A 288,358-nucleotide genomic window follows, 5' to 3' on the forward strand; every position below is an offset into this window, starting at 1 on the left:
GTGATTGTGTCACGTAGTAGTTGGCTATGTTTGATTCTGGTTGGTAGTGCTGACCAAGGGGAATGAAGAAGGCCTCTAAGGTGCCAAGGTTCTGCCATGGCACTCTCTAGCTTATAGTTTGAAAAGGAACTAGTCTCCGACACCCAATCTCGGACGTGTCTTGTTAAGCAAGCCAGGTTGTATCTCCTAATGTCTGGGAGGTTTAAGCCACCTGAATCTTTGGGAAGCTGTAATCTATTAAGTTTTATTCTTACTTTTTTGCCTGCCCATAAAAAGGATGAAAATGCTTTATTTAATTTGCTTACATCCTTGTGTTTGAAGAGTAGCGGGAGGACCTGCATTGGGTAAAGCAGTTTGCCAAAGCTTATCATTTTGAGCAATGCAGCTCTTCCCGCCAGTCCCAAAGGAATGTTGGCCCAACCTTCTAATTGAGTTGTCACCTTGCTAATTACTGGGGTTATATTATCTGAGTATAGTTGGAAGGGATTTTTATTTATTTTGAGGCCTAAGTACGTAATATAACTATGGGCTATCTGCACTCCCAATGTGCGCGCCTGGGCAGTATCTGCTTTGTGGGAAAGGAAGAGAAGCTCGCTCTTGTGAGCGTTGATCTTAAATCCTGATTCCCTACCCACTTTGTCTATTATATTTAGTACAGAAGAGACTTGCCGGTGGGGATCGTCTAAAAATATAAGTATGTCATCTGCAAATAGTGCAGAGGAGACTATTTGATTGCCTATTGCTATGCCCCTGATATTTTTGTCTAGTAGTCTAGCTAGTGGTTCTAAGGCAATGTTGAAGAGCAGCGGTGACAAAGGGCATCCCTGTCTTGTGCCTCGGCACAAGGGGAATGGTTTGGAAAGAAATCCCGGAGTGGCTATTCTGGCTCTTGGGCTTGTATAAAGGAGATGGTAGAATTTCATAAAAGAGTCACTGAAGCCCATTTTGACTAGGACTTGTTCAAGCCAGTTCCACTGTACAGCGTCAAAGGCCTTTTCAGCGTCTAACGTGAGTATGGCCGCATTTTTATTTGTGATAGGATACGCTTTGACGTGCTCTAGAACTGCCAAGAGGCGTCTGACATTTGTCACCGCTGCTCTTCCCCTCACAAACCCTACCTGGTTGGGATGAATTAGGGATGGAATTGCCTGCGATAGTCTATCCGCCATTAGTTTAGTAAGGATCTTCAGATCCTGGTTAATAAGCGAGATTGGGCGATAGGAGTCTGGCAAAAGAGGATCTTTACCTTTTTTCCTAATTAACTTGATGTATGCTTCGTTTGCAGAGTCGGGGAAATTTTTACCTGTTAGAATTTGATTGTAAATCTTAGCTAGCGTCGGGGCTATGTCTTGCTTAAGGAGTTTAAAGAACTCTGCTGTTAAACCGTCGGGTCCTGGAGCTTTGCCATTGTGAAGGCTTGTTATTGTTGCCCGCACTTTCTCTACTGTTACCGGGGCATTCAGAAGATCTGACTGTTCTTCTGTAAGTTTCGGGAGATTTATGGTGGAGAGAATGGAGGTTGTAGAGGTGGGGTCAGGTGTTAATGGATTTTTGTAAAATTCACTATAATAATCGGCAAATAGCTTGTTAATATCTTTGGGGTGATGTACAATCACTCCATTTTCATCTTTGAGTCTGTATATGCGTGAAGGGTTAAGATCCCCACCGGCAAGTCTCGCTAAAAGTCTACCCGATTTACTCCCATGTTTGTACATAAATAGATCCCTATATGATTTTGTATGTAATTCCCTCGTTTTTGCCCACATGTCTAAAGATTTTTTTGCTTCCAGCCAAGCCTTTCTATTTATGTCTGTGGGGAGCGAATTGTACAGTGTGTATGCTGTTCTAACCTTGTTCAGTGCCTGTTTATATTGTGCTTCACTCTTGCTTTTTTTTCCTTTAACATAGGATATTATTTTCCCCCTGAGGACCGCCTTTGCAGTTTCCCATAGCAATGTGGGATTAGACGCATGGACTCTATTATCGTAGGTGTACTCTCCCCACCAATTAGATAAAAGCTGGTGGAATCCTTCATCTCCATAGAGGAATTGTGGAAAGCGCCAGATAATGTCTGTGCCATGCGGTATTACTTCAGTTAGAGTTACAGACACAGGGGCATGATCCGAAATAACTAAATCGTGTATCTCAGCTTCCTGGAGTCTGGTAGTCATGGAAGCCGGGAGGAACAAATAGTCTATGCGTGATTGTGAGCGGTGGGCATGGGAATAAAAGGAGAATTCCCTGTCATAGGGGTGAAGGTAACGCCATGCATCGGTGAGGGATAGGGTCTCAATCATTTCTGATAAGGGAGTGCAAGTATGCGGAATCTGCAAAGGCCGTGCCCCATGTGTAGATCTGTCTTCAGCAGGTGATATGACATCATTCCAGTCACCGCCTACTATCATATTTTCTCCTGTCAGATTTGCAATTTTCCATTGTATTGTTTTAAGAAAAGAACGAGTTTCTGTGTTAGGACCATAGAGTCCTTTGACATTCCAGGATACTACCTTTATTGCCATGATGATTCAGATCGAGATGGGATATAAGGTATTCTCCTAAATACAGTCAACATAATGATAACCCTGTGAACAAGCGTCTGAACCCTGAGAGAGAGCAAAGAGAGACCCCAAGAACTATTCCCGCTTAAACTATAAAAACATATCCAAGTATAGAATAAATTAAAGCTTAAACATAAGCTTTGTGGAGAACATAAACAGCATCTGCCCCAAACATGTCTAGGGACATAATCACTGTCCTGGGAATAGGAACCTTCCCTCGGTGGTGACTTCACTTCTTCCCGGTAGGAAATTTTCTTCTCTCCCCCCTCCGTAGCTTCTTCTTTAGTTTATCTTGAGCAACAAAGAATCGCATTTTTAGGTATACCATGCTTAAGCAGTGAAGCGGACAAGCTATGTATATAAATGAAAATAAAAGTCCAGAGTAGTTCTGGGCAGCAGTTGGGCTTTAGCTTTGAGGTGGGTCGGTTGATCTTGATCCCGATATGCTGAAGTGTTTCTTCGCTTCCGAGGGCTCCTTGAAGAGAAGCACTTCATTGTCTTCTGTTGTCACGCGAAGAATGGCAGGGTACAGCAAGGCGAACCTGATGTTTCTATGATACAGCTCTGTGCATACCACGCTGAACAACTTACGTTTCTTCGTGACTTCGACTGAGTAGTCATTAAAGATTCTGACTTCCACATCTTGGAGCCGTAGCGGTTCTTTACGTGCCTTAAATGCATTAATGACTTTGAGCTTGTCGTTATAGTCCAGATATCTTGCCATTTACCAAACACACAGGAGATACTCACTTCCCAAACAGTTCTCTGCTGCTTATATAAAGCCTGCAGGCTGCTTGTAAGCCAATCAAGAAGTGCACATACACATGACACCTAGTCTGCAGTGATTAATTCAAACAGAAGCTGAGCTACTCAGCTAGTCATAGGAGAGGGTTTCAGTTGCATATAGACAATGGCTATATGGCCAGCAGGGGGCACCAGCGTGCAGGATATACCCTCTCATCTGCCCCCCTCCTAACTAAGCTGCATGGGAATCTACATTAAAATTTAAAAACAATAATGGTGCACAAGCCAGCCTGGGGCCCCAGGAACTCTCACTGCCCGGGGCCCCAGAACCAGCATGCAACACCATATGTGAGCGCAGCCAAGCCCTGGATCTGCCACACCCAGGAGCTTGTCCCCAACTGCTCTGAAACTTACCAAACACACAGGAGATACTCACTTCCCAAACAGTTCTCTGCTGCTTATATAAAGCCTGCAGGCTGCTTGTAAGCCAATCAAGAAGTGCACATACACATGACACCTAGTCTGCAGTGATTAATTCAAACAGAAGCTGAGCTACTCAGCTAGTCATAGGAGAGGGTTTCAGTTGCATATAGACCCCAGTTGCATATAGGCCCCAGGCTGGCTTGTGCACCATTATTGTTTTTAAATTTTAATGTAGATTCCCATGCAGCTTAGTTAGGAGGGGGGCAGATGAGAGGGTATATCCTGCACGCTGGTGCCCCCTGCTGGCCATATAGCCATTGTCTATATGCAACTGAAACCCTCTCCTATGACTAGCTGAGTAGCTCAGCTTCTGTTTGAATTAATCACTGCAGACTAGGTGTCATGTGTATGTGCACTTCTTGATTGGCTTACAAGCAGCCTGCAGGCTTTATATAAGCAGCAGAGAACTGTTTGGGAAGTGAGTATCTCCTGTGTGTTTGGTAAGTTTCAGAGCAGTTGGGGACAAGCTCCTGGGTGTGGCAGATCCAGGGCTTGGCTGCGCTCACATATGGTGTTGCATGCTGGTTCTGGGGCCCCGGGCAGTGAGAGTTCCTGGGGCCCCAGGCTGGCTTGTGCACCATTATTGTTTTTAAATTTTAATGTAGATTCCCATGCAGCTTAGTTAGGAGGGGGGCAGATGAGAGGGTATATCCTGCACGCTGGTGCCCCCTGCTGGCCATATAGCCATTGTCTATATGCAACTGAAACCCTCTCCTATGACTAGCTGAGTAGCTCAGCTTCTGTTTGAATTAATCACTGCAGACTAGGTGTCATGTGTATGTGCACTTCTTGATTGGCTTACAAGCAGCCTGCAGGCTTTATATAAGCAGCAGAGAACTGTTTGGGAAGTGAGTATCTCCTGTGTGTTTGGTAAGTTTCAGAGCAGTTGGGGACAAGCTCCTGGGTGTGGCAGATCCAGGGCTTGGCTGCGCTCACATATGGTGTTGCATGCTGGTTCTGGGGCCCCGGGCAGTGAGAGTTCCTGGGGCCCCAGGCTGGCTTGTGCACCATTATTGTTTTTAAATTTTAATGTAGATTCCCATGCAGCTTAGTTAGGAGGGGGGCAGATGAGAGGGTATATCCTGCACGCTGGTGCCCCCTGCTGGCCATATAGCCATTGTCTATATGCAACTGAAACCCTCTCCTATGACTAGCTGAGTAGCTCAGCTTCTGTTTGAATTAATCACTGCAGACTAGGTGTCATGTGTATGTGCACTTCTTGATTGGCTTACAAGCAGCCTGCAGGCTTTATATAAGCAGCAGAGAACTGTTTGGGAAGTGAGTATCTCCTGTGTGTTTGGTAAGTTTCAGAGCAGTTGGGGACAAGCTCCTGGGTGTGGCAGATCCAGGGCTTGGCTGCGCTCACATATGGTGTTGCATGCTGGTTCTGGGGCCCCGGGCAGTGAGAGTTCCTGGGGCCCCAGGCTGGCTTGTGCACCATTATTGTTTTTAAATTTTAATGTAGATTCCCATGCAGCTTAGTTAGGAGGGGGGCAGATGAGAGGGTATATCCTGCACGCTGGTGCCCCCTGCTGGCCATATAGCCATTGTCTATATGCAACTGAAACCCTCTCCTATGACTAGCTGAGTAGCTCAGCTTCTGTTTGAATTAATCACTGCAGACTAGGTGTCATGTGTATGTGCACTTCTTGATTGGCTTACAAGCAGCCTGCAGGCTTTATATAAGCAGCAGAGAACTGTTTGGGAAGTGAGTATCTCCTGTGTGTTTGGTAAGTTTCAGAGCAGTTGGGGACAAGCTCCTGGGTGTGGCAGATCCAGGGCTTGGCTGCGCTCACATATGGTGTTGCATGCTGGTTCTGGGGCCCCGGGCAGTGAGAGTTCCTGGGGCCCCAGGCTGGCTTGTGCACCATTATTGTTTTTAAATTTTAATGTAGATTCCCATGCAGCTTAGTTAGGAGGGGGGCAGATGAGAGGGTATATCCTGCACGCTGGTGCCCCCTGCTGGCCATATAGCCATTGTCTATATGCAACTGAAACCCTCTCCTATGACTAGCTGAGTAGCTCAGCTTCTGTTTGAATTAATCACTGCAGACTAGGTGTCATGTGTATGTGCACTTCTTGATTGGCTTACAAGCAGCCTGCAGGCTTTATATAAGCAGCAGAGAACTGTTTGGGAAGTGAGTATCTCCTGTGTGTTTGGTAAGTTTCAGAGCAGTTGGGGACAAGCTCCTGGGTGTGGCAGATCCAGGGCTTGGCTGCGCTCACATATGGTGTTGCATGCTGGTTCTGGGGCCCCGGGCAGTGAGAGTTCCTGGGGCCCCAGGCTGGCTTGTGCACCATTATTGTTTTTAAATTTTAATGTAGATTCCCATGCAGCTTAGTTAGGAGGGGGGCAGATGAGAGGGTATATCCTGCACGCTGGTGCCCCCTGCTGGCCATATAGCCATTGTCTATATGCAACTGAAACCCTCTCCTATGACTAGCTGAGTAGCTCAGCTTCTGTTTGAATTAATCACTGCAGACTAGGTGTCATGTGTATGTGCACTTCTTGATTGGCTTACAAGCAACCTGCAGGCTTTATATAAGCAGCAGAGAACTGTTTGGGAAGTGAGTATCTCCTGTGTGTTTGGTAAGTTTCAGAGCAGTTGGGGACAAGCTCCTGGGTGTGGCAGATCCAGGGCTTGGCTGCGCTCACATATGGTGTTGCATGCTGGTTCTGGGGCCCCGGGCAGTGAGAGTTCCTGGGGCCCCAGGCTGGCTTGTGCACCATTATTGTTTTTAAATTTTAACAGATATCTTGCCATAACAACCCTCGGTAAGGACGTGTTGGTTTTGGGTGGGCCTACCCTGTGCGCGCGTTCCACTCTAAACGGGCCCTGAAGGCCTAATAGGTCTGGGATGATGGACTCGCAGATCTCCTGCAAGTGCTCCGGCTTGTGCGATTCTGGAAGGCCCACCATCCGTAGGTTGTTACGCCGAGTGCGGTTCTCAATGTCATCTATTTTTTCCTTCAGTTCTTTGTTTTCCTGGAGGGCCGTGGCTAGTTTGTCACTATTTTGCTTGGTGTCCGTCTCGCAAACTTTAATACGTGCTTCTGTCTCGTCCAGGCGAGCAGCGTGCAATTGCAGCGTTTGTGTAATGGCGGATAGTGAGCTCGTGACTGCCGTTTCCACGATCCCTTTCAGGTCAGGCGCAATCTGCGTGGCTACTTCTTTGGCTATCTTGCGGTAGTCTGCCGTTGTTAGGTGTACCCGAGGCCTCTCTTCGTACTCGTCAGGATCAGTCTCCCAGCCTCTAGCTTCAGGATCTTGCTGCGAGGCCCTTGTCAGTCTTTTTTCTGGCGGCGCCATTTTGTTTTTAGGTCCTTCAGGACGGAGGCTTTTCCGCGCCGAGCCGGTAACGTATTTGTCCATTAAGTGCTGGTAATGCGTTCTGTGTGCTATGGGCCACCCTCCCGGATGACCGGTGGGTGTGTGATTGCGGTGGTTAGCCGCGGTTTAGGAGAAGCTGCACGGAGCTCTTCTACTTCTCAGCCTTCCATGCCGGCGCCGGAACCGGAAGTCCTTCGTGTCATATTAAGTGATCCCCTCCCTGTGTCACATTCAGCTGTGCCCCCCTTGTGTCACTTTGGGCCCTTTTCCACCTGCAGTCGCTAGCGTTCACGCTGAACGCTAGCGATTGCTGAATCGCAAAACCGGCGATTCCCCGACGTTCGCGGCCGCAATTTTGCTATGCTATGCACTGCATAGCAAAATCGTGGCAAATATCGCTCCGCCGCGCGTTCGCGTTCCCGTCAAAAGCGAATCGCGGTAGTGGAAATGACCTACCGCGATTCCTATGTTAAAAAGCAAACCGTAGCGATTGTAAAATCGCTAGCGGTTTGCGTTTTTGCGATTCAGCCAGCGCAAACGCGCTGGTGGAAAAGGGCCCTTTAGCACCCCTGTGCCCCTCCTCTAGTCCAATCTTTGCTGATATTTCCCACCTAACCGTTACCTATCCCTATTCTGATACTAACCCCTTCTCTACCGATGCCTAACAATAAACAGTAAATATTAATATTTTTGTCCTTTGGGACTCACAAATTTGCTTTAATACTTGAAAACAGGTGTGCTGGACACTGCATGTAGCTTCTGGTGACACTACCCTGGGGCAGCATTGTGTGTGGTGGACTTCTGCAGGGCAGCATTGTGTGTGGCGGACCTCTGCAGGGCAGCATTGTGTGTGGCGGACCTCTGCAGGGCAGAATTGTGTGTGGCAGAATTGTGTGTGGCAGCATTGTGTGTGGCAGACTTCTGCAGGGCAGAATTGTGTGTGGTAGACCTCTGCAGGGCAGAATTGTGTGTGGCAGACCTCTGCAGGGCAGAATTGTGTGTGGCAGACCTCTGCAGGGCAGAATTGTGTGTGGCAGACCTCTGCAAGGCAGAATTGTGTGTGGCAGACCTCTGCAGGGCAGAATTGTGTGTGGCAGACTTGTGTGTGGCAGAATTCTGCAGGGCAGAATTGTGTGTGGCAGACCTCTCCAGGGCAGAATTGTGTGTGGCAGACCTCTGCAGGGCAGAATTGTGTGTGGCAGACCTCTGCAGGGCAGTATTGTGTCTGGCAGACTTCTGCAGGGCAGCATTGTGTGTGGCGGACTTCTGCAGGGCAGCATTTTGTGTCAGTTCAGTAGGACTGTTTCACATGAGCTTTATGCAGTAATCACCTGCTTCAACTATGTTTCTCTCCTCCCGAAATTAACAAGAAGTTTCCTAAAAAGCCTGCCACTGACTCCGCCCCCTGACTCCACCCCTGTCCGTCCAAACCTTGGGGTGTCCAGATTTTTTGACCATTTTGTCCAGGAAAAATAAGAAATTGGGTTGGCAACCGTGGCAGTGGCACAGTAGGAATTAGCAAGTGGCCAAGGGCCAGCTGCAACTGACTGACAGGGCTGTATATGCAAGTGTCAGTGGAACACACACACAAAAAAAAAAAATAGATCACAAGAACAACATTATCTCTCAAAAGAGCTGTTGAGGGGTGCTTTTTAGCAATAAGTATCCGCAAAGAGCAAGCTAACAAGCCTAACAAGAACCTAACTAAGATTTCCCTATGTCTACAGCAGGTTCCTCTCCCTTCTCTAATTACTGCAGCCACACGAGTGAGGGAAATGGCGAACGCTGCCTGCCTAAGGGGGGGGGGGGGCTCCAGGAGGGAGTGTAGCCTGATTGGCTACCATGTGTCTGCTGACTGTGATGTAGAGGGTCAAAGTTAAACCTAATGATGTAGTATAGGGGGCGGGTCAAACTCGCATATGGTTCGTGGTTTACCGCGAACGCAAACCACCGAAGTTTATGCGAATTGCTTCGCGGCCGAACCATTCAGGCCATCTCTAATTGGCTAGGAATTAATTCATCTTCCTTGTCTAATGAATGCACAGAATGAATGCTGAGCAGGGAGTGACAGTTGGGATAACCTAACTAACTAAATCTAGCAGGAGAATTGGAATATACTATTGTAGAAAAATATAAACAATGTTAAATAACGTAGAGAGGCACATTCGCCATTTAACAGTCTCCTGGTGGCGGTCACCGCTGGGAGACTAACGACGGAGATGCACATGCCTCGGCGCGCACAATCTCCTGCAAAAGACACCCCCAGGACTGGACGCCGTTCAGCGTAAGGTGGTTCTGGGGCTGCCACCCACGCCAATTGGCATGGTGCGGTCGTTAAAAAGTTAACAATGGAATCTCGGTAGTTATTTTCCTCATACCGTGATTCGATTTTGCTCAAAGCGCGATCACATTCGGTTGCGATTTTAATACGATTTTGCAATGCAAGTGCATTGCGTATGCAAAATTGTGATTGCGCAAAAAAAAAAATTAGTGACAAAATGCAATTGCTTAGTTATTGTGATTGCTGGTGGAAAAGGGCCCTTTTCCACTGCACAGCTGAATCGCAAAATGCTAGCGATTTTTAAATCGCTAGCTTTGCTACTTAACATAGTAATCACGGTAGGTGTTCTCCACTACCATGATTCGATTTTGCCCAAAGCACGATCGCGTTCGGGAGCAATTTTTAAAGGGATTTTGTAATGCATGTGCATTGCATATGCAAAATCGCGATCACGTAAAACATTTAGTACCGAAATGCAATTGCTGGTATTTAGCGATTGCTAATGGAAAAGGGCCCTTTTTACCGCGCGTTTAGCAACCCTTTCAAGACTTTTCAAACTACTACTGTCTTGTGACTGCATTTTTTCTATTGACCTTTACTTGCACTCTGAAAACAAAAGTGTGAATTTAGGAAAAAACTGAAATTACCGACGTCGGTAATTTTTCAATAAAAATGTATTTACCACACAAATAATGCGAATGGAGGCCAGTAATGCAACTACTCCGTGCTCCGAGCCTGAGGGCCCGTTTCCACTATAGCGAATCCGCATGCGGGCACTGCACGCGGATTCGCATAGGTAATGTAAGTGGATGGGGCCGTTTCCACTTGTGCGGCTGCGGCAGCGTTTTTTGGTGCGGCAGAAATCTGCACGGCAGGGCCGTCAGATTTCGCCTGCAGAAGGAATGTGCGCGAATCGCCGCTAATGTAACTAATAGGGAAATCGCATGCGGGGTGACCATGCGTTTTTTGACGCAAAATCGCATGCGATTTCGCATAGGTATTAATGTTATTTCACTCAGGCAGTGACATGGTTAAAATCGCATACAGCCTTACCTATGCGGAATCGCATGCGAAATCGCGGCAAAAACGCATGCGGAATCGCACCCGCATGCGATTTTGTCCGCTGTGGAATGCAGGCGATTCCGCACCGCACTAGTGGAAACGAGCCCTGACAACAACGCACCCTTCATGTATACGAGGTGAGATTTCCTATGCTGGTTGTTGCAGCCACACGCTGCTCTCACAATTACCTTCGCAAGACAAGAGAATCAATTCAGCAGCTAGAACTCGGCCACGCCCCAACAACGAGAGCCAATCATGGCTCGGGGCTCAGCAGCCGTGCTGTGATTTACATATGAAAGCGCAGCAGCCAATGAGAACGTTCTCCCTTATTAGCATGCACCTTGGCTCATTAGCATGTGGGGCAGCAGCGGGCTGCGCGCGGCGCTGGGAGAGGATGGGAATGGCTGCGGTTACATTGTGTCCGTACTAGTAGTGTGATCCCAGCAGTAGGAGCAGGAGGAGGAGGGAGCCTTCCTCTTGTTTGTTTAGGGATCGGCTGTGAAAAAGGAGAGGGAAAGCAGCACATTGCATGGAGTGATCGCAGCACGCTCTGATAGCCCAGGATCGGCATTGTAACTCGGCGCTGCGGGAGAGGATGAGCTATCCCGGGTGGCTCGCTGTTCTGGCTGCCTCTCTCTTACTGCTGCTCTCTCCTTCTTCAGGTGGGCCCAGCGGGGCTTCCTCGCCTGCCCCCTGCCCGGTGCCATGTCGCTGTAATGCCGAGCGAGGGGTGGACTGCTCCGGGAAGGGACTTGTCGCCGTGCCGGAGGGACTCAGCGTCTTCACCAACATGCTGTAAGTGTAGCAGCTTCGCTAGAAGGTGACCAAGAGTCGGATCCTGCTATCCTCCTTTCCCAGAGCAGTGTGCGGGGATGCTGAAGTCCAGGGCATGCTTCTTCTCACTTTCTGTGGCATTGTCACTGCTCGTCACTACTGATTGTCCTCTAAGTCCACTTTTGTGTCTTTTGGGGTTAACTTTTTGATAGTAAAGGTCCATACCCACAATGTGAGTTTTCTGGCTACTTTTTTTTTATTTGTGATGTGTGACTTTCTTGTGGTTTCTAGATTTTGTGACCATGGGTACATTTTCACGATTGTGTTTGGTGATGTGCAGTGATATCGACTGTTGGGTTGAATCACTGAATGACCGATTGGTCAGCACTGTGCACTCCTGCACAAATTACTGCATCCTTTGTGACCATAGTTTGTTCCTGTGTTTCCAGATGATGGGATTGGGGAATGATCGATTTGCTGTAGATTCCCTGATCCATCTTTTGGTGGGTACTTGGCTTAAATCAAGTCCCCATATTTACTTTGTGGCTAATTTTGTTTTATTACTATTTTTTTTTCAATATGGAATCATGTTTGTGTTTATAAGTTGATGTGGTGTTTTGTTTTTTACTGTAAATACGCACATTTCTGTTTTGAAGTTAGGGAGACTAGTTGAGTGAATACTACAACTTTCCTGTAGATCTGCTGAGAGTGGAATCTGCAGCAGTAGAAATAGATCTTTGCATTGGGTATGCTTTTATATTGACCCCTGGTCTTGTTGTATGTGACCTCTCTCTGTATCATTGCTAAGTATTGTCTCCCTTATTGTACAGTGCTGTGTCATATGCAATGAAGCTAATAGTAACAAAGTTAACTCAGATTTGAGAAGCTAATGAAAAATTAACAGGCAGATCGATTAATAATTAATGTTCAGAATTGGATTAGCTCCATGCAAAAGTCTGTATTGATCTTTTAATTCCTGTAATTGAAGTTGGGCAGTTTAATTTCAGGTGACATCTGTTAGTGAGTGACCCTGCTGCTTTCTCTCACGTAATGACCATTGAGATACAAGACTGCCTTTAAGTTTTCTGCACTTTGGGCCCTTTTCAACTGCTAATTGCGATCCCGCAAGCAACAATTTCCACTTGCCGCTGTAGCAGGTGGGGATGGATCGGGACAAGAATTGCGCAAGTTAGGGATTGTGGTTCGGTGAGGAGATGATGCACACCAGTGGGAAACGAGAATTGCAGTTTACATGAGGGTTGATAGATATTGAATACTAAGAGCAGATTGTGTAGGTAAATCCTTGTACTACATGGAAGTGGTACAATTGGTCAGTGATTGCCCTGTCATAATTGAAAGTGTGTACCAGTCTTAAGTCTTTGAACTTTTTGGGGGCGAAAAGAATGGAGTACATCCTGTTGTGTGTCCTCCAAGTCGGCTAATTTAAGCTTGTTAAACACCTTTTAATTTTGATTGGCAAATCACTAATTTCGTCACCTCCATGTAGTAAGAGTATCAACAGATTTTGAATCCTATGAGCAGATTGTGTAGGTGAACTCTTACACTACATAGAGCAGGTTAGATTGGTCAATCATAATTGAAAGTGTGTACCATGTACATATGTTGTTTTCTTCACTCAGGTTTTTCAGGTGATCCTTGGTCTCTTAAAGCACACTTGGGCATACCTGTCAAAATTGGTGTAAGGAAAATTGGAACAAACCTTGTGCAGAAGTGGTGTAGTTGCTCACAGCAACCAATCAGTCCTTGACTTGGACAACTGATGCTGTTTTGTTTAAACTACTCCACTGTGCTGATGTGAAGAGTACAATCAACTATAGCTGCCCATTCATGCATCTGACATGACACTTCATATATGGGAACAAGGACCGTGTCTCTTAAAGGCAGGTATGGTAATCCAATTTATTGGTAAAGCTGGTTGCAAATAGATTAGTCACCCAAACTGATCATTTCTGGGCAGATTTACCTTTTGGGACCAGATGGTTCAAGCCCCTTAGGTACAAGAGCCATATTTTCTCTATTTGTGCACTGTGATTACGGTGATTGGCTTACAGTAATCACGGGGTCAGGAGTCAATGAACTTGTCTCTTGATCGGCGTATGGAGCACAGGTGTCACTAGGACAGCTGAGTAAGCAGGCTGCAGTGTTCTCCCCAGAATTTTTTTTCCAGTCGGGTGGCATGAAAAAGTAGTCGGGTGGGGTGATATGAGAAAATACAGGGCCAGTGCTTCTGTGCGCAACTCTGCTTAGAGCAGAGGAGGAGGTGAGCCGATGGCAGCCGGGTGCTCATCAAAACTAGCTGAATGGAGCACCCGGCTAAAAGAGCCTCAGGAGAATACTGGCGTGAGTGTGTGGAGGTAAATGGTTGAAATCTATGTCCTGGCAGAGACCAACAGCCACCAGCAGGATGTAGATTTGAACTATGTCAGTTTGGAACAAGTTAAGAAACTGTCCTGCTTTGTTTGTATCTCCTTCATATCTTGGTGTCCTTCACTCTGGAGTGGAAAAGGAGAGCATCTAATTTGGTTATGGGGAAAGTCCTTTTTTCCCTAGAACTGTCTTGGGATGTTTCCTCTCCCTCACCTTGCAGTTTGGTATTGAATGTGTACTTTTGCTTGGTCTAAGCATTCTTGTTTATGTTGAGCAGTTGGCTCATGCATGCTCATCTGAGTACCATCTGAAATGTATAGGTAGCTAAAGTATATCTTGGTAAGTTTAAAGGCATACCAAGATTACATTAAAAGGGAAGGACAGGTGTGAGCCAAACTGTCACCTGGGGCATGCAACTTGAGTCCTATGAAAGGGCTACTGAAAGAACAAAAGTCTCAAAGGCCAAATGTGGTACCCTGTTGACCTGGTAAACTTTGTGGACACCATCATTTGGAATTGTGGCCCTTTGGCAACAGTCATGTTCCTTGATCGATTTGGAAGACCACAACTGATATTATGATCAGCTTCAACTTCTGAAGTTATACTTTTTGTAAATGAGGAAAAGGGTAGGAACTCTAGGCATGTAGTAGGGACCTCATTAGTCTGCTCTGACCTAGGTTTGTGACTGACGTTAAACAGTTCCAGTTTAAACCATAAAAAATTGACCAAAGTTTTAACCCCCTCAGTTACTAAAGAGTCGACTGAAGAGGACTTTTATAGTTCTTGCTGTCCAAAATAATAAATACTGGTCATTTAAAACACCTCTTAACAACTTGAGGCATGTTTTAGCACTTAATTGGGTATAGAGTGGCTCTTTTCTTGGGTGTCGGCATCATGTATGATGAGTTTCTTACAAAGTGTTCTTGAATACACTCTAAAATACCCATGTAGTTGTGGCATGTCTAGATCATTTCTAAATTTGTCCTGCTTATGTGGCAGTCTGGGTCCTTCTGTAGACTTGTCTGTTTATTTTTAATATAAAGCAGACCAAAGTGTGGTGGCATGCTACATCAGGTCACAAGTCTGAGTGTCCCCTGGTCTCTCATGTTTTAGTTTTGTACTTTGTACTAAAATTGTGTCCTAGGTTTACTTGTTAAGTTCTTTCCCTGCTCAGTGTGCACAATGTGCAATAATGTTGAGCTTCTCACACTGATGTCTTTAAGAATGAGTTGTAAAAATGTCAAAATAGTATTATCGTACAGCCCAGTAAATGGTCTAGGTCATCCCTATACTTTTTTAAAACCATTAGTTATTTCTACCGTTACAAATAATGTGTGTGTGTGTATGTGTATGTATATGTGTATATGTGTATGTATGTATGTATGTATGTATATGTAATTTTTTTTTTTTTTTTGTATTTTAAAAATGTTCTTTCAATACAAATGTATTTGGTTATTTTATTTTCAGTCCACACTGCTTTTGTGTCCCTGAAAATGACTGACAAGTAGTCAACTACTAGACAACTATGTGCAGTTGTGCTCATAGGTTTTCATACGCTGACGGATTTGGTAAATCATGTACCATTCTTAAAGTGCGTCCCATGCTCTGCTTCCAGGTTAATGAGTGCACATTGTCTTCCAGTATTCTGTAGTAACATGCTGCATTTATCTTGTCATCACCCTGTCCAAATTCCCTGTACCACAGTTGTTTCCCCCCCCCCCCCCCCAAAAAAAAAAAACAGTGATCCACCTCCATGTTTCACAGTAGGGATGGTGTGTTTTTTCTTCATAAGCCTTGTTATCCCCCTCTCCAATCATGGCATCTATATACTTACTGAACAGGCCCTGATTGGCTGAAACTCCCAAAAGCTTTTGAGACTGACAGGAGAGGAGCACTATATAGATATTGGCGTCAGTTTTACTGTGGTTTGAAGGTACTTGGCGAATTGCCATTTTGAATGAAAATTGGTGCTGCAATAAGGATGCTCAATCGACGATTCAACCGATTTTTCTAGCCAAAATCTGTCAAGTGTATCAATCGAGCAAGCTGTAAACTCTCGGTCCGGTGTGTGGCTGTAATGGTGTGCAATATTGCAATGTCTGATGCACACCCGGCCGCTGTGCCCCCAAATGTAAATGGTTTCTAGCCCCCTTCCCGTGCTTGGGCATTGTATATCTTACCTGATCCAGCAGTGGTGACTCCAGGTTGCATCCGTTGTCTCCCCCAAGCGCCTCCATGTGGTGGTGCTTAGGAGAGACGGCAGTGGGGAGTTGGTGCAGTTGGAGCAAGTGAGATTACGGTATCTTTACTATTTGTATTTACAGACTCTGCACTCAGTATTGTGTAACATTATATTAAAACTCCTTGCAGCAGTCTGCTATTTTGCTCTTGGACAGGCAATACCAGTTTACTTTTTTTTGTCCAGTGTAAATCCTGTGCCTAATCCCCTTCCTTTTTTATTGTTGTGTTCTATTATGTTCAGTGGTAGCACTGTGAATGTACTGTCAGAACATATGAATTCACATTTGTGGTTTTTTTTTTTTTTTTTTTTTTTTTTATGCTTTATTGTTTTTGTTGTACTGTCTTCCTGTAAATGGACTTTCAGTCTTCCTTGTTGGGCAGGAAAGGACTTGACCTCCCCTGGAGATTGAGACATGACAAGCAGTCCTTTTTTTTTTTTTTTTTTTTTTTTTTTTACAAGACAATATTGTTGAAGTTCTTCTGTAATTACCCCTTCTGACCTCTTGCCTCCCACCCAGAGAATCACTGGACTCTGCTTGTGTGGACCAACTTTTTTTTTTTTTTTTTTTTTTCTGGAGTTGAATGCGTATACTTTGGAAACAATAAACCTACACATACATGGTATCTTTTTTTTTTTTTTTTTTTTTTTTTTTTTTTAGAGTGCAAATAAATGTGAAATCAGTCAGCAGAACCTGTTTGTAATAGAAAAGAGGTTAAAGGGACTCCGAGCAGTGCAGAAACTATGTAAAGATGCATATCATTTTAAAGCTCTCTTTCTCCTCTTTCCAATGATATATATATAAACCGCCGCCCTACGCCTTTTAGTTTTCGCTATTTTCGCGATTGAAATTGCAGCGGCCGCGATTTCAATCGCGAAAATAAAGAAAACTAAAAGGCGTAGAGCGACGATTTAGGTGTCGCCAGAAAGAGGAGAAAGAGAGCTTTAAAATGATATCCATCTTTCCATAGTTACTTATATTACACAGGACGACAATTTCCCCAGTGTCAGCAGCTCCATTCAGCAGAAAAGGTCGGCCTGTGTAATACAATGTAACTATGGAAAGATGGATATCATTTTAAAGCTCTCTTTCTCCTCTTTCTGGCGACACATAAATCGTTGCCCTACGCCTTTTAGTTTTCTTTATTTTCGCGATTGAAATTGCGGCCGCGGCAATTTTAATCGCGAAAATAGCGAAAACTAAAAGACGTAGGGTGACGGTTTATATATCATTGGAAAGAGGAGAAACAGAGCTTTAAAATGATATGCATCTTTCCATAGTTTCTGCACTGCTCGGAGTCCCTTTAAAACTAGGTTTAGTCTGTGTGACCCATATGTCACTTTTTTTTTTTTTTTTCTTAATTTCAGCACTCTTATATTGCCTTCTACTAGGCCGTCATTTAACTGGCTTGAGCCAGAAAGCATAGTCAGCAATGCAACCTGACTTTTTTTTTTTTTTTCTCTGCACTTAAGCAATTAGATAGGTAAGAACATGCTGATTGGATGTTGCAGAGTTGCAGCACACTGATGAGTGATTGCTAGGCGCACTGAGTGATTGCCCTGAAGTCTCTCCCTTCCCTGTCTGAGAAATGCTGTGTTGGTTACAGAAAATTAAAGGAGAGACATTACGATATAAAACATACTTTTTAAAAACGTGGTCATGTGACCTGTTGTAGCGAAGCTAAAGGAGGTAACAGCAGTGTGTGGTCGGAGGCTGCTGCGGTTTGGCACAGTAGCATGACTTGAAAAAGGGCAACAAAGATCTGATGCAGCTTGATCTCAGGATATCCGCTACAGAATAGAAGTTAAACTGGCCTCTGATCAGCTGTTTTATAAAATGGCTTGACATGAGCAAATATAGAGATAAAACCCAGCTCCGCCAGTGTCTGAGTGTCTTGGTACAAGCTGGTGTAGAGTTGGGAATTTGCACTTTAGTTGAACAAAGTTGTGGTCCATTTACTTCAGCTCTACAGTTTGAAAGGATTGACATCAAGCATTCCATATTCCACACAAACAGTCGAACAAGTGTCAGTTTGCTGCCAGTCAGTGCATTGGTGCAGGTGTTCAAAATGCGAACTAGTACTCTTGTGCTACTAAACTCTCTGTATGCCAATCCGAGAACTTTTCCCATGGCTACAGAGTATTACTCAGTTTTGGAGGTTTTTAGATGGCTGCAAATTGAAAGACTTGTCTGGTCTTAAAAATGTGAACACATGACCATGTCAGCTAATTTGAAGGAGGGAGAATTGAGTAGAAAGTGTAGGGCTGATACCACCTGTATTTCAACATCCTGTTTATAGAGTATGAAGGGGGAAGACACAGATTCATTTTTCTGGGAAGATTGCAACTTAAAGCACATAATGCCTATGGTGCAGAAAGTGGCTTGTGTCTGGGAGAGACTCCAGACTAGCCATTGGACATGGTGTTTCAAGTCTGCCTGATCAGCTGTTCCTTCTAGTGGATATACAGTTGGTTTGCTTCTCTCATATATTTATCATTGTGTTAGCTACCTCTTAAATAGACAGACCCAGGGACTTGTTTCTAGTATGTATGAAATCCTTTTTTGTTTTAAAGAAAACCTGTACTGAAAAGTTCCCCTGGGGGGTACTCACCTCAGTAGGGGGAAGCCTCTGGACCCCATCGACGCTTCCCCCATCCTCCTGTGTCCCACAGCGGTCTCGCTGCAGCCCCCAGAACGCACAGGTAACAAATCCGACAGCCTGTGCAATATTTACCTTTTTGGGCTCCAGCGGGGGCGCTGTTGCGGCTCTTCTGACGGAGATAGGCGAAAATGGCCAATCTCCGTCGAGTCCGCTCTACTGCGCAGGTGAGTTGCGCCTGCGCAGTAGAGCGGCTCGACGGAGATCTGCTATTTTCGCCTATCTCCGTGGGAAGAGCGGATACTGCACCTGCGCTGGAGCCAAAAGGTAAATATTTACATCACCGCTGCTCCGGGAGTATTTTCTCTGCCTCCGTGGGACCGAGGAGGACGGGGGAAGCCTCAATAGGATCTGGAGGCTTCCCCCCCCCCCCCCATGAGACGAGTAACACCCCCCCACTCCCCCCCCCCCACCCCCCAGGGGAGTTTTTTTTTTTTTTTTTCTTTTTTTCCATTACAGATTTTCTTTAAAACTTTTTGGGTCAGGGAAAGTGCTGAGGCATGCTGGAATATGTAGTTTCAAAACAGCTGGAGAGCCTCAAATAGTTTGCATTGCTAAGGGAACTTGTCAGCCTGACATGTCAGGTAATATAGTTGTAAGACATTTTCTTGAGGCACTTCTATCTTCTTTGTCAGCTTACTTCCTCTGCTTCTGTAAAGTTACACAAACACCCCACTACCGGACTGGTAAGAACCGGTAACTGGAGTCTAAAGCACTGTACAAATGTTACATTGTATTTTCCTTAGGGTCAACACACACCATACAATCTTGGTTGTTCAATCTTACCACTTTCATGTAGTATAAGAGCTTATCCAATCAATCTTTCAAGGTATTTTCAATCTGTTGGCCCTTATACTACATAGATTTGGTAAATCTGTACAACCAAGATTGTATGGTGTGTGTTGAGCTTTAGGCTTAGACGATTGTTAGGCTAGGTCCATTATGCTGCATTGGCAACACATGGTCAAAGTGGATATGATTAGATATGGTATGTATGATCTGCTATCTGTCCTTTACAGGTTTGGTGTCCATTGTAACAAAGTGCAATAGGGACCATTGCTATATGATGACATTGTTAGTTTTCCATGTAGAGTACAGGAAACGTTGTGCAAGACTTTGTACCACTACCACAGGAGACAACTGATGTGTTTGAAAAATGGACATGTCTGAACAGACCCTATAATTTGACATGTCCATTTATCTGTTTATCTCACCTGTGAAAAACTGTCAGATTTGGTGTCTTCTGTGAAACTAGCCTTAGTTATAGTCCCAAACGACTGTTTAGTAATGAGTGTTTTACAGAAATGCTACTCTGCTGCAGAGAGGGAAGGGAAGTAGATGAGCGAGTGGTGCAACTGGAGTGGAGCAGTAGCCAGCAGAAGCTAACTCCATGGACGGGAGCACCTGTACACTAGTGGGGAGACCTGTAGTATTATTGTTATTAATTATTGTATTTATAAAGCGCCAACATATTACTCAGCACTAGGCCATCTTAAGGAGGTGGATTTGAGGGCTTTCTTGAATGTGTTGGAGGAGCAAGTCTGATGCCTAAATCATTGCACAAACGTTAGATGAAACTCTGCTGATAACGACCGCCTCCGTTGATAATTGAGCTTGTATATAGCGGCCCCAGTGCACCCCGACCAGTGAGCAGCCTGGCAGATTGAGAGAACATTGTTCTCCCCACTCACCCTGCCCATTGTGTAACGCACCTTGCATGCTGCAATTCGTCACACCCCTCCCCCTTCACGCCACCCATAGTACAGTTACTCAATGTTTTGAAGATTTCCCCAAGCAGATCATTTTAAGGACAGAAGTGATCCTGCAGACCCAGGCTTTAATTTGGCATTGACCAATCGCTTACTAATGTTACCACCTCTATGTAGTATTGGAGCTTGGAACAGGAAAATATTGGCAGGCGCTCCTAATCAGACTGCAACTGAAATTAAACCAACAGACGTGTGCAGCGCCCCCTAGGGACTTAAATACACACCTTGAATACAAATCAGATGAAAACTATGCACTAATCCCTAATCTGAATAAATGGAATGCAAATTGATACACATAAATGCAGCTAGCCACAAGTAGACTTACATTTTTTGAGGATGGGTGCACGCATAGTAGAAACGTTAGCATTGCATAAAACGCTGTGTTTTATGCAATGTTAGTCAATGGGATGCAGAAAAAACCCAGAGACCTGCTTTTTATAGTGTTTCGGAAAGTCTGGTGTTGCATATTATGCAGAATCGCTGCCAAAACGCACATAATGAGTCAATGGAAACGCAATGGAATTTTTTTTTTTTTATATATAAAGATTTCTGAAGTATTTCCGCTTCCTGTTGTCTTCCTAGTGATTTGCATAAATGTAAATATAAAAACGCATATGCATTTTACATATGCGAACCTAAAACACATCTGTGTTAAAAAAAAAAAAAAAAAAAAAAAAAAAAAAAAAAAAAAAAGCAAACACGCACACATTAACGTAAAACATGGCATAAAACGCAGCCTTTCACGCTACGTCATATGTGAACCCAGCCTGAAATGGACCGCGAGGGCACATCAAGGTCGGGGAATCTGTTTTGAATGCAAGTTGTGTAATCTGCCCGCGTTTGGGCTCTGCACATCTATGCAGCTGGTCAACTCTGGTGCAGCCTGCATTTGGAAGCGCTGCTGTCTCCTCCTTTAGAATTGGAGCTTACCTACACAATCTGCTCATAGTATTTAATATCTGTTGACCCTCTTACTACATGGTGGTGATAAAATTGATCAGGGATTGGCCAATCATAATTTGTGTGTGTGCTAGGCTTAAAAGGGGTTCTCTGGTATGTAAAAAAAAAACAAAAAAAAAAAAAACTAAAACTGACACACGGGGCTTCTATCAGCACCCTGCAGCTGTAATGTCCCGCGTCGTCCTCCTCCGATGATCCGTTCCCCGCCGCTGGTAACCTGCTAATTATTCCAATAACTAGATGAATAGAACTACGACTGTGTGCGTGCTTGCTCCCGCGTCATCGGTAGCTTACTGCGCAGGCACAGAATGAAGTTTTCTTGTACTGCGCAGTAAGCTCCTGATGATGGGCGAGGCCTCGCTGCCGCACTTCTGTTCATCTAGTTAGACAATTACCAGGCGGGGAACCGGAGCATCGGAGGAGGGCGGTGCGTAACGTTACAGCTGCAGGGGGCCGAAAGAAGACCCAGGTAAGTGTCAGTTTTAGCTCCCCATTTTTTTTTAATTTATTTATTTTTTTTACATACCAAGAACCTTTTAAGTTTCAATGCAGGTTGGAATTGGTCCAATCAAATGCAGTCACTGACGCTATGAATTGGCCAAATACCAAAAACTGAAATATGAACATCTCATCGATCTTCTCTAATGCTAAACACTACAATATAGTAGTGCTAAAAAAAAAATGCTACACATTCCATTTTTAAATGACTAACTCAATTGTTTTTTGTTTGTTTTGTTTTTTTTTTCTTCTCTAAGGGCCCGTTTCCACTAGCGCGAATCTGCATGCAGACAACGCATGCGGATTCGCATAAGCAATACAAGTGGATGGGACTGTTTCCACTTGTCAGTTTTTCATTTGCGTTTTTCTGTGCAGGATTTTTCTGCACGGTAGACCCTGCAGAATTCGCCTGCGTGTGGAATCCAGGCGAATCGCAGGCAATGTATTAATAGGGAAATCGCATGCGTTTTTTGCATGCGTTTTCCTGCGATTTCGCGTGCGATTTCGCATTGAAAGTAATGTAAATTGACACAGGCAGTGACATGGTTAACATTGCATATACCCTGCCTATCCGAAATCGCGGCAAAAAACGCATGCGGAATCACATCCGCATGCGATTTTGTCAGCGGTGATATGCGGCAATTCCGCACCGCAATAGTGGAAACGGGTCCTAAAAGAATTGTTGTTTTCTTAACTCTGTAACCATTTACTTTGTAGTATTTTTAATCTGACAAGCAGGCGCACTCTTTGAGCTTGTGAGTTGCCCCTGGGGGGCACACACACTGCATGATAACTAGCATTGTAATACTTGTGAGTTACCATAGTTCTGCTTATTGCTATTGCACCTTCTTTTTTCTTTTTGTTTGTCCTAAGGCCTAACCAGAGGATTCAAATGTTGCGCCTAACCTGTTCTCTTAACTGCCGCTTCTTGCGGCCAGGGATGAAGGTTTATTGAGCTGGTGACTTTGCTTTGTTCTGAAATGAAAGCCCAATTTAAGGACAAAGTTACCGGTAGTTTTTGCTGTGTGGAAAGATGTTAAAGATCTTGGGAATTTTTATTTGATGTCTGTATTTTCATTCTGCTTGTGCCTAGGCAGAGCCTCGCGTGCGTTCCGCTTCTGTCCAGGCAGAGCCTCACGTGCGTTCCTCTTATGCCTAGGTAGAGCGTTGAGTGAGTGTGTTTCCCATAGGGGGAGTAAAATTCCATGAACTTTTTCTTTCTGTATCTGATAAAGATTTTGTTCTAAAGATAAAACAATAATGTAGTTTTGAAATGCTAGTTGGAGTATAGTTTGATTAATGATCCCACGTTCATTTCTTCCAATTGTTCTTTATAGAGTATCTGAACTTTATAGGCCAACTGCCTTGTCTAGTAGATAACAGTCATAAAATTGTAATTGGCTCGTAACTGTAAAATAGTGGAATCTTCCAGGCTCTGAAACTTCCTGTATGCTGACTCCTGCACAAGTTGAACTATACAGGTATGAAAGCCTGACCTTGGCTTTAGTGCAATAAGACTATATACTACCTCTTGGAAGCAGAGATGCTTATCTGCAAGATATGGCACGTTATGTACAGTATTGTATTTTTTTTTTCCCTGTGAGAATATTGCAGTTTTAACGCTCATAATTTTTTTTTTTTTTTCCCTGTATGCAGAGTGACCTTGGCTATAAATGAAATCCATATGATTTTTGTTCCATGCTCCAGATGCGATACAGGTCAACAATTAGCAACAATTTGGCAGAAGTGAGACTTTCTTTTATTTGGCCTTCTAGTACAAGCAGTCCTCTTAATTATCTTATGGTTTGCTCCCTTACCCCTTTATATCAAAGTATGGTTGGATCACTCGAAACATGTTTCACGTTTATTAAATGTTACCTAATTTTTTTTTTTATTTTTTTGTAATTTTAAACAAAGCCATGAATTCAGCAGTGAAGGTTTGCTGATTTTACCTCTACAACATATCACCTGAGAAAATAACTAAAGTTTGAACATAAGTTTTGCCTGGCCACATTGCGCTCTCAGGACTGTGAAGTCAGTACAAAAATCATTTGATTCTGACTCCTCAGTTTATGAAACATCCAACTCTGACTCCAGGTATTTAAAATGACTCTGATTCCTTAGTCTAATACTTACTAAGGCTGTGGATTTCGTACAAAAATGATCTGACACCTGACTGATCTGACTCAAAATTCCTCTGACCCCACAGCCCAGTGCGCTTTGCATGTACATGCATGTGGTGGCTGGATGGTGTAATGGTTAAGGGCTCTGCCTCTGACACAGGAGACCAGGGTTCGAACCTCAGCTCTGCCTGTTCAGTAAGCCAGCACCTATTCAGTAGGAGACCTTAGGCAAGTCTCCCTAACACTGCTACTGCCTATAGTGGCTGCAGCTCTGGCGCGCTAAGTCCGCCAGGAGAAAAGCGCAATATAAATGTTTTTTTTTGTCTTGTTCATCAACAAGACAAAAAAATGTTATATTGCGCTTTTCTCCTGGCGGGTTTTTTTTTTTGTTTTGTTTACAGATCAAGCAATATTGGTTGGCTGCCCACCTTTGAACAAGAGACCAATATGGTCTTGACAATGGGGTTCTTATTTGCATATTTAATATTTTAATGCTGCTTTTATCTAATTTTTGTTAATATTGTAAAAGGGTGGAATCCTCCTCTTGAAGCATTGTTGCAACCTACCTTGAAACTAAATAAGGACTGCAGGGTTATCAACATATTACATCCTAAATTGTAACTTCATCCTTGTTGTGGACAACAGTAGAATCCTCCTTGTGGACACCCATGTACAATGTTGTTACTTCAGTATACTTGAAAATGGCAGCTTTCACGTTATGTCATGGGGGCATTGTGCTTATATCCTAAAAGCCTGGGCTTCCTACTGTCACGCACCCTCTACTAGAGCTTCCACGTGACCCTGCTAGTGGGGCATATGCCTGTGATTGGGGTATTTGATGGTTATTGGAGCATCATGCCTCACATGTAATAAGCTTGAGCTGGAATGTAGGTGCGTGGAATGGACTACAGATATTTGAAGAACTGCATACAGGGAGTGCAGAATTATTAGGCAAGTTGGATTTTTGAGGAATAATTTTATTATTGAACAACCACCATGTTCTCAATAAACCCAAAAAACTCATTAATATCAAAGCTGAATATTTTTGAAAGTAGTTTTTTAGTTTGTTTTTAGTTTTAGCTATTTTAGGGGGATATCTGTGTGTGCAGGTGACTATTACTGTGCATAATTATTAGGCAACTTAACAAAAAACAAATATACACCCAGTTCAATTATTTATTTTTACCAGTGAAACCAATATAACATCTCAACATTCACAAATATACATTTCTGACATTCAAAAACAAATCAGTGACCAATATAGCCACCTTTCTTTGCAAGGACACTCAAAAGCCTGCCATCCATGGATTCTGTCAGTGTTTTGATCTGTTCACCATCAACATTGCGTGCAGCAGCAACCACAGCCTCCCAGACACTGTTCAGAGAGGTGTACTGGTTGCCCTCCTTGTAAATCTCACATTTTATGATGGACCACAGGTTCTCAATAGGGTTCAGATCAGGTGAACAAGGAGGCCATGTCATTAGTTTTTTTCTTCTTTTATACCCTTTCTTGCCAGCCACGCTGTGGCCTACTTAGACTCGTGTGATGGAGCATTGTCCTGCATAAAAATCATGTTTTTCTTGAAGGATGCAGACTTCTTCCTGTACCACTGCTTGAAGAAGGTGTCTTCCAGAAACTGGCAGTAGGACTGGGAGTTGAGCTTGACTCCATCCTCAACCCGAAAAGGCCCCACAAGCTCATCTTTGATAATACCAGCACAAACCAGTACTCCATCTCCACCTTGCTGGCGTCTGAGTCGGACTGGAGCTCTCTGCCCTTTACCAATCCAGCCACGGGCCCATCCATCTGGCCCATCAAGACTCACTCTCATTTCATCAGTCCATAAAACCTTAGAAAATCAGTCTTGAGATATTTCTTGGCCCAGTCTTGACGTTTCAGCTTGTGTGTCTTGTTCAGTGGTGGTCGTCTTTCAGCCTTTCTTACCTTGGCCATGTCTCTGAGTATTGCACACCTTGTGCTTTTGGACACTCCAGTGATGTTGCAGCTCTGAAATATGGCCAAACTGGTGGCAAGTGGCATCTTGGCAGCTGCACGCTTGACTTTTTGTCAGTTCATGGGCCGTTATTTTGCGCCTTGGTTTTTCCACACACTTCTTGCGACCCTGTTGACTATTTTGAATGAAACGCTTGATTGCTCGATGATCACACTTCAGAAGCTTAGCAATTTTAAGAGTGCTGCATCCCTCTGCAAGATATCTCACTATTTTTGACTTTTCTGAGCCTGTCAAGTCCTTCTTTTGACCCATTTTGCCAAAGGAAAGGACGTTGCCTAATAATTATGCACACCTGATATAGGGTGTTGATGTCATTAGACCACACCCCTTCTCATTTACAGAGATGCACATCACCTAATATGCTTAATTGGTAGTAGGCTTTCGAGCCTATACAGCTTGGAGTAAGACAACATGCATAAAGAGGATGATGTGGTCAAAATACTCATTTGCCTAATAATTCTGCACTCCCTGTATTGGAGCTCACTGTGTGAGGGAACTGGAAAATGCTGCTGTGGTTGTGCAAATGTTATATTAAAAGAACAAATTCTAATTCACTTACTTTTCAGCTGCCCCGTTGTTTGAAAACCTCACCTAGGTCATATTGAAATTTTTGCCAATAAATACCTTTTTAAAAAACTCCTTATTTTGATCACGTGTCTTCAGTCTCACCAAGTAAATCTCACTGACTAATGTAGGGGCACTTTGCTTGAAGTGTTGCTGCACCTAGATGTTTTGTTATTCTTTTGAGCGTTTTGCGTAAGTTCATGCATTTGTGCTCCGCTTTGTGTGGTCTTGGCTTGAGTATATGTACTGGTAGTTGTTATGCTGCCTTGTCTTTTCTGCGTACACCATGATCTGCGGCGGCAATGCTTACAGGCCGCAGGTTCATTTACTCAGCGCTTAGTGCACAAAGCAACTGGAGATTTTTGGCTTTTAGAAAAACGCTCTCCACAGCTACAAAGCCAGTGCATGGAGAATTAATGTAATTACCTCACTGTACTAATAAGTGCTATATATTTTGGCGAATGTACAGACGTGGTTGATCACTATTGTGCCAGAGGAATTTGGAAGTAAACAAGCAAGCAGCTACAAGTTTGGATCCTCAGCTTTGTGCATGTAATATCTGACAATCTAGATTTGTGTCAGTGTGTGCATTGCGAACAGCTTTGTTTTCTTAGGACGGTTTTCTTTCTTCTGATGGGCTGTGTGGTTTTATTCCTAATGTGGCTTCTCAAAGCTTACAAGTCATTTAGGATGGTCGGTCGATGTGTCTGTTTGTTTTTTGACAGAAAGCTTTTTCTTTTTTTTTTTTTTTTTTTTTCTTTTTCTTATTTTGGTGCTGTACATTACCACAATTTATATATGAAACAACTCGGATGCAGTTGAAGAGCAGACTTACAGCTTTAATTCAGTGGATTGAACAAAACAATTGCATAAAAATGTGAGGCAACTAAAGCATTTTTAACACAATCCCTTCATTTCAGGGGCTCAAAAGTAATTGGACAAATTAAATAACCGGAAATAAAATGTTCATTTGTAATACTTGGTTAAAAAAAACTTTTCTGGCAATGATGACCTGAAGTTTTGAACTCCATGAACATCACCAGATGCTGGGTTTCCTCCTCCTCAATGGTCTGCAAGGCCTTTACTGCGGCAGCTTTCAGTTGATGATTATAATCATCGAATCGGATGGTCGATCGCCTGACGTATGACTACCTTATATCTAGTTGTAGACTTGGGTCTTTAGACTTGTTTTAGTCTATCCAAACTTGTTGCTTCAGTTCTTGGGCAACAAAATGGTAGGAGCAATAACAGGAAAGCCTTACAACAAATACTATGTGGGGAACACTCTTGGCTTGCACTGGGTCTTTGTTTTGATTTTGCTCAGTGACACTATTTGCATGTAGTTTGTATGCGCTTCCCATGTTTGTGTCGGTTTCCTCTCATACCACAAAAACCTACTGAAAAGTTAATTTAGAAAAATACAGAAAAGTAAATTTCACAAAGCTTTATTCAGTGACCTGACTGCAGACTCTGTAAAGTGCAGCGGAAGAGGTCAGCGCTACATAAACACTGAATAAAAAAAATACATAAAAACCTTTACTGTGTTGTTCTTTGTCTCACTAGAGCTTAAAATGAATGTTTATAATCTATTCCCTTCTGGCTGTTGGCAAACTTCTATGACAGTAGAAGGGTCAGGAACAATATCTTCACCTTCACACAAAGGTGTAAGTTTTCAGTTTGCAGCAAATGAGGGATTGCTTGCATCATCTGAATTTCTAATAGGAAATCTAAACAATGGGGAACAAGCTGCCACCGGAGACATTTATGCAACCATCCAACATTGTGCCAGAGGCAAATTTGGCACTGGAGTGTTTCAGACCTCTCTGGCACAGATTGGATGCACTCCTCACACTGGTGACTGAACACTTAGCACAGATGCTTTGAAAACCAGTAAATGGGGAAAATCCCAGAGCTTCTCCTTCTGGGCTGTTCCAACCCTGTCAACTTTTTTTTTTTTTTTTTTTTTTTTTTTTTTTTCACTTTAACATCCACAAGTGGTGCCACTACTGTATGACCATTAACTTGGCTTTGTTCACATTTCCTGTGAAGGCAAAACAAAAAGCTGTGTTGCATTGGATTGACAAATTTTTATTACAGAATTCATGAGCTGGTCTGTTGAATCTAGAAGCCATGAAGACATTTTTAGGCGCCATTCATTAGAGAAATGCTCAAGTTGGACACTAAAGGCCCATATGCAATTCAGTTTTTTTTTCTCCTGAGTTTTCTCCTAAGAGATAATTTTCATAATCTCTTTAAAGTAACTTTTCAATCATTTTACCATTGAAAAAGTGCCAAAAAGTTGTAGAAAAAGTACTATCAAAAGTGTTCTGAGTATTTTATTGCCTTTTGTTGGTTTAAAAGTCATTTTATAGACTAATCTAAACATTTTTTTACCCAGAAAACTCAGGAGAAAAACCGAATTGCATTTGGGCCCATATGCAATTAACTTTTTCGCCTGAGTTTTCTCCTAAGAGATTTTCATCTTTTCTTTAAACTAACATTTTTTTTAGCATTTTACAATTGGAAAATTACCCATAAGTTGGTGAAAGTACAAGTGAAAATATGACCTAGGGGAACACTCAGGAGAAAATGGATTGCATATGGGCCCAGGGTGCCTATTTCTTTCTCTTTTTTTTTTTTTTTTTTTTTTTTTTTTTTTTTTCTCTTATGAGTTATCTCACAGATGTTTTCATGCCTTATCCATAAAACCATTTAAGCCCGCAGAATTAAAAAGTATTTTAATAAAGTGAACCCGAGCCGAAGTGCGGCTTCAAAAGCAGATATTTACTGTGCAGCTTCCTATTTATGCCTCTGGATCCTATTGAGGCTTCCCTCGCTTGTCTGAACCCCCCCCCCCCCCAAAGCAGAGCGCTGCTCCTCTCCATCTGGGCCGCGCAGTTACTGATCCTAAATCCTGACTTCGCATGTGCAGTAGCACAGAGCCCATGGCTCCTGCTTGTTGTGCATGCGTGGGCAGGCTCGGTTGGCTATTGCACAGCCATAATATAGTAGGAGGAGCGGCACGGCCCTGATGTGATTGGCGACCATGCATTGTCGCTAATCTAGCAGAGAGCCGCGCTCAGCAATGGGGGACAGCAGAAAAGCGATGGAAGCCTCAATAGGATCCTGAGGCTTTCCTCTCTTATGGTAAGTATCTGATTCTGTACCTGAGCTCTTGTCTCGGGTACACTTGAAACCTTAACTTTTTTTTTTTTTTTTCTTCCCAATTCTTAGTGACCCTTAAGCCAAAAACAAGAGTTTCTCACCTGGGGCTTCCAATAGCCCCCTGCAGCTGTCCAGTGTCCTCGCCGTGTCCCTCCGATCCTCCTGTCCCCGCCGGCAGCTACTTCCGGTTTCACCGTCAGGACCCGACAGGCTGGGAACGTAAGTGATTATTCGCGTTCCCAGCCACAATAGCTCCCTCTATGCTGCTATAGCAGCCCTCTATGCTGCTATAACAGCATAGAGGGAGCTATTGTGGCTGGGAACGTGAATAATCGCTCACGTTCCCAGCCTGTCGAGTCCTGGCAGCGAAAGCAGAAGTGGCTGCCGGCGGGGACAGGAGGATCGGAGGGACACGGCGAGGGCACCGGACAGCTGTAGGGGGCTATTGGAAGCCCCAGGTGAGTAAAACTCATTTTTTGTTTTTGGCTTAAGGGTCACTTTAAAGGGATACTGTAGGGGGTCGGGAGAAAATGAGTTGCAGTTACCCGGGGCTTCCAATGGTCCCCCGCAGACCTCCTGTGCCCGCGCAGCCACTTCCCAATGCTCCGGCCCCGCCTCTGGTTCACTTCTGGAATTTCAGACTTTAAACTCTGAAAACCACTGTGCCTGCATTTCCATGTCCTCGCTCCCGCTGATAGCACCAGTAGCGTACTGCGCAGGCCCAGTATGGTGTGTGCTCCTGGTGACATCAGTGGGAGCGAGGACCGGGCAACGCAGGCGCAGTTGTTTTTTAGACTTTAAAGTCTGAAATTCCAGAAGTGAATCGGAGGCGGGGCCGGAGCATCGGTGAGTGGCTGCATGGGCACAGGATGCCTGCAGGGGACCATTAGAAGCCCCGGGTAACTTCCACTCATTTTCCCCCAACCCCCCCTACAGTATCCCTTTAAGTTACTACAGCAGCAAACTGTCGCCCTAGGGATTAATTTATGATCCATTTTGGTAAAAACTGTTTTTTGTGTGTTTTGCGCACTTTTAGCCTTGCTAGTCCTTGTGCTGTTGAGCCCCAGTAGGTCACTCACAGCAGAGGGAATCAAAAGTTTTGGCAATCCTGTGCATTTGAAAAAGTATTCAAAATGCCTTGCAAATATTTGGTAAATGTAGAGATGTGCTTTTGGTTTATGATTCTTACGCAAAGGCAGCCAAGACGATCTGTGTGCATGGAACGCACAATTTATGAGTAATGACTTCTTTTCAGCGCATCCATTGGATGACGGCAGCAGTACACAAGAATTGATTTTCTTATATTTTTTTTTTTTTTCTCCCTTATTTAGAAGTGTGGTTATGATGAAGGTGATTAGAAGCCTTTTGAACTGTGCTAATATATTTTTGTCTTGTCTTTGGCGAGCAGTGCTGTCACATTAAATTGCCGCTTTAATCTATTTCAAACACCCTGGTAACAGGTGGGGATGAGTGGGAGATGAGGAAAGATCTGAGCACTTTGGTACATGGGCGTGAGGGCGAGTCCGTTGTTCCGCTCCATTTGGATTAAAGTGTTGTCACCGCGCTTTGTTGATGGTGATGTTGTGTTGATGCATATCTGTTAATAAAAATAAGTGATCCGGTTTTTCCATTCTCTGCTGTGATTCTGTGGGATATGTCTGTGGAGGTTCTCATTCATCCCGGCTGTTTTTGTAGTGTGATGATGATTCTTCACCAGTAATCGAAGTGCCTTCTTCAGTTTCCCTTGCTTTGGATGCATCTGTGATAGGCTTCAACCTTTCAAACTGCCGATGTTTACATTTTTAGTGTATCTAAAGTGCCCTTAAAATTGAGCCATGAGTAATATTTTTTTTTTTTTTTTTTTTTTTGTAATTTCCATGTGGTTTCCAGTATGTATCGTATAAGCTGTTTCTCTATGCATGCTAGGCTACGTGCATGCTGGAAATTACTGTTGCTGCCAGGGATGTGGTCTCCCTCAGGCCACACTTCGAGGCCCGCTGCTGTACAGCCACATCACTAGCTTACTGGCTAGCGATGGTTCTAAGTATGGAGGGATGACCCTGTGCACGACAGTCTGGCTTTCTGCAGGTGGGGTGAGTGGGGAGACAAAGAACTTTGTACTTGGGGGTCGCTAGATGTATTCTTCCTAACACTAGCTCCTGTGCACTGTTTTTTTTTTTTACATTTATTTATACTGGGTGCTATTAAAGGGGAACTGAACATATTTATTTCCTTTTAATCAATATCAGTTGCCTGGCAGCCCTGCTGGTCTATTTCTCTGCAGTAGTATCTGAATAACACCAGAAACAAGCATGCAGCTAGTCTTGTCAGATCTGACTTTAAAGTCTAAAACACCTGATTTGCTGCATGCTTGTTCAGGGGCTATGGCTAATAGTATTAGGATCAGCAGGGCTGCCAGGCAACTGGTATTGCTTAAAAGGAAATAAACATGGCAGCCTCCATATACCTCTCTCTTCAGTTCCCCTTTTAAATATCCTATCTATCGGCCCTGACACACCAGTGTTTTGCGGGTCGTTTAACCTTTCTGGCGATAACCCCGGGGTAAGCCGCGCAAGAGGTTTTCTCAGGCCCTGCTAGGCCGAGTTGCGTAATTTTTTTTTTTTTTTTTTTTTTTTGCTGAACGCAGCTAGCACACCGATCGCCACCGCCCTGCGCCGATTCGCCGCAGAGGCCCCCCCCCCCCTAGACGCCTGGCCTATCAGCGCCAGGCAGCGCTAAGGGGTGGATCGGGACTCCCTTAGACGTCACGACTTCGTCCCGCCCCATCGCCATGGCGACGGGGGAAGCCCTCCAGGAAATTCCGTTCTTTGAACGGGATTTCCTGATCGCCTAAGGCGATCGGAGGGGCTGGGGGGATGCCGCTGAGCAGCGGCTATCATGTAGCGGCCCTAGGCTCGCTACATGATTTAAAAAAAAAAAAAAAACAGCGCTGCCACCTGGCGGTTTTTAATAGACCGCCAGGAGGGTTAAGGTTTTTAAAAACTGATTTTCTTAAAACTTGACTTGAATTAAAATTGCTGCTATTTTGCCGCCATTGCATTTTTTTTTTTATTTTTTTTTTAAATCTTTCAATTTAAGTCAATGGAGGCGTTTTTAAAAATGAAAACAACCCACTGTGTCCAGGTCCTTTCTCGCGCATAAGCTTCTCCTTGGCCTAAAATGAAGGCTTGCGTGAGGAAGTTGCACTTAAAAGTAAAACAAAATAATTGTAGAATGAATAAAACTTCTTTGGATTGCTTTTGTGTTTTTATACTTGACCAGCATTCTTCCTTTTTAAAGCCCATTTATAATGTATAATAGTGCTTTGTTTGGTAAACGTCAGTGTCATTGTTGCAGTTGAATTCTCCTAATGTTCTATTTGTTAGAGATTTTTTTCCCATTACCATCTTGGTTACAAATGAATAGTTTGACCTAGTGCATCAGTAGTAGGCTTATGTGACTGTGCATTCAGTAGACAGCCTTTTAACAAAGCAAACATATTGGAGATTTCATTGCTGTGGTCTCTGCAGGGCGGGGGCTTGGAGAGTATGAAGAAATTGGTGACAAATGGTAACCTTAAACTAACCATACACTTATCAACCACCACACTGATCTCTCCGTGATCAACATTATGACTGATTTTGCGGGTCGTTCTAGGAAAAAATAGCCTATTCTACACATGGGATGCTGAATATGGCAGGGTGGGTATCATTTTTTTTTTTGCCCAATTAGACAATAGAATGTTGAATTGGGCATAATTATTATATAGTGTATGGGTTGCTTTAATTTTCCAGTTTGGGGGCGTACACTTCACATTAAAGTTGGCGACACAACATTCATTTTTATTTTTTTTTAGAATATCTGTTCAATTCAAGAATAGCAATCAATTTTTCTGACTGTAGCCGTTCAAAAATCTGATCAATGTACCACACACATGTTTAATGTTTCTCTTTCAATCATGAATAAAATGAAAGGCCTGGTGCACACCAGAGGAGTTTTTCTGAGCGTTTTGAGTTTTTAAATCTGCTGCTAATGTTATCCTATGTGTCTGTGCACACTGGAGCAATGATGGTTTGTAAAAAAAAAAAACATAGCATTACATTGGGAAGAGCTTTTAGAGGTTTCAAAAGCTCTTCCCAATGTAATGCTATGGGTTTTTTTTTTACAAAACCTCATTTCTCCAGTGTGCACAGACACATAGGATAACATTAGCAGCAGATTTAAAAACTCAAAACGCTCAGAAAAACTCCTCTGGTGTGCACCAGGCCAAAGATCAGAAAAAATTGATTGGAACTGTACATCAAGTAATTGACAATCCATCACACACCATACAATTCTTGATAAAGTTGGTCTGAAATGTCTAACCTGTCCAATCTCAAAATCAAAACCTGTAAATTCGGTCGGATTTATCGATCAAAATCAAAGAAAATCTCGATTTTTCTGGAAAACTGATCAAATTGGTGAAAAGTAGCTTTTCATTGTATGGTGTGTGTGTGTGGCCACCTTTTAGACTTGCATAAAAGATGTCAGTGCTTCATGATAAATCTTTTCCATCTGCCTTTAATTTACATTTCTGGCCCTTTTTTTCTGTAGCACTTTCTAGCGCCTTGACCTAGTCACATCATTTCTGAGATTACTGTAGAACGTTGCTGACACATCCAAGCCACACTGGGTGCAAGTTAATTATCTTTGCAGTGTATTTTTAGAATATGGGTGGATACATGTCTGAAGGAATCCTATGCAAATACATGAACATAATCCTATTTGCAGATAATTTCACTGATGAGAAGTGAACTGACTTTAAAGGCTCATACACACGCATGATCAAAGTCATCTGAGGTGGCAGAAAACGTCCGCCTCAGCCAATAGTCATGCGTGTGTACAGCAGCCACCAACTGCGGCTCTGCAAGCTATCCGCCCAGTGGATTAACTTGGCCAAGCACTGACCAACTTCATTGTGCATGCCGCTTGTCCACGTGACGTGTACGCGCCGCCCTATCGTACTTCCGGCCCCCCACATAGAAACTGGGTGCATTGTCAGATACACATCGGTCTTAGCGTCTGCCAGTGTTTGCCCAGCGATGTCGCCTGAGGGATGGGGTCCCGATACCCAACGGGTGACATCAGTCAGCAGTGTGTACAGGCCTAAAAGGACAACTGAAGTAAGAGGAATATGGAGGCTAGCATATTTGTCTTTTTTAAGCAATACCAGTTGCCAGGTAGTCTTGCTGATACTTTACCTCCAATACTTTTAGCCATAGACCATGAACAAGCATGCAGCAGATCAGGTGTTTCTGACATTGTCAAATCTGACAAGATTAGCTGCATGCTTGACTCAAACTATACTGCAGCCAAATAGATCAGCAGGGCTCTGTTCTTTTAAAGGTATTACTTAAAAAAATACCCCATTTCTATACTAAAGGTGTACCTGAAGTGACATTAAAAATAAACCCTAAAAATGGCTCCATGTTTGAGTGACCATATGTGCATAGTGTTATCCTTCTCTCTGGCTGTCCCAGCAGTCAGACAGGGCTCCTCCCAGATAAGGAACCATACTCCAACATCTCTGCGCAAACAGAAAAATCTTTGCATTCTTTAGCCTCACTAGTTCCTGCTCTCTTGCTACTATAGTATATTTCATTAATTTCACGTATACTTTGTCTAGATTCAAATATCTTGCTACAGAGGCACTCTAAGGCCTGGTGCACACCAAAAAACGCTAGCAGATCCGCAAAATGCTAACAGATTTTGAAACGCTTTTTCTTATTTTTCTGTAGCGTTTCAGCTAGCATTTTGTGGTTTTGTGAAGCGTTTTTGGTGTAGTAGATTTCATGTATTGTTACAGTAAAGCTGTTACTGAACAGCTACTGTAACAAAAAATGCCTGGCAAACCGCTCTGAAGTGCTGTTTTTCAGAGCGGTTTGCGTTTTTCCTATACTTAACATTGAGGCAAAAACGCATCCGCAATCCAAAATCTGCAGCAGCCCGGAAGTATGCGTTTCTGCAAAACGCCTCCCGCTCTGGTGTGCACCAGCCCATTGAAATACATTACTCTAGCGGATCCGCACCCGCAAGCGGATCGCAAACCGCAGCAGAACCGCTCTGGTGTGCACTAGGCCTAAATGGACATTGAAGAAGAAAAAAAGAAAAAATGCTATTGTTTACAAATGTTCCTGTTCAGTGACCAATGCAACAAAACTTCATGGAATTGTCCATGGAAACAAAATGTTTTTTCTTGTGAAAGCAGCGCGTTAATATTGTCTGTGACCTATTCTGCAGTCTGATCCTTACTTGTGTGAGAAACTCTGCATGTGAATTGGCTTCTCTCCCATATTTATCTTGCTAGGACCTTCTGGGATCTAGATGGCTGCGTGTTGACCGAGCGGTTAATATTTCACTCAGAACGGTGTAGGTCAGGTGTAGTTGAAGGCACACTCGGTTTAGCAGAATGCACGGCATGATACAGACAATTGTCTGCAGATGACAAGGAAAAGATTGTCGCGTCAGACTAACTGCTGGGGAGAATACCACATCCTGTGTGGAGATGCGGTTTGGCAGGATAAATGATGGTGTGGTCAGTGAAGGTCTCCTCTGCACATTATACAAATGGCTTGGGAGCCCCTCCCCACAGCATGGGGCCTAATTAACCAATTACCTCATGAGCTGCCCCATATACTATTGTATCTTCATCACCTAATGGCTGAAGAACTTGAGGGCAGAGTTTTGAGGGTGAAAAATTTAGAATTAAACGGCTAGATCACTTAAAATTGATATGGATTTTGGTAGATGCCATAGCTTTAAAAGAAATTTAAAGGGTTTTTAAAATTTGTATTTATGGTAATATGGTAATTTTTATTATACACATACAATTTGCATGCTGCTTTGAGCTGAGCCAATCCATGTCAGACGCAACGGCGTTCGACTGACAGGACTTGATTCCTCAGGCAACAACAGTTTGGTGCTGTGTTCTGTACAGATTTGTCACCAGCCTATAGGATAGCAACACGCTCGTTTGCTATGGAGGTCAGTGTGTGTGATAAGGTAGAAAGGGTAAGGAGAACAGTGGACCCAGCCTGTGCTCTGTATGTCCTGTGGATGCATTGGAGCCACAGTACAAGCTAGAACCTCCTCAGAGGCAGCTGGTCTAGAACCCTCTAGCATTTGTATGAGGCCTTAAAGAGACTCTGAAGCGAATAAAATTTGATATTTTTACCTTGTATTACGCTTCAGATGTCTCAGCAGAGGTAAACCCCCTCATCCCTGCCGCAAAACGAGGGCTTTAAACCCCACCCCAAAATTCCCGGGGGCAATCCGGGCAGAGCTTCCTGAAAGAGGCAGCTTTCTGCTGTAGCTCAGCCTCTACTGATGTAAATCGCAGCGGATCTCCTCCTCTCCGCGCCCCTCTCAGTCAACCTTCATAGGGAGAGGCGTAGATCCGCACGGCGATTGACGACATCAGGAGAGGCAGAGCTACAGCTCAAAGCTCTGCCTCAGGGCAGCACAATTTGCCCTGGGAGTCTAAACCCCTTGTTTTGCTGTGGGATGTGGAGTTTTACCTCTGCTGAGATTTCTGAAGCAAAATACAAGGTAAAATAGCAAATGTTGTTCGCTTCAGAGTCTCTAAGTGTACACTAGGTGAGGTAAAATAAGAAATAAGTTTCTTGCCTATAGAACAGGCCTCCCACATCATCCTGGCCACACCATTGTTGCACAGACCCTCGGAACATATCCAACAAGAGCTTAATGCATGGCTGTACTATGCTTGCACTAGTTTGGCCATGCTGAGCCACCAGTCTTACTCACCATCCCTACTGACCTGCTCTCTTAGCAGTCCTGCAATTGTTTTATTTGTTTAGCGCTGCTGAAATCTTCTCCTATGACATGATCTGACACCAGCTGCAGGATAGGTGCCCAATCTGATTATAATCTGCTGGATCCAGCAATGCTCATCTGAAATCTGTACCTAGTTTACAATCACATCTCCACTATGTGGCTTAGCAAGAGATTTCCTCATAGTAATTACCTTCCCTGCCCTTTGGCCTTTGTAACATCTTGTTTGGAGAAACTTTGTTGCTCAGTGAGCATTTCCAAACAAGGTAGCGCCTTAAGCTGTCTGGGGATGTGATTAATGCGTTTGACAAAGTAAGTTGGGCCTCACTGCTTCACATATACATTCAGAAATGGCTTGATGAGTCAGCCTCCTGTGCAGAGGGAAAGCTTCCCAGATCGATTTTTGTTTTCTTTTTTAGTAAAACATCTACCAGAAGTAAACTTTGGAGAACTATTGCACTTTGAGAAATTGGTTTCAAATAGGTTTTCATGTGTTTTCCTTGTAGTGCCTTTCTTAAAGCATGATCAATTGCTTTCAGCTTGCTAATTGCCTCTAAATCTGTCTTCCAATGATGTTAGTTATTTAACAGGCAACCAATTGTATCATGAATCCCCTCTTCCAGTTGTCTGTATCAGGGTTGTGGAGACAGTACAATCATCCAACTCCTCAGTTTATGAAACTTCCGACTCCAGGTACCTAAAATTGCACCAACTTCTCAACTCCACAGCCCTGGTTTGTATTTCTGACTCATTAATCTATCCGAAATTTTTTGTTGTTGCTGTACTTGTCAGGGCTGTGGAGTTGAGGAGTTAGAGCAGTTTTTGGGTCCCTGGAGTCTGTGGTTTCATAAACTGATTCTGAGTTGGAGTCAGATGATTATTGTACTCACTCCATAACCCTGCAGGGACTTTGAGTCATAGCAATTTTGGGTACCTGGAGCTATTCACAGTTGGTTTCATAAAAGGAGTCGTTGAATGATTCTTGTACCGACTCCACAGCCCTGGTACTCGTTAGAGATGGGAAGTTCGGATCTTTTCAATGATCCGGATGATTCGAATCGGATCATTGAAGAGATCCGGATCTTTGATCCGAATCTCGGATCATTTTACTACCGGAAGCATTCGGGGGGTGAAATGAACAGCAGGACAGGTCTGTGGACAGGAGAAGGGGAGGGGGTGAACACACAGAGAAGGGGAGAAGATGGACAGAGGGCAGGGAGTGGACAGAGAAGGGAGGAGGGAAGCAGAGAGCAGAAATGTTTGCACGTAATACCCACATGCTGAAGTCATAGCTTTACATATATTTCACCTATATGTTCATCTGTACACTTTGAAAGAAAAGGTCGCACAGTGAAAGAAAGCATTCCCAGAAGATAAGTGCAGCTGTTTAGTGCCGAGTGCAGGAGGATTATATTGCCTTTCAATCACACTGTCTGCAAAGTTACTGAGCTGTGCTGAGCCAAAAGCTTCCAACGTGATCACTGTGCAGCACTACGGAACAGCCAGCCTATAATGAGCAGCACGTTATAGCCAGTATGTGTGCTCTACACATATCTGGCAGTGGCACCCATGTCCCCTCTCTCTCATCTACCTGTCTCCCTGCAAGGCTGCCTCCCATCCAACAGAGCGATCCATCTCTGCTCTGCTTCCAGGACCCCGCTGCCCGCTGAGAGGGGGCGTGTCGCTCCTGGCCCCGCCCCTTTTGCGATCCGAATCACTCATTTTGATGATTCGGATTATCGACTCATAAAATAGATTCGGATCAAAGATCCGAATCGTTCATGATCCGGACAACACTAGTACTCGTAGTAGATCTCTCAGCAAAATGGATGACAACAGGAGCTACTTGCTGTAAAAGGATGCATTCTGTTAAGAAAACTACATCTTTATATCAGTCATCAGGAGTCAACACTGTTGTGTCCCCACCCACATTATTCACTTAACACTTCTGCTCAGCCATTTCTTGATTGCTGTCTGACTCTCTTCCTGAGAATAAAGTTTTAGCAACTACCAGTTACACTCAGATCTCATGGGAAGTGTAGTCCCATCTCCAACTGGCAGTTTCAGCAGGCAGGATCTGTGTTTCTCTGTAGTCTTTGTGCTAGGAGTGTGTGCCTAGTATTTTGAGACATTTTAAGGTATCCATGAAGTATTTTGTCACGGGCAGTTAGGCCTAGTGCACATCAAAAAATGCTAGCAGATCCGCAAAATGCTAGCAGATTTTGAAACGCTTTTTCTTCTTTTTCTGTAGTTTCAGCTAGCGTTTTGTGAAGCGTTTTTGGTGTAGTAGATTTCATGTACTGTTACAGTAAAGCTGTTACTGAACAGCTACTGTAACAAAAAACGCCTGGCAAACCGCTCTGAAGTGCCGTTTTTCAGAGCGGTTTGCATTTTTCCTATACTTAACATTGAGGCAGAAACGCATCCGCAATCCAAAATCTGCAGCAGCCCGGGAGTATGCGTTTCTGCAAAATGCCTCCCGCTCTGGTGTGCACCAGCCCATTGAAATACATTACCCTAGCGGATCCGCACCCGCAAGCGGATCGCAAACCGCAGCAGAACCGCTCTGGTGTGCACTAGGCCTAAGGGCTGGAACCCACATGAGCGGTTTTTTGAGCATTTTGGCAGCGCTGCGATACGCTAGCGTTTTGCCAAAACGCTCAGCTGATAATGGATGGGGCAACTTCCACAGGAGCGTTTGCGTTTCCCAGAAACGCAAACGCAGGACCTGCAGCATTTTGGGAGCGTTAGCGCTTCAATGTACAGTATTGAAACGCTAGCAGAAACGCTCAGCAAAACCTAAACTGAGCGGTTTTGCTAGCGTTTTGCGGTTCAGCACACTGTAACAAAATTAAAAATAATTCACAGGACCAATCAGGATAAAAACGCGAAACGCAAATCGCTACACAACCGCTGAGCAAAAAAATACACTGTTGCAAAACGCGACCGAAAACGTGCATGAATCCGCTTGCAAACCGCTCAGACAAAACGCTAGCGGTTGCGTTTTGCGTTTGCGGATTTCAGTGGGTTCCAGGCATGAATGTCACAGGCATTGGTTTGGCATTCATCCTTGCAAGTACATCTGATGCTAGGTACACATGTTACGTCTTTTCGTTCAATGGATGCGTTCGATTGATCATTTCTTTCACGTCCGATATTACTTTCAATTGTTTTACTGCTCGATTTCTCATAGAAGCGAATGGAAATGGATTTAAAAAAAAAAATTAAGAGAATCGAGCAGAAAAATAAATTGAAAATCAAATGGGAAATCAACCGAAAAAACACATCGGGTGTACCCAGCATGAGTGTGTGTCTGCTGCCCATGAGATGTTGCATAAAGTGGCTTTCTACTGTGCTGTAACCACACCATGTGCCAGCTGCTGATGTGTGGTTACACACGCAACTGTTTTGATTTCATTCCATAGGAAATGGATGGTGCATGTTCCGCTGCAGAATGGGTAGCCAAACTGTTTTGCGAATGCTCAGTTCAGCTATCGTGTGAATAAGCCCTTATATTTTTGTTTTTTATTCTGAGGAGAGTCTGGAGTATGTATGGGAAATTTCTTGCAGACTCCCGATTTTATGAAGGCACTTTAGCGTTTACAGTTAAAAACTGAATAAAATAGAAACCCTTTACTAACATGGTTTCAAGCTCCTATGTATTAAAATACGTGAGTTAATTTTTTATTTTTTATTTTTAATTTATTGATTTGCTCAGGGCTGTGGAGTCAGAGTTGGAGCAATTTAGGGTACATGGAGTTTGAGTCGGTGGTTTCATTAAACTGAGGAATCAGTCAGATGATTTTTGAACCAAATACATAGCCTGTGTAAAAATTAGACTAAGGAGTCGGAGCAATTTTGGGTACCTGGAGTCGGTGGTTTCTTAAAATGAGTTGGGTGATTTTTGTACCAACTCCACAGCCCTGGATTTGCTGCATGTTTAAGTGATCCTGCCACTTCATTCACAAAAATGAACACGTGAGCTTTCGTAAAATATATACAATTGGGGTAATGTCCTCTTTGAGAATGGTTTTTACCTTCTACTTGCCTGGCAGCTTAAAGTGTCTAAACTAAAATGTACTTAAAATAGCTGAAAATGAGATGCTGATAATGGTGTTGCTTCTGTTCAATAAAATTGTCCAGTACAGACCAAACACTGCACTGGTTCACACCGGCGACTGGTGGAACGGCTGGCGACAGATCATTTAGCCAATGATAAACTATTTTCTGCTACCGAGCAAAAAATTGTCCGGCATCTGTTCTCTGCGTTTCCTTGTTTGTTGTGTTGAGTCTCTAGGAGGCCACAGAACTGCGCATACCCAGCCAACACTGGGCGCTATTTGTCCCACCATGAGCTGTCTCCGTATTCCTTAGTACTGGTCCAAGCCCTATTCCATAAAGCTATATCAATTCATACCATGCACTGATGAGGACCAATAAGTCAGAAACGGGCTGTATGTATGTTCAATTGGTGCGGCTCTGTACAATGTATTGGCTATAGAATACTATACACCAGCACTTTTGCTGCCTTGCTTTCGAGGGCATAAATAATTGATTTGCATATTCAGGAATGATGCATTATGGGAAACTACAGTTGCTCACCTACAGCTGAATTATGGGAAATACCTTCTGTTTTTACGAAAGCAAAATTACATTTAGAATTTTTTTTTTTTTTTTTTTTTTTTTTAATTTATAAAGCTTTTTGGTCTCTTTAACTATACCACAGATGGTACACTATCGCAAATTTTTACTTACCTGTGGTTTCCTCCAGCCCCATAAGCACCATAGCTTTCCTCGCCGTCCTTCATCCCCTCCGTTCTGTCACTACGACTCCTGGTAATCTGTTCAGTCACTGCCAACTGATGCCTTCTGCGTGGCTGTGCATGCACCCCTGGAACATTCTCTGCCTGCGCGGGACTTCTGCGCAGGTGCAGAATGCTCCAGGGTACGGGAGCGCATCAATGGGTGCGTGCTCAGCCAAGCCGCGACTGCCCTGATTATCGGAAGTTACAGCGGCAGAACCGCGGAGCATGGCGTGTCCCCGTGCTCATGGGGCTGGAGGAAACCCCAGGTAAGTATAAATAAGGGCTAGGAAACCATCTCTGGTTTCTTTTAAGCCATTTATACCTTCCTGGTTGTTCTGGGTCACTATGAGCTGTCTGGGTATTCTTTAACATTTTTTTAATTCGGTGTAAATTTACTGGAATCGCTGTCAGAACACTCTAGATTGGCGCTAGGATTCGTTTTGTGGGAGCACTTTTGTAAAGCCTGCTGACCATTCTTCATTCTGTTTCTTTTGTGTTTATGGTTACAGTGTTGTATACTTTTTACATAGGTCTGCTGGCTAAAAGCTGCATGATTGGTCACACCCCCTTCTTAGTTTACAACTGACCCTGAGTGTGTGACTGACTGTTCTGAGCTCTGTGTATGTGCGCTGTGCACACATGTGTATTCAGGCACAAGTTCACAAGGTGTGTCTCATGTTAAGCATTTCTGGCATCTGTCCTGCTAGTTTATTGATGAAGCCTTCTGCTTATCTAGGGTAGATGTGTAATGTGAGACTTGCAAGAATGTGTGACTAGATGCTCTGGAAATCTTCCGGTCATACTGTTTCAGTGGCTGTGTTCTTGCAGCACTTCCAATTGTTTTTGGGCTTGATGGAGAAAAGCAGATCCGCCAATAACTAAATCCTTTTTAGGCCTCTTGCACACTGCAAGCGATTCAGATTCAGATTCCGCTTTTTAGTCGGTTTTTACATCCGATTCAGATTCTGATTTGCAGTTTGCTCCCTGCACACTGCAAATCTGAATCTGAATCGGATGTAAAAAACGACTAAAAAGCGGAATCTGAATCTGAATCGCTTGCAGTGTGCAAGAGGCCTTACACTGTACTGAGAAGTCTACATTTTGCTGAGAATCTAGTGCATACAGCGCTTACCAAGTTAACCCTCAATGCAACCCTCAATGCACTGGCAAACAATCTGGCGGCTTGTTTTGGCCAAAACCTAGTTCTCCTCACACTGCCTGCTGCATTGTGCGCTGTGCTGTTGGCCCTTTTTTCCCACTTCCATAACAAAAATACAGGCTTGCAATAATGCTGGCAATACACTGAGTTTTTTTTGGCAGATTTACTGTCTGATCGATCTTCCGATAATTTTTTCTGATCTATTTCCATTCAATTCTATGAGAGAATCTGAAAAATTATTGAAATCAGATCGGACCTGTTGGAAACTATCTATTGAGCCATCTATCTGCCAAAAAACTTCGCTACTTGGCTCTGAACAGTCACTCTAATGCTGGGAATACACGGTTTGTTTCTGCCGCTCGATTCTGCAGTCGATTCTCTTATCTTCCCCTTGTTTTTCTTATCTTTTTTCTATTCACTTCTATGAGAAATCAAGTGTGAAATAACGGGAGGGTTCCTGCCAGCCCTCCCCATTGTCTTTGATGTCTCCGGGGCCCCCTCTGTTTTGCCCGGGGCTTTTGAGTCCGTACAAAAATCATCCGACTCAGGCTTTGGCGTGGGTACAAAAAATCATCTGACTCCATCTCCTCCGTTTATGAAACCACTGACTGCGACTCCAGGTACCCAAAAAATCCTCCGTCTCCTTGGTTGTGCCACTGTCACCCCAATTAAAGTAAAGACACGGCGGTCTCTGCCACATGCCTCCTTGATTACGTTCCAGTATCTGGAATCGGTGAGCACATGTTCATATAGACTTGTAACTGTGCATGCGCAGAATGCTCCCAGCCGCACTTGCGTTGCTTTGCCGGCAGTGTTTCATGTTCCATTGCCTGAAACGGCCTTGCAACAAGTTGATTGAAGAGAGTACCACACCGTATCGCACCAGTGTTAAAAGACCCTGAGAATATCATGAAGAACTATCTTGGGTGACCTTTTAGCATCTGTATGTATCTGGGATCTCTTCAACTCGCATCAAAATCTGTAACCAGACTTTTTATCTAATGATGTGATCACTGTCTGGCCAGTGTGGGGCCATAGAGGGGCAGGACCATGACTGGACTCCTATATCAGGTCAGGCAGATTTCAGGGGTCACTGGGGTACAGGAAAGCCCTGTTATGCCTGGTACACTATGAGATTTTCTGGCAGATTTACAGTCAGGTCGATTTATTCCCAACATGTCCGTTCTGATTTCCGATCGTTTTCTGGCCATTTTTGTTAAATTGTATGGGAAATCAGAAAACGATTGGAAATTGATTGGAAATCAGATCAGACATTTTGGAAATCGATCTGATAGAAAATCTGCCAGAAAATCTGTGTGTACCAGGCATTAGCGCCACTTTTGAAGCACTGCTGATGTGATTAAAGTACCGTATATACTCGCAAGCAAGCCGATCCACCTACACATACTGGAAACTATCTACCTATACTGACCACTATACTAGCTATAATGGGGCACTATACTAGCTGTGCTGGGCACTATACTAGCTGTGCTGGGCACTATCTAGCTGTGCTGGGCACTATCTAGCTGTGCTGGGCACTATCTAGCTGTGCTGGGCACTATCTAGCTGTGCTGGGCACTATCTAGCTGTGCTGGGCACTATCTAGCTGTGCTGGGCACTATCTAGCTGTGCTGGGCACTATCTAGCTGTGCTGGGCACTATCTAGCTGTGCTGGGCACTATCTAGCTGTGCTGGGCACTATCTCGCTGTGCTGGGCACTATCTCGCTGTGCTGGGCACTATCTCGCTGTGCTGGGCACTATCTAGCTATACTGGGGCACTATCTAGCTATACTGGGGCACTATACTAGCTATACTGGGACACACTGGGGGGATCACGCGGCCAGCATTTCCTACCCCCAGCTTATGAGGGTCAATCATTTTTTCCATTTTTTTCGGGTAAAAGTTGGGGGGTCTGCTTATATGCGGGTCAGCTTGCTTGCGAGTATATACGGTACTCACGCTATACCTTTCACAAAGGTATAGTTCTTTAGATTGTAAACTCATAAGGGCAGGGCTCTCTCATGATTTTGTGGCTTGGAATTTGTTAAACATATATTTCATCATGTTACTTTTGTCATTGTAATTAACTATTCTGTACTTTTTGTACCAATTCTGTATTTGGTATATTGGCGTATACCATTTTCTGTACTATGCACCCCATTTTTTACTTTTTTTTTTTTTTCAGCACCACTGAATATGTTGGTGCGTCATAATTTATAACAAATACACAATCCAAAATTAACGTTCATTAAGACTGTCTGTTACAATGAGTTGCACCAGAGAAATAGGCTGCCGGAGAGATTTGCAAATGTTTTCTTTTTCCGACATGCATGGTCTTTCTTCTTTTTCTTGTTTTGAGCTTCATTTGGGTTTTTATTTAGTATTTATATAGCACCGACATCTTCTGTGCTGTACAGAGGGTATATTGTCTTGTCACTCAGAGGAGCTCACAATCTAATCCCTGCAATTTATCTTTGTTTTTGGGGTGCTTGGAGGAAACCCGAACAGACATGGGGAGATCACATATACTCTGTGCAGATAGTGTCCTGCCTTGGAACTAGAATCCAGAATTGCAAGACACGCATGCTATTCACTACACCACCAATGATGAGGTAGATGGATGAGGTAGAACTTATTGCAGAGTAACCAAGCAGCTCGGGGTGACCCAAACCACTAGGAAAATATAGGGAGGGGGGGGGGGGGCAAAAAGAAAGCAAAAATTATTAGCTTCCTTTTCCTTTTTTTTTTTTTTTTTTTATGTAAACCATTCTTGTCAAATCTTTCACAAGTGTTTATTTGTATTTTAGGCTGTGGTATTAAGAGCCCAGTGGTGCTTGCGTGCCTTCAAGCATGCTCTTCTGTTATATTGAAGTAAATGGGACAGGAGTCTGTAGAACAACCAGTATATAGAGACCCCTGGAAGCGGCCATATCATGTCTGTGTTAAAGCTCTGAGGTGTCTGTAGGTGGCTTGAGTTCATGTGTGATGCACTAGCTGCAAGCTACGATCTTTAGTTTAATCTTCTTCCCACAACATATGTCAAAATGTCAATCGTAAGATGCCAGCTTTGCAGTCACTGTAGTGTGAAAACGCGTCACAATGTGCTTTTTTTTATGTGTGTGTGGTGGAGACTTGGGCTGCCTCACCCTCATTGGTTAGGCTTCCTTCCCCTTGTTCATTAGCCCAGGAGAGGTGTTAATGATTTTATGTCCCAGCTGTATATACTTCAGAATCCCATGAAAGATGACATGTCCTCCAGTGATGGTCATGAGCTGTTTACCTCATGATTTATGTCTGGAAATTCTACCTTTTTTGTGTTCTTTGAATGAAGCAACCTAAACCCATTTGCTTCCAAGCAGTGTTGTAATTTGAAACTATGCTTTGGCTTCTTCCCATAGTTTTCTCTAAGTAGGTGTGGTGAACCTTTTTTTTTATCTGATGGTAAAGACTGCAACACAATGTCATAGCCTGCAGCACTGCTTACCTTAGTGGGATTCTGAATAGTGTGTATATCTGTAAAGTCAGAGAGTAACAAAAGGGCAAGAGTCGGGTTACCCAATGCTGTGGTGATGGTGACCGCAATATGGCCATTTCCCGGCAGATTCGGCAAACAGTCTTCACATACTTTTTGAATTCTGACAGGTATAGTTTGTCTTCATAAAACATAAGGTATTTGCGATAGTGGAGCTTTGAGTGAGCGCCTGTGGTCTCCCATGATGCATCACTACTGAATATGCAAATTTTCTCTTCATGCCCCTGAAGCCGCTTGTGTATACTGAGCCTATAGCTTATACAATTTGAAGAGCCACATTAACCCAATGTGCAGACAGCCTGTTTCAGACTGTTGGTCCTCCTCACCATTACAGGGATGGATATGGCTATGTGGGATTCTTCCAGGCTAAAATAACAATGCAGATAAGTTTGCAAGATAGGTGATTGTTTTTTCACACTTTTTTTTTTTTTTTTTTAAGATTTCCTTTTGATTTAATCAATTCAATTTCATTGATTAGCTGTGACAATCTCACTTAATCAATGTTTTTCTCAGGGATTTCCTCTGCAAAACCTTACAAATTATTGCTACTTGCCCACACTGGTATAAAAGTGGAGCTCGCACATCTTTTTGAAATAGGGACCGACAAGAGAAAAAGTAAATGCTGAATAGAGATCCTTTACTTCAGAAAGTCAATTACAAGCCCTTCTCACATTTCCTGGTTTTGAACATAACAAAGTCCTTACATAGTTCAGGTACAAAGGCCTAGCATTCCACAGGTTACATGAGGCATGCTTTGTGTAAGAGACCAAACCCTGTAAAAACTGAAATCAGCCAGGCATCCTGTGACTTTAGACTGCTCTTCAATGCTGTATCAAATGGTTGTATTATTTTCCTCATGAAGACCCTCAGTGTAATCAGTGGGGCAAGACAATCACTTCCTATCTGTAAATATAGAGGCAATTTACTACAAAAAAAACAGGAATTTCAGTTTTGATGATATACTGAGCTATCCACTTCCTTTAACTACTTAAAGTGAACCTCCGGACTAAAAATCTACTCAGCAGAACTGAAAAGGCTTGGTGTTTCTTTAAGTTTCACAGCATCGGAACTTTGTTTTTCTTACCAAAGCATCATTTTAGCTGCATTTTTAGCTAAGCTCCACCCATCAAAGAAAACTGCCCGGGCTTTTTTCCCCCTGATGCTGTGCAAAGCATGATGGGATTTCCTATGTTGTTGTTCATGTTGCCTAGCACCTGGGAGGGGTGATCAGGACACAGGACAGTTGGAACTGTGTCTCGTGTTCCCTGTCACCTCCTTTCAACCAAAAAGATGGCTGCCCTCATGAAAACAAACATTTGCCTGTTCTTTTAAAACAGAGTGGGTAGGAGATTATATTACCTATCTATTTTAATTAACATAACTAATGTAACTTAATGACAGTATGTTTGTTTAGGCTGAAGTTTCTCTTTAAGGACCACAGTGATTTAAATCTATGCCCTGTTTTGGTGGTCACCTGGCTGGCAGGGCTTAGATTTCAATCACCGCAGCAGCGCGCATCCGCCGTTTCCGTCGCTTCTCGACGCTGAAACCAGATGTCTCTCACCGCAACTCACTGGCTCTGCCTGTCTCTGAGGGCAGAGCCATGTGAACCGGTCAGGAGCCGATCTCTTTGGCTCCTGGCCGTGTCTATCAACGTAAGCCGCTCCCATAGGCTTACATTGATAGATACGGTCAGGAGCCAATAAAAGCGGCTACTGACCAGCTCACATGTCAGGAGAATCCCAACGTGCGGCGGCGATTCGTCGGGATTCTGTCGTTATTGTACCAGCGGTCTCTGGTCCTTAAGGGGGCAGAGACCGCTGGTACTTAAGTGGTTAAAGGACATCCGAGGTGAAAATAAACGGATGAGAAAAACAATTGTACTTCTCCTAAAATTATTTTATTTATTTTTTAACATCCCAGTTTTATTTTATATTTAAATCTAGTTTTTAAATGTTTGCCTCTGCTCAATGACACCTTAATTGAAGTATGCCAGAGCTCAAATCTATGAATTCTTGGCCCTTTTTTATTTCTTTCCTGCGCCATGGAAGCTATTTACTGATAGGAAAGTGTTTTATGGCTGTAATTGCTTATCAGTGAGGGTTATGCTATAGTCTGACCCAGTCCGACACGGTTAAAAACTGTCATTTGCATACCTAATTAACTTTTTCAGGCATAGAAAGGGAAAAAAAGGGAACACCGCATAGTTATTTGTATGCTTGGCACCGTACATACACGTCTATCTCCTCATGTCACAAATCACCTCAGTTGTCCTTTAAGTGAGTTCTATCTAGGTAAAATGTTTTGTTGGACTACAGATCTGCCTTATGCAGAAGGAGCATTTCATTATTGGTGCTCTCTACCTGATGCAGGTCACTGGGGTAAGTGGTTAGGAGAGCCATGTTAAGGTAGAGCTAGAGTCGCTTAGTATTAAAGTGAACCTGAGGTGAGGGATAAAAAGGCTGCCATATTTCCTGTTAAGCAATACCTGTTGCCTAGCTATCATGCTGTCTCTCTTCCTCTTTACATGTTCAGCCATAGACCCTGAACAAGCATGCAGCTGATCAGGTGTTTCTGACAAGATTGGCAGATCTGACCAGATTAGCTGCATGCCTGTTTCTGGTGTTATTCACACACTACAGCAGCCAAATAGATCAGCAGGGCTGCCAGGCAACTAGTATTGTTAAAAAGGAATTTAAAATGGCAGCGTCCCATATCACTGTCACCTCGGGTTCACTTTAAAGGACAACTGTAGTGAGAACATAGAGGCCGGTGCATATTGGTTTCCTTTTAATTAATACCAGTTGCCTTGCAGCACTGCTGATCTATTTGCCTGCAGCAGTGTCTGAATAACACCAGAAACAAGCATGCAGCTAATCTTGTTAGATCTGACCATGTCAGAAACACCTGATTTGCTGCATGCTTGTTTTAAGGTCTATGGCTAAAAGTAGCAGAGGCAGAGGATGATTAGGACAGCCAAGCAACTGATATTGCTTAAAAGGAAAAACATTTGTCAGCCTCCATATTATTTTTAATACAGTTGTCCTTTAAGGTTTGTACACACATCCCGCCCCCTATTGTCTCCCAAAAGGATCTGGACTTGATCCCTTGGGTGGCAGTTCAGGCCGGAGTTGTGTGCAGACACTTTGGTCTTCTATAGCAGAGTGACATGTCTGTTTCTATGGAGATTGAGGAGAGACGATTGGCGGGACCCGTTAGCGCAACTTAATAAACGCGCCCCACGTGGTTGATGGCTATACGTTGGTGCGTGTTTGACGAAACGCCTACGTTTGCCAGCAACCACGTTTGCAGCATGTATGAAGACTGAGCCATTGGCACACACGGACATGTAAAGTATACTTCATTTTCCTACCCGGGGGCACATGTGACGTGCCACTATGGGCGCGAACAGGAGGTTAAATGATCACGGCACTTGGGTTGAGGATCTTAAAGATCTGGTCCGCCATGACGATCACAATCGCCACACTTTGCAAATCCTCTTGCGGTTAATCGTGTTCACATATCCACGTTGCAAGGATTGCAAAAACTATGGCGTAAAAAGTCGTGTGGCGTTCTGCCATGAAATTATTGCAGCCTAGTACATCGCCCTCTCCAGATCATAGTAAAAAGCTTGTCAAAATACGTGCAAGTGAAGAGGTACGCTTTAAAGATGATTGTTAGAATGTCAATCATTGACTGCAGATTTCTGGTGATATTCCAGGATTTGTGTCTTCAAAGGGGTTCTGGGTTTGCTGATTTAAAACTGACAGTGGGTACGATTGCCAAATTCTTAAATACCAGGTCTCTGGGTTTATTGACAATAAGGGTAGTCAGTGTATTAATACCGTAATAAGTCAAAGGAATTTTTCAGAAAAAAATCTGTCTGCTTCTCGGTAGTGAAAACTGACCCTTTTTTTTTTTTTCTCTTGTACGTGATTTAATCGGCCTTTGGAAGCGTCTGATTGTCTGGCTGTTTCAAGAAAGCTGAGAGAAGCCCTTTAGATTTTGTAACAAATGGCACTTTAACGTGAATTGAAAGTTTGCACAAAAGCCTTCTCTGGTGTTTGATTTATAAAGTGTTGCCAAGAACAGTCGGTCCTTCTACCCAGAGCAGCCTTTCTAGAAAGCCTATTGTTTGTCCTTTTTTTTATTGTGCCCCTTGGAAAGTTTTTACCAAACAAACTAAATTGGTCATCTTGACGTGAGTACTCTAGAAAATGCTTTGATTTCCATGAGCCAGGTATGCAGGTTCATCTACACTTTGAAATGCAGGTCGTTGTGCATTATTTCAAATTGTATGTTGCCACCATGTTGCTGTCCAGTGCAGACGTAACCCCGTTCAATTTCTTTAACTAGGACAGTGCACAGAAATGGCTAAAAATGCGTGAAGTAATGCCGCTTCAGAAGCGGCGCACAATGTTTGCGGCAACCAGCACTGTGGAAGTCTATACATAAACCTTTCAACTCCAACTCCTCAATGTATTGTACTTAAGACTTCAACCCTTAAAGGATACCTGAGCCCAACGTTAAGTGATAAATGACGGTAGTGACAGATGTGGGCATGCTGGCATAGCTTTGCCACACTTTCTAATTAGTCCTGAGAGGCTAGTGGATGCGACTTTGTGTTGGCGACCCTTGAATACTTCAGCTTTCTGTGCATGCGCAGTAATTCATTTCAAGGCTCTGTAAGCGACCAGGGCATGTCCGCACTTCCATCGCATGGTCCGTTTTGAGTCTTGAAATGAATTACTGTACATGCGCAGGGTTAAGTCTTCCAGGGTCAAGCGTCCTTGATCACCGACTTTCATAAAGTTGTGGCAGCTAACGAAGTCTCTTTCAGGAGAATGGAGCCTATTTAGACTAATCAGAAAGTTTGGTAAGCCTATGCAAACAATGCCCTCTGTCACTAGCCCCACTTATCCCTTAAAGGGTACCCGAGGTGAGAGGGATGTGGAGGCTGCCATATTTATTCCCTTACCGTTGTTGCCTGGCTGTCCTCCTGATCCTGTGTCTATAATACTTTTAGCTATTGACCCTGAACAGGCATGCAGCCGATCAGGTACTCTGACTCAGGGTTTGCTGCATTAGCGATATACTTGTTGCAGGGTTTTGACTTGGTACTTCTGCCTGGCAACCGGCATTGTTTACAAGGACATAAATATGGCAGCCTCCATATCTCTCTACTCTCATATTTCCTTTAATGTTTGACTAGGGTATCATTTAAAACAGGGGTGTCAAACTCTATCACATAAGGGACCAAAATCAGATTTAATATTTATTGAACAGTCTCAAACTGGGAGGGTGTTGCTGGGGTATATAGGGGCTCACTCTTCTGCAGAGTAGTGCAGTGGAGCAGTTATTTAGTTGCTCCAGCTTTGCATCGAGTCAGTCACGTGCTCTATGCTTCATGCCTTTGGCTGCCAGTGCATGTCACGTGATTGAGAGCTGAGCGTGTGTAAGCATAAAGCGGCTGCTGTAGAACAGACGAGACCGCCATGCAGGTCCTGGAGCAGGTAAATGTTACTGTTGTGCTGCGCTACTCTGCAATGTGGGAGAGTGTGTTGGTTGAGGAAGGTTTGTGTGCGTTTTACCTGCCATGCTAGCAGTTTGAATCCACGGAGGGGGTCCCAGGCTGTTACTGTGCCTAGGCACAAACTGACAGTGTTCATCAAAAACACTGTCAGGGGTGTGCTTCTTTGGATGGGAAATCAGCGTGCTGTCTTTCTTTTACTGCAATGATGCCCATTTGAATCTCCTTGAAGGCCATATAAAATGGTAAGGAGGGCGAGATTCGACTTGTGGGACTTGAGTTTGACAGCTGTACTTTAAAGGATACCTGACCAGAGGCAAAGCTACCGAAGGTAAGCACAGAGTTGTGTTCATGTTGGATCCACATACCTCTGTGTTTTGTCCTTTACTGTCATTGTTCCTCCTGGTTCTGATTATCATTCCTTGAAAAAAGGGACTCTTGGATATAGTCAAATTGTCAGACAGGAAGTAGTGGCAGTTTTGTTGTGATCCCTCCTGTCAGCCTCTTTCCCTCCTCTTAAAGCGGATCCAAGATGAAAAACGAATTCTAACAAGTAAATTGTCTATATATCTTCTCTAAAGTTTATATAGTTTACACAGCAAATCTAGCTGCAATCAGCTTCAACAGTTTGATTATTTATTCCTGTGATACAATGAGGGCAGCCATGTTCTGTTTGTCACAATACACTGATAGCATCGCCATCTCTCAGCCTGTGACAAATTCACTCCCTTTCCCCCTCCCCTCTGCCTCTGAAATCTCTGGCTAGTAACCTCCTCCTCCCCCTGCCCAGACTGAGCTCCCATAAGCCCTTGCTACAGTGCCAAGGCTCTCTGTAAAAGCTGTGGGCGAAGGGTTGTTTAGTTTATAGCGAATTAGAGTATTAAAACAAAAAAAGATTTGGGTTGAGGAATGCCCCATAAACTATATGAAAGGAACACAATTATGCAATGAGTAAAAGTTTTTCTCTCGGATCCACTTTAAGAGGAGTAGGCAGGGAAAAGGAGGGAATTAAAGGGTGATAGGACCCAAATCCGGTCTCTCTTCCTGTCAAACGGCATGCTACAATGGAGATAAAAATGTAGATGGATGGACATAGCGGATTATAGATCAGATCCACTGTGAAATCCAACATGGTGTGGACTTCGCCTTACGGTTAACACACAACATTGTAGCAAAACATGTTTTCCCCACCGTGGCACTCCAAACAAGACAATGTGACGTTCCTTGTTAATGGATTAATGATCATTTGCAGTAAAAATTCATATTGTAATTATCTGGTATAACAATAATGTATGTATCTTTTTATGTATTTTTTAAAGACAGAATTAGGAAAGATGCGATGTTCTGAATATGCTATGTGCAGAATACCCAAAGCAGTTTTTTTTGTTTTTTATTTTCTTGACACTTTTTAGTTTAGCAGAACAGGCGTGAAATTTGTTATTGAGCTGAGCTGGTGGGGGTGCTTTGTGCAGGTCTTAATTAAGGACTTTGTGAGCTTCCACAAAAGGACCAAAAAAAAAAAAAAAAAAGTATGCTTCAGGCTTTATTGTTGGCCCAGCTTGCTGGCCATCTCTTGGCGATCTCTGTGTTTTCTGAACATAACTGACACTTTTGTTCGTGGTTAACAGAGGTGAAAGAAGCCAATTATTGCCAGTTTTTTTTTTCCTCCCTTGGTTTTTGTTTCGCTCTGTCAAGGGCAGCTGCAAAGTGATGGAAATAAGGGCAAATATGAAGCACACTTACACAAGGCTCTGACTTGCTGAAAGAGGAAAAGCCAACGACGTTACATTTTAAACATGCAGTCAGAGACATTTCCTCTAAATTCCCCCACCACCATCACACGTTGTTGTTGTTGTTGTTTTTAATATATGTGTAAATTGTGGAACTTTAGAGAAAATATTTTTAACTTTCAAACGTGGATATCTTTATTGATAAAGCACTAACCTAGTCCCTCATGTTATACAAAGTAAGAAACAAACACGAGGTACGTATTAATACAGACTGAGGTAACCAATATACAGAATTGGTAATTACAGTGACAAAAGTAACATGATGAATAAAACTTATAACAAAATCCAAAACACAAAAGGGTGTGGGAGGCCTGCCCTTGTGAGCTTACAATCTTTTAAAGGAATAGGTGGGAAAAAAGAGGTGGGGTAGTATACAATATTCATACCTAGAGGCAGTGTATTTTTAGGATATCTAGTAAGGAGTACAACTTTGCCAGAGGCCGAAGAGGAAAGGGTCTAAGTGCATATGCTTGTCAGAAAAAATGAGTTTTGAGGGAGCGTTTAAAGATTTCAAAGGTTGGAGAGTGGCGGATGTATTGTGGAAGGTGGTTCCAGAGCAGGGGTGAAGCACATGAGAATTTGTAGATGTGAATGTGCGGTGGTGATTCTAGAGTAGGACAAAAGGTTGTATCTACGGTAGATCTGATATTGGGGGTTGGTTTGAGATCTGGAAACCAGTGAGATGTACAGGAGAGAGAGAGAGATTGTGGAGTGCTTTGTAGGTAAAGGTGCGTACACGCACTACTAAATACGATGGGTCTGCTGGACCCTCCCGCTGGGCAGTCTTTAGCCGACAGTATGCACGTGTGTACGCGCTGTCGGCGAACTGATAAGGCTGTTTGTGCCTCATTAGTCCGCTGACCGCGTGTACACACGTGCATACTGTCAGCTAAAGACCGCGCAGCAGGAGGGTCCGGTGGACCCGTTGTATTTTGTAGTGCGTGTGTACACACCTTTAGGGTTAAGAGTTTGAAATAAATCCCCTCATTAATTTGCAGCCAATGAAGAGCTTGATAGAAAGTAGCAGCAGAGGAAGAGGGAGAAGAAAGCTGAATGACTGTCTTTAAATGGGAGGGGTAGAACAAAGCAAATGATTTAAATCGCAATGTTAATTGTAGCTATAGTGGTGCCCAGTGTATAATTTGGGCGCTGGACTTTGGCATTGTGATAGAGGAATAATAGTGGCGGGGTGGGTATTAGGAGTAGGTAGAGTATCGGTAAAAACTACTGATAGTTTACTATTGTTTTTAGCTAGTGTCCAATAGTAGAATTTCTGTGATTTTACCGATATTCTATCAGCGGTTTCACACTTCACATCAGAGTATAATCACTTTACAAACATTCCTGTGCACTTTCTTTTATTTATTCAGATATCCCCCCCAAGCTTGAAATGTACTATAATGAATGGATTACATTAAGGTCGGGTACCACTTAGCCAATTGTAAGTATCTCCTGTATGGCAAGTTGAGAATCTAGGCTTTAGTCTACATGCAGAAACCGGCAACTAGACCCAGAACTATATGTAATCGCCACACTGCATTTTTCATTGTTGCCTTGCTAGGAGGAAGATTAGGGCAGGTGAGCCGTAGGGCAAATCACCCACTTACACACTGATCCTTTGTGACTTATTCCAGTTAACATTGTTTGTTTTACACTTTGGCTAGAAGTCAGCTGTTCTCTCTTCTTTCTGTATACTATATATATGCCAATATTTATCTTTTCTGTGGTCTTTCTGCCATCTTGGATACTCGCTAAGCTCTAGATGAGTCAATAGGTAAAGCAAACTCTGGCACATGGAAGTGACAATAGTCTGTGTAGGGAAAATAAAAAAAACTTGGCAAGTGCTGCACACAGTGGCTTTTTTTTTTTTTATAGGTTTATACCTCCATGTACAAATATTTTTACTAATTTCTAAAGATTTCATTTCACTCTTCGGTGTTCCTTTAGAAACTTTTATCCAAGGGCTCCATTCACACTAGGGCGATTGGCGGGTGATTCCCACTAATTGCCGAAGCACTAGTGCAGTAGTAACCCTATGGCAGTGATCTCAGTGCCGTGATTAATGGCAATCACAAAACGTGTTACCTGCAGCATTTTCTCGCAATTGAGTGATTATGATGCAGTGCTTATAAAAGCGCTCATTGCGATTGCTCTGAATCGTGAGAGTGTACAATGATTTTACTGTACTAATCGCAGTAAAATCACCATTGCAAAACGGTAGCACTAAGCGCTACCGTTTTGCAACTGACTAGTGTGAATGGGCCATTAGTCAGTGGCTGGTTAAAGGCTCTGCTGTTACCGGTTCAGTAGGAGACTTTGGCTTCAATTCATCAAAGGGTGTTCGATAACAAAACCCCAGTCCTTAAAATACCGCATTCGGTATTTTACACTTCACTGTGCTAATTCATCAATATTTTCCCATGTGTGGTAGAGGTTCGTTAAGTTACCGAACTACTAGGCTTCAATTCATCAAAGGCTGTTCGATAACAGCAGAGTGGTGCAGAGCAGCTTGGAATGTCTCTGTGTTGTTACAAGCTGATAACAATAGAAGGCATCCAGACATCCCTTTAGATGTAAAGGTGTTATAGTTACTGTTATTTATACTGCCTCTGCTGCTCTGAATCTGTCGATCAGTCTTTCTTAACATTTTATTTATTTGCCACAACGTAGATGAACTTCCTGGAGACATTACAAATGCCATGCTTGGTGATTTCACCACCAGCATCTTTGCATTATCAAACAGGGCCTGAAAGGGTTACACCACCGAAGGGAATCTGGGGATATATTTTGACCCGTTCTCTCTGCTCACTGCTTGGGGGGTCTGAAAGCTTGTGTGGAGAAGCCTGTGTGACCTATCAGCGGCACTTGCAGGAGAACAGGGGCTGTTTCTATTGGCTGCCTGCTCCTGCTAATCATGAAAACATTCACACAGAAGGCTTTCCAAGCCTGTAACGACAGGGGAGAGCTTGAGATAAACACCGAATGTGTTAGCGAATGTGGGAACCTTGATGAATTAACATTTGTTGAGCACATGTCGGTAATTTATCTCATTGCTGTGTCATTTCAGCTTCTCATTCGGTAACAGCTTTGATGAATTAACATTTTCTAAAGTGCTTCGTTAAGTCAGCTGTTTTCAGCATTACCGAATGCGGTAATGCTTGATGAATTGAAGCCTTTGGACTAGACTCCCTAACACTGCTACTGCCTATAGAGCCGCCCCCTAGTGGCTGCAGCTCTTGCGCTTTAAGTCCGCCAGGAGAAAAGCACAGTATAAATGTTCTGTCTTGTCTTAGGCAATTGTCTTCAGCAATTCTCATCAGAGATGACCAATGAGATGCTTTAAATTCTGTCTTGCATGAAGCTTTAAAGGGAAGGTTCAGGGAGGGGGGGTAAAAAATAAAAATCAATTTCCACTTACCTGGGGCTTCCTCCAGCCCGTGGCAGGCAGGAGGTGCCCTCGCCGCCGCTCCGCAGGCTCCTGGTGGTCTCCGGTGGCCGACCCGACCTGGCCAGGCCGGCTGCCAGGTCGGGCTCTTCTGCGCTCCAAGGCCCGGAACTTCTGCGTCCCACGCCGGCGCGCTGACGTCATCGGACGTCCGCCGGGCTCTACTGCGCAGGCGCAGAACTACTGCGCCTGCGCAGTAGAGCCCGGAGGACGTCCGATGACGTCAGCGCGCCGGCGTGGGACGCAGAAGTTCCGGGCCTTGGAGCGCAGAAGAGCCCGATCTGGCAGCCGGCCTGGCCAGGTCGGGTCGGCCACCGGGAGCCTGTGGAGCGGCGGCGAGGGCACCTCCTGCCTGCCACGGGCTGGAGGAAGCCCCAGGTAAGTGGAAATTGATCTTTATTTTTTACCCACCCTCCCTGAACCTTCCCTTTAAAGTGGACCCAAATTAAAAATACAAGATTTCAGAAATAAAATCTATTTTCTAAATTATAATAATAAATGGCAGCCTTTTTTCAGCTGCATGATGACAAATATAAAATATTTTACATTTATTGTAGGTACCCCCCCCTCCCTTTCATATCCCGGGACAGAATCCGGCAAACTGGTGGAGTAGGAGGTGTCCGGCAAAGTAGGAATTGCTAATGGCTGCCACCTGTATAATAACACTAGTTATGAAAAGAGAAGGGTGAAAAGCATGCACTGAAATGCACATAGACTTGAAGGAGTGTTTATCGTTGTATGTGTCAGAGTGGTGCAACTAAATATTTTGAATTAAAAAAAGGTTTGGGTCCGCTTTAATGCATTAGTGTTGCAGCTTGGATTTGGGATAGTAGATGCATGTCCTGCTTATTTTGCCCAAGCAGCATTAGCATCTATGACAATCGCTCATCATTTACTTTGATTTGGTAGGAGAGGGTTGCAAACTTTGGTCACCTGAAGATCATATTTAAAGAGAGCCCGAGGTGGGCTTATATAATTAAAAAAAATAAAAAAAAAATTAGGCTACCTGATCTGTGGGGCTGGGGCACAATGTTGTCCTTTTGGATGGTGTGGTGAAGGGTCTATTTCTTTCCTGCCGCCATCTGAAAGACTTTACATCCCTTTGTTCTCCAAATATGACAAACTACTCCTTGAAGAGTAAAGATAGCCTTACGCTTGGCGATCTTACGGTCTACCTGGCCGTTTTTAAACAAATCTGCTAGAAATTGATGCCTGCCCAATCATATGGAAGATTTGGATTGGTGGCCGGTCAGGGGTGCCAGCAGGTCGGCGGTCCATAGCATTGCACTGCATCGAACAGTGCAATGCTGCAGTCATTCATGCTGAAATCTATTAATAATCTGTGCATTTTGGGAAGATTTAGTCAGATGGAATCCTCTCTGATCAGATTACTGTTTAAATGGAATCTGTTTTGGTTACGTTGACCAGTGTATAGCCAGCTTTAGAATCTTGCCAAGTTGATTAGTTTCTTGACCCCGAAACTAATTTTTTTTTCTTTTTTTCAACTTTGCCCCAAGGAGGTTCCAGGGACAGTTAGTAAACCTAAACCTCCAAGGACACTGCCAAAAAATAAAATTCTGGAAATGTTTCTTTTCATACTATTAAAAATTAAAATTAAAAACAAAAACATACTTTGCTATGTACTTGTTAAGATGTGTCCTCAGTGGCTTATGACAAGGTCAGACCTTCTTTTTGTTGTTGTTGCATACAGTTTAGTTAAGGGGGAAAAAAAATCCCTCTTTTACAAGTTTCCATCGACCAGGAAAAACAAGTTTGTAGGCGCTGATCATTAATCTTTGTCAGCCGACTGCCTGCTATTGATTGATAGTTCAGGGTTCTGATTAGCCCCTGCATGTTTGTTTCCTGGTCAATAGTCATTTTCCACGTAACTGTAATGTACAGAGTGCTCAGAGATTGTATGTATGTATGTATATAGGTTTTTTTTTTTGTGATGCAGGGTTTTTGCTTTGAAGTTTTGCTTTAAATAGTTTTTTTATTTTGTTTTTTTTCTTGAATACTCTTTGCTTTGAAAATCTTAAGACCCTACATCTCCAGGAGGAACATGTGAGGTAGAACGGCACGACAAAGTGCACTTTTCCTGGGGGAATTAGCAAAGAATCATTTGTAATAATAAGATTCTGATGCATTTTTTTTTTTCCCAGGGGGTGTTCAGTGTTTTTCTTTTCCCTCTCTTGTTAGTCTAGTAATGTGAGTGTTATCTTAAGTACATGACTCCTGAATTCATTATCTGGAAACCTTTTACTGCAGCTGAGTGTGGTGTGAAAGGAATACATTCTCAGTGAGGCTCACCAGGGTAATGGATCCTTGGCCAGTCTTTCCCTCCCTTATGAACTGATTTTTAACCCTTGGCGAGCCAGCTGACAGTACTTGAATGAAGCCTGTACAAGTTTCTGTTAAAGACTTGACTATGCTAGCCTTAAGGTGCGTACACACCTTTGATGTAGCCCGTTGGCCTTTGATGACATGCTTTGTTGCTATGGAGGCATGACTGAGCGGTGCATGCGTGACATCTTGCGGAGGAGCAGTAGCGACGTAGACAATGGGATTGGCCTTCAAGAGGGTGAGTTGATCCACCGGCGCGGAACGCTTGCAGGTTGAGGATCGCAAGCCACTGCACTCACACGCGATTATCACTTGAGGCTGTCTTTAGTCGAGCGTGTGTATGAAGCGTTTCACTTTGGGCTGAAGGCCGTTAATTCACGGCTTGTTAGCTGCTCTTGTGCACTAGCCAGGCTCTGGTGGTGGAGGGGCAACAACTGCAACAAAATCATGCTTGAGCTCAGATATGACAAGATGCAATTTTTTTTATTTTGCCGGGTAACTGCACCGCATGTCAAACACTGACCTGTAGGGTTACAAGCTCTGACATTTGGTGGCATTGCCGCCAAAAGATGTTGGTTGGGTGGTGGATGGGAGGCTGGACTTTCCGACTAGCACAATTTTTGGTAATCAAATCAACATTTATATACTTAAACAGTAGCACATACAGTATATACTGATAAAGAATAGATATTATGCTTGTTGCTTATCTGTATTTGTCATGGTCTCCAAGATGAATGTACGCTATTAAATTCCAGAGTAACTAAACAAACAGTTAAAATAAAAGGTTTAGTGTATGTATGCTGAGGGGTTCATCCCACACAAAGTGCTCAGATCCAATTCAAATTCGATTTAGACTACTGCTCTGCATTGTTTTTGAACAAGCAGTCAATTGCCAAAGCTTCCTGTCTGATCATATTTTCAATTGAAATTCTTGCTTGTTGCTAAAATCAATCATTGCAAATGAGCAGTGTGTAGCAGGCTGTACCCAGTCTGCTTTTTAAGTCTTCCAGTTGGAGGTGATGGCTTTCACTGTGGTTCAGTGGAGTATCAGACCTTTAGAACTGGCTTTGTCATCCTTTTCATACTATTCCATGGAAAATGGATTTTAGTTTGTCAGGTTTTTCTTGTCTGTCACCACATGGAGCTTTTCCCTCTATTCCTGCTGTTAATGGCAGTAGAAGTAGTTAAATAGAACCTGAGGTTGGTTTGAAGAATGTGATCTGCATACAGAGGCTGGATCTGCCTATACAGCCCAGCCTCTGTTGGTCTCCCAAACCCCCCTAAGGTCCCCCTGCACTCTGCAATCCCTCACAAATCACAGCCTCACTGTCGACACAGCGTGTCGCAGTGGGCTGTGGTTTCCCCGCCTGCCTCCCTTCCCTCCCCGCTGATTAGAGGGAAGGGAGGGGGGCAGGGACCGGAGCTCTGCAGGAGGTGGGGGAGCAGCCTAGACTGACACTACAGATGTAAACACAGATGTAAACACAGCCAGCACAGCATGGCTGTGATAATTGTCTGATTGCAGAGTGCAGGGGGACCTTAGGGGGGTTTGGGATAGCAAGAGGCTGGGCTGTATAGGTAGATCCCGCCTCAGTATGCAGATAACTTTCTTCAAACCCACCTTGGGTTCTCTTTAAAATAATCAACGGCTTCCATCCCTTCTAACCATGTCTCACAAATATATAAAACATTGCCTTCTGTGACCCTACTTTTTAGAGCTCTTTTCGACACTTGCATCCCAGACAGGGTCACTGAAAACAAGAGGTGTGCTGAAATGTATCCAGCAGTAACCCATATAGCAAATGAAACCTATTTTCAGTCCAACCACTTGGCACCGTTTGACAAGCCATGCACCACACATCATTGATGGCACAATCTTGTGCTTTTCTTGCCATATGTCGCATAAGGGCAAACCATTGAAAATACTTGAAACCGGTGTAAGGAAGCTTTTCTACTATATGAAAGTGTTAAGAGTGGATTAGGTAAGAGATTGTAAGAATGCATGTTGTTTTGGCCAGTGTAACTCTCAATGGACAACAGAAGTGAGAGGGAGCTGGAGGCTGCTTTCTTTATTTTAAATAATGTACATTGCCTGGCTGTGCTGCTGATCCCCTGCCTCTAGTTCTTCTAGAGACCATAGACCCTGAACAAGTAAGCAATCAGATGTTCCCAACAAATATCTGACTAGATTAGCTACATGCTTCTCGTGTGTGATTTGGACTCTACTGATGCGTGAAAAATCAGCAGGATGCCAGGCAACTGGTATTGCTTAAAGAGACTCCGTAACAAAAATTGCATCCTGTTTTTTATCATCCTACAAGTTCCAAAAGCTATTTTAATGTGTTCTGGCTTACTGCAGCACATTCTACTATCACCATCTCTGTAATAAATCAACGTATCTCTCTCTTGTCAGACTTGTCAGCCTGTGTCTGGAAGGCTGCCAAGTTCTTCAGTGTTGTGGTTCTGTGATGCATCTCCCCCCCTCCAGGCCCCTCTATGCACACTGCCTGTGTATTATTTAGAATAGGACAGCTTCTCTCTTATCTTTTACACCCTGGATAAATCGTCCTCTGAGCTGGCTGGGCTTTCACATACTGATGAATTACAGACAAGGGCAAAGCTGTTTGCAGGAAGAAACGAGCAGCCTGAAACTTCAGTGCATGAGAACTGCAGGGGGAAAGAAACACACAAATTATCTCTTGAGATTCAAAAGGAAGGCTGTATACAGCCTGCTTGTGTATGGATGTATTTTCTATGTGTGGACATACTGTACATCAACCTACTTCCTGTTTTGGTGGCCATTTTGTTTGTTTATAAACAAACTTTTTAAAACTGTTTTTAACCACTTTTAATGTGGCGAGGAGCGGCGAAATTGTGACAGAGGGTAATAGGAGATGTCCCCTAACGCACTGGTATGTTTACTTTTGTGCGATTTTTAACAATACAGATTCTCTTTAAGGCTGCTTACACACCAAGACGTTACAGGCGCACGTTAGTGCGCCTGTAACGCTCCCCCAACGCACAGCAATGTAACACAAGTGGGCTGTTCACACAGCCCACGTTGCGTTACATGTAACGCTGCACATTCTGCGCAAAGTGCAGCATGCTACGGTGTTGGAGCGGCTACAGCCGCGTTAGACTGTTTGCACATGCGCAGTGGGGGGCGGAGAGGAGGCGGGGAGAGCCAGCTACAGTAGCAGCGCACATGGCTACTTAATATTCACTGCACTGGCGGGCGCTGATTGGCCGGCGGGACCACGTGATGCGGAGTGTCTCGCTCCGCATCACGTGGTCCCGCCGGCCAATCAGCGCCACTCTGGGAGACATTATAGGAATCGAGCCGCCTAACGCGGCTCACTCTACCGTCGGCTCTTGCAGCACCATACATTGTGTTAGGTGCACGTTATGCGACCTTAACGTGCCACCTAATGCAACGTCTTGGTGTGCAAGAAGCCTAAAAGGAGATAAATATGGCTTGTACATAATAAAGGGTGTATGCTAAGTCATTATAGTAAACTTCAAAACTTCATATACACTTTAAATACAAATAGCGTACAGGAATGTAATGGGAATGTTTGAAAAGCGACCGCACAGTTTTGGATTACTAACAAATCTGAGTGTCAGAGTACTCTCTCTATCTATATATCTATCTCTCTATCCAGGAGGCGGAAGGTGGTGAATTCACCACTAGTCCGCTTCTCTCCGGCTGGGAGTTTCTAGCGCTCAACGTGAAGTCATGTGAGTACGGCTGCGCTCAGACCTGTCGCTACTTTCTGCCAGTGTGTGTGAGGTAACAAATGCTGCCACTCGCTTGTATATATTTGCAGCCGAAAGGCTAAACTGGCCAACAAGTGCGCCGTTCAGCTCACTGTGTCAGAGGCCTAAGCACATTTGGCTAATCACGCTACAGAAGAGAACATACAACACAAATCCCTTTTATTTAGAACTATAGAGTTCTGGTATGCTTAAAGAAGTGATTTAAAGAGACTCTGTAACAACAAAAACCTCCCCTGGGGGGTACTCACCTCGGGTGGGGGAAGCCTCCGGATCCTAATGAGGCTTCCCACGCCGTCCTCTGTCCCACGGGGGTCTCGCCGCAGCCCTCCGAACAGCCGGCGACAGAGCCGACTGTAGCTTTAATATTTACCTTTGCTGGCTCCAGCGGGGGCGCTGTGGCGGCTTTCGGCACGGAAATAGACGGAAATACCCGATCTCCGTCGGGTCCGCTCTACTGCGCAGGCGCCGGAAACTTGCGCCTGCGCAGTAGAGCAGACCCGACGGCGATCGGGTATTTCCGCCTGCTTCGGAGCCGACAGCCATCAGAGCGCCTGCGCAGGAGCCAGGAAGGTAAATATTACGTCACCGCTGCACGGAGGGCTGCAGCGAGACCCCTGACGGATGGAGGATGGCGTTGGAAGCCTCATTAGGATCCGGAGGCTTCCCCCACCGGAGGTGAGTACCCTGGAGGGGACGTTTTGTCGTTACAGTTCCTCTTTAAGAGATTTACATGCAGCAAGGAAAAATAACGACCAGTTGTCAACAAATAAAGTTTTCCTTGGCAACTTGTGTTTTTGAGCTATGGTCGCTTCAGGTTGTACCAATGTTAGTCTTGCAGTTTTTAACCCCTCAAGAATGGCATTTGACAGTGATTTTCTGCTACAGGCTATTCCTGGCCATTGGGTTTGAGCTGCCTTCCTGCAGAGAGCAGAAGCATGTATGGATTTGTAGAATATCTTGTAATGTAGCATTCCGTGTAAAGTGATACATGAATATAACCATGATTTATTGATGCTCCAAAATGCTTTCCCATTAAAATTGTGTTGTGGCTACTGAAGTAATTGCCAATTTTTTTTCTTTTTCTTTAGTAATCGGTTACAATTTTTGGATTCATTCAAAAATGATTCTTTCCGGATTTTAGGATCTAAAAGCGGTGCAATTTTTTGCAGGCTTTTAGACCCCTAAACCAGGAAAAAAAATTCAGAGAGATCTGCAGCAGCCCAGCACTTACTCGCCTCCCTGGGATCCAGGGCTGTGGAGTCGGAGCAATTTTGGGTACTCTGAGTCAGTGGTTTTATAAACTGAGGAGTCGAAGATTTTTGTACCGACTCCACAGCCCTGCTGGGATCTAGTACTGCAGTTCTCCCTCCGTCCTCCAGATGGCGCTGTAACTCTGTAGCTAGATTGCTGTCTGTGTCATGATAAACTGCGATCTCATCAGGGGGATGCAGACTCTGAGGGCAGGAAGGAGAATGGCTGCCGGCATCTGGATCCCCGGGTAGGTGAGTTAAAACGACCGCTGCATGCTATGCTCTGCACAGTCTTGCCAGTGTCTACCATTAGTCGCACTTGGGTTTCCTGCTCCTGGCTTGCTTTTTTTTTTTTTTTTTTTTAATCCCGATCCTTACTCATGATAACTGCCAAGGAGGTTAAAGCAGACCTGAACTCAGACCTTGCGCTCTATTCTAAAAGATAAGCTACAGCATAATAACCTTTAAAGAAAAAACTTTTGTTACAGCTGATATAAATCCTGTAATTCTGCAGTGTCTACTTCCTGCTTTCATGAAAGCAGACAGGGTTAACGCCCTGTGTTTACAAATTGGCTGCTCTGCTGAGGCAGCCAGCGGACACAGCTGAGAGATCAAGTTACAACTTGTGCTTAGTTTCTGATGAGGGGTATTTAGACAGGCTAAACTCTCTAAATAAAAGTGGGGTGCATTTCTCTATGCTTTCATTTTGTCCTGTGCAAGAGTTCAGGTCTACTTTAATGCAATCGCACCTGCTACAGTATGCCCTGCCCTTCTAGAGTTTATCCTCAGTCCCAGAAATAGGGCACTGTTATTTTTCACATGGCCAAGCTGAAATCCAGTAAAACTTATTAGAAATAGTATTTCATTGCTGCACACATTGCTGTATGAGCGTCTTCTTTTATTTCTGCTTGATTCATGTAATTCTTTAGACTACACATGCTACATATACACATTCACCTCCTTTGAGCGCTGTCCTTCAGACCACCTTGCAGTCCCACACTAAAGAAATCCCACAGCTACAACTGAGGAAAATGTCTTTCGCTATGGAGGATGGACAGTAGCATGGCAGGTTGAGTGGCTTCCAATGGGTCGAGTGAGGACTGGAACAGAACTATTGTTGGGGTAGGCTTTGCGCGCTGCGGCAAAAAAATGGGCGTGGCCGTGACAGTGGAGGCGGAGCTAACTAATGTAACTGTAGCTCTGAGGCAACGAGCCTTGTGGGCTAGAGTTACCAAAATGCCAACAATAACCTTAAAGTACCAAATACAATCACTATGACCATCAAATAATGTAGCAACCGTTTACTGTCACTACCTCCGACACTTGTAATGCAACCACCATTACCTCCGACATTTGAAATGCAGCAAACAAGAATGAAATAAACCATTACCTCACACATATTAAAATGCAGTAAACCTTACAACCCACACATTAAAATGCAGTAAACATTAAATGCAGCAAACTGTACCTCTGACACATGTGAAAAAAACATGTTACCCCACATATATTAAATGCAGCAGATGTTACCTCAGACATAAATGAATTAAATGTTCTCCCTCACTGGGTGCTGGTGGGGAAGGATGGAACTGCTTAGTGGAATGGGAGGGTGACACTGGGTGGGGAGGAGGGTAAACAGTGAGTAGGGGAAGGGTGACACTGGGTGGGGAAGCGGGTGACAGTGGGGAGGAGGAGGGTGTCAGTGATGGGTGACAGTGGGGTAGAGAGGAGGGTGACAGTGCGAAGGAGGAGGAAGATACAGGAAAGGGGGGAGAGGAGGGTGACAGTGCGGAGAAGGAGGGTGACAGGAAAGGGGGGGGGGGGGAGAGGAGGGTGATAGTGGGAAAATCGCAACAAAACAAGAACTTAGTGGTACATGATTGGCTCTTTGAAGTAAAACCCTCTGTCCCCCTTGTGTGCTTGTTCCCCCGTGTGTCACCTCTGTCTCTTTTGTGCTGCCTGTGTGCCCCTTTGTGTTACCTCTGTCCCCCCTGTGTGCCACCCTTTGTTCCCCAGTGTGTCACCTCTGCCCCCTCCCCCTCGTGTGCCACCTTTGGTCCCTCGGTCACCCTTGTACACTTGGTCCCCCTGTGTTTTCTTACCTCCTGTCCCTGGGGAGCAGCAGCACTTCACTCTTTTGCCCTCGCTGTCTCCTCCTAGTGCTGGGGTCTGCGTGACGCTATAAATAAAAGCCAGCAGTGGCACTGGGGGAATCTCGCGCTGCCTGGTCACCAGGGACACTGGATGCTAAGCTTCTCTTGCCGCGAGGAGAGCAGTGAGATCCGCTGCTGGGCTGCCGCATGACAGCAGAATGGAGGGGTGGGCAGGAGGCGGAGCAGCCATGTTGATGAATGGACTGCATGCCGGGGTCGGGCTGATGCGGTCGGTCCGATTGGAGGGAAGGATGCATGCTGGGGGTGGGATCGCGCGTGACTGTGGCCAGAGTCCTGCAGCTGGGACGTCCCGCAGCCAAAAGTGGGATGTTACCTGGGACGCAATGCAACCTGGGACAGGGGACCCCGAATGTGGGATGTCTGGTCACCGTATTTTAAGCAGTACCAGTAGCCTGGCAGCCCTGCTGATCTATTTGGCTGCAGTGGTGTCTGAATAACACCAGAAACAAGCATGCATCTAATCTTGTCAGATCTGACATAATGGCTATCATTCATGAACAGGCTGTCGGTAAACAGAATCAGTGCGGGAAAACATCGCTGGCGGATTTTTAGACTTCTGGGTGGGCATTCATGAAGATGTATCCATGTGCGGAAGCGGTGCGGAGATTCCCCGAACTAAGCAGGCGGTAGGCTTGCGGAGACACGGAAGCTGCCGAGTTGATACATTTCTCCGTGTTCCGCTCTGCTGCAGCTGCCTGGGAGGTCTGTGTGTTTCCATTCACTTACATTGGTATCGCCACATCAGAGTGAGCGGTACTTCCCGACCTCACACCGCTTGCGGTGATCTTAATGAATGCACATTTTGCTACATTTGTACCGATAATCACAGCACAAGGCGGTGATTTATCACTCTGCTCGGTAGTGTCATTTTTCCATGCGGAAAGAGGCTTTATGAATGCTGACTTTGCCGAGTGGTCGGTAAAGTCAGCTGTTTTAAGCATTTCCGCATGCGGAAATGCTTTATGAATGATAGCCTATGTCAGAAACACCTTATCTGCTGCATACTTGTTCAGGGTCTATATGCTAAAAGTATTAGAGGCAGAGGATCAGCAGGACAGCCAGGAAACTGGTATTGCTTGAAAGGAAGTAAATATGGCAGCTTCCATATACATCTCAATACAGTTGCCCTTTAAGCCTCCTGGTTACCGCTAGTGATTGTAGTAGAGGGTTGGAGTGACTCTTTGTCTCATCTGAAATGGTTTTTGGTTATGCAATATGTCAGGGCTTTGTAGTAGTAGGTATTGTTTTAGTGGCTTGCAGCATATAAGGAAAACATGTACAGTGTTCCTGCCGCAAGGACATGCAGTTAGCATTGTTCAAGGATGATCCGTTTTGAATTTAGGCCATTTGCCAAGATAAATAGTAACCCTGTGTGTTTATACTCCAGTGAGATGATTCTGTATTTTTCAGATTGTGTGCTGTATGGGCTGTTATTCCTGGCAGAACTCAGACATACATTTTCGTGGTAATTTTAGGTGGTGGCTATTCTTTTAAATAAGGAATAGGCTGCTTTCTAAATAAGACCTTGCTGAAGAGTTATTTTGGCTCGTCAGCCCAATTTAAACATAGTAGTTGGTACTTGAGGCACTTGTAGCTATATAATTGTATAGTAGCGCTAGAAAATCATAGGCTTTGTGCCTTAGACTATTCTTAAAGGATAAGTGCACTTACAACATAAATATGCCAAGTCAACTCCAATCTGCCTCCATCAACAATGCATACTTCATTGCTGATGACTGTGGACCATTATCGAGATAAAAATGTGAAATTTAAACACGTGAACATATACAAATAAGTACATTTCTTGCAGAGAAAGTGAGCCATAAATTAATTTTCTCCTATGTTGCTGTCACTTACAGTAAATTGTAGAAAATTGACAGAACCGACAGGTTTTGGGCTAGTCCATCTCTTCATGGGGGATTCTCAGCATGGCCTTTATTCTTTATAAAGACCCTCTCTGAGAAAGATTTATACAAAGATGCTGGCCAGCCTCCCTTCACACTTTTGTGGCAGTTGGACAGTTAGGGCCCATTCACACTTGCAAAACACTAGCGCTTTTGCTAGCGTTTTGCCCTGGTGGTTTTTGGCGATTAATGCGAAAAAAATCACCATTCACACTTGCGTTGTTTTTTTTTTGCGATTTAGCGTTTCTATAGCACTAAACTCAATCGCCTGAAAATGGTGCAGGATAATAGGATACAAATTTGCGTTTGGCAATTTATCGCCAGTGATGAACACAAATCGCCCAAGTGAGAACGGGCCCATAGTGTATTATGGCACTAGCACTTTAAAAAGCGCTGGCGCTTGTGTTTTGCCAAAATTGCCGGAAAAATGCTCAGATGTGAACTGCCATTTGCTAAATGCTTTTGAAAATAAAACCCTGAGAACCCCCAATGAGAAGATGGGCTAGTCTGAAATCTGTCGGTTCTTTCAGATTTCTACTACCTACTGTAAGTGACAACAACATAGGAGAAAAGTAATTTATGGCTCATTTTGCCCTGGAAGAAATGTACTTCTTATTTGAATGTGTGACCATGATAGTGGTCCCTTAAAGGACTTACGACCCCAAATCCATAAAAAAAGGTCTGTACCTGTATCACGTTTGAAGGCACGGAGGACGCCATCCGCGCCCTCCTTGCACCTCCGCCTCGTCCCCGCTGCTTGTCCTCCCCCCGGCCGGGCCCCGACCCACCCGCCTCCTCAAATATGGCCGCTGGAGGAGGCTGCGACTGCGCAGTCCGCACCGACGCGAGTGCGGCTGCGCAGCTCTAGGGCCTCCCTCCCTGATCCACGCTACTCGCGTCGGTGCGGACTGCGCAGCCGCGGCCTCCGGCTGCCATATTTGAGGAGGCAGGAGAGCCCGGGCTGGGGGGTCGGGGCCCGGCCGGGGGGAGGACAAGCAGCGGGGACCCGGCAGAGGTGCAAGGAGGGCGCGGATGGCGTCCTCCGTGCCTTCACACGTGATACAGACCTTTTTTTTATGGATTTGGGCTTGTAAGTCCTTTAAGGCAGGGGTTCTCAAACTGGGTGCCATGGCACCCTGGTGCGCCTCGGGTACCTTTTTCAGGGGTGCCTCGGCATGCATCCCAATCCTTTATGCAATACCATCAGGCAATGCAACCACACATTGATATACAATGTGGCTGCATTACCTGCTAATTAACCCTTAGTCCCCGCAACCATGGTTAAAGTTGAACATGAGTAATCACGGTGCCTAATAAGCATCACTAGCTACTTGGAGTGGGTCGTCGCCTGATAAGGGTCATAATGGCATTTCGTGAATTGTTTTTGCCGAGGGGTGCCTTGAAAAAAAAATCAAAGCCATCAAGGGGTGCCCTCACCCAAAAAAGTTAAGGGAACAAACATGGGACAGTAAAGCTAGCCGTATCGGCCATAGTTTGGGTAGTTAAAACTTTCTGATTTAAAGCATCTTCTCTCTCCCTCTCCCCCTCTCCCTCTCATATTGCTCCACTAAAGATCTTGAACATTGGCAGAGAAATTATGGAAACACTACCATTGTACCACTCCATGCAATGCAGCCCCAATTTAAAGGGACTAACCACAAGCTATTTGGAACCGTGGCAACTGTGCTGTGGAGTACACAATGGCCTTAAAGGGGCACTATGGCGAAATATTTTAACATTTAAAATATGTGCAAACATACAAATAAGTACTTTTTTACAGAGTAAAATGAGCCATAAATTACTTTTCTCCTATGCTGCTGTCACTTACAGTAGGTAGTAGAAATTTGACAGAAGTGACAAATTTTGGGCTAGTCCATCTCTCTATAGGGGATTCTCAAGGATTTATTTATTTTCAAAAGCACTTAGTGAATGGTAGTTGCTCTGTCCAACTGCCAAAAAACTGTGTAGCGAGCATGGAAGCTGGCCGGCATCATTGTTTAAATCCTTTTTAGGGAATATCTTTACACAGAATAAAAGCCTTGCTGAGAATCCCCTATGAAGAGATGGACTAGTCAAACACCTGTTGCTTCTGTCAGATGTCTACTACCTACTGTAAGTGACAGCAACATAAGAGAACAGTTATTTATGGCTCATTTTACTCTGAAAAAAACCTACTACTTCTTTGTCCATGTTTGCATATATTTTAAATTTTACAATTTTTCGCCATAGTGCCCCTTTAAAGAGAGTCTGAAGCGAGAATAAATCTCGCTTCAGACCTCATATATAGCAGGGGCACGTGTGCCCCTGCTAAACCGCCGCTATCCCGCGGCTTAACGGGGGTCCCTTGACCCCCAAATCCCCCTCCGTGCAGCGGGGGAGTGCTTCCTGGTTGGGGCAGGGCTAGCCGCCTCAGCCCTGCCCCACGCGTGTCTGTCAGCGCGTATCTCCGCCTCTCCCCCGCCCCTCTCAGTCTTCCTTCACTGAGAGGGACGGGGGAGAGGCGGCGATGCGCGGCTGATAGACGCGACTGGAGGCAGGGCTGCAGCCGTTAGCCCTGCCTCCAGGAGCGACCAAGCCTGCGACCAAGTGTCGCAGTGGGGGGTTTGGGGGTGAAGGGTCCCCCGTTTAGCGGCGCGTATGCGGCGGTTTAGCAGGTGCACACGTGCCCCTGCTAACTATGAGCTCTGAAGCGAGATTTATTCTCGCTTCAGAGTCTCTCTAAACTCCCAACTTGCTATAGTGCTAATTGAATATATAGAACAGGAGGCATTGTTTATCTGCACTAATTCCTTGCCTGTTAGTAAACTGACACTCCTGTCTGCCAGTTTTTGTTTATAACTGCAGAATGACTGGACCCCCTCCAGACCAAAACTCCTGGGAGCTTGGCCCTCCACATCCACAAAGTTGTAAAGCACAGACTTAATTATTTATATTCTCTTTGTACCATTGTCAACCTCGTTGGTCAACAGGATTTCATACAGCGGATTGCTGGAGAGAGAGACCAATGCTGTCATTGGTCTGTCTGTACTTGTGTTAGATTTTCACCCAAGATGGCTAGACACCATTCTTCTGGGCATCGTGAATCTGCTGTGTGTGCATACATAATACTTTGAGGAGGGAAAAACCCATTGGTTCTTGAGCACAGTCCTTTTACCTGGTGTAGGTTGAAACTGTATTTGTTTTATTAGAATAATGAGCTTGAATAATGTGGTTAGAAGTTTTTTGTTAATTAAAGCTTTTTTTTTTTGTTTTCTTTCACAGTGATATCAGCATGAATAACATCACAAGGTTACCAGAAGGAGCATTTAAAGGATTGCCCTACCTAGTAGAATTGTAAGTATGAATTATAATCTTCTGAAGGCTTTAGCTTTTCATGTTATTGACTAGAACAAATCTCCTCCCTTTACATTTTTGTCATTGGGTGGGCATCTTTTTCGCTTCTGTTCATGCTAAAACATGCTTATTAAAATGCCCCCCCCCCCCCCCCCCCCCTTATGGCAGTTGAACTGCTTTATTGGTCTTTGAGTGACTGTTGGATTCAGACCTACCTTTTTTACATAGACTTTTACAACCATTTTAAGACTTTAATTTGTTTTAGTGGTTGACATCATCAGCAATTGGTCCAGTTTCAATCTGTACGTACATTTGAACAAAATTTCCATTGAGTCAGGACATTTTCAATTTATTCGTTTCTGGTAGCTGGATAGTGTACTGATTAAAGGGAACCTAAACTGAGATGCATATGGATGTCCTTTTAAACAATACCAGTTGCCTGGCAGACCTGCTGAGCTCTTTGGATGTACAACGTGGAGGAGAGGAATCGCTGCAACCACCGACACACAACCCAAAGGAGCAGGGATCAAGGGTCTCAATTTTCAGGCAAAAGAAAAAAATCCCGCTGCACCGTGGGTGGGTAAAAAGTATTCTTCAATTTTATTAGCACATCAGTAGAAAAGGCTGACGCGTATCGGAGCTCAAGGCTCCTTAATCATAGCCAGATTGGCTATGATTAAGGAGCCTTGAGCTCCGATACGCGTCAGCCTTTTCTACTGATGTGCTAATAAAATTGAAGAATACTTTGGATGTAGCAGTGGCTGAATCACGCATCCGAAACAAGCATGCAGTTAATCCAGTCTGACTTCAGTCAGAGATTCTGATCTGCATGCTTGTTGAGGGGCTGTGGTTAAAAGTATTAGAGACACAGGATCAGCAGGGGAGTCAGGCAACTGAGAAGAATATGGATTTATACCTTTTAAAAAAATAGCAGTTTAGGCTCCCTTTAAGGGCTCTGCTCTGACACAGGAGACCAGGGCTCAAATCTCAGCTTTTCCTCTTCAGTAAGCCAGCACCTATTCAGTAGGAGACTTTGGGCTAGACTACCTAACACTGCTACTGTCTATAGAGCATATCCTAGTGGCTGCAGCTCTGGAGCTTTGAGTCCGCCAGGAGAAAAGTGTGATTTAAAGAGACACTGAAGTGAAAAAATATATGATCTAATGAATTGGTTGTGTAGTATGGATAATTACTAGAACATTAGTAACAAAGAAAATATTCTCATATTTTTTTCAGTTATATAGTTTTTTTAATATTGCATCATTCTCTAATATTTGCAGTTTACACACTACTCGGCATTCTAAATGATTTTACAGAGCAGGCTTGTGAACTTTTGAACTGTCTTCTGCAGTAAAAGTGAAGGTTAATGGCACTTGAGATAAGCTTCAGAAGACAGAGCTCTCTGCGACTTTGAAAGTCATGGCGCTCAATGGCTCTTTTGCCAACTGGAGTTTAACTCTTCCTGTACGAGAAACAATATTATAATTGTCTCTGCTCCTAATGTTTTATTTCTTAGCTGTACTACACATACAAATTATAATATCATAAAAATGTTTTCGCTTAAGTGTGTTTTTAAATGTTCTGTGTCTTGTCTATGTCTAGTTTTATACTGGCATTTCTCAAGTGCTTCTTAGGAGTAACGAGGCTTTATGGTGCCCATACACACATTGATGTTCCCATTTGATTCACTGCAGATTTCATCACTTTGATTGAATGAGATGGGAATCTGTTCCCTTAAATGTTCAAATCGATTGAAAGTAACGATCAAAAAGGACGGAAAATCTAGGTCGGCTGGGGACTGGGCATGAGTAGCGGACGATCAATAGGTTATAGCCTTGCTTTGAATGGAATAGTGCAATATTGCGGTTTGATTGATTTTTCAATAGATTCCCTGCTGGAATCTAATAAAAATCGAACTGTGTGTGGTAGGAATTGAATCATTCTGAATCTCTTTCTGGTACGAATCTATCTTTTTGGAACATTAGGTGGAAATCTATGTGCATGGCCAGCTTTAGGTCTTTTGGCCCTGCTTGAATACTTGAATTGCCCCCATCAAGCGGTCCATAAAAGCAGGTTGCCTCATCTACTTGGCCATCCTCAAATTAAATGCCACATAATTGCTCCTGTGTTAATGTTGGCATAAGCATAGATGTCATAGGAGCAGTTGTGGGGCATTTTATATTCTGAAAACGTGGTGTAATACGCAAGGTGTCAAGGACACCAGAACTGCATAGACTGCACCCTCAGCAAATTTAATTATGCACTATAACCAGCTTACAATGTGACACGAAACCGGGTCAAGGCAAAGTACATCCGCAAAGCAACTGACACGTACCGGGCTTAGTCTACCCTTAGTCATAGTTGTTTCCAATCATGTGTTGCTCTTTAGCACAGCAATGCAACACATGGTTGCATACAATTTTTTGCTCAAATGCAGTGTTATTCCATTACTAATGAACGGTATATGCACCAAAATTCGAGAATTTAGAAAGCAATGCAGTTACCAAGCATTGCTATGACAACCTGAGTTGCACACAAGTGGTGATGGGGCATTGCACCTGGCAATAAGTCTAAGCTAAAGATCAATAAAGAGTCACCTTTAGGAACAAAAGGATGACTGGGTTCTGCCTTGGACTCTTGGATTTAATTCAACAGGAGCTGTAAAACTGCCTTCTAGAACTTGTCTAATGTACGCAAACTTGGCCGAGACTGAAAAGTCATCTGTAGTGATTGTTCAAAGAGCATTTCAAGCGTGAAAACATGTTAAACTATAATAACTGATGTTATTTGGGAGACTTTATTTAATGCACAGACTATGTACAGTTTAGAACCCACAGTAATTGATATTTTGCTGGCTAGAGTCCATTTACAGTTGCTGTAGGTTACTGTATTGCCAGAGCTGTCTTATTGAACTAGCCTAACTGCTGGCTTCTAGATGCTGGCCACTGCTTATTTATGTCTCTGTATAGTCTTTATTCTTTCATGAGGAAATTGAAGGGTTGAGCCGTGTGTGTGGGCTGTGGTGTTTAGTGTGCATTATCCATATCCGGTTATTGGTTTATTGAACCATAAAATGTGCTGTGTAGGCTCAGCTATCACAGCATGCAGTTAGTTATTTGTGTATGTGGTGCTTGTGAAATAATGTAAATTTTAACTAATTTTTGTTTATAGTATCTTAGTGGGTGGGTTCCCTGTTCAGGGTATGTGTATGCAGCAGGATTTCTCGACTGGTTGTCCAACTGATTCCAATTAGGCTTGCCCTGTGATTTGTAAGGGGGGAGGGGGGGAGATGTAGCTGATTCTTCTAAGTCTATTCAGTTTGTGCAATGCATTTAGAAATTCTCTTGTACAGTCAGATAGGAAGATTTTTTCATATTCCTTGCATAACCGCAGTTAAAGTGGACCTGAACTCAGAACTTCCTCTCTGTTCTAAAAGATAAGCAACAGCAGAATAACCTTTAAAGAAAAAAATTGTTACAGCTGATACAAATCCTCCAATAAATCTGCAGTGTCTACTTCCTGCTTTCATGGAAGCAGACATAGGGTTAACCTCCTCTAATTCAAATTAGCTGCTCTTTTGAGTACTGCCGAGATTTCTGATCTGACACAGCTGAGGGATCAAATTACAGTTGTGATTAGTCACTGATGAGTGGGAATTCGATAGGCTAAACTCTCTAAATACAGTGGCTTGCAAAAGTATTCGGCCCCCTTGAAGTTTTCCACATTTGGTCATATTACTGCCACAAACATGTATCAATTTTATTGAAATTCCACGTGAAAGACCAATACAAAGTGGTGTACATGGGAGAATTGGAACGAAAATCATACACGATTATAAACATTTTTTACAAATAACTGCAAAGTGGGGTGTGCGTAATTATTCTGCTGGAAAGTAGATGTACAGAACACAATGGGTTAACACTTTTTATAGGCGCCGGAGACAACGGACTAAGCAACACCGGAGCTCCTTTGAACTTGCCGGTCTGGCTCACCTCCAACAATAACACTAAAAATTACACAATCCAATTTTGCTCATACTCACTGATCTTGAAATTCACTCAATTTATCTGCAAACCATTTAACATAGCCACAGTCTGGGCTAGGAGGATGATCATTTCTCTGCATTAATATGAGATTCTGACAACCACTTTGAGCGATAAGAGGCTGTTTCGGGCAGCATGGAGTTCCCGATAGTGACCATGTCCTCTTCTATGATATGGTGGAGAGGGGCGTTTCACCCTTTTTTTTTTTCCTGTCTACAGAGAGCAACTTCTTAATCCTGAGTGGGGACAGGTCTAATCTCCTCACCTGCATTTACAGTGGTTGCCTGAGGGATAACCCTGTCTTGTGAGTATAACCTTCATATACTTAAGGTGGCCATACACTTATAGATTTGCAGCAGATTCGACCATCAGATTTCTGTCAGATGCTTATCGGGTTGTATCTGACAGGAATGTATCTGATGTGTGCCCACACAGTAGGAATCAAATTTCAATAGATTTCAGAATGAAATCGATTGAAATTCAATCAAAATGCAGTGTTGTGCCATTCGATCCAATGCAACCCGATCGACCCAGATTTTCCATCTGGACCGATCGATCAAATCTATCAAAATCGGAAGGAAATCAATCGATCTGCCCATCGATCATGCTCTCTGCTGCATCGAATTCTAGCCGATTCCATCAAAACTGTCGAATCGGCCGTCGATCGATGGCTAAAATCGACCAGTGTATGGTCTGCTTTACTTAGTCATTTTCACATTGTCCAGTACATACTACACTATATTTGGCAATCGGTATCTCCTCTTCCTCCTTCATTTATAGGTGTACAGGTTGTCCTTTTCCAATATTCACTTTCTAGTATGGGCATTACTGTGCAGTGTTCTGTCCTTATGTAATTATTTTACAGACTGCACTAGGCTTTCCATTCTTTATTGTTCAAATACCAGTGGAGTTAATCATTAAGATTAAGCTAGCCTGGTCTCCAAGTTGACCCAGTTATGGCATTTGGAAATATTGCACACAGACTTGTGCGAAATCCTCTTTCATGCATAACAATGGGTGTGACAAAAGAGGAATTTTTAATTAACATCTATTAGCAGTACAAATCTCTTAGCACAGAGTATTTGGAGTAGAAAGCTTTATTACCATGTTTACTTTGCATGCTCACCTTGGGAGCAGGTTCTTGTGAAACGCATGAATAGTAAGTCAGCTGCCCAGCCTGCTGTGAAACGTGCTCTGAAACTGAGGGCTTGCCCTGTGTAATAGTCTAGGACAGTTCAGTTAAAATGTGTCCAGTGATTGCAATGTAAGCACGCCTCCTCAGAGGATGGGATACCAGTACAGACCTTAAAGGAGTCATCAGGCAAAGTAAGTGACAGGCCATTTACTTGCCTGGGGCTTCCTCTAGCCCCTTGCAGCTGAATGTCCCACCCTGACAGCTTCATTCGCTGCCAACGGCCCTTGGTCTCTGCACGGTGCAGAAGACTACCTCGAGATCGTCTTTACTGCGCCTGCGTGAAGCGCTGCTGTTTTAGCCATAGACCCAGAAAAAGCATTTGCAGATCAGGTGTTTCTGACATTGTTGTCAAATCTGACAAGATTAGCTGCATGCTTGTTTCAGGTGTGTGATGCAGACACTACTTGACCAATTTTGTCAAATACTGCTCTCTTCGGCGCTGAAGGGAGGCTTCAAAAGTCTTCAGAGGCCAGAGTCCTCCCGAAGACGGGCTACTCCATACTGCCTACTCACACGCTCCCTCTCTCGCCCACCCACGCCTGCACAGGATGGAGCAGCATGTCTTCGGGAGGACTCTGCTTCCGAAGTCTCCTGCGGCGGGAGATTCAAACAGAGGAGCTGCACCAAGGGGACCAGGAGAGGGAAGGCTCTATAGCCATCTCCTCCTCTATGTCCGCTAGGTTCCTGAAACTTAATCTAGACAAAACGGAATTTATGATCTTCCCACCCCAGCCATCCATGAATCTCTCAGATGTGCATGTCACTGTTAACCCCACTACCATTCACCCTACCTATCAAGCCCGTTGTCTGGGTGTCACCCTGGACTCCACACTCTCCTTTACTCCCCACATCCAAAACCCCACAAAGTCCTGCAACTTCCACCTTCGTAACATCTGTAAGATTTGCCCTTTCCTAATCTCTGTCACCACCAAACTCCTCATCCATGCCTTATAATTTCCCGCCTTGACTACTGCAATGCCCTGCTGTCTGGTCTCCCTATGACCCGAACAGCCCCACTGCAGTCCATCATGAATGCGGCAGCCAGAATTATCCACTGCCCCCATCGCTTCACCACGGCGGATCCCCTCCTTGAATCCCTCCGCTGGCTTCCTATCCAGTCCAGAATCAGATTCAAGATACTGTTTGACCTACAAATCTGTCCACAAAACCTGTCCAACCTACATTTCCGATCTTACTCAGAGGTACACACCTAGCCGCTCACTCCGCTCTTCCAATGAACTTTGCCTAACCTCTCTAACCTCTCCCCCCCCCCCCCCCCCACATCACCCAGTCCCATGCACGCCTCCAGGACTTCTCAAGAGCTGCTCCAACACTATGGAACTCCCTACCCCCACCCATTAGGGCAGCCCCCTCCTTCAACATCTTCAAGAAAGCCCTCAAAACTCACCTTTTCACTCTGGCCTACTACCCCTCACAAGTGCTCTAAACCCACAGCTGAACTCTGGTCCCCTACCTTTAGTGTCCTTACCTCTCCCTCTAGATTGTAAGCCTTTGGACAGGGTCCTCCTCCTTGTGTCCTACCTGATCATGCACCTCCATTACAGTGAACCCAATGCTATGCATCTGAGTGAACCTAACTTGCCTAATCTCCATGCTCCCCCCCCCCCCCCTCCAGTGACAGACTAAGCATTACCTTGTACTCATACTGTGCTGCATGATCTGGTCTTTCTTGTATTCATGTATTGTCATTTTGGTGTATGTCACCCCTATTGTCTGTAACCTAAAGTAGTCTCCAGCGCTGCATAATATGTTGGCGCTTTATAAATAATAGCAGGGGAAGGGGGGGTGTCCTAGTGGACAGTGTTGTGCGCAGCGGATTACGGGGCGGGGGGGGGGGAGCAGGGCTGGGCTTTGTGGCGGCATAGGGAGTTTAGTTGCCCCAGTATGGCTAGTATAGTGCCCCAGTATAGCTAGTATAGTGGCCAGTATAGCTAGTATAGTCCCAGTATGGGTATATAGTGCCCCAGTATGGGAAGGTAGTGCCCCAGCGCAACAGCGGGGCCCGGGAGAGGAGAGGGAATGCTCTGGGACCCAGAGCATCCCTCTCCTTAGGTGAGTGTATTTTTTTTTTTTTTTTTGTGTGTGTTCCAATTCACTTTAAGTGTTAAGACGTGGGTAGGGGGCATTAGTGCAAGGTGTAGGAAGGGGAGAAGTTGTTAGTGATGACTGAAGCTGATAGATTATTGGTAGAATATTGGTTACAATACAGTAACATCGTCATCACCAGGCACCCAAATCATCAGATGTGTGGAATATACCTTCCCCCAGAAAACTACTGGTGGTGTAAGAGAGAATACAAAATGTTTTTTTGCAAGACTGGAAATACACTATTTTCTGCTATGCTGATTCTATGAAGTGTTGTTAATATGCCTGTGCTATGGCGTTAAATCCAATATTTAATGTTCAACCATAATGATGTTAAACCTACCTGTTAAGTGATTAATCAGTGTTAATTGCTCTGGGTAAGGTGTGTCTTGTGAAATGTGGCTGAACACTACAAGTTGCTTTTTGTTGATTCCGTTCGGCCTCTTCCCTGAGCTTTGTGTATTGAGAGCAAAATCTGTGCCTTCTGCGCTGCAGCACGGAGCCCTTGGTGGTCCGAGTGTCTGTTCTGGCTGATGCAGCCCAACAGACATCCGTAAATTGCTTCCAGATGACTGTCTCTTGGGCAGAGAAAAGAGAAATGTTAAAAGCCTTTTAGCCTGAACCACTTGAATCATTTGTCATACTCTGGCAGGTTATTGTCTTGCTATAAGTTCACCTTTACAGACTTAAAGCGTAACTCCAAAAGGCAATGTTTGTACTTGTGATGGTGACAGTACTACAGAACAGCGGTTTAAAACACTTATCCCTTATAAAGAGCTATGCAAAACAAAAGTACAGCAAAAGCCCAATATAGTGTAGGAAGACTTGACATCAGATTATAGGTGTGAGAAAACGCGGAAAATCCGCCACGTGTGCTGAAAGCAAGGCGGCTGATTCCGCGTCCAACGCGGCGGTTTGCACGCGTCTGGTAGTGAGGCAGAACGCGGAAAAGCCGCTGCATGTTCTAACAGCAAAGCGGCTGTTTCCGCGTCCAAGGTGGCGGTTTGTACGCAGCAGCATGCCTTTGGATTGGCTGGGTCTGTTAGTCCACATAGATGGATGAAGAGCTACGCTCGCGCGGGCCAGAAGTCAGGACCTTTATACCAGCAGGGGAAGTGTCAGCTGATCAGGACGATCAGCTGATTCCTGCTGGACTCATGATTGGCTGAGTGGCTCGGGCGGGGCAGCAGAGTTCAGCTACTATATATTCTGCTTGCTTGTCAGTTGCTGGTTGTCTGCCATTGCAAACACTTTGTGGAAGCATTCAGACCATAGTCAGATCCTTACAGTGTGTTTGAACCAGGTGGCCCTGGGAATTCACACTGAGCCAGATTTCCTTGTACTGTTATTATTTGTTAGACCAGTTCCAGGGTGTTGAGATCAAGGCCCGCACACCCCAGACTAGGAATACTGTGTATATTCTGTGTATTCTCTAGCATAGTTCCAGGGTGTTGAGATCAAGGCCCTCACACCCAAGACTAGAACTGTATTGCTTTTGTGTTATATTCCAGATTAGTTCCAGGGTGTTGATGATCACGGACCTCACACCCAAGACTAGGGAATTGTATAGTCATTTATGTTATGCTCCAGACTAGTTCCAGGGTGTTGTGACTACGGACCTCACACCTCAGACTAGGATTGTGCTATTACTGTATTACGTTGGCCCAGTTCAGGGCAAAACCTGTCATATTAGCAGCAGGGCTTCCTGCAACCCAGCCTCGGTCCCTCGCCCAGGGGTCCACAGGCTACAGGAATATCACCCACAGTCAGGGGTGAATTCCTCAGGAGTCTTAGGCCTCCAGCTCCTCTGGTGTAACAGTAACAACATGAGTGGAGACCACCAAACACTCACACGCTTCAGGTGTCCAGAGGTTAGCAATATATCTGTATTATCGGTGATTCTGCAGATCACCAATAATCAGATTCTCTCTGCGTGCTGACACCAATCGTTACAATAGGTAATCACGAAGAAGTAATATTCACAAACCAGGGTTATCACAAGGAGGCACGTAGTTCTTCTACTGACCCTATATACTATTACTCCGTTATTGCCTGATGAAGCGGGATTAAACCTGCGAAACGCGTTGCACTTTTGGAGTATTGTGAATAAATTGTTTACTCTAAACCAACCATTTTTGGTGCCTACTTGTAGAAGGTAAGTCCACCACTACCTCCTTTTCAAACTGTTTTTAAATGTTTTTTACTACGTTGACTCCTGTTATACATCCTAGTATTTGCAAAATAAAAAAGTTTGACTTTTTAAAACAGAAGGTATTTGCGATTATTCAAGTGGGAGTGGGCATATGACGTCTCCCATGATGCATCGTTGCTGAATATGCAAATCATCCTTTGTTGTTCCTGGAAGCTAATCACACCTCCAGAACCGCTGGAATGCAATGAAGTGAAAACCTTCTGAAAAGTCAGTTGTCTTATACGCCGGGTGTCATTGATGCTGGGTTATACACGATGTGTGTATGCAACATGCTGATGTTTAATTACTGAGTGCTGGAGATTCGGCGGTCACCGCATATGCTGGGGGGAGCTCACCACTCACGATGTAAAGTCTGGGATGCCCAGGGTATGGAAGAAAGCGATCACGCTGTGCCTATAAAACATGCCTCTTCCACCCATCTGGCCCGCCATATCCTGTTACTTCCTCTCAGATCTCGCTGCTGAGGACTGTAGTAAAGCGGCGCAGGCGCACATGTGCGAGATCTGAGAGGCAGAGAAGGAGGTAAATAGGGTACAAGGGCGGACCAGACAGGTGAAAGAGGTGTGTTTTATGGGCATAGGGCGATGTATTCTTCCATACCGCTCTGATACAAAGGGAGAGCTGACCAATCCAACCAGTCAATCGCCTATATACTGGGGTACAGCACCAGTATCTGTTCATACATAGCCCCAGTATATGAAGTCTTTATTTGGTGTGCGTTGGAAGAGGGGTAGTCTTTTACAGCAAATACAGTATATCCCAAACTCTATATTTTAACTTGAAAAGTTGGTGGGTCGTCTTATACGCCGGAAAATACGGTAGGCTTTGTAGTCTCTTTCAGCCCCTTCCTGACTCCTAGGGGTTCTTCTTCACCATGAGCTTGCTGGGCAATCTGTCATGCATATAAAGGGGATTTTTCCCTGGGGTCTGTGCCTTGGTAAATTATCCATCCAGGTTTCAAAGTCATTTTGATTTAGTAGAATTTTCAGTATTCTGGTTATAGTAGTAAAAATGTTTCTGTACCGTGTTAGCCAAATAAATTATGTAGGTGGAAAAAACAAAGGTATTACATTTTTTTTTTTTTTTTTTTTTTTTTTTTTTTTTTTTTTTTTACAAAACTGTTTTTTTTTTCTACCTACAGTATTCTGGTTGGAACTTATCCAGACACATGGGCATTTTTGTTTTTCGTGCTTAAAGATTTAAATATACCATCTGACAGCTTAGTAAGCCCTGGTGTTACCGTTTGTGCCTTTCAGATGAGTGGATTTTGCAAAATCTTTTTAAAAATGTTGCCATGTCACTTACCGTGGCCCAACTGAATAAGTTAGAAGTGGGCTTTGTAAGCAGTGTTGCCATTTACCTCTGACTCTGCTTGCTCTGAATCTCCATGCTCTTCAGAATGCATAGATGAGAGAGTTGACTTTATTGAGAAGAGAACAGCTAGCAGCTCTGGAAGTTTGTGATGAGGAAGATGGGTGCTCCGGGCCAAAAAAGGGGATGGAATGTGCCCCAAGTTAAGGAATAGTAGACTAAAATAGTTCGGTTGAAAAAGACATTCATCTATCAAGTTTAACCAGAAACCAAAAATATGAACTGTCCTGCACCTGCACATATTCCAGTTGATCCAGAAGAAGGTAAAAACCCTTACAAAACTTGGGATCAGTGGCCTTTAAAAGGGAAAACATTCCAAATAGCATTTATATAAAATCCCTAGATCAACACTGATAGAAATTGCCTCGTAATATAGTCGTGGATGTCCTTCAATGCAAGGAAGACTTCCTTGCCCTCCTCAGTGTAGATATTGAATTTGCCCCAACTACTTCCTGTGGAAGAAAATTCCAGAAGACTCCCTTGAACCATATATGCACCAAGTTTAGTATCCCCCCCTTGATTTTTGCCTTCTAAACTTATAGTCCGAAAAATGCAGTATTTAGAAAGGGGCTCTAACTTACAAGCTCAAAACGCTAGCAATTAGCGTTAGCATTTTGCTATGGTGCTTTTTACACGATGATCACATTTTTCACTGTACATTTTCTCGTTTTTTTGAGCGATCGCAATTGAAATACATTGCGATCGCTCAAATGGGAAAAAATGCTGCGTTCAGCGCTAATTGCAAATCGGCGGCGATCACGGCAGTGAGATCACTGCCATATAGTTAACAAAGTGCTAGCGATCGGCAATTAGCGGTAAACACCCACTAATCGCCAAAGTGTGAATGGGCCCTGACAGTCAACAACTGTAACTGAAGCAGTGAACAGACCGGTTATAAGATTTGTTATGGTGCCTGCACTATTTGCCTTTTGTTTCGTAATGAGCAGAGTTATTTCAGCCCAACATAAGTACAAGTGTGTACTTATTACATGCTGCTGCGCTTTACACCTTGAACTTATGTATTCTTTGAACACTAAACTGATATTTACTCCACGCTTGCCAGGTGCCTGTCGTGACCTTATAGAACTTTCTATCTCCCCGCACAAAACAAGGTGAGGTTTCTTCATAGAAGGAACCCCATGGAGAACTGGTTCAGCAATACAGGTGCAATCCTATTCCCATGCAATAAATGTGAAACCTCCCATTTCAAACTGAAACTATTTAAAGGGCCAGTGAATAGAACATAAAAATTGCTTAAAGGGAAGGTTTAGGCACAGGCATAAAAAAACAAAAATCCAAATCCACTTACCTGGGGCTTCCTCCAGCCCGTGGCAGGCAGGAGGTGCTCTCGGCGCCGCTCCGCAGGCTCCCGGTGCCCGACGGTCGGACCTCTTCAGGGCTCCATTGTGCGTTCCACGCTGGCGTCATCGGACGTCCTCCGGGCTGGACTGCGCAGGCTCAGAACTACTGAGCCTGCGCAGTACAGCCCGGAGGACGTCCGATGACGTCAGCGCGCCGCCGTGGGATGCACAATGGAGCGCAGAAGAGGCCTGACCTGGCCGACAGCCTGGCCAAGTCGGGTCAGCCACCGGAGACCACCGGGAGCCTGCGAGCAGCACCGAGGGCACCTCCTGCCTGCCACGGGCTGGAGGAAGCCCCAGGTAAGTGGATTTGGATTTTTATTTTTTTATGCCTGTGCCTGAACCTTCCCTTTAAAGGACACATCCAAGGGGAAAAAATTAAACTTACCTCCAGCCCCTGGCAGCTATGTCCCGGGGTCCTCTGTTGCAGGTGCCAATCTCAGCAAACATAGGGTTAACATCCTGTTAACAAATTTGCTGCTCTGCCAAGTTTCCTGAGCTGACACAGCTGAGAGATCAAATTACACTTGTGATCAGTCACAGATGAGGGGGGGGGGGGGATGACAGGCTAAACTCTCAATTCATACAGGGTGCATTTCTGTTTTCCTTCTGTCCTATGCAGGAGTTCAGGTCCACTTTAAGTGTTTTGTTTTTTTTTATTTAAGCTGAGCTGTGCTTTTCACAGGGAGTACTCTATAAACGGTGGAACAGTCCACCAAATCTTCAAGGCTATTTAATTCTTTAGATTTATACAGAGCCATGCTTGTCTGTGCCCTTTACTGGTTGCCTGAAAAGGCTTCTGAAAAAAAGTACATTTTAATAACTATCTGATATGTGACTAAACTGTGTTTAGAAGCAATATGGTGGACAGACTCCTTTTTGCTTCATGGGTGAAGTACACTTGCTAAACTCTACTGCTGCTCTGTCTCTTACTTCCTGAATGCAGACAGTGAGTGTGACCATGTGACAGCCGAAGTAGGCTGATGAATAGATGCCAGACTGGAGATGGTTATTACTTTTTCCAGCTTGCAAAATGTACATAGCTTGGAATTGGGCACTTCAGATGCACTTCTTGACTGCTAGATTGTGAGCCCCTCTGATAGTTAGTGACAAGACAATATATACTCTCTACAGTGTTGCACATTATGTCGGCGCTATATAAATAAGTTAATAATATGAATAAAATATCTTGATAGTTCCCTTTCATGTGCAGATGCTAAAAAGGGGTGTGGTGGGATTTTTTTTTTTTTTTGGGTGGGTGTGTGTGTGTGTGTGTGGGGGGGGGGGGGGGTTGTTCGTTTTTTTTTTTCCCCCTCCATATTTTTTTTTTTTTTTTTTTTTTTTTTCCTTACGATGGGAAAGCAATGTCAAAAACAGTGGTTACTGAATCAAGTACTGTGTGATAGACCATAAGTAGTACACAGCCATATAGTAAGGCTTTAGGAGTGTAACCTGTAACTAAAATGTGCAATATTAAAATATGCAGTTAAAGGCATGGCTTCAGTGCTGCTGTATGATTCTATCCACTCAACATATAGTTCAATCATAAAAGTAAATCACTGCCATAAAGCAGATGGCCTATAAAGTCTTTATCTGTCAGAGTATCCAGAGTCCAGTCCAGATGATATTGTTTAGCACACCTTGCTTCATGCACATTTCATGACTCAGGGCTGCTTCATCAAAGGCTAGGAAGTATACATAATAAAGAAAATACATGCAACAAATTTCATGCAATGGTCAAGTTCATGTCTAGGTGAGGCTATTCATGCGGGGCTGGAGAGGGGGGTACTTGATAAACAGAGGATTACGCGGGCAGGCTGTTTAATCCAGACCACAATATAGGTATATCAAAGGTATGGGACCCTCATGCGTGCTGCATGCTCTTGGCTGAACTGGTACTATAAAACTTTATTACAGATCACACACGGGTTACAAAAAGCTCATACATATAAAGTTGTTCTGTACAAAATATTCAGTACATTTTTATTAGATGTTTGTTACATGCTACAGTGTAGTATATACTGTTGTAAGTATTTTTATTTTTTTTTATTTACAGAACAGTAAAACACTTCGAAAATAACCAAAAACCATGGTTTATAATGTATCCAACAGGGTTGTGGAGTCGGTCCAAAAATCATCCGACTCTGACTCAGTTTATGAAACCACCGACTCCCAAGTACCCAAAATTGTTCCGCCTCCTTGACTCCAACTCCTTAGCCTAATTTTTACAAAGGCTATGGATTTGGTTAAAAAATACTCCGACTCCTCGGTTCATTGAAACCACCGACTCCAGGTACCCAAAATTGCTTTGACTCCACAGCCCTGGTATCCAAATCAAGAGGTAAAACTTTTTTTATCCGCACATACACAGTATGTACAAAACGTGCTGAAGTTACAAACTGCCTCTGGGAACAGAACCTGTTTGTCAGTACAGAACCAACAGTGTATGGGATACTAAAACTACGTACACCTGCTGGATAAGACTTGCCCGAGGCAGCCATAGAGGATTGCCTCAAGCGAGAATCTATTGTGTACAGGAGCCAAGCCAGTTCTTTAGCAAGGTCGGACCGACCCCTGAGTGCATTGTTCCCCTCCTCATTCCACCAGCCGTAAACCTCTGTCATGCATCCATAGCAACAGATGCATCAACAGCCTCTAAACTAGTGAAGCATCAGTACAGCACTCGACGACATTTTGTCACCCAAAGGGTCAAGCCCAGATCCCTGTGGGCGACAATATTCATACATATTTATAAGTCTGAATGGTCTCTGATTTTGGACATTTCAGATTTTTATTACATTCTGTGTCCTTGAAAACATTCCTCGTTTCTTGAGAAACTGGGTAATCTCCGGAATAGCTGAAGAGACTGCAACAAATGTATTACTGTGCTTATTCTCATGAGCGACTGCCAGTGTTCCTGTTCACAGGACCTTCATACCTTTTATAGGAAGTGAGAGAAAAATTACCTTGTTTGGGGTTATAACACAGGGTTAAAGTGTTATAACCATTTCCTACTTAATGACAACAATTTGAGCACTGCTGATCGCAGGCTGGGGGCAGGATGATGTCAACTCACCCTTGATGCCACCTCTGTGCGCTGCCCTCCACAATGCATTCCAGCTCTGTCCTTCTTCCTTCACAGACAAAAGGAGGAAGTAGCTGGGAGCTAGAATGCATCATGGAGAGCAGCGCATTGGAGGCAGGGTCAAGGGTGAGTTAAACCGTTTCTGACCACGATCCCCAGTGCTCAAATTCTTGTTCTGTTCCGGATCATCTGGAACAGAGCAATCCAAATTTCCAATACAGAGCAATCATCCCCAGTTATAAGAGGGTACAGTATAACCCACTTAGTTCAAAACATTTTTTGTTTTTAAAGGGTTGGGCTTTAAGGATAACACCATTTTAGGGCAAATATTTTCAAGCTTTGGCGGTAATATAATCAGATTTGTAAATACTGTAGTTTTTCCTTATTTTGATCCGTTAAGCTCGTAAAGAGTTTTGAAATCTTCAGAGACCAAACAAAAAGGTTTTGTTCCTGTGTGGAAACTGCGGATACAATGTAATGCTTTGTGCATAAAAACGTCACCACTCAAGGCTGGCACAGATTTTATGCAGGCCATAAACTGCAAGATTTTTTTAAATGGTCAAATGTTCAATTCAACAAACCATTACAACAAAAAGTTGCTGTGCGCTCTTGCAGGTGCAAAAGATGACGACCTGGCGAGGTCGGCACCGGAGTAGATCCCGGGACACCAGAGATGCGGCGAGGGACAAATGCTCCCAGGGGCTGGAGGAAGCCCCGGGTAAGTTGAACTTTTTTTTTTTTTTTTTCCTGGACCGTCCCTTTTTAACCACCTAAGCTCCCAGTCGTTTTCACTTTATGCATCCGAGCAATGTTCACCTCCCATTCATTCGCCTATAACTTTATCACTACTTATCACAATGAACTGATCTATGTTTTTTCCGCCACCAATTAGGCTTTCTTTGGGGGGTACATTTTGCTAAGAGCTACCTTACTGTAAATGCATTTTGACAGTAAGAATAAGAAAAAAACGGAAACACTTTATTTCTCCGTTTTTGGCCATTATAGTTTTAAAATAATACATGCCTCCATAATTAAAACCCACGTAATGTAATTGCCCATTTCACGGTGTCACGGTTATGTCACCATTTAAATTATGTCCCTATCACAATGTATGGCGACAATATTTTAATTGGAAATAAAAGAGCATTTTTCCCGTTTTGCATTATCACTATTTACAAGCTTATAAAAAAAAAAATATATAGAAATATTTCATCTTTAAATAGATATTTAAATAGTTTAGACCCTTAGGTAAATATGTGTTTTGTTTTGTTTTTTATTGTAAGGTTTTTTTTTTTTTTTTTTTTTTTTATTAAACATTTTATGCGGGTATTTTTGGGAGGGTGGGAAGTAAATAGTGTTTTATTTAGGGAAAAATTTGTGTAGTGTAATTTTGTTTTTACTTTTAGGTGTAGTTTTACTCTTTGGCAACAAGATGGCAAGTTGACAAGATGAGTTTGTTTACATGACGTCACTCTAAGCGTACAATGTACGCTTAGAGGGACATAGACTCAGAAAAAGCGAAGCTTCCGAGAGAAGCTGTCGCTTTTTCTGCGGGGGAGAGGAATCAGTGATCGGGCACCATAGCCCGATTCATTGATTCCTGGGCTACCGAATCCGCGGCCGGGAGTGCGTGTGCACGCGCGCAATCGGCCGCGGGAGCACGCATGTCGTCCTTGTCGTTTTTATACATCAGGGAGGACAAAGTGGTTAAAGTAGGACTGAAGCGAGGACAAATAGAAAGGGCAGATACCGTACATACAGGGTGGGTCATTTATATGGATACACCTTAATAAAATGGGAATGGTTGGTGATATTAACTTCCTGTTTGTGGCACATTAATATGTGAGGGGGGAAAACTTTTAAAGATGGGTGGTGACCATTTTGAAGTCGGCCATTTTGAATCCAACTTTTTTTTTCACCCTCTTCCTATTGAAAAAAACAAAAGTTGGATTCAAAATGGCCACCATGGTCACCACCCATCTTGAAAAGTTCTCCCTCTCCCATATACTAATGTGCCATAAACAGGAAGTTAATATCACCAACCATTCCTATTTTATTAAGGTGTAGCCATATAAATGGCCTACCCTGTACTTTGGAGAGGGAAGTCTGTGGATCCTATTGATCCTTCCCTGTCTCCGCGTTAAAGCGCTGTCACCCCCATTCCATGTATACAAGCATCTGGCTGAATATGTCTTCGGGGTCTTTCAGAAACCTTCAGGAGCACTTGAGTCCCTGAGTGCTACCGAAGACAGGCGGCTCCATGCAGCACAGATGTGCATGCAATGCAGACATGCACTGTTTTTCTAAACCATTTCCAATACAGTCAAGTTAATTGAATCTGCCAGTTATCTGTTGCTCCAGCATATCCAATCAATCTGCATTTTGTACAGTTTATCGATTGACCATCTGATTGAGAATGTTGGGAGTCTCCATGTGATGGCAGTGGGTAGCAAAGGTGGAGTTGATTGCACATAGCGATGCACTGCATTGGGCAGATTAAGTCTTGCACTTTTACCTATGCTTAGGAGATTTCTGCTGATAACTGTTGAGCTAAAGAGGAACTTTAGCAAAAAGGGTAAAATAATACATCAATAAAATGCAAAGTGGGAAGTTAAAAAAATAGAACAGAGCTCAAGACCTGATATTCGCCATGCAGTTTGATCCTCATTCAGCCTGCACGTAATCATCTATACTGCCATCACACATGAAAAAAAAAACCTGACAGCACCAACTGCCATTATCTATAACCACAGACACCCACTAACACTGTTATCGCCTTTAAGGAGTTTTTTTTTAATAGATATACATATGCACCAAGGGATATACTGGTTGCTTGGCAGTTGGGAATAGCAGTTATTTACCATAATGCTACTAGGCTCACAGACAGACTGTCAGGACCTAGATCCTGACATCACCGTATCAGCCACACAGACCTCCCTGATGATCTATGTGAGAAAAGGTAAACATTTCTCATCGGAAAGGGGGTATTATTGGCTACTGATTGGGATGAAGTTCAATCCTTGGTTACAGGTCATCTTTAAATTTGCTCTGGAAAGCAGGAATTCATTGCAATATAATCAAATTCTGATTGGCAAGGGATTTCTACATTTTGGAACATCTGGTGATAATCTTCCAGTGTATGACTAGCTTTTGGGATTGGGCTGGCTTTAGGTGGATGTGGGTTGTGTAAGGCCTGATTAGACTTCTGTGTAGTATTGCAGAAACCAGCAATACCCATTCAGTGTGTTTGGTGTACTTGCTTGCTATTTTGGCATGGAAGCAGGAAACGTGTAGAAAATTCACTAACTATAGACTGGTAGGAAAACAGGGCATCTGTATGCGACAACAAAGGCTGGGCTGTGCATTGGTCATCAAATCCCTGTGATTTTGTTTTTAAAATTACAAGATACAATTTACAAAGCGATTTTAAAAAAAATAAATGTAGGAACAATATACTGCTTTTAAAGTTAGTTTCCATTAAACAGACCTGGAAACAAAGTTTACTCGATTTGCTAATGGGCCAAAGTTTTCTCCTCATGCTTCGAGTGAGTGCTTCCAGGTAATGCCTTGATGTGAAGGTCTCGTATGTCTCAGTTAAAAGAATACTAATATCTGCAGGCAATGAAAACGGCTCATCTTCCGCTTTCTCAGCCCCACAGGCATTATTTATATCATCCGAAGAGTTTGTGTCTAGTGCTAATAGCGCACATCCCCTCCCCGCCCCTAATTATGAGGTTCTTGACCCTTCTAAGCAGTAAGTCCGTCAACGGCCCACGAATATTTGGCAGGCGTGTTAAGAAAACCTTTGGCATACTCGGCCAGTTGTATCCTGTTTCCTGGAAGATTGCCAGAGTGAGGAAAAACGGATGCTGGGTGATTTGCTTTTCTCTGTTAGTTGGTTTAGCAGGATGAATAAACAGGAGTTGCCTTGAGGTAGGCAGTTCTTCTCCACTTAAGTCACGCAATGGCTCTTGGTTTCAGCATGTTTCCCCCCTCACAATAAGCCAGTGACAGTTGTGCTATGTGAGGAATGTGTGTGTTTTTCCTATTTTTTTTTTTACACTCCTGAGAGAAAAAAAAAAAAGCTATATTTACTTGTATCACTGCATCTGTGCTGTTATGTCTAGCCAATGTGTAGTTTGATCTCACTGATAAAGGCTCAATGGAATTCAACTGTACTTAAAAGTGTAGTGCAGTTTAAGATTAGCACCCCCCATAAAAAAAAAATGATATATATACCTAAATTAATGTTCAGCGCTGTGTAATATGTTGGCACTTTATAAATATTATATTCCCTCAAGACATTGTGGTCTTTGGCATGCTTACACCTTTCACTAGGATTAAGCTTTAAACATAAGACGTCAGACTGGCTACTGAGCGATTTTGCAATGTGCAAACACTGACTAACTCATAAAATGTGGTTAAAAAAACCAAAAAACTTTATTATACACTGAACAGGGAAGAGTTGCAGAGTAGACCTGAGTGAGAACAGTGTGGCAAACCAGCGAGATCGTCCTGCAGTATTCGGGAGGTGAGAGCTGTGTATGTGGGGGTTACCTCGCAGAAGCCACTGCCTCCCTTCCAATTCATTCTATGCTGCAGTGCATTCCATCATCTTGTACTTACGCCCGTTTAAGCAGGGCTGTGGAGTCGGTCCAAAAATCCACCGACTCCTCAGTTTAGGATTCCACCGACTCCGACTCCTCGACTCCGACTCCTCTAATTTGCATATTACAATTTTGTTGATTAAAAGTATGTAACATGAAATTCGTCTTTTAATTGCCAACGCTTAGGAATTTTACAAGACAACTGAAGTGATAAGGATATGTAGACTACTATATTTATTCCCTTTAGACTAAAACTAGTCCTTGGCAAGAGTACTTGTAAAAGGTACAAACCGGAGCAAAGAACATCTATCAGGCCCTAGGCAATGTAAGTGTGGGTACATGTAAGAATGATGTGCAGGTGCTCTGCAGGGGAATGAGGAGATTCTTCCTCTATTACACATTCTTCATGCACAATCTGAACCAGGTTTATGGGTGATAGACAGCACCTCTGTGTTCAATGTGCACAGCATTCTCAGTGGATTCCCTGCAGCTCTGTGGGGAGTGCATATGTAGAGTATAGTACTACTGTGTAACAAAGTTAACCTGAGACAGATGAAATTAAAGTTTTTTTTTTATACAGACCTGGGGCTTCCTCCAGCCGCCTTCAGTATAATCAGTCCCTCGTTGTCCTCCTCCACCACCTGGATCTTCTGCTATGAGTCCAGGTACTTGAGCCGCCAGGAGCATACTACACCTGTGCAGCACTATTGCGCAGGTGCAGAATGTTCCTGGCTGTGGGAGCGGCATACGGCCGGACAGCGCTGACTGGCTGAATTACCAGGACTCATAGCAGAAGATCCGGGTGGTGGAGGACAGCGAGGGACTGATTAGCCTGAAGGGGGCTGGAGGAAGCCCCAGGTATGTATAAAACTTTACTATTCATCCGTCTCAGGTACCCTTTAATTTGTAGTCACCAAACCAAATTTTAACAACATATCAAATTATTTGATTTCATCAGCAAAGGGAGTGCATACATTTGCATAAATCAGCATCAATGCAGAATTATTTCCATCTCATTGACCATCTCTATTAGTGACACAGCTACACATCAGGCTTTATTCTTACAGCATAGATGTTATTTAGTATATATGTTACGGCCAGAACCCGAAGTGTGGCCACTTCTAGTTCTGGCCGGCCACTTCGGGTTCTGGCCGGCCAATATGCGAAGTGGCCGCAGCGCTGCGGCCAATGTGAGAAATGTTTTGTTGACGCCGTTTCGCCGCGGCCAAATTGATGACAAACTTGCTTAATTTTAATGAAATGTAGCCGGCGGCAATGTCATAGAATAGATGAAGCCGCCGGCTTTCGCGCACTGCCTCTCCCCGTTCCCCCCTCCCTCCTCTCCCCGCCTCCCATACAATACGTAGCAGCCGGCGGGGACATGCAGCCGGAGAGTCGTTCGTCGCGGCAGGGGAATCCTGCCGTTCCTGCAGAGCGGGTGCTGGCAGAAGCGATGTCTGCAGCCTCCCCCGCTCTGTTGCCCCTGCTGCGACGAACGACTCTCCGGCTGCATGTCCCCGCCGGCTGCTACGTATTGTATGGGAGGCGGGGAGAGGCAGTGCACGAAAGCCGGCGGCTTCATCTATTCTGACATTGCCGCCGGCTACATTTAATTAAAATTAAGCAAGTTTGTCATCAATTTGGCCGCGGCGAGACGGCCGTAAACATTCCATTTCTCACATTGGCCGCTGCGCTGCGGCCACTTCGCATATTGGCCGGCCAGAACCCGAAGTGGCCGGCCAGAACTAGAAGTGGCCACACTTCGGGTTCTGGCCGTAACATATATAAGAGATTCCTGTGTACACATCATATATACAGTCACAATCAGATATGTATATCTGACCTTAAAAATACGGGGACTGCTTTATTGAAGCAGCACAAGTAACTAATTTTGATTGGTTTATTTCATTTTTGTGGACTAAGCACAGCTATTACTGTATATATACTGTATATATACATTATTTTTAATGACTATTATCTGAGAAATAGAACATTTTATCATATTTTCTATTTTAATTACAGTTACAAATTCATTAGGAGTCGGAGTCGGTGCATTTTTTCCCGACTCCGACTCCAGGCACCCAAAATTGCCCGACTCCGACTCCACAACTCCGACTCCGACTCCACAGCCCTGCTTTTAAGCCAGAACTTCAGCTCTTAGGGTAGAAGAGTAGAAGATGGAAAGCAGCATAGAACACATTGGAAGGGAGGTGGTGACTTAGGAGCGTTGACCCGTGCCTGCATCGCCCTAGCCTCTCGCTCACTGCAAGACCATCTCTCTTTACGCGTCAACGTTCACTCTCCTCCCTATTGCAGAGATGCATTGGCAATGCTGGTTTCAAACCATTAAGGTACCTCTACATCCAGCGATGTGGGTTTTTTTGTGTGTGTGTGTGTGTGGGTGGGGGGGGGGGGGGTCAATCAACCAATGGAGGGATCTCTCTAATGTCTAATCAAATCTATTAAAGTGCCCATAGATCAGGCTATGTAGAATTGACCAGCTAGAACTATCAACCTAAAAATAGTTGGTCGATCGGTGATGAGTCGGATGGTAGGCCATACATTACATGCGACATACTCTAGAAAATCGACTATTTGTCGCCCACCATGGTCGATTGGCTTACTAGTACAGTACACGGGTGCACGGCGATTGGCTGATTGTGCCCATACATCACTCGATTTATTCTCGTTCAACCGATATCTTGCAGCATGCATGATTAATGAAACTGCGCAATTCTCCCAATTGTTGGTTGAGTTCTCTTTCTGTGCTCGATATTGACTCCATTCTCTCCTGATTCGATTATCGGTTGGTCGATTGCGGCTTCAAATCTCCTAATGTATGGGCACCTTTACTGTGATCTGCTCTGTGCTGGGTGGGGTCAGGTGAAACTCTGAGACTAGGAAAGCAGCTCCCACTCTCTTAGCAGCTGCCAGTTGTTATGAAGATCTCTGGGTCACATTGCAGACTTTTCCCGAGGGAATTCTGGGGAATGATTGCGCAGACTATGAAAATTGTGTGACAAATGTCGTAGTCCCTTAGGCTCCGTTCCCACTACACTTCCACATCACGTGTTGCCAGCTGGAGTGGACAGTGTAGTGCCAACTGTGATGGTCCGGCTGGAGCTCGGGTCACATGCGCTCACCCATAGGCTGTATGGTGAATGCATCCGCCTGCCGGGATTATCACCGACTGAACAGAAGTGTGGTCCGCTTACTGCATCAGATCCCATGCGGATCTGATGCAGCGTGACAAGTGTGAATGGCTCCTATTCATAAAATTAATAATCGATAAGTAGAGAGCAGGCAGGGAGCAGAGCCTTACCCACCTTTTATTATCTATCGATAATCAGGGAGGCTTTATTGGGTCTTCAAAATAAAATGAAATAAGATTGACTACAAAACAATGAAGTTTGCCTTTTTGGGTGCAGTGTTTTCTCAAACATCAGTGCTTACCTAAAATGAGTAATAAGTGTACAGGAGGGAAACTAACAAATAGAAGATAAGGATTCTGAAAAGCGTACTCTTGTCTCAGAGCAATTATCTGCTTTTTGGCTTTATCGGCTGTGTGATTAGGAGAAAGGCAAACAATTTGCACCGCTAGGCAAGAATGTCACCCTACACATTCCCATGTACTTAACGATAAATGAAGTGGAGAAAAACAAGATTATGTAGAACTCTTGTTGGCATACAGCTTCCTTCCTTTGTCGCTATCTGCATGGCTGCTGAATGGCCAGGATGACGAAACAAGTGACTGTGTTTACCCTGTTGTGCAAACCGCACCATGTCTGCCCAGTTATGTGGACTGAAGTCTCTTTGGCTAGGTCACCAGGACCTTTCAAGCATAACTGTAGTTATACAGGCAACATTGTAATCACATTATCAATCAGTTCCTAATTGGATTCATCCCCATACCCTCCCGTGTCACAATTGACTCTGCTTAGCCACGCCCCTCCCAGAAGGTGGCAAACCTTCACTAGACCAGTGGCAGTCACATAACTGATAACATAATGTGTATGTGGACTAGTTTTTATCCACATCTTTTTGAATGACCAGTGAAAGGGGGATTGAAGGCTTTTGTCATAGAGAAAAAAAAATATCTTGGACTTTGTTTTTTTTTTTTCCTTCTTTTCTTTTTAATGTATGTACTTCGGGTGAAATTCAACAAGTTTTAAACCTTAAATTGTAATGTACGGTCAGATAAGATTTTTCCAAAGCTAACTGAAGCTAAAATTGTACTACTTTCCAACCCTGGAACCTGTACTCTTTGCAGAGAACAGACTGCCTACAAACTTCCCATCTTGCTTCATGAGTACCGGTAATTAAGTGCACAGTTGCAGCTTATGTCTTTTATACACCTGGATAGCCAGCGACTAGCAGTAAACCTGCACACTCCCATGTCACAGCATTGGTTTCATTGGACAGTTTAGCTGACATTTTCCTGTAGTACACTAGAAAAGGAATGTGAAAATGTACTGCTACGTATAACACACAAGAAATGCATTGCAGTGCACTGAAAAAGCTTGTGAAAATGTTTACGTAATCCTGTGCATTTTGGAGAGTTAACTCGGCCTATAGCCCTCTGTCACACTATACACCTTTTAATGCATTTATGTAAATGTATGTTTTTACAGCTGCATATATGAGCAATTTGCTTAAAGCGGTAAATGCTGCTTTTTACAAAAATGATTTTCTTTATTTTTGTGTAGGTTTCTATGAGTTTTCATGTAAATCCATGCAGTTAGTCAAATGATTCACTGAAAAGAAAATGCAAACATCCATACAGTTGAGTTTTTGAAAAATGTACCATGTGCACATGCATCATTGGTAATGCTAAAATGTGCTCCCTATGGGAAAATGCACTCTTGTGGCCTGCAAAATGAATGCTTTTGTTGAAATGCGTGCACGTACAACCAGTGTTAAGTCCTTTTAAATAGAACCTGTAAGGGGGAACAAACGTTAGTTATCCAGAGGCCTTCCACTACTTGGGTAAGTATCTTTATTTATTTTTTTTCACAGGTTTGTTTTAAAGTGTGCCAGAGACCTCAGATATTTCCAACCCCATAACTTCCAACCCCATAAGCAGGTATGCGTCCCTCACCGTCCTCCTGAGTGCCTCCGGTAAGCATCAATGAACTCCGGTATTGGGCTCAGTGTCGCCGGAAGCGCAAAAGACCCCGGCTGATGTCACTGATTCAGATTGGGCCCAACTGAGCTGAATAACGGTAGCTGATCATGGCTTAACGGAGGCACGCGGGAGGACGGTGAGGGGTGCATCCGTGCTTATGTTGCTGGAGGAAGCCCCGGGTAAGGAAAAATCTTTAATATCGGTCATCTCTTGGTTACTTTAAGGCAGGTTTTTACTAATGCAAGCATTCTTTTCCAGTGGTCCAGGTTTTTTATGTATTTCAGATCCCTTTCAACTACCCTGAATAAGAAACCCAAAAATTGCAGTCTGAAAACTGGATCGCTCTTGCCATGTAAAACAGGCCCTTATGTACCTTGCACAGTATTGAAGGGCTTCTTCATTTGGAGCAGTGGTTCCAGATCAGATCATGTTTTCCAGACAATTCGCACCTTCTTTTTTAATATGTTGTCCAGGGCAAGCGCAATGTTAATCAACTGGCAAACGCATGGGTTGTGGGGAACATTTACTTTGTCGGGTTTTTTTTATTTTATTTCTAAAGTGCATGAAAAAATGAATTGGGTGGAAACGGCCCAATGATTTTCAATGGCCTGTCAGTTCTAATGCGTTGTTCCTGTCCATATACTGTTCAGAAACCACACACAGTGGAAACAGGACATGGGTGTTTTTTATGTTTCGTTTTTAAGCACACCATTCTGCATTTCTGGTCACCTGCACGTGCTTCCTCATTCAGTGTAATGGAACGAGTTTGAAAACGCGTTCAAATATGCATATAAATGCTTTGCGTCTATCTGTGCATTCTGCTTTACAGTCTGAAAGAGCCCTTAAAGGACAAGTGAAATGAAAAGGATATGGAGGCTGCCATATTTTTTTTCTTTTTAAACAATACCAGTTGCCTGGCAGCCCTGCTAGTCTATTTGGCTGCAGTAGAGTCTGAATCACGCCAGATACAAGCATGTAGCTAATCTTGTCAGATATGACAGTAATAACAAACCTCTGATCTGCTGCATGCTTGTTCAGGGTCTATGGCTGAAAGTATTAGAGGCAGAGGATCAGCTGGGCTGCCAGGCAACTGGTATTGCTTAAAGGGGTTATTTCGCGAAAAAAGTAGGCAGTTAAAAAATGTGACAGATGACAGGTTTTGGGCCAGTCCATCTTTTTAAGGGGGATTCTCAGGGCTTTCTTTGTTTTCAACAGCATTTCCTGAACAACAGTTTAACTCCCAAAATAGCAACATACCAGCCGGCCTCCCCAATCACTTGCACACTATTATGTCAGTTAGATTTTGCAACTGTTGTTCAGGAAATGCTGTTGGAAAGCCCTGAGAATTCCCCTTAAAAAGATGGACTGGCCCAAATCCTGTCATCTGTCACATTTTTTTAACTGCCTACTTTTTTCGCGAAAACTCCTTTAAAAAAAAAAAAAAGGCAGCCTCCATGGCCCTCTCACTTCACTTGTCCTTTAATAAAGGCAAAGCCATAAAATGCATACAAGCGAAAATGAATTACAGCCCACCAAAATACACATCTCGGGACGTTGAAACTTAAAGCTTGTACATCTCAGAATGTGCTACACCATCCTGTGCGGTTTTGCATTTTCTAGTGTGAAGCCGGATTTATTCTGATGCACGTTTCTTGTCACTCTCTTGCATTACATCTATGCCTCTCATGGATTTTATATTTATTTTCACTTGGATACAGGGAACGTTCTAGTGTCCACCAGATGTAGAACCAATTAGCCAGCAATTATCAGTACATCCCCCTCACTAATCACCATGTAAAATGTGAAGAGCTGGCTTGTGGAGTTCTCTGAGACAAACCCCGGAGAGACATTACTGCAGCACCCCCCCCTCCTCACCCGTTCCATCCACATGGAAGAAACCATTCAGCTTGTGCTCGGCTTACCGTGTAAACTGAGCTGGTGTTGGCAGCCTGGTGCCTGGGATTACTAGGTGTGCCACATTTTAACACTTGTCTAATTCTGCATTCAGGAAGGGGCTTGTGATATTTAAGCCTTGGTGCAGCAAAGGTTGGACCACACAGAAAATGTTTATCAGGAAGTAGGACGAGCAGAACTAAACAAGCAGAAAGGAAAAACTGGCCGTGGAATGCACGACTAGAACACTGTTGGGCTTTTCAGTGTCAATCATCTTCATTGCTAGGATGTGTTTACTTGTGTGGCTGGATCCCCCATTCCTTTAGAATGTATTTATCTGCTTGTTCTCAAGGAGGGTTATAAAACCAACTAATTAGACTAATCCTGTGAATACACGATAAGTTTCTTTCAGCAGATTATAAGGCTAGGTCCACACTAGACACAGTTGCAGGACGGACCCTGCAGTCCGGATCAGGGGAAGTACCCACCGTACTGCAAACTGATGAAAGTGCATCAGTTTCCGTTCAGGTTTTTCCCTGACAGAAAACATCTCCATCATTAGGAAGGAGTGGGAGGATTTTTTTGGGCCAATCATAAAGCTCAGGCTATCCGTTTTAACATCCGTTTTTTGCCTGTGGAGCTGAAGATGCGTTTTCTCATTACTTTCACTACCCCTGCGTGTATCCGTGGTCCTGATCCGTTGCGTGAAAATGCAGCAGATCCGGACCTTCCGTTCAGGATTTGAAAACGGATCCCCGCAAACGCAGACGGATCCGTTTTTTACTTGGGTGAGGCTGGCTGCTATTTTCAACATTAGTATCCGGGACTTCGTTTTTCATCAGGTTTGAAAAACGCAGCCACGGATACGTTTCCGGACCTAGTGTGGACCAGCTCTTACCGTCCGATTGATTTTTTTTTTTTTTTTTTTTTTTTCTTTTGATCGTTTTTCTGATCAATTTCTATTTCCTTCTATGAGAAAAACAATCAGAGAAACGATCGACATCAGATCGGACCTGTCGGAAATTATCTATCGAGCCATCATGGTGTATTCCCAGCATAACAGCTAAATGCACAGATAAAAGAGAGTATATGTAAAATGTCTTAGTTGCCAAGATACCACAATATGTTTTATCCTCTTGAACCAGCACTGTGGTTTAGATGGCCAACCACCACAGTACAACTCGTTTGATAACTACTCTGCTGCTGAACACTGCTCCTTACTGACCTTCTGATAGGACAGGGCAGCCAGATCAGCAGATAACTGCGGGGTTGGCAGCAGAATATTACATAGTGCCTGCTTCCTGTGGCAGTACAGGTCCCTCTTCAGGCTGCATTTCCACTTGTGCGGTGGGAATCGTCGCGGGAAAAATTTGCATGCGAATTTTTATGCGAATTTACATGGATGACTATGTATGCGAATACAATGTATTGAATAGGAAATTCGCATGCGGTTTGGGTATGTGAATTTTCCTGCTAATTCGCATGCGAATTCGCATAGAAATAATAGAAAATCACACCAGCACTGCCATGGTTAACCATTAGCAGGAAAATTCGCATACCCAAACCGCATGCGAATTTCCTATTCAATACATTGTATGCGATTCGCATAGTGGTATGCGGTATGCGAATTCTGATGGCTCTGCCATGCGAATTTTTTCTGCACAGAAAAATGCAAAGGAATCCTGACAAGTGGAAACAGTCCCATTCACTTGTATTGCTATGCGAATTTGCATGCGAAACACGCATGCAAATTCGCGATAGGGGAAATGGGCCCTCACTTCCTGTTCAGTTTGCAAGTGCTGTGCAGCCAGCCAGTCACTGTGCGGCTTCCGTCCAATGTCATTGGAGCGAAGCCGCATGGTGATTGGCTGGTTGCACGGCACTTGCAAACTGAACAGGAACTGAAGATGACCTGTGATACCGGTTGCAGGTTATGTATAATGTACCTTAACTGGGTACAGGACAGCCCCTTCACCCTCTCTCCCTCCCAACCCCGCGCCCAATGGTAACAGATGCAGGGGCTACTGTTACTCCCGTGATCCAATTTCTGGTGATGCAGGCACTGTTGTGGTGGTACTACCTTGATTTATATGAAGAAAGGAGCAATGGCGCACAACAAAGTGGTTTCTGGGCTGGCGGGTGGGATAAAGAGAAATATTGCACTTGTCCCTGTCATGAAGTATCTACAAAGGGCAATGACAACTGTACACGCTAGTCTTCGCCGAGACAGCCCTGAAAGGCTGCCTCAGCAGGGTTCCTTCTAGCATATGTACAAGGCTTGTCTAATTGTAAACTTTTCTTTACTTTTAGGTTTGCTGTTTGTATAAATTAAAAATACTATTTCTGTTGAATGCCAAATCTAATTTTCCCTAAGGGCTTGTGGACACAGGCAGATCACCCTATGGTTGTGTTGAGTTATGTATGTGCATGTTCAAGCTTTGATTTTTTTTGGGGGGGGGGGCATTACAAATACAGCATGCTCAGGTCTCCTGTTTTTTTTTTTTTTTTTTTTTTTCATACCATGGCTCTAATGCTGGGAATACACTTAATTTTTTTCGGCAGATTTACTGCCTGATCAATTTTCTGATTGAGTGCCATTCACTTCTATGAGAAAATCAATCAGAAAAACGATCGGACCTTTTGGAAATTATATATTGAGCCATCTATCTGCCAAAAAACTCACTGTGTATTCTCATCATAAAGCTGTAATAGGCGATTTTCTCCACTTACAGAAATAAGACGATCTCTTCAATAGCGCTGGGTGGAAATTGAGTCCAGTGCAACTTCAGAGTTTTCGCTCAAGACTTCCTCCAATGCTTTGAATAAGTAGCCAGCTTCAAAATACACATTAAAATAGGTCAGAGCGTTCAGAGTTATAATTTATGACATTTCTCTGTGTCAGATTTTTAGAAAACTGCCTTTTGCTTGGGGAATGGTAATGAATACAGTATTTTTTTTTCTCCCTGTATTAATGAGACGTTCTCCGTTCATTGACTAAACTGGGTCACTACGTCTCGTAAAGACTCAGCATTGGCGCAAGTACAAGAGAAGACTGATGGATCGTCTGAGTCATTGTCTGATTCTCAGAACTGTCCTTATTATGGCTTTCCCAACGCTAATTACTACAGGACGTCTTTTATAGCAGTTTACTGTTGTGGCCTAACAAGCTGGTTATGTTCACATTCGTTGGGACTGGAGATTTCTTGTGTGTGTGTGATTCTTATTCTCTGTGATGATGAGCTCATTATTTTAGTGTGTTTTTTTTTTTTTTTTTTTTTTTGTAAATTCTCACTTTATCTCTTTTTTTTTTTTTTCTTTCTTTTTTTTTTTTACTTTTTTACTTCTGGAGTCTCAATTATTATTACAATTTTTCTTCCAGGCGACTGGCTGGTAATGACCTCTCTTTCATCCATCCCATGGCCTTGTCTGGCCTGCGAGAACTCAAAGTTCTGTAAGTAATTGTTCAGTTTTGTTAGTAATTACATGCTTGCCCTACTCTGTCAGCACAGCAAGTCTTTCCCTTTAACCCTTCTGGGTCTGGAGAGGAAGCCAAGGTCCCTGTATGGCTCTGACAGGACCTCATGTGTTTGGGTTTGTGCTGAAGACCTGTGTTGTAAGGTGTGACTTGCAACAACCAATCCGGTATCAGCTTAAAAGTACCCCTGAACTGGTTTGTGATTGACATACTTTTATTTCTGTTTTAATTGTGGGCAGCATCCTCCCCCTCCAGTGCCCAGTGTTCCCCACTCTGCTGAGTCATAATCTTCGACTGAGCAGGATATTGAATATGGGCGGAAAGGTAGTCAGGGGAGGAAGTGGCTGCAACACATATCGGGAACTATAAGCAGTGAGTGGAGGAGGTGGTCCTATGAAAGGGGAAGGAGAGGAGGAGGAACTGCCACTTCCTCTCCGCCCATAATCCACCTTCTGCTTAGTCGAAGATTACGGCTGAGCAGAGCGGGGGGCACAGGAACCGCTGGAGGGGAAGGATGACAAAACAATTAAAACAGAATTAAAAGTATGTCAATCACAAATCAGTTCAGGGTGCATGCAGTCTTTCAAATAATTGATGTGAATGTTCGATCAACAAGATAAAAAATTTAAGGGGCAACCATCGCAGAAAGATTGTAAAATTTAAAATGCATACATATACAATGTAAGTTTCTCCCACAAAATTACTTTCCTATGTAGTTGTGACTTACAACCGCTAATGAAAATCGGAGAGATCTGTCCGTTTTGGACAAGTCCGTATTCTTTATAGGGAATTCTCAGGCATTTTTTTATTTACAATATTACTTACTGAACAGCAGTTGCTACAAGTGCCCAAATAGTGTGTAAAAGAGTAAGGAAGATGGCTGACATTGTCTAGCTTCTTTCCAGGAAATGCTTTTGTAAAGAATACTAATAATTTCCTATGAGGAGATGGACTAGTCCAAAATCTGTCAGATTTGTTAACTTTTTACTGCCTACTGGAAGTGACGACAACATAGGGGAAAAAGATAGTGCCTTTTACTCTGGGAGCAATGTACATTTTATATGTATGTATTTAAAATGGTATAATTTTTCGTGATGGTGGTCCTTTAATCATGATCAATTGCATGCATGTGCACAAATGAAAGAGAATTTAAATTCTAGGAATTTTATGGTTTTTCTAATCAATTCACCAAAGGAAAAAAATGTATCCAATGTATTTTTGCAATTAATGTTATGATCAAATCGGATTGTATTATGTATGACTGCCTGAAAGCCGTTGGGATGTCAGAAAATTCATTGTAGCTTTCAGAAAATATGTCAAACTCCGAACATCCTCTACCAGTTTCATCTTTTGATCCGCTGAATCTGAAACCTTGGGATTTTAAAATTGTCTTCTGTATCCATCCTCACTTACTCTGCCATGACATTTTCCACATTTTAATAGCCTGTGATTTGGCTACCTGTTTACTAGTCCTTAGGGGCAAGCTCTTCTTCAAATTGTGGGTGGATGCATTTGGTGACCCAGAGTACAGGTAGTCCCTGTTTAACGAGCGAGATCGGGACTATAGGTTTGCTCTTTACCTGAATCCGTTCTTAAAGAGGAACTCCAGTGAAAATAATGTAGTAAAAACGTGCTTCATTTTTACAATAATTATGTATAAATGATTTAGTCAGTGTTTGCTCATTGTAAAATCTTTCCTCTCCCCGATTTACATTCTGACATTTATTACATGGTGACATTTTTACTGTGGGCAGGTTATGTAGCTGCTCCTAGCTGGTTTGGCTGTTAGAGACAGCTGTAAACAGCTAATTCCTGTCTGTGAACATTGTTACATTGTGACAGTTTGCCCAGAGTACCGCGGTACTCAGAGCTTCTTGTGGGAGGGGTTTCAGCACACAATCAGTCATACAGCGCCTCCTGATGGTCTGTTTGTGAAAAGCATCATATTTCTCATGTAAAAGAGGGTATCAGCTACTGATTGGGATAAAGTTCAATTCTAGGTTGGAGTTTCTCTTTAAGTTGGAAGACTGATCCATATCTGCCCCCTTTACCTCCTCTGTGCCCATCTGTGCCTTTGTCACCCTCTGTGCCACCTATGCCCTCCACTGACACCTCTGTCCCCGTTCCTCTGCGTCTGTGTCACCTCTCCTTGTGCCTCCACTGTGTCCCTCTGTACCACCTCTGATGCCTGTCCCCCTTTGTGTCTAATTCTTTGTCCCTTTATCCATGGCTAGAGCTAAGGTTTATAATAACTACAATAAAATAAGTATTCCACCACAACGTAGTGGAAAGTTCCACCCCACAACGTAGCAACAAGCAAAATCCATTGGAAAAAACACAGGGTTTTCAATGAACAATTTTACCTTTATTCCTCAATCACAATAGTGTGGACACAATTTCAGGATTCCAAATCACAAAAGATACTGCCTGAAACGTTCGTCATGGCCAAAAGCCACCCCCTCAAAGGCACACAGCATACAAACACATCAACTGTAGACCATTGGAAGTGTATCACCACAATCTGTACTGAAGAGAAAGAGCGTAACTTCCTTCCCAGACAGAATTTGATGAAATATTTACAAAAGTAACACATGGCAATAAATCATTTTTTTGCAAAATGAAGTTACGCTTTGTGCGCACGCTAGATGGTTTTTGGCCAAAACAGCAGCACATGCAGAGACTTTTGTTCCTCTCCTTAATCCTGCCACTTTGTTGCACGCCAACTCTCCGCACCGCTATATCAACAGAACGCATTGCTATCCTGTAGGCTAGCGTAGTGCCTTTACAGCTCTGTTGCCACTTGAGGGATTGACTCCCGAATCTTGCGGCCAACAATCGTCAGACATGTGTGTGAGGCTTAAGAATCCATGGCTGATTTTCTGTTGCCAGGACTACCAGCTTTCATATTAAAGCCTCAAAGCTCCATAGAGGACCAGCGGCAGAAGGGAGAGAGAATCTGTATAATGGTAACACATCAATTAAACCCCTTCCACGTTATTGAAAACATAAATGAGATGGGCACATCTTCAATAGAACTGCTAGTCAAAATCTACAGAAAGTGCTTTTCATTTTTTAACATCCTGTTTTTTAACTTTTTTTTTTTTTTACTTTTTGTGTGTGTGTTCATAGGACTCTTCAAAATAACCAGCTGAAAACTGTTCCTAGTGAGGCTTTGAAGGTTCTGGGCTCCTTACAATCTCTGTAAGTTGAATTATTTTATTTGTTGCAATTGAAATATACATAACCGTATTATTTATTTTTTAAATGTATCTTGTTCTCTTTGTATATAATTTGTTTTTTTCTTTTCCGCCGTTTCCCTTCCTAACTTTCTTACACCTTCCTGTCTCTTGCACGTTCCTCCTCCCTGACTCTCTTGCATGTCTTTACACCCCATCACTTTTCCCTCCTCCCTTTCTCTCTTGCATGACCCTCCCCCCAACGGCCCCTCCCCCCCTTGCACGTTCCTCGCTTTGGTCTCTGCTGGGAATACACCATACAATTTTTTTTATGCCAAGCCCAATCTACACGATACGATTCTTTGTACGATTCGATTACGATTCTATTTCTTCGATTTAAATCCGACGTGTCCGATCGGAATTCGATTCAATTCGGTTTGCCATTGCAAAACAATGGCGAATTGAATTGAATCCCGTTTGGACATGCCGGATTTAATCGGATCGTAAATAGAATCGTACTAAGAATCGTATCGTGTAGATGGGGCTTTAAGCCTCATCTACACGGATAGATGAGGCTCCGATCCAGCGGCTCGATTAGCCGCCGGATCGCCTCTTCCGCGTCCCCGCCTCGTCGCTTATCTTCCGCTCGATTCCCTGCCATTGTCCCCTCGCGGGGAGCGAGCAGGGAATCGGCGGTGGGGAGATCTGTCCTGTCGGATCTTATCAATCGAGCCGCATCAGCGGCTCGATTTATAAGGAACATCGCCGCCGCATCTACGCGTGTAGATGCGGCTTTTAGGTTTTCTGTTAGATTTTAGGTTTTCTGTTAGATTTACCTGCCAGATAGATAATTTCCAGCATGTTGGAAATTATCTATCTAACCACCTATCTGCTTAGCAATTAGGCATTGTTCTATTCAGCAGGAGATAACCAGAAGACAATGCATCAGAGATAATGACCAGTCTCTACAGAAAATAATCTAATTACAGTAAAGCTGGCCATACACTGGCCCGATTTCCCGCCGATCGACAGCAGATTCGATCACTGGGATCGAATCTGCTGTCAAATAATTAGCGCTAAACGCACCTGACCGATTGATTTTCCTCCTGATATCAATCGGTCCGTCGATCGCGCCGTACGGGAAATTACCGTCGATCGCCCGCGGGTAGGGAACGCGTAGCTTGCAGCGTACGATTCGGGGCCTTTCGACGCAGGTATACATTACCTGAGGTTGGCTCCCGGGCATCCCGTCCGTCACTGCTCCCGTCATGGCACCTCCGGCATCCCCGTATAACTTCCGCTGTCACTGCAGAGGGCGCTGTATTTGAACTTCCGCTGTCACTGGTGTGATAGCGTAAGTTATACGCGGATGCCAGAGCCGGAGGTGCCACATGACACGGACATCACGCCCGGGAGCCAGCCTCAGGTAATGTATGCGGGGGGGGGGGGGGGGACAGGCGGCAGCTCAGCAGATTGTGAATCGGTTTCAGGCTGAAATCGATTCACAATCTGTTTGCAGTATAGGCAGCCATACAATCCTTATCTGATCAGATTCGATCGGAGAGGGATCTGTCTGTTGGTCGATCTGATGGCAAATCGACCAGTGTATGGCTACCTTAAATCTAAATCTAACAGAAAATTGTAAAGTGGCCCATACACCTAACGATTTTCCCACCGATATACAGCCGTTTCGATCACAGTGATCAAAACGGCTGTGAAATCGCCACACACACCGCTGACAGAACGATCGATTGATTTCCGTCCGAAATCTATCATTCCCGTCGACCCATACGCGCAGAAGATTTTTCTCGGTCGCCGGCGGGTCGGGAGTGCGGCGTTAGCGGCGTTCGAATACCCGGCAACCGACGCAATGTAGCAGGTATACATTACCTGCTCCGGCCGGCGCGAATCCCCGCTCACTGCTGTCCGGTCTGGTCTGGTCTTCGGCATGCTTCACTTCTTTCTGCCCGGCAGGAAGTTTAAACAGTAGAGGGCGCTCTACTGTTTAAACTTCCTGCCGGGCAGGAAGAAGTGAAGCATGCCGAAGACCAGACCAGAGTGGAGAAGACAGCAGTGACAGCGGGGATTCGCGCCGGCGGAGCAGGTAATGTATGCGGTGGCAGGGGGGGGGGGGGGGGAGAGCGGCAGCACCGCCACAGATTGTGAACGGTTTCAGGCTGAAATCGGTTCACAATCTGTTTGCAGTAAAGGTAGCCATACGATCACTCTCTGATCAGATTTGATCAGAGAGGGATCTATCTGTTGGTCGAATCTGATGGCAAATCGACCGATGTATGGCCACCTTAAGGTGTATTCCCAGCATTACCCTCATATTTTTTTCTGCTCCATGTCTCTCTTCCCCCTCCCCCTCTCCATTAGCTTTTATTTTTTTCTGTCTCAGCAATACACAGAATGCTACATATAGTGCAGACTAATGCAGCTTTAAGTTGCTAGGCATGAAAGAGTGTTATGACTGCAGTAGCCATCTGCCCTTTTCCATTTTAGAATGTACATTTGAAGCACAGAAGATGCTTGTGAGGTTTCCAAACTATCTGAACACTATAATTTAATCTATGTAATGTTCTATTTTAGAATCCTAAAAGCGTTCGCAGCACCGAGTCTCAAACTCTCTGCAGTATGTGTTTTAAACACTTTAAATTTAACCTCACCCTTCAGCATGATTCATTAAATTGCATTTAGAAGGTGCTAAAGGCTCTGATTGGGACATCAGTATGTATGTACTAAAAATAATGTAATCTGAAATCGCTGTTTTTTTAAACTGGTCTGTAAAGAATGCCAGCGATTATAGTATTATGTTTTTACTTTTCCTTAAAGTGAATAATCTTATTGGTGGTATAGGCCAGCACAGCACTGAGTTGTACAGCACAGTAAAAGTAGATCACTGATGGAATTTTTTGTAGGGTCGTCTACAGAGATGATCTGTAGACTTAACTAATAGTCACATTTGGATTCAACGGGAACCATAATTTGGGGCAGGTGGCTGCACCAGTTAAATTAGGATTTGTGACATTTTGCTTATGCTATTTCTCTTTATTGTATTTGGTTGTTTTGTTGGAGTTCATCTTTGTATGTGCACTGATGTGAATGCAACATGTAATTATAGCTTTTATGGATCTTCAGGTTCTGCCATGTTCTGCAAGGTTGGCAGGCTGCCTGTGGCTCTCCAGCTGTTGTGAAAATTCTAGCATGGCTTGTCCCATCAGCTAAAGGTCCTGCTGGGACTTAGTTACACAACAGCTGGATTGACTTAAGAAGTATGTCTTAATAAATGCATTGTAAAAATATAATGTGCTATGCCAATGGGAGCTGAAGCTGTCAGCGGGGGGATTTGACACCTTCATGTGGCATATGGTATAAGGCCTAATGCTGCAGAAACTGAGTTCACTATGCTTATTGAGACCTAAGTATTTTCTGAAACTGCTGCTTTTTGTATCTTGCACACACATTCATTTTGTCTTAGTCTGTATTTTTGAATACAAAGACTATCTTTCTCTTGAGTGCTTTTTCTCCCAAGCATGCTTTGTTTCGCTGGCAAGCTCCCTTGCATGCACGCTTTCTCTTGCGCACTGTCATGGCCTTTTGCACTCCTGCTCTCTCGTACACATTCTATTCCCCCCCCCCCCCTTTCTCTCTCTCTCTCTCTCTCTCTCTCTTTCTTTCTCTCTCTCTCTCTTCTCTCTCTCTCTCTCTCTCTCTCTCTCTCTCTCTCTCTCTCTCTCTCTCTCTCTCTCTCTCTCTCTCTCTCTCTGTGTGTGTGTGGGATAGAGACTGAGGTTTTAGAGAACATTGTAGGCTGTAGCTCGTCTGCTGCAAAAAGTGGCTGTTAAAGGGGCCAAAGCAGGTAAAAATGGTGGCGGAGGCGCCCTGTTATAATTGACACCGCCATAGGTGGCAATAGCAGTTATAAATGGTAATTTGGGTGCCCAGAGGCTCCAAAGGTTTATAGTCATTATTTACAAATTATTGCTCTTTTTTGCTATTTAGTGGTTTTTAGCTGCTTAACCGTGTATAACCGTTATTCGTGGCTTTTAACAATGCTGCCCACGACGGCAAAATTATTGGTGGTCAGGGTTAAGAGATGGGGGTCTTTAGTGGTGTGTGTGTGTGTGTTCGATGTTCTAGTAGCGGCCATCCTGGTGCCCTTTTTTACCGGTCACCTTTTTTTTTTCTCCCCATGAACACGGTAGGAACTGCTGATCAGGCATTTAGAGCCTCAGAGGTTTGCATATGCAGACTTTTCTACTGAACTGCATTTGAAGTTAGTACTTTTACTGCTTTAGACCCACAGCATATGGCTGCTGGAGGCCAAACGCATTGCAAGTGTTGTGATCGTACTGTATTAGAGTAAGCACTAATGTACACAAGTGAATTTTTTATTCTGGGCTAGAGAAATCCTATGCAGTTAAAAAATACAGCTGATATCTGACTTTTGAATTTTGTTGTTAAAGCCCTATTTCAGGATTGTATTTTTATGCATAATGTGTAATATATCATGATACATATAGCTGTGTGTTCGCTGGGAGAGGTATCGGGCACCAGTAAGCATACAGCTGACCCTAAATACATCCTTCCTGGGCACAGATCTTTAGGTCATGTGACTGACTTTTCCAGAGTGATTTTTTTTTTCTGGAACAGCTGTATCAAATATGAAAAATTATTTTTGTGTAATCCCCTATTCATCTTTACTAATCATGAAAACTACTGGAGGGTGTACAGGAGCTTTAATGTAAATCGCTCCTAGGATTTGGGCTGGCTGGCTGATTGATTTTCATAGTTTTTTTTTTTCTACTCTCATTAATTAATTTGACAATGTCTAAGGAACTACAGATAAAATGCTTTGCCACTTGGTGCCTTCACAGAACTAGAAGAATGTTGTACTTCAGCTTTACATAAAATTGTGGAATGTCCCATTCTGCAACAGCCCGCACCCATTTATTTTAGCCCCACCCACTTTTTGATGTCTGGTCAGTCAAGATTGCAGATAAACACCCAGGTATGTTTATCCTCTTGTGTCTGTCCACAGACATCATCCATTGTAGCATGTCTGTCATGTTCCATCAGGCCTGGAACCCACTGAAAACCGCAAACGCAAAACGCAACAGCTAGCGTTTTGTCTGAGCGGTTTTCAAGCGGATTCATGCGCGTTTTGGGTTGTGTTTTGCAACATTGTATTTTTTTCCCCAGCGGGTGCCTAGCGTTTTGCGTTTTTATCCTGATTGGTCCTGTGAATTATTTTTCATTTTGTTACAGTGTGCTGAACCGCAAAACGCTAGCAAAACCGCTCAGTTTAGGTTTTGCTAAGCGTTTCCGCTAGCGGTTCAATACTTTACATTGAAGCGTTAACGCTCCCAAAATGCTGCACGTCCTGCGTTTGCGTTTCTGAGAAACGCAAACGCTCCTGTGGAAGTTGCCCCATCCATTAACATTAGCCCAGCGTTTTGGCAAACTGCTAGCGTATCGCAGTGCTGCCAAAACGCTGCCAAAAGCGCTCCTGTGGGTTCCAGCCCATAAAGTGTCTTTCAGGCTGCCTCTACATGCAGCAATCCTTAAAGTAGAACTGTCAGTCATCATATCTCAGGGGAGAAAATGTTATATATATATATATATATATATATATATATATATATATATATATATATATATATATTTCTATAGTAAAAAAAAAGAAAATCCTTCTTACGATTTTCCATTTTTACTGTCTATCTTGAAGCAAATCCTGACATAATTTCTTCCTTTAATCCGTCTATCGTTGCCCGCCCTCCTCCCAGTCTTCAGACACTCCCACCCAGCTCTGCAGTAGAAAGTGCATTGTCTCAACATGAGAAATATTGTCCATTCAGAGAGGAACAGAGGTGTGTGAGGGAAAAACCGGAGGGAAAGAGGCTTCAGCCAATCAGAATGCATTATTTTTGTCTGAGGGGAAAGTAAAGAAGAAGACAACCCAGCATGCCCTGCAACTTCCTTTGTGCAGCAGATGTACCAAATAAGAGCCAGGGAAACTGGGGAATGTTTTATGGAGAAGAAAAGTAAGAGTGATTTTTAACTTTTGGATTGCCTGGTTAACATCCCTATTACTTGTTAACCAGATAAAAAGTAAATAATTGATTTTTGATTTTATGCCTACCAGTTACACTTTAAACATTGTCAGTCTGAGTTTAGGACTGTATATGACTGCACCAGTCTATGGTAGTTACAAATGCATTTATATTCCCAGGAACGTTTCAGTGACTCCTAGTATATTTAAATTTGGATGAGAATCCTATACATATACTTCTCCCGTTCCTCTATCCACACCTTGACATCCCTGGTATCCTATGAGGACTTGTCTAGATGAAAGGTGCTTTTGTCTGAGATGAGAGCACTTTTTATGCTAACAGGAAAAATGTTGAGGCAAATGTTTTTAAGTTGGTAGGTTTGGCACGTTGGGTTGTGTTCCGTGAGACCTACCAGGTTGTTTGAACTAAACCAAATTTTCTTCACGTTCTCACTGTTTGCACAGCATCAGACTATCGCGCCAAGTAACAACATGAATACACAATGGAAATGATTGAATTTTCAGTGCTTAACTCGTTTCCGTGTGTTTTCACATTTGACAAACAAAATTCAGGAAAAAGGCTAATTGTAGTGTGTCAGACTGTGTGCAATGTAATGAGGACGAAAACAACATTTTCTCACTTATAAACATACTCAAGCGCCATATGCCCTCATTTCTTCCCAAAATGCTCTGCTTTAAAAGGAGAACCGTACAATAGAAACCTTTTTAAGATTTAAAAAATATAGCCGCATATAAAAGTGGATCTGAACTCTTGCACAGGACAGAAGGAACACCTAGAGAAATGCACCTTGTGTGTATTTAGAGAGTTTAGCCTGTCTAAGTCCCCTTCATATAGGACTAATCCCCACCGTAATTTGATCTCGCTGCTGTTTCAGCTCAGGAATCTCCTCTGCCACGGCAGAGCAGCTAATTTGTAAACAAAGGATGTTAACAATATGTCTGCTTCATTGAAAGCAGGAAGTAGACACAATGCATATTTATTGCAGGATTTGTATCAACTGTAACAAAGAACTGTTTTTTTTCTTTAAAGGTTATGCTGTTGCATATATTTTAGAGCACAGAGGAAGTTCGGAGTTCAGGTCCACTTTAAAAAGCGCTCTAAAATTTATAAAAGGTTGTGCTTTGTGCAGCAGTGCTGTATTAAGGGTGTGTTCACAGCATGCTTGTTGTCTTGCTCTGCCATATGTGGACTCATTAGCTGTCCAGTTGTATGGGCATGTTCTCATCTCTGCATTGTAACAGATACCATTATCTTGACTCCCTATCTGTTGTGCGTTTGTGTGCGACAACAGGCACATCACATAGCAATTGTTCTTACTATGAAATTAACGTTCTGCAATGCACATGTTGTGAACTTGGCCTAAACCTCATACACACTAGATGGCCTTCAGTAGAGATGGTGGTTTGGTGCAGTCTCAGCTGAGTAATGTGTTTACGGCTGTTCCCGACATTATTGATTTGGCTCTCGGCATTACTAAATTACACAGCCAAAATAGTGCATTGTATTTTTACCTAACCTGCACCAATAACCCTCCTTTCTTTATTGAACGGTACACACTTCTCAACTACACCAAGAGGTGTGTCTGTACAGCACTCGTACACTGCAGTGTCAACCTAACGATATGCAGCTTGAAGATGGACTAATCAAGTCCCACCCTTGTTTAAACTGATTGGTCCGCTTTTTAAGCTGCATATATTTGCATAGGAATTTACTTAAATCTGCATGAACTCTGAAATATTTGCATCTCATGGATCACTATTGGTTAGTTAGAAAGTCCTCAGAAGAGAGGAAGGTTAGGGTTCGGCATCAAGAAAAGGGATGTCCATTTGAAGCTGTTGATTAGGGTAAAGTGAACAATTTGGGTAATAAATGCCAAAACTGCTGCCAAAAATCACATCCCACTTGAGAACCTGAACTGCATAACTGGCACCAGTGCTCAAACCACAATCCATGAAGACAAATGTATACCAGTGGAGTGGAGGTGCTAGAGCGGGGAAAAAATAAAATAAAATCTGTCAGTCAACACCTTTTATGGTACCCCTCTGAGTTGCAAGGTTGACGCTCTTTCACGTCAAGATGGGCTCTTCTTTGCCTATGCCTCATCTTATTAACATGAAGACAATACTCTGCACGTACCTTGTTGTTCTGGGTATAAAGAAGGCATTTTTCTCACTGCTAGATGAGTTTATTCCAGCGGAAATTCTTCCCCTTTGATCTTCAGGGGAGGTTTACGAATCTGGAATAAGTCGATAGAAAAGGGACAGGTATGTTCTCGTTCCTATTTTGATGGAGCCTCAGGGCTTTTGTATCCTGACATATGTAATGCTCCTCTGTTTAAACAGTCCTTTCTCTACACAGGCAAAAATGATTCATCAATAGTGGATTATTTATTTGAATTGGGTAAGAGGCATGCAGGTGGCATTACGTAAGCGAGGGGAGTCCTCTTTCAGGTCATTGCCTTTGCATCAACATTGTACACCGAGAAGATCTCTCTTACCTTGTAAAAATGATTCTGACATGTTCATAAGCCCCTAAGCAACTTGTCAAAGTGACAGGAGGATTGATGTGGAAAGGAATTACCATTTCTCTATGGTCTACACTTTTTGTCTTTTTTTTTTTTTTGTAGGCAAAGAATTCTTTGTCCTTTTTTACTTCTCACATTCTTCTTGATAAAGTTTCTCTGGTCTGACATGAGACTCTACAGCTCTCAATGTATTGGAAAGTGATTGACACCAAAATGAGGGTTTTATTCTACATCTGTGGCATGAGTGACCATAGGGGTAGTGGATTGTCACATTTTTAGCTAGATTTGTCTTTTAAGCTCAGTGTTTCAAAATTGAATTTTCCTCCACTATGTCAGTTAAGAAACCATTTTCTTTGTCTTCCACGTGTTAATAAGGTACTGTGAAATGTGTCAGTTTTTGTGAAATGATCATTACTAGTTGATGCTGACATATCCAAAGTATGGCCCGGAGGCCAAATGTGGCCAATTGAGCCAGCCCCCGAAGCTCTCCACAGTTAATTCATGTGGCCTGCAGGCCATAGCTGTGGTGCTGCATACAGGGGCCAGCAGCATTAACAAGAACTGATTAGCTGCTGCCACTGTGCCTACAACAGTTACAGCTACTGAGTAGCAGCTGCCACTGTGCCAGTAGCAGCCTCTAATCAGCAGCTGCCACCGTGCCAGTAACAGCCACTGATTAGCAGCTTCCACTCTTAAAGCGGACCCAAACCAAACATTTTTTTAATTCAATATATTTAGTTGCACCACTCTCACACATACAAAGATAAACACTCCTTCAATCCTATGAGCATTTAAGTGCATGCTTTTCACCCTTCTCTTTTCATAACTAGGGTTATACAGGTGGCAGCCATTAGCAATTCCTCCTTTGCCGGACACCACCTACTCCACCAGTTTGCCGGATTCTGTCCTGCAATATGAAAGGGAGGGGTTCCTCCCATAAATGTAAAATATTTTAATTTGTTATCATGCAGCTGAAAAAAGGCTGCTATTTATTAATATAGTTTAGAAAATAGATTTTATTTCTGAAATCTTGAATTTTTAATTTGGGTCCACTTTACCTGCACATGGTATATGGGTTATTCCCCTTGGAAATGTTTTTGGCAAAATATCACAGGTATACTGTACCTAATGGCAATCGGCAACTACAGCTTCTTGTGGCCGGAATCTGGGTGGCTGAACTGCCCAACAACAGTTCAGCCTCACGTGTGAAAGGGGCCCTAATGCTGTAATCTTTTTTTACCAAAAAGCACGCCGGCAGAAGTGTTCTCCAACATTGCCTCCTCCGCTGCTCTTGATTTTCTCCTTTTCTCAGATTAATCAAATACTTTGGGTTTATTCACTGTGAACAGGTGATTCTAATCAGGAAGGCAGACAAGTCCAGCACACTGTGTTTTGTACCTTATGGCTCTAGTTCTCAGCATGTGGTATTTATATCCCGAGGTATATTACTGGCATATTCAACGGGTACTCATGCTTGGCTTGTCAAAATAAGCTTAGTAGTCACCTGACATATTTTTCACAAAACTATGCATACATTGTCTGCAGCTGTATAAGGAATTGCTAGAAAAATCAGATCCAGAAATTGACAATTAATGTGTACTTTGTAGGAGGGGTATAAGCAAGTTCAGCACAGTAGCTGTGGGCTTCGCACCTTGTTGCTGACCACAGACAGTAAGGGTGCACTCACTTTGCCCCTTTTTTTGAGTGCAAGCGATTTTGAAAATCGTCCCCAAAACGCTTGTGAAATCTCTGAGAAGGTTCATATCTGCGCAGTTTGTGCTCTGTGCATTGAGCAAAGTGGTGCCTGGACCATTTTTGGGGTGATTTTGCTATAATGGAAGGTATAGGAAGAGCGCTAAAATCTCACAATCGATTTGTGGGGCGATTGTGTTCGCATTTTAAAGAATAAATACAGTGTATTCTTTTCCGAGTCAAAGAGTTCACTTCCTGACTTGCGTCAGGGAGTGAATTAAAAAAAACATAGGGAAAAGTGCTTTTCACAAAAACGGCACCCAAGTGCCAGGAATCGAAAAAAGTGAGCGGAATGCAATGTGAACGAGCCCTAAATGCTTATATAGAATCTGTTTTGGAGTTATCCAGATCTGGTAGCTTCATCTGAGCTCAGTCAGGGTTTTTCATGTTTTTGCTGTGCGAGAGTGATTGGAATGCCCGGTGACCACCTCAGATGCGTCTAGTACTAGCTTGTTTGAGTGAACCAACGTTTTCCTCTCTTTTACTGGTGTGTGCCAAGACGTGAGGAGAGCTTTACCCTAGATGCATCCGCTGATCGGCATTCAGAAAGGGGTTAGGATCCTATATCAAATGGGCATCTTCATGTAGGTTTACTCATTGTTTGCGTAGGATGCATTAGGATTCCCTGCCAGCATAGGGACAGCAGAAGGAGACTGACCTTGTCGTAGCTCTGGTCCTGCCCTCATCTCTATAGATATATGGAAGCAGCAGTCTCCTCTTCTGGCTTAATGTAAGCAGGTAAGTAATGCTGACACTAACCCCCTCCCTCCATGGCACACTCTATTATGAACTTCCATTATGGAGAGGTTGATTTTTTAGATTTAGGTAGAAGGTGTGCTGAGTTGCATTCTTTAACTCTTTATGGCCAGCACTGGATCTACAGCCATGGTTGTGAGTCGAGGAGTCGGCACAATTTTTGGCTACCTGGAGTGGGAAGTTTCATAAACTGAGGAGTCTGAGTTGGGGGTCAGATGATTTTTGCACCGACTCCACAGCCCTGAATACAGCTTCCTTCACCCTCCCATAAATGCCACATGTATCTCCCATCATATTCTCTGCCTGAGATAAGACACAACTCTTCACTGGGCTTTTATTTAACCGTTTCATAAACACACTAGAAAGGCTGTGGGAATGGTAAATCTTTTATTCTCAAACAGGGAGCCAAGAATCTGAGTTACAGTGTTCCCTACAAAGAGTTACTCTCTCTACAACGGAGGTAGGAAGTGGACAGGGAAAGCTCTGTGCTCACATGGAAAGTTTAACTGATGCCTCCATTCTCAGTTGCTTTTTGACTACCTTACATAGGTGATGAAATGTGGGTGTAATCTGAGCAAAACGGCATCACTCATTGGCTTATGAAGACGGTTTAGCAAACCCAGCCAACCAGGTAGAAAAAAATGCAAAATTGATATGCAGTTTTGGAACGTATCAAATGCATGAGCAGAAATAAAAGTAACGAGGGGGGGGCGGCAACAAAAATAAACATTGTGCAGCTGCTCAGATTTCAGATATCCCCAGTGAAGGAATGAATAGGATCCCCAGTCATCAGCAGAGAGGCAACGAAATTGCAACTGTTGCTCATTTTTTGTTCATTTCTCAACTGACAGTAACTTTAAAAGGTGAAAGATTGGAGAGACCTGTAAGTGATCTCGCTTGTCTTCTTGCTTTGTTTTGAGAAGCTTAATGCATCAGCAGCTTGGCTATTCATCACCATCTTGACAGGGGAGTGCAGGTGTTTTTTGTTTAACTAGGAGGGAGCCTGTCCATTTGCCTCTACCCTGTATTATGCCATGGGGACATCCCGTCCAAAGTTTCACCCTTAACCCTTCCCGCACTGGAGCAGCTCGCGGTGTACTTTGTTGTTGCGCACCGCTTCCCTTGTACAATTGCTAGCGTGCATCGTTTATCAGTTCAAAGAATTCTTTGAACGGGGATTAATTAAGCATCCCCTGAAACATGATAGACTAGGTGGGGTACTGGTTTAAGCTTTGTTCTTTGTTGTTACTGTAGCTATGATGTGAACAGGAACCACAATGAAAACTGAAGCCTGTGTATTTTTTTTTATCTTTTTCATCTTTTAAACTCTACAAAATGGTTTGGTTTCTGAAAAACTTAAATTACTTTTTGAATTGTTACGTGACTTTAAAGTGGTGTGAAGATAAGTAGTAATTGTCATTCAGTCCACCTGTGAATTCTTGTGCCAGCCCACTCAGCTGCACTAGGTATCAACCAGGGTTATTTTTTTCTGCCTACCATAAAGTCTGCTTATTCCCGCTAGATGTGTGTTTTGGAAATATTTGCCCTAAGGCTGGTAGCACACTTTCATGCGACGTGTTTTTTTTTTTTTTTTTTTTTTTTTTTCTGTGTTTTTTTCTGTATGTTTGCAGTTAGGGAGTTGTATTTGCGTTTGCATTTTTCATGCATATTTTTTTTTTTTTTAATCTGCTGTTTCAGCAAGGAAAAGTGTCGGATCGGTACTTATCCGCTAGCCGGGCGCATCCGGCAGGTGGCGCTAATTACTATTCCCCCTCCAGGCCGACATGGATAGTAGGGAAAGATGTAACTTTGGTGGAGTTTTGTCGCCACCTAGAGGATGCGCCCGGCTAACGGATAAGTACCGTCGGATCAAAAACTTTTGTGGCTCTACAGGAAAGCATTTTATGTGATTCGCATACAGTATGCAGGAAGAAACATGCAGTGTGATTTTAAAACTTGCATTGAAAATTGCAGAAATGTGGGATTTACTATGCTGCCCATGGACTTTCATTGAATGTGATTTTGTTTGAGTTTTATGCTGTGCGGCAAAATGGCCGCCATTCAATCAAGTGTGCTCCCAGCCTACGCCATCTGAATGCACATCCAGTTTCATAAAGAAATCTCCATCTGATGTTCCTGATAACGCAAAACATAATGCATCCTGTTGACGTCTTTAAAGAGACACTGAAGCGAAAAAAAATGATATATTGAATTGGTTGTGTACTATGAATAATTACTAGAAGATTAGCAGCAAAGAAAATATTCTCATACTTTTATTTTCAGGTATATAGTGTTTTTTCTAACATTGCATCATTCTATAATATGTGCAGATTACACAACACTCAGCATTCAAAATGAGTCTTTCAGAGCAGTCTGAAGTAATGACCTCTCCTTTAGCAGAGGAAAAGTAAATAGTCCAGGAACAGTTGAGATAATAAAAGTCAGATAACAGCCCTCTCCACGACTAACTTAGGCCACATACAGACATCAGACCATAGTCTTTGGAAAATGAAAGATCACAGACCAATCTTACCACCCTTCCTGTAGTATAAGAGCCATACTCTACACAGTCTTTTCTATGGAGCTGAACTCCCCATCAGATAGAAATCTTTGCAAGATGCTGCACACACAGATGCTGTACAGACACAAAAGATCAGTATCTGCAAAAGATCTGTTCCTGCCAAAAATCCATTCCTGCAAATTGCAATGATAGTCTATGAGATCTGCAGATCATCATACACACATGATTTAACTGACATTCATCTGCAGATCAGATCCACCAGGATGGATTTTCAGATCTGCAGATCTGCAGATGAATGTCAGTTAAATCATGTGTGTATGATGATCTGCAGATCTCATAGACTATCATTGCAATTTGCAGGAATGGATTTTTGGCAGGAACAGATCTTTTGCAGATACTGATCTTTTGTGTCTGTACAGCATCTGTGTGTGCAGCATCTTGCAATGATTTTTTTCTGATGTGGAGTTCAGCTCCATAGAAAAGACTGTGTAGAGTATGGCTCTCATACTACATGAAGGGTGGTAAGATTGGTCTGTGATTTTTTCATTTTCCAAAGACTATGGTCTGTCTGTATGTGGCCTTAGTCGAAGAGCTTAATGGCTTGTTTGCATAGAGATAACTGGAGTTTCTCAACTCTTCCTGTACTGGAAACAATTACACTGATGTATCTGATCTTAATGTTTTATTTCTTAAGCAGGCCATACACTGGCTCGATTCCCGGCCGTTTCGACAGCAGATTCGATCCTGGGATCGAATCTGCTGCCAATCGTTCGCGGTAAACGCAGCCGCCGATCCGATTTCCTCCCGAAATCGGATCGGTCCGTCGATCGCGCCGTGCGGGAAATTACCCTCGATCGCCCGCGGGTAAAGTGCGCGTCGCTAGCGGCGGCCGATCCGATCAAGTATACATTACCTGAGGCTGGCTCCCGGGCGTCTTCTCCACGCTGCACGGCTCTGTTCCGGCTCCATCCATCCCGGCGCTTCCTGTGTCACTGCAGTGACCAGGAAGTTCAAATAGAGGGCGCTCTATTTGAATTTCCTGGTCACGGAGTAACACAGGAAGCGCCGTAATGGAGCCGGAACAGAGCCGTGCAATGCGGAGAAGATGCCCGGGAGCCAGCATCAGGTAATGTATACGGGGGGGGGACAGGCGGCAGGAGCAGTTCAGCAGATGGTGAATCGGTTTCAGGCTGAAATCGATTCACAATCTGTTTGCAGTAAAGGCAGCCATACGATCCCTCTCTGATCAGATTCGATCAGATAGGGATCTGTCAGCTGGTCGATCTAATGGCACATCGACCAGTGTATGGCCACCTTTAGCTGTGCTACACATACAAATCATAGTATCATCTTTTTTTTTTTTCGCTTCAGTGTCTCTTTAAGGAACCCAAAAATGTTGACACATTTTACCAATAATAGCTATTCTACTCTTAAACATTTGGGATTTCCCCCAAAAAAACACAATGCAACACACTGAAAGAAAAATTATTAGTATAAAATGCATTGGCCTAAATTCACTAAGCTCATGCTGGAGATAAGGCAAGAGAAAACTTACCTCCACACAGTGAGGGAGTTATCTTATCTCTTCATTCCTTAAGTTACCTGATCTGTAGTTATTTTCACATGCAGTTAGGCCTAGTGCACACCGGAGCGTTTCCGCTGCGGTTTGCGATCTGCTTGCGGGTGTGGATCTGCTAGGGTAATGCATTTCAATGGGCTGGTGCACACCAGAGCGGGAGGCGTTTTGCAGAAACGCATACTCCCGGGCTGCTGCAGATTTTGGATTGCGGATGCGTTTCTGCCTCAATGTTAAGTATAGGAAAACCGCAAACCGCTCTGAAAAACGGCACTTCAGAGCGGTTTGCCGGCGTTTTTTGTTACAGTAGCTGTTCAGTAACAGCTTTACTGTAACAATACATGAAATCTACTACACCAAAACCACTACACAAAACCGCAAAACGCTAGCTGAAACGCTGCAGAAAAATAAGAAAAAGTGTTTCAAAATCTGCTAGCATTTTGCAGATCTGCTAGAGGTTTTTGGTGTGCACTAGGCCTTAATGAACAGCCTGTCTTTAACTTCTGGAGTTATTTTAACCTCCTGAGCGGTCTGGACGAGCTCAGCTCGTCCATCACCGCCGGAGGCTGCCGCTCAGGCCCTGCTGGGCCGATTTTTATCAAATAAAGTGCAGCACACGCAGCCGGCACTTTGCCAGCCGCGTGTGCTGCCTGATCGCCGCCGCTCTGCGGCGATTCGCCGCGAGCAGCGGCGAAAGAGGGCCCCCCTAGCCGCCTGAGCCCTGCGCAGCCGGAACAAAAAGTTCCGGCCAGCGCTAAGGGCTGGATCGGAGGCGGCTGACGTCAGGACGTCGGCTGACGTCGATGACGTCACTCCGCTCGTCGCTATGGCGACGATATAAGCAAAACAAGGAAGGCCGCTCATTGCGGCCTTCCTTGTTTATTCTGGGCGCCGGAGGCGATCGGAAGATCGCCTCCGGAGCGCCCTCTAGTGGGCTTTCATGCAGCCAACTTTCAGTTGGCTGCATGAAATAGTTTTTTTTTTTATTTAAAAAAAACCCTCCCGCAGCCACCCTGGCGATTTAATCAGAACGCCAGGGTGGTTAAGGATTGAAGAGTTAACTGAAAGACCTAAGCGTTAACTTTAGGTTTGCCCGAGGTAAAATGTTTCCTGAATACTACATGCCTTATCACCATGGTAACAACTCTAGAAACGTTATTAAAGACAGGAGATAAACTTAGTGAATTGAGGCCAAAATTGTGTTTTTCTTTGTTTTGATACCACCACAGGAGGGAAATCAGAAATCAGGCAGCATGTTTGCACTTTGGTGAAAATTGGATCACACTAGTAGGATAAAAAAAAACGCATTTCATATCTTATGCATGTGGAATGGCCACTTGTACACTTGAACTTCCTGCCTGCTCCATAAAACTAAATCATCCATTCATGCAGAACAGGTTCAAGTAAAAGATTTCTAGTAATTTTATTGGTCATATCCTGGTACCAGAACAGAGCTGCATGTACGCACTACACATGTGCAAAACCAGATCTGGGGTTTGAAGGAGTCATAAGTATTCTAAAACGTTGCTTTTTGTGATGATTAAAATATATTTACAAACCATGTACAATATAATCCATAGATGTCTACTGTTAACATGAAAAGTGGATGTGCTAATTTAACTTTTTTCCCCCTTGTTCATCAAGGGTTTCTTTGTCTCTAGATTATGTTCTACAAGATGATAGTGATTAGATGGTTAAAGGGGAACTGAAGTGAGAGTGATATGGTGGCTGCCATATTTATCTCCTTTTAAACAGTTACCCGGCTGTCCTGCTGATCTATTTGGCTGCAGTAGTGTATGAATCGCACCAACAAGCATGCAGCTAATCTTGTCGGATCTGAGAAACACCTGATCTGCTGCATGCTTGTTCAGGGTCTATGGCTAAAAGTATTAGAGGCAGAAGATCAGCAGGCTATCCAGGCAACAGGTATTGCTTAAAAGTAAATAAATAGGGCAGCCTCCACATCTCTCTCACTTCAGTTGTCCTTTAAGGGCTCTGCCTCTGTGAGACTAGGGCTCGAATAGCGGTGCAGTAGGAGGACTTAGCCAAGACTCCCTAACACTGCTACTGCCTACAGAGCGCATACAAGTGGCAACAGCTTTGGCTATTATATATAACTTTTATATTATAACTAGGGATGTTCAATGATATGCAAATATTTCTGAGTTTATGCAAATATATGCAGCTTTAAAATGGACCAGTCAAGTCCCACCCAGATTTAAATTAATTGGTCCATTTTCAAGCTGCATAGATTTGCATAAAGATTTGCATACATTTTCATAAACTTGTAAATCTTTTGTATAGCATTGGTCACCCCTAATTTATAACCTATTCAGAGGCATGAAGTATTGATGAGGATGTGCCAAGCAGTCCACTGTGGGTAATTAAAGGAGGAAGGCATCATACAGCCAATATGGTAGCACGGAGTATCTTATGCTGCATACACACTGGCGACTATGGTCGTTTGAAACAGCTAATTAACTATCGTTCCGCCGACAATCGGGGAAAAAACTTTACCCAACGATCATTAATTCGAACGACGACAGAACATCGGGAAGATGGAAATATCCAACCTGACGGATCGTATCTACCGACAATCGTTACAAAACTATAGTGTGTACAGACATCGGCCGAGAACGATCGTTACAAGGGCCAATGCACCTGCGTTGAATTCTGCCCAGCATCCGTACTTCCTTTGTAGCGCGGCCGTAAAGATTGTTACGTTGCTTATTTCAATTAAACTTTGTTTTCAAGTTAACAATCGTATGTTTGTATCTATTGTAACTCCATGTTGGTGGTTTTTTGTTTTATTTTATATAAATATGTACGCAACATTTCCTTCTGATCGTTCTTTTCTGCGAGAACGATCGTTAAAATGTGTATGATGATCGTTGCATTCCTATCGTTGCCGTATCGTTCGTCTTTCAATTATTGTTCCTAGCGAACGATCGTTATCGCAAGTGTGTACGTAGCTTCAGTATGGACTTGCCAATTAGGTGAAAGTCATATTGTGGAAAGGGGAGAGTACAGGAATACAGCCAATGTAGTGTTGTGAAGTACTGGGGGTTGTACAATGGGGCAGGGGTCATTTCAAACTTTCAGATAGAAATAATGTTCTGAGGGGAATGACCTCATACAGCCAATGAGCCAGCGTAGAGTCATTGGGCCAAATTTATCAAGAGTGTCTAAGACAAAATATTAGTAGGTTTTTAGAAATCTGTACAGAACTGTCTCAGGCATCTTAAGAAATCATTAGATGTGCAGATTCCTTCTAAAACTGTTGTATAATAGGAGGAGCTAGGAAGGTCTCTCAGACAGTGCAGTGTGTGAGGGGAATTGCTGTTGCTGAGGTAACCAACACACCTGCCGTATTGATAGCAGCAGGCTCTGAGGAGGAATTCAGCAGGTAAGAGGGGCACATCACAAATCATGTCTAGCCTGCACTCTGCAATCATGTCTAACCTGCAATTCTACAGCTGTAGAACTGCTATCAAGCACTTCTTAATCTGCGCCAGTTTAGGGATGGATTTGCACTTCTCTTAACTGTAGTGCAGCTCTAGAAATCCATGCTAAACTGCCACTATTACTAGGATTTAAGAAGGTTCTTATTATCATGCAGAACTGTTCTCCCTGCTGGTTAGAACAGATTAAGAAAAAACTGTCGGTAATGCGTTGATAAATCTCCCCCATTGAGCATTGGAGTATAATCACATGATGGTGTGTGTCAATCGCATAAGTGCCACTAACCTTCAGGAGAAGCATCAAACAGCAAAGAGAGGTGTGGACCAATGGGGTATGGGCCAAGCAGTCAATGCTACTGATATTCAGGATGGGAAGGGCTTCCTATGCAAGCGCATGTGCTAGGTGTAAAGCTGCAAGTTATTCAGCTTTACACTTTTTTTTTCGTTCTTTTTCCTGCATACTATAATTATAAGTGAGCTTTCATGCAAATTCATGAACTACATGACAGATGCTGGAAAATAGTGGTGTTTAAATATACATTTAAAATAAACGCTGACAGAAGTGATGCTAAAAATTTCATTTTTCTAAACCGCCTGACAGGTAAACTTTTTCAGAAGGGTCGCACATATTTTTCCACCGTTCCCTCATCATAACCTCTGCCAGGTTCACTGTTATTCTTGTCAGACTTTCTTCACTCAAAGTATTTTATCTCTTCCCATTTAGTAAACTTGCTCCTGGTCATGACACACAACTATTCTGATAAATCGTTTTCTTTCCCTCCTCTCTTCCAGGCGACTAGACGCGAACCATATAGTCACTGTGCCAGACGACAGCTTTGAGGGCCTTTCTCAGCTTCGACATCTCTGGCTGGATGACAACAGCCTGACAGAGGTCCCGATGCGTCCCCTCGGTAACCTCCCATCCCTGCAGGCCTTAACGCTGGCTCTGAACAAAATCACTCACATACCGGATTATGCCTTCTCCAATCTGTCAAGCCTTGTTGTTTTGTAAGTATTTCCTGGTCAATGTTTCAGGGAGATGAAAAATGAAATCTACAAGAGCAGATGTTTCTTTTGCAAATAGACTAGCTTTAAAGCAAACATGAAGTGAAAATAAAGTGAGATAAACCATTGCATTCACAATCCTAATCATGAATAGGTATTTCCTGGAATCCTACAGTTTTTGTTTTGTATTTAAAGTGGGAAAAGTTACATACTTATCCCATTATAGAGTAGCAGTCAAAGATTGCACAAGATGCGTCCTGTTTAAGATGGCATTGCCCGACTACGCAAATTGTGTGCCTCCTATTTTTAGCAGCAATTCATCGCCTGCCATTATAGTAGGCACACTTTTAACCTTCTTGGTGGTTACCTCTAGTGGTGCTCAGAGTAAAAAAAAAAAAAAAAAAAAAAATTAGCTGGGAGTGGTAATCCCGGGGAGGTGAGTCTGTGCAGGGGCTGCTGCAAATCTCTCAGCAGTATGTCTTTTTTTCTTGCTTTTAGGATCTAAAAGCACATGAAAAAATTGTACTCATTTAAACAGGATGCGGGGTTAAGGTTTAGCACGGGAAGTTGGAGTATTAAGGTTTGGAGGGGGGGCTGTTGAGGTTAGGTGTAGGGTCTAAGATTAGATGCACAACGTAGAGAGGGTTTTTGGATTAGCCGTCCACTGTGGGGGTTAAAGGATACCAGAGCTGAAAAGATGTTAAAAAACTGGGGGGGGGGGGGGGCAGGCATGTACGGTGAGCTGTCCTGATGCCCACTACTTCCCCCATTCGCCTCCTTTGCCTGCTAAATGTCCTCCGGCAACCTCTACTGGGTCACCGGAGTCGGGCATCCGTGTGCAGGTGCTGGCCCGGCTGCGTGTTTCCTATGGGGAATGGGGGTGGTTAAGGTGAGGCAACACCATGGGAGGGTTGTGTGTGACAGTAGGGAGAAGTTAGGTCATAGTAAATTACCAATATTTTACTCTAGGATGAAGTAGTAGAATATCAGTAAATTTTCTGATATTCTACTACAGTTATTCCTGCACCCTTCTAAACTGGTGTCTTCATCAAATGTAAGCTATTAGTGAAAAGTTTCTGGATAGTCCAGATGCTTCCCAGATCCCCTACAGCCTACCATTCCAGCACAGAGTTCCTCAACAATATGTGACAAAAGCTTGTTTAATAGGTATTTTGCGCTCACTTCCACTAGCGCATCTGGAGTGGTGCACGGTGGGTAATCCTATGGGATTACTCACACTGCGGCGATTGTGTCACGTTTGCGAATTCCGACAATTGCAAACTCTCTGCATGTAGCATCCTTCTGGCAATTGGGTCGTGACTATCATTCCCTGGAATATAAATTGCAATCCCTGGAAAAACAGAACACAACAATGCAAGAGTTGCAATTGCTAGGCGCTTGTGATCACGATTGTGGGTTCAGAGTGTGAACGGGGCCTGGGGTTCGTTGCCAATGCTTTTCTGCATGCATGTAGAAAAGCATTTGCCTTCTTTCGGTGGCGGTTTTCTTCCCCGCAGGGGGACACAGAAGCTTGCTGGTAAACGCTAAGCACTGTGCAGACAACGAAAATGGGATCAAAGTGTTTCATTTGCACAAACTAAGGTAAGCGGGTAAATGATCATACCGTCGACTGTCAGTTCATCTGAATGGACAGCGCTGAACGACAAGCTTCACGGCCGGCATGTACTGCCGCAGAACAGGCTGTGTGAACCAGCAGGTAGATTTTAAGCTTTGAATACAAAATAAGACTATTTGATGCTTGGAAAGCCCTAGTTAGTCAATTGTATCTATAGTTCAATTCCTGTTTTTCACTTCATTGTAAAGCAAAGCTGCCTCAATCCGAATCCACCAGTTTGCCTTTAACAAACTAAATTCTTGTTGGTCGCTTTGATTTCTGTTTGTTATCCTTGGCTCCAGGCGGTGATTGTTGTACAAGTCTGCTAATGTAATGGTGTGGGTTTGCAACCCACAAATTGTTTGCTTGTTTTGTTAACCAGACCTTTCTCTTTACTAATTTTATTTTAATTTTTTTGATACTTTTAGGCATCTCCACAACAATAAAATCAAAAGTCTAAGCCGGCACTGCTTTGATGGACTGGATAGCCTGGAAGCACTGTAAGTACTGTCTGTTGCATAACTTGACTCACCAGTATTTATCCATCGGCTTACTCCTTAGCAAGGATCAAAGAGCTGATAGCGTGACACAAGCGTGCCTGCGTATTGTGTCAAGACCAGTACTTCCTTTCATTATAGGTCTCTTGCTGGAGGGGCTTAGACTGTGTGGATGGGCTTAATCAACAAAGCATTTAATTGCTATAATGGAAATAGATACAGGATGTGGGCATAGTTGCATGTAAAGGCACTTTATAGTCAAACATGGTAAAAGCTACAATGCTTACTTCTCTATTTTTTTTTTTTTTTAAAGCTTTTTATCAATTACAGTTTGCCTTGTCTCTAACGCATTGGATTCAGACCTTTACTGGAAAATGACAGCACTGTAAAGGAAGACTGAACTGTGCTAAAGCATTTCTAATTAATCATGTCCAAATAATTCTTACATGTAGAGACAGTGGCATAACAATAGGGGATGCAGAGGTCGCAACCACACCAGGGCCCCTGGACCAGAGGAGCCCAGTAGGGGCCCTTCTTCAACCACTTTGTTAGCTCTTTATTGGTGCTAAGCTGGTAGTGTTCACCTCAATATGTGCTTTAATTAGTTTACAACCATTACTAGACTGTTCCCCTCCCCAGCCTACATCTCTCTGCAGCTGTCCTTTGCAGGTTTGGTGATCCATATCAAATGTATAGAGTGCTTGAGGGAGCCCAATGTAAATCTTGCACTGGGGCCCAGAGCTCCTAAGCCAGGCTACTGTGTAGAGACACACAAACTTTGTAGCTGTGACATGTGGATCAGTTCATGACATATTTGCTTTAATGTAGTCTTGGATGTCCTTCTGAGGCTGGACTGCCGGTTGCCCTTTTGATCACCCAAGGTGCTCATTTTGGGAGAGTTTTTGTGGGCAAGTGGATATTTTTTTCCGTCAGCGTTAGCATCCCCACCAATTCAAACACACAGGCTCGAAGTGCTGGTTCATTTCAGCCAAGTTCAGGCCAAGCTCAGTATTGTGATCCTTAAAACCCTTGTTCGGTAGATTTGCAGAACTAGTAAACATTGGTGAACCTTGATTGGCAGGACGTGGATGATCTTTGTGGACACCTAAACCAGCATTTCAGGGAATTTACTGGTAGCTTTCAGTTACAAGCCAGCAGCAGTGTCAGCCTTATCTGCAGGCTACACAGATAAACACAATTGTGCAATACCTGTTCCTGAAATCAAAGGTTGTCTCCAGATTAACTGGATTAAAGATATTAATCTACAGCCAGAGGTTCCCTTTCATATAAACTGTCAGAACACTTAGTACTACCTGAGATTTGGTTTGCTAAAATATGGTGGAAGTAAAATGAATTGGACACTAAAGCTTTGGTGCTGACCAGTGAAGCCATCTGTGACATGAACCACCCAATAGGGAACTCCTGGTATTTGGGTGGCATACGGCCAAAAACAACCCTGTTACATTCATGTTATAATGTTACATTAGCATTTGACCATGGAAATTCGGAACATTCTAACATGCAGTTTTTACTCAAGGTTACTCCAGGTTTGTATCTTCCCACTGAACTGCCCTCAGCCAATTAGGTGAGGAGCAGGAATGTGGGAGGGATGATAAGCTTCCTTCTCGTCTGCGATGTACCAAATAGAGCCAGTCTGACTGAGATAAGATTTATTAAAGCAGAAACATTTCTGATTATATTGGAATACTTGCAATGCAGGGTTAGATTGCAGGCTGCATAAGAAACACAGATCAGTGGGTAAATGGAATTTGATTTTGTGGTGGACAATCCCATTTTAAAGCAACCAAGCCAGTTGGCTGCTTCACCTACAAATGTGAGATTGACGTTCGTTGAGGTTAGACTGAGGTGCAAGAGCAGTGCCTAGAACTCTTAAGTAAATGCCTGCACTCTTTAAAAATGTGTTTGCAAAACAAAGTTTTTGCATAAACTCTTTATTTTTATCTTTAAATGCCTTGATTATGTATGAGCCAATATGGAGTCCTTGTTGTGGCGTCTACCTTGTAACACCTCAATCTGATACAGCTCAGTATTGAAGTCAAGCTGAAACACATTTGTTCCTCTTGACTTGCTAAGCATAAGTGTATCTAGCTACACTTCCTTCCTCGCATCCTGTATAGTTCCCGTTGCTGTTATCCATTCACACGAATGGAGCCTTTTATTGTAGCCAACCAGGGAAATAAAAAGAAAAATACTGAATATGATGTAGTACAAAAAAGCCTTTGTTTTCAAGCTGTGACAGCATAGCGATATAGCTCCTAATTCAGCACCAGCAGACATCAGACAAAGGAAGGCGCGTATGAAAGAAATCATTAAGAGTGCCTAAATTCTGAAACCAAACAGGTTCTTGTGATAGGATCAGTAAACACTTAGCGGTGGAGCCAGTTACCTCTACAGATTGCAGATTACGTCTCGGAAATGGCGCCTCTACTCCTATTTAGTATCTTTTACAGCTGACACTATTTAGTTTGAAACGTGCCAGTGTACAAAAAGGTGGAGTGAAATAAACATGGATAAAGCCTCCTGTCCAGATAAAACTATTAAGCCCATAACCTCCCTTTCCACCAGTAGCATACGATGAATGTCTTTAAAATGATTAGGACTACCTTCACTTTTGTTAGGCAATGTAACCACCCAAATCATGCCCCCCCCCCAACAAAACTTTGGGGCCCGCAATGTTCACACCCTTTCCCTTGCCTACCCCTGGACATCGTAATCTTTACACCCATAGCCTGTGCTGCCAGAAAAACACCTGAGATGGAGACTAGACCCTTTTATCGGAGGGAGTGAAGTAGTAGTTTGGGCCCACTCAGAGCTCTGGGCTCCCCTGCCTTCCTAGGAGCAGCTCCCTTGTAGTTACACCTTTGTAACCACCTCTGCTAATTATTGGAAGCAAATGATGGCTTGGCACTTTTTCATACCAAGTCTCACCGCTCAACTCATGTTCTCACTTCTTCAATTGATCCTTATGGGATGGTGCTTGGGTGGTAACTTGGCTTGTTCTCTCCTGTATTTTGATTGGGAGGGATGTCAAGTGGCACTTTACCCTCACATCTCCCCTCAGCTTGGATAGGATCGAACTACAAGACACAGTACCCACTACATGATTTCTATGACTATTGCTGGTTTTTGAACGATGAACGATCATTTCCGCTAACTCTCGCTGTGGGTACAGGTGCTCGATTTTGAGGATGATGTTTGGCAATGCGCAGCGATAACTACCATTACTCTGGATCTTTAAAGAGAATCTGTACTCTAAAATTCTTACAATAAAAAGCATGCAATTCTATTCATTATGTTCTCCTGGGCCCCTCTGTGCTGTTTCTGCCACTCCCTGCTGCAGTCCTGGCTTGTAATTGCCAGTTTTAGGCAGTGTTTACGAACAAAAGACATGGCTGCTAACAGCATGTGATAGGCTGAGAGTAGCTCAGTGTGTGAGCATACAGAGCTTTGTGGGGGCCTGGAGAGGGTGTGTATAGCTTCTATCCTATCACAAGCAAAGCAGCACATTCCAGCCTGAGTGCCTGAGCCCAACAGCCGACAGAAGATAAGATTATATAACAGAGATAACACAGCCACAGTGCAACTAGGAAAGGCTGCAGTAGGCCAGAGCACATTATAACAGGTATAGGGACTTAACCACTTTCCGCCCGCGTCACGCGGCGGGAGCCCCAGGACTGCCTTTACGCCAATCGGCGTTAGTCCTGGGGCTGGGATTTGCAGGAGATCGCGCGCATCTCCTGCTTGAGGGGCGGAGCTCCGTCCCGACTTCAGTCTCCGAGCAGCTATTGCCGCTCGGGAGACTGTTAGGCGGCGTGATCGCCGTCTATTTACTCTGTGCAGCGCTGCGATCAGCAGCAGCGCTGCACTGGGGACAGCCGTGTGACACGGCTGTCCCCCTGGGGGACAAGAGAGCGATCGGCTCTCATAGGCAGAAGCCTATGACAGCCGATCACCGTAATTGGCCGGCTGTGGGGTGGGAGGGAGGAAGGGAAGGGGTTTAAAGCAACAGTTTTTAAAAAAAAAAAAAGCGGCAACACAAATATTGATTAAAAAAAATAAACATGGGGGGAGCGATCAGACTCCACCAACAGAGAGCTCTGTTGGTGGGGAGAAAAGGGGGGGGGGGGGGAATCACTTGTGTGCTGTGTTGTGCGACCCTGCAGCTTGGCCTTAAAGCTGCAGTGGCCAATTTCACTAACAATGGCCTGGTCACTAGGGGGGTTTAGCCCTGCAGTCCTCAAGAGGTTAAAGGATAGAAGAAATAAAGCTGAACATTTTGTTACAGTCTCTTTAAGATGCTTACGACTCCGCAAAATACCGCTTGACTTCCTGTTCGCGCCCGTCATGTGCCGTTGTGTGTATCAGCCCTCAGGAAGGGGGATGTCGCTGGGAGCCATCTTCCTGCGTCACTTCTGTGTCATGAGCAAAACTTGAAAAAATGGAAGGTCCGCACCAGTCCAGGGTTCCAAGCTTTATTAGGACATATCCATTAAAAGAAGCAGGGGTACAAGCATCAGTTAGTACCCCTGCTTCTTTTAATGGATATGTCCTAATAAAGCTTGGAACCCTGGACTGGTGCGGACCTTCCGTATTTTTTGTATTTCTGTGGGCCTGCTGACTCAGACGTGTACAGTCTGAGGGTCCTGTGGGTGGTAGCGGTGTTCACACACTCTATTACACATAATATAAACTGTCGGGGGAAGAAGACTGCAGAACACTCAGCCATTATAGACCTGCTGTGTTCCTAGAGGTTCTGCTGTCATTGGAAGTCGCCTTCAAGGCCAGTCCTTGGTGACTGCATAACTTTAATCTGTTCTCTCTGACATATATTTATTTTTATTGTTAGACTTTTGCAACATACAGTAAATTCTCCCTGTGTTTTCAGTTGCTTTTTTGTGAGCAGGAATGTTAAAGTGACTAGCCCGACCTGGGCTGACCTCTGTCCATTGTTTGGTTTTTATCAGATATAAACGGCACACTGAAGGAAGTAATTAAAGATGGAAAGACAAATACTGTGTTGTAACTGGGGGATAAAGAATACCGCTGATTTTATTTACACGCCAACTGTTCCACTTTGTTTTGTAAGAATATGTTTAACCATAATGTGGCTTTTGTTTCTGTAGTAAAAGTCAGACTTGCGTTTCCAGCCCAAAGCACTTTGTCCCTAGTTATCCCTGTGTGTAAGGATGTATTTTACTGTCAAGAGGCGCCATAGTGACAAATTTTATGGGCTGAATATGTTTAGGACTATAACACAGAGTTGACAGGTAGCGGAGATTGTTAGCCTTGACAAATAGGTGAAAATCTATAACATGCCAAGGCCTTCTTGAATTTTTTTCTTCCTCAACACAGACAGCATTGTTTGAGACCTGTGAATGGTCCTTTATCATAGCTTTGCTGTATCTCTGCAGCACACCATATCCTGGTTGAATTGAATTTGAGCAGTCAATTTTAAGCCTTATACACTCAGTAGACTAGACTAATCTCCCCAAACGGCCACCTCTGCCTAGACTCTAGTGTGAGTACAGCTGTCCCAATGTATCTTTTAAATATTTAACACGCTAGATTCTTACCCATTGATAAATGAGGGTATTTTTCCTACCAACCAGAATCTACTACTTCATGCACCATATTGTTGTACCTCCTCTACCATCCCCATAGCAGCATAAGCAGCACACTTTTCTCTGGTATACCAGGGTGATAAGTCTGTATAGCATTCTTTCCCTGCAGTACTGCTTGCAGGATCAAGCTCAGTTCTGATAAGCGACAGTGTGCTTGCATACATCTTTACCCATTTGACGGCTTGGATGCTGCTGCATGTTTCTGCTAAGAGCATAAATGTCTGTGTAGCTGCAAATTCCTGTCAAGGAGTTAGTAGTAGCTAATACACACTTTTTAAAAATTATTTATTAGAAATCTTCCCTTCTCCCTACTCTCCATTATTTAAAGTGGACCTGAACTCTTGCACAGGACAGAAGGAAAACCGAGAAATGCACCCTGTATGTATTTAGAGAGTTTAGCCCAGGCATGGGCAAACTTGGCCCTCCAGCTGTTAAGGAACTACAAGTCCCACAGTGCATTGCAGGAGTCTTACAGCCACAGTCATGACTCATAAAGGCAAATGCATTGTGGGACTTGTAGTTCCTTAACAGCTGGAGGGCCAAGTTTGCCCATGCCTGGTTTAGCCTGTCTAATTCCCCCTTGTTTGTGTATAATCACAAGTTGTAATTTGATCTCTCCCCTCTCACCTGACTGCCTAGGCAGATGAGCTCATTTGAAAGCACAGGGTGTAAAATGTGTCTGATTCCATGAAAGCAGGAAGTAGAAACTGCAGATTTAGTGCAGGATTTGGATCAGCTGTAACAAATAAATAAAAAAAATTTGTAAAATGTTATTATGTTATTGTGTATCTCTTAGAGCAGAGAGGAAGTTGTGCGTTCTGGTCTGCTTTAAGTAACGCAACCGTTAAAAACCAGTGCCAAAGTCCTTCATTATCTTAAATCATCTTTATTTATTATTTGGAGGTGATGGGCTGAAAAGTAAGCATTCAACATTTTATATTTTGCAGGGACCTTAATTACAACAACCTCATGGAGTTTCCAGATGTAATCAAATCCCTGGGCAACTTGAAGGAGCTGTAAGGTTTTTTTTTTTTTTTCTTTTTTCATGGTTTTAAATATACATGGTTAACTGTAAGAGTTCATGTTCATACATAATCATATGCACTTAATATAACTGTTTTAAATTGTGCATACATGTTGTATGTTTGTGTGGTGTGGTGTTTCTTTTTTGCCCCAGTCCATAAGTTATTTGCTTCTCTGCACCCAGTTTCTCCTCACTTCACCCACCTAGTTAGTTTGAAACAAAACTTCCCCATAGAGCAGGGGAGTCAAATTTTAATATAAAGTGGGCCAAAATTGTACACTGGGACCTATTCGCGGGCCAACCTCAATTTCTAGTGGCCATCTCCCTCCCTTATAAAGTTTCCAAGTGTCTAATGACCCCCCTCCAATCCCTATACAGGTCCTTGGTGTCTAGAGGCCCCCACCCTACCCTATACAATTCCCTATAGTGCTTTCCACCTACCTTCCCCATACGGCTTCCCTGGTGTTCTAAGGCTTCACCTCCAATATAGCTTCCCTGGTGGACTAGAGTGGGCCAAACACAATGCAAAGTGGGGAAACTACTTGAGGGCCAAAATAATGGCTCTAAGGGCCGGATTTAGCCCGCAGGCCGGAGTTTGACATGTATGCCATAGAGATGCAGCCTAGCGTGTCTGTGCATCATTTAGAAAACAGGCGTGGTTTCTACACAGGCAATCCCTTTCCTTCCTGCATACCCATGTGACTGAAGAGGGAGTGCTTCACATTGTGAGTGACCGGTCAGCTGAAGGTCTCTGCATTATACAGACCATTTTAAAATCATGCAGACAAAACTGTCAAAATAGGGCTTGTAAATTTAATTTACCCTTTCGTGCTTTATTCATATTTTTTTTATTGCGTTTTAGTGGTTTCCACAGCAATTCTATATCCAGCATCCCTGATGGAGCTTTTGAAAACAATCCGCTGCTGAAAAGCATGTAAGTTACTATTACATCCTTGAGTGGGCATAACTAAATATCACAGCTAATTAACGCACACCGTCGTAGACCAAATAGCAGTTTTCTCAAGGCCACATCTCCTTATCAGGATCTAAGATGGGTCTCTGTGGTCTGAATTACAAGAAGCCAAGGATTAGTTGAAATGTAAATATGAAAATATCAGTTAACTATAGCTCAATGCACTTTAACACTGGCATTGCAGTAAAGTTGAGGTAAACAATTTTACTGTAAGAGGCCACTAAGTCTATGGAGACTTTAATATTTAAAGCAGACCCAAACCAAACATTTTTTTTAATTCAAAATATTTAGTTGCACCACTCTGACACATACAAAGATAAACACTCCTTCAAGCCTATGAGAATTTCAATGCATGCTTTTCAGCCTTCTCTTTTCACAACTAGGGTTATAAAGGTGGCAGCCATTCGCAATTCCTCCTTTGCCGGACACCACCTACTACACCAGTTTGCCGGATTTTGTCCCGGTAATTTGAAAGGAAGGGAGGAGTTCCTCCAGTAAATGTAAAATATTTTATATTTGTCATCATGCAGCTGAAAAAAGGCTGCTAATTATCATTATAATTTAGAAAATAGATTTTATTTCTGAAATCTTGTATTTTTAATTTGGGTCCACTTTAACATGACACGGTGCGACAGAGGTAGTCAAATACCACAAAGTCATCAGTGCATTACCACATGATCAGTGCCCACCGCACAGATTATGCAGTAATGCAAGTCTATGGTGACAAAGTAAACGGAGCATGTTGTGACGCGGCACGAATGTGTGGAGTGACAGGAATCTCGGTGACTGACTTCCTGCCCACCAGAGAGTGTGTCACTGAATGAGGGCGGGCCTATGCATATGAACCTGTCGCCGCATTCTGCCGCAGAGTCATTTAAAATACAGCTTCGTGCTGTGATCCCATGGCAGGCTGCCAAACCATTCTATAGGAAATCCTACCCACTGTATAAGAACATACAATCAAGTGTTTTGTTTTTGGGCTTTAAAACTCTTCCATTTTTTTTATAACCGCATTTTATGTACAATTGCGCTCATAATACATTTTATTTAAAACTACAATTTGCCAATTAAGTGCCAAGTTTCACGTCATTAAGGGGGGGTGGGTCTATCTGAGATCCCAGCAGTCACCCACTAGGAGTGGCTTTGGTTGGGATCCCTGTTTGCCCTGCCCACTTAAAGCACATCTGAACTGAGGGATATGGAGGCTGACATATTAATTTCCTTTTAAACAATGCAGATTGCCTAGCTGTCCTGCTGATCCTGTGTCTCTAATGCTTTTAGCCATAGACCCTGAACAAGCATGCTGATCAGGTGCTCTGACTGAAGTCTGACTGAATTGGCCACATGCTTGTTTCAGGTGGGTGAGTCGCACACTACAACAGCCAAAGAGATTAGCAGGACTGCCAGTCAACTGGTATTGTTTAGGAGGACATAAATATGGCAGCCTCCATATCCCTGTCAGTTCAGGTGTCCTTTAAAGAAGTGCATCTTGTCATCCACGTGGGTTGAGACTCTGTAGCATGTCTAGCAGTTAAGTGGCTGCCAATGGATCTGCTACAAATTGATTTGTATTTTTCTTCCTCAATATTGGCCACATGTTTCCTCAGTACAATTGTGAATGCATATTTGCATTAACCACTTAAGGACTAGCCCATTTTTCTGTGATCTGTGCTGCGTGGGCTCTTCAGCCCCCAGCACAGATCAGGTGGCAGGCAGGGCGATCAGGCTCCCCCCCCCTTTTTTCCCAATAGGAGGATGTCCTGTTGGGGGGGGGGGGGGGGGGGGGTTTGATCGCCGCCGCTATGTTGTGCCTAGCGGGGGGGGCACCTCAAAGCCCCCCTCCGCAGCGCTATTCCCCCCTCCCTCTCCTTCCCTCCCTCCCCTCCTCACTATAGGCAGTACAGGACAGCGATCCATCCTTTACCGCCTCAGATAGGCTTCAGCCTATCAGATGGCGGCGATCCCCGGCCAATTAGAGGCCAGGGATCGCCAATCTCCTTTACGGCGCTGCTGTGACAGCAGCGCCGTACGCTGTAAACACTGGAGATTTCTTCCTTGCGTGTTTACATTTAGCCTGCGAGCCACGATCGGAGGCTCGCAGGCTGTTCACGGAGCCCCCCGCCGTGAACTGACAGGGAACGGCCGCTCGTTTCATTGCCATAGAAACACAAGTGCGACCAGTTGCCGCCTATCGGCGTTGGCTGGTCGTTAAGTGGGTAATTGCAGAACTGTGAAACAGTTTGAAAAATGATCGAAACTGTGACGGTAATTCATCAGCAAAGGATGAATTACCGGTTAGGGCCCATTCACACTAGAAGAAGCGCTTTTCTGAGTGTTTTGCGATTGATTAGCGGTTTTTAAAATTGTTCCCATTTACTTTCGATTGCGACCTCGCAGCGATTTTTCCACTATTTTTTCCGCGATTTTAATGACAGTGATGGGAATGATTTTTAAAAAGGCTAATCATTCACAAAACGCTCAAAAGCGCTTCTAGTGTGATTGGGCCATAACTTCTGACCATCAATCAATAATTGGCCTCCACCAGTCTGCATAACAACCCTAACTGTGAAAGGGTTTTGATTACAGATTTTGCTAGCCCATTATTGCAGTGTATTGAGTCTACATGTGGTCCATTTAATTTAGTATTTGTGACTTGTCCTTGCTAAAACAGCTCTAGGCATCTCCTGCTGAAAAGGTCATCTAACAGTTTGTTTTGTTTTATTCTGCCAGACAATTGTACGATAATCCTCTGTCTTTCGTCGGGAATTCAGCTTTTCAAAACTTATCAGACCTCCGCTTCTTGTAAGTACTTGTCTAGCCTTTAGTAGGAGGTGTGAAGTGAGCTACTTGACACAGCCGCAATGGTTCTCTTTCTATAATTATACTGCTTAACTGTATTGTGCCCTGCTGACCTTAACAAATGTTAAAAGCTGAACTCTATGCAGGTAGTTGAAGGCACTGATTAAATATATTAAGCATATATGAAGCATATACTGTAGGTATATATGGGATCTGCCAACAGGATCTATAATTCAGTCCCATCAGTCCTGTGTTTTAGATAGCCTGGACATGCAGTGTGGGAAAGTCCTTGATATGATTTGCTTTAAAGAAATACTCTTTGATGTCCCATTAGGTTCAGCATCTAGAAGGAATATGTGTCATGTATAGCTTTTTGTAAAATGCATGTCCTTCAAAAGTTAGCAGCTATGACAGTTTTTACACACTTTTCTCAAGTCAACTTGTTCCACTCATTTGAATGTAACCTTTTGCTTTATTAGCTGCTTTTTCTACAATCCTTCAGGGCAAAGGTGAGACGCCGCTCCTCCCAAGAACAGGAACAGACAGCACTTCCCCCTATAAAAAAGTCATATGGTTAGTCCACCCTCAGTGCTGTTTGTTCCTGCGTCCAGGCAGGTCTGCATCTCCCCTTTGGGTGAAGCCTGTGTGCTGGGTTGCAGGTGGATCCTTCTGGGTGGCTGAGACTGCGGTACTGAGGCAGTCTGGCCGTGCACCCCAGGCTGGATCTTTACTGGGGTTTGAATACCTTTCTCTCCTGCTGCCAGGGAGAGCAAGCGTGGAAGGTGTGGGTTTCCCCTTGGCAGGCTTGCGGCGGAGGAGTGGGACGGAGGTAGGCCGGCAGCCATGTGGAGTGCATTGCGGCCATTAGGATGCTTGGCCGCGTTGGATGCGTAATTTCCGGCAGGTATGCCGAATGTAGCAATTTGTAGATGCTGGCTCATTACTTCTTCTGAACTTCTGGTCTGCCCCTCATCCAATGGCGGCAGGCCGGATATGTTTTAAAGGGGAGGCTGCGCGGGCCTGTTAGCGCTGTTGCTCAGAGGGGAGAGAGGGCTCTAGATCCTATAGAGCCTTCCCTGTCTTCTCTTGCTCCCATCGTTCCAGCGCGGTCACCCCCATTGTGTACTCAACCAATTGGTCGAATATACATTTATGAGCCCTCGGGAGGCTTTGGAAGTGCTTCTGAAGACTGGCGCAAAGGGTGCACACTTTTCCTCACACATGCGCTGTATGAACCTTCCCGTCTTTGAAAGCACTTGGGGACATGAGGCCTCAGGCGGCAAATTCATTTTGGGTGACAGCGCTGCAACGAAGGGTACAAGAGAGGAGGGGGAAGGCTCTATAGGATCTGGACCCTTCCCTGTTCATAGGTTAGTATCTAACTTTTTTTGGCTGTATGCTCACTAGTGTTATACAGCTGGAGGTGTATAATACCTTGTGAAATTTTGTTATACGTATTTGCAATTACGTGAAAAACAAACATTTTAACGACACACATATAAATGTAACTTTCTCTCAAAGTAAAATGCACTTTACTTCAGTCTACAAACAAGTAGGGAATCTGGCTGGCACCTTTGTATAGATACTTTCCCCCTCCCCGCTCTTATGTGCGGCCTTAGTGTGGTTTCATTGTCCCAATGGAAGTTTTCTGTCTTTTTTTTAGTTCCTTTAGCTTCATGTTTGACCCCTTGTGTGTGTGTGTGTGTGGGTTTTTTTTTTTGTTTTGTTTTTTTTTTGGGGGGGGGGGGGGGTTTGCACTGCATTTTCAGTGGCAAGAGTGCACTGTGCAAACTTTAACTTAAAGGGGACACTAGAGAGTAAAACTCATCTCTTGACCATAATGATGGTCCTTCGAGGTTCTCGGTGATCAGATCTTGCTTAAAGTGTACTTTAAGTATTGCAAAATGTTTGGGCAAAGCATCATTTTAGATTACTGCAAACATTTTTTTTTTATAAGGCCTGAAAAAAGGCTCTCAAGGGCGTATATTTTTTTTTCTTGTCCACAAAGGAGAAGCACTTCTATGATCTTACTTCTCACCTGCTAAAATACTTTTTATTTTTTATTTTATTTTAATTCTTCCAGTGTAATCTAATGGTGATTTTATTCATTAGGGTTATTCGAGGAGCTTCTGATATCCAGTGGTTCCCAAACTTGACAGGGACAGTAAATCTGGAAAGCTTGTAAGTATTGCTCACTACCAGGATTTACTACTAGTTGATATTTCACCTCCCTTTTTTTAAGTGTTCTAAGATGCTGTATAGGATTGCTACATAACTATTTTTTTTAATATTTTTTTTATATGGGGGGGGGGGGGGGGTTACCTTTTCGCCCTAGCCACCAATCTATATGCAGGCTTCCATCTTGTCTAGTGTTGCAGAACAAAGGAGCCATACCTTACTCAGCAGTAATAATATATTGGAAGTTCCTTTTGATAAACATTGACCTGAATAAAAATCTGAATAAAATTCTAAACGGTCACCCAAAAAATGTAGGAAAGCTCATTTCGGGCAACAGTGATGCAAGGTCTGTTTATTGCCTAATTGGAAACCTAGCCTGTCATGGACAAGGCTTGAGGGTCCTTTCTACGAATGACTCCCATAGAGATCCCACTAACTGCATGATGAGTGGACAGGCTGAACTACAAATGGCAGGCATAATAAACCTTTGTTACTCTTCCTGGTTACAGTCCTGCTCTCCCTCACAGACTTGTCAGATCTGTGGTTTTAGAACACTGAATCCGGCAGTGATTGATGTTTGCAGAGACACAGCCTTGTCAATAACCCGAGGCAGCTAATAGCAAAGAAACCATCATAGCCTAAAGTGTGTATAAATGTAATCTTGTGTCTGAAATTAGCACGTACATTATAGTATGATAGTTCTACCGCTCTTACGGTGTTTGAAAACAACAAGGTAAAAGACTGGAATTCCCTTTTATGCTTGACTATCTTTGAAGTGTTCATTCCAGCACTTTGATAACTTTCTTTTCTAGCTTCGAGAATAGCCTTGTCGCGTGCATGAATAATTATGCAAAAGCCTTTATGTATTGCTCAATTGCCATTCCTTGTATAGATAACTCACAGTGAGATCAGAGTCGGTGGGGTTGAACAAAAGATGGCAATTGCCATAAATGGGAGCTTGTCAGTACTTTCAGAATCATCTTTGATGTGTAAACATTTTTTTTTTTTTAAATGTTTGACATTGTAACCTATAGATGCAGATCACATTTCACTGTACATATTTTGTGTTTTACAGGACGTTAACAGGCACGAAGATCAGAAGCATTCCACTGAACCTATGCCAGGAGCAGAAGATGCTCCGATCTCTGTAAGTTCATCCAGTTTTATTTGCTTATACCTGCCCTGTTGCTTTAGCCTAGTATGAAGCAGATTCTTGGCTGATGCTTTACGAAGCATTGATACAAAATAAGGCTATCAAAGTGGATGCCCAAGATGAGGGTCTTCATATCACAGCACAACTATAAAAAGTCCAATTGTTGTGGAAATCCTAAGGCTAGGTTCACAGTGGTCAGTTGCATAACACACGCTCTAGGAGTGTGAATTGTAATGGACACTACACTTTAAAGCAGTAGGATCAGCCATACTATGCCAGGGAAAAAAACACACATATAAGTAGATAAATACTTGATCTACTTACATAACACATGTATTGTACTGTCCACGTTTTGATTTCAGTGAATGTTATATAGTAAATTACGAGAATTCTGTTCCTGGTGGGGGCCATGTCTTTTGCCCACAGTTAAGGCTAACTCGTGATGTCATTTCTGCCCTTTACTTTTTTTCTTGTCTCCTCCAATCGTTGAGTCGCCTCAGCCTTGCTTGTAAACACAAGTGAGCAGGGCATCAGGTTTCAGATAAGCAGCTGGCAGGGAAATGAAGGGAAGAGGAGGAATACATTATAGATAAAAAGAACCCCCAGCATGCAATTCTTTGGCACGACTACTAAAGGGCCAGTGCTCCTTAAAGAGAATCTGTATTGTTAAAATCGCACAAAAGTAAACATACCAGTGCAATAGGGGACATCTCCTATTACCCTCTGTCACAATTTCGCTGCTCCTCGCCTCATTAAAAGTGGTTAAAAACAGTTTTAAAAAGTTTGTTTATAAACAAACAAAATGGCCACCAAAACAGGAAGTAGGTTTTTGTACAGTATGTCCACACATAGAAAATACATTCATACACAAGCAGGCTGTATACATCCTTCCTTTTGTATCTCAAGAGATCATTATACACAGGCAGTGTGCATAGAGGGGCCAGGAGGGGGAGATGCATCACAGAACCACAACACTGAAGAACTTGGCAGCCTTCCAGACACAGGCTGACAAGTCTGACAAGAGAGAGATAAGTTGATTTATTACAGAGATGGTGATAGTAGAACGTGCTGCAGTAAGCCAGAACACATTAGAATAGCTTTTGGAACTTGTAGGATGATAAAAAACAGGATGTAATTTTTGTTACGGAGTCTCTTTAAGTATGTGATAACTCCAAATCATAACAGCAGAAAAAGCTTTGAAAGTTTTTTTTGAATGCAGGATTAGCATCTTTCTCACTTAATACACCCCAACCAGTTGCTGTTGAAATTTGATTTTTATGGTGACGATACCGCTTTAATACAAAGCCTGCATGCAGTGAGTTAGAATAATGTGATCTGTTACAGCGTAGTACTGTGAACAGGACCATAGAATTGTATGGGTAGAAAGTTGACATGCAGAATTATTCTGCAATGCAACTGAGCACTGTGCCTCTAACCTTTCTGTAGTTTTACTACATACATGGAAAATGGTGACTGGCATGAAGCCTTTTGGAACTCAATCTAGCTTTTTAAAAACGCTTGTGCTTTGAAAAGCGCTTGGCTAATTTATTTCTATGGGATGGTGCACACCAAAGCGATTTGTTTTTTCTCCAAACACAAACTCGGGGGGGCTGCAGCATTGCTGATTTCTGGGGCGATTCAGCCTCAATGTTAAGGATAGGAAAGTGGAAAATCGCTTTGAAAAGCGCTAGATCAGAGCGATTTTCCAAGCGTTTTTATTACAGAAGCTTGTTCAGTTACAGCTGTACTGTAATAAAAAAAAATGCTACACCAAGAAGCTCCAAATGCTCTGTTAGCGCTTTTTGGTGTGCACTGGGCCTTAGACTGAGTGCCTCACAGCTGCATTGTGGGAAGGGAGACAGCTAATTTTCATGCTGTCTGTGATTTGGGTGCCACCATAGGCCATAATGCAAATTACAGCTATAGCAACGCTCAGTGACTAGTTTGGGCGTCGGCAATAGACATAGCTCAAATTAGCAAAAAGATGAGGTAATTCGGCCGCCAGCAATAGCAATAACGTACTGAACTGCAGCTTTTTGTCACAGTGGCTTAACAGAATGCAGGTGTGGAGAACTTCCTGTGATGATCAGCCTAGGCTAAACTGAAGACCAGGGACTTCCTGTCCAGTAACTTTTTTTTCCCTTATGCTGCAAAGGCAAATCTTTCAGTATTGCTTTAAAAAGCGATTGTGGGTTTCCATGAATTAAACTAAAATCTGTAATAATGTTAGGCCAATGTTATTATTTGTTTATTTACAAAGTATGTTTTGTGTTGCTTTTAAAATGTATAACTATTTAAAGCTTTGAATTGCAAGTACAGTAACCATAAAATAGTTGGTGCAATTGTTGTACTCTGTAGAGCATGTTGAGTTGAGGTTTATAAGATATTTCTGTATTAATGCCTGGAGCAACCTTGTACTGCAGAGGAAATCAGCCGACAAACTGGTTTGCTTTGTGTCGGTGTGTGCAATCCCTGCAGTTATCAGTTTGAAGTGCTAGATAATGTGACCTTAGAATTAGCACCTGCTTTCCATTGATATAGAAATCTAGTTTTGTTGTTGCTTCGATGTCTGTAAATTCTAAATCGAATGCATTTATCTGTTTTACAATTGTATATCCAACATGATGTGCTTGTGCCGTAGTAGAAGTAAATAAAATATTAGACATAAATATAGATAACTCCCTAGGGGGCTGCAGATGTTCTGGGTTCAGTTTATACTCAAGGAGTTGTGCTTATGTAGTGTTATCTGCTTGGTTTGCAGTGGTTTCCTCCTGCATATTAAAATTCCTGATAGGCTAATTGGCTTTTGAAGAAAAAAAAATAATGTAGCCGTAGTGTATAATGACATTACTGTGGCCAAATGGGTATTTTGTAAAACACTATTCATGTTGTGTGTTGTGTATAAATATCAGGGTTTTCAGTTTGTTTGCTCTGTGTTTACATGTGGTTTCATCCAGAAAATCCAGTTTCCTCCCAATTCCCAACCTTACACAGATATATAAAATTGTCCTTCCTGCCACAAAATTGGCCTTAAGGCTCATACACATGTACAACTATTCCGCCCAACTATCGTCCAAACTTGGTCTGTTGGTTGATAGTTGAGTGTGTGTATGCATGACAAACCACTAGCTGAGTGACGGTTTGGCCGATCCAACTCACACAACTGTTGGGCATATATCATGCACTTGGCCGTGTGTGTGTGTGTGTGTACAAGTCGTTTTAACGACTTGTACTGGTTTTTTATTTGGCCTAATTGTGCAGTCCATCGTTCCGTTTGTGTGCATAGTATGTAAATGAGTTGTTTAGTTGGTTTGACCTGTGTGGACAGGTCGTATCAATGGGTTGTTGTGCGATTGGTCATGTCATTGGGTTGGTCTTGCACTTTGTTGGACGTGTGCATGAGCCTTTAGACTATGGAAGGAACATTAGACTAGGTTTGTTAGACAGAGACGCTTCTCTCAGACTCTGACAACTAATGCTGTATGCTCCTCCTCTCACTGCCTGATGAAGCGGGGTCACGCCCATGAAACGCGTTGCAAACCTTTGCGGAGTGTATAAATACATTTTTGTGTTAGAACGTAACACTTTCCTGTTGTTTTGTTCTTTGGAGTGGGTAAGGGTCCACCCCCGCTACTTCCATTTTTTTTTTAAATGTAATTTTATTTTATCCTGTTGGCACCTCTGTTCATCTTGATAGGTTTATTAGAAGTTAGATTATGAGCTTGTGTGTAGGACAGTTGGCGAAATGACTATAGACTTTAGAGCACTGAAAAAGATGTGAGCGCTATCAGTACATAAAAATATTGTAAACACAAGGTTGGTTACAGTCAAATATACTTCTTTGGTACTCTTTATACAGCATACCTAGTCTCGAACTTTTTTGTCTCAAAGGGACCTTTCCTATAATGAAATAACGGAACTGAATGGACTGAAAGGATGCAGCTCGCTGGAAGAAGTGTAAGCAATTTTTATTTCCTGTGCAATATAGATGTTGCCATACAATTTAATTAGCTGTTCAGACATATTATTTTTCCCGTATGACAAAGAATCCTGTCTGCCTGATCTATCATTTGATCTTTGGCTACGATTCAAATTTTAAGCCGCACATACTTTTCTTGAGTGTGCTAGTTTGCTTAGTGTACAATGCATATTGTGGGCTATTTTACCAGTTTACACCGTGCTCTGGAAGTAGAAGCTTGTGCATGTGCAGGCACTGCTCTGCCATCCCCTCAAGTGCATGGCTTGCCCAAGGGAAGAATCAACAAGTTTCTTATGGGAAAATATGGGATAATTTTGAGTTAATGGGCTTTAAAGTGATTCTAAGGGCTTATTTTCATATTTGTACCTTACTGCTGTGTTTATGCCAATTTGTCTTGTCTTCCAAGCACAATCCGTAGGTGCCCCCATTCTCGATCTAGCGGTAAATGCGGCTTAACAGCAGCAAAACAGGAAGGGGAGGCATCCACTGCAATGGGGACTGCTAGAGCAATGCCCATTACAGCCTAAGCTACAACCTCTCATGTCTCCATGACGCAAAAAAAAACCCATACGGTAGTTCTAGAATCCTGATGTCTTTGGGACTCTCTATCCATTTTTGCCACTCCTACCTGCTTTTTTTTTTTTTTCAGATCTAAAAATCAGTTTAAATGTGTTTGTTTTTTTTATTTTTTCTTGTTGTTTTTTTTTTTTCCTGGAAAAATGGCCATGACCACGGAACTACTTCCAAGGTCGGCCATATTGCCAGTTAGAAATATTTAAAAAAAAGCAGCAGGGAGTGGCAAAAACGGGACAGAGTTTCCAAAGACATTAGGATTCTGGTAGTATGTTTTTGTGTTAGGTTTTGAAAACTCACATGTTTAGGGGGCCTCACAAAGTTGGCGGTGAAGCAGGCTTAAGGAGTATAGTTCTGGAGCTGAGTATAACAATCACATTTTTATTTTCTATATTTTCGTACCATTAAATTTGAGACTATTCCTGGTTCAGGAAATAGTAAATATAGCGGACCTGAACCCAGAACTTCCCCTCTGCTCTAAAAGATACGCAATAGCATAATCTTTTTTTAAAAAAATTGTCACAGCTGATACAAATCCTGCAATAAATCTGCAGTGTGTCTACTTCCTGCCTTCATGGAAGCAGATGTATTGTTAACATCCAGTGTTGACAAATTAGCTGCTTTGTGGTGGCAACAGGAGATTCCTCAGCTGACACAGCAGTTTAATTTTCCATCATCTGTGACTAATCACAGGTGTAATGTGATCACATTACAGTTGTGATTGGACACAGAAGAGGGGAAATAAGACGGGCTAAACTCTCTAAAATACATACAGGGTGCATTTCTCTGTGTTTCCTTCTGTCCTGTGCAAGAGTGCAGGTCCACTTTAAAAACCGATCCCGCCTCACCTTGAAGACCGTTGAAAACCGTGTGAAGTCTTTCTCGCAGTATATCTTTACACATTTCAATAAAGTCATCTTTCCTGTATACATATAGTGCTTCTGTAAATGTTGGTGTGGCCTTACGATGGCTTTTATAAGCTATCATGGCAACAAGCGAGCTTCCGTATGGCTGCTTTTATAAAGCGTTGTTAGTTGTTTGAACTGTAATTATCTTTGATGCTTTTAATAGTTAGTTTGCATTTGTAGTTTAACTTGTTTCCATCATTTTTTTTTATAGTTACTTGCAACATAATCAAATTAAAGAGGTTCAAAACGAGTCTTTACAAGGCCTGACATCTTTACGCATGTTGTAAGTATAGAGTGTCATTTTATAGTGTTGTGTTTTATTCCCATCCACTCCTCCACAAATGAGCAGGGCTGTGGAGTAGGTACAAAAATCTTCCAACTCCTCAGTTTCTGAAACCACGACTCCAACTCCGACTCCGGGTGCCCAAAATTGCCCCGACTCCTCGACTCCGACTCCACAGCCCTGCAAATGAGCCTGGGGAAATGACTAGTGTCCTCATTTCCCACCTTTCTTGCAGAAAGTGACTTTCTGAAGGACATTGTGGGACAGCCACATTATCTAGAGGAAGTGAGAGAATAGACCACTGTCTGTAACCATAGGTCTTTGATCACCGTAGTAAATGTGAAGACCTCAGAAGCGAAGCAGGTCATTTTGGCGCTCAGTGCTGAAGCGGGGCGCCATCATGGCACCAGTGCAAAGCTGCGCGCACTGCGCAAGAGTAGTTCGGTGATCCGGTGATTGCCAGATCCCTCAGAGTTGCTACAACTTGGAGGAGGAATAGTATTTAACGTCGCCATGGATTTGAGCGGCAGCCAGGTGAACAGTCATTCGGCTCACCCTGCGCCCGGCTCACCGGCGGCCCAACCACACATACCCCTCAAAAACCCCTAAAATACCTGTCGCAACATTGTTTTACAAAAATAAAATACAAACTACTAACTTAATCCCTTTTGGGGCCAGACAGCTTTGGCCCCTTATGCTGGATACACATAGTGCGTTCCCGCACTCGATGCGCCCCTCGATTCCCAGTTCGATTATTTCCAAGCACATTTCGATGATTGTTAGGTCGATTTGGCATACTTTACATGAGAATCGACCTAACGATCCATCGAAATGCGAATCGGGCATGTCGGAAATAATCGAGTGGCTGCGAATCGACGGGAATCGAGCGGCGCATCGAGTGCGGGAACGCACCGTGTGTATCCAGCATTAAAGGGAACCTTAACTGAGAGGGATTCCTTTTGAACAATAGTAGTTGCTTGGCACTCCTGATGATCTCTTTTGCTGCAGTAGTGGCTGAATTGCACACCTGAAAGAAACATGCAGCTAATCCAGTCTGATTTCAGTCAGAGCACCTGATCTGCATGCCTGTTCAGGGGCTGTGGCTAAAAGTATTAGAGACACAGGATCAGCAGGGGAGTCAGGCAACTGTTACTATTTTTAAAGGAAAAATCCATATACTGCTCAGTTTAGGACAACAAGCAAGAGGGCTATGGAGGCTGACATATATATATTTTTTTTCCTTTTAAACAATACTAGATGCCTGGCAGTCCACCTGATCTATGTGGCTGCAGTAGTGTGAAAAACACCAGAAACAAGCATGCAGCTAATCTTGTTAGATCTGAAAACACCTGATATGATGCATGCTTGTTCAGGGTCTATGGCTAAAAGTATTAGACAGAAGGATCAGCAGGATAACCAGGCAACTGGTATTGCTTAAAAGGAAATAAATATGGCAGCCTCCATATCACTCTTGTTACAGTTGTCCTTTTAAGGACTAGAGCTGTGTCTTCCCTGTTGTGCCCTGTGATTATTATGATCGGCTCACAGTAGTCACGAGGTCAAGAGCCAATGAAATTGGCTCCTGACCGACATGAGGAAGCTCTGCTGTCATTGAACTAATTTATTCCTAGAAGGCTTCATATCCCTAAAGCTGGCCATAAACTAGGCCGATTCCCCACCAATCGACAGCAGATTCGATCACTGGGATAGAATCTGCTGTCAAATCGTTAACGCTAAATTTCAATCTATTTCGTCCCGAAATAGATCGATCCCGTCGATCGCTCCGTGCAGGAAATTACCGTCGATCGCCCGCGGGTAGGGAGCGCGTCGCTAGCGGCGTTTGAGTGCCCGACCGACGCAATACAGCTGCAATACATTACCTGCTCCACCGGCGCAACTCCCCAGGTCTCAGCTGTCTTCTTCTCCGCGCTGGTCTCCGGGTTCGGCAGGCTTCACTTCGTCCTGTCCCGGCAGGAAGTTTAAACAGTAGAGGGTTCACTACTGTTTAAACTTCCCCCAGACAGGAAGAAGTGAAGCCTGCCGGAGACCAGAGCGGAGAAGAAGACAGCAGAGACCTGGGGTAGCAGGTAATGTATCCGGGGGGGGGGGGGGGGGGAGGGGGAGAGCGGCGGCAGCACCACCACCACAGACTGAACGGTTTCAGGCTGAAATCTATTCACAATCTGTTTGCAGTAAAGGCAGCCATACGATCCTTCTCTGATCAGATTCAATCAGAGAGTTAGGATATCTGTTGGTCGAATCTGATGGCAAATCGACCAGTGTATGGCTACCTTAAGGCCTCCTAACTCTCTCACCTTTGTAACCTGAGAAATATTTACTTATCGACCTCAGTACTGCCAATAACTGCAACTGTCCTTGCTTTTACCATACCTACAGTGCTTGAAGCAACTGTCTAAACCCATAGCAGTGGCTAGGAGATGGGAAGAAACTGGGCAGTTGCAGTAGGTCCTGGTCCAGGTTCTGTATCCTTTCCCCAGGACAGCTGTCTGTCATCTGACACAAGTTTGGCCTAAAATTGCTCAGCAAAAGTGTTGTGTGTAGCCAGCAGAAGTAATTGGTCTCTAAGTTAAAATAAGATCTTTTTCTTCCCAGATTAATAGCATATGTATGTTTTGTTCTTATCGCAGGGATCTGAGCAGAAATTCCATCCGCAGTATTCACAACGATGCTTTCACCACCTTGACTTCCATCTCCAAACTGTAAGTCCATCTCTGCCTTCCGTCAGGAACGCTGTGTTTATTTTTTCCTCCTGTTTTATAATTACCATGCTTGCCTTTCATTGTGTGCTAAGAGGATTTACCTTCTAAAAGTATTTAATAAGATCATAGACCCCCGGGGTAATCGCCAGAAATCAACGTAATTTAACATTAAAACAACAAGCGTCCTTTGAAAGCGCATTTTAGTTGGCTTAAGATTTTTGTGGAGATATAAGAAATGTCAGAAGTACTGACAGAAGTAAATGCAGTAATCTGATGTTATAAACCGTGGTTACGGGATAAGGAAACAGACCTCGGGTGCCCGGAAAGAAATATGTTGCTCGCATGTTAAGTTTTCCAATTTATGACCCAACTCAAGGCACAAAATGTAATAGAGTTCCCTACTTCTCATGTATACCACAGACCTTACTTAACCACTTGAGGACCACAGTGGTAAACCCCCCTAAAGACCAGGCTGTTTTTTTTTCACAATTTGCCACTGCAGCTTTAAGACCAACTGCAGAGCCGCACAACACAGCACACGAGTGATTTCCCACCCCCCTTTTCTCCCCACCAACAGAGCTCTCTGTTGGTGGGGTCTGATCGCCCCCCTTGTGTTTATTTATTTATTTTTTTAATAAATATTTGTTCTTATTTTTTGAATACTTTTTTTTACTATTTCCTTTATTTTTTTTCCCAATCCCCTCCCTCCTCCCAGCCGGCCAATCACGGCGATCGGCTGTCATAGGCTTCTGCTTATGTGAGCCGATCGCTCTCTTGTAGCCGTGTCACACGGCTGTCCCCAGTACAGCGCTGCTGCTGTTCGCAGCGCTGTACTACATGTTAAGATGTTTCGCCGTCTAACATTCTCCCGAGCAGCAAACTCCACTCAGACTGAAGGCTGGGCGGAGCTCCGCCCCCGAGCAGCAGATGCGCGCAATGTCCTGCAAACTGCAGCCCCAGGTCTTGACGCCAATTGGGGTTAGGCAGTCCTGGCGCTGCCGCCGCTCCACGCCCATTGGCGTGGAGCAGTCTTAGAGTAGTTAAAGGGAACCCGAGGTGGGGCTGTAAATTAAAAAAAAACAAAAAAACAATGCTACCTGATCCAGTGGGCTGAGCAGATCAAATAGCCAACACACACAAGCAATAGAACACAGCAGTACATGCATCCAGCTACATTTGAAATTGGTCAGCAGGTGCTCGTCAGCCAATCAGGATGCACTGTCATACACCCTTTACCTGCCATACCACATCTAGCAGCCATTAGCATTCAGGTGGGAGGCTTCAGTTGGACGCCATCGCAAGATTGCGTCGCTAGCAGGACCGCCGCGTGCAGGCATCCCTCCCACAGGGGTCCCTCCCTAACCGCTCACCTGTCCGCCATGTCCTAGAGCTGAAAGAAAACGTTTAAAAACACACGATTGGTTCACACGATGGCCAGGGGCCCCGGACCAGATCAAATAGCCGCCACTCCGTTGGCCTGCAGTCTTCTGGTTTGTGTGACCCCTGGGGTCATGACGCTGGAAGAGCCTGCTCTCAGAGCAGCTGCAGGAGGCGCGGCCGGGGAGAGCTGCCCAATGTCAGCTTTGGAAGGCCTGCATCAACACCCCTAGTGTGCGTTTAAGCAGGGAATACCTCTCTCCTCCCTTACACTCTGGAACAGCAACTATCATTGTCGCTAATTTGGGGGGGGGGGGGGGGGTGATGTGGGAGTGGCACAGAGGCATGTCCTGCAGCAGGGCACATGCCTTTATGTCCCATGTGACGACACCTCTCCCCCCCCCCCCCCCCCCCCCCCCCTCCCCCAAATCCTACACCGCCTCGGGTACTCTTTAAGCTGCAAACACACATTATACAGTCATTGGTGCTTTGATGCCTGACTCAGCTGTTTGTGATTGCATCATCAGAACTTTTGTGTCCATGTCAGTGTTTGGAATGGCCTGAGATGTGTTCTACTTGGTGAGCCACACCTTTCCTGAGTCAGTCCAATCAATTAATTTATATAATAATAAATCGGAATTCTTTGGAGCTCTGGTCTCATTTCTCCTTTGCTTTTTTACATCTGGTATCTCTGCAAGTACTGAGAATTGCTAAATGTTCACTGTAGGTAATATCTTTAAAGGTGGCCACTAACAATACAATTTCCTGAACAATCCTTTACATACGATTCTTCATTCAAACAATGGGAAATGATCCTTTGTGACCACTAATGGGAAAAACAATCTCCTAACCAATCCGATCAGATTCATGAAAATGATTCGATTTTCAGATTGATCCCGTCAATCTGATTAGATTTGTTAGGAGATTTTTGTCCATTAGTGGTTCCAAACTATCAATGCCAATCGTCCATACGAAGAATCGTTCGGAGATGGTTCTTTCAAAAAGTTGTATCATTAGTGGCGACCTTAATGCAATTTGCTATTCCATTAAGCACTGCACTTGACATATATTCATAAGTTCAGGGTTATCGTGCACGTCTTATAAAAAAAAATAGCAATCAATAAATCCAAATAGATGGTGCTTCACAGCGTGTGCTTCTATGGGAGAGCAAAATGCGGAAGTTCACTCTACCACTCAAAGTCCTTATTAGTGTACTTCAGTTGTGCCCATTAGGTAGATCACGAAGGACTTCATAGTAGATCCCCACCCCACTACGGTTTCCATTCTGTATATATAAATGTGCTCCTAAAATTGTACAAGGGTTGATCATTTGAACAATTTTTTTTTAAAGTAGTTTATAAGACGAAAAAGTGTGGGTACCTCTGGTGTAATTCAAAGCACCACAGTGTCCAAACAGTATACCAGACAGCGGATTCCCTTGACTTCCAGTGACCACCTCCACCACACCCTGTAATCGGCAATTTACCGATAGATGTTGACCCTGAAATTATAGGGGTCTACTGCACTTCAGGGCAATCAAATAGGCCTCCCCTCTACCTTTATACGTATCCCTGGTCACCTTCTCAGTCTGTCTTGTTTTTCACTGACCAATCACATTAGATAGAAACCATACCGCTTTCCATAGAGTAAAACAACAAACTTTATTTAGGTGTACACTCCCGATTTTAAAGAGGAACTCCAGTGAAAATAATGTAATAAAAAGTGCTTCATCTTTACAATAATGTATAAATGATTCAGTCAGTGTTTGCCAATTGTAAAATATTTCCTCTCTCTGATATACATTCTCAGATTTACCACATGGTGACCTTTTTACTGCTGACAGGTGATGCCAGTGGAAGGAGATGCTGCTTGCTTTTTTGGCAGTTGGAAACGGCTGTAAACAGCAATGCAACAAGGCTCCCCCACATGTCAGAACCATGGTCCTGACATCACACTGTGGGAGGGATTTCACCACAATATCCACCATACAGAGCCCCCCGATGTTTGTGAAAAGGAATAGATTTCTCATGGGAAAGGGGGTATCAGCTACTGATTGGGATGACGTTAATTTCTTGGTTACAGTTTCTATTTAAATCTTGTAAAACCAGCATAAGTTTTATTGTGCTCTCCTCAGCTCATGGGCCTCTGGACAGGCTCTCATTATACGCTGCTATTTAGAACACCTGAACCAAGCCACTCCATACTCTTTGCCTCATTTCCTTGTTTAAGCTCCTCCCTTGTTGAAGCTTAACACTGAACTGAGGGAGAGACAGCGTGGTGCAGCTTGGTTCAGGTGTTCTATACAGCAACATGTAATGAGGGCCAGTCCAGTGGCCCAAGAGTGGGGAAGAGCCTGAAACAACTCCTGCTGGTTTTACAAGATTTGAAAGTGAGTTTACACCTATATTTTTAAATAGTTTGTTATGGTTTTACACTATGGAGAGCAGGTTTTACACTATGGAGAGCAGTATGCTTTCTATTTGAGGTCATTGGTGCATGAAAAGCAAGAACGTGACTTAGGTGACTAGAGATACGTATACAGGTAGAGGGGAGGCCTTTTGATTGCCCCTAAATGGCTGCAGACCCCTATAATTTCAGGGTCAACGTCTAACGTTCCCTGTCAAAGGGGTGTGGTGGAGGTGATCACTGGAAGTCAACGAAATCTACTGTCTGGAATATTGTACGGACACTGTGGTGCTTTGAAGTACACTAATATGGACTTTGAGTGCTAGAGGTGGAAGAGTGAACTTTATTTTGCTCTCTAATAGAAGCACAAGCTGTGTAGCGCTATCTGTTTGGATTTATTATTCTTTTATACACTTTATCTGGATTTGCTTTAAGGCTCGTACACACGCTGTACTAAAGGGAACTATGGGTCCATCAGACCTTCCCGCTGGGTGGGCGTTCCAGCGACAGTACAGCATGTGTACAGTCTGTCTGCAGACTGATAAGGCTGTTTCTGAACGATCCGCCCAGCGGATCGTTCAGAAACAGCCTTATCAGTCCGCCGACATACTGTACACACGCTGTACTGTCTGCTGAAAACCCGCCCAGCGGGAGGTGACGACGGATCCATCGTTGCCTTTAGTACGACGTGTGTACGAGCCTTTAGGGCTGGTTTCCACTGAGCTGGCCTGCTGCTTGTGGGATGCACACCAGCACTTGCAGAGATGCGAATGCACATCCAAATTACTGTAGCCATGCCACACACTGCTATAGGGATTCGGATTCGTGAAACTATAAACTGCTGCATGCCATCCAGAATCACACCAGCATGCGATTCAGACAGAATGCTATTGCTGGAATAGGCAGCATTTCCTTGTGCGACTCAAAATGCGAGTAAACTCTGTGTATTCCCCTCAAGTGGAAACGGGCCCTGAAAGGTTGGTTGTGCCTTGTTTTGCTTTTACCAGTTGCTGCTCTGCTTCTCATCTGCTGACTTTGCTTTGATTTCCAGGGACCTGAGTTTTAATGAACTGTCCACATTTCCAGCTGGAGGTTTGCATGGGCTGGTCCAACTGAAGCTCACGGGCAATCCCACCTTTAGAGAATCGCTGTTAGCGAAGGACTTTCTTAAACTCCAGTAAGTGATTACTATTAATTAGTTGTAGTTCTTTGCAGGAAACCACGCTGAGAACTTCGTAAGTTGAATTGTATGATCAGTTCTATGCAATTTGGCTAGGTTCACAGTGGTCAGTTGCATAACACCTGTATTATAACGAATGTGAACTGCAATGGAGACTAAACATAGACAAATCTAAAGCCTGCATGCTAGATAGAATAATGCAATCTGTTACAAAGCAGTATACTGTGAATAGGCCCAAAGAATTGTACTAGCAGGAAGTCGCCATGCAGAATTTTTCTTCAACGCAATTCAGCATTGTGAACGAGGCCTTTCTGTCTCAGATCAAAACTTTCCCAGACAAAATATTTCGAGCAGCAAATAGCTGTGTTGTTAGAACATATAGACCATGTTTTCTTCTAATGCTGAGTGGGGTCCTGGGGTCAGTGAATGTAATTGAGTAGCAGAAAAGGATCAGACAATTTCACAGCAGTGACATTGAGGGTTGGAGCTAAGATTTGCTGTTGGTAAATATGCACTTTATCAGTTAAAGCTACATAGGCACTTTAACGTGTCACCCAAAACCATCTTTACAGATTATTTTGGGCAGCAGTTTTGGGAAGATCTCTGAACAAAAATGCTGGCCAGAAACAGAGTAGATGAGCCAGTGGCACCAAACTCTGGGAATTTTACTTAAAACATGCAGTGAACCGTAAACATCTGGGGACCAAGCAATTTGTTTCATTGAAGGCCAAAAACATTGGGGGACACCTGTACCCTAGTTCAGATTTTCATATAAGCAGAATCTAAAGTGTGTGTACACAGCTTTTAGCATTCCCCTGTTGTAGAACTGACCATGCACTGTAATTAGTTTTTATTTTGTTTTTTCAAGGGAACACAAGGTGAGACTGATATGGAGGCTGCCATGTAGTTTTCCTTTTAACCTGTACCAGTTGCCTGGCAGTCTTGTTGCTCATTCTGACATCAGTAGTGTTTGAATCACACACCTAAAACAAGCATGTGGCAAGTCTAGTCAGTTGAGTGTATCTGATCTGCATGCTTGTTCACGGTTTTTGGCTAAAAGTGTTAAAGGCCCAGGATCAAGAGGACAGCCAAGCAACTTAAATTCTTTTTAAAGGAAGTCAATAGGGCAGAATCCATATCACCCAGATTCCCTTTAACCACTTCAGCCTTCAGTCGTTTTCACTTTACGCATCCGAGCAATTTTTACCTCCCATTCATTAGCCTATAACTTTATCACTACTTATCACAATGAACTGATCTATATCTTGTTTTTTCCGCCACCAATTAGGCTTTCTTTGGGTGGTACATTTTGCTAAGAGCCACTTTACTGTAAATGCATTTTAACAGGAAGAATAAGAAAAAAACAGAAAAAAATCATTATTTCTCAGTTTTCAGCCATTCTAGTTTTAAAATAATACATGCCTCCATAATTAAAACTCATGTGTTGTATTTGCCCATATGTCCCGGTTATTACACCGTTAAAATTATGTCCCTATCGCAATGTATGGCGACAATATTTTATTTGGAAATAAAGGTGCATTTTTTCCATTTTGCATCTATTACGATTTACAAGTTTAAAATAAAAAAAAATAGAAATATTTCATCTTTACATTGATATTTAAAAAGTTTAGACCCTTAGGTAAATAGTTACGTGTTTTTTTTTTTTTTTTTTTATTGTAATGTTATTTTTGTTTTTATAATAAGCATTTTATTTGGGTAGTTTTGGGAAGGTGGGATGTAAACAGCAGTTTTATATTGTAAATGTGAGTTTGTTTTCATGACGTCACTCTAAGCGTAACATACGCTTAGAGGGACGCAACAGCCAGAAAAAGCGAAGCTTCTGAGAGAAGCTGTCGCTTTTTCTGCGGGGGAGAGGAATCAGTGATCGGGCACCGTAGCCAGATTCACTGATTGCCTAGCTAACGAACCGCGGGCCGGGAGCGCGCGTGTACGCGCGCGATCGGCCGCGCACATGGCCTCCTGGGCGTAGCTAGTACGTCCAGGAGGCCAAAGTAGTTAACTAACCATTCCAGGTCAGGTTTGATAGAGAGATTCTTACAAAATCAACCCCATACATTTGTTGTTTTTAAAAGTACTTTGGAATTGTGGTGCTGGTCTAGATGTAAATTCTCCTTTAAATATTTTTTCTCCCTGGCTGAAGACATGGATGAGTGTTTTTTTTTTTTTTTCCATTGAAGGCTGTAATCCATGAATGCGTGACCATGATGGTTTTTTTGTCCTTGGTGTCAGTGTTCTGTTGTCAGCTGTGGCATGTTGGCCTTGTAGTTCATATCTGCAGAATGTGTCTGTAACAGCTCGATATTTTATGATGATCTCCTTCTTGACTACAAATTCCTGTCTGTTTTTCAGGTCAGTGTCTGTCCCGTACGCTTACCAGTGCTGTGCTTTTTCTGCATGCGACTCTTATGCAAGCTCAGCGACTGAAGATGATGGGTCCAAGTATCAGAAATTATTGTTGGAACATGAGAAAGGTATGCTGTTCACAGGGAAAAGGACTGGATAAGGCAAAAAGGAGGTTAAGTGAAAGAGCAGATGGGCATATATGGCAACAAAGTAAGGCAATTATTTGATATAGCCTTGCAAATAGAGCTAATGTTCAGTTATCCATACAAAGCAATGTGATTTCATCTTACAAATATACACTGTAGACAAACAAAATAGATCAGTTAATTATAAACTTATATAATCTTAAAGCAAAGCACACGCACACGTATACGCACACGTACACACACACGTCATGCTGTTATTTTTAACTTTTACAAAACTGTTTACACATGCTTTTTTTACCAGCATTCCACGGGAATTTGAATATGTTTTCTTGTTGTACAGGAGCCATAGAAGATTATATGATCACTGAAGATGATAAAGATCATGTGCAGACTGTGGTCCACTGCAATCCATCCACAGGTAATTGTTAGACTTTTTAATCTCTGTTTAAAGGATACTTCAAAATGCCCATACACTGGTCGATTTCAGCCATTGATCGATTCTATGGAATCAATCGATTGGAGATCAGATCGATGGCCCATAGAGCTGCATTGGATCTAATGGTCCAATAATGCATTTAGATAGATTTCCAATAGATTTCATTCTGAAATCTATTGGAAATCTGTTCCTAGTGAATTAAATCTATTGGAAATCTGTTCCTAGTGTGTGGCACACATTCAGATAGATTCGACTTGACAGGCATCTGACAGAACCCTGACAGGAATCTATCTGATGGTCGAATCTGCTGCAAGTCTATAAGTGTATGGCCTATAAAATCGAAAAATGCTGCCCTGTGTGTGTGGAGGAGGTGCGCATAGGCTTACCGCACCTCCCGTGGCCCGGCCTCTGCCTCAATTTGCCCACTTTCCTCCAGTTCTTATGGTGCTGGTCGAAGCGGTCAACGCCCTTTGACCTGGACATGCGCAGAATATCCTCTTGTGTGACCTGGGTACATCGAGCAGATGTGCAGCACAGTATGTCCAGCTCAAATGGTGCCGACAGCTCCGACCAAGGCAATGAGAACCGGAGGAATAAAGCCCCTCCCCACACACGCACACATAGAGCATCACTTTTAGATTTTAGTTAGGACTAAGGTATCCTTTAAGGTGGTGTATGATTTGTACTGGTTTTCATATACTGTAGATAAGTAACAGGGGTGCTGCTAAGCAGTACTTAATTTGTGCCCCCCCCTCCTCATCTGAGGCCACTTCTCCCATTATAATAGGTAGCCAAAGGTTCCCCCACCCCCCAGTATAGGTAGCCATCCCCAGTATAGGTAGCCCAGGTGACCCCACAGTATAGATAGCCACCCGCAGTATAGGTAACTAAAGGTGCACCCTCCCCCATATAGGCCATTGGTGTTGGTGAGGGTATGTAGCGTCCTTCTGGCTCCCCATCCCCAACACACCTGCAGATCGGCAGTGACCGAAAATAGGAGAGCAGTGCACAGTAGGCATGCAGGAAATGAGCACTGACCTCCCTTCCGCATGACTATGTATGGGCAGATCGACCAAGAGACTGATCTCTCTCCAATCAGATTTGATCAGAGAGACATCTGTTGCCTGCCCGTTAGTGATGGGTCGTTCGCGAACGAGCCGGCTCTAAGAGCCGGCTCTTTGCTGCGAACGACAAGAGCCGGTTCTCGGTTTTGAAAGAGCCGATGCCTCAGCCGCCCCACACAGCTCTGATTTGCTGTTAATAAAGGGCGCTGAGGCATGCTGGGAGATGTAGTCCTCCTCTTGCAGCTTGTAGGAGTGTATGGGGCGGAGCAGAGCAGTAGCAGGAGGGATTGCCCCAGTGACAGTCTGGAGTTGCCATGGAGACGGGGCGGGGCTTTTACTCCGATTCTGAGTGATGTCTAGTGATATTTCATGAAGAGCCGATTCAGAGCCGTAAGAGCCGGCTCTTTAATGGGAGCCGATTCAGAAGAGCCGATTCTCAGAGAAGAGCCGGGATTCCTATCACCACTGCCTGTACACTGCAGGCTGTTTCCTGAACGATTTTATGGTGAAATCTATCTAGAATAGGCCCACTGCTGTCCCCCTCCCCCCCCCCCCCACCCCCCAGTGCCCAGTCCACTGTACTTTACCTGATTGCATCTGCCGCAATCTGCATACATGGTTCCCTGTGTATAGACGGGCATGTGTGCGGCTGTGCCAGTATGCTTCCGGTGACATGGCCACGTCCGTGGGTGCATGCACAGAAGGTGCCGATCCATCAGGGGGCGGCGATCCTTTGAGGCTGTCAGCGGGACCCCTGGAGAAGACCGGAACTGCAGCGAGGGACACAAATGACTTCTGGGGGCTGGAAGAAGCCCTGGGTAAGTAGAAATACATGTCATTGCTTACCTCGGAAGTCCTTTAACTTAAGTTAATAAAGAATGCCACTTATAATATGATGCATTGTATTATAAAAAATATACTCTGTTCTTTATTTTGTTCACAGATAATGCAATTATACTTTTTTTTTTTCCCCAGGTGCTTTTAAACCCTGTGAGTACTTGCTTGGCAGCTGGATGATTCGGCTCACTGTGTGGTTCATATTCCTCTTAGCATTGATTTTCAACATCGTTGTCATCTTGACCATGTTTGCTTCCTGCTCTCCGCTGACCTCCTCAAAGCTCTTCATTGGTCTCATTTCTATTTCCAATCTCTTCATGGGCATTTACACTGGCATTCTGACAGTCCTGGACACTGTCTCCTGGGGACAGTTTGCGGAGTTTGGCATCTGGTGGGAAACTGGCAGTGGATGCAAAGTGGCTGGGTTCCTAGCAATTTTCTCTTCAGAAAGTGCCATTTTTTTCTTGACCTTGGCAGCCGTCGAGCGAAGCTTGTCTGCAAGGGATATCATTAAGAAGGAAAAGAGCCAGCATTTAAGGAAATTTCAGATTGCATCAATTCTTGCTTTGTTCCTTGCCATAGCAGCTGGATGCTTGCCATTATTTCATGTTGGAGAGTTTTCTTCCTCTCCTCTCTGTCTGCCTTTCCCAACAGGAGAAACGCCATCCTTGGGCTTTACAGTTACCCTTGTCCTCCTCAACTCGCTGGCATTTTTGGTCATGGTTATAACCTACACAAAGCTGTACTGCACAATGGACAAGGAAGACCTCTCAGAAAATGCAGAGTCCAGCATGATTAAACATGTTGCTTGGCTGATCTTCACCAACTGCATCTTCTTTTGTCCTGTTGCCTTCTTCTCTTTTGCTCCTCTTATCACAGCAATTTCAATTACTCCGGAAATCATGAAATCTGTGACTTTGATATTTTTTCCATTGCCAGCATGTCTCAACCCAGTGCTGTATGTATTTTTCAATCCAAAGTTCAAGGAAGACTGGAAGCTCTTGAGGTGGCACTTGACCAAGAGAAGCGGTTCTGTTGCAGTTGCAACCAATGCCCAGAGGGGCTGTGTGACGCAAGATTTTTATTATGACTTTGGAATGTATTCACACCTACAAGGTAACTTTGCAGTGTGTGATTACTGTGAGACTGTACTTTTAAAGAATCCTTTACCTTGTAAACACTTAATAAAGTCGCACAGCTGCCCTACATTAGCAGTTGTGCCCTGCCATCGGTCTGAAAACTATTGGTCAGACTTTGGAACTCAGTCTGCCCACTCAGATTGTGCAGACGAAGAGGATTCCTTTGTGTCGGACAGTTCTGACCAGGTACAAGCCTGTGGCCGGGCTTGCTTTTATCAGAGCCGTGGCTTTCCTCTGGTTCGTTATGCATATAATATACCAAGGATGAAAGACTGAGACACTTGTTGAACTTGAATCTGAAGGACTGTAGTGGTGACGATGGAGCACAATTCATTAAAAGGCCCAACAGCAAAGGGAGCACTTTTGCAAACTTGTCACTAAGAAGGGAAGTGGACAATGGACTTCAGGACTCAGACAAAACCCTTTGTTGTCTATGGGGCAATGTGCTGAGTTGGGGAAACTCTGAACAGTTATGCCTCTGAGAAAGACAAAAGGCTTAAGACTGTCTTGATGAAAAATAACTTGTAAACCAAAATTGTAACTGAAAATGTTTTTGTTCTAATCTATGAAATTATATGTATGTTTTTTGTGTTTTCTTTGTTATACCATCTCTAAATGTTGCCTATGCCTCACATACGCAAATGTAGGTATTTGAGAGAATGTCTTTTGATGAAGGTCTTGTATACCCAGCTATTTCTTGCTTTCCCACTCTCAGCTGTGTGCTCTGTTTTTATGGTTTTCTGAAGCCAACATGTAACCGTAGTATAGAGAGTTATGCTAAAGCGTAAACAGTTGTCCACTTCTGTTGGTTGTTGGATGCACCTTGGTTGGTTGTAGTAGGTTAGGAGTATCGAGAGCTTGCCAGACTTTTGATGAGCTGTGGCATCTGTTTTCATTATAGAGTTCTCTATGATGGAATTTTTAACCAAACTGGCCAGCAGTCCTGAGACGAGCATAGGCACGCAACTGGAGAACTGTCATGGGTACTAGCTTTGGTAACACAATAATTTTTGCACATCAAGGTATCTTATACACATTGATATTTGGAACAACTTGCTATAGAGTCTTAAAGGGATATTTTTCCCATCTCATATACTATAAACCGAAGAAAGGTAAATATGTTTTATCTGTTGAAGAATTCAGAAGTGACAGACCCATTTTGTTCCAAACTCTGTGCTGTGACTTAGTTGGTATAGTTGTGCAGGTCATGTCTCCTTTGCCTAGTTTTGTCTTTTCACGAGAGATCCCAAGCATATTAGGATTGCATAGTGTAACAGTCACAGTCTAGCAATGCCAAACCAGAAACCAACAAAGGCAAGTAGGATCAGACCAGCATTGACCCGGCAAAGGCTGCATTAAGTGACAATGCAAACCTAGCACCAGCAGTCAGTACCAGTCCAGTAAAGCCAACCATCAATGCCTTGCCAGTATAGTGTTCCTGTTGAAGACCAGACCACTTTCTAGACAGGTGGACCGTTCTGTATAAGCTAAATACCCTTGCTGCTTAGTACTGCACTAATATGGTTTCCTCTTGTATGCTATAAGGTTTTTGGTCACAAATATTTTTGAAGTTTTATTGTAATGTCACGACTAAGGCCAGGAGTTGCTACACACACACGTGTGAGTCACATTTAAAGCCCAACAGCCGGCAATGTGTTTTTATTTTAACAGTTTTGGATAGAGTGGAGATGGGGGGAAGCATCTCTGCTAGTTTGTCTCTGCTATTCTGTTAAGAGGTGTTCCCCCTCACTTTCTTTTCTGTGATACCATGGTCTTGGATTTTGACCCTTGTTACAAGGTGGAGAGGTGGATGACAGAAGTAAAAACATTGTACAGTGTTTATTTCCACCCCACTGTTTAAAAAAAAAAAAAATCTTTACTGTGAATTCCTTTGCTACTAGAAAATTTCATACTTCGTTTCTGGACATGAAGTAAGGAAAATTCTAGCCAATAAGGATGACCGCAATAAAGCCCCCCAACCAAGTAAAAAATAATGTAACTTTTTTTGTTCTGTTTTGTCCAAACCTAAAATGAAAACTTTAGCTAGAGTTGGGCTTAAATGTTTGCATGGTGTGACTGATGCTTCGGCTGTACTTCAGCGAATAGTCAAGTCCACATTATTGTTTTTGTTGAGACTATTCAAAGTCAAATTTATACCACATCTTTGGTCATTAAGAAGATTTAAACATTTTAAAAAAATTCAATTATTGGTAGCAAATCAAAAATAAGCATTTCTAAGAAGTGTGTGTAGCATCTAAGAATTCTATCCGCATATGGGAGATTTATGGTCAGATATGTCAGAGCTTATAAGAATAGGCTGTGGAAAGAACAAAATTACTGGGTGAAATTTGACAATCATTTTGAGGACAATAAATTACTGGAACTTTGTGTGCTCTACAAACTAAACTGGACACCTTTTAAAGAGAATCAGTGAGTTTTTACAATAAAAAAAAGTCTCCCCAAATTTCTCGTGGGAAAGGGGGTATCAGCCTCCGATTGGAGTGAAATTTAATCTAAGGTTAAAGTACCTTTTTAATAGACTGTATTTCACCAATGGAGATGTCTGGAGTTGCATTTAGTAAATCTGCCCTCCTACTGATGGCTTTTCTTATATGGGATGGAATTTAACTGAAATATTCTAGTATATTTTACAACTATTATCTGGTTGTTTTAAGATGCAGCGCACTTGTGTTGTGTATTTTATTACCTGCACTGTGCACAGTGTTTTTATACATATGTCTTGAGTAGAGATGGCCCAGCCTTGGAGAACTCATGGAGAAGCACATGATCAGTTAGAAAATCAGAGGCTTACAAATCTATCAGCTGATCAAACTGATCATGTGCTTCTCCATGAGTTCTCTAAGGGCTCTTTCACATCAGAGCTTGCGTTGAAGAACGCTCAAAGCATACGTTTTGTTGTATGCGTTTTAATGCGTTTTGATATGCGTTGCACTGCAGTGAGTGTGCGTTTTTAATCCGTTTTCAATCCGTTACAGCACATAGAAAAACGCAGGTAATTTTTTTTTCTTTTAGTTTTCAACTTTCTACATTGTTCCTCTGTTGCATTCTGGGACTGATTGCCTGCGTTAACGGATTGAAAACGCGCATAGTGTGAGTTTTACATTGACTAACATTGTAACGCATAAAGCTAGCGTTGGCTGAAAAACTGCGCCTGGGTGCAGTGTAACGCAACACACAAAAAGGCTGCGTTATATGTGAAAGCTAAAATGAAAGTCTATGGACTTTCATTTCACCTTGGGTAACGCAAACTTTACCCTTTGCGTTGAAACGCAGAAAATCTGCCCTAATGTGAAAGAGCCCTAAGGCTGGGCCATCCCTAGTTCTTGAGTTGGTTGGGAATATGCTAATAAATAAAGTTTTTTTTCTTTAACTTAATATTTTACCTAAGATACCTTTTTAACTGGCATGCTTAGTCAGTATTTAGAGCAGCAAGCACATCTTGCTTGTTACATTCTAACAACCAGCCTTAGGACTGAGCCACACTGCAGATCGCTTTCGATCAGTTTTTCTTTTTAAAAACACACTCCCAGTGACTTGCATTAAAATCGGCGCAATTACGATTTTTGGGGGAAATTTGGGCAAGTAATGCAAGTCAATGGGAGCATGTTTTAAAACAAAAACTGATCCGAAAGCGTTCTGCAGAGTGGCTAAGCCCTAAGGCAGTCTGTCAACTTGATTGTCACCATTCACCAGTTTTTCCAGTGTTAATTGTTCACTAGTTTTAAAAGGATACCGGAGGTGGGGGAGGAAAGTGGAATTTTACTTAACTGGGGTTTCTTCCAACGTCCCCAGTCTGTCAGGTCCCTCAGTTTCCTCCTGGTCCCCTCTCTTGTGCTGCTGCACCCTTTGAGAGATTGCCAACTAGAATAGTTACAGGGTACTGCACATGAGTGCCTCCTCAATCCTGCTCATGCAAAGTTTGTAAGGTTTAAACTGCACATGCTCAGAATGCTACTAGAGCACAATCAAGGAGGTGCATGACAGGGTCATGCATGCACAGTTGGCAAGCTTTCGGAGGGGGCAGTGGCGCAACAGGGTGCACTGTGAGGACTCAGAGGGGCCTGATAGACTGCAGGGGGGCTGGAAAAAAAGTCCCAGGTAAGTAAAACTCCACTTTTTCCCCTTGCCTTGGGTTTTCTTTAAATGTATGGTTTTAAATCTGAATTGCCACCTTTTTGGCCTGTCCATAGTATTTCGGGTATTATTCCAGGTTCTCTTTAGCAATTTTTTTTTTTAAGCTTATAATATAGCAACAAAAAATTCAACATTACCTTTTAAATGGTTTTCAAACATCTTGAGCACAAAGGTTTCTGCTCACAATGATATTCCAGTATGTAATACTATGAACAAATAAATATAACCAGGTCTAGAGCTTGTATGTGGTCAATATTAACCACTTGTTGTTCGCTACGACCTAACAACCTGTTGCGAAAATTGTCCTGGAAAGCTTTCTCTTTTTTATCATCAGTGTTGAAAATATGACTATGGCTTTTTTTTGTTTTGTTTTATAAGCTTTGTGCCATCTACCAACTTTTATCACACAACTGTACTTTTTAAATCCATAGATTGCAGACATTTTACTAAATCCTTAAGATTAATTTGTGCTTTAAATATGAAAAATAGAAAAAAAAAACGAAATCAGTACCATATTTTTATAACAAAAATATTTTTCAGCAAAATAAAATTTGATATGTCCAATCTGGAATTACTGATAAAGAGCACTTGATTTTAGGATTATATATTTTTTTCTTTTTTTAAACCTTAAAAAAATGAGATGTGTAACTCACAAATGCATAATTCATTAAACAATAGTCTTTCTTTTTACTGTGTACCTTCTGAATAATGGGTAGTAAGTAGTATTGTGTTGTCAGCTGTCTTTAGTATTGTTAAATGTTAATTGTTGTACTCACAAAAGCACAATTTGTCATTTCTGATTCCTTGCCACCATTATTTTTTTTTAATGTTTCTTCTCTAGAGACATTCCCGGTCTTGACAGTGAAGCTAGATTGAAGTTTTACAAATTAAGCTGTATATAGTGAGCATATTTTTGTATCTTTGTATTATAAATTATTTGATAGAGCGCAAGGATGGGATGTATAGCTTCAGTTTATTTTGTCAAATAAAGCTACCTCCTAAACTATATTGGCTGCCAGTAGCAGAATAAATTGGTTTATATACTTCTCTTGCATTGTACATATGCTCTTTTGTACATAGATGCTGTAATAAAACATTAAATTGTATATTAATCAAGGCAGGGGTTTATTTTCTGTACGTTGTAATTTTTTTTTATATGCAAAGCTTTTAATAAGTAAAGAATTTTTTTTCTGTTGTATAGCTTTTTTTTTTTCCTTTTTGTGATAATTGGGTGAGTCATTCAGTGTAGCTTGAATTTATCGGAATATCTTCTTGCTCCTGAAAAATCGCATTGGTTTATGTAAATGTCACAGAAATTCATAGCTAGTGTTTCAATGTTAACTTATTGTTTGACTGCTACTTTTCTGTGATGCCGCAACCGTAATTTTAAATAAAATGAAATAGTTCTTCCACTGTCTCTTGTTCTGCATAGCAAGACAATGGATTTTACTATTTATAGTACAGATATTCCTCGTGTTATGAACCCCCGTCGTACCAACAAACCACCATAGCCAGCGTGATGACATTTCCATGCCAATGTGGTAGGGGATGAAGTGGCAAGAGCTTCACAGGGTGGTGTGGGGCACTGTCGGAGGTGAGAAAGGTAGCACAGATAAATCAATGGGAGAAGATGCTGCAGGGAGGGAGCAGAGGAGGTACAGTGAGCACAGGGAGAGACCAGGCACAAAGGGTACAGGATACTTCCAGAGGGGGCAGAGGAGGTACACGGGCACAAGGTGACCCGGGGGGCAAGCGAAGAGTGGACACGGAGGCCAGAGGGTACAAATGGGCATAGGTGGAGGCTCAAAAAGCGCACAGGGTGTGAGAAGGGGGCACAAGGAGACCAGGGGGAGAGGAGGAGGCAAAAACTGTGACTGTGCTCTGGTTACAGGGACTTCATCAAAGCAGTTGGTACAGGGAGACCAGAGGAAGTACAGGGAGAGAGAATGGGGGCACAAAGTGACATGAAACTAAGGGGGCGCAGGGGGAGAGAAGGCACAAAAGGTGGGTAGTAGAGGCACAGTGGGGGACACTGGTGCGTCACTAGTTACAGAAAGGGACACTGGAGGCAGGGGAGGCACAGCATTCTGGCTTACAAACAAATTCAGCTTAAGAACAACCTAGAATGTTTGCTACACACCTATTCTTATTGCACTGCATATAAAACCCTGAACCATTGTTTTGTGTTGTCAGACAATATACTGTAATCACATAGCAAACATGATATTATATTGTAATGGATGTTCACATTGGTTAGCAGTGCATTGTGGTGGAATCCATTGGAATAAAAAAGTAATGTGCGCATTTACAATTGCAGTGAAGCACACTTTTGATGCACAGTAAGGTATGCATTGCACATGTAAGGCATGATGTGACTTTTCCCCTCCCTTGCAATCCTGTTTTTACATTTTTGTAACACAACTCTTAAGATCTCGTTCAGAGTATAAGCACTGCCGTGCGCATTTTGGCAGCATGTATAGTGTGCGACACGCAAGAACTGTACATGGGCATAGACAGCCCTTCTACTGTTCCCATCATATGCACTGCGCAGCAGTGCGATGCGCTATTGCACTGCTGCATGCATTTTTGGGGAATCTCAGCACAAATCCCATTCACTGCGGTGAAAGGGATCTACAGCGCACATGACGGGTGATCGTACACGTTGCATTATGATTGCACAGCCATCTGCGCTAAATGATCTGAATGAGGCCTTAGTGTGAAACTAGCCTAGTGTTTTGTGATTTTAAAAGCTCTTGCTAATGTTATCCTATGTGTGTGATCCCACTTGAGCGATGTGATTTTGTAAAAATCCCCCATAGCATTGCATTCGCAAGAGCTTTTTAAAATCACTAGTGCTTAAAAAGCTCTTGTAGTGAGAAAAGGCTGCTATAGGGTTTGAGCCCATTCTTTTTCAAAGCACTAGTGATTTTAAAAGCTCTTGCTAATGCAATGCTATGGGGGATTTTTTATAACACAACGCTCAAGTGGGATCACACTCATAGCATTATATTAGCAAGAGCTTTTCAAATTATAAGCCCTTAGGCCTCAAACCCACTGAAATCGGCAAACGCGAAACGCAACCGCTAGCGTTTTGTCTGAGCGGTTTGCAAGCGGATTCATGCGCGTTTTCGGTCGCGTTTTGCAACATTGTATTTTTTTGCTCAGCGGTTGCGTAGCATTTTGCGTTTTTATCCTGATTGGTCCTGTGAATTATTTTTCATTTTGTTAGTGTGCTGAACCGCAAAACGCTAGCAAAACCGCTCAGTTTAGGTTTTGCTGAGCGTTTCCGCTAGCGTTTAAATACCTTACATTGAAGCGCTAACGCTTCCAAAATGCTGCACGTCCTGCGTTTGCGTTTCTGGGAAATGCAAACGGAGCATTTGCGTTTCCCAGAAACGCAAACGCAGGACGTGCAGTTGTGGAAGTTGCCCCATCCATTAACATTAGCCCAGCGTTTTGGCAAAGTGCTAGCGTATCGCAGCGCTGCCAAAAGCGCTCCTGTGGGTTCCAGCCCTTAGAAATGGCAAATTAATGTACTGCTAGTGGCCTTACACTTACAAAACTTACAAAAAAAACAAAACTTTAAAGTATTTTAATAAATCTAATACATACCCACACACAAAAAATCTCTATACATTCCTTTTATTGGCACAATTATTATTATTATTATTTATTTATTTATATAGTACCAACATCTTCCGTAGTGCTGTACATTGTACAAACAAATAATGGGGAACAAATATACATAAGAAATACAAGACACTGTACAGTCGGTACATGTGCATAATTATTTTATTCAATGTCATAACTACACATCAACTAGGTTTGTATGTTTAAATTACAGCAGTATGAAAAACACTAGGAGGAGGTCCCTGCCCTTGTGAGCTTACAATCTAGAGGGTAGTGGGAAGGAAACACAGGGGTTAGTGAGTGAGCCAGTGTGCCTTCAGTGCTGCCTATAGCAAATGATAGGCTTGTCTGAACAGGTGTGTTTTCAGAGTACATTTAAAGGTTTCCAGACTTGTGGCATGACGAACCGGCTGAGAGAGAGAGTTCCAAAGGAAAGGGATAGCCCGTGAGAAGTCTTGGATGCGAGAGTGAGAGGAGGTGACTAGGCTGGAGGACAAAGGGGTCTCCTGTGAGGAACGGAGGTTCCGGGCGGGGAGGTATCTGGAGATTAAAGAGTAAATGTATGGAGGCGATAGCTTGTGTAGAGCTTTGTATGCAAGCGTGAAGTTTAAACTGGATCCTTTGGGCAACTGGTAACCAATGGAGGGATTGGCAGAGAGGGGCTGCCTCAGAGGATCTAGAAGAGAGGTGGATGAGATGGGTAGCGGAGTTTAGTAGGGATTGGAGAGGTGCCAGTCTGCTTTTTGGTAGACCACAGAGTAGGGTGTTGCAGTAATCAAGACGGGAGATGATTAGGGCATGCACAAGCATTTTCGTTGCTTCTTGTGAGAGGAAGGGACGGATTTTGGAAATGTTTTTGAGATGGAAGTAGCAGGAGGTAGTTAATATGTTGATATGTGGTATAAAGAAGAGCTCAGAGTCCAGAGTTACCCCCAGGCAACGAGTTTTGGGGGTTGATGCTACACGTTATGCACATGTCTAAAAATATGTATTTTACTAATTTGCAATATTTAAAAATCATGATACATTTTAATATTTATATAGGTCTGTCATCTTTTGCAGCGCTGTGCAGAGTATGTGGTCTTGTCATTTAACTGTCCCGCAGGGGGGCTCGCAATCTAATCCCTACCATAGTCCTATATCTATCATGTAGTGTATGTATCATAGGCTAGGGGAAATTTAGGGGGGAGCCAATTAATTTATCCGTACATTTTGGGGATGTGGGAGGAAACCTGAGTGCCCGGAGAAACCTCACACAGACACTGGAAGAACATACAAACTCCTTGCAGATGTTGACCTGGCTGGGATTCGATCCAGGGACCCAGCGCTGCAAGGTGAGAGCGCTAACCACTAGGCCACTGCCTTGAAGGGGTTCTGTGGTTCTTCATAAAATCTGTTGCACATACCCCTCAACCCCCTTGGTTCCTTTAATTTATACGTTCTTCATAAAAGCAAAAACTGACACTTACCTGGGGCACCCTGCAACTGTTCTGTTCCACGCCATCCTGTACGATCCTCTGTTCCCCACTGCCGGTTACTGTCCAACTGCGCCTGTGCGGCCGCGCAAATCCTCGCTCCCGCTCAATCTCTGGAAGCTGAGAAAACTTCGTACTGCGCCTGTGCAGGACACTCCCGGAGACAGGAGCAAGGACACGGGCGCAGTTGCATTCGTCTAGTTAGAGAAAATAATTAGATGGGAACCGGCGGCGAGGAACGGAGGATCGTAGAGGACAGTGCCGGACAGGACAGCTGCGGGGGGGGGGGGGGATAGGTAAGTGTCAGTTTTTGTTTTTATAAAGAACCACATAAACCCTTTAAAGCATATTTTGGACATATTTATAAAAGTGAAACTCAATTTTTAGTTGTGACATAAATGACCTCTTTATTTCAGCTCTACACATTGCTAGGAATAATGGAAAATATTTGTTTGCTTACTTACTCTTTGCACATATGTATTGTCAGGAGAGTGTTATGCCTGGTACACACCATGCAATTTCTTGTCAGTGGAGTCAAATTGATTATTTCTAACAGGCCTGATCTGATTTCCAACTACTTTTCTGATTAATTTTATATACAAGTGATCGGAACATCAATCCAGAAAAATCATCGGCCCTGTGGGAATTAATCGATTCAACCCCTCTATTTGATGGGAAATTGCATGGTGTGTACCAGGCATTAGGCTAGGTTCACTGTGGGACAATGCTTCCCCTGTAAAGCAGGAACATTAAATTTGTTCTGCATGTTTTTGCAGTAACGCACTGCATGTCAGTTGCTCCTGTTGTGCAGGGTGCTAGCAGCTGGCATCAAGCATCTAGCACTTGTGGCAACCACTGCATGTGCATCTCAGCTGGCCCTGGACACTACACACTGCGTTTTCGTTTTTTTTAATTTGATGGTAACTGCATGTTGTGTCAACCACTGACATGCTTGTGGTTTCTAAAGGCCCATACACACGTCTGATTTTTCGGAGCGACGGGTCGTTTGAACGTCCCGTCGTTCAGACGTCCGCCCGCTAAATCGGGCGTGTGTACAGACTGTCGTTCGCATGATAAGACTGAGTTTGAGTGATCCGCCTGGCGGATCGCTCAAACTCATTCTTATCATGCGAACGACAGTCTGTACACACGCCCGATTTAGCGGGCGGATGTCTGAACGACGGGACGTTCAAACGACCCGTCGCTTCGAAAAATCAGACGTTTATGGGCCTTAACTCGCATTTGGGGCTTGATTCACTAAACTGTGATAACTCAAATATCACACCTTATCAAAGATATCACACCTTCTGAAAAGATATTACACCTTATCAAAGATGCCTTATCCGTAGCATAGCGAGTGCTATGAACCCACAGGTGCTCAGGGCAGGACGAGTGTCATTGCCAATTAGCAGGCATAAGTTTGTAGCGCTCGCTACGCTACTCTGCTAAGGGCCCATTTTCACTATTGCGAATTCGCATGCAAATTCGCATAGCAATACAAGTGAATGGGACGGTTTCCACTTGTCAGGATTCCTTTGCGGTTTTCTGTGCAGGAAAAATTTGCATGGCAGAGCCATCAGAATTCGCATATCGCATACAATGTATTTAATAGGAAATTCGCATGAGGTTTGGGTATGCAAATTTTTCATGCGAATTCGCATAAAAATTCGCATAGAAACAATGGAAAAGCACACCAGCACTGCCATGGTTAAATTCGCATATATCGTCATCCATGCGAATTTTCATGAAAATTTGCATAGACCCGCATGCAAATTTTTACCGCGGCGATTCGCACCGCACAAGGGAAATGCAGCCTCAGGCATGTTAACTTTGATAAGTTGTGATATCTTTTCATAAGGTGTGATATTTGAGTTATCATGGTTTAGTGAATCAAGCCCTAAAAGTGGACCCAAACTGAAAATACAAGATTTCAGAAATAAAATCTATTTTCTAACTTATAATAATAAATAGCAGCCTTTTTTCAGCTGCATGATGACAAATATAAAATATTTTACATTTATTGGAGGAACCCCTCCCTTCTTTTCATATAGCCGGGACAGAATCTGGCAAACTGATGGAATAGGTGGTGTCCGGCAAAGGAGGAATTGCTAATGGCTGCCACCTGTATAACCCTAGTTATGGAAAGAGAAGGGTGAAAAGCATGCACTGAAATGCTCATAGGCTTGGGGTGTTTATTTATCTTTTTGTATGTGTCCGAGTGGTGTTGCTAAATATTTTGAATTAAGAAAAAGTTTGGTTTGGGTCCGCTTTAATGTGCTGTTTAGCCATTTATCTGAAAGGGCTAAAAGAGCAGGCTCCTCCACCAGAAATCAAGACTTTCTCCTCTAGGGCTATCTTTTTTTTTTTTTCCTGGGTACACTGTGCATGAACTCAGCTTGCGACTGTGATTTGTCTTCGGTAAAGCATACATACATTGATGGAGGTGGAATACAGTAAAGGCCTCTCTTCCACAAATGACTGAAAAATGGCTTGTTCATCGATCAGTGTAGGCTGCCGACCGCAAGCACCGTTTGGCTGCAATTAAATTTAGCCAAATGGCAGCGTTCCGTAACACCACGAGTGTCATGCTTGAAACACGGTGGCAGTACCCGGCGGCAAAGAAAGTTCATCATATCTGAGCACAACAACCGCCATGCTCGGATTCAACTACATGGAGGGGCCACCTGTGCCAAGCGCTAACCAGTGATGGTGGACGGAAGCAGCTGACAGGCAGTGAATTCACCACCTTCAACTGCTCATGGAAAAGAGGCCTGTTGATTCACCGGTCGGGTGTTTGGTGACTTAGCATTATTTGGAGGTGCACATGGTAATTGCCCTCAATATGTTGTACAGTTCAATCTATTATGAACATTCTACGAAGTTGATTGGGTCTGGATACCTAGGGCAACTACAAAATGCATATTGCCTTTTACCCTTTGTAACTGTAATTTTCCATGCCAGTATTGAGGAGAGAAATCTAAAGTATGCATGGTATGGTTCGATGTTACAAGGGTTGCATGCTGCTACCTTTTGTAGAGGTGCATGCACACATCCAATTTTGATTGCCCAGTCAGTGACCAATTTTACAACCTCCATGGGCCAACAGACTTTGAATACTATAAACAGATTGTGTAGGTAAACTCTAGTACTACATGTGTGTGTCAAATTGGCCAATCAAAATTTGATGTGTGTACCAGCCTTTAGTGAAGTCCTCCACTTTTCCTGGGGTTTGTTTGTGGGGTTGTTGTACAGTTTCTATTGGTTGATTATATTTCGGATGAAGTGCAATATATCAGGTTAAGCTTCAGTTGTGCACTTGAAAATGTAGTTATTGAACAGCCTCTTGCAGCCAGTGATGAGTTCTAAATGTGCATTTCTACGTTAGTTTGTTGGGTTTTTTTTGTAGCTGCATCACAGTCTAAAAACAATGGGTCCCTTTAGAGCTGTTTAAATAGTAATTTGTTCTTTCTAAGAATTGCTGGTGATTCTAAAAGCGCTAGACAAAAGCCTTTGGCAGCAATTCCACAGGAGTGATTGCGATTTGCCAAAATTGCAGTTGCGGTGCCCGCAGCATTTTCAAAGCAATTTAAGTCAGGGAATGTAAGAGCCAAATTGCATTCCCTGAAATTGCTGTTTTTAGTAGCAAAATCGCTATCAAAAACTGATTTACGATCTCTAGTGTGCACCAGCCCCTAACCACTTATAGATTTTACTACAGTATATCTACGCCCCTGGAGACTTCATCTTAGCTCAAGGAATGTAGATATACATGCCTCCCCACAATCGCTGCTGTGTGTGCTCCCGTCATCGTCCGTTAGTAGCCTGATCAGTAAATGGGAATGCATGTTCCCATTCACTGATCGAATTTCCTCTGATCAATGATCACCAGCATCAATGAGATGCTGGTGGTCATTGTCAAAGCAAAAGTAAAAACATACACTAACAATTCCCTGTGTACTGTTCACAGTACCAGGAGTATAAAGTCTGGGGACATCTAATGGCCAAATAGTAAAATTACACCCTAATACGCTAAAACAAAAATACATAAATCAACCATTAAAAAAAGATGCTGTACACATGCAAAAGATCAGTTCCTGCAAAATGCTTTCATAAGCCCCATACACATGCTCAACGGCGGTCTTTTGCAGCACAATTATCAAACAACTTTTGTTGTGAAACAAGTTGAACAACCAAAAAAAGCTGCTTGCTATTGTTCACACAACTGATAAGACGTCAATCCAACAGTTGGATTTCAGTCTTATCAGTTGTGTGAACAGTAGCAAGCAGCTTTTTTTGGTTGTTCAACTTGTTTCACAGCAAATGTTGTTTGATAATTGTGCTGCATAAAAGATCGTTGCTGAGCATGTGTATGGGCCTATAGTCTATATCAGGGCTTTTCAACCTGTGGTACACGTACCACCAGTGGTACTTTGCTGTTGGCCAGGTGGTACACACCAGGTTTGTCTGCCACTTATCATCCCATCTTGCCTCCACAAAGTTCAGCTCCCTGCTGTGCTGCCCTGTGGCATACTTTAGACCTCAGATCAGTGGTGAAGAGACAGCCAGGCAATCGGTGCACAGTGACAGTCGGGTTACTGCTGATCTGAGGTCTGAACTATTCTGCAGGGCAGCACAGCGAGGACCTCGGGGGCTAAAGAGGCTTCCACCTTCCTCCACAGTAGAGGGGATCCAGCAAAAGGACGCCCAAAGATCTCCTTGTCAGCATAGCCGCATACGCTGTAGCAGCTCTCCGCTTTGATTTTGGTGGAAACAGCCGAGCCTGATCGGGTCCGCTCAGGGGCGTAGCAATAGGGGGTGCAGAGGTAGCGACCGCATCGGGGCCCTTGGGCCAGAGGGGCCCTGAAGGGCTCAATCTCAACTACAGTATTAGCTCTCAATTGGTCCTGTGCTCATAGTAATCACTTCTACAGATACTTTGAATAGTGGTAAACATTGACAAACTGTTCCCCATCCCCTTCTTGCACCTCTGACACTGTAGTTGACAGTGGCAGGTTTTGGTGCGCCGTATCAATTGTTATGTATAGAGTGCATGGGGGGCCCCATTGTAAAACTTGCATCGGGGCCCACAGCTCCTTAGCTACGCCACTGGGTCCGCTCTACTGCGCAGTCCCACGGGTGGTACTTTTAAATTTTCAGGTAATAAAAGTGGTACAATTAGTGAAAAGATTGAAAAGCCCTGGTCTACATCTGCAGATCTCATCCACACCTTGTTTTACAGACAATCATCTGCAGATCTGATCCACCAGGATAGATCATCAGATCTGCAGATGAATGTCCATTAAACAAGGTGTGTATGAGATCTGCATTTTGCAGGAACTGATCTTTTGCAGATACTGATCTTTTGCCTGTGTACAGCATCTTTGTGTTCAACATCTTGCAAAGATTTTTATCTGATGGGCATACTCAACTTAATAGAATAGACTGTGAAGGTATGGCTCTCATACTACATGGAAGGTGGTAAAATTGGTCTGTGATCTTTCATTTTCCATAGAAAAGTGTGTACTTAGCTTTAGGCTACTTTCACAGTGGGACGTTGTGTTTCGATGCGACGTTAAAGTTGCAACGCAAACTAACAACGCAATGTCCTAAAAATGTCAGAAGGCAACTCTATGCCCTGTTGTCGCATTCAGTAGGCATACAGGCAATGAAAAGTATGCTTCCAGGTCATTACTGAGCATGTGCAAACAGTCCAACGCAGTTAATAACGTGTACAACGCACAGCATGCTGCACTTTCTAATAATGCTACACGTTACACACAAAAGCAACGTCTGCACTGTGAATGTTGCACAGACTTAGTATTGCTGTATTAGTCCACGTTAAAACATTTTCTAACGTGCAACTTTAACGTCGCACTGTGAAAGAGCCCTAAGTCTGCAATTTCACCCAGTATTCGGGCCCCCGTCTGGGTGCACAGTGTGCATGCCCTCATCGCCAGATGCATTCTGCGCAGGCACAGACTGCCTCACGGTTTTAGGGGGGGAATGCAGTTAGGCCACACGTGCACTTTGATGCATGGGGTGCACCCCACGCATGCGCTGTGCACCCCGACTGGAGCAAAATTGGTCTGTAATCTTTAATTTTCTAAAGAATTTTATCTCAACTTAGCTTTACTGAGTGTTTGGGAATGATGGCAATGGTGTAAATGGGGCTTGAGGAAGTCCCAGATATGTATCAATCCTTTTTCTTACTTCGTCTCATGTGTCCTTTAATGTCAGGACTAAATGCGGTGGCTGAGACGAGGTTGGGGCAACCAGATGTGTGAAAGATGCCTATATATTGTATATTTGAATGTATTTAATAATGTATCAAAACATTCCTTTCTATTTGCTAGTTTCTCTCATTAGTCAGTAATTTTTTCTGCATGGGAAATCCCCAAATTGGTTGTTATTTGTTTAATTATTGGTTGTCTGCATCTGTTTTATTTCTTTGATGAATCATTATTTTATAGACCTTTCTAAATGCTCCCTGATTTACCACTAGCTTTTTTCGCTACACAAAAGTACATTCCATCCAAGTGCACCACCCTCTGAACACTGCCAGAAATGCTGCAACACGCTTTGATTTTTGATTGCTGCTGGAAAGGACAACGGAGAATACGGATTTATCTCTCTCAGACAGTTCTTGGGGTATTCTCTCAAACTCGCATTGCCTCCCAGAATGTCAAGTTCATCTCAGGACCAGTTTATGTTTTTAAACTCTAGAGAACATTCAGTACAGTACTATTCATAGGTTTGTCAGTGCCACATTTGTAACCTTGAAGCACATTGCCTCAGTTTCACAATGTTTCTTGCCCAGAAGGAACTCATGCTGCCGGTGGTTTCTACTGATTCTGTCTCAGGGGCACCAAACCATCTCGCCCCAAGGAATAGTCCACCTATGTTAAAGAAACAAGAATTGCTGTGACTCAAGTAGTTTAATGCTAAAGGAAGAACAAAAAGGTGTTTACATCACACTTTATAGCCAGCTATGAAAGTTTGAAAGGACTGTGAAGGTGAAGTAACAGTTTTATCCAAACAAAAAATCAGTAATTCTGTGTTTCCAGTCAAAAATATGTCCCACCTAGCAACTCCTTTTCCTCACTTTCCTGAGTTAAATCACTGCACAGAACAGGAATCATTGCAAACCTGAAAGAGTAATTGCCTGCTGTAATCAGCAGTTTCTGAAACATCTGCTCAGCAACAGCCTTATCAGTCTGCCTGACAGACTGTACACATGCACTACTGTCGGCAGAACGCCCCCCCCCCCCCAGTGGGAGGGTCTGACGGACCCCTCGTTCATTACAGTCGTGCGTGTGTACGCACCTTAAAACACCCATTAGCTATTAGGGCTTTATGTGAAGAAGTCCACTCTGAATGAGTGCAGCTGCACTGCAAGAGATAACACTCTCACTGTAAAAACTTCTCTCCATACCTTAAAGGTGCGTACACAGGCACTACAAGAGGCAACAACGGGTCCGCCCGACCCTTCCGCTAGGCGGTCTTTTAGCCAACAATAGCGCATGTGTACTGCTGAGCGGATCATTCACAAACAGCCTTATCAGTCCGCCGACACGCATACACACGCGCTACTGTTGGCTAAAAGACCGCCCGGCTGACTCGTCGTTTCCTCTTGTAGTGCTTGTGTACTCACCTTAAAGGGGAACTGAAGAGAGAGGTATATGGAGGCTGTCCTGTTTATTTCCTTTTAGACAATACCAGTTGCCTGGCAGGCCTGCTGATCCTCTGCCTCTAATACTATTAGCCATAGCCCCTGAACAAGCATGCAGCAGATCAGGTGTTTCAGTGGTTCAGACTTATAAGTCTGATCTGACAAAACTAGCTGCATGCTTGTTTCTGGTTTTAATCAGATACTAGTGCAGAGAAATAGACCAGCAGGGCCGCCAGGTAACTGGTATTGATTAAAAGGAAATAAACATGACAGCCTCCATATACCTCTCTCTTCAGTTCCCCTTTAATAAGGCAAGATCAATGTGTGGTGGTAAGTTTTCTCTTGTCTTATTATCTCCAGCATGATCTTAGTGAATTGAGTCCATGGTGTGGTGCGAATTGCGTGCAGCGTAAGACCCTACCGCAGTGCATCACACCATTACATACATTTTGCTCCCTGCACCAAAAGGGAAAACACCATGACCCTGCCCCCACAAACATCTAATCTAATGACGTCAGAAACGTCTCACCCCTCAATCACATGCACACTTCTGGACAGGAAGGGCATCATAATAATTAGGCCATATGCACATATGCACTGCACCGCTACAGAGACAACGTATAAAGATTGTTTGTGTCATCATTGTTTCCCATTGAGTTGTGCGCTACTCTGTAACGCACACAACACTCGGAATACGCTGCAGCTTCTGTATTGGCTGGAACATTTCCATTGCACCAACTGGACTGACTTTAATGGTCCCTGCAACAAGCTGCCGTGGTAGAGAATACCGTGACGCAGTAAGCATGAAAGAGGCCTTAACCTGTACATTAGTGCTTCATTAGAGCTTAGCTAGCATTAATAATCACCTCTATAGGTGCTGTGATTTGAATAGTAGTAATCATTAACAAACTTCCTCTTCCCCTGCTCACACCTCTGTGGTACTGTGACTGTCCTGAACATGTTTTGGAGTTCCATATCAATTGGTACATATAGAGTGTAAAACTCACTGGCAGTGTCTGACTGGGAGGTGGTAAAACTGAGGAAATCTTCCTGTTGGCCAAGCAGCAGTAACCCTGCGTTATCACTCTCAATAGAAACCTACAGCAAGTCTTCATTGTGAGCAGCAACACCTGATTACTGCTGCTTGGCCAGCAAATGGATTTCTTCAGCTTTTCCAGCTCCCAAAATGGATTTCTTCAGCTTTTCCAGCTCCCAGTCTGACGCTGCTCACTAAGATCCATACTGTTCTGGCTACACCACTGGGTTGCACATAATTTCACAGGATTTATAACTACTGCTTGACTGATTTGGCCCATCATTTGCTACAAGCCCAGGAGAGCTTTTTATTTTACTTCCCAAGTGAAGCTGTGACCCAGGCAAAGTATTAGCAGTTGTTTTGTCCATAATCCCGTGTGCGTTTCTAGCCGTGCTGACCCTGGCTTTATTCCATCTTGTCAATGAGTAAACAATTTATATGCGATTTAACAATAGCTCCATCACAGGTGCATGTACTGGCAATTAAGTCCCGTTGACTAGGAACACCCAGGAATATTAACCGTCTACTACAGCACAAATAAATCACACCTACACTTGGAGCTGTGACTCCTTTTCCAAGAACATAGATATTTTGATAAAATTTCTTAACCTACAAATGCTTACTGGGTTTTCAACTTAAAGGACATCCGAGGCAAAAAAAAAAAAACTGAGATAAACAATTGTATCTGTCCTCCTCCCTTCTAAAAATGACTTTTAAAGTTATCCCACAGTTTTATTTTATATTTGAATCAACTTTTTAAGCTTTTACTGTTTCATGGTCTTTTCTAAATGAAACATTAAGTGAATTATGCCAGGGCTAAAATATATGAACTATTGACCTTTTTTATCTCTCTCCTGCTCTTAGAAGCCATCTAATGCCACACAATTGTTTTATGGCTGCAATTCCTCATCAGTGAGGGTTACACTAGAGTCCGACCCGGACAGGAACTGCCACTTACATATCTGATTTTTAACTTTTTTCAGGTAGAGAAAGAAAAAAAAAAGGAACACAGCATAGTTATTTGTGTGCTAGGCACTGTACATACCCATGTCTATCTCATAATGTCACGTCACCTTATGAGTCCTTTAAAAGCAGAACTTGTAGTTTCATTGGACTGGGAATAAAGATGTAATATTTGTTAAGAACAAACCTTTACCTTATTTTTCCTTAGCGTTATCAGCTGAATGTTTTAACGTGTATCTGAGATTGGGCAAAATAAAAAATGTATACCTACCTGGGGCTTCCTCCAGCCCCCTGTGGCCTGATTGCTCCCTCGCTGCCATCCTCCACTGCCTGCAGCCTCAGCAACTGGTCCCGGTAAGTTAGTCAGTTGGCACAGGCGCAGTTCGGCTGTTTGCATCCCCCATTCCGCTCCTGTGGCCGGGAGCGTTCTGCACCTGTGCAGTACTAATGCACAGGCACAGACGTGGCGCGCGGTCAGGCTGCGCATGCGCAGTATGCTCCGGACTTGAGGACTTTCTGGGGAAATTTGCAGAGGATGGTGGCGGGGGAATGATAAGGCTGGTATGTATACATGTTTTATTTCGCCCCATCTTAAGGACAACAGGTTCAATTTTATTTACCCAGGGAGGTGAGTAAGTGCGTGCAGGGGCTGCCACAGATCTCAATGCGGTATGATTTTTTTTTTCCTGGTTTTAGGGAAGTGGTGTTTTTAGCATTTTTTCAAGTGCAGGCGATTTTCAAAATTTCCCTAAAAACGCTTGTGCAATGATTCTCTATTAGAGAGTTCCCAGCTGAGCAGTTAGTTTCCGATCCGCTAGCAAAGTGGTGCATGTACCATTTTTGAGGCGATTTTGCCTCAATGGAAGGTATAGTAAAAATGCAAAACGCTCACAGAATCGCTTTGTGCAGCTATTCTGTTTGTGTTTTTAAGAATAAATACCTTGTGTTTATTCTTCTCCGGGTCAAAAAGTTCACTTCCTGATTTGCGTCAGGGAATTAATTCAAAAAGCACTCTGAAAAAGCGCTTTGAAAAAAAAAACCCGGTGCACAGTGGAGCGCTGGGAGCCGCTAAAAAAAAAATCACCCACAAAAATCCGTACTCTTGCGTTTGCAATTTCGAATTTAGAACAAGGTCTAAAAGCATGTGGAAAAACATGCACTGCTTTTAGACCCTACAATCCAGAAATAGCCCCAGTGCACACCAAAAACCGCTAGCAGATCTGCAAAACGCTAGAGGTTTTTGAAGCAGATTTCAGAGCGATTCTAGGCATGTGCAGAGAGATTTTCTAAACATGCCTAGCGTTTTTTTGGAGCGTTTTTGTGTAGCAGATTACAAATATTGTTACAGTAAAAGCTGTTACTGAACAGCTTCTGTAACAAAAACGCCTGGAAAACCGCTCTGATCTAGTGTTTTTCAGAGCGGTTTTCCACTTTCCTATACTTTAACATTGAGGCAGAAACGCCTCAGAAATCTAAAAAATGCTACAGCCCCCTAATTTGCGTTTGTGGAAAAAATGAACCGCTCTGGTGTGCACCAGCCCATTCACTTTCATTTGCCAAGCGGTTTTCCCCCTGCAAGCATTTAAAAAAACGCTCCAGAACTGCTCCGGTATGCACCAGCCCATCATCATATTGCCAGGGAGGTTAACACATCATGGAGATCTCCTTTACAAAATCTTAGAAAAAAAAGTGACCAGGATTCCTGCAATGAAATCAATATCTTCCATGGTTAGGAGCAGTCTTTATATGATTGTCGTCCATAGATGCTAGAGAAAAAGCATCTGAGCAATCGTGAGAATCCAGCTGCAAACTCTGCATTTGTATATTCATTTTTGGCTCTAGTACAAACACAGCCCAGACTACCTATGAGCATGAGAGACACCACAGGAATTGCATTACACACCCAGAGAGATTTGAAGTATTCAAACAACGGCGCCAGGGTGATTTAGTATATATTGTTCAGTATGGTGATAAATAAATATAACATTCTTTGACAGATGAACTAATTGTCTTAAGACAGTTTAGTAAACGCAGTCTTGTGAGAACACTACTTATAAGATTATCAGTTTTAATGAGAAGCATAACAGGGGTTTAAAGACAGAATCCAGGGAGTTATCCCAGGAAAACCTTTAAAAGTTAGGTATGGTTCTAACATGAACGCCGGGAAAGGGATATGGTCTGATCTGCTGTGCGTTACCTGGGGTTTTATTATGGCTGACAGTGATATGGAAATATGCATGCTTGCTATACTCTGAAATTTATAGACGGAAATCTGTCATCACATTCAGCTTATACTATTTACAGCCTTAGGTGGTATATGTTTTCTTATGCTCCCAAAGAACATTTTATTCCTTCCGTATTTTGCAAAAGTTTGGCTTAAAGTGACTTTGATGTAAACTTGGGCAATCTAAACTGAGCATGTGATGATGAACTGCATAGAAAAGCGCTGGAGTAATTATGACGCTGGATTAAACGTAAAAATATTGCAGATAGTTAGAATATTCAGTATGTAATCTTAAGGCTTGTACTACGTGATTTTTTTGCGAGAGTCTTCCGACGACCGTCATTTTTTTAAGCGAACGCTTTACGTTGGTACAGGCACAAGATTAGGCGAACAACATTTTGCGAACCATGGTGAAAATAACCGTCGCGGCGTATGGGATCTTTAAAGGGGAACTGAAGAGAGAGGTATATGGAGGCTGTCATGTTTATTTCCTTTTAGACAATACCAGTTGCCTGGCAACCCTGCTGATCCTCTGCCTCTAATACTATTAGTTATAGCCCCTGAACAAGCATGCAGCAGATCAGGTGTTTCAGTGGTTCAGACTTATAAGTCTGATCTGACAAGACTAGCTGCATGCTTGTTTCTGGTTTTAATCAGATACTACTGCAGAGAAATAGACCAGCAGGGCTGCCAGGCAACTGGTATTGATTAAAAGGAAATAAACAGGACAGCCTCCATATACCTCTCTCTTCAGTTCCCCTTTAAAGTGAACCTGAACTCAGAACTTCCTCTCTGCTCTAAAAGATACAAATCAGCACAATACGTTTTAAACAAAAAAACATTTATTTTTTACATCTGATACAAATCCTAAAATAAAGCTGCACAGTTTCTACTTCCTGATTCATGGAAGCAGACATATTGTTTACAGCCTGTGATTTCAAATAGGCTTATCTGGCATAGGCAGTCATGTGACACAGGGGAGAGATTACAATTTGAGATTAGACACAAATGAATGGGAATTAGACAGGCTAAACTCTCTGAATACATACAGGGTGCATTTCTCTATGTTTTCCTTCTGTCGGCAGGTGGAGCTGTGGAGTGCAGAGGAACAGCTCTTTTGCCCTGCCACACACGCCAGACAGGAATTGCACGAAGGGAAGAAACGCAGGGCAAGATAGCCCTGAAAGAGAGAGATCAAAGCGACAGAGGGTATGTGTGTCTACCAAACTAGTCGCCACCCTGCGACGATGAACACACAACCATGAAGACAAAGTGAGAGGGCAATCGCCAGTGATGGGGAATGTATGTATGTCCACCAATCTAGCCGCCAACCTGCGACGGTGGACACACAACAGAAGAAACCAAGTGAGAACGCAATCGCAAGAGAAGCGATTGCGGAAGAGAATGAGCACAGGGACAGATTGTATGTGTGTGCACCAAACTAGTCGCCAACCCGCGACGGTGCATACACAACAGCAGATATGAAGTAGGAACGCAATCGCGAGAGAGGCGATTGCCAGAGGTGACACAAGGCTACAGCAAGGCAGAGCACGAGAGTAGCAAAGGCACAGCAAATAATACAATGAGGATATAAGGAAAATAACAAACGCTAACTAAACGCGAACACCGCACTCATTCGCAACAGTGCACGCGTTTATGCGCGGTCTCCGCGTGTTAAGCACAACAGAGACAAGCACGCCTAACTAACCACCGACAGACAAACATGAAACAGAGGACGCGAGCGCTTGCTTAACGGTTACCTCACCGAGCCTCCAGCAAGCGTTCGTAGCAGACAAGACAGATACACGAAAACAGGAATAAGTGAGAGATAGGATCCACAGCACTAGCGCAAGAGGCTATTGCGATCCAGGAAGACAGAACAGAAGGATCCACAGCACTAGCGCAAGGCGAGTGCGATCCAAGTACAGCAAGACAGATCAGATGAGATAGCTGGTAGCAACCGCTGCTCTAGCTATACTCCAAGAACAAAGATCAGAACGACTTCCTGTCGACCACCGCTGGGACAGGACAATCGCAACAGACAAACAAAACAGATATGCAATCCTAACTGCACTAGGGAACCTGCCTAGTGCAGTCCCAATAATTACTCTAGGCTAATCTTAAAACAATGAGCAAGGCTGACACTCCGGAGTGTCTCACAGGACTAACCCTTATGACCAGCAAAGGACTCTGTGAAACATAGCTCTTTATACTCCCAGTCATCAAAGGAGGCAGGTAGGGGATTTGCATAACGAGTGTATGCAAATTCCTCAGCAGCAGAACAGACCAGAAACTTGTAATGGAAAGACAGGTCTCTCTTCCAGAGACCTGCAGCCCACAGACTAAAGGAATGGTCAAACAGCTGTCTGCCAGCGCAGCCAGCTGAGCAGATCATTACAGTACCCCCTCCTCTAGGGTCGGATTCCAGACGAGCCTCTAAACTGATATTTGCAAAAGACTCTAACTGAAGACTCATGAAGGTCGGGGCAGCCCGACAAGGCCCAATTCCAGAGTCAGCCCACCCGAAACCGACCTCATCGGAAGGAGAAGCCACCGAAACATGCCCATCAGTACCACAAGTCTCAGCGTAACACCCATCAGTACTGTGAATGCCAGAGAAGAAGCCATCGACACCCACCGAGCCATGCCCACCACCTTCCAAGGACCGTCCAAAAATACCAAACCTGCCACAATACCCATTCGAAGTGTCCCTTTCCACAAAGCACCCACTGCTGATCTCATCCAAGGTACCAGGAAATATTTCTCCCAGGATCTCCCAGAAGACTTTGAAGCTCCGCAGAGATCCCAGGAGGGCAGAACGATCACCAGGCTCACACGGAGAACTATCAAGAACCCCTATGGAACCAATGACAATTCCGGATTCAGAATTACCAGGACAAGCATCAAGACCAGGGCCTTCAGGGACCACCTCTGGGCATGCAGGCAGAGAGGCAACATCAGAACAGGTTTCCACCGAGGAAGCATCTGAGCAGGCTGGCAACCGAGACACACTTGGGCTTTCTGGGTCACAGAACACATCGGGGTACACTAGCCCAAGGGGAACCTCAGGACACGTCGAGGAACTGCCAACCTCAGAGTCCGTTACGACAAGACCAAAACCAGAACCGGGCAGAGAATCATCATTGACTACATATGAGTGAAGCTCCACCAGAGCTGCAAAGGTAGTCAGCACAACAGCAATGCCTACTGAAGTGGGCAACACCTCAGCAGGACTTGGGGGGCAGGAGACATCTCCTACAAGTTCTGCACCCTTTGGGAGGAACTCGGAGGTCTCCAGGACATCAGACAAGACCTCAGGAACATCATTTTTCAAGTTTTCTGAGAAGGATTCTAAACTATCCATGTTACAGGGCAAAACTGGAACTTTATTTTGTGGACAGGGCAGATGTCCCAGGGAAGGTTCCACCATAAACTGAGACTGAATTTCATCATCATGAGCGGAATGCACAGGAATATTTATTGGAACACACACTGACTCCCTAACTTTAATCTCACTGCACCCAGAATTCTGCGTAGCAGTCAAACTAGCTTGCAACTCCAAAACTGCAGAAAAACAGGTGAGTATAGCAGCAATACCTAGACAAGCCTCTAGGGACACTGCAGGAGACTCTAAACAAGGCCATATTAACTCATCCAGAGTACAGGGTGCAGAATCAGCATTTTCCTCAAAACAAGAAAGGGACTTACAAATGTCAGTGCAAGTAAAGATCATGTTTTTATTCATGATACAGGGCAGATTCAGAGAAAGCTTCTCTGGGCAAAGCAAAGAAGCTTCAGCATCAGATTCGCAAAACCGGAGCGCTGTCTCACTCTTAGATTCGGCTAACAATGTCAAATCCGAGGAGTCAGAACGCAAAACTTGCGAATCAAAAATCGCTTTAGGTTGTGAAACTGACGCTTCCATAGCGCAAACCTCCGGGATCTGCGGGGCAGACTGTAAGGCGTTCAGGACAGAAACACTGGAGCCACTGTCACCAGGCAACGGGCCCTTACAGGTGTGAACAGGGTGAGACAAAGACGCATTTGCAGTAGAAATAGCGACAACATCAGGAAAAACTTTATTAGACATATTAATTTTACTTTTGATGCCGCATAATTTAGGAATTTTCCCCATAGCAGGATCACAGATGGAAGATCTTAAAGATCTGTCTCTAAATGACAAGGGGTCCCACACATCCTTGAGAAAACTGGCACATCCATGCCGATCACAATCTGCAGGAACATCCGAGAAACAGGCATCAGATCGCACAGATTCAAACTGCACGCAGAGAATCCTCCAGGATTCGCACAGGAATCAACCACAGTGGCACACCCACTCATTTCAGATCGCACAATGTCAAGACTCACATGCTTTACCCCAGAAAGGCAGGAACAATCATCCGACAACGATGTCTCTTTATTGGAATCAATTGATTGATGTGTGTGGAACTCATCCAAAATCGTCTGCCATACATAAATCACCAGATCCACATCACCCTCGTCACATTCATCGGAATCAATCAAAAGGTACATAGAATCGAGACAATCATTCAAGACCTCTTCACTTTTTGCGATGTAAAAATCGCAAAAGGCTTTCCAATCAAAATCAAATTCCTCCATCAAGGCCCCAATGTCCCATGAGGCAAATGGAGGTTCAAACAGGCCAGTATCCAGATAATCTCCATATGGGTGGCGTTCAGGAACAAGAACAGATTTTTTAACTGCTTTAATATAGTGTGCGATCCTACCTATAATAGGATCCACATAAGCTTTGGATTGGGGCGAAAAACCCAGAGACTGAGCAACATCATTGTAAACATCTTTACCATACTGAATGGTTTTGCACATTTTAGACTTGACCGAAATAACCTCTTTATTTGTGGTTGCTATGGGCAACGAATCTTTTGGCTGACAAGCCGAATCAGCAGATTGGCCTGCAAGCACCAATTCATTAACATATGGTAATGACACAGAAATGTTGCATAACCTAATCTGATCAGCGTCATGCACTGCAGGAAAAAACTCATAGAAATAACCTGGCAGAGGAATTCTAAGCTTACGAGAAGATACATGAGCCAGAAATCTGCGAGGGTTATGTCTCAGATTCTTGTGTCTGGCATACTCATCAGCCCACACAAACAGATCCCCTTGGAAAAGATTGTAAGCAATCTGACCACTCCCAAGTGGAAATATTGGTGGCCTGAATTTCAGGATTTGCCAAGAATCTGGAACATTCTGATATAAACTCATCTCTGGTTTCAGAGTCCAGTATCTTAAACCTCTTAAAAACACAGGACCCATATTTGATTAAATCGTACAAATCGGAAATTCCCTCTACACTGGGAATTTCGGTTTGGCTGGTCATACTGTATTGATTGTGGAATTCTCTCCGTGATCAGCGCACAAGACGTGCGCTGACACTGCGGAAATCCTCCACAAGCGTATAATTTGAGGGAACCCAGCAAAAGGTGCAATGCACCTGTAGAGGGAAATTCCTGTCGGCAGGTGGAGCTGTGGAGTGCAGAGGAACAGCTCCTCTGCCCTGCCACACACGCCAGACAGGAATTGCACGAAGGGAAGAAACGCAGGGCAAGATAGCCCTGAAAGAGAGAGATCAAAGCGACAGAGGGTATGTGTGTCTACCAAACTAGTCGCCACCCTGCGACGATGAACACACAACCATGAAGACAAAGTGAGAAGGCAATCGCCAGTGATGGGGAATGTATGTATGTCCACCAATCTAGCCGCCAACCTGCGACGGTGGACACACAACAGAAGAAACCAAGTGAGAACGCAATCGCAAGAGAAGCGATTGCCGAAGAGAATAAGCACAGGGACAGATTGTGCACAAAAATAGGAAAAAAAGACTGGCACTAGACGTTAACAAAAATGCATAGGTCCGATTCACCGGGTTTCGTATTCAGTGTAAACATGTGCAGCCCTGAACATAGCACTGTAGATTGAGCAAAAAGAGGAATGAGAGGCACTGTGCTTGCAAAAAAGATATACCTTTAATCCTCGGTGGGGAGACACATCTGGGTGGACAGTGGGGGTGAGGGAGGCCTGACAGCTGTTTCGCTTAAAAACAAAGCTTCCTCAGAGGCCAAGGGAAAGAACTGCCTCTCATTCCTCTTTTTGCTCAATCTACAGGGACAGATTGTATGTGTGTGCACCAAACTAGTCGCCAACCCGCGACGGTGCATACACAACAGCAGATAAGAAGTAGGAACGCAATCGCGAGAGAGGCGATTGCCAGAGGTGACACAAGGCTACAGCAAGGCAGAGCACGAGAGTAGCAAAGGCACAGCAAATAATACGAGGAGATAAGGAAAATAACAAACGCTAACTAAACGCGAACACCGCACTCATTCGCAACAGTGCACGTGTTTATGCGCGGTCTCCGCGTGTTAAGCACAACAGAGACAAGCACGCCTAACTAACCACCGACAGACAAACATGAAACAGAGGACGCGAGCGCTTGCTTAACGTTTACCTCACTGAGCCTCCAGCAAGCGTTCGTAGCAGACAAGACAGATACACGAAAACAGGAATAAGTGAGAGATAGGATCCACAGCACTAGCGCAAGAGGCTAGTGCAATCCAGGAAGACAGAACAGAAGGATCCACAGCACTAGCGCAAGGCGAGTGCGATCCAAGTACAGCAAGACAGATCAGATGAGATAGCTGGTAGCAACCGCTGCTCTAGTTATACTCCAAGAACAAAGATCAGAACGACTTCCTGTCGACCACCGCTGGGACAGGACAATCGCAACAGACAAACAAAACAGATATGCAATCCTAACTGCACTAGGGAACCTGCCTAGTGCAGTCCCAAGAATTACTCTAGGCTAATCTTCAAACAATGAGCAAGGCTGACACTCCGGAGTGTCTCACAGGACTAACCCTTATGACCAGCAAAGGACTCTGTGAAACATAGCTCTTTATACTCCCAGTCATCAAAGGAGGCAGGTAGGGGATTTGCATAACGAGTGTATGCAAATTCCTCAGCAGCAGAACAGACCAGAAACTTGTAATGGAAAGACAGGTCTCTCTTCCAGAGACCTGCAGCCCACAGACTAGAAGAATGGTCAAACAGCTGTCTGCCAGCGCAGCCAGCTGAGCAGATCATTACAGTACCCCCTCCTCTAGGGTCGGATTCCAGACGAGCCTCTAAACTGATATTTGCAAAAGACTCTAACTGAAGACTCATGAAGGTCGGGGCAGCCCGACAAGGCCTAATTCCAGAGTCAGCCCACCCGAAACCGACCTCATCGGAAGGAGAAGCCACCGAAACATGCCCATCAGTACCACAAGTCTCAGCGTAACACCCATCAGTACTGTGAATGCCAGAGAAGAAGCCATCGACACCCACCGAGCCATGCCCACCACCTTCCAAGGACCGCCCAAAAATACCAAACCTGCCACAATACCCATTCGAAGTGTCCCTTTCCACAAAGCACCCACTGCTGATCTCATCCAAGGTACCAGGAAATATTTCTCCCAGGATCTCCCAGAACACTTTGAAGCTCCGCAGAGATCGAAGGAGGGCAGAACGATCACCAGACTCACACGGAGAACTATCAAGAACCCCTATGGAACCAATGACAATTCCGGATTCAGAATTACCAGGACAAGCATCAAGACCAGGGCCTTCAGGGACCACCTCTGGGCATGCAGGCAGAGAGGCAACATCAGAACAGGTTTCCACTGAGGAAGCATCTGAGCAGGCTGGCAACCGAGACACACTTGGGCTTTCTGGGTCACAGAACACATCCGGGTACACTAGCCCAAGGGGAACCTCAGGACACGTCGAGGAACTGCCAACCTCAGAGTCCGTTACGACAAGACCAAAACCAGAACTGGGCAGAGAATCATCATTGACTACATATGAGTGAAGCTCCACCAGAGCTGCAAAGGTAGTCAGCACAACAGCAATGCCTACTGAAGTGGGCAACACCTCAGCAGGACTTGGGGGGCAGGAGACATCTCCTACAAGTTCTGCACCCTTTGGGAGGAACTCGGAGGTCTCCAGGACATCAGACAAGACCTCAGGAACATCATTTTTCAAGTTTTCTGAGAAGGTTTCAGGAATAAGTGAGAGATAGGATCCACAGCACTAGCGCAAGAGGCTAGTGCGATCCAGGAAGACAGAACAGAAGGATCCACAGCACTAGCGCAAGGCGAGTGCGATCCAAGTACAGCAAGACAGATCAGATGAGATAGCTGGTAGCAACCGCTGCTCCAGCTATACTCCAAGAACAAAGATCAGAACGACTTCCTGTCGACCACCGCTGGGACAGGACAATCGCAACAGACAAACAAAACAGATATGCAATCCTAACTGCACTAGGGAACCTGCCTAGTGCAGTCCCAAGAATTACTCTAAGCTAATCTTCAAACAATGAGCAAGGCTGACACTCCGGAGTGTCTCACAGGACTAACCCTTATGACCAGCAAAGGACTCTAGGAAACATAGCTCTTTATACTGCCAGTCATCAAAGGAGGCAGGTAGGGGATTTGCATAACGAGTGTATACAAATTCCTCAGCAGCAGAACAGACCAGAAACTTGTAATGGAAAGACAGGTCTCTCTTCCAGAGACCTGCAGCCCACAGACTAGAAGAATGGTCAAACAGCTGTCTGCCAGCGCAGCCAGCTGAGTAGATCATTACAACCACATTATCAGACTTACTTTACTTCATGATGTGAACATATTTTCACTTTAAAGGACAACTGAAGTGAGAGGAATATGGAGGCTGCCATATTTATTTCCTTTTAAACAATACCAGTTTCCTGGCATCTTGTTTATTTTTCATGCATCAGTAGTGTCTGAATCAAAACACCTGAAACAAACAAGCGGCAAATGCAGTCAAATTTTTGCTGGGCATACACGGAGCGTTTGTCCCTTATCAATCGAGCCGCTGATGGCTCGATTGATAATATCCGACAGGTCCGATGACCCGCCGGATAGATTCCCCGCTCAATCCCCGCAGGCGGGCAATAGCAGGGAATCAAGCAGAAGATAAGGAGCGCCCGCGGGGATAAGTGGGAGTCGATCCATGTATGCCCAGCATTAAAGGACAGCTGAAGTGAGAATATAGACGCTGCCATATTTTTTCCTTCTAAACAATACCCTTTGACTGTCAGCCCTGCTAATCTATTTGGCTCAGTAGTGTCTAAATCACACCATAAACAAGCATGCAGCTAATGGTGTCAGATCTGACAATATCAGAAACACCTGAACTGCTGCATGCTTGTTCAGGGTCTATGGCTGAAAGTATTAGAGGCAGAGGCTCAGCAGGATAGCCAGGCAACTGGTATTGCTTAAAAGGAAATAAATAAGGCAGCCTCTATATCCCTTTCACTTCAGTTATCCTTTAAGTCAAACATCTGATCTACATGCTTCTTCATGGTCTATGACTAAAAGTACTAGAGTCAGAGGATTTGTAGGACAGCCAGGCAATCTGCATTGTTTACAAGGAAAAAAAACATCCCTCTCACTTTAGATGTCCTTTAACACATCCTGGAATTCTCTTGACACTTCTCTGGGTGCTTTTTCCAGGATAGCGACTAACTACAACAACAACAAACAACTTTTGTAAATCGATTTTCTCCCGTAGGACTCATAAGCATGGCTCAGACCAGTAATTGGCTGATTGGTAAAATGTGGTACAAAGGAAGAATTCTACAAGTCCGCAAATGCCAGGCTAAACAGGTGGCTTTTCAGTTTGGATTTGAATAACTCCAGGGATAGGGCTGTCCTCACTGGGTGTGGTAGGGAGTTCCAAAAAGTAGGAGCAGCATGACAGTAACTCCGGCTCCAAAGGTTATGTACACTCTGGGCGTGACCAAGTCTATAGATCCTGCTGATCTAAGATTGTGAGAGATAAGGTGCAGTTTCAGCAAGTCTTTCATGTATCCAGGGCCTAAATTGTGTATGGATTTGAATGTCAACACTACAATCTTAAAGAGTATTTTCCATTTTACAGGTAGCCAGTGCAGTGAGCGAAGAATCGGTGTAATGTGACTGTTGCGAGGCTGGTTTGTTAGCAATCTGGCATAAGCATTCTGGACTACTTCAAGGTGGCACAGGTCCTTGTTTGGAAGTTCTGCATAGAGGACATTGCAGTAGTATAGCCGTGATGTGATAAAGGTGTGAACTAGGGTTGGAAGATCCTCTGGGGGAATAAGATGTTTAATTTTTGCAATGTTCCTCAGATGAAAATAGGGATATTTGACTACAGCTGAAATGTAGTTTCTGAAGCTGAATTACCCATAGATTAGCACACCAAGGTTATTTATGTCTGAATTCCCTATCCTCATTGGTGTTGATTTAGAATAGAGCTGTTTTGGTGCCAAGCGCTGGCCTTGGACAACAAGGACCGCAGTTTTGTCAGCATTTAGTTTCAACCACTTGGCATTTATCCACTCCTGTAGCTCAGCTAAGCAAGAATTTATTTTTGGATTAGGGTCTGTTCCACCCAGTTTGAAGGACAAGCATAGCTGAGTGTCATTGGAATAGTAGTGGTATGTCTGGCCATGTTGTTGGATAAGTGTACCAAGTGATAGCATATATATATTGCAAATAGCAGAGGGGATATGATTGAGCCTTGTGGCAAATCTAAATTTTAGAGGTGCAGGGTTGGACATGACAGATCGTAGGTACACTCTCTGTGTTTTGTCAGTCAAAAAAAGATCTGAACTACTGGAGGACTAAGCCACTGATGGCACAGTACTCCTGCAATCTGTTGACCAAGATTTCAAGGTCAACTGTATCAAAAGCTGCTGAGAGGTCCAACAGGATTAGGATGGAGCATTTCCCTCTGCCCCTTGCCATGAGCAGATTGTTGCAGACTTGGATGAGGGCTGTTTCACAGCTGTGGTGTTTCTTGAAGCCAGATTGTAGAGGGTCCAAGATGTTATTTTCTGAGAGCCTGGCTTCAACTTGCAAATAGACAGCCCTTTCAATAACTTTCCCTAAAAAGAGGAGGTTGGAGACAGGTCTGTAACTGCTCATTACGTCTGGATCCATGGAAGTTTTTTTTAAAAGGGGCTTGATGATTCCTTCTTTTAGAGAAGTTGTAAACCTCTCTGCTTGTAGAGAACAAATAACTATTTTGTGAAATGCAGGTCCAAACAGGTCAGGACATTTCAGCATGAGCGTGGATATTTACAATGGTATCCAACTTTTTCCTCTGGAGTAAGTGTGCTTGTTGCTCACTAAAGTATGAAACCTTTTGTATGGGTACAGCAAGTGTGGCACATTCATGCTCTACAATGTCCTTAAGTCACATGTTTTTAAATTGGCCGTCATTCGGCCCTGCCCACAATCTGGTAGGACCAGTTCTATTTTTTATGGCTCATGGCACAAACATGGTCTCCCAGCCATGGGCTAGTGTATCCGGACTGAGCATGCGCAAGTAAGGTCCTCACATGCTCAGAAGAACAATGTCACTTGTGTGCATCTTTCCCTCCATGAATATGTGCTTTGTTCTGCTGGGCTTGGGTAGAACCTACCTGTGGATGCAGTCATCCACGACTGGGAGCAAGGCCATTCACCAAGCTTTTGTTAAATAGGTAAGGATGGATTCTTTGGGCTATAGGAGGATCCAGGAAGTCTCTAAACCATCTAGATGCTTCCCACTACAGAGAAGAGAATCTTACTTTATTTTGTTCTCATTTCAGATAACACAGTGAATGGCCCAACAGTAGAGGTCTAACACAGTAGGCAATTAAAGCACACCGAATTGGAACAATAAGGTAGATTTTTACTGTTCTCCGGTTCCCATCTGTTACACTGCTTCCCCTCCAAAAGATCTGGAACTGGAAATCCTGTTGCGGCTACCGTACATGTGTAACCCCATCTACGTGCTTCTTCGACTACTCTCTTGTCGCCAGGAGTGTACTGTGCATGCAGTAGAGTTCCAGTCACAGATCTCTTGGAGGGGGCAGTGCACAATGGAGGGTACCTGGAGGACACCTAGGGACCTGCAAGACTACAGGGGCTGGAAGAAACCCCAAGTAAGTAAAAATATTTTATTTTATTTTTGTTCCAATGCTTTAAAGACTTTAAAACCTACCTAAGCCTAGTGATAACAAATAGAAAAAATCTCTCAACAGGCAAATCTTCACTGATCCACAGAGGGAATTCATTTCAGCCAATCAAAGACTTTAGCTACTAGTTAATTATCCAGCTGCCTAATAACTGTCTAGGAAAGGCATAGGCTCAATTTATTTCATTTACTCGGTCAGTTGATATTTGAAAGTTACAAGCTTATTTTTTGCTCATGAACGCCCCTGAAAGCGAAGGGTCTGCATATTTCTCGCCCAACAGGTGAGAAAGATGCAATTTATGTCAAACTGAAACAGGGACTCCTAAACCATTTGTCATCAATGTTTATTGTTGTTTTACTATCTTTTAAGTGTGTCTGTGAGAAAAAATAAAGCAAAAGATAGATACTTACTTCAGTAGAGAGAGGCCTCTGGATAGTCCAGAGGCTTCCCCCATCCTCCTTCAACCCACCAATGCAGCGCTGTGATCCTCTGAAAATATTCCACAAGAGCTTGTGAATATGTTTACATGGCCACGCCCCCGTCCATGCAAGAGCACGGCTGCACTGTGCAGGTAGCACTGAGCTAATTGTGCACAGCTTTTTCCTCCATGCACAAGCAGCTCCATGCTACTGCAGAGGCGTGGACTGTCATTGTGCCTGCGCAATGCAGCCACACTTATACACAGACAGGAGAGCAGCCGTGACAAAGACGAGGGTCCTGATGAGCATCAGAGGGATGGAGGAAGATCAGAGAAGCATCCAAATCATCCAGAGGCTTTGGTAAGTACTGTATCTAACTTTCCATGATCTGTAAATAGTCCACACTCTTTGATGCTTGTAGTAAGTGGACTTTCCTTAAGCACATTTGAACTGAAGAAATAACTTGTACTAGTGAAAACACTGGTAGAACAAAAAGTAGTTCTCTATTTTTTATTTATTAATTTTTGCTTGGATGAACAACAGGGCCGTTTCTTGGGCAGTTCAGGCAGGGCGACCGAACTGGGCACAGACCGGTAAGTAGAAGAAGGGGGTCGCAGGCAGAAGGACATAACCGCTAGGGAGCTGGTGACGCATGGTGCAGCCAGATGGAAGAAGATTACCAGCGCAATCACCTTCCTAAACTCCTCCTAGGCTGCCTGCATCAGATGTCAAGTCATCATCACGTCACCACCGCATGATAACACCTGAAGTCCTGTAGCAGTACTGCAGGCTGTCAGTGCCTGCAGTGACAGCGTGTGTGTTTTCCTGGTCATTGCTTCCTCCTGGATGAGTCACTAGTAAGTAGGAAGATCTACTTGTGGTAGTGAGTGAGTCACTAGTGAGTCACTAGTAAGTAGGAAGATCTACTAAATGGCATCCCACCCCCCACCACCATGGACTTGTAAGCCCTTACTCTTTAGGGACAGTCACACAGCCACAGGACGTGGCTGTGTGACTGTCCCTAAAGAGTAAGGGTTTACAAGTCCATGGCGGTGGGGGGGGATGCCATTTTTACACCCTCGTCCTGGGTGCAATTTAGCCTAGGAACTGCCCTGATGAACAATATAAATGCTTATTGTTGTATAAAAGGGGATTACAAAACAGGACTTATTGCTGGGCTTTGTCCTTTGTATGCAAGGGTACCCAAACCAGCATGGAAAGATAGTAATTCTGGGAAATCCTTGAGGGAGGGGCTTTTCATCCACCCTAGGGTTCACAACTCTTATGTTTTCTGCACTTTTCTGCTGCACATTAATGGGGGGGGGTTCAGGTCAGTACACCTTACATGCGTGTTTGCACTGGATGTGCAGAAGAATTTCAGACAGCATGCAGCATTTTTCAGACACCATGGACACTGTGCACATTCTATTTTTTAAATTGTGTTGCTGCAGACAAATGTACAGGATCTTCTCAAAAAATGTGCATATTGTGATATAAGTTCATTATTTTCTGTAATGTACTGATAAACAATAGACTTTCATATATTTTAGATTCAAATACACACAAGTGAAGTAGTTCAAGCCTTTTATTGTTTTAATATTGATGATTTTGGCATACAGCTCATGAAAACCCAAAGTTCCTATCTCAAAAAAATAGCATATTTCATCCGACCAATAAAAGAAAATTGTTTTTAAAACAAAAAAAGTCAACCTTCAAATAATTATGTTCAGTTATGCACTCAATACTTGGTCGGGAATTCTTTTGCAGAAATGACTGCTTCAATGCGTCGTGGCATGGAGGCAATCAGCCTGTGGCACTGCTCAGGTGTTATGGAGGCCCAGGATGCTTCGATAGGGGCCTTAAGCTTATCCAGCGTTGGGTCTTGCGTCTCTCAACTTTCTCTTCACAATATCCCACAGATTCTCTATGGGGTTCAGGTCAGGAGAGTTGGCAGGCCAATTGAGCACAGTAATACCATGGTCAGTAAACCATTTACCAGTGGTTTTGGCACTGTGAGCAGGTGCCAGGTCATACTGAAAAATGGAATCTTCATCTCCATAAAGCTTTTCAGCAGATGGAAGCATGAACCCACTTTTGAACCAGAAACAGTAGCAGAAGCGCCTGACCTGGGCTACAGAGAAGCAGCACTGGACTGTTGCTCAGTGGTCCAAATTACTTTTTTCGGATGAAAGCAACTTTTACATGTCATTCGGAAATCAAGGTGCCAGAGTCTGGAGGAAGACTGGGGAGAGGGAAATGCCAAAAAGCCTAAAGTACAGTGTCAAGTACCCACAGTCAGTGATAGTCCGGGGTGCCATGTCAGCTGCTGGTGTTGGTCCACTGTGTTTTATCAAGGCCAGGGTCAATGCAGCTAGCTATCAGGAGATTTTGGAGCACTTCATGCTTCCATCTGCTGAAAAGCTTTATGGAGATGTGTGAAGGATTGCGGAATGGCCGTCGCATGCTCTGACGGCATGGCGGCTGTTTCCGCGTCCAGTCCGGCGGTTTATGCGCGGCGACATGTGTCTGATGTGATACAGCCTTCTTGTGCACATAGGCTGAGGAACACACGCGCGCACGTGGCAAGACAGAAGCTTTATGGGAAGCAGTGAGGGATCAGCTGACTCCATTAGTCAGCTGATCCAAGGAGCGATGCGGATTGGCTGGAAGGGACTGGGCGGTGCTGGCCAGCGCTGCACTTTATAACCACTCGTCCCTCAGTCTCACATCATCTGCCGTTGCTTATGCTTCATGTGTTAGCACACAGACCTTAGTCAGATCCTACAGTGTGGTTGAACCAGGAAAGACCTGGGAATCAACACTGAGCTAGATTACTGTGAGAAAACACGGAAAAGCCGCCGCAAGTACTCAGAGTAAGGCGGCCGATTCCGCGTTCAACATGGCAGCTTGCGCGCAGGGACCTGCATTCACTGGCCTGACGGAACGCAGAGAAACCGCCGCATGCCCAGAGAACAGGGCGGCGGATTCCGCGTCCGACGCGGCGGTTTGCACGCATAGGCCTACCTCTCTCAGTACTGCTGAATGCGGAGAAAACGCTGCACGCTCTGACAGCGGTGCGGCGGATTCTGCATCCAATACAGCAGAGGCATTACAACACGTCTGGTGTGGCTGGGACTGATAGTCCACACTGGTTCAGAAGGACGCGTGCGCGCGCGGAGAGGCAGAGCATTTATGACAGCCAGAGGGGTGTCAGCTGACCAGGCCGGTCAGCTGACAATTATTCCAGTTCTCATTGGTCCAGTACTTAGGGGAGGCGCAGGAGAACGCTGGTGTATATATACTGGGTGCTGGTCATTTCTCTGGTGTCTGGCGTTGCGATCACTACATGGTAGCACTCAGACCCTGTCAGAATCTGTGTTACTTTAGACCAGTTTCTTAGGTGTTGATGATCAAGGAGCTCACACCTTAGTCTAGGAATTCTGTATTATTGTGTTATTATCTAGACCAGTTTCCAAGGTGTTAATGATCAAGGAACTCACACCTTAGTCTAGGAATTGTTGATTATTTGTTATGACCTTCTGCTTCCCTGACCATTCTTCTGATCTCTGATTTTGTACCTTTGTCATTCTGTGTGAAGAGACGCGGAAAAGCCGCCGCTTCTCATGGTGAGGCGGCTGTTTCCGCGTCCAGCATGGCGTCACAACGCGGAAAAACCGCCGCATGCCGCATAGGCAGAGCGTCGGAATCCGCATTGGGAGCGGCGGAATCCGCATTGGAGGCGGCGGACTTGCCGCATGGCAGTGTTCCTGACAAGGGGGGTGAGCGTGGGGAAGCCGCCGCTGGTGTAGTGAGCGGTGCGGCGGCTCCCACGCTCGGTTCGCTGGATACATTGCAAGACAGTACTGGTGTGGCTGGGACTGATAGTCCACCAAGATTCAGAATGACGCGCGTGCGTGCAGAGAGGCAGAGCCTATATGGCAACCAGAAGAAGGTCAGCTGACCAAGCTGGTCAGCTGACAATTCTGTGTTCTCCCATTGGTCCAGCACTTAGGGAGATGCTGGAGAGTGTCTGTGTATATATACTGCTGGCTGTTCAGTTGCTGGTTGTCTGGCATTGCGATCACTACGTGGTAGCACGCAGACCTAAGTCAGATCCGAAAGTGTGCCGGGACCAGCTGGAGCTGTAATCCTACACTTAGTTAGAGTTCTCACTTAGTTAGAGTCTGTTGATAGTTTAAAGTACTAGTTTGATTGTGATTATCTGTTATGACCTGTTTGCCTGTCTGACCATTCTTCTGAACTCTGATCTTGTACCTTGCTAATCTGATACCTTGTTGCCGTACCCTGGCTCGCCTTTAGACTCTGCATCTGTCTCCTGATTTTGTACCTCGATATATCTGATACCCTGTTGCCGAACCCTGCCTGTACCTTAGACTCCGCCTCTGCCTTCTGACTCTGTCCCTTATCTGTCCGTGTGGTTACGACTTGGCTTGTCCGACCTCGAGAACCGACCTTATTGTTAGAGGCGGTTCCCAGCCCTGGTAGTGACACTTCCTCCTGAGTGTCACTCTCGGGTTGTCCTTCCTACGCTCAGCCTGACTCCTCCTCCCGGGAGAGTTCTGGTCCACGGAAGGAAGTAGTGCAGTACTCCTTACTGTACTGAGGCCTAGTCCTCTAGTATTACTGTTGCACCAATCACTCTTACTCTCCTCAGGTGTCCAGAGGTTAGCTTGTATATCTGATTATCGGTGATACTGCAGATCATCAATAATCGGGTATATACAGTATCTGCATTTCCAGTGATACTGCAGATCACCGGTAATCAGATCCTCTCTGTGTTACACCGATCGTTACATTCTGACACTCTGTTGCTGAACTCGGCTAGTCTCTAGATTCTGCATCTGTCTCCTGTCTCTGTACCTGATCTGTCTGTCTGTTGCCGACCTGGCCTGTCCGACCTCGAGAACTATCTTCCCTGTTTGGAGATAGTTCACAGACCTGCCAGTGACACTTCACCATTGGTGTCACTCACTCTCTGGTCCTTCCCACTCTCAGCTTGGCTCCGCCCCTTGGGGAGCATCAGGCCATTGGAAGGAATCTGTTCTCAGAGCAGTATCTCTTACTGAACTGTACCCCTTTACGGGGATCCTCCTCTAAGTATTACTGTTGCATCAAAAACACTCATATTACTCCGGTGTCCAGAGGTTAGAGATATATCTTATTATCGGTGATACTGCAGATCATCAATAATCGGGTATATATCTGCATTCTCGGTGATACTGCAGATCACCGGTAATCAGATCCTCTCTGTGTTACACCGATCGTTACAATTACCTTCTCATGTTATGTTGTTCTATGTTATGCTTTAGACCAGTTCCAGGGGGTTGTGACTACGGACCTCACACCCAAGACTAGGATACTGTGTCAGTTCTATGTTATGCTTTAGACCAGTTCCAGGGTTCCAGGGTGTTGTGACTACGGACCTCACACCCAAGACTAGGATACTGTGTCAGTTCTATGTTATGCTTTAGACCAGTTCCAGGGTGTTGTGACTACGGACCTCACACCCAAGACTAGGATACTGTGTCAGTTCTATGTTATGCTTTAGACCAGTTCCAGGGTGTTGTGAGTACGGACCTCACACCCAAGACTAGGATACTGTGTCAGTTCTATGTTATGCTTTAGACCAGTTCCAGGGTGTTGTGACTACGGACCTCACACCCAAGACTAGGATACTGTGTCAGTTTTATGTTATGCTTTAGACCAGTTCCAGGGTGTTGTGACTACGGACCTCACACCCAAGAGTAGGATACTGTGTCAATACTATGTTATGTAATAGACTAGTTCCGGGGTGTTGTAAATACAGACCACACACCCAAGACTAGCACTGTGTACCTGTACTTCATTATCTCGCCACTAGGGTGTTGAGAGATAGGATCTCACATCCAGATAGGACATGTTCTTATTAGCAGCAGGGCTTCCTGCAACCAGGCCTAGGCTCCTCTCCTAGAGAGCCTTTGGCCTAGGGGATTCACCCACAGCCAGGGGTGAATCTCCTTCTCCTTTCTGCCTCCAGTTCTTCTGGCGGTTCTCTCTCAAAGTGTTACTGTTGCCTCAGGTGTCCAGAGGTTAGACATACCTGGATTATTAGTGATTCTGCAGATCATTCATAATCTGGTGTATATCTGCATTACTGGTGAGTCTGCAGCTCACCAATAATCAGATTCTCTCTGCGTGTTGACACCCATTGTTACAAGATGAAGATTTCATTTTTCAGCACGACCTGGCACTTGCTCACAGTGCCAAAACCACTGGTAAATGGTTTACTGACCATGGTATTACTGTGCTCAATTGGCCTGCCAACTCTCCTGACCTAAACCCCATAGAGAATCTGTGGGATATTGTGACAAGAAAGTTGAGAGACGCAAGACCCAACACTCTGGATGAGCTTAAGGCCGCTATCGAAGCATCCTGGGCCTCCATAACACCTGAGCAGTGCCACAGGCTGATTGCCTCCATGCCACGCCGCATTGAAGCAGTCATTTCTGCAAAAGGATTCCCAACCAAGTATTGAGTGCATAACTTAACATAATTATTTGAAGGTTGACTTTTTTTTGTTTTAAAAACACTTTATTTTTATTGGTCGGATGAAATATGCAAATTTTTTGAAATAGGAATTTTGGGTTTTCATGAGCTGTATGCCAAAATCATCAATATTAAAACAATAAAAGGCTTGAACTACTTCACGTGTGTGTATTTGAATCTAAAATATATGAAAGTCTATTGTTTATCAGTACATTACAGAAAATAATGAACTTTATCACAATATGCTAATTTTTTGAGAAGATCCTGTACATGGACAGCAACAAACAAACAAACACAGAACATTTATATCGCGCTTTTCTCCTGGCGGACTCAAAGCGCCAGAGCTGCAGCCACTAGGACGCACTCTATAGGCAGTAGCAGTGTTAGAGAGTCTTGCCCAAGGCCTCCTACTGAATAGGTGCCAGCTTACTGAACAGGCAGAGCCGAGATTTGAACCCATGTCTCCTGTGTCAGAGGCAGAGCCCTTAACCATTACACTATCCAGCCATCAGCGACAGGGGAGATACGTGTCCAGTGTATGGGGATGATGCATATAACAGCGGTAATATTGCTATGCACAAACAGCGCACGGCAATATTACACTTACTTCCGCCAGTAAGTACTGCGACTTACGCTATTAGAGCAACCCACGGTACTTGAGTAGGGAGGTGGTTGCTACGCTAATGCGTATTACTACTAATGAGCAGTACTGTTAGTAACGCTCATGACTGTAGTTATGGTAGCGCTACTCAAGTACCACGGGTTGCGCCAATAGCGTAACTCACAGTACTGACTGGCAGAAGTAAGGGTAATATTGCCTTTGTGTTGTCTGTGCATGGCAATATTACTGCTGTTATGTGCATCAACTCCCTATGTCACAAAGGGCATATTCAGGAAGCGCCAGTAAAAGTATGTGCACACACCACACACAGCAATTTTACCATTATTTGCTCAACTAATGCAGCATGAATTGCACAAGTGGCACAACCCATGTTACTAAGGTAACATGAACATTGCTAGTATGCTGCATGTTATGAAATCATTAAAGAGACACTGAAGCGAGACTAAATCTCGCTTCAGGTCTTATATATAGCAGGGGCACGTGTGCTATCCCGCGGCTAAACGGGGGTCCCTTCACCCCCAACCCACCCCCCGCAAAAGATGGTCGGCAAGTTGGTCGTGGGGATTGTCTTCCTGGAGGCAGGGCTAACGGCTGCAGCCCTGCCTCCCAGCGCGTCTATCAGACGCGCATCGCCGCCTCTCCCCCGCCCCTCTCAGTGAAGGAAGACTGAGAGGGGCGGGGGAGAGGCGGAGATACGCGTCTGACAGACGCGCATGGGGCAGGGCTGCGGCGGTTAGCCCTGCCCCAACCAGGAAGCGCTCCCCGGCTGTACCGAGGGGATTTATGGGATCAGGGACCCCCGTTAAGCCGCGCTATAGCGGCATTTTAGCAGGGGCACACGTGCCCCTGCTAGCTATGAGGTCTGAAGCAAGATCTATTCTCGCTTCAGACTCTCTTTAAGACACTGTTCCCCATCCCCTTGTTGCACCTCTAATACTGTGGATATCCTTGACCTGTTTTGGTGCGTCATATGAATTGTTATGTATAGAGTGGTCAGTGGGCCTAATGTAAAACTCGCACTGGGGCCCAAAACTCCTTAACTACGCCACTGGCCTACGCCAAGGGCTTGTTTCTATTAAAGCGAATCTGCATGCGTTTTCTGCATGCAGATTTGCATAACCAATAATAGTCAATGGGCCTGTTTCCACTTGTCAGGAAATCTGTGCTGTGGACTGTGCAGAAAACATCTGCACAGCAGAGCCATCAGAATTTGCACACCGCAAGCCTAGTGTGCTATTCGCATGTAATGTAATTAATAGGAAAATCACATGCGTTTTCGCTATGTGAATTTTCCATGCCAATTCAGGTACGTTTTCGCGTAAAATTTATGTAAACCCACACAGGCAATCGCAACACACTAGTGGAAACGTAGCCTGATACATTCCAGACAGTAAATCAGGGAGAGGAAAGAACAATGGGCAAACACTAACTAACTAATCTATAAATGAATACTGTAAAAAATAAGCAATTTTATTCACTATGTTATACTGTATGTTATTTTCACTACAGTCCCTCTGTAAGAGAAACTGTAGTGAAAATAACATTATGAATAAAATTGCTTATTTTCTACAATATTAATTTATAGATTGTTTAGACAGTGTTTGCCCATTGCCTCTCCCTGATTGACAATCTGAAATTTATCACAGGTTCAAGCATTATTAATCCTGCTGGGTCTGTTCATTAAGGCCTCTTTCACAGTGGGACATTGCGTTTGATGCGACGTTAAGGTCGCGCATAACATGCCCCTAATGCAACGCATTGAAAGACTATAACATGGACGTTATAGTACATTCTTTATCCCTGCGTTTGGTGCACCGTTTTCGTCGCACAGTGATGGAACGAAAACGGCGCATGCATTACATTAAAAAAAAATTACTGAGCATGTGCAACACACACAACGCAGGAGATTTATTGCTAAACGCACCGCATGCAGCACTTTCTAAATATTGCTACGCGTTACACACAACGCAACGTGTGCACTGTGAATGTTGCACAGACTTAATATTGCTGTGCGTTAGTCCACGTTAAAACATTTTCTAACGTGCGACTTTAACGTCGCACTGTGAAAGAGGCCCTAGGCCTTGTTCACATTGCGTTCCGATCGCATGTCCGCCTGCGTTGGGCATTTTTTGAGGCGATTTTTTCAGGGCTTTGGAGTCGGAGTCGAGGAGTCGGAGTCAGTGATTTCACAAACTGAGGAGTCGGAAGTCGGAGTTTGATGATTTTGTACAAAATCCACAGCCCTGGTAAGTATTATACTAAGGAGTCGGAGTCGAGGAGTCGGAATCGGAGCCATTTTGGGTACCTGGAGTCGGAATTGGAGGTTTCATAAACTGAGGAGTCGGAGTCGGAAAACTTTTGTACTGACTCCACAGCACTGGATTTTGTTTTTCTTTCCCGGCGCTTGGGTGGGCGATGCATTTTTGTGAAAAGCGCTTTTCTAAGCACTTTTCCCAAGCATTTTTTTTTTATTCACTTCCTGACGCAAGTCAGGAAGTGAACTCTTTGACCCGTAACAGAATAAATACAATGTATTTATTCTTAAAAACGTGAACGCAATCACTGCACAAAAGGATTTTGTGAGTGTTTTGCATTTTTCCTATATCTTCCATTGAGGAGGAATCGCAGCTAAGGCACTATCTGTACGGAGTTTGTATGTTCTGCGCCGGTTTCCTCCCACATCCCAAAAACTACAGATAAGTTTATTGGCAGTGGTGTAGCTATGGGCCCCAGTGCAAGTTTTACATGGGGCACCACAAGCACTCTATACATAACAATTGATATGGAGCACCAAAACCTGCCAAGGATTTCCACAGTGTCAAAGGTGCAAGAAGGGTATGGGGAATAGTTTGTTAATGATTACTACTATTTAAAGCATCTATAGAAGTGGTTATTACCAGCACAGGACCAATATAGAGCTAATATTGTGCTTGAGGGAGGGCTACTTGGTGCCCCGATATGGTAGCTACCTCTGCGCCCCCTATTGCTACGCCACTGTTTATTGGCGTTCACCTAAATTGGCCCTAGACTACGATACATGCACTACACTATACATACTGACCCAGTCCGACCCTGACAGAAACTGTCACTTACATCCCTGATGTTTAACTCTTTCAAGCAGAAAAGGAAAAAAAAAGGAACACAGCCTACTTATTTGTGTGCTTGGCACTGTACATACACATGTCTATTCTCATCATGTCAAGTCAACTCGGTGGTCCTTTAAAAAAAATGCATGTTGTTGTCATAACTGACGGGAATATATTTTCGCGCATCCTTCAAATTGCTCTGATTCTGAAGAAAGTGTGTAGAATAATGCAGATATATGAACATGCACGGGCAGCAAATTCACATGCTGAAACCCAGCACCTTCCAGTGTGCAATGCATTGTGTCAACTCAGCCTACCACTGTAGAAGTAAAGAGCATGCTTTTTGGGGGGAGACAGAAACAAAGCCTGACAGTAGCCTGACTTCTCCGCTGACTCTGGTGTGGCTGACTGTCACCTCCTGGCTTCTGTACATTGACAGAAGCTCTCCATGCAGTACACGCTGCTTCTGCCGCCCACACGTTGCTATGAAGCTAGAGCCGAAGCGTCACGCGTTGCCATGGAGACGTATCAGACCGTTTCCTTTCTCTAGGCGAGGTTAAAACAACGTGAGGGAGCGTGCTCTGTGATTGGTCTGACCGCGCAGTGACTGAAGGGAAAAATATCCAACGGCGCCATTTTGAATACTGGCTATCCGTTTTGAAGAGCAGTTGGGATGTTGCTCCGGTGAAGACGGCTTATTTGCCCGTGAATAGGCGGTAGGTGGAGAGCCGTATGAATCGTTTCCAAATAATGTTACGCTGTGTGTAGCGCGAATATCTGGTCTGCTTGTAGCTTTATTTCCTGCCAGGCCTTGTGAGCGTCTGTAATGAGGAATAAGCTGAAGCCTGTACTTTGTTTACAGCTACAGAATTACGTGTTATTTTTGCTCTGAATAGTGTGGAGAGGTGCTTCAGAATCTTCTGGGTCTTTTGTTGGCACCTGAGTCCCCATAGGGGTTGTTTCCTATCACTTCTGATGGCGTAGTGGTTAGCGCTCTCGCCTTGCAACCCTGGGTCCCTGATTCAAATCCCAGTCAGGTCATCATCTACAAGGAATTTGTATGGTCTCCCTGTGTCTGTGTGGGTTTCCTCCGGGCACTCTGGATTCCTCCCACATCCCAAAAACATACTGATAAGTTATTTGGCTTCCCTCTAAATTGGCCCTAGACTACCATACGTGCACTACATGATACATACATAGACATAAGACTATGGTAGGGATTAGATTGTGAGCCCCTCTGAGGGACAGTTAAATGACAAGACAATATATACTCTGTACAGTGCTGGGTAAGATGTTGGTGTTATATAAATACTAAATAATAATAATAATAATTTCCTGGGCGTCCAAGGATGTATGTATGCCCATAAACTGTCTGACTGATGAATATTGGGAGCTGATATTGCTTCTTATCCTAACCTTCTTTTGCTCCCTTAACTAGCCTAATCCTAACCTCTCCTCCTTCACCTAACCGTGACCTCTCCTTTTTCACTGTGCCCACAGACATTGATATCTCTTCCTTGTCTGTAAAATACCTACTATTACCGTACCAACCTCTCCTTTCCTGTGCCTGCTGACCTGGGCTTCTCCTACTTCCCGTTACTAGCTAACACTAACCTCTTCTCCTTCCCTCTGCCTACTGTCACCTACCACTCTTTCCCTTGCCTACTGCCCCCTACCTCTCCTTCTTCCCTATGCTTGCTGACCTGTGCTTCTCCTACTTCCCATTACTTACTAACACTCACCTCTCCTTCCCTCTGCCTACTGTCACCTACCGCTCCTTCTTCCCTGTCCCTGCTGACCTGGGCTTCTCCTACTTCCCACTGCTTACTAACACTCCCCTCACCTCCTTCCCTCTGCCTACTCTCACCTACCTCTCCTTTTTTCCCTGAGCCTACTCTTGCATACTGCTCCTCCCCTGTGCTTTCTGTCACCTACCTCTCCTTCTTCCCTGTGCCTACTCTTTCCTATTGCTCCTTCTTCCCTGTGCCTACTCTTGCCTATTGCTCCTACTTCCCTGCGCCTACTATTGCCTATTGCCCATTGCCCCTTCTTCTCTGTGCCTATTCTTGCCTATTGCTCCTTCTTCCCTGTGCCTACTCTTGCCTATTGCTCCTTCTTCCCTGTGCCTACTCTTGCCTATTGCTCCTTCTTCCCTGTGCCTACTCTTGCCTATTGCTCCTTCTTCCCTGTGCCTACTCTTGCCTATTGCTCCTTCTTCCCTGCGCCTACTCTTGCCTATTGCACCTTCTTCCCTGCGCCTACTCTTGCCTATTGCACCTTCTGCCCTGCGCCTACTCTTGCCTATTGCACCTTCTGCCCTGCGCCTACTCTTGCCTATTGCACCTTCTGCCCTGCGCCTACTCTTGCCTATTGCACCTTCTGCCCTGCGCCTACTCTTGCCTATTGCACCTTCTGCCCTGCGCCTACTCTTGCCTATTGCACCTTCTGCCCTGCGCCTACTCTTGCCTATTGCACCTTCTGCCCTGCGCCTACTCTTGCCTATTGCACCTTCTGCCCTGCGCCTACTCTTGCCTATTGCACCTTCTGCCCTGCGCCTACTATTGCCTATTGCACCTTCTTCCCTGCGCCTACTATTGCCTATTGCACCTTCTTCCCTGTGCCTACTCTTGCTCCTTCTTCCCTGTGCCTACTCTTGCCTATTGCTCCTTCTTCCCTGTGCCTACTCTTGCCTATTGCTCCTTCTTCCCTGTGCCTACTCTTGCCTATTGCTCCTTCTTCCCTGTGCCTACTCTTGCCTATTGCACCTTCTTCCCTGTGCCTACTCTTGCCTATTGCACCTTCTTCCCTGTGCCTACTCTTGCCTATTGCACCTTCTTCCCTGTGCCTACTCTTGCCTATTGCACCTTCTTCCCTGCGCCTACTCTTGCCTATTGCACCTTCTTCCCTGCGCCTACTCTTGCCTATTGCACCTTCTTCCCTGCGCCTACTCTTGCCTATTGCGCTTACTCTTGCCTATTGCACCTTCTTCCCTGCGCCTACTCTTGCCTATTGCACCTTCTTCCCTGCGCCTACTCTTCCCTATTGCACCTTCTTCCCTGCGCCTACTCTTGCCTATTGCACCTTCTTCCCTGCGCCTACTCTTCCCTATTGCACCTTCTTCCCTGCGCCTACTATTGCCTATTGCACCTTCTTCCCTGCGCCTACTATTGCCTATTGCACCTTCTTCCCTGTGCCTGCTATTGCCTATTGCACCTTCTTCCCTGTGCCTACTCTTGCTCCTTTTCCCTGTGCCTACTCTTGCCTATTGCTCCTTCTTCCCTGTGCCTACTCTTGCTCCTTTTCCCTGTGCCCACTCTTGCCTATTGCTCCTTCTTCCCTGTGCCTACTCTTGCCTATTGCTCCCTCTTCCCTGCGCCTACTCTTGCCTATTGCTCCCTCTTCCCTGCGCCTACTCTTGCCTATTGCTCCCTCTTCCCTGCGCCTACTCTTGCCTATTGCTCCCTCTTCCCTGCGCCTACTCTTGCCTATTGCTCCCTCTTCCCTGCGCCTACTCTTGCCTATTGCTCCCTCTTCCCTGCGCCTACTCTTGCCTATTGCTCCCTCTTCCCTGCGCCTACTCTTGCCTATTGCTCCCTCTTCCCTGCGCCTACTCTTGCCTATTGCTCCCTCTTCCCTGCGCCTACTCTTGCCTATTGCTCCCTCTTCCCTGCGCCTACTCTTGCCTATTGCTCCCTCTTCCCTGCGCCTACTCTTGCCTATTGCTCCCTCTTCCCTGCGCCTACTCTTGCCTATTGCTCCCTCTTCCCTGCGCCTACTCTTGCCTATTGCTCCCTCTTCCCTGCGCCTACTCTTGCCCATTGCTCCCTCTTCCCTGCGCCTACTCTTGCCTGTTTCTCCTTTCCTGTGCCTATTCTCGCCTGTTGCTCCTTCCCTTAGCCTACTGTCACCTTCTCGCCTTCTCCTTGGGCCTACAGTCACCTATCTCTTCTAACCTGTTCCTACTCTTGCCTACTGCTCCTCCCCTGTGCTTACTGGCACCTACCTCTCCTTCCCTGTTCCTACTCCTGGCCACTGCCTCTTCTTCCCTGAGCCTACTGTCACCCTCTTCTCCCCTGAGCCTACTGTCACCTTCCTCTCCTCCTTCCCTGAGCCTACTGTCACATACCTTCCTAATAGGTTTATTTAGCATCTGTACTGTGACCCCCTATCCCCCTCTGTTTGATCTGCCTGGCAGATCGACTTGGCCAAGCAGTGGCTGAGTCCCTCCTGGGCAACATGCCTTGAATATGTGTGTAAGGCTCATTACTTCCCTATACTCTGTATCTCTTGCATTCATGTGTCACCAGTTCTTTCATTAGTCTTTATGTTTTGTTTTCTGTCAGTGAGTTGGAAATTCAGACATGTCTTCCCGTAGCAATGGTATCCGATCTGCCGAAGACTGCCATTCACATTCCACCCCACAAAGACAAACCAAGACTGATTCTGCCATGAGGCCATCAGAGAGTTGTGATGTCACCGGTACAGGAGATTCCACCCATTCCTTATCTCCCATCTACCATGACACCTTCCAAAGTGAGAATGAGGACGACAAGTCCCACTCCAGGATACTGGAGAGTGAATCTGAAGCTAAGGATCTTAGGTAAGGTCTTGCTTTGTAGAGTATATAAGATGTAGAATGTACTGCCCATTTGATGCAATTTATGTCCAGCTCGGTTACTAGACATTAAGATCTGTTGGTCTTTGTTGTAGTAATGAGACTATGGATAAAGGAAGGAGCACTTTAACAATTGAACAGTCTCTGCAAGACATGCACCTTTCTCCTTGGGAGATGTGGCTACTCACCAAAGAAAGACAATTCCGTACTGATCTTGAGAAAAAAATATCTGAGGTGAGTGTGCTTTTATATACGATTTGTCTTTAAGAATAAAGCCCCACTCCAAACACAGAATGCCAAAATGTTCCTCTTTCGTTTTGTGTAAAAGACAACCTGTAGTGATCATAAACTGATGATCTAAACGATTGTGTTTGTAGTCCTAATCTTAAAGGGAACCTGAAGCGAGTAAAATTATTAAAAAAATAAACACATGATGTAGCTACAAATGAATATTAAATACTAACGTCACTGTCAATTCCTCTCAGAAGCTCACCTTTTTCTTCTTACAGTGATCCCTTCCAGTTCTGACAATATTTTGTCAGAACTGAAATATACCAGTTGCTGTCAGTTATATATCAGCAGCTGTCAGTTACAACTAAATGTGCAAGGTAATGTCCATGCTTCCCAATGGCTCAAGAGGGCAATAAGACAGTTAAACAGTGTACTGACCAGGACGCTGTTATGGGGTAATGACCATTTTTAAAATGGAGGACAGAGAATTTCATTAATCGCAGGAGAGGAGAAAGAGATTGAGAAGTAGACTACACAGGAGGTAAGTATGACCTGTGTATGGTTATTTTGAGTTTTTATTTTCAGTTCAGGTTCTCTTTAAATAGGACTTTCTGGAATCCCATAGTCTTATTTGGTATTGAAAGGTTAAATCTGCCATTAAACTTTTGACTGTCTCATGTGAATTGTATTAATGTTTATCAGCTCCCACACATTTTAGAACTCTTGAACTTTTTAATCTGTTCCCTGCACTCAGAAGTGTTTCTTGGCCTGACAGACTTTCATCATCTTGAGTTAAGTTTCCTGTACACACTAGATTATACCCAGCCCAGACAGTCACTAAGGATCGCCTATTCTGGGAATCTAGTGTGTGTACAACCGACCCTCCATGATGGGTTGTTGAGGGATCCGGCCTACCGGATCATCTTGGCCGGTTGCTGCCTGATTCTATTGTGATCTCGCCTTATTCCTCCCACTCCATCCTCCGCTGCTTGTTGTTCCTCAATCCCTCTTCATAGTAACAGAACCCAATGCTACCGGATAGGGTAGCTGCAAGTCTGTACAGCTTTGCATCAAGCTGTCACTGGAGGGATCGATTCCCGATATCTGCCCATTGACAGTAATCGTCCCAAATGAAGGTCTCATCATTCATATATGCAGTAAACAAAGAATCAACCTGGGGGTTAAACAATCCACAACAATTCTTGTGCCTTTTGAATGACCCTCATGACAGATCACTCCGGCAGATAACCATTTATAGTCAGCAGGGTTTACAGTACTATGGACAATTATTGAAGGATACCTTAGCTGTCAAAAGATTTCAAAACGGGGGGAGCGGGCATGTTTAGCAAGCAATCCTGATGCCCACTGCTCCCCCCATTCCTCTCTATCCAGCAAATAAATATGTCTGCCTCCAAATTTCCTTTTGACTTCAAGTGTCCTTTTAATCTTTTCCTGTAATGGTTCTTGGCATTGATATCACTGGAAGAATAAAGAGGAGATCCGGGCACCTTCCGTCCAACTGTTGTTTATTGCAAACCAAAGCAGACATCCATGGGTTACCACAACCATTGGTACCTCGTATTGGTGGTCTATAGGGTGATGTTCGGTGGAGGTGCGGGAGCCAGGGCACTAAGTGGGTCCGGCGACGGCCGTTTCGCGTCTATGCAGACGCTTGGTCACGCTGTGTACCACTGTAAGGGACGTACTGCAGACATCCGGTTTTACCATGGGGGGAAGCCCCACCTCTTCCAGGTGCCGCAGGCGTCCGTGTGATAGGAGAAGGAGAACGTAGGAGGCGGGTGGGCGTGTGTCTCAGGCTAAGACTACAGATCCCATAACGCCGTGCGGATAAACTCCGCCAGCAAGACCGTATATGCAGCCGTCATGCGCACTGGGACAAGAGTCCGCAGCGCCTGCTTTACCAAGAGCGGTGACACGCCTACCGAGTCTGTAAACCCCGTCTCTAGGCGTCTGGTAACCATGGCAACTTGTGTCATGGTAATTTAATCCAAGCTGTATATAGGAGGAATGCAGATTATCATCTCTCCTACCCGTCCAATGGGTCCGTTGTGCACACATTGGGGGGCATCAATCCAGCCCCCGCCAAGTGCAGCCTGTAACTCAGTCCCACCTTTCCCAAACGTTTTCCCTAGTGTTAAAGTGACATGGTGACAATTAAAACTAGCAAGTCTGGGAGAAGATTCTTACAATTCACATGGACATGTATGTTACCACAACTATAAAACCGTCAAGAGAATAGGCAAATATATTAACTTTAGGGGGCAAGACACTTAAAAATCATTAGTAGCCACAGACTCCCCGGACATCCCCACTTAGAATACCGCCATGAAACTTAGACATTACAATAGATCAGGTATTATGCAATCCCCAAAAATACATATATCCATAAACGTTCCAACCAGCAGAAATTAAGGATCCAGCATACAGGCTAATTCAATTTTATCATTTAGGCCTCCTGGGCCCAATGCCCCAGTCCGTAATATAATACGTGTTTCTCTTCTAAGAAGTAATTTGTCCCTATCGCCTCCTCTGGTTGGGACTTCCACCTTTTCTAATACCGCAAAAGTTAAACCTTGACTAGACTTCCCATGTTCATCGCGCATGTGCGTTACTAACCTGGTACAGCTCTTCCCTGCTTTGATAGTGCTAACATGCTCTCCTATCCTGGTCTTAATGGGTCTTGTGGTCTGTCCGATGTAGAATTTCTCACAAGGACAGAATAACACGTAGACAACATACTCCGACTGACATGTGAAAAAACCTCGCATTTTAAACTCCACACCTCCTATTTGAATGCATCTAGAAGTGATCATTTTGGGACAATATTTACAATGGCCACATTTGTAATTCCCTATTGGGACATGTCGATCCAGCCATGTTGTGGTTCTGGGTGTTACAAACTCACTTCTAGTCAGCATATTGGCAAGGGTGGGTGCAGTGGCGTAGGGCCCGAGGTCGCAGCAGTCGCACGTGCGACCGGGCCCGCCTCCTGAAGCCTTGAGGGGGGGCCCGGCCCCCCCACCTGTGTGCGTGTACTGAGTGGGGCGGCACTTTAACATAATACTAAGTAATGCGGCAGCGGCTCCCAGAGACTGTCTCCAGACAGACTCCTCCTCCTTAGTCTCCTTCCTCTCACAGACCGCAGTGGATGCGAGTGACTGTCTGATTACATTTGTGACTATCAGTCACTCAGTCACTCTGGCGCCGCCTCTCCTCCACGGCCACCGGCTGACTTAGTGACTCGCATGAGGTCACTCACTCCTCTCCTTCTGCACCGCCCCCTCCAGACTCCAGTTGGCCCTTCACTGATCTCTGGCTGGCCTGGCTCCTCCCATCTTCCTCGAGTGAGCAGAAACAGCCAGAGTCAGTGTGTGGAAGTCTGTGGTAGACGTGCTTGCTTGCTTGCCGCCCAGACAGTGCCCATAACGTGCCTGCAATTCTTCTGCCAAGACTGCCATAGTACAAGCAGTAGTAAGTACAAGCAGTGCTAGCACTGCCATTTGCTGCCTGGCTGCTAGGTGTATGGATAGGTGTATTGTATTGCATTTCTCCGGCTCGCCTGTCGCCTCCAAATCAGTGTACTTTCTGGTGGACAGTCTGTTTTTCAGGGAGTAGTTGGCTTCTTTCTTTTACCTGCTTCACTGCCATTTGTCTGGCTGCTAGGTGTGTGGTTAGGTGTATTGAATTTCTCTGGCTCGCCCTTCACCTGCTTCACTGGCATTCCCACCAGGCCCGCCATCAGGGGGGTACAAGCGTGACTGCCGTCACGGGCCCGGGGCGGGCCTAGGGCCCGCAGCCTCGGACCCCCCCCCAGGCATTAACCTCCTGAGAGGTCTTTTCCCACCTCCCCTCCCCCAGCGGCTGCCGCTGTTAATACCTTAGCAGCGGCCGCTTTCCCCTCTCCGGCGCGTACTTTCCAGCAGCATCTCCCGGCTGCTCTGTGTGTGAGGCGGCAGGAACATGGCTCGGTTCCCATAGTAACGGCGATACAGATCGCCGTTACAGGAAGCCGCTGCCATGCTTCCTGCCGCCTCACACAGAGCAGCCGGGAGATGCTGCTGGAAAGTACGCGCCGGGGAGAGGGGAAAGCGCCGCTGTTAAGGTAACAACAGCGGCGGGGACGAGCACCACCTACCCATACTGGGGCACTATACTGGCTATACTGGGGCACTGTACTGGCTATACTGGGGCACTGTACTGGCTATACTGGGGCACTATACTGGCTATACTGGGGCACTATACTGGGGTACTGTGCTGGCTATACTGGGCACTGTACTGGCTATACTGGGGCACTATACTAGCTATACTGGGGCACTATACTGGCGCGCTATACTGGCTATACTGGGGCACTGTACTGGTGCGCTATACTGACTATACTGGGGCACTATACTAGCGCGCTATACTGGCTATACTGGGGCACTATACTGGCTATACTGGGGCACTGTACTGGCTATACTGGGGCGCTATACTGGGGCACTACTGGGGCACTATACTGGCTATACTGGGGCACTATACTAGCTATACTGGGGCGCTATACTGGCGCGCTATACTGGGGCAGTATACTGGCTATACTGGGGCACTATACTGGCTACACTGGGGCACTATACTAGCTATACTGGGGCACTATACTGGCGCGCTATACTGGGGCACTATACTGGCTATACTGGGGCACTGTACTGGGCGTGCACAGCAGTCTGTAGGGGGGCCCAGGCTTGATGTTGTGTGAGGGGCCCCAAAATTTCTGATGGCGGCCCTGATTCCCACCACACTGACAATAGCCCCTGCCAACCACACATACACAAAAACAGTCAATAGTGGGGCCCCTGGAGCAGGGCCTGTCCTGAACGTGTGCTGGAGAGATCCGCGTGTGTTCCAGGTGGCTGTGGCGGGTACTTGCATGGATGCAGCAGCGGCATGCCAGAGTCCCCTTGCACCACAGAGACGTGGATGTGGCACAATGGTACTCTGGCATGCTGTGGTGTGAGTACTCACGGCAGTTGCCTGGAACACGTGGGCCCCTCCAGCACACAGACGTGACTGTGGGTCCTATGCCCCTGCTGCAGGGCCCCAGGGAGCAAAACCGCTATTCACTGGTTTTGTGTGTGCGCGTGGTTTGATCTTTTGCCACCCCCACTACTATTAGTTACTCATAATAAAAATTTAAATTAGACAATACGCTCCACTTGCGTTCCATTTACGGGTTGAAGGAGGAAGCATAGGAATGACATGTAACGCGAGTGGGTGCCCATCGGCTAAGGCAGCGACATGGGTAAGTGAACCCCCCCCCCCTTCTGCCACGGGCAGCCAAGTATTGGGGGTTCCAACAGAGATATAGAGCCAGCTAGTGGACTCCCCAGGTTTGTTCCTGACTTCCCCCAGATAGTAGTTTCCCCAGGGACCTGGAGCCGGCTTGTGAATCCCCAAGTCTGACTCCCATTTTCCCAGTGACTAGTGGTCCCCTGGGGCCCCTGCATTGTATTTGCAGTGGAACAAACTTACCTGTCTGGCTGGCACCCTCCTTCATCAGCCTGTGTACTTTCACCTTCATCCTTGTGGGTGCCTCTTCTCTGCTATCCCCACAGCATGTTATGTGTCACAGAGAAGAGGCACCTGCGAGGGTGAAGGCAGAAGCACACAGGCAGATGGAGGCATGCGCAGGCCAGACAGGTAGATTTACTCCAGTATGGATATTCTGCAGGGACAGCAGAGACCACTAGGAAGGAGGTCGTCAGACATGGTATGTCTGCCAGCTGGCTCTGTGTCCCTGGGGGAACACCCGTTATAGTAAACTCAGGTATAGTAAACGTTAGGGTATTGTAAACTATGTGTCTGAGGTCCTCGCCAAGTGCCATAATAAGCATTTATTTTATTTTTATTTAAGTGTTTATATAGCACTGACATATTATGCAGTGCTGTACAGAGTATATTGTCTTGTCACCTAACTGTCCCTCAGAGGGGCTCACAATCTAATCCCTACCATAGTCATATGTCTATGTATGTAACATGCAGTGTATGTATCATAGTCTAGGGCCAATTTTTGGGTGAAGCCAATTAACTTATCTGTAGGTTTTTGGGATGTGGGAGGAAACCGGAGTGCCCGGAGGAAACCCACCCAGACACTGGGAGAACATACAAACTCCTTGCAGATAGTGCCCTGGCTGGGATTCAAACTGGGGACCGAGCGCCGCAAGGCGAGAGCGCTAACCACTGCGCCACCGTGCTGCCCATAAGAATAAGGGACTAATGCCTGGTATAGAAAACGCTGATGTAACAGAACTTCTGTTATCAGGGACGTAGAAATAGGGGGTGCAGAGGTAGTGACCACATCGGGGCCCTTGGGCCAGAGGGGCCCCAAAGGGCCTTCCCTCAACTACAGTATTAGCTCTCTATTGATCCTGTGCTCATTATAATTACTTTTATAGATACTTTGAATAGTGGTAATCATTATCTAGCTGTTCCCCATCCCCTTCTTGCACCTCTGACACTAGTTGCCATTGGCAGGTTTTGGTGCGCCATATCAATTGTTATGTTTAGAGTGCTTGGGGGGCCCCAATGTAAAACTTGCATCGGGGCCCACAGCTCCTTAGCTACGCCACTGGGTGGGTGCTCTCCTAAAAGCCACCCGTGGGGGCCCCCCCACTTTTTGGGACAATTCAGGATCTTGTTGGATTATCTCCCAATGCTTATAAATACATTCCCTAATTTTCATGGCCATGGGGGTATAATCAAAAGTGAATACCATCCTTTCTTTCGCTTTTCTCCTCTTTTCCTCGTTCTTCCTTATCAGGAGTGAGCCCCTCTCTTTTTGTTGGGCTTTACATCTAGCTTTCATTAATAATTGCGTATCATATCCTCTTTTTCTGAACCTATTTGTAAGGTCATTTGCTTGATCATCAAAAGTCTTCTGCGAACAATTATTCCTTCTCAGGCGCAAGTATTGGCCATATGGGATCGCCTCCACCACATGTCTGGGGTGGAAGCTCTTAGCATGGAGGACAGAATTGGTCGCAGTTGGCTTCCGATAACCCTCACTAATTAATCTGTCATTCTCTACTTTGAGTTTAAGATCCAGAAAGACCACCTCCTCACCAACCATTTCCGAAGTAAATTGCATATTAATGGTATTGGTGTTCAGATAGTTTAGAAACTCAATAAATTGGACATCCGAGCCAGACCACACCACCAGGATGTCGTCCACGTACCTGGACCATCGTCTGATGTGCCCCCGGAACGGATTCATGTCCGAGTACACCGCAGACTCCTCCCACGCCCCCAAAAAGAGGTTCGCAAAGGAGCACGCCACTGGGGTCCCCATCGCTGTCCCCGAGACCTGTTGGTACCAACAACCGTCAAACATAAACGCATTATGCTCAAGTATAAATTGAAGGCATTGACAGACATAGTCAATATATTCATCCTCTTTGTTTGTACGTTGTAGGTACCGTCTGACGGCTTGCACCCCCAGGTCCTGGGGAATCCTGCTGTACAGACTGACCACGTCAATGGTGGCCAGTCTATCACCCGGGACCCAAGTGGCGCGCTCCACCATCTGCAACACCTCGAGGGTGTCCCTTAGGTAAGAGGGCACTCCCCTCAAAAGGGGGCGCAGAAGATGGTCCAGGTACCTGGACAGCCTCTCAGTGAGAGACCCACAGCCAAAGACTATGGGACGTCCCGGCGGTGCATCCATAGATTTGTGCAACTTCGGAATATGGTACCAGACCGGTCTCTTGGGAAAGGCCGGGAAGAGGTCCCTAGCCAGTCTATTGGGGAGAAACCCCCCTTCCACCCCCTACGTAGGAGGGTTTGTAACCTCGATTGGTATCGGAGGGTCGGGTCACAAGGAAGCTTGCGGTAGGTTAACTCATCATTCAACTGCCTTTCGGCCTCCGTTTTATATTGGTGACTTGTCATGATCACCAAATTCCCACCTTTGTCTGCACTCCTTATGACCAGCCCCTCCTGCTGTTTTAAGGCCTTTCTTTCCTCATTATTCAAGTTAGGTATGGTCTTTTCATAAATCTGTGCCCTCAAATCTGCCGGCACCCTGTTAAATAAATGATCAATACTGGACCCCGGACTCACAGGGAAGGGCTGTACCGATCTACATGCTCTATAGGAGTGTGTATCTCCCAGGGACAAATAATCTGTTCCCATTAAACTTGGCCAATCCAATTGGCCTCCCCTCCTCCAATTGGCCTCCCTCCTCCCAAAGGTTCTTGGCATTCACATCATCTGTGTCTCGGGGCCCATATGCTATTACTACATACAGTTTGAAATAGTAATATAAGAGCATGAACAATGTCACTATCCACACAATGGTCAAAGGATTATATCAATCTCCTATTCCTATGGGAAGCCATACCTGCTCTCAGTCTAACCAGATAATATGGCTCTGCACAGTGAATAACCTGCATCAAGTAAGAAGTATAAATAAATAATAAAAAAAAAAAAAATCAAGTGTGACCACTCTGCCCCCGCCCACATACCCCACACCCCCCATTCTCCTTCAAGTATTCCACAGCTCCCTGCTTCTCCAGAGGTCTAGACTTGTTGCCCTTGTACGGGCAACGGGGCCAAATTCACACTGGGTTCAGACAAGTGAAAAAGGGGCCTAAGTCTGGCTCTTGCCTATTAATGCCCCTACTATCCTTAATTTTCCTTCATGTTTACTATTGTTAATGGTCATATACTGTATGTTTGCTGCAGTTTATAAGATGTTGACCCGACAGTGCACTTTACTTGGTGAAGAGAATGCCTCTAAGCCTGCTCATGATGATTCAACATGTGCAACAGTGGTCATTCTGGAGGGTTTTCTTTCTCCTAACCAGAAAGGCTCAAGTGTTGGTCACTCCCCTTTTACCCTTTTCCCCATCTGTTATTCTCTTAAGCTTTTACCTCCGGGTCAACACGGAGGCATACGTATGAAATCGCCACCGGGAGACATGGGTGCAGGATACAGCTGGTATAAGGCTTATCCTGCTGCTGCACAAGTTCCTGGCGGCGATAACTACACCCCCCCCCCCCCTACCTTTCCCAAGGTCCAGGTGGATAGTGGGGAATAATGTATTTCGGTTTCCAGCTTTTGCTGGAGACCGAATTATAGTGTTTTAAAAGTAACTTCAGCTCCTATTACGGTCTATGGTGGCGCTGGCTGCGCCCAAATCTCCTGCACTGTAATTACAGCGCTCGAATGCGGAGGACTGGAGTTCAGGTTTGCTGACTGAGCCCTTATATAAAAGGAAGGCACGCTCGCAATATTTTAGGCAGCTTTCGGCACTGGCTTGTCCCACCAGCACCATATCCGTCTCTTTGATCTCTGTACATATATACATATGGTGACTGAATTTTAATCCCTTATCTCTGCCTAGCTTCCAGGAAAGACACCTGTGTGTTATTAAAAAGCCTAGGAATGCAGGAACAATTCTTTCCGAATTAGGTTTGGGAAGATCAGAATTCAGTAATGATATGTAATTGCTTGAAGACTTATTACTGTATTCAGAAGCCTTTTCTAGGCATTAGTGATTATGCCAATTATGAGTTGGCGTGCTTGCTAGAGGCACTCATAGCTGCGGGCTTTTTGTGAGCGGAGTTATAAAGATTAGCATATTTTGCTAAATCATAGTCAATAGATGCAAGTGATGAAAAAACTGTCCTGCGATTAGTTACCAGGAAGATGCAAAGATTTAGGGACTCTAAAATGGCAAATTGTACAAATTTTATTTCATTTTTTTGTTTACTGTACTGAGTTTACTGTAACGAGATTATACTGCATTCTACAATGTTCGATACTAATGGTTTGACTGCAGTCTCTTTCAGTGCATTTAAAGGAGTACTGTAATAAAAAAAAAATACTTTGATTAAACTTACCTGGGCTTCTACCAGCCCCCTACAGACGTCCTGTGCTCAGGCAAAGACAAAACAATACCCTGGTCCCCCGCCGCAGCTTGCTTTTGGTATTTGCGCCTTTAATGTCGCAAGCCAATGCGCCTGCACGTCCCTGGCTTCGTGCGTCCTCACTCCTGCTGACATCACCGGGAGCTTACTGCGCAGGTGCAGTACGCAAACCTGACAGGCTACATTCTCAGCCACGATGGCCATGGCCCTGAATACCGTCTCAGCCGAGTTCTGTCTAATGTGTGTATGTGTACTAGGCTTTAACACAAGGACACGTGAGTTGTGATTCTGCCGTGATCGCAACACATGGATGGGGACATCAGACAGTGCAGTCTATAAGCTTCTAATGCCCCTGCAGATTGCATAGCCATAGAGGCTGAAAATGCGAATGTGAGTAAGAGGCCTAAGACATTTCACATAAATATAGTTCAGTACTTTTGAGCAGCTTTAGTGCAGCTCTATATAAACAATTGTTTTAGTGTAACGATCGGTGTAACACAGAGAGGGTCTGATTACCGGTGAACTGCAGTATCACCGAGAATACAGAATATACCCGATTATCGATGATCTGCAGTATCACCGATAATCAGATATATCTACTAACCTCTGGACACCTGAGATTACAAGTGAGTGTTAAGTGCAACAGCAATACTTTGAGTACTGCACAGAAGTATGTTCCTTCCGTAGGCCTAGACTCTCCCGGGGGAGGAGCTAGACAGAGAGTAGAAAGGACAGAGTGTGAGTGACACCAGTGAGAGGGTGTCACTAACAGGTCTGGGAACTGCCTCTAACAGTACGGTCAGTTCTCGAGGTCGGGTAAGCCAGGTCATTAACACACAGACAGATAAGGTACAGATTCAGGAGACTGATACGGAATCCAATGAACAGGCAGGGTTTGGCAATGGAGTATCAGAATAACAAGGTACAGAATAAGGAGGCAAATACAGATTCCAGGAACGAGCAGAGTTTGGCAACAGGATATCAGAAATAGCAAGGTACAGAATCAGAGTTCAGAGGGATAGTCAGGCAGGCAGAAGGTCTTTAACAAATAATACAGTTCAATATTCCTGACGCTAAGGTGTGAGTTCCTTGATCGTCAACACCTTTGGAAACTATGCTAGAACACAGATACAGACAAGGTCTGAGTGCTACCACGTAGTGATCGCAACGCCAGACACCAGAGAAATGACCAGCACCCAGTATATATACCACAGCGCTCTCCAGTGCCACCCCTAAGTGCTGGACCAATGGAGGATGGTAAAAATGTCAGCTGACCAGCTTGGTTAGCTGACTCTTCTCTGGCTGTCATATAAGCTCTGCCTCTCAGCGCGTGCGTCCTTCTGAACCTGTGTGGACTAGCAGTCCCAGCCACACCAGACATGTTTTGTAAAGTATCAGCTGATTCGGGCGCGGGGGCCGCCGCACCGCTCTCCAAGCAAGCGGCGGACTCCCCGCGTCCAACCACCATGTCAGAGGTATCGCTATGTGTACAAACCGCCGTATCCAACGCGGACTCCACCGCTCTGCCCATGCGGCGGTTTCTTCGCGTTGTGCCTCCATGTTGGACGCGGAAACAGCCGCCTCACCCTGAACACTTGCGGCGGCTTTTCCGCGTTTCTTCACATTTAGTTTCAAAGGTTTTTATTGAGGTTTCAACATAAACATGGGCCCAAGTAGGCAGCAACATAGCCCAAACAGATTTGGCATGATCATGGTACATAAACACAGAGAGCAAAGTTAAAAATATACAGTCAAAGTAGACTGCTGAAATAGATAGACATGTCACAGGAGAACCATTCATTACAGTGATGTGAAAAACTATTTGCCCCTGTGAGAAAACACGGAAGCACCGCCGCATGCACTTCTGGCAAGGCGGCGGTTTCCGCGTCCAGCGTGACTACTGATGTATGTGCTCACTCGTCTTTGTGTCTGCCTGAACGCGGAGGAACCGCCGCATGCGCTGGCGGCATGGCGGCGGATTCCGCGTGCAGCACAACGGGCATTTTTACAGCAGGGTTCTGGTGTGGCTGGGAGCTGTAGTCCACATAGGTTTAGGTGGACGCGCGCGCTGAGAGGAAGAGCTTTATACCAGTCAGTGGGGGATCAGCTGACCAGGCTGGTCAGCTGACGCCAGAAACGGTTTCCATTGGTCCAGCACTTGGGGGAGGCACTGGAGAGCGCTGAACTATATATACACTGGTGGCTGGGCATTTGCTGGTTGTCTGCCGTTGCGATCACTACGTGGTAGCACTCAGACCTTGTCTGTATCTGTGTTATTAGACCAGTTTCCAAAGGTGTTGATGGCCAAGGATCTCACACCTTAGTCTAGGAATTCTGTACCATCTGTATTTATTCATATTATCTAGTCTAGTTCCTGGAGTGTGAGAATCTTGGAGCTCACACTCAAGTCTAGGCATTGTTGATGATCTGTTATGACTTTCTGCATTCCTGACCATTCTCCTGATCTCTGATTTTGTACCTTTTTTGTCTTTCTGATTCTCTGTTGTCAAAACACTGCTAGTCCCTGGATTCTTGATCTGCCTACTGTCTCTGTACTTTATCTGTCCGTGTGTTAACGACCTGGCTTGTCCGACCTCGAGAACTATCTCTCCTGTTAGATAGTTCACAGATCTGTCAGTGACACTTCTCTTGGTGTCACTCACGTTCTGTCCTTCCCACTCGCTGTCTGACTCCTCCCCCGGGAGAGTTCAGTCTACGGAAGGAACCAGTTCAGTCTACGGAAGGAACCAGTTGCCAAGCAGGATTCCTATCTGCTCTTGCACCTGCCTTCAGGGTGTGCTCCTCAAAGTATTACTGTTGCACCAAAACACTCTCTTGTCACTCAGGTGTCCAGAGGTTAGAGATATATCTGATTATCGGTGATACTGCAGATCATCAATAATCTGATATATATCTGCATTCTCGGTGATACTGCAGATCACCGGTAATCAGATCCTCTCTGTGTTACACCGATCGTTACAGCCCCCTTCCTGATTTCTTATTCTTTTGCATGTTTGTCACACTTAAATGTTTCTGCTCATCAAAAACCGTTAACTATTAGTCAAAGATAACATAATTGAACACAAAATGCAGTTTTAAATGATGGTTTTTATTATTTAGTGAGAAAAAAAAACTCCAAACCTACATGGCCCTGTGTGAAAAAGAAATTGCCCCCTGAACCTAATAACTGGTTGGGCCACCCTTAGCAGCAATAACTGCAATCAAGCGTTTTACGATAACTTGCAACGAGTCTCTTACAGCGCTCTGGAGGAATTTTGGCCCACTCATCTTTGCAGAATTGTTGTAATTCAGCTTTATTTGAGGGTTTTCTAGCATGAACCGCCTTTTTAAGGTCATGCCACAACAGCTCAATGGGATTCACGTCAGGACTTTGACTAGGCCACTCCAAAGTCTTCATTTTGTTTTTCTTCAGCCATTCAGAGGTGGATTTGCTGGTGTGTTTTGGGTCATTGTCCTGCTGCAGCACCCAAGATCGCTTCAGCTTGAGTTGACGAACAGATGGCCGGACATTCTCCTTCAGGATTTTTTGGTAGACCGTAGAATTCATGGTTCCATCTATCACAGCAAGCCTTCCAGGTCCTGATGCAGCAAAACAACTCCAGGCCATCACACTACCACCACCACCATATTTTACTGTTGGTATGATGTTCTTTTGCTGAAATGCTGTGCTACGCCAGATGTAACGGGACACGCACCTTCCAAAAAGTTCAACTTTTGTCTCGTCAGTCCACAAGGTATTTTCCCAAAAGTCTTGGCAATCATTGAGATGTTTTTTTAGCAAAATTGAGACGATCCTTAATGTTGTTTTTGCTTAAAAGTGGTTTGCGCCTTAGATATCTGCCATGCAGGCCGTTTTTGCCCAGTCTCTTTCTTATGGTGGAGTCGTGAACACTGACCTTAATTGAGGCAAGTGAGGCCTGCAGTTCTTTAGATGTTGTCCTGGGGTCTTTTGTGGCCTCTCGGATGAGTTTTCTCTGCACTCTTGGGGTAATTTTGGTCGGCCGGCCACTCCTGGGAAGGTTCATCACTGTTCCATGTTTTTGCCATTTGTGGTTCGCTGGAGTCCCAAAGCTTTAGAAATGGCTTTATAACCTTTACCAGACTGATCTCAATTACTTTTGTTCTCATTTGTTCCTGAATTTCTTTGGATCTTGGCATGTCTAGCTTTTGAGGTGCTTTTGGTCTACTTCTGTGTGTCAGATAGCTCCTATTTAAGTGATTTCTTGATTGAAACAGGTGTGGCAGTAATCAGGCCTGGGGGTGACTACAGAAATTGAACTCAGGTGTGATAAACCACAGTTAAGCTATTTTTTAACAAACTAAATGATAAAAACCATCATTTTAAAACTGCATTTTGTGTTCAATTATGTTATCTTTAGTTAACGGTGTTTGATGAGCAGAAACATTTAAGTGTGACAAACATTCAAAAGTATAAGAAATCGGGAAGGGGGCAAATAGTTTTTCACATCACTGTAATGAATGGTTCTCCTGTGACATGTCTATCTATTTCAGCAGTCTACTTTGTATATTTTTAACTTTGCTCTCTGTGTTTATGTACCATGATCATGCCAAATCTGTTTGGGCTATGTTGCTGCCTATTTGGGCCCATGTTTATGTTGAAAACTCAATAAAAACCTTTGAAACTAAAAACAATTGCTTATATGGAGCTGCACTAAAGCTGCTCAAAAGTACTGAACTATATTTATGTGAAATGTCTTAGGCCTCTTACTCACATTCACATTTTCAGCCTCTATGGCTATGCAATCTGCAGGAGCATTAGAAGCGTATAGACTGCACTGTCTGATGTCCCCATCCATGTGTTGCGATCACGGCAGAATCACAACTCACGTGTCCTTGTGTTAAAGCCTAGTACACATACACACATTAGACAGAACTCGGCTGAGACGGTATTCAGGGCCATGGCCATCGTGGCTGAGAATGTAGCCTGTCAGGTTTGCGTACTGCACCTGCGCAGTAAGCTCCCGGTGATGTCAGCAGGAGTGAGGACGCACGAAGCCAGAGACGTGCAGGCGCATTGGCTTGCGACGTTAAAGGCGCAAATACCAAAAGCAAGCTGCGGCGGGGGACCAGGGGATTGTTTTGTCTTTGCCTGAGCACAGGACGTCTGTAGGGGGCTGGTAGAAGCCCAGGTAAGTTTAATCAAAGTATTTTTTTTTATTATTACAGTACTCCTTTAAATGCACTGAAAGAGACTGCAGTCAAACCATTAGTATCGAACATTGTAGAATGCAGTATAATCTCGTTACAGTAAACTCTGCTATAGTAAGCATTCGGGTATAGAAGACGAAATGTTCTGTTCCCAGCCAAGTACCATTATAATTATATGGGAGTAACGCCTGGTATAGTAAACTCTGATATAATAGAACTTCTGTTATTATAAATCTGTTTTTTGGCCTATGCGGTATTCTGTATCCAGCTATAGTGGAAATTGGGCCGCTGCATGCGTAATACGTTCGTCCGAGACCCATGAGCTGTGGTCAGTGGGTGGGCTGGCAGACACTTGTATCCTGCTCGCTTATCTGCACATTATTCCTTGCCTTAGGGCTCATTCACACTATGTGCTGCGCTGTCAGTTTTGACGCAATGCACATAGTGTACGATCCACGTGGCAACATGAAAGTCCATAACTTTCATGTTACCATTCACACTACAGGTGTGCGTTCCCATGCGTTACGATGTAACGCTTCTGGGGACATAAAATCGCATGACGCACACGTTTCTCGACGGGTACGGCTGCCGGCGTCTGCGCTCTAGCGCTCCCCGACGTGCATTCTGTGCGTTGACCGTGCGATGGCAGCGCAAGCACGAAATCGTGTTCGTGCTTGCATTGTGTAGTGTGAATGAGCCCTTAGTCGATTAACTCAAAAGCACCAGCCGGTGAGACCTATGCTTCCTTGCTAATCAGGCAGCCGCTTAATCAGGGAGTTGCCAGTCATCTGTGACTTGCTTGTGCATGGCTGCACTGCCACAGTATCATCCAGGCTGCACAGAAATGTGGACAGAAGAGCACACTATAAATACTGTACTGTAATAACTGGTGAGAGCTTAGTTTCCTGTGTAAGCTGTTGTGTGATTATTGTATGCAAATTGAGCACTGGGTATTTTGATCTAGCTTAATGTAGCCATGCATCAGTAGATTATGGGCAGATTTGACAAAAAGGCAAATTTATCTCTAATCGAATCTGTTTAAAGAGAGATTTGCATCTTTGTCGAAGCTGTCCATATACTGCAGGCTGATTTCCGTCCAGATCATTCCGCCGCTATTGCCCCACCACTGCCCCCTAATGTATAAATGTGCCCTCTTACACATTTATACATTACCTGTCCTGTGTCAGCCTCCGCGTGGTGTCCGCCCATCCTCTGGGTGACTCTTCTATCAGCCGCATACATGCTATGTACTGCTGCCAGTGTGTATGCGACAGAGCCACCCGGAGAATGGATGGACACCACACGGAGGCTGACACAGGACAGGTAAAGTATAGATGCACACAGGGGTGGGGCACATTTATACATTAGGGGGGCAACAGCAGGGGTTTGGTCGCTCGTTCCAAAATCTACCGCCGCTCACCCGATCAACTGCGGCCCGACATCTTGCATCAGGCGCGGTTGAGTAATGCAACCAGTTTTGGTACAAAATTGGTTGCATCGTTGGTCAGACCTGCACTTGGGGGCACCAATTTTAAACCAATTAATTTATAATTTAATTGGTTGGTCAATTGGGCTTCAAAGTCGCCTGATGTATGGGCACCTTTAGATATTGTCTGTGCTCGCTTGCCAATTATTGACTGAATTAAGATGAAGTACTATGTTTTACTTTTTGTGCCCTAGTATGACAATTTCTGATATAGTAAACTTCTAATATAGTAAACCGCATTGCCTGGTCCCTTGCAGCTTACTATAAATGGATTATACTGTATTTGTAGGCAGTTTTGGGCCAAGGATTAAAATGTAATAACGTTCAGGTTGCTGCACTTACAGCCTTTTTTATATCTTCAGTTGTTAAAGCGGACCTGAACTCAGAACTTCCATTCAAATAAATCTAGTGTCCACTTCCTGCTTTCATGGAAGCAGACATAGGGTTAACATCATGTGTATATGTAATAGCTGTGACTGCCAAATTTCTGTGCTGACACAGGTGAGAGATCAAACTACACTTGTGATTACTTGAAGGTGAGGAGGGATTAGACAGGCTCTTTTCTCTAAAAAGACACAGGGTGGATTTCTTTGTTTTCCTTGTGTCCTGTGCAAGCGTTCAGGTCCACTTTAAGAGTGTTTTTTTGCTAAAAGACCACAGTGATTAGCAAGTTGCAGAACTATTTCCCTTCAATAGCAGTTGGGTAATTCTTTATCTACTCGCTTGTAAGGAACACTGGTGATGTCTGTGCCTTCTTATAACCTAGATGAACCATCAAGTGTCTGGCACATGGTTGCTGATCCAAGTGCCTTTCTATTTCTGTAGCCAGGTTTAGTCTTGAAACATGGATTGTTCTGATAAATGGTTAAACTTTGTATGAAAGAGGTGGTACACAGAGTACTTGGGATACGCAGAGTACTAGGGATTGCAGCATGCGTGGAAGTCCTCTGGTTGTAATGTTTCATCCAACAGGCATCTTGTACTCCTCGTTTGTTGTTTTACTTAACTTCTTCCTTTTTTGTGTATAGAGCTGCATGGACCAAATATTTTTACTGAATAACAAATGTCTCAGTTTTAGTCCTCATTAATCATGTGTGCTTGTTTGGCCCAGGATCTAAAGCTGGAAGAGGAGAGGAGAAGAGAGCAAGAGAAAAAACAACAGAAGAAACGATTGGCAGACGAATATCACAGGCAGTGGGTTCAAAAAAAGCTAGAGCAGGTACAAGCTTGGCTCTGTGTCACTGATCTTTCTTATGATGTGTCAGTGCTGATAGTCAGCCAGTCTGGCTGCATAAAGCAGTAAATATGAACTGTTCCTGTGCTGGGTAGCCTCAGCACCTCCCAGACCCAGATGTGAATAACATGGCCTAGCTTTGACTTTGATGGGTTTTTGGACACCTTCCTTTTCATGGTCAATGTCTGAAACATTATCTCACTGTTTCTCTTAATGTTGCTCCCAACAACCAGACATATTTCCCCCCCCCCCCCCTTGTTTTTCTACTCGCACTGAGGTTCTCATGCTTTTAAAACAGTTGTGTATTAGCAGCCAGTTAGAATTTCCCAGTGATGAAAATGGATAAATAGTGTGTTTTTTATTTTTTTTTTATCATTTTTTCCCTTTATTTTCCATTTAAAATGCATAGAATATAATGCAATTACTACGAAAAAAATCAAAATATGGATCATTTAGGTGTGATAGGTAGTGATAAAGTGATTGCCAAAGTAATCACAGCTGCGCTGTGAAATATATATATATATATATATATATATATATATATATATATATATATATATATATATATATATATATATATATATATATATATATATATAATATTTATTTATTTATTTTTTTTGCCTGAAATGATCATTCATGATTACTTTCCATGTGTAAGGTTTGGCAGACTATTTGCCCTGTAAGGCCTCACTGGTAATGTCTCCAATCAGTCTCTATACCCCAATCTATTGCCACGGCTCTGAGCCTGGCCCACCTATAGACAAGCCCCTGTGTGAACAGGACACATTATTTGTCTCCTGACTATGGTTACCCCCAGGTCTTCACGTGCAAGGCATACAGACTGAAGTAGAGAGGACAATAACCCGCCAGAACCTCAATGAGGCTAGTAACACAGTTCAATAGTTCATAAGTATCACACAGAGCTATTACCTTGATTCAGGAGGATGAGGCCCTCAGCGTCGATTGTCAGTAATGACAGATGTATCAGGAACAGGCAGTGAAGGATCCAGGTATATATGAGAGAGTTCATGCAAGTTCCACATGCAAGGTTATTCAACAGGTAATGGACGATCCAGGTAATATATGAGAGAGTTTATGCAAAGGCCGCATGCAAGGTTATTCAAGCAACAGACAAGGATAGTTCAAGTATACTTAGAGTGTCCAGTCCAGGTAGCATGCAAGAGTATCCAGTTAACAGGCAGAGGTTGGTCCAGGCAGCAGGCGAGAGTATCTAGGAATCAAAGCAAGGGATAATCACAGCAGACAAGAATAGTCAATACAAGCCAAAGGGCAAGATCCCGAAATCTAACAATGTGCGTGTGCACCCAGCAACTAGCCACAGCTATGCTTATCGCAGGCGATGACTGAGAGCACTCTGCAGGTTTAAATACAACTTCCATCCAATCAGTGTCCGGCCACACTCCGCACATCCAATCACACAGTAGTACACATACCTAGGTGTCAGCTGTAACGTTAGCTGACACCGCATTGTCAGCTGACCGGAATCAGCTGACTATTGTTTAAATCTGCGGAGGGCGTACTGGGAACGCACCCTCCACCTATCAGAATGTGCGACCTATGTCTCAGCAGCAGCATCATCAGCTGGGAACAAGTAACAAGACCTGGAAGCAACAGAATCCGCCTGGGTCTCCTCGGAAACTTCACCAGAAACGGGCAGGTTTCTTATATGCCCACAGATCAGCTCCTATGCCCCAATCTATCTCCACCATTTTCACTCTGTGTGGCGTGTCCCCGCTTGAACGGGAGGTGAGGGAACGCCTGCCCGATTTTCAGTTACACCAAGGTCTTTAAGGTGCCAAGTATAGGAGCTGATCGTAGAGTAGACAAAAGTAACCTACCAGAGCCAAACAGAAACAGTGACACAATCCAGAGATAGTCCAGGGTCATACACGTGCAATCAGAGGAAACCAGGTACACAGGAATGAGGCAACAACAGAGTCAGGGTAATCTAAGGTCAATCCAGGCAGCAATCAAGCAAGGTCGTATACCAAGCAAGGAAATGACCAGCGCTACTTAAAACAGATGAGTGCCTACCTGCAAAAGAGTGCAAGCCCCACTTATGGGATAAAATACACACTGAGCATACACATGACCTGTCTACCACTGGAGGATGTTGGTTTCCTGTAACAGCTTGCATGCAACTTGTTAAGTACTCGTCCCTCCCACTGCGAAGAAGTCAATCCTCCATGGGAGGGGACCTAACACTAACTAAATCCTACCTATGCATATGCATAGCCTGGGCGCGCTACCAAGTAAAATTGAAAATTGCGCAAAAAGTGGGATCAGCGCATCACCAGGCTGCCTCCGATCAGAGATGCGCTGAGCCCCCCCAGAGACTGCAAACGCACCTTGAACCCAAACAGAGGCTCTGCGTATACACCAGAAGCAAAGCTGTTAAGTGGGAGCGGATGACCAAATACACCAGAAGCAAAGCTGTTAAGTGGGAGCGGCTGACCAAACCAACATCCTCCAGTGGTAGACAGGTCATGTGTATGCTCAGTGTGTATTTTATCCCATAAGTGGGGCTTGCACTCTTTTGCAGGTAGGCACTCATCTGTTTTAAGTAGCGCTGTTCATTTCCTTGCTATGTACTAATTTAATTTATTTTTGGTCAGCCGCTCCCACTTAACAGCTTTGCTTCTGGTGTATATGCAGAGCCTCTGTTTGGGTTCAAGGTGCGTTTGCAGTCTCTGGGGGGGCTCAGCGCATCTCTGATCGGAGGCCATTCGGAGGCGGCCTGGTGATGCGCTGATCCCACTTTTTGCGCAAGGTCGTATACCAGGCAAAGGGTCAGTCTAGGCAGCAATCAAGAATGGTCAAGGTACAAGCATGGGTCAAATCCAGGAATCCAATAAACAGCAGTGAAACAGCAACTAGCACAGCTATCGCTATCACGGGCAATGAGCAATTGCACAGAGCAGGCTTTTAAAGTAGTGTGTGGCAAGCACCAATGGTGGACCAGTGAACAATTGTGACGTGCTTTAGACCCCAGTCACCTGTGCACCTCAGATGTCTCTCCAAATAGTGTTCCAATGAGTCAGCACCATCTTCAGTAAAAGCTCTTTTATTAGATATCAAAAATCAATAAAATTCCATGATGTGCAAGCAGTCAGCGACAGCTCCGCTGTTTCGGGCTATCCGCCCTTTCTCAAGCTGTAAAGCTAGTCATCCACAGTGGATGACTAGCTTTACAGCTTGAGAAAGGGAGGATAGCCGGAAACAGCGGAGCTGTCGCTGACTGCTTGCTCATCAGGGAATTTTATTGATTTTTGATATCTAAAAAGAGCTTTTACTGAAGACGGTGCTGACTCATTGGAACACTATTTGCAGAGCAGTCTTTTATACAGCAAGCATCCAATCAGTAGCCAGCCACACACTCAAACAACCAATGAGAAACAGCAACACCTGTCTGAATGTCAGCTGACACTGTTTTCCTGCGTCTGAGTGCATACAGCTGATGCCTATATGCGTGCTCCCCTGCCTGGCCGCAATGTGCTTGCGCATCCCTTTCAGGAGGGACGCTGGGGATGCCAAGCATACACTGAGACTCGGAAGTGCACGAATCGGACGGACCTGCAAGAGGAGCGACTGCCTCGCGGGACACCTCAGGTAAGTTCCTGACAGCCTGACTGTGGGGAAGTGGATAATATTCTTGCTTTGGCTCTGGGGTCAGTTTGAATCTGGTAAATCTGGGGGGCCTGTACATTGTTTGTATATGCTCCCTGGGTTTCTGTGTGTTTCCTGCAGCCGCAGCCAAAATACATTTGCTAAGTAGAGATTCCTTTAAAAAAAAATTTTTTTTTTAACTCTCCCTGGAGTCTCATACTATGGTAGTGCCAACCAAAAGTGGGCTGCCCAAAGCTCTGCCGTTGGAAGTGTGTGTTTTTGTTTAGTTTTTTTGTTTTTGTGTGGAGGGAAAAAAAAAAAAAATTAGCCTCCTTTTCCTAAGTAAACAATGGAGGAAACTACTGTATGATTTATAGTGATAGCTGAGATGATCACAAGCAAGAGAATGTGTGCTTTTCTAAAGGTGCCGTTTTCCATCCAGCGATCAAGCAATCAACTTTATTGGGCGATAGTCTAGTGGCCCACACGCTGCAAGCAAGATATTATTATTATTATTTAATATTTATGTAGCGCCGACATATTACGCAGCGCTGTACAGAGTATAAATTGTCTTGTCACTTAACTGTCCCTCAGAGGAGCTCACAATCTAATCCCTACCATACTCATATGTCTATATATTGTGTAGTGTATGTGTCGTAGGGTAGGATCAATTTAGGGGAAAGAAATTACTGTATATACTCGCGTATAAGCCAAAATTTTCAGCACGAAAAATGTGCTGAAAAGTTACCCCCTCGGCTTATATGCGAGTCAGTGGAGCAGAACAAATGGCGGAGCAGGTTTTGTTACTGGCAGGTTTTGTTACTGCCTCCCTGCTGTGCCCGTGCCTTTCATCCCCTTGCAACATGGTGTGCAGAGTGTGCTGTTCAGGACTACCTGTGTCCTCTGCCTTGTGGAGCAGAGCGTGCAAGCAACGTGTCAGCGGTGCAATGATCGGGGATTCTTCTTGTGTGGCAATCGCTGTCTCATATCTATGACGCCATCTAGTGGCTTCTTGAGACACAGCTGTTTCATCCTTGGGGACACATCTGGCTATGGAGAGGGATGCTGACTTGTACTGGGGGCTCATCTAGCTACTGTGGAGGGGGCTTATATGCGAGTCAATCACTTTTTCCTGGATTCTGAGGGAAAAGTGGGTACCTCGGCTTATACACGGGTCGGCTTATATGCGAGTATATATGGTAACTTGCCTGTATGATGTTGAAAGGAAACCGGAGTGCCCAGAGGAAATCCACACAGACAGAACATACAAACTCCATGCAGATAGTGCTATGCGATTCTCTTTCACTAATTGAGCTGAATGACGACGTGCTTCCATAATCTGACACCAAAAATCAATTCTGCGTCGAGTGAAAGAATGTGAATAGTAGATGATACATTTACAATCGATCAATATCTTTCACCCTGCCCGATCAAGTAAATTTGTCGATCCGACCAGACATCTGCCAATATCCATTGATCGCGCAGAATAGAACATAATCTGTTCTCCCCGATCCAATAAAATGTTCAGATTGAATCATCGTTCAAACAGTAAAATTGAGTAATGTAGTGACATCTAAGCACAACTCCGTCTAAAGCAGCAAACTCGCTAGATGAAACTCTGCAGTGGTGTGCCCAGGATTCAGGGTATGTACAGCAGCCCGGATCCCTCGGCCGCTAGGTACACGATCCACCTGATGGATTGCTTCAGCCGACTCATGTCTGAGGGCATTGTTCTGTTTACTTACCCACCTACCGGGGCAGGTTTAAATGGTTTTCCACTACCACTCTGTACAGATTGATTGTATGGAGCTGTCTGAAAGTCCTACCCAAATTCCCAACCGCCAGCAGATGTAGGAGCTGTGTGTCGACTGCACACACAGTGCCTCCTCGGAGAACTCCCTGATGGCATCATTTGCATGGAAATCAGGGTAACTATAGTCACATAACCAGGTTGATAAGATTAAGTCTTTTGGTGCTGTCGAGGTACATGGAGATGTTTTGCTTACATGCCTGGACTTGGGCTTGAGGAGGTCATTGGTGGTTAATGCAAAGCTGTGTTTTTATAGCTTACAGTGGTGTGAAAAACTATTTGCCCCTTTATGATTTCTTATTCTTTTGCATGTTTGTCACACTTAAATGTTTCTGCTCATCAAAAACTGTTAACTATTAGTCAAAGATAACATAATTGAACACAAAATGCAGTTTTAAATGATGGTTTTTATTATTTAGTGAGAAAAAAAGCTCCAAATCTACATGGCCCTGTGTGAAAAAGTAATTGCCCCCCTTGTTAAAAAATAACTTAACTGTGGTTTATCACACCCGAGTTCAATTTCTGTAGTCACCCCCAGGCCTGATTACTGCCACACCTGTTTCAATCAAGAAATCACTTAAATATGAGCTATCTGACACAGAGAAGTAGACCAAAAGCACCTCAAAAGCTAGACATCATGCCAAGATCCAAAGAAATTCAGGAACAAATGAGAACAAAAGTACTGTAACTGAGATCTATCAGTCTGGTAAAGGTTATAAAGCCATTTCTAAAGCTTTGGGACTCAAGTGAACCACAGTTAGAGCCATTATCCACAAATGGCAAAAACATGGAACAGTAATGAACCTTCCCAGGAGTGGCCGGCCGACCAATATTACCCCAAGAGCGCAGAGAAAACTCATCCGAGAGGCCACAAAAGACCCCAGGACAACATCTAAAGAACTGCAGGCCTCACTTGCCTCAATTAAGGTCAGTGTTCACGACTCCACCATAAGAAAGAGACTGGGCAAAAACGGCCTGCATGGCAGATATCCAAGGCGCAAACCACTTTTAAGCAAAAAGAACATTAAGGCTCGTCTCAATTTTGCTAAAAAACATCTCAATGATTGCCAAGACTTTGGGGAAAATACCTTATGGACCGACGAGACAAAAGTTGAACTTTTTGGAAGGTGCATGTCCCGTTACATCTGGCGTAGAAGTAACACAGCATTTCAGCAAAAGAACATCATACCAACAGTAAAATATGCTGGTGGTAGTGTGATGGTCTGGGGTTGTTTTGCTGCTTCAGGACCTGGAAGGCTTGCTGTGATAGATGGAACCATGAATTCTACTGTCTACCAAAAAATCCTGAAGGAGTATGTCCGGCCTTCTGTTTGTCAACTCAAGCTGAAGCGATCTTGGGTGCTGCAGCAGGACAATGACCCAAAACACACCAGCAAATCCACCTCTGAATGGCTGAAGAAAAACAAAATGAAGACTTTGGAGTGGCCTAGTCAAAGTCCTGACCTGAATCCTATTGAGATGTTGTGGCATGACCATAAAAAGGTGGTTAATGCTAGAAAACCCTCAAATAAAGCTGAATTACAACAATTCTGCAAAGATGAGTGGGCCAAAATTCCTCCAGAGCGCTGTAAGAGACTCGTTGCAAGTTATCGCAAACACTTCATTGCAGTTATTGCTGCTAAGGATGGCCCAACCAGTTATTAGGTTCAGGGGCAATTTCTTTTTCAAACAGCTCCATGTAGGTTTTCAGTTTTTTTTTTCTTACTAAATAATAAAAACCATCATTTAAAACTGCATTTTGTGTTCAATTATGTTATCTTTGACTAATAGTTAACGGTTTTGGATGAGCAGAAACATTTAAGTGTGACAAACATGCAAAAGAATAAGAAATCAGGAAGGGGGCAAATAGTTTTTCACACCACTGTATATCTTGTTTTTTTGCTGTACTGAGGTTTATTTGCTATGTTTGCATTAGCCAGTTTCCAAAAACATGACTCCATTAGGGCACACTTTATCTTAAGGCAGCTTTTTGTCTGGTTGAGACCCTCTCCTGCATCCCCTGAAATCTGTACACAGCAACAATTTGCTCATGGCTGTAAGAACAGCACTTATTTCCCTTTATTGTGAGCTGCGCTCTACGTGTTCAAACACAGCCCTGGTATGTGAAGGTGTGACCGCTTTACAAGTCAGGCCCAACCTGTCATGTGCTTGTGGAAACAATAGCATTGATGTGTGTGCCAGAATAGTAAGGGAGTTATGCATTAACTCTGGCCATTGTTACTTTTTACTGTGCACATGATGCACACATGAAATGATCTACAAAACAGTTGCATCATAAACTGCTTGGCTTGTGCCAGGTTTCTCTGATCTTCCTTGACGAAGTGTTTTAAAGGGACATTATGGCTAAAAGGGAAAATACTTTTCATATCTGGAAGCCAGGCTCAAAGTACTCCTCCAGGCAGGAATGTAGATTGCTGTTCTACAACCATTCACATGACATCTGAAATATTTATCAGTGTTTCCGCAGTTACCAGAAAAGTCACTGCAGTAAACTTCCTGTCGCAATGCCTTGCTTGTGCTGATGAACTGAAACCCCATGTAACCCATGATTGACGAAGCAAGTATATAGAAGCTAAGCGGTGCACATAGTACCTGTTTCATGGGCCAGGTGTGCTTGGCACTGCAGTTCAGCTTGCTTCCTATCTTCCCTGGATTCAGCTAGTGGGCGGGTCAGTTAGATGTGACACCCAAGGAAGAATAATAAATGCCTGTCTACATTTCCCAGCATTCCATAATTACAGTAGAAACCACAAGGGTGGTGATCTGAAAACAAGCCACTGCCTTTTTTTAAAGGGAACTGAGCACATTCTCTTTCACTGGAATCTCTCCTGGCATAGAAACTGCCATGTCCCCCCCCCCCCCCCTCCCCTTCTCACATTCCTTATTTACAGAAGTCAGAGATGCTATCTTGACACTTTGACACACACAATGGCTTTGAAGAAACAGTCCTAATTACTCACCCCCTATGCTGATGAAAAGGCATTGTTATCTCTTGGTAATTAGCTCAATAAAACAATTAGGTTCCTGAAGTCTCATCGGTTGGGGACCGTCGGGCAGGCCTGCTGAAACAGGCTACTAAAACTACTTTGAATGTAAAATACAAGGTAAAATGAAAGTTTATTTTAATAATGAAACAGATTGTCGGCATGCATTTTTCATGTGCTATAGAAATGTCCTGAGTGATAAAAAAAGGTGCTCGGTTCACTAACTCCACTTTTCAAAATGTATTTGACCCTTTTACAATACCAGATTTTTTTTAAAGGGCAATGAGATTTTTCTCTCATCCAATCATAAGCTCAATTCACTAGAGTTGAGTAACTGGTCGCAGCTGTGACCATTACTGTACCTCTTATAACTGTAGTTTGCCCAATTAATCTCCTTGTAGCAGTCTACAGGTGGCCACACATGATACAATAAAACTATCCGATTTTATGGCAATTCGATAAATATGATCGAATCTCCCCCAAAAAACGAAAGCTTTCTTTTTTTTTTTTTTTTTTTTCATTTGACTGAATTTCCCGGGTTTTTTTTTTTTTTCTCGCTTTTTATCAATCTCAAATGCTGGAAATTTTCCTTCAATTTTTCTAAAGATTGTATGGTGTGTGTGTGTGTGTGTGTGTGTGTGTGTGTGTTAGATTGTCAATTTATTAATATACACGCCCTAGCAATTTTATCAGTTTCCAATAATTATATCATAATTGGGGAAAAATTTAGTGTGCGTGCGTGTGTGTGTGTGTGGTGCATTGGTCATTTGTGAAATGTTACAATTAGTCAGAAAAATTGATTGCAATTCTTGAATTGAACAGATATTTAAAAAATTGTATAGTGTGTGGCCACCCTAACACTGCTTCTTAATGTCACAGAAGAATTGTGGTAACCTTTTTTTTTTCTTTTGTTATAAACAAATTTAGTTGTCCCCAATTTTGAGATTTTATTGTTTAAAATGTGTCCAGTGTACCAGAATAGGATACAGTGGATTTTTAGGGGGAAGATCGAATTGGATTTATATGTATAAAAAAAAGTATCTGTTTTGAATATTATCGTTATATGCATTGTAGATGTAATCAATCTTCAATCTTTAAAAAAAACAAACTGCTGGGTGGGCTTTGGGTGTTGCTCAGAAACCTGAAGTGAGCTACCTAGAGGACTGCATCCTCATTTCCCATAATGCACTATGCTGCTGATTAGTGGCTGAGGCCCAGATGAAGGTAGACACAGTCAATCCAGCTTTTGCTGCTTCTGTATGGCGGCAGAATTTACTAAGGCCTCGTTCACACTGCACGCGTTCCCATCCACGTTTCGGGAACTCGTGCAGGAGGCAGACACGCACAACATCAGACAGTGCATAGACTGCACTGTCTGATGTTCACACTGCATGCGTTCATGACCAGTGCGGTCCGGGAACGCATGCTGCACGCATTTTTTTTGCAGAAACGCGCGGCTGACCCATTCACTTCAGTGCTCCCTGATGATCAATTTGTGAAAAGGAAAAGATTTCTCATGGGAAAGGGGGGATCAGCTACCGATTGGGATGAAGTTCAATTCTTGGTTACCATTTCTCTTTAAATTGAGCAGCGCCAATTAGAAATCCTGTGCGCACGCTACGTGTGGTAGTGCTCTAATAGAGCTATGAGGTTTTTCTTAACAGATGTGAAATTTTTCTTTTAGATGAACACAAGGCACCTTTCTGCAGAACTTGTACTATATAAGGCAACAAAAGCTTTTTTTTTTTTTAATTTATTTAATGATCTTATTCCGGTGTAAGTGTACATTACATATATTCTCATGATTACACCACTCCAGATTATAAGAAAGCAAGCAAAAACTTGCTTGTGGCTCACGTATTGTCAAAAGAAATGTAAAAAGCTATGTTAAATTGATGTAATGTACACAGTTCAGCTCCTACAAGTATACATAGATCATATGCGAACAATGAGCAATCACGTACAACAAACAGCACGAGCAAACATTAACTCGTCTATGCTTTACAAATGACCTGTCTGAATGGAATCTGTCTGTTTTTTCCATGATTCAACCGTACAACTATTGAATTTAGCTTGAAAATACCGATTGCTCGGCTAGATTTATGTGCTGTCGCTTTCTCATGGACGGGCTGCAATTCCTGTTTCGTACAGTTGATTTGCTGTAAAAGATAGTTTAGACAGCATGTGTTAAGCAAGTAGAAATTGTATAGATTTTATCTTTCGTGTTACAGGCATACAAAAGATGTCATGGTCTTTTTCCTTCTGTCACAGTGTTTATTGAGTGCTTGTGGGCAAATATTGACGAAAGTAAGAATATAGAGCTATTTTGTTTGATATTTTGTCTTGTTAAGAACAAAATTCTTTCACTGCAGAATACTGAAGTCCAAGTAAGTAAGAAAACTGTATTTGAACCTTTTGTTTGTACTTCTACAGAGTTCTTACATGTGTGGCATCACAAATTCGTATTCACAAATGCGTTTGTGTTAAGACGTGCTCGTTTTTGGTGGCAATGTAATTTAAATAGGGGCGTAGCTAAGGACCACTGGGCCTGCTCAAGCACACTAACTTCTATAATAAAACCTGTCGTAGGACCCAGCCTGTGTCAGTGAGGTTAGTTCTGCGCATGCGTGGCACAGTACGGCTGCTCTTTCAGGCTCTGGGACTGTCGCGCCTCCTGGTTGGCTGTCTGGGCAGAAGGGGGCAGTCCGGTGCCCGGGAGAAAAGGAATAGGGAGCAGAGTGTGCAGGGTGGAGTAGGGCAAATAGACGGAGCTGCCACAGTTTCTAGCACCCGTTATTCTAAAATGGCTGGATAGTGTACTGGTTATGGGCTCTCCCTCTGACACAGGAAACCAGGATTTAAATCTTGGCTCTGCCTGTTCAGTAAGCCAGCACCTATCAGTAGGAGTCCTTGGGCAAGACTCCCTAACACTGCTACTGCCTATAGAGAGCGCCCTAGTGGCTGCAGCTCTGGCACTTTGAGTCTGCCAGGAAAATCGTGATATAAATGGTCTGTGTCTTGTCTAAAGGGCCAAAGGACTAGTACATAATAATATACAGCACGCCAAATCTGCCAAGAAAAAAAATGTTTAAGTAGGGGAGGGAAAAGGTTTGTTAAGGATTAGGACAGTTCAAGGCACATATAGAGCAATTCTGACTGGGAAACGCAGCCTATTGAAATCAGAAGGCTACCGTCCAAAATCACATGTGGAGGAAAAAACAGACAGCATGCTGCAGATGTCAGTATCACACATTCTAATATCTCTCTATAGCTCTTCATGGCACAGCTAGAGGCATTTACATGCATCTTGCATACAGCCGTGCCAGGCACGACGTCTGGCTTACAGCCGTTCTAGGCACCGTGTCTGGCATACAGCCGTTCCAGGCACCGCATCTGGCATACAGCTGTGCCGGCGCAGCTAGAGGCATTTACATGCATCCCGCATACAGCCGTGCCTGGCACCGCATCTGGCATACAGCCATTCCAGGCACCGCGTCTGGCATACAGCTGTGCCGGCGCAGCTAGAGGCATTTACATGCATCCCGCATACAGCCGTGCCGGAGAAGTGTCTCGCATACAGCCGCGGCAGGCACCGCGCGCGGCATACAGCCGTGGCAGGCACTGCTTCCCTTGTTATTAATTACATAGCCTTATCAAATTATATTTATCTGGTAACATATACAATTCTCTTGTCCTTAATTTAGTTGATGGCAAAAAAGAGGAAGGACTGTTTGTGCAACCAATTTTCTTTGGGCTGAGAACTAGTAGGGCTTTCAGGCTGCTACTGTAACGATTGGTGTCAGCACACAGAGAGAATCTGGTTATTGATGATCTGCAGAATCATCAATAATACGGATGTATACTTGATTATGGATGATCTGCAGAATCACCAACAATACAAGTATGACTAATCTCTGGACACCTAATGAAGTGTAAGTGTTTGGTGTAACTGTAGGCTATCTCCCGTGAGGCGGGAAACACAGGCAGCTCGGCCAGGAACCACCTGAGGGGCAGGTGGCCCTCGGCTGTGCAGGGACTATCTCCTTGAGAGAGGAAATAGAGAGAACCTGGCAACCAGTGATACTTGGTGATCAGATAATAGACTGTACAGCAGCCAGGGGACTCCAGAGGAGTAGAGGCCACTGGCTGCTAGCAGGCCGGACTCTCTGAGGAGCAGGAGTCCTAACAGCTAACTGACACTTGGTGGAATAGTATAATAACCAAAAGACAAGATCATCTGTATGGGCAAATAATCAACAATAATAAGCAAGAATTAATGCTTGCATAATCTTTATTAACCACTTCCCGACCGCCGTATATACAATTGGCGGCCGGGAAGTGGACCCCGCAAGGACCACCGTATTAACAAATGGCGGCGGTCCTTGTAGGGGCATGGGCGGAGCGATCGCGTCATCCGTGGCGCGATCCTCTGCCGGGAGTCGGAAGCCCGGCATTTTGGCTCTGCTCGCCGGCCACTTAGCAGAGCCGGCGAGCAGAGGAATCCTCCTGATCAGCCAATCAGGATGTATAAGGCACTTTGTTAGGTAAACAAAGTGCCTTATACGTGCTTCCTCCTCGCCTCGTGGTCTCATTGTTGCAGAGACCACTAGCGAGGAGGAAGCACTTTGTAAGTAGAGCACACACAGCGTTTTTTTGCCTAACAGCCCCCCTGATCACCCACCCCAGGCCTCATACCCCCCCTGATCACCCCAGCAGACCCCTGCCTAGCACCCTTGCACCCCTGCAAACCCCCCCCCCCCCCCACCTGCCACTAACTAGCGACGCTGCCCCTTAGTTTAGGTCCCTAACTGCCTCCTAGTCGCCCCTGATCCCCCCCCCCACCTTTAGATCACCCCCAGACCCCATCCCAGACTACCCCCCTGTATACTGTATACATCTGTATACAGCTACCTTACCCCCTGATCCCCCTCTGATCACCTGTCCATCACCCCTCAGCACCCCCACCCATCAGAGCAGACCCTAACTGCCCCGCGGGGGTAACCGATCACCTGCCCAGGCCCTCGATTGCCCTCATACCCCCCTTCTGATTACATCCCCTGCTCTTTGTTTACATCTGTCCTCCCCAGCAATAATTAACTGATCTTTGATCAGTAACCCCCTGTGTCTGCCTCTCATCAGATCAGGACTCAGTCTGCCCCGTGCAGGCTCCTGATCAACCCCCCACCCCCTCAAATCGCCCTCAGACCCCCCCCCCCCCTAATCACCGTCCAAGTGCATTGTATTTGACTGTGCTGCGCTTGTATTCGATTGTGCTGCGATTGTATTTGATTGTCCCGTGATCTGCTTTGATTGTCCCGTGATTGTTTGATTGCCTGAGACCCCACTTCCCACCACACCCAACCCCCCCCCTCCCCCCCCCCCCCACCACACCCAACCCCACCCTCCCCCCATCACCTTCCGAGTGCATCAGATTTGATTGGGCTGTGATTGGAGTCGATTGTGCTGTAATTGTATTTGATTGTCCCGTGATTGTTTGATTGCCTCTGAGACCCCACTTCCCACCAACCCCCAATACCTCTCAAATACTCCCTTTTTGCTAGGTAGGTGCTCTTTTTTTCTGGGTAGTCTCGGAAGAAAACCCCATAAATTTAGCAATCCAAAATGGCAAGAAGGGGGCTTTCCGATGACGAGGTATACAGGTACATGGACCAGTCGGATGAGTTCTTTTGGAAGAATCATCCGTCGAATCTTCCGGGTCTGAATTTGAACCTGTAGAAAGCAGTGGTTCCCTGACCGAAAGTGATGACGAGGCTATGGTCCCGGCTAGAGCCAGGCGTACCAGACCCCAAGTCGTTAGACCGCAGGTGGCGCAGGATCCGCCTCAAGTGCAGCAGGGTGGTGCTAGCGCTGTTGATAGTTTTCTTGGTGAGGCAGGCACCAGCAGCGCAGCATCTCCTGGACTTGGTACCAGTACTTCTGTAGACCCTGGCGAAGTGGTGAGCGTCAGCATGGAAGTTGAAACTGGTACGGTGGCAAGTGCAGTAGTACCCCCGTCGCAGCCACCAAGAAGAAGACGGGCCCGTAGTACCCATAGACTCCCAGAGGTGCTGGCACAACCAGATTGGCAATCCCCTGATTCCGCCGCACCCGTAGTGCCCCCTTTCACCGCCCAGTCTGGAGTCCAGGTGGCGACAGCTCATCTAGGAACGGCCCTAGACTTTTTGCAGCTGTTCATCACCCAGGTTCTCTTGGACTTAATTGTGGTTGAGACCAACCGTAAAGCCACACAATTCATCACCGAGCACCCGGAGAGCATGTATGCCCAGCCTTTCGGGTGGAAACCAGTCCAAGTTTCCGACATTAAAATCTTTTTGGCCCTTATCCTTCACTTGGGACTAATGAAACAAAATGTATTGCGGGCGTATTGGTCTACGAACCCAGTACATCATGTTCCCTTGTACCCTGCTGCCATGTCCAGGACACGATTTGAGTCCATCCTGCACTTCCTGCACTTCAACGACGACAAAACCTGTCATGAAAGGGGAGACCCTGCTTATGACCGGCTCCACAAAATTCGGCCCCTCATAGACCACCTGTCCTCAACATTTGCAGATGCTTATATCCCTGAACAGAACATCTGCGTAGACGAGTCCCTCTTACGCTTTACCGGGCGCCTTGGCATCAAACAGTACATCCCAAGCAAGCGCGCCCGGTATGGGGTGAAACTGTATAAGCTCTGTGAAAGGGCCACAGGCTATACATGTCGTTTTAGGGTCTATGAGGGAAAAGACTCAAAATTGGAGCCGGTCGGATGCCCTGACTACTTGGGGAGCAGTGGAAAGGTTGTGTGGGACTTGGTGTCACCCTTGTTCCAGAAGGGGTACCATCTTTTTGTGGACAATTATTACACAAGTGTGGCCCTCTTTCAGCACTTAAAGTTAGAAGGAATCCGATGCTGTGGCACTGCGCGGCCTAGTCGCCAGGGCTTCCCCCAACGGCTCGTTACCACCAGACTTCAACGGGGGCAGAGGGCCGCCTTGCGTACTGAAGACCTGCTCGCGGTGAAATGGAAGGACAAGAGGGACGTTTACTTTCTGTCCACCATTCACACAGACACGACAGTCCAAATTCAACGGGCAACTAAGGTCATTGAAAAGCCCCTTGTCGTCCACGAATATAATGTCAACATGGGAGGGGTGGACTTCAATGACCAGAGGTTAGCGCCCTATTTAATTACCCGGAAAACAAGACGCTGGTATAAGAAAGTGTCTTTTTATCTGATTCAATTGGCAGTTTACAACAGCTTTGTTCTCTACAGTAAGGCTGGGAGAACTGGATCTTTCCTCCAATTTCAGGAACAGATCATTCTGGACATCCTGTATCCAGGAGGTGCCAGGCCCCCCCCCCCCCCCCCCCCCCAGATGCAACTAGCCGACTGCATGGTAGGCATTACGCCTATCAGATTCTAGGTACCCCAGGTCAACGCATCCGAAGAAAACGTTGTCGTGTCTGCAGCAGGACTGGGAGAAGGAATGACACCACTTTTTATTGTCCCCGCTGTCCTGACCAGCCTGGCCTATGCATAGGGGAGTGCTTTGAGAGGTACCACGAGCAGGTACACTATTAGAACCTAGGGAACTCCAGACATAGGAGTAGGCACACACTCAGTGGTCTTTCGCACATTGTCCCACGTGGAGGAGAGGTGAGCTTGAAAACCAAAAAAACGGGTAAGCATAAAAGTGGGAAAAAGGATCGGTTTCCATGCTTGATATTGCTGATCTGTCCTGGGTTGGCGATATAAGACGGCATGTTTGAATTTCCCTTGAGTGTGGACACCCCCGGTTTATATGTGATTTGGGCCTATGATGATGCTTTAATGCCACACAGAGTCATCTCTATTGGCAGGCATATTGCTGTATCCTACAGGCATAATGCTGTATACTAAAGTTCTGAGGCCCAGTCACATAAGTTGGTGGCTCACCCTGAGTGCAGGGTGGCACGGGGTGTCTCTCTCCTGAGGTTATCACTGCCATTGATGTGGAGGAAGATCTGCCATTGATGTGGAGCAAGGTATGTTTGCCGTTCATTTTTCCTTTCAGCCCAGAGTGCATTACTTGTATACCCAATATAAGGAGTATAGCAGAAACTCCTAATACTGGCCATACATGTAATGATTGCAGAGACCCTAAAATGCCAGGACAGACTCCACAAATGACCCCATTTTGGAAAGAGGACACCCTAAAGTATTATGTGAGGTGCACGGTGAGTTCATAAAAGATTTTAGTTTTTGTCACAAGTTAGCAGAATTTTTTTTTTTATTTTTTTTTTTAACAAAGTGTCATTTTCCGTTTACTTGTGTCAAAAAATAAAATTTTCAATGACCTCACTATTACCCTCATGGAATACCTTGTTGTGTATTCTTTCCAAAATGGGGTCATTTGTGGGGTTTGTTAACTGTCCTGGCAAGTGGGCGGGGTGCTAAATTGTGAGCACCCCTGTAAAGCCTAAAGGTACTCATTGGACTCTGGGCCCATTAGCGCAGTTAGGGTGCAAAAAAGTGCCACACATGTGGTATCGCCGTACTCGGGAGAAGTAGTATAATGTGTTTTGGGGTGTATTTTTACACATACCCATGCTGGGTGGGAGAAATAACTCTGTAAATGGACAATTGTGTGTAAAAAAAAATCAAAAGATTGTCATTTACAGAGGTATTTCTCCCACCCAGCATGGGTATGTGTAAAAATACACCCCAAAACACATTGTACTACTTCTCCCGAGTACGGCGATACCACATGTGTGGCACTTTTTTGCACCCTAACTGCGCTAAAGGGCCCAAAGTCCAATGAGTACCTTTAGGATTTCACAGGTCATTTTGCGGAATTTGATTTCCAGACTACTCCTCGCGGTTTAGGGCCCCTAAAATGCCAGGGCAGTATAGGAACCCCACAAATGACCCCATTTTAGAAAGAAGACACCCCAAGGTATTCCGTTAGGAGTATGGTAAGTTCATAGAAGATTTTATTTTTTGTCAAAAGTTAGCGGAAAATTGATTTTTATAGTTTTTTTCACAAAGTGTCATTTTCCACTAACTTGTGACAAAAAATAAAATCTTCTATGAACTCACCATACTCCTAACGGAATACCTTGGGGTGTCTTCTTTCTAAAATGGGGTCATTTGTGGGGTTCCTATACTGCCCTGGCATTTTAGGGGCCCTAAACCGTGAGGAGTAGTCTGGAAATCAAATTCCGCAAAATGACCTGTGAAATCCTTAAGGTACTCATTGGACTTTGGGCCCTTTAGCGCAGTTAGGGTGCAAAAAAGTGCCACACATGTGGTATCGCCGTACTCGGGAGAAGTAGTATAATGTGTTTTGGGGTGTATTTTTACACATACCCATGCTGGGTGGGAGAAATAACTCTGTAAATGGACAATTGTGTGTAAAAAAATCAAAAGAATGTCATTTACAGAGGTATTTCTCCCACCCAGCATGGGTATGTGTAAAAATACACCCCAAAACACATTGTACTACTTCTCCCGAGTACGGCAATACCACATGTGTGGCACTTTTTTGCACCCTAGCTGCGCTAAAGGGCCCAAAGTCCAATGAGTACCTTTAGGATTTCACAGGTCATTTTGCGAAATTTGATTTCCAGACTACTCCTCGCGGTTTAGGGCCCCTAAAATGCCAGGGCAGTATAGGAACCCCACAAATGACCCCATTTTAGAAAGAAGACACCCCAAGGTATTCCGTTAGGAGTATGGTGAGTTCATAGAAGATTTTTTTTGTCACAAGTTAGTGGAAAATGACACTTTGTGAAAAAAACAATAAAAATCAATTTTCCGCTAACTTTTGACAAAAAATAAAATCTTCTATGAACTTACCATACTCCTAACGGAATACCTTGGGTTGTCTTCTTTCTAAAATGGGGTCATTTGTGGGGTTCCTATACTGCCCTGGCATTTTAGGGGCCCTAAACCGCGAGGAGTAGTCTGGAAATCAAATTCCGCAAAATGACCTGTGAAATCCTAAAGGTACTCATTGGACTTTGGGCCCTTTAGCGCAGTTAGGGTGCAAAAAAGTGCCACACATGTGGTATCGCCGTACTCGGGAGAAGTAGTATAATGTGTTTTGGGGTGTATTTTTACACATACCCATGCTGGGTGGGAGAAATAACTCTGTAAATGGACAATTGTGTGTAAAAAAAAAATTAAAAAATTGTAATTTACAGAGATATTTCTCCCTCCCTTTTTGCAGACATAATTTAAGTGGATTTTTTGTTTGTCCAATATATTGTTTGGAGCATGGGCACTGCAACAAATATATAACTGATGGAGTTTTACAATTGATGAAATCAAAGATTGTGTACCTCCTCTGATTAGCAGATTTGCTTTTCAGAGTTTGGTGTTGTTTCTACTCTTTGTTATGCATATGAGTGCATTGATTACTCTATACATATATATTTTTATACTTTTTCAGATTATTTATACTCTTCTGGACTTTAGGGTTCACCTATATATTCTTATAATTATCATCTTACTGACGACACCCACCATGTGACAGGTAAATAGTGTGTGTATAGAAAGTTATTTAATGCACTTAGCACTTTAAAATATTTTATGCTGTGTGGCACAGTTTTTATTGGTTACAGCAGACCATTTCACCATAGCACTATTATAACGAGTGAGGCTGAGTGAGTACAGTCTCACCCGTAAGTTTTTTTATATTCTGTGATATGATCACGTTTGATTCACGTTTTCTTCATTAAATTTATTTTTGGCATCACATTGTCACTTAAAGATAAGGAACTGATATTAATGTATGAATTATGTATATATATATTTTTTAGATGAATATACACCTATGAACACCAATTGTTTACACTTCAAGAATTCCTGACTATGGACGTCCTGAGAAGTTCACTTTCCAGCACCTTATATGCATCTTGCACTTTAAATATTTGTCTTCCACATTCTTTGCACTTTTCTGCATTTATGTGCAGCTCTGTACATACACACATACGTATGTAATCATTCTTAAATTCTTATTTCATATTAGACACTATGTAATATGGCCACTAGATGGAGTTTGTCTGTATAGATTAAGTATTTCGTCTATTGTATGTATATTTGTATGATCTTTGTAGTTTCAAAGTTTTTTATGCTCATTATTTCTTCACTGAATGTTGCAATAACTAAATTACTCAATATTATATATTAGCATATTACTGCTGCGTGATTATGACATTATTTCCCCTTGACTGTATACGCAGGCGCGCTGCTCGCTCCAAGTGAGACGAGCGGCGTCACTGCGTGCATGCGTGGCCACGCATGCTCTATCAGCTGTTGACCTTTCCCCCGGGGATTCCTTACTGACTATATCAATGCGCACTGGGCACATTACCGGCACCTCTTGAGAAAGCGGCGTTGCCGCGATACGCGTAGAGGGGCGCACCCGGGGGACAATTTGACTGAGACTGTACTAACAGGTAAACATTCATGCCTTTTTTTCGGCTGCACCTTACCTTTTCACAGCATCCTTGTGGCATTATTATTCCATGCGGGAAACCAGCATTGTAATACATTTCTATAGAGGTCTCTATATGCCCAGATACTGGTTTTGCTGTCTGTTTCCATTATAATTTTTCCACCTCGTCATTGCATTTTTACATGTTTTTTGATCATTGGTACTCAGGTGTTAGCTTTGATTCATTTGTTATTTCTGTTTAGTACACTATCTGCACATTGCACATTGTATTTGGTGCAACAACTTTTTTGATTGATTGTATCAGTGTCCTCCAATGGGTGCCACCCAATTTTAATTGTTTTTATCTTTTTTCAGTGTGTTTAATTAAGATTATGCAAGCATTAATTCTTGCTTATTATTGTTGATTATTTGCCCATACAGATGATCTTGTCTTTTGGTTATTATGCAGTCTTTCTGCATCTGATGGGACACTTATCATGGTGTTATGTTTTTTATTTAGACTCAGCTGTTAGCTTACTTGGTGGAATAGTGTCACAGCTAATACAGATAGACTGAACACTCAAGGGATGAGTGACAGCCTGGAGGGTCAGGCAGGCCAGGTCGGCAACACACATGAGCAGATAAGGTACAGAGACAGAAGGCTGATTTGGTAACCGGGTACAGGCAGGGTTTGGCAACAGGTAGGCAGATATGCAGAGGTACCGAATCAGAAAGCAAGAGAGAGGTCGACAGAGCAAATAGTCATAACAGATATAAAGCACAGTCCTAGTCTGAGGTGTGAGGTCCTTGGTCTCGACACCCAGGAACTAGTCTAGAGAATAACTCAGCAATGACACAGTAATCCTAAGCTTGGGTGTGAGGTCCTTGGTCTCAACACCCCGGAACTGGTCTAAAGTACAGCAGTAATCAGGCTAAGTGTGAATTTCCAGGTCCACCTGGTTCTAACACACTGTGGGATCTGACTGAGGTCTGAGTGCTCACACGTAAGTATTCGCAACGGCAGACAACCAGAGACTGACCAGCAAGATCTATATATATACTGCAGCGCTCCTCCGCGCCGCCCTGCGCCACTCAGTAATCGCACTGGGATCAGCTGATTGACCTGATCAGCTGATCGCTCTCCTACTGGCATAAAGGGCTTGCCTTCTAGCGTGCGCGCAGCTCTCCATCTGTGTGCACTAGAAGGCCCAGGCAAACCAGACGCATGCTGCTGTGCGGAAACCGCCGGTCTGAACGCGGAGACAGCCGCCCCGCTGCCAGATCGCGCGGCGGCATCTCCGCAATCCATTACAGCTACATAAATACATACGGTCAGTCCAAACGCTGATCTGATCGAAGCTCCTGAGCTTTAGCTTAGGAGGAACAACCCACATACTTGGCTTCCATCATACTTTACACACAAAAGCGCAAAAAAAGATAAATGTATCATTGTTGAAGCCAGTACAGGGTGAGGGGAGGATGGATTTTCTATACAAACTGGGTATAGTTTACTGTTTTTTTTTTTTTTTTTTTTTTTTTTTTTTTTTTTTTAATACTGAACAAGTGAGTAAGTACAGCTGCAGTGCTGACCAGAAAGAGTTGATCTCTCAGCACAGGGAGGAGCCACCAAGATGAAATGATCAGCTCTCTGCTGAGGGAGCATTTTTCACTCCTCTAGAAAGAAAGAGACAGAAGCCAGCCAACCAGACGTTTTCAGTACCTGGAATTCTTTTTTGAAAAAAGTACAGAAAAGCAATGCCCAAAACTTTGTGCTTTGCTGATTAATTTACATTTACTATCCAATGCATAAAAAATGGGAAGGCATATTGGGGATTAAAAACTCAATTGTTCCAATTCTATAATTACCGTTAAAGTGAACCTCCGGACTAAAAATCGACTCAGCAGCACTGAAAAGGTTTGGTGTTTCTTTAACAGTTTCACAGCATCAGAACTTCATTTCTTTCATACAAGCCTCATTTTTAGCTGCACAGAAGAAAACTGCCCGGGCTTTTTTCCCCTGATGCTGTGCAAAGCATGATGGGATTTCTGATGTTATTCTCGTTTTGCTGTTTTGGTGCAATTTTTTTTTTTTTACATCTTGAATTTCACATTTGAAGCCTAGCATGTGCAGTTGGGAAGGGTAATCAGGACACAGGACAGTTGGAACTGTGTCTCCTGCTCCTTGTCACCTCCTTTCAACCAAAAAGATGGCTGCCCCCATGACAAAGATGGCAGCCCCCATGAATCACAAACATTTGCCTGTTCTTTTAAAACAGGGTGGGTAAGAGATTATATTACCTATCTATTCTAATTAACATAACTAATGTAACTTGATGACAGTATGTTTGTTTAGGCTGAAGTTCCCCTTTAAGGTGCCCATTCATTTGCTATTGCAAACCGATGGACCTTCTGATTCAATAAATTTGTTGAATCGAAAGAGAATCAATGCCGCAACATTGCCGCCCAGTCGATCTATTGATCCATTTCAGGAAGAAACTGGTTGAATATATCAATCAGGAATGTCTGAAAAACCTTGGTCACTAAGGCTCAATTGGATGCATGGCGCTAACTGTGATTGATATCGCGATGGCCAGTGGTGTACCCCCAAATGTTACGTGTCATGTCCATAGCCCCCAACCCCTTGAACTCTAAGAGGAGTTACCATTTTCTAACTCATAAGGAACCACCTCTGCGGATACTCAGCTCCCATCATGCTCTGCAATGTAAAGTAGCAGGTGTGGGACCAATGTGATAAATTTAACAACCGTCAGGCCCTTTCCCCACTTGTGCGCCATTTGTTTGCAATAGATAAACACGCAGGGATCAGGATAGGATTCCTCACATGACCGTTCTTTTTGACATGACAGCGCTTTTTAAGCACCATTTGAAAAAACTCAATGCATGCGATTCTCATTGCGGTTTTTAGGTAAACAATCTGGAAACTAGGAAAAGATGGCCTCACGCAAGCACACAAAAATCGCAAGTAGAAATTTTATTAAAAAATGCAATAGCATTGCACTGCGTATGCGCTTTCGATTTTCAGTGTATACAGGCCCTTAAAGAGACTCCGAGCAGTGCAGAAACTATGGGAAGATGCATATCATTTTAAAGCTCTCTTTCTCCTCTTTCCAATGATATATAAACCGCTGCCCTATGCCTTTTAGTTTTCGCTATTTTCGCGATTGAAATTGCCGCAATTTCGATCACGAAAATAGAGAAAACTAAAAGGCATAGGGCCGCGGTTTATATGTCACCAGAAAGAGGAGAAAGAGAGCTTTAAAATGATATCCATCTTTCCATAGTTACATTGTATTACACAGGGCGACTTTTTCTGCTGAATGGAGCTGCTGACTTTGAGAAAAAGTCGCCCTGTGTAATACAATGTAACTATGGAAAGATGGATATCATTTTAAAGCTCTCTTTCTCCTCTTTCTGACGACACCTAAATCGTCGCCCTACGCCTTTTAGTTTTCTCTATTTTCGCGATCGAAATCACGGCCGCGGCAATTTCAATCGCGAAAATAGCGAAAACTAAAAGTCGTAGGGCGGCGGTTTCTATATCATTGGAAAGAGGAGAAAGAGAGCTTTAAAATGATCTTCCCAAAGTTTCTACACTGCTCGGAGTCCCTTTAAGTGACAAGACAATAAATATACTCTCTACAATATTGCCGCTATAGAAATACTAAATAATCATTTTATACATGGGAAGCCATCTTGGAAGCTATGCGGCCTATCATTTTTTTATCATAAATTAGGCTCTTGATTGTTTTATGTGTCTTCTAGTGCATATTAAATAGGCCAGGTGTTCCCGCATAGCTTGGGCTGAGGTACGAGGCTGGGAGAGAACAGTGTGACAATAAAAAAGGATGCAATTATCTTGCCCTGGCAAGCAGCCAGATTCCTATTGCAGCTATTAGGAAACGTGGCTCCGAGAAACTGGTGGGGCCGTTCGGAAAGGCTGTAATTAGCGAGTCAGAAACCTTCAGTCAGTGTCATGAGCTTGTTCTGCCTCTGCTGGAAAGTACAGCAGAACAAATAAAATAGGAAGCGAGGGATTATGCACAGACATGCAATAACTGCTTTGGATTCAGGATAAAGAAGTCAAATTTGGATGAGTTTGAATGGATTTTTTTTTCTTATGCAATTTAGTATTTATTTTTATTTTTCCATCTGGGGGCAGAGGTGGAAGCGTAAAATAGCATCCAGGGCATCCAAAGACAATTATTTAACCATGCCCTTTGAAAAATGGATTGCACAGAGGAAAACCCAATTTCCTTAGAGCTGTTTTTTAAAGAAATTCCTTCTTCTGCAAATGTTATTCAATCTGCTTTTCAAACATGTAACATTTTCCTGTTGAAAGCAAAGCTGTCGGGTTAATAGAGTTTTCTTTTCATATTATATAGAAGACCTTGCCAGTTAGTGTCCCCAACCACAGAAATAGGGGAGGGTCGCTATCCACGTGGGCCAAGCTGAAATGCAATAACTTATTATGTTCATTATAGACTGATTCAATTATATACTTAATAGGAACTGTAACAAAAAGAAACCCTGGGAGACCTCTGGATCCTAATAAGGCTTCCCCCGTCCTCCTCTGCCCCTCGGTTTCAGTGATGGCTCCTCCCAAACCACAGTCTACAAAGGATGTCAGCTGTGGGGCAAGCGCAGCAGCACCTACAATATTTACCTTCCCAGGGGCAGTAGCGGCTTCCAATCAGGATCAGGCGGAAATAGCCCAGCCCGATCGAGTCCTCTCTACCGCGGTAGGTAAATATTTTACCTCTCTGGTGTTCGGGGGCTGCCAGCACTCAAACTGAGGGACAGAGGAGGACGGGGAAAGCTTCCTTAGGATCCAAAGGCTTCCCCGTCTGGTGGTAAGTACCCCCCCGCCCCCAGTTGACGTTTCTCTTTTTACAGATTCTCTTTAAAACATGGCCTTTTGGTGTGTTCTCTCTTCCTGTCTGACACCAAGTTCTGCCTTTGCTTCTTTTGAAAAGAACATGATCAGAGTGTTAAGTTGCTAGCTTCACCTTCTGAGCCATCAGAAGACAGGAAAAGTAGTAGTTGGTTGGAAGGCGAAGGTAGGAAGATATATTTACCTCATGCAGTAAAGGAGGGAAGCAGAGGTAGAAGAATCTTGGGACACCTATGCACTCTACAATATTCTTATTACAGCTCCATTTCCTGCTTGTAGCACCACTTGCAGGTGAACATTAGTACTGCAGATCATACAGTTGGCCTTAGCAATGCTTAAAACAAACCTTACCTGAAGTTAAACTTCTTAGATAATTACCAGTAATTGTATTTGTATTAGTAATGATAAACAAAACATTCCTGGTATTTCGTTTTTATTTTCAGTTTAAGAGGATGTCTGAACTGTGAATAGCAGCCATTACAGTGTGATGTAAAATCTGTTTCATTCAGCTCCCACACAGAGAAATAATGCCCTTTTTAAACTTTTCAGCATTATCCTGTTATCAGGAGTGTTTGTGCAGCCAAATACAAGTGTGTTTTGACTTTTTTCTAAGGAGAACTGGCCCTGTATCCCACTGCAATTCATCTTCACTGACTTCAGAGATAAAACACTTGTTTCTTAATGCTTTTATAGTAAAAGTGTATTGGAACTGTGTCTGAAATATGCCTGGTGATGTAAAAACATGTACAAATATGATAGAGGTTTTAAAGCTTTCCAGGTCTATACTTTCCTATGTTGTGTCCTTTCTGCAGTGTATGACTGTTGGTTCTTCTGAAGTGTTTGTTGTTCTCCCAAGTTTAATTTGTGAAATAATGAAGATAGAAATATAAATGTTTGCTAGTGGAATGTAACATGGACTGCAGCAGAAAGAGTTAACTTGCCCATGTCACCACCTCTCGCCAGGAAGCTAGTCTACTTTAGGGGACCCAGCAGGAAACCTCATAGGGAAATTCTGCTAATGTGATTGGGTGGATGGCACCCTCTCAAACTGCTAGGTTTCCGATAGGTTTTAGTGATTTACATCCACTCTGTTTGGCCAGTCACAACACTTTGTGCTGTAGAGAGTGCTATGATTGGAGAACTGTTTCCTATGAAGTTTCCAGCTGGGTCCCCTAAAGTAAACTAGCGTTCTTGCAAAAAAACTGTATTCGCTCATCCCTGTCACACAAGTGAGCTGCTCCAGCAGGCGACTTTCATTTTTATATTGTAAAATGTAAACCCTTTTTTTGCAGATTTATTTCACTTACATAAATGTTGAAATATGCATTCTATTAACATACCTTACTAAAATCTTTGGGTGAACTAAGGCTTTAAATAACTCTGTAAAATTAAAGTTATAGGTGTTCTCTTACGCAACAGTTCTGGATGTACGCCTGGCATTCAAGGGCATAAAAAGACTATTTTGCACAGTTCCACTAAGTGTCCTCAAGTGTTGCAATACAGGTCTTGCATTGTGCAAATGTGCAAGTGATGACCTGCAAAAGCCTTCTGTTTTAAGAAGGCAATGCTATACTTTAATTAGAAATGTAGTTGGTAATATTTTACATCAATACAGTTCTGCCATCAGAATCTATAGAAAGTCTTTCTGTTTGGGGAAAAGTTCTTTCTGGTAAAAAGGAGCACGCTCCTGTCCTGTGACATCACTACGCGGCCACGGGATCAGAACGGACATACTGCGCCGCGCAGTCTGCAAAGTCACCTAGGACAACGGGACAGACCGGAGAAGAGTGACTGAACGGGGGGTGCGGTGAGTATTAGATTATTGGTAATAAAAGTAGTAGTGGTCTCACATGTATTTTATCAAAATATATCAAAATCTTTATTTACTGAGTTGTCAAAATACTAAAATGATGGGGATAAGGTAAGAGGGGGGATGTGGGTAGGATAAAAACAATAAACACGTTGCGGAGCTAAATAATCCACTTTACTGGCCAGCTTCTAAATTAATGGATCCATTCGTACATTCATACCCACAGACATGCCAACATACGACAAACTTGATCGAGGGTGGTACCACCAAACTGTCCAATGCACTATATGGCAGTGTATTAGTTGACTGATCAATTTTGGTAGTCCTAGGCTGTTTGTATAGTCAAACTGCTGAATCCCAGAGGCATCGTTAAAGTCCTAATCAGTTTGCAGTTATAAGCAGGTAGGCAGATGTTTATGCAAATGTTAGTACAGACTCAGCGTTCAAGCTGGGAGTGAAAAGCAGTTAGATAGACATAGCAGCTAATGGCAGTCCCGTATTGTTACCAAGTGGCAACGGACAGTTATCTCACCACTCCCTCCGGTTTCAGTTCGTCTCAAACGGCTGTCTGAAGGCTGTGGCTGGCTGGGGGGTTCACACTGAGCGGCGGTGTGCGGACCCTATCGCGGCTGCGTCCAGCCTGCTTGTTCATCGGGTCTCCGCTGACACCTTTCCTCCTCGCTTCAGCGTCTTCCGCATCCCAGACGTCTCGTGCAGTACGTGGAGTCTCCAATCCTGGCCAGACGTGGTATAGCTCCGCCCACCGACGCGTTTCACGCCACTAGGGGCGTTTCCTCAGGGTGTGACGTCACCCCGCTCTGTGTTTCTCTTATAGTCAGTGTCGTCTCCTCCCATCTCCATTCTGATAGGGCAAGGGAAATGTCACTTTTGAGGCAACGAGCTTTTTTTCACAAGAGTGAGCATTATTCAGAGCCATCGCTAGATGGCTCTTTAGCAATAGAAGAAGTCTGCAAAATCACCAAATGGCTTTTGATCTTTACAGCAGAACGACATTTTTTCGTTTTTAGGTTCATTTTAATTTTAATTTTCATGTAGCCAACATCTTCACTATAATCTGATATATGAGAGGGACCCCCTAGCAAGCACCACATGTCAATCAACACCATACATGCATACCTTGCAACTCATATCCAGCAGTACAAAGGTATCTATTTGTATGCTTCCAAACGCAGGAATGCCCTCAGATCCAGATCTCTATTGAGGCCATGCGGATACAAAGTCTTCAACTTATATATCCACATGGCCTCCTTGCAGTAAAGCAAATCATCAAAATCACCTCTACGGGCCGACACATTTAGCCTATAGAGCCCCTTAACCACCGTACCCTCCAGACTACTTCCATGTACTTCAGCATAATGCGCTGCCAGCTGGCTTTTTTCCTCATCACCGTCCTCAATGTGGCGTAGATGCTCCAGTACCCTCTCTTTTAGCATTCTTTTAATTTTTCCTACATATTTAAGTTTGCAGGGACATTCAATCATATAGATTACTTTTTTAGTTTGGCAACTTATATGGGATCTTATTTCATAGGTTTTTGTTTCAGAGCTATTAGTGAAGGTTTTGTTGTCATGTCTACTAATGAATGGACACAGTTTACACTTCCCACATTTATAGGTCCCATTGGGAATCATCTTGTTTAACCAAGTGGGATTATCCCTAACGTATTCACTATGGACCAGCTTGTCCTTTAAGTTTTGTGCCCGTCGTGCGGTCAATAATGGTCTAGGACCTATAATTTGTGCTATTTCTGGGGATGAGGTAAGGATCCCCCAGTTTTTTGTCAATATTTCTCTGAAGTCTTCCCAATGCGACCCATATCTAGACACCATCCTAATGAACTGATCAGTCTCATCTTGATCTTTTTTCACTGGTGGACGTTGAATTAGGGAATGTCTATTCAAATTCCAAGCTCTTTTAAGGGCCCTTCGGAGTATTCTGTGAGAATATCCCCTTTCACGGAACCTTTGATACAGGTCACGTGCTTCACTCCTAAACAGTTCATCTGTTGAACAATTACGACGTAACCGTACGAATTGTCCGTAAGGTATACCTTTAATTAGAGAAGGAGGATGGTGGCTAGAGGCATGTAGTAGGCTGTTTCCTGCAGTCGGTTTCCTGTAAGTTGAAGTCACTAGCCTGCTGTTTTGCATTGTCACCTTTTAGGTCTAAAAAGGTCAGGGATTGATCACTAACTGTATAGGTCAATTTAATATTTTTGACATTTTTATTTAATCGTTCGAGGAATTCTGTCAATTCCTCCTCCGTACCCGTCCAGACCAGGAGCACGTCATCTATATAGCGAAGCCAGAGGGCGGCGTGCGCTCGGTAGCCCTCATCCCTATAGACCTCTTGATGTTCCCATAGGCCCAGATGGAGACAGGCATACGCTGGAGCACACGCCGCCCCCATAGACGTGCCCCTGGTCTGTCTGTAATAGCCACCATCGAAGGAAAAGCAATTGTAGTTAAGTATCAGTTCCATGGCATCAATCACAAATTGATTGGTCAAATCGGCTTCCGGATGGAATGCCTCAAGAAAGAAACTGACTGCCCTGAGTCCCTCCCCATGGGGAATCGACGTGTATAAAGATTCCACGTCGATCCCGACAAGAAGGGACCCAGGGGGGCAGACAAATCTGTCCAGTTCTCCCAGAAGACTCTTTGTGTCCAATACAAAGGAAGGGAGTTCCTTTACCAATGGCTTCAGACGTTCGTCTATATATTTACCCAACCTTTCTGTTGGTCCTCCTATTCCGGCCACGATGGGCCATCCAGGTGGTTTAGTTGGATTTTTGTGAATTTTGGGGATAATGTAGAAAGTTGGAATATTAAAGGTCTCTACCTTCATATATTCTCTCTCGACTTGAGTAATTACCTGGTTATTCCACGCATCATCCACTAGGTCATTAACCCTCTGGACAATGTATGCAAATGGATTTCCGTCTAGTTTATGATAAGTCGTTTTGTCTTTTAGTTGTCTTTTTATTTCAGCAACATAGTCCTCCTCTTTGAGGAGGACTATGTTGCCACCTTTATCCCCTGGTTTTATCACCAGATCCTTTGCCTGCTGTAATTCCATTAATGCTTGTCTTTCTTTTTTCGTCAAATTAGATTTTTGCACATTTTTATTCCAGTCATGGCTATCTAGATCTTGTTTGATAGTTTCCAAAAATATTTGTAAATGTTTGTTTTTGGATATAGGGGGCATCTTTATTGATTTTTTACGTAATCTAGTTGGAGAAAATACGTTTGAAGAGGGTTCAGGGAAAAAGCTCAAAGGTTCTTCTACATATTCGTTTAGATGATCGCTTTCTTCTTCCTCACTATTCTCATTATTTTCACAAAGCTCAATTAGGTCCATTAGTACCTTTTGATCATTAGTATCTAATTGGGAATTGGTATCGTCCCCACTTTCTATTCCCTCTAGGGTATCTTCCCCCTCTTGATGCCACAATCTAAATGCCACCTTGCGCAAAAACAAGGTTAGATCCTTAAACATTTCGAAGGGATCACCTCCTACCTGGGGAGAGAATGACAGCCCTTTATTCAATACTGACAAATGGCTGTCATTCAACTGAAAGTCAGAGAGGTTGATAACCATATTTGTATTGGTTATTTTAATCCCTGACTGTTTTGGCTCCGTGTCTTCATACCTCTCTCTTCCTGTCTGTTCTGCCTCTCCTGATAGTTTTCTTCCTCCTCTTCGTAACTCGCTCCCTCCCATCTCCCTCTTCCCTGCCTGTATCTTCCTCCCTTTCCTCTGCTACCGAGCGCACGCCGCCCTCTGGCTTCGCTATATAGATGACGTGCTCCTGGTCTGGACGGGTACGGAGGAGGAATTGACAGAATTCCTCGAACGATTAAATAAAAATGTCAAAAATATTAAATTGACCTATACAGTTAGTGATCAATCCCTGACCTTTTTAGACCTAAAGGTGACAATGCAAAACAGCAGGCTAGTGACTTCAACTTACAGGAAACCGACTGCAGGAAACAGCCTACTACATGCCTCTAGCCACCATCCTCCTTCTCTAATTAAAGGTATACCTTACGGATAATTCGTACGGTTACGTCGTAATTGTTCAACAGATGAACTGTTTAGGAGTGAAGCACGTGACCTGTATCAAAGGTTCCGTGAAAGGGGATATTCTCACAGAATACTCCGAAGGGCCCTTAAAAGAGCTTGGAATTTGAATAGACATTCCCTGATTCAACGTCCACCAGTGAAAAAAGATCAAGATGAGACTGATCAGTTCATTAGGATGGTGTCTAGATATGGGTCGCATTGGGAAGACTTCAGAGAAATATTGACAAAAAACTGGGGGATCCTTACCTCATCCCCAGAAATAGCACAAATTATAGGTCCTAGACCATTATTGACCGCACGACGGGCACAAAACTTAAAGGACAAGCTGGTCCATAGTGAATACCACTTGGTTAAACAAGATGATTCCCAATGGGACCTATAAATGTGGGAAGTGTAAACTGTGTCCATTCATTAGTAGACATGACAACAAAACCTTCACTAATAGCTCTGAAACAAAAACCTATGAAATAAGATCCCATATAAGTTGCCAAACTAAAAAAGTAATCTATATGATTGAATGTCCCTGCAAACTTAAATATGTAGGAAAAATTAAAAGAATGCTAAAAGAGAGGGTACTGGAGCATCTACGCCACATTGAGGACGGTGATGAGGAAAAAAGCCAGCTGGCAGCGCATTATGCTGAAGTACATGGAAGTAGTCTGGAGGGTACGGTGGTTAAGGGGCTCTATAGGCTAAATGTGTCGGCCCGTAGAGGTGATTTTGATGATTTGCTTTACTGCAAGGAGGCCATGTGGATATATAAGTTGAAGACTTTGTATCCGCATGGCCTCAATAGAGATCTGGATCTGAGGGCATTCCTGCGTTTGGAAGCATACAAATAGATACCTTTGTACTGCTGGATATGAGTTGCAAGGTATGCATGTATGGTGTTGATTGACATGTGGTGCTTGCTAGGGGGTCCCTCTCATATATCAGATTATAGTGAAGATGTTGGCTACATGAAAATTAAAATTAAAATGAACCTAAAAACGAAAAAATGTCGTTCTGCTGTAAAGATCAAAAGCCATTTGGTGATTTTGCAGACTTCTTCTATTGCTCACTCTTGTGAAAAAAAGCTCGTTGCCTCAAAAGTGACATTTCCCTTGCCCTATCAGAATGGAGATGGGAGGAGACGACACTGACTATAAGAGAAACACAGAGCGGGGTGACGTCACACCCTGAGGAAACGCCCCTAGTGGCGTGAAACGCGTCGGTGGGCGGGGCTATACCACGTCTGGCCAGGATTGGAGACTCCACGTACTGCACGAGACGTCTGGGATGCGGAAGACGCTGAAGCGAGGAGGAAAGGTGTCAGCGGAGACCCGATGAACAAGCAGGCTGGACGCAGCCGCGATAGGGTCCGCACACCGCCGCTCAGCGTGAACCCCCCAGCCAGCCACAGCCTTCAGACAGCCGTTTGAGACGAACTGAAACCGGAGGGAGTGGTGAGATAACTGTCCGTTGCCACTTGGTAACAATACGGGACTGCCATTAGCTGCTATGTCTATCTAACTGCTTTTCACTCCCAGCTTGAACGCTGAGTCTGTACTAACATTTGCATAAACATCTGCCTACCTGCTTATAACTGCAAACTGATTAGGACTTTAACGATGCCTCTGGGATTCAGCAGTTTGACTATACAAACAGCCTAGGACTACCAAAATTGATCAGTCAACTAATACACTGCCATATAGTGCATTGGACAGTTTGGTGGTACCACCCTAGATCAAGTTTGTCGTATGTTGGCATGTCTGTGGGTATGAATGTACGAATGGATCCATTAATTTAGAAGCTGGCTGTAAGGAAACGCGGAAAAGCCGCCATCTCTCGAGGTGAGGCGGCTGTTTCCGCGTCCAGCATGGCGTCACAACGCGGGAAAAACGCCGCATGCCGCATAGGCAGTGCGGCGGAATCCGCATCAGAGGCGGCCCCCGCACTAGATACATTGCATGACAGTACTGGTGTGGCTGGGACTGATAGTCCACCAAGATTCAGACTTACACGCGCGCGAGCAGAGAGGCAGAGTTTAAATAGCAGTTAGAAGGGTGTCGGCTGACCAGCTGGGTCAGCTGACAAATTCCACTGCTCTCATTGGACCAGCAATTAGGGAGGTCCTGGAAAGGTCCTAGAGTATATATACTGCTGGTTGTTCACTTGCTCTTTGTCTGGCGTGCGATCACATACGTGGGAGCACCCAGATCCGTAGTCAGATCCTGAAGTGTGCCGGGACCAGCTGGAGCTGTAATCCTACACTTAGCTAGATATTTGATAGCTAAAGTACTAGTTTGATTGTGATTATATGTTATGACTTTTGCCTGCCTCGACTATCCTCCTGAACTCTGACCTTGTACCTCGATATTTCTGATACTCTGTTGCCGAACCTCGGCTCGTTCCTAGACTCTGTTTCTGCCTCCTGATTTTGTACCCCGATATATCTGATACCCCGTTGCCGAACCCTGCCTGTACTTTGACTCCGCCTTTGCCTACTGTATTTGTACTTTATCTGTCCGTGTGTGTACGACCTGGCTTGTCTGACCTCGAGAACCGACCTCACGATTGGAGGCGGTTCCCAGTCCTGTTAGTGACACTTCTTCCTGAGTGTCACTCTCGGACTTTCCTTCCTACTGTCAGTCTGACTCCTCCCGTCTTGGAGAGCTCAGGTCTGCGGAAGGAATCCGTGCAGTTCTCCTTGCTGCACTGAGGCCTAGGCCTCCTAGTGTTACTGTTACACCAAAACACTACACTCTACTCAGGCGAACAGAGGTTAGTTTGTATATCGGATTATCGGTGAGACTGCAGATCACTTATAATCTGGTATATATCTGTATTTCCGGCGATACTGCAGATCACCGGTAATCAGATACTCTCTGCGCCCACCGATCGTTACAGAACGCCAGACCAAAAAATGCAAATGGACGCACACACTGACCGTCTGGGCGCACTTGCCACTTCGGTGGAAAACATCAACCAAGTGCTGGGTAGCCACAAGACTTTGATTGATGTCCTATCAGGCTCTGTGCGAACCCTCCAGACGTCAGTTGATTCAGTGCGATCCCCTCCTAGTGCTGACATACGTATGCCCGTACCAGATAAATTTTCCGGCCACAAGTCTGACTTCCGGAATTTTCAGAGTAGAGTGTTATCGTACTTCGAGTTGAGACCCCGATCCTCGGGGACTGAGACCCAACGGGTCACCTTTATTAAAACTTTACTGACTGGTGACTCCCAGTCATGGGCGTACAGCCTGTCTCCTGCCGATGCTGCTCTGACCTCGGTGGAGGAATTCTTTAAGGCCATGGCCGTAATTTACGACGACCCTGATCTTGCGGCAACCTCTGAGCGGAAGCTCAAACTTTTGCGGCAAGACGGGGGTTCAGTCAAGGATTACGCGGCTGAATTTCGCAGATGGTCAGTCACGGCCAGATTTGATAATTTTGCCCTCATGGATTACTTCTTTTCTGGGTTGTCGGAGGAGGTCTCCGATTTAATGCTAACCTTGCCCGAGCCCAGGACAGTCGATGAGGCCATCACATCGGCCATTCGAGTCGACCGTCGATTACGCCATCAGAGGCAGATTCGGGGCAGTCACCGTGCCAGGGTAACATCATATGTGGCACCCTCCGCTGCACCCTTAGTAACGCCACCTCCGTCTGTCTCATCTCCTCCGGCCTTGCCTCCACCCGAACCAATGCAGATTGGTTGTTCGAAATTGACCCAGGTGGAGCGAAGGCGGAGAATGATGGATCAACTGCCCGAACAAGTCGGGGAACGAATTTGCCTAGGAGTAGTGGGGGGTGACACCCTAGGCACGCCACTTGCACCCCTTAAAGAAAAGAAATTGCTTCTCCCTTGTACAGTTACATGGGAGAAGAAATCTGTGGCCACTGAGGCTTTTATTGACTCCGGCTCAGCGGCCAATTTTATGAACTTTAAGTTTGCTCAGGAGTTGGGTATTCCGCTCACTCCTGTGACACCCCCCATTCAGGTCACGGCAGTAGACGATTCCCCTCTACAACGGAATCGTGCTCTGTCACAGACCCCGGAGGTGAAGGTCACCATAGGGGCACTGCATGGGGAACAATTATCGTTTTTTGTATTGCACATGTCTACCTCAACTATTATCCTAGGCATGCCGTGGTTGCAACTTCATTCACCTCAAATAGACTGGGCCACGGGTCAGTTAACCACTTGGTCACCTCGTTGTTTTCAGCGGTGTTTGGGGAAGTTGACCTTGGGGCAAACCAGATTTCAGGTGGAAGGGGTACCAGATCAGTATTCTGAATTTTCCGATGTGTTCTGTCCCAAGGCAGCTGATAAATTGCCCCCACATCGTCCTTTCGATTGTCCCATTGATCTCCGTTCAGGTTGTGTTCCCCCCCGGGGTCACTTGTACAATCTGTCAGGGCCCGAAAAATTGGCCATGCAGGAGTACATCCGTGAAAATTTGGCCAAGGGTTTCATTCGCCCGTCCCGGTCACCTGCTGGAGCAGGGTTCTTTTTTTGTCAAAAAGAAAGACGGAGGCTTGCGACCCTGCATCGATTATCGCGGTCTCAACAAGATTACTATAAAGAATCGCTATCCGTTGCCACTGATAGATGATTTGTTCACTCAGGTTACTGACGCCAAGATTTTTTCTAAGCTAGATTTGCGGGGCGCGTACAATCTGATACGTATAAGAAGGGGCGATGAGTGGAAGACGGCCTTTAATACACCAGACGGGCATTATGAGTACCTGGTGATGCCCTTCGGGTTATGTAATGCTCCGGCCGTTTTTCAGGAACTCATTAACGAGGTATTCCGGGAGGTGTTGGGGAAATTTGTACTAGTTTATCTTGATGATATTCTTATCTTCTCCAACAACCTCACTGAACATAGAAACCATGTGAGGTTTGTGTTAAATCAGTTAAGGCAGAACTCGTTATACGCAAAGCTTGAGAAGTGCATCTTCGAAGTAACATCTGTTGCGTTCTTGGGGTACATAATTTCCACCATAGGCCTGTCTATGGATCCTGCCAAGGTCTCCGCTGTTCTGGAGTGGCCACAGCCGGTTGGGTTGAAATCCCTTCAGCGCTTTCTTGGCTTCGCCAACTACTATAGACGGTTTATAAAGGGGTACTCCACTGTCATTGCTCCCCTTACCTGCCTCACTAAGAAAGGGGCAGATACCACTCACTGGTCTCCTGAGGCTTTACATGCTTTTGCCACCCTGAAGGGCCTATTCTGTTCAGCACCCATCCTCAGACATGTGGATGCCTCTTTCCCATTCATTGTGGAGGTAGATGCCTCGGAGGTTGGGGTGGGGGCTGTGCTGTCACAGCGGTCAGGCTTGCAGGGTAGAATGCACCCATGTGCGTATTTCTCTCGCAGGTTCTCCCCTGCAGAGAGGAATTACGATATTGGAAACAGGGAGCTCTTGGCCATCAAATTGGCTTTCGAGGAATGGCGACACTGGTTAGAGGGAGCTGAACATACCATCACGGTTTACACCGATCACAAAAACCTAGAGTACATCGAGGGGGCTAAGAGGTTGAGCCCTCGCCAGGCTCGATGGTCGTTGTTCTTCTCCAGGTTTACTTTCATTATTACGTACACCCCAGGGAGCAAGAATGTTAAGGCGGATGCTCTATCCAGGTGTTTTGAGTCAGAGACAGCACAGCTCTCCATTCCAGAGACCATTATTCCCCAGAAATTAATACTGGCAGCCACTGAAACTTGGGAGGATTGGAGGGAGACATTGGCTCCCTTTCAGCAAGACATTCCGGAAGGGAAGCACGCAGGGGTCCTGTTTGTTCCTCTGCCTTTTCGCCTGCAGGTTCTTGAGATGTTTCATGCACATAAGAACGCAGGGCATCCTGGGGCATCCAGGACACAGGATTTGATAGCCAGATGCGCCTGGTGGCCTTCCTTGGCAGCGGATTGTAAGGAATACGTAAAAGAGTGTTTGATATGTGCCAAGAGTAAACCCTCCCGGCTGGCACCTGTCGGTACGTTGCAGCCTTTGCCCACCCCGAATGAGCCGTGGACCCACCTGTCCATGGATTTTGTGGGCGAGCTTCCCAGGTCTGAAGGTATGGCGGTCATTTGGGTGATAGTCGACCGTTTTAGTAAGATGGCCCACTTTGTGCCTTTGAAAGGACTCCCCTCGGCTCAGGAATTAGCCGAGTTGTTTATCACTCATGTCTTCCGTTTACATGGCATTCCCGAAGACATAGTTTCAGACAGGGGAGTCCAATTCGTCTCACGGTTTTGGAAAGCTTTTTGCCACCTCATGGGCATAAAGCTATCTTTTTCATCGGGCTATCACCCACAGACCAACGGCCAGACTGAGAGAATAAATCAGTCTTTAGAGCAATTTTTAAGGTGTTATGTGGCAGAGGCGCAGGACGATTGGGTCAGATTTCTGCCCTTCGCAGAATTTGCCCAGAATAATTTAAAAAACTCGTCCTCCGGATTCTCTCCCTTTCAGGTGGTGACGGGGAGATCACCCAAATTTTCCCCATTACCTATAGCCTCCACTCCTTTCCCAGCCCTGGAGGCCTGGCAAAAGTCATTGAAGGACCTTTGGGGGACGGTTAGAAGTAACCTGGAGAAGGCCTTTTTGAGTCAGAAGGGTCAAGCTGACAAAAGACGGTCGCTGGAGTGGAAGTTCCGACCAGGAGACTTGGTCTGGGTGTCCACACGTCACTTGACCCTAAGACAACCTTCGAATAAGCTTGGTCCCAGGTTTGTGGGTCCATTCCCGGTTGTCAGGAAAGTCAATGATGTTACTTACACCGTTGATCTTCCCTCTAACATGCGGGGGGTGAGGTCTTTCCACGTGTCCCTTCTTAAGCCAGCAGTCCAGGTGGGTCCCACTCCTCCTCCTCCTGTCTTGGTAGATGCCCAACACGAATATGAGGTGGAGAAGATTCTAGATTCACGCTCTGTACAAAACTCGGTACAATACCTCGTGCACTGGAAAGGGTATGGCATTGAGGAGAGGCAATGGGTACCGGGGACGCGCATGCATGCAGACGAATTAAAAAGGGAGTTTCATGCCTTACACCCCGAGAAACCTGGTGGGAGTTGTCCGGAGTCCACTCCTCGGGGGGGGGGGGGTACTGTAAGGAAACGCGGAAAAGCCGCCATCTCTCGAGGTGAGGCGGCTGTTTCCGCGTCCAGCATGGCGTCACAACGCGGGAAAAACGCCGCATGCCGCATAGGCAGTGCGGCGGAATCCGCATCAGAGGCGGCCCCCGCACTAGATACATTGCATGACAGTACTGGTGTGGCTGGGACTGATAGTCCACCAAGATTCAGACTTACACGCGCGCGAGCAGAGAGGCAGAGTTTAAATAGCAGTTAGAAGGGTGTCGGCTGACCAGCTGGGTCAGCTGACAAATTCCACTGCTCTCATTGGACCAGCAATTAGGGAGGTCCTGGAAAGGTCCTAGAGTATATATACTGCTGGTTGTTCACTTGCTCTTTGTCTGGCGTGCGATCACATACGTGGGAGCACCCAGATCCGTAGTCAGATCCTGAAGTGTGCCGGGACCAGCTGGAGCTGTAATCCTACACTTAGCTAGATATTTGATAGCTAAAGTACTAGTTTGATTGTGATTATATGTTATGACTTTTGCCTGCCTCGACTATCCTCCTGAACTCTGACCTTGTACCTCGATATTTCTGATACTCTGTTGCCGAACCTCGGCTCGTTCCTAGACTCTGTTTCTGCCTCCTGATTTTGTACCCCGATATATCTGATACCCCGTTGCCGAACCCTGCCTGTACTTTGACTCCGCCTTTGCCTACTGTATTTGTACTTTATCTGTCCGTGTGTGTACGACCTGGCTTGTCTGACCTCGAGAACCGACCTCACGATTGGAGGCGGTTCCCAGTCCTGTTAGTGACACTTCTTCCTGAGTGTCACTCTCGGACTTTCCTTCCTACTGTCAGTCTGACTCCTCCCGTCTTGGAGAGCTCAGGTCTGCGGAAGGAATCCGTGCAGTTCTCCTTGCTGCACTGAGGCCTAGGCCTCCTAGTGTTACTGTTACACCAAAACACTACACTCTACTCAGGCGAACAGAGGTTAGTTTGTATATCGGATTATCGGTGAGACTGCAGATCACTTATAATCTGGTATATATCTGTATTTCCGGCGATACTGCAGATCACCGGTAATCAGATACTCTCTGCGCCCACCGATCGTTACACTGGCCAGCAAAGTGGATTATTTAGCTCCGCAACGTGTTTATTGTTTTTATCCTACCCACATCCCCCCTCTTACCTTATCCCCATCATTTTAGTATTTTGACAACTCAGTAAATAAAGATTTTGATATATTTTGATAAAATACATGTGAGACCACTACTACTTTTATTACCTATTGTATAGACTGGTTGTGTATTGAGGTGCAGTGATGCAAATTTTGCATATAGCAATTTAAAGGACCACGAGTCCACAGTATATTAATGCTAAGCAGCACGCACCACTATGCAGAGCCAAGAGGTTTAGTCACCTCTAACATTTAGATTAGTATTAGATTATTGCCCCACTACCCAGTACAGCTTCAGTTTTTACCAGAGGCTTTCACATCTGGCATCCTTTTACCCACTTGGCGGTAATCCCGAGCCAGCTTTGGGGTGGAAACTAGATGCCGTTAGCGGTAATCCCAAGCCTGGCTTGGTGCTGCCACTGGGAGATGTATGCAGAGTGTGTGCACAGCGTGTGTTTGTAACTCACCTCCCTTAGGATCCCGACGCTGGCAGCCAGTCTCCTTCCGGCCCTCGGAGGCTCTTGATTCCTCAAGTGAGATCGCCATTTGTCACATGAAGACAGGCAGCAATTTTACCATAGGGGTAGAGCGCGACCCAGAGGACAGGAGGGAGAATTTGCAGCGCTGGGTCCTGGAGAGGTGAGTAAAGTGCAGGGGCTGCTGCAAATCTATCTCCGGTATGATTTTTGTCCTGATTTTAGGGTCTAAAAGCACATGAAAATATGGTAACACTTTTAGACCCTAAAATCATGAAATGAGCAAACCGCCAACATTTAAAATGCATGTGTACAGGAGGTATAGTTCTCCCAGATTAAAATGCACTATAAATTACTCTTCTCCTATGTTCCTGTCACTTACAGTATGCAGTAAAAATGACCGGTTTTGGACTAATCCATTTCCTCATGTGGATTCTCAAGGTTTTTCTTTATTTTCAAAAGTACTTATTGAATGGCAGTTACTTAGTCCAACTGCCAAAATAGTGTGCAAATGAGTAAGGAGGCTGGCCTACATCTTTGTATAGATCCTTTCCAGTGATTGCTTTTGCATACAATGTGTGTGTTTTTATCTTACACGTTTTCGCAATAGTGGTCTTTTAAAGTGAACCAGAGACTAAGCATCCTCATGTATTTTACCATATGTATCAGTGGGAACATTAGAGAAAACCCCTACTTTGCTTTCTGTTTAATTATTTACTGTTCAGATTGCTTATCAGCCCAGATAAAATCCCCGACTGAGCATTCAGTCTGGCTTTGCTATAATGACTCAGCTATAATGATTGCTGAGCAGAGCCACAAGGGGGCAGGCTTGGGCTTGAAAAGACAGCAAAGAAGACAGACTCAACTATAAAGATTCCTGAACAAAGCCAGACTGAATGCTCAATTGGGGATTTTATCAGGGCTGATGAGAAGCAATCTGAACAGTAAATAATAAAACTGAGAGCAGGGTAGGTGTTTTCTCTAATGTTCCCACTGATATATATGGTAAATACATGAGGGTGCTTGGTCTCTGGTTCCCTTTAATGCTGAGACTTCCATGCAGCAGTATTGACTCGGCTATATACAATGTGCTGCCAGGCTATTGGTTCTACAAGTAACATGGGCCGATTGCTTTATTCTGTGCTCCATGCAGGAAAGAAAAGAGAAGGAAGAGAAGCATCTGAAGGAGAAGCAGGACAAGATTCAGGAAGCACAAAAGAAAAATTATTGTCAGCAAAAGAGTAAAGAGAAGTACCAAGAATGGATAAATAAGAAGAATGACGAGGAGCAGGAAAGAAAGCGAAAAGAGAAGGTATGTATTTGCACAGATGAAAGACAAACTTTGATCGGAGTCTGCTTGATGTAGTTGAAAAAGGACAGCCTGCCCATAGTTCAAAACAAACCAGTTAAAAAACATATTTGAAAAGCCCCAATTAAAATCAATTATATTTAACAGCTGCTTAAAATGTACCTGTAGCAAAACGAGGCAACAGAGACTGGGCTTGTGAAGAAATAATGAGAGGTTAGCATTCAGTGAAAACACGTCAGAGTAATTTGTAATCCTAGAGACGGAGATAGATGTTAAAGTAATCAGCAAATTTCCACTTTTCCTTTTCTTTCTGAACGTGAATGTTAAAGTGGACCTGAACTCTTGCACAGGACAGAAGGAAACCATAGATAAATGCACCATGTATGTATTTAGAGAGTTTAGCCAGTCTAATTCCCCCTCATTTGTGTCTAATCACAAATTGTAATTTGATCTCTCCCCTGTGTCATATGACTGCCAATGGCAGATAAGCTCATTTGAAAGCACAGGGTGTTAATATGTCTGCCTCCATGAATCAGTTCAGATTTATTTTAGGATTTGTATCAGCTGTAGCAGAAAAAATGTTTTTTGTTTGAAGATTATGCTGTTGTGTATCTTTTGGAGCAAAGAGGACGTTCTGAGTTCAGGTCCGCTTTAAGTGGAAAAACCAAAAAACAGATACCTAAGTAGAGGGAAGGCTCTGGGTCCTATAGAGCTTTCCCATTCCTCTCACAGTCCCCTTGTTCCAGTGCTGTCACCCCATTTAGCAGTATCCAACCAATCAATCGAATACTGCTCTGTGCTGCTGTGGAGCTCTTCCTAATTGTGTCTTCTCTCCCTGTGTCATGTGACAAAAAGCTGTAGTTTAAACACTAGAGGTCCAGCAGCATACAAGCCGTACCTCTAGTGTTTGGACTACAGCTTTTGTCACGTAACCGGGAGAGAAGACGCAGGGAGGAGGAGACCCGCGGCATGAAGTAAAGACACTGGAGGACGCTCGGCTGTGGGACAGGTGAGAGTTCTGCCAACATTTGTACCGGTCATTGCCAAATAGAAAGCCGCTAGCGACAATAGACTGACGCCACCGGCGTTCAAGCAAAATTTCCTTAATGCGCAATAGACTGAATCAATGGATCCATTTTGGATGGAAATCAATAGATCGGGCATAGTTTGTGTTATTGATTTCTAGCAGTTTCGACCGCAGTGATAATCTGCCATATATCGTTGGGTAAAATTGTTGTCCAGCTTAAAGTGAACCCGATGTGAAAATAAACTGATGACATAAACAATTGAATCTGTCCTCCTACTCCTAAAAAAACCTTTTGAAGACCTCTAATGGTTTTATTTTATGTATAAACATTTACAAAGTAGATTTAATATTTTTATTGTCCCTGATCAATTGCAGTGTCTAAAGCATCCCAGAGGGAAAATACATAAACTATTTACCTTTGTATCTATCCCTTCCGGTCAGAAGTCCAGTTAGGAGTTTAGGAAAGCGTTTTATAGCTGTCATTTATCAGTGAGGGACGCTAGAGTCCGACTGGGCCCTGACTGGAGAAAAACTGTCAGATGCATAGCTGGATGTGAACTCTTTCAGGCAAGGAAAAAAGAAAAGGAGCGCAGCATAGGTGTTTGTGTTCTTGCCACTGTATATACACGTCTATCTCATCACGTCACGTCATCTCTGGTACACTTTAAGGAATTTACAGATATCTGAGCATATGTATGGGGGACTGTGAGTAAAGAAAGCTGAACTTCCGTTTTAGGCAGTAAATCCACTACTACAGACCAATCAGAAGACTAGGAAGGTCAAAGAGTTTTCTCTTGACGCTCTACAAAACATTGGTAGCTCCTGAACCAAAATAACTTTGTTGTGCAGTTTTCACTAAAAGCATCCTCTGGTTATGTACCCTATCATCACAAGCTCAGATTATATTTCCTCAGCTTGCTTCAAGGTCTCTTTAAAGGAGATCTCCAGACAATACTTTCTTTAAACCTTATCTCAAGCTGTTTCTCACTATTTATTGCCTGTTTAAGTGCTTCAGAAAACAGGACTGTATTTGATCCAGTGGGTTGAATAGCACAGAGAAGCACTTTTGCATAGGTTTTTTTTTAACTCTTCCTTTACTGAAAAACAATATTAGACTCTCTTCTTTGCTACTAATGTTCTATTTCTCAGCTGTATTACACATACAAATCATTATCTCTATAAGTTTATGTTCGATTCAGGTTTGCTTTTAACCACTTCACCACTGAGGGGTTTTACCCCTTGAGCACCAGAGCAATTTTCACCTTTCAGCGCTCCTTCCATTCATTCGTCTATAACTTTATTATTACTTATTGCAATGAAATGAACTATATCTTGTTTCGCCACCAATTAGGCGTTCTTTAGGTGGGACACTAGGCCAATAATTATTTTATTCTAAATGAGTTTTAATGGGAAAAAATGTGGGGGAAAAAATCATTATTTTTCAGTTTTCGGCCATTATAGTTTTTAAATAATGCATGCTACTGTAATTAAAACCCATGACATTTATTTGCCCATTTGTCCCGGTTATTACACCGGTTAAATTATGTCCCTATCACAATGTTTGGCGCCAATATTTTATTTGGAAATAAAGGTGCATTTTTTCAGTTTTGCGTCCATCCCTAATTACAAGCCCATAGTTTATAAAGTAACAGTGTTATACCCTCTTGACATAAATATTTAAAGAGTTCAGTCCCTAAGGTAACTATTTTTTTGTTTTTTTTAATTGTTATTTTTTTTCTTTTTATTACAAAAAAAATAAATAAATTGGGGCGTGTGGGAGGTAATGAGTTAATTTATAGTGTAAAAGTATGTTTTTGTATATGAAAAATGTTTTCGATGTAGTTTCTACTATTTGGCCACAAGATGGCAACAGTAATTTTTTGTTCATGCGACCTGTAAGCGTCGGAAGCGCCTGAACAATTGTTCAATGAGGCTGGGAAACTTTTTTTTTTTTTTTCACAATGATCGTGCTGCTTCTCAAAGAAGCAGTGATCATTACTTGGGGGCTGAGATCAACGAACGGGAAAGTTTTTTTTTTTTTTTCCCGTTCATTGATCTGCGGCCGGCGGCGTGCATGAGTGCGGGAGCGCGAGCAGGAGCACGCGTAGTGGCGGGAGGTGCGTATATCTACGCTCCTGGTGGGGAAAGGGTGTAAAAAGGAGTGTAGATATATGCACCGCTGGTGGTAAAGTGGTTAATATTATTTGTCCAGGGCTGTGTAATATGTTGGCGTTTTATAAATGCAGTAAATAATAATAATAATAATGATAGATATATCCAGATAAGAATAAGCACTTTTATTATAAGCTAAACCCTTATACCTATTCCACTCCCCAATTCTACGTATCTAAAGGAGGTGAGTACATACGGTAAACAGGACAGTAGAACTGAAAGCAATATTATGCTATTAGAATTAAAGGGAACCCAAGGTGAGAGACCTGTAGGGGCTGACATATGTATCTGCATTGTCGAAGGTATCACACAGGCATAGAAGTTGAAAGTATTATGTAGCGCAGCCCTGGTATTAAAGGTGCAGAGAAGATAATTGAAGCAAGTCTGTGTTCCATTTTGGTCACATATAGGAGAATTTGGAAAAAAAAATTCTTGACTGAAGATGAATACTGTACAAGCATGTTTCACCTTCTACCACTGAACATTTCCTTAGTGTTTCTGCCTTGGAACTCTGCCTTTATTTTCCTGTCATTCACAAACCAATTTCAGCACCTGGACTGTTAAAAAATGATTCTCACATCTGTCCAAGAGACAGCAGAGGAGAAAAACTCCACAAAGAGAGGATGACCGTTGTCTCTGGAACAGCTGTCGTTACTGAGCTGTTGTCCTGGATAGAGCTGTGCACTGCTAGAATTCACCTAATGATATGTCCTGGACTCGCTGTCACAAAGACAAGGGAGCAATGGAAAATCTCCCCAACAGGGACAGAGACTACATTACACAGTGAAAGCTGTAATCATTTCTGGTGCTAGCTGGGTTCTCCCTGGAAGAAACTGCCTTTTTAAAGAGGAACTCCAGTGAAAATAATGTAATAAAAAAAGTGCTTCATTTTTACAATAATTATGTATAAATTATTTAGTCAGTGTTTGCCCATTATAAAATCTTTTAAATCCCTTATTCACATTCTGACATTTATTACATGGTGACATTTTTACTGTGGGCAGGTTATGTAGCTGCTGCTAGCTGGTTTGGCAGCTAGAGACAGCTGTAAACAGCCATTTCCTGTCTGTGAGCCTTGTTACATTGTGGCAAACTGCCAGGAGTACCGCGGTCTACAGAGCTTCTTGTGGGAGGGGTTTCAGCACAAAATCAGTCATACGGCGCCCCCTGATGGTCTGTTTGTGAAAATCATTATATTTCTCATGTAAAAGGGGGTATCAGCTACTGATTGGGATAAATTAAATTCTTGATTAGAATTTCTCTTTAAAGCACAGCTGAGGTGAAAATAAACTGAGATTAAGAACTACTGTATATCTATAGTCCTCCTCCTGAATGACACTTTACTGGAATCCCATAATAATATTGTATGTTTAAAGCACACCTAAACTGAAAGGAATGTGGAAGCAATGCACATCACCTGGCTGTCCTGCTGTGTCTCTGTCTCCAATATTCTTAGCCATGGACCACGAACAAGCATGCAGATCAGATGTTTCTGACTGAATAAGTCACATGCTTGTTTCAGGTGTGTGATTCAGACACTACTGTACCCATTAAGATCAGCAGGACAGCCAGGCAGCTGGTATTGTTTAAACGGAAATAAATATGGCAGCCTCCATATCCCTCTCAGTCCCGGTGTACTTTAAGGCCACTTTCACGCTGACCGCATTCTCTTGTGTCGCAGTACTCTTCCCCACAGCTTGTCACAAGGGCAATGTAATTCTATGGAGACTTGCACACTATGGCAACGTGGTGCAATGGAAGTAGCGAAATGGACACAAGGCTGCCGCAGACTGTAGTGCCTTGCCGCATGATCTGATCCTACCACATGGATTATGCAGCAATGCAAGTCAATGGTAATTGTGAATGCACGATCGCAGTTGGGGTGCAACACAACTTCAGTGAGGTACTATCTGTTTAGCAGGAAGCGCATCACTGAGCAAGGGGTGGAGCTATGCATATTACCCTGTTGGTGCATTCTGTGACAGGGTAATATGCACCTAGTGTGTGAAAAGAGCTTTAGCTGATTAGAGAGCGAATCTAAGAAATGGTAAGACATTTGGTTTTTTTTTTTCCATCACAAATATTATTCTTACCCATTGCCCCTTCCAATTGTCCTTTTAAACAATAGTCCTCTGTTTTTTTTTCTTTATTTTCTTATAGATGCTTATACATGAATTCTATATATTTGCACTACTGATCAGAGATTTTATTTAATGCTTATAATGTTTAAAGGGAACTTGAAGTAAGGGATATATGGAGGCTGCCATATTTATTTCCTTTTTAAGCAACATCAGTTGCCTGGCAGCCCTGCTGATCCTCTGCCTCTAATATTTTTAGCCATAGACCCTGAATAAGCATGCAACAAATTAGATGTTTCTGACATTGTCAGATCTGACAAGATTAGCTGCATGCTTGTTTTTGGTGTGATTCAGACACTGCTGCAGCCAAATAACAACTGGTATTGTTCAAAAGGAAATAAATATGGCAGCCTCCATATACTAGCTTCAGGTTCCCTTTAAAAAAACGCTCTAATCTTTTAAACTTTATACCCCACTAAAAATGCTGAGTAAGGCCCCCCGATTTGCGACTTTCCCTGGATGCTATGAAAATAAGAAGAATGCAGCATGCAGTATTGATTCAAAATCGCAAATCAGAATCGCATGTAGTATGCAAGAGCCCTAATGCTGACTGCAATAGGAAACCTTAAATGCCTACCCATTCCACAATACAGTGATGCCAGTTGAATCAGCCCAAGGCTACAAATGCTAAAAGATGTCTACTCCTAAAGATCCACACATGTCCAGAAGGGGTTACAGTCTTTCATGTTCAAATCAAAGGTCGTCACAGCATTTCTTGTAAAAGGACCAGACCATCAAATTACTATTATAATTGTATTTTTCATAAACCATCTTTTTAATGCCTTTGTAGCTTCATAATTCAATTTTAAGGGTGCTTTTTTAGTTTGGTCTAAAACAAAATGACTAACTGTACAGTCTGAAAATAGGGTCTTGCCAAGCAGGTAGTGTCACTGTATGAACACAAAGCCTGTAGGGCTAATTAAAATGTACTTTTGTACTTTTGCTCTGCGGTTACTGGGCTAACCCTTCCGGAAGACCCGTTCCATTCACACGTTAACCATTTTGTGGGTGCAATAGATTCTTGTGCCTCTGAATTACAATCCCCCCCGGAGAACTAGAGGATATTAATAAGTTCCATAAATACATTTATGGAACATTTGTGAAATGGTGAATTACAAACCTTGCTGAGGTAAAAGGGCCCATGGGGAGACTGCAGAGCAGCCTATATTTTTTTTTATGAACTGTGCCGTGATCGGTAACAGGCCTGCCCTTGCAGTCTGCAGAACATAATGCCTGCTTCATGAATTGGCTATTACAAATATTACATGGCACATCTAACAGGAATTCTGCATCAAGCATGGAAGAGGTCTAGAAACAAAAAGATATATCTCATTTTATTTTATTTTTTTTAGTTTGACTGTCCAGTATTTATTTATGATTGTTGTCATTTAGCGTTGTGGTCCTCGGTTCAGAGTTTTTTATGGAAAGGTGACTGAGGGCAGATGTAATGAGGAGGTAATTGGGTTCTGATGTGTGTCTGTGTAGGAGGAGGCTGAGAGACGTCTAGCTGAACAGAGAGAGAAGAGGGAGAAGGCCGAACAAATGTTCAAGGAGTGGCTGGAACAGGCCAAAAACAAGCCACGACCAACATTAAACAGCTACGGCTATGTCAATGGGAAATTAACAGGTATGCTACAGGATGCAATCAAATGTTTGTGTTCTTGTACTTGTGTGTTGAATAATTTAAAATGAGGCTCTTCTAAATAAGACAGTATATTTTAGCTCCATTTTACAATACCAGGTTGACACTGCCATGGTCTTACAAGTGCAGGGAAATACAATATTCTGATCCTGTAAAAATTCAGTCTCGCTAGTCAACCCTGAGTAGGGTCACTCCTTGTGCATGAAGCGAACCTCTACAAACACAGGAGGTTTGTCTGATCCGTTTCTCAATTATCAAGCTAGGTGACAATCACGCAGTGTCTCGACATACCTTTTAAAGGATATTTGAGCAAAATTAAACGAACTAGTTTTACTTAACTGGTGTTTCTTTCAACCCTTAGTGGTCACCCTGTCCCACGCAGCAACTCTGGTCTTCTCTCTGCTCCCCCTGGCAGGCTCCGAAGTTTCACCGACCCCCGGCAGGTCAGCGTCTTCTGTGCGTGAGCGCGCATCGTGCCCACATCATCAGGCGTATACTGCATCTGCACAGTATGCTCCTGGTGTTTGCACACGTGTGCAGAAAAATGAATCTGCAATACTTCTGAGCCTGCCAGCAGGAGCAGAGAGAAGACCTGAGCTGCAGTGAGGGATAGAGTGACCTCTAGGGGCTGGAAGAAGCACCATTTAAGTAAAGCTAGATTCATTATTTTGCCTCAGATATTCCTTAGAGGAGCTTTTGATTTGTGTATACAGAGGCCCCAAAAAGTATAAAATATATTAAACACAGTTTAAAATGGGGGGTACTAGTGGACTTACCTCCCCATAGATGACACAACCAACAATAATGTATCTTTAAAACGTATTCAACATTTATTTCTTACTCCAATAACATCTGCAACATGTTTCGCGGGTCTGCTTCCCGCTTCCTCAGGCAAAGTACAAGAAGGAGCAGCTAAGTGTCAGGACGGTTATAGCGCTATATAGCTCTGTTGGTGGCAAGAAAAGGGGGCAAGATTCATTTGTGTGCCAAGTTGTATGGCCGTGCAGTGAGCAGTTAAAGCTGCAGTGTGCTGAATTGTAAAAAATGGCCTGGTCATTGAGGGAGGGGGGGGGGGGGGTGTAGTTTGTGGTCCTCAAGTGGTTAATATTGTGCATGCAGCATTGGATGATATTTAGTAGGTTATGTTGTTTCCATAAAATGCTGCTTTTTTATTGCAAATAACCATTTGGTGAGTCTTTTCATAGGCTTCCCTAGCTTTGCACATTGCAACTTGGCTTAAAGTAAACCTGAACTCTTGCACAGGACAGAAAGAAAACATTTAGAAATGCACCCTGTATGCATTTAGAGAGTATAGTCTAATTCCCCTCATCTGTGACTAATCAACACTAATTTGATCTCTCAGCTCTGGCTGCCTTGGCAGAGCAGATAATTTTGTAAACCCAGGTTGTTAACCCTATGTCTGCTTCCATGAAAGCAGGAGGTGGGCACTCTGCAGATTTATTGCAAGAATCAAGATTTGTATCAGCTGTAACAAATAAATGTTTTTCTTTGAAAGTCATTGTGCTTTTGCTTTTCTTTTAGAGCAGATAGGAAGTTCTGAGTTCGGGTCCACTTTAATTTTCAGATTCTCACTCGGTAGCTAAGAAGAGCCTATGATTGTCGAGCACTAGTCCAACATTTGAAGTGTCCGATAATTTCATAAGCCTTGCTACTGACAAAAGCTTACACCTTTCAACAGCTATGAGGGCCTAATGAGTTAATTATGGACAAAGCAATTTCCAAAAACATAAAGTATTTATCAATAGAAAAGTGGAAGTGTGTCCAAACTTTTTTTTTACTTTTTAATTTTTTTGCATAGATCACGATTACTGTCTGATTTAGTCCACTTTTTTTAAAGATGTTGAAATAAAAAATAACCACACATTAAGATTTGTAAACGTTCTTTTAACGCAGATAAACAGTCTACCGCAGTAATTGTTTCTTACGTTTCCTACAAAATGAGTCATATGAATTTAGTTCATCTTTAAAAGGAGACTAGTCTTGTATTTTAGTGGAGGGTTTTTTTTTCCCTCCCTTTTTTTTTTTTTTTTTGATCCTTTCAACCTCCTTACCAGATGCCAACTGGCCATACTGACATAATGTGTCAGGAAAAATGTATTAAGCTATAATACAGATTTTCCTTTATACAGTAAGTCTGAAATATCATATCCTCCTTTTTTTTAATATATATGAAAGTTAAATGTACATTTTCTCTATTTTATGTTTTACAACCTATACAACAATAGCATTTTATGCATGGTAAATACATTTACTGCCTTTCTGGAGTGGAGACAGGCCAGGCATGCTTTTCATACCTTTGTTAGAAGCTCATAAAGTGCTGACAGTTTCCATTGCCATCTGAAAACACCCCCTCCCCTGTACATAACATTTACCAGAACTTGCTCTGAGGGCTGCTCTCAACTGTTTGGTGCTGTGTCCTCATGGGTGAAAAGGACTGACTTTGTGAGCTTCACACATTCCTGCTGTCAGCCAGTGTCTAGGCATCTGTATTCAGGAACTGTGATAGTCAATCACAGGTCACTCATTCACAGGCTCCTGTGTTCCTGGACAGGCAAACTTTAGGTTCTTGCTATGGCATGTATTATTTGTCACACTCCACGTGATTGGCAGACAGATAACCTTCATGGCTCTCCGAAAGGAATACAGACAAGCTATAAATAATCTCATTTTCTTTTCTACTCACAGTAGCAAGTTTCAGTGAACTCTTCAAAGAAGAGAACATGCTATAAACATATAAGTGCTGCACAAATCTTTTGTGAATCCATCATGAATATACATGCTTACCTTGGGTAGATTGGCCTAGGTTTAGGTGTCCTTCAAAGCAAACTTGTGAGGTCTGTAATGCTCAAATTTAGATACTTACCTTGGGAGGTCCTCCAGAGGCTTCCCCCAGGCCATTCCGGTGCGGAGAACCCTAAAGATTGGGGACGTGTAGACGCACTGCACCTGCGCAGTAGCATGGACCCACTCAGGCTTTGGTGGTAAAATCCAGGGCTGTGGAGTCTCGGAGTCTGAGCAATTTTGGGTACTTGGAGTTGGAGTTGGTGTCGGTGATTTCTTAAACTGAGGAGTCGGAGTCTGATAATTTTTTACAAAATCCACAGCCCTGGTAAGTATTAGACTAAGGAGTTGAGGAGTCGGAGCTATTTTGGGTACCCGGAGTCGGAGTTGGAGTCGGCGGTTTGGAGTCGGAACATTTTCGCACCGACTCCTGGTTTGCTGGGAGCACATACAGGATTAAACCTCCTGTGTTTACATAGGCCTTGGAACTGGCAGTGCAGCACATATCAGAGAGAGGTGTCAGCTCAAGTTACAGTGATATATTACTAGTAGATAAGGGAGAATTAAGGTGACCATACACTTATAGATTTGCCGCAGATTCGACCATCAGATAGATTTGTCACATGCCTGTCAAGTCGAATCTCTCTGATGCAAATCGATTAATCAATAGATTTGATAGAATCGATTTTTGATTGATTCTACAGAATCGATTGGCCGGTCGATGGCTGAAATCGACCAGTATATGGGCCCCTTTAGACAGCCGGTTATCTCTAAATACAAACTGGGTGGGTTTTTCTGTGTTTTACTTCACTCCTGTGGATAAGTTCAAGTCTTCTTTTAAGTCGCCAACGAACTTTGGGAAGTCACATGTAATGAAAGCTCCACCACATAAATGTAAGGTGTATGTTTGTTTTCTGTGGAGCAGGACATACCATATGCCCAGTAGTTGGAAGGGTTAAGAGGTATTTTTGTGTTGTGTTCCTCTGTAACAGATATATTTTAGTTTAGACATTTTTACTGCGCCGGTGTGGGGCTTAACACATAATAAAACGGAAATAACAGCACAAATAAACTGTCTTACAAAACACACATGTTAAAATAAACCACCAAGAGGGTTACTATAACTATCGGAGAATAAGGTCATAATAAAACAGATGTCTGTCTCTCCCTCCCCCCTCCCAATTACCCACCCGCAAGTTTCTGTGGTTTCCTCTCCTGAAATCATGCTTTCTTTATTTATTTGCTTAGGTTATTATGACGGAAGTTCCTATCCTGCCCCAAGCTTTTACAATCCCGTTCCGTGGAAACCTATCCCTATACCGCCACCACCAAAGGAAGCTGCCAGACGCCCGACTGGGAAGAAGAAGCGAGTCATTTCTGGCCGATCATACAGGTCTACTGTGGTCATACCTTGCAAGCCCAAAGATAATCTTCATGTTGGTGGAGGAATGTTGAAAAGATAAGCTCCATAATGATGGGGACCAAGCCAAACTTTATGTGGAGATCTATGAAGAAAATCCTTTGGTTTTCAATTGTGTTTTTGTCCACTATATTACAAACATAAATGACATCAAGAGAATTCATGCCTCAGTTAGTTAACTCTATGCAGTAGATTGTATTTGCCTTCCTAAAACAGAAAAGAAAAGGTATCATTTTCTTGGTAGGTGGAGGAGACCTAGATTTTATAATGGTCTGTGGAGTTTATGTACTCTCTTAGTGAGATCCCTTTGTGCTATGCTTTAATTTCCATGTTCAATTGCTGTGGCAATCAGGAGACCCTACTTGGACTGGGTGGGGATAGGTTGAGTTCCCATGCCCCCTTCTCCTCATATTTTATAAATTTAATTCTTATAATTCCTCTCCATAGCCCCATACCATTCCTAACTCTTTATGTTTAGCCAAACCTTAAGTTTACCTGTGCCTAAACATAACCACTGTGCTTGAACTGATGCCTAACCTTAACCAATCTCCATATTTGTCATTAAAGCGGAATATAACCCAGCATTTAAACTTTGCTCTAAAACATTATTTACAGCATATTATATGCAACCAGCATTTTTTTTTTTTTTACTAGACCAGCATTCGAAGGGTTACACACAGAGTTTTAAAGTTCCATGGAGAGATATGCAGACGCATCCGAAGTTCAGATAGACATTTAACTAAACAGAATGTAACAAGTGGTGAATGTTACACACTCTGGCTGTCCTCCAGCTCCTGCACAGTCAGAGAGAGTGAGTCACATTCCACACTTAGATACATTTAAGTAAACAAAATGTATCTATCTGAACTTTGGATGCGTCTGCAGTTCTCTCTAGGAACTTTAAAGCTCTGTGTGTAACCCTTCGAATGCTGGTCTAGTAAAAAAAAATGCTGGTTGCATATAATATACTGTAAATAATGTTTTAGAGCAAAGTTGAAATGCAGGGTTATATTTCGCTTTAAAGGAAACCTGAGATGAAATAAAAAGCAGCATTTATACTTACCTGGGTCTTCCTACAATCCCCTGTGGACTGTGGGCTCCCTCACCTTCCTCCTGGGCTGCTCCGATTTTCCGCTAGTTGGCCCGGTCTCTTGCTTTGGTCATCCCAAGTAGCGCCATGCTGCACTTGCGCTGCCCAGCCGCCTGTGCGCCCCTGTTGCTCTCCTTTCACCGGGAGTGCTCTACTCCTGCGAGGAATGTGATGTGGCCGCGCATGTGTAGTATGGCCTACTGTGCACTGCATGGGCAAGAGAGAGGGCCAGACAGTGGAGGATCAGAGCTTTATCCAATTCACTTACTCTTCCTTCTTGGTCTTTAATTGTGTTTTTCTTTATTCTGACAAAAGCAATATAAATTAAGACTCTAAAGGTACCAACTAATAATACAATCTTGATTGAACTATCTTACCTAATGTATGCAGTAGAAAGGTACACTGAATATAGTTTAGATACTGTAACTAAACCAACATGTTTGGCTGGAATGAGCATTTTAAAATGTTCCTCCATTGGTGTAACCTTTATGGAATATTGCATCAATACATCCGTGGTTCAATGGCTCTTTCTAAAGAAGGAGAGAACCTAGAGTTCCAGTCATTTTCCTGTCTAACACATTCTTAAAAACACATTCGTTTGTGAAGGGCCAAAAGATTTTGTGTATTACTGAAGTTAAGGACGTCAGCCTTCCCAGAGATCAGTTGGTGTATTTGTGTAGCACTTGTTTGGGCACTAGCATATAGCACCCTTGCACACAGAAAGCTGTCCTCTTCTTTAGTTTAGTTGGCATAATGGTCTCTGGGCACAGTTAAGAATGGGCATGGTTGGTCAAACTGGCCACAATTTTTAAACCACTCTCCATACATTTTTTTTTCTGACCAGTTCTTCCACTAATCTATTAAGTTAAGATTAAAATTGTTAAGACTTTTACCTTGTTTTAAGGCGCGTACTAACGCCATACCGCCGCAAACGATGGGTCCATCAGACCCACCTGCTAGGCGGATGTTCAGCTGAGAAACAGCCTTATCAGTATGCCGGCAGCGTGTACACACGTGCTACTGTCGGCTGAATGTCTGCCTAGCGGGAGGGTCTGACGGACCCGTCATTTGCGGCGGTATGGCGTGTATAGCTTTAGCTTTAACACAGTGCTGTCATGTGACCACCACTGTGCCTTGATGACCTCCCTAGGCTTAGTGGAGTAGCGATGCCTTCTGGGAGGGAAGGTGGGGCTTAGCTGCCACCCATTAAACCTCCTAATCAGGAAGTGGGTGGCTGGTCATCCAGGCTACCTCTGAACTCCCCCCTTCCTACGGGGCACAATGGGCAGAAGTGGTTCCAACTAAGGTGGAGGTAGGGATAGGGTTTGACTGGCTGGAGGCTTCTCTGGTAAAGTCAGCTAAAACACACCAAGCTGTAGCAACAGTCACCCCTGCTCTGCTGTATAGGACTAAATTTAAATTTTCTGATGTGGAATTGCAGCCTATAGAAATTAATAGGCTGCATATGAATCACATGCAGGGGTAAAAAATTCTGCATGCTGCAGTTTTCCGCAGCACGCATTCATATGCATGATATGGCTAAGCGATTCAACTGCAGACTTGCAAAAGCATGGACATGGCAGCCTAGTGGAAATGTGCTCCTAGCGTGTTTATTTTACTTATTTATTGTGTTTTAACATTAAAGGATACCTGAAGTGACATGTGACGTGAGATAGACATGTGTATGTACAGTGCTTAGCACACAAATAACTTTTTTTTTCTTTCTCTGCCTGAAAGAGTTAAATACCAGGTATGTAAGTGGCTGACTCAGTCCTGACTCAGTCAGGAAGTGACTACAGTGTTACCCTCACTGATAAGACATTCCAACTATAAAACACTTTCCAAGCAGAAAATTGGCTTCTGAGAGCAAGAAAGTTATAAAAAAAGGGGAATTTATTTTCAGTGAGGGTCACACTGTAGTCGCTTCCTGTCTGAGTCAGGACTGAGTCAGCCACTTACATACCTGATATTTAACTCTTTCAGGCAAAGAAAGAAAAAAAAGGAACACAGCCTAGTTATTTGTGTGCTAGGCACTATACATACACAAGTCTGTCTCATCATGTCACATGTCACTTCACGTATCCTTTAAAATGTGCTAATTTATTTATATTATAAGCATACAAAAGGTAAAAAAAAAATTGAAGAGAAACCGTAACCGAGAATTGAGCTTCATCTCAATCAATAGCCAATACCCTCTTTCCCATGGGAAATCTATTTCTTTTCTCAAACAGATGATCAGGGTGCTCTGTATGGCTGATTTTTGTGATGAAACCCCTCCCACAGTGTGATGACAGCACCTCACAGCTATGAGGTACTGACTTTACACTGTGGGAGCCTTTTGCATTGTGGGAAACAGCTGTTACCAACTTCTAAAAAAGCAAGCAGCATCTCCTTCCAGTGACATCACCTGCCAGCAGTAAAAATGTCACCATGTGATAAATGTCAGAATGTAAATCAGGGAGAGGAAAGATTTTACAATGGGAAAACACTGACTAAATCATTTATACATAATTATAAAGCACTTTTTTAATTACATTATTTTCACTGGAGTTCCTTTTTAAGTTCCAACTGTACCTCTGTTTTGCAGAAGTGTCTTGCATTACAGAAGCCAAGTCTCCAGACCTGGGGCCTGATAACTAAGTCCTACTGTTTTGTTGAGTAAATTATGCAGCACAGAAAAAATGTGGCCTTTCTTGTACCGTACTTGCAAAAGTTGCAAGTCCAAACAATCAGGGAATATTTAATATTTCCTGATTATTAAATACTTAAAAAAAATATTGCTAAAAAGGATTTTCATTTTGATTTATTTAATAGATCTAATGGTAAAATCTTACTTTACGTTCTCTTTAAAGAAAAAATGGTAAATTCACCTGTTTTCCACAAGGCCTCATAATTTACATCATGAGATCAAGTCACCCAGTTCTCCCATTCAATTGTATGGTTTTGCATTGTAGCTATTAGGGTTGACAAAGTAACCAATACAGAACTTGCAGGAGATATTTTCATAGGAGGTTTTTGTAACCAAAATGAAAAAGTGATTAGAAACTACTGCAGTTCAAAAGATCACATAGACCTTATCTTGAGTAAACAGCCAACATTCCAATGTAATCAAACATTAGTTTGACTGATTCTAAAAGCTGCAGAGAAGCCTTCTACAAAGACATCAATGGACAGGCCGAGTGACTTTTATGTTGTGGAGGCTAGAATTTCTTTTAGTAACAGTAATATAATTATTTGGATTAATTGCCTAGAGTTCCTCTTTGAGATGAGTATCTCCAAAACCTGGTCATTGACTTCTGGGCATACAGGTTTTCTATCTTCCTGTGTTGCTTACAAGATACAGGCTGATCCATTTTTGAACATACCTTTTACAATGCTTGTGTGGATTCTAAAGGTTCGTATACACGTCCGATAAAGATCGTTTCGTGACGTTTACACGATATTCAAATTAGACCGAAAAGATCGTTCGTAATGAACGATTGTGTACACACGTGAACGATATAAGTATAATGTACTGAACGACGAACGATAAAAAAATGCGTGCGCAAACAGAACATGCGTTTGAACATGCGTACTACTCCACAGATAATCATTATCGGACGATCTTTGTACACACTGCAACGATTGAACGATTATCTTTCGAAAAAATCTGCCGGGTTGGATCGGTCGGATTGAACGATAACGGTCGTTATCGTCCAAAAAAAACGATCGTTGGAAAATTTGGAACGCATGATTATCTGTCCGATTGTCGTTATCGTTCATTTTCGAACGATCGTTATCGTACGTGTGTACTCAGCTTTACTCTCCTAGCAGATTAAACTAATCAACTTGAGCTGTAGAAAGGTAGTTTCAGGTGAAGTGATATGCATATCCCCACCTTCCAAGCCCATTTTAACGCCTTGTGAGAGCATGAGGACTCCATTGCCCAAATTGTACCAGCCAAAATGATGATGACCTAGGAAGCATAAATATACTTCTATTCTTATGAGTTCATTAATGGCTAGTCCTTAAAGTGACACTGAGGCAAAAAAAAAAAACGTATCATGAACTGTATGTGTAGTACGGATAATTAATAGAACATTAGTAGCAGAGAAGAAAAAAAAATATATCATCATTCTCTAATATTTGCAGTTCAGAAAATAGCACTATAGCCGACTAAATCAGTCGGAGAGCTCAGAGAAGCTCTTTTGCATAGACAACAAATGACGTTTCTTAACTCTTCCTGTACTGGAAACAATGTGAGACTCATATCTTTGCAACTAATGTTCTATTTCTTAGCTGTACTACACATACGATTCATTATATCATAAGTTTATTTTCACTTCAGATTCCATTTAATGCTGGTAATTGTTGCAATTGAATCTAGCCCAAGATGGGTGTCCAAAACTTACAGGGTAGGATTGTATTATTGTAGGATGACACTCTTGGCAACAGGATCATACCATCAGCCAATCACTATTCCAGAGGAAAACAATGGGGCAGGGTTACTGAAAATTTTGATTTATTAGTTTCCTTTGAGATAAACCCTAGTCTGCCGTGTTTCTCTCCTCTGCGTAGACACAACTTGCTCATGCAAAAGTGATTATGGAAAAGACCATAGATCTTGCCAGAAGTGGTCAGCCTGCATTTTCATACTGTATGTGAACAACCCACTTGGTCTGTGGATACTACCACTTAGCACAACAAAAAATATAAAAATTAAATTTTCTGCATAGCAAAAAGAGCAGTAAGGACATTACATTTTGCCTACCCTCATTTTTCTAGAAGTGAAACATTTTGATTACAGTGTCAAGTCTATTCTTAGAACATTTTGTTCTTGGGCGCTTATGATGCCATTTGGGTCTTCAAAAGAAATGTTGAGAGCACAAAGTCCATTCCACATATAGTTAAGAAGTGACCGTTCTCAGTAATTCACCGTCAGGTTTTGCTTTGATTTTCTGGATTGTACTAAACAATGATGAGAATGTTTAGTTATAATGTGACTTTTCTACACAAGATCTTTTTATATCTTTGGTTTAGAGAAAATTTTGTTTGTGAAATTGTATTAAATATATTTTTTTAACTTAATCTAAGTTAAACTATTTTTCTTAACATTGTTTTAAATGTGGTATGCTTTTTGATATTTTTTTTAAATAAAGTAAATCTGCATATTTCAAAGACATTGTGTTGTTTTATGAAGGCAGTTCATGCTTTAGTCCAGGGGTTCTGAAACTGGGTGTTGTGGCACCCTGGCGCGCCTTGAGCACCTCCCATGGGTGCCTCAGCATGCATCCCCATCCTTTGTGCATTGCTATCAGGTAATGCAAACCGCACATTGATGTACAATGTGGCTGCATTACCTGCCAGTCCCAGCAGCCATGGTTGAAGTTGGACATCAGAGGAATCGGAGTGGAGCAACGGATCAGTGTGCCTTGGCATGCATAGGTAAGGAAATGTTTGTCTAACTAATGGGGGTAACTAACAATTGGAGTGGACACTGAGGTGATGCTGCATAATTAAAGGGGGTGTTACTAACTGCAGTCCCCATGTGGGGAAATGTCTATGTGCTCTACAAGATTTATCCTTGTCCTGTTCATTCGGGAAGGAAGGGGGGGCTGCATAATTACATTTGTAATAAATGTTGAGTGAAAAAAATACATTATAAAAGAGAAAAAAATGCATAAAATTGCATGCAATTTGCATACATTATAAAGGGAGAAGGAATTTGCTGTTCGATTTCTAAACTGCACATAAAATTGCATTGGAAAATGCTTGACTATGCGACTTTTATGTGACTCCCGGCTAATGTGCGTTTTCGCATGCTTTTCCCACTATGTGACGCATGCAATTCTAAGGGCCTGTTTCCACTAGGAAATGTTGCAGCTCGAATCTCTAAACTGTGCCAAGCATGACTATAGATAGTATAGAGGTTCGGCTGCGTGCTGCAGAAATTTGCAGCATACCATCTAGATTTGAACCGCAGTATAATCTGGATGGCAGGCCATGAAAAAGATAGGCACCGTTTTCCCGCCCCTCGCTCCTGCAGGGAAATGCTGCAGATAGAGGAAAAAGGCCCTTTGTGTGCTCCATGCCTTAAAAGCTTAGGACTAAAATCCTTTCTAAGAAAAACAAAAACCTTTTTGTTTTGTTTTTTCAAAGTTTCATCTTTTGGTTTGACAAGTTCTATATCTATAGAAAGATAGAACTTAGTTTTATACACGGTAGAGAGAAAATACAAGCTGCTCCTAACTAACTATCTGCATAGAGCTGCAAGGCCTCTTAAAGAAACAACGGTGCTTGTTACAGCTGAGACAGGTGCTAAACAACTAATGGAGGATGTTTGCTTCCAAAATGATTTGCATGCAAAGGATTTCGTACTAGACCCTTCCACCACGATGAGGTCATCCTGTTGAAAGGGACCCTAGCAACTAGCCATTAAAATGGAGGAAGAGATGGTGTGGATTGCGCACAACCCAAAAAAACTGACATACAAACATTAGTATTGACCTGGGAGCAGCTAGCCATTAGGTTTTATATCTAGAAGCCATTTATTTCACTGATGTTTATTACAGATACTTTCACAGTTAATATTGGAGGAGCTTCAGGCTACTTTTCCATTAAGAAACATGATCAGGTATCTTTCTATTTCCACTATTATGCTCCAGTGTGTATGGTACGATTGTGGTGTGTTTGCAATTTTTGGAGGGAAGAGGGGAAAAAAGTCGGAAAAATATATTGAATAGCTGAATCGTGGAAAAATCGTATAGTGCCGTGATTGCTATGCGATTCTCCTGCACTCTTACTTTGTGCACAAAAAAGCAGCAGGTATGACTATTGTGGAAAAATCACGTTGCAAACTCCATCAGTTCAGTGAGTACTTTACCGTTTTTGAATAGTGATCGCATTGCAAATGTTGCTAGTGGAAACCGGCCCTAAAGTGCATCTTCAGTCACAGAACCTGGATAGTACCGTTTTCAGTAAGACCATTCTGCAGTCCAATAGTATTTAATTGTTTTAACTAGATCACCCAATTGTTGTGCTGTTTTGTTTGACCAAAACGACAGATCAGTACATGTGCCTGGACAGAATGTGCATGTTCTTTGATTAAGGAAAAAAATGAGCCCAGGCCAACTTTACCTCTTTTCTCTTGCTCTAAATTGAACAAATAATAAGGGACAGCCCACAACATTGAGAGCTTATCAGACATTATTAGCCCTCTTTCAGATGGGAAGGTGACAGGCTGTGAATTCACTGCCTGTCAGCTGTTCTCCTGCACCGGCGAGGCACTTGCTAGTTCTTGGTGCCTGCGCTACACAGGCCCCCACCCCCATCGAGTCACATCTGAGCAGAGCCACAGCAGTGTTTAGATGCGACGTGTTGCGGTTCTCTGCCGTTGGGTAACGCCATTGTGAGTCACTGCTTTTTCCAACCGCTGCCATTCCGTTGCATTTAAATTGCACCCAGAGGGGTTGCTGAACTGCCCAAGAAGCACACAGTTCAGCCTTCCATCTGAAAGAGGCCTTGGTGAGCTGATCAAGAAGAGTTTTGGGAAAAGGACACACTGGTCTTGTGACCAGCACTAAAGGCTCTTACGAAAAGTACTTATGTCTGCAAATGTGAGCTGTTTACTTGTGGGGGAAAAGAAGTGCACAAAACCTTGAAAATTGTCCATATTCTTTTACCTCTGACATAAGGTGG

General features: G+C 43.9%; 2 protein-coding genes across 3 annotated transcripts; both read left to right on the forward strand.

Moving 5' to 3' along the window:
• Positions 1 to 10,852: 10,852 nt before the first annotated feature.
• Positions 10,853 to 166,664, forward strand: LGR4 (leucine rich repeat containing G protein-coupled receptor 4). 2 transcript variants are annotated; one of them, XM_068261172.1, is made up of 18 exons: positions 10,853 to 11,255; positions 72,414 to 72,485; positions 102,863 to 102,934; positions 106,088 to 106,159; positions 125,594 to 125,809; positions 127,850 to 127,921; positions 134,508 to 134,576; positions 135,447 to 135,518; positions 138,288 to 138,359; positions 140,469 to 140,537; positions 141,610 to 141,681; positions 145,579 to 145,644; positions 147,359 to 147,430; positions 150,079 to 150,150; positions 154,985 to 155,110; positions 157,484 to 157,605; positions 157,964 to 158,041; positions 160,099 to 166,664. In XM_068261172.1, exons 1-18 carry the CDS (start codon positions 11,056 to 11,058, stop codon positions 161,373 to 161,375), a joined length of 2,871 nt encoding a protein of 956 aa, XP_068117273.1. In that variant the 5' UTR covers positions 10,853 to 11,055; the 3' UTR covers positions 161,376 to 166,664. The 2 variants fall into 2 exon arrangements, with proteins under 2 accessions (XP_068117273.1, XP_068117274.1); XM_068261173.1 differs by lacking the exons at positions 10,853 to 11,255; positions 72,414 to 72,485 and adding an exon at positions 90,737 to 90,817.
• A 38,907-nt stretch (positions 166,665 to 205,571) lies between these two features.
• On the forward strand, positions 205,572 to 279,750 carry CCDC34 (coiled-coil domain containing 34). Its single transcript, XM_068261654.1, has 7 exons — positions 205,572 to 205,692; positions 209,320 to 209,576; positions 209,687 to 209,825; positions 227,528 to 227,635; positions 268,235 to 268,393; positions 275,213 to 275,354; positions 279,420 to 279,750. The coding sequence occupies exons 2-7, from the start codon at positions 209,338 to 209,340 to the stop codon at positions 279,632 to 279,634; spliced, it is 1,002 nt and encodes a 333-aa protein (XP_068117755.1). The 5' UTR covers positions 205,572 to 205,692; positions 209,320 to 209,337; the 3' UTR covers positions 279,635 to 279,750.
• Positions 279,751 to 288,358: the final 8,608 nt, after the last annotated feature.

This window comes from Hyperolius riggenbachi, chromosome 11, assembly GCF_040937935.1.
Source record: "Hyperolius riggenbachi isolate aHypRig1 chromosome 11, aHypRig1.pri, whole genome shotgun sequence".
Lineage (NCBI taxonomy): Eukaryota > Metazoa > Chordata > Amphibia > Anura > Hyperoliidae > Hyperolius > Hyperolius riggenbachi.

What these genes read in the sequence shown, in the direction of transcription:
- LGR4 (XM_068261172.1), top strand. Translation starts at nt 11,056, where the DNA reads ATGAGCTATCCCGGGTGGCTCGCTGTTCTGGCTGCCTCTCTCTTACTG. An exon ending in AGCGTCTTCACCAACATGCT is followed by an intron (nt 11,256 to 72,413) that starts GTAAGTGTAGCA and finishes TTTCTTTCACAG; the next exon opens with TGATATCAGCATGAATAACA. An exon ending in TTGACTTCCATCTCCAAACT is followed by an intron (nt 150,151 to 154,984) that starts GTAAGTCCATCT and finishes TTTGATTTCCAG; the next exon opens with GGACCTGAGTTTTAATGAAC.
- CCDC34 (XM_068261654.1), top strand. Translation starts at nt 209,338, where the DNA reads ATGTCTTCCCGTAGCAATGGTATCCGATCTGCCGAAGACTGCCATTCA. An exon ending in TCTGAAGCTAAGGATCTTAG is followed by an intron (nt 209,577 to 209,686) that starts GTAAGGTCTTGC and finishes TCTTTGTTGTAG; the next exon opens with TAATGAGACTATGGATAAAG. An exon ending in AAAGAAAGCGAAAAGAGAAG is followed by an intron (nt 268,394 to 275,212) that starts GTATGTATTTGC and finishes GTGTCTGTGTAG; the next exon opens with GAGGAGGCTGAGAGACGTCT.